Raw genomic sequence first — 286125 nt, 5'->3', positions numbered from 1 at the left:
TCTTTCAAGAGGATACCGTGCGCCTCTGTCGAATGCCTCTGTCGACGGATGACCATGCGTGTATGTGACATTATAATTGAAGGTCTTCTTCTTTTGTCCGCTTGTTTCTGATGCGAACAAAACGGGACTAGCACTCTTGTTCGACGAGGATGGTCTCTGTTTCGGGAAGGATGGGTTTAAGTGAGACCTGGTGGAACAGAAAAAGATGACAAATAGAGAAGACTGAGAATGATTGATGATACGTATGAAAGGGTTGCATGCATGTTTGTTGTGGACTGTGCAAGACTGAGAGAGGCAGCGGAGGGAGCTTGCCAATCAATCCGGGGTCGCTCCCTCGCCGCTCATTTTTACGTCGTAAATATTAATTATGATTATACATTGAGAAAAGAAAGATAACGCATCCAGCAACACGATTACGTTACGTTTATAATAGTCATGTTCCTTTTCGATCAATAATTATTATTATTAATAAAAATCTATATCAACCTTGCTACATTATTTTGTACTTGTTTTTTTTCTATTTTTTTTTCTTTCTTTTAATCTTAATATATTAGATAAATATAAATATATATATAAATATATAAATAACGCCGTTTTTAAGTTATCCGATCTTTATTATTATTATTTTTGTATAAATGTGTGATTAATAGTACGGATAGTGTAATAATTTTGTATGTTTATTGAACCAAAAATAAATATTATTGATAAAGAATCATTTTTTCGGGCGTTCACTTAACTCTCTGTTTCTTTATTCAAGGGACTGAGCACAGTGTCACCCGCATCCTCGGTTTTTTCAGGGGACTGAGGTGCACTGTGAGATTTCAGACTCCTCGGTCCGATTGTGCTTAATATAACTGGCAGAAGGAACAGCCCGTGCCAGAGACCGAATAATATCACTAAAACGAAGATCTTTAAAAACGCATGGAATACGTAACTATCTGAGAACACCATCATGGAGAGTGCAAGCAACGTTGAACCTGCACCGTATGCAACCGCTGCACCTATGTATCTAACTGCAACGTGTGCTCTTTCGGTGCGATCCTCGCCTCCAGTTACACTTGCAGCGTGCACAAATGCATGTGCAACATGAGCTGCATAGTCCACGCATAATCCAATGCCCAATTCCAAGCCTTGAAAAAAAAAAGATAACAACGTTATTTGAAGTCAAACATAATTCAATTAACACGCTAACTGCTGAGAATATTAACTCCTTAATTCTTGGATGATGGATTGGGTGATTTAAGTTTAACACCTTGCATACTGTGACATCACTGATGACCTAACATACTAGGCACTAATTTCTATTTTAGCAGTAAACGTGTTAAGCAGCTCGGAATACTTGAATCATTCAAAAGGAGATTGCTCACCGATGCATGATGCGATGTCTATAGTTAGACCCCAAAAATACATGAACCCACAGACGTTGAGAAGTGTGAGAAGTACACACAAAAAGATCCAGAAGCAGGTTTGCAGTTCCGCGATCAATAACCCTGTCATTCCCATGACACAAATCAGAGCTAATAGGACATTACGTTGCACCTCTTGAGCAATTAATTTGTCCGTGACCCATAGGCTAAATACTTCGCTCCACACCGTAACAAAACCATCGATTCCCACACCACGTGCAACCTGTTTGCTATTGTCCATCGCAGGGATCCACTGGTGAGGACCGTGGAATCTTTTAAACACAAAATCCATCGTGGATACCGAAACTGGCGGAGTATTCTCTCCGCATATCAATTCTCCTTTGAAACGGAAGTTCCGTTGGTATTTTCCACCGTTTCGACTAAATAAGAATTTTGATAAATAAGATTGGAATTCTGACTCCTCGAGGATCGTCTTTTTTAAATCTAAAAATGAATCAATTTTATTCATTTATTATTTGTATAACAATCATCGCTTTTAGCTGAAGAATAATATTGACCTTTTCCAAAGAATTCCATGACGAATTTCGCGAAATCATCGGGCCATGACCTGATACTTTCTACGGTCGATAAATCGCTGAACGTTTCCGCCAAAGATATTATTTTCGGAAATTCAGCAGTGTAATTAAAATCTCCCATAAGGATCATTGCATCGTACCCACGATCAGGATATTCAAGGCGCAACATACCGATATACTTGCTTAGATAACTATGGTCGGGTATGAACCACCCTGGATCGAACCATTGTTGTAATTGCAATAAACCCTTAACTCCAGCCGATGCAGCGATTATTGTTATCAATATTGTCATTATTTTCCCGGGTTTCGTTAATATTACATTAGAATACAGCTTGGTTATTATCTTCGAAGAAAGTTCTTCTTGCGGGCTTACAAATTTTGGTGTAAAATTCTCGTGAATAATACATGGCACTATGGAGTTTCTTTTACTTTCGACTCGTCGCGCGTCCAAAGTGAAGAAAGCAACGTAAAATGTTATTTGAAATAGAAACGTTAATAATACACCAAATGCCGCGTAAATACAAAACGATTGTAGGGACGGCAATATCTAAAAATACAAGTGATATTATACTGAAATTAATTTTTTCTATAATTATGTTTAGAATTGATCTTACTGTAGAGGCACCAATAATAAATGCAACAACGTCAGTAAGGGAAGTAATACTAATTGCTGAGCCAGCATGCCCTAACATTAAAGCTACCCTTTCCTCCAAGGGTTTATTCCTATTCGTTTTGTGCGCGTGTATTTCTTTCCAAGACGCCATTATCAAGAAATTATCGTCTACGCCAAGAGCCAACAATAGAAAAGGCAACGAGGTGTGTACGGGTCCGTAAGGAACTCCGAGAGCAGAACACACACTGATCGCTACTATAAAAGCACCACCCACACAAAAAAGACCAACGATTGTGAGATAGACCTACGGAAAATTGCATCGTTTATCTTCTCGATGAAAATATACAAACTCTCAAATTAATTTACACGATTATTAGATGAATAGAAACTCACTCGCCATCCCACCCAATTGTAATCAGAGAATATTAGTAGAACGTACAGAAACATCAAAATAAATCCTATCGATAATGTACCAATATTTCCGAACAATGTTACGAAGGTAACATCTCCGAAGCTTCTACCAGCTTCGTACCAAATGGCTACAGTATGATTTTCATTTTTCATACTATTTAATAGTTCTGCATTTCTGTGCAGTACGTTCAAATAGGATAATTCCCATTTTAATATATCCTCTGTTGCCTATGTGAAAGAAGTTAATTTTTCTTTTCCTTTTTCTTTGAAAAGTATACATACATAAATGTAAATGAAGTCATTGATAATTAACACGTTCTTTGCTACGTATACACTCGCGATCAATCAAAGTTCCTGAGGAAAAGATCCTGCCTCTCCCTATATCGCCATGTTCCTTAAGGAAACTTAATCTGATCGCGAGTGTACCATTTTAATCGAACCCCTAATATCGAATGAGGGAAGTTTTAATAATTGACGACGTTTTATATTAAATAATGTTTTCAATGTAATAAAAAAACACTGTGATTTTGTCTAAGATCTAAAATGTTATGAAATGTTATTAAAATATTATGAGAAATACTTTCAAGTTGATCTTGACAAAATCATTTTACACATAAAATAAGGCCTAAATCATATAAAATACTGAAACGATATATTAATTAAACAACACATTACATATTGTACATTAACAAATAACAGTGGAAAATAATTTAATTTATGATTCAGGCCTTTATATAAACTTACCTTACCCAATCAGCTGTTCCAGCATCATTGCCAAAGGTTGCACCATCCATATCCACATTTGTAAAATTTATGTGAACTGCCCATTGTGTTTTCACAGCTTTAGCTGAAATGATTCTACCCTCTTTATCCCTCGTTACACCACCCAATAATTCGGTAAAATTTAACGGATGGCCCAAACTGGGACTAGCTTTGGCATTGTTTAAATCATTGATGATTTCTTCTTTAGATTTACGAAGAACCGTATCACTATCATACATCCATATATCCATAATACTATTTAAAAGACAATCTCTCGGCAAGTTGTCGACAATATTACAATACAGTTTAGAGTCAGCATGAACTGCAGGTTCGAACTTAGTACTATTAATTTGTATGTCTGGTTCAAAAAAATCATCAAGTTGCTTGCTGCGTTTCTTTCTATGTACAATACCTGATATAACAGGTACTCTATGCATCAAATAAAGAGAAATTAGTATTGTTTATTCATCAGTTTTATGGTATCCATAAAGTAAAGCTTGTTCCATAACATGTATGGAAAAATGCTTACTTGAAACATACATCTGTCCATGCAATATGATCAGATGTTTGTGCATATAGAACTTGTTGTGTTATATTATTCAGCTGAAACGATCGAAACAAGCAAGAATGATTCTTACATACATTCAGTTATTTCCATTACACTAACATAACATCTGAAAGTAATAGTAACTACCTTAACAAGAACTTCTGGTTCTAAGACATCGTCAGCTGTTAGTATCATACTTTCTGTTCTCAATCCCTGCCCAAACTGTTGGATCATCCACTCTGTATCGTGAACAAAATCCGAATCCTGCGGAACCCATAGCTTGACAGGATTTTTCTCTTGGTGAAAGAAATACAAACCAGAAAGGGAAATAAGGACTATCACAGCACTGCCAATAAGCCATTTCACTGGTCGTCGAGCAATTCTTAACCCGAGTCTAAAGAAAATATGAAGCCATATTAGCAATATTAACATAAACATCCCATCGTGAACAGAATTATTGTCGTACTTACTTGTAGAAAAAGTGTTCGACTGTTTCTGAAATACGTCGCGGTACCCGTCGAAGAAAATCTCGGAAAGTCCGTTTACGAACGACTCTCTCCTCAATCTCCATGCTTTTCACGCTGAAACTAAATTATAGCACCGTCGTATTTCGTTTCATCGTTGAATTTCACACGCGTCTGCGTAAGTGGCAGAGCAACGACTGCCAAGCCAAAATGTTCCTCGTCTTATAGCTCGATGGTTACGATAGTTATAGCAAGGCCTTCGCGACCGATGAAGGACAACTATCACCTAACCTCTAAATCTGACGGCCGATTAAATACACGAACAGATAGAGGAATGTGAAAAAAAACATGCAGTCGAAAACGAATAATTCCATTCGAAGCAATTTGTGCACGGAGCTCTTGTCGAGCTCCGCAAATAATCGACTGTCACTTTCCATTCCGACTGTTATCGTCTGCTACGCTGCATCAGATTGCGCGCGGTAGGACATACGTGTGACCGCACGGCGCGGGTATTATCGCACGGTATAAACTATTCCACCAGAAGCCAATTAAATCAACGAATAAATTTCAAATTTTAACGAATATACACATTGATAATAAATTGAAGACGAAACGATCTGTTACCACTTTTATTCGCATACGTATATTACTCGTATTCTTATAGTCAAGATGAATGTATGCGAAGGTCTCTAAATGATCGAACACGTTTTACGCGAGTTTATTTCTTCTTCTTGTTTCCGTGTTTTTAGTCGCCGAGATTGACGTATACCGGTTTTTGAATGCATTATCATTTTAAGCAATCGCGGAAAGATACAGTGTAAACATTCGTTTGGACTTTCGACTTCCTATGGAACATCTCTTCCTCTGATAGAAAAATAAGGATACATCATTCCTTTCTTATTCTAAATAAATTATTGGGTAGAGTTGTTTTTTTATACAAGTTGTATAATAGTAGTTTAAATTGTAAAGAAAAAAGCGATTGTGTAAGATGAAGAATATTGATGACCCTTTTTACAATCAAAGTTTAATAAGAAGAAATAGCACTCACTTGAGGATGAAGAAGACACGATCTACGCTGGTCGATCCTCAACTAACGTACTTTGCATAAGTTGAACTTGAAATTAACTTAATAACTGACTATTGACCTTAGAAGATGTAACACGGCGGACACGTCGTAATCTCTAGATATCAAATACTTATCAATTAAATAGAATGATAACGAAGATACGATCACGACGACGTCTGCATTCGATACTTGGGCGAGATATGATCATTGGACCTGTTATGCAGACCGCATGCATATGGAGCCTGCGAGAAATAATGAGAATAATTAATTTCTTTCGCGGTTTCTTTCATGTGTAATTATGATTTGGAACCCACCCAGGGTGCTTCGGAGATTCTCATAACGCACATCATGTCTTCGTGAATGAATTGCAAATAAAACTTTGCAAGATTCAGTTCTAGCAAAGTGGAAATTGAATAACTAGATAGATACATTTACGATCGTTTCGCGTAAACGATTTCCTTCTTTATCGCTTGTTTATCGACACGATTGTATATAGTACTATTAATAATGCTGCAATCGGTCAAGAGCATGAAATTGATGGTTACATCAATATCTAATGAGTAGTCACGAGATCGTCAGAAGAAATGGATATTCATTTCTTGAATGAACGTTGCACAATCAGAGTTCTCTTTTTATATTTTTCTTACATTACTGCTTCAATAAAAAAATATATTGTCAGTGTCTTCTAATGCAATTTTTTATTGAAGTCATTGTACTATATGAAAATTTATTATCAGACAGTTTAGAACCCATCCGAATAATATACTGCAGACATGGCAGACATGCAGGTCAAGATACAAACTTCCAAAGCGAATAGAATTGTTTTGCAATAACGAGGCACGTTTACGATTTCCATATGCATCAGAGTGTACGATATGCTGAGTATTGCGAAACAACGGGGAATAGTTTTGGCTACCGGAAACATGGGTGACGTGTTCAACCATATCGGTGTAATTAAGAGATAAGGGAGTACAGTTTCAAGATCATGACGATGAGCGCTTCGAATCCGATCCACATCTTCGTGACCTCCTCCAGTTGGGCATAAAATTGTATTTGATCCTTTCATCCACACTCTGTCCTCTTCACTGTGGATCACCTGAAAAAAATTAATTAAACCCTTCTATTATCGTTCCATTGCTGCTTGATACTTGGGTTTGAAGAATATTTCTTTTTGTACTTTTAGGTGAAATGTAGACTTCTTCTGGGTAAGAATAAGTGTGAAGAAGGGAAGGGTCCCTCTTGTGTTGGATTTTGGAAATATTCAAGGAAAACAGAAACACTCGTACTTTTATCTAATTTTAAGAAAAGTCTACGTTGCACCCAAGAGAGAGTTGTTTTCCTTAAAATCCATTTTACCTGTCTGTCTACTCGAATACGCCCAGTGAACCAGGTTAAAGAAAACATTTTTAAAGCAAGGACACACGACCACCAAGAATAAATTGCCCACAGCTCGTTCCTCTCGTTTGCAAGATTGTTCTCCATTGTTTCAAGCTACCTTATCAAGCAGCTTTATATCGACGAGAGAAACACGAAGAATGATCTGGCTTTCTCGTTGTATTTCTTCGGCATTTCTTACACTGTTCCGGGTATCGGAACACGAAGAAAGAGAATCATTTATTTTAGTCCCGATAAAACGTAGCAACAGCACGAAGAAGAAGAAAGAAAAAGACCTAATAAAGAGTAACTGGTATCAAGAGGTCGTATCTGAAAGTTAGGCGGGAGAATCGAACACGACTACCGAATGGAAGTTGGTAGACGAAAGAAATAGGTGGATGTGATCGCGTTAAAATTCCCTTCGTTGCTAGTAGACGACTGACTACCATGAAAACCGGTGTCTCGAACGTGATCTCGCTTCGAGACCTATTTGGAAGTCAAATCGACACCTGACACGCCGAGGGCGGGACACGTTTCGGAAACGAAACATTTGTTTCGGACGGTATCGTTTTATTTCTTGCGCGCAAATGCGCGTTGTTGTTCGCTGGTTCAGGAAAAAAGAAGAAAATGGAAAAATCTTTATTTCTACTTTTAGCGTTATTCAGTAAAACGAGGACGATTTAAATTTATTTTCAGATTCTTTTCCGTGTTCACTTTTTAAAGTTCAAACCATTTTTTTTAAATATACCAAACAAAAGGGTGCCTTTTACTTTATTTTGAAAAAAATTAGAGAAATTCCAAAAATAAAGTGTTAGAAGACGAGTCTTCTAGTTTGCGTTTTGAGATGATAATTTTTTATTTTAAGAACTTGATCTATCTTCTATTTCCTCTCTGATATCATTGACGATAAGCATTTTTAAAACAGTACTGCTAGTGCTATCTAGCACTGTACGCTAAAACTACACGTAGCATACACGTGTCATTTAGGTGTATGCGAAAGGTAACGTAGTAAAGAGTGTTCGACAACAGGTGGGCAAAATTTTAAGGAGTGATTCTAGGGATCAAAATAAGACGAAAATCAAGAATAAAGAAATAGCGTTTGCGGCTTTGTTTTCCAATAATTAACGTTTAAAAATTCGAGTAAAAAGCGCCTGAAATCTGCAATCTGCCCAGACCTGACGTTCAGTCGCCGGTGCTTTCAAAAAGCGCGTTGATCTAAAATTAATATAAGAAAATAATAAATAATAAATTTCAAATTCACATTATTTAATAAATAATATTCCTGAAGGAATTAATTAAAAGGAAGCGGGAACAAAAATATATTTCTTATGGGTACATGTATTGATACCTTCGCTTAGAAGTTTTTAATTTACACAATATTATTCTTGAGCGTGCATTCAATTTTTTTATATCAATTACCATTCTTGATCACCATTCAAATTCACTTCACTGAAAATTTGTAATTTGCTTCGAAAATTGCCCTCTGCAACTCTAAACATTTCTACCCTCTGGAAATTTAAACAAAATTACTGTTGTAAAATAATGAAACGAAACAGTCCATTTCTGAATTACATATTTCAATTAGAGCTTCATTAAATTTAACAAACTTCCTGCTGCAATTATGACAAATTACAGAGCCAAATGATATTTAAACATTTGATAGAGTTCAAAAAGTAGTCCAACAATTTCGCTTCTTTTCTCGTCATCGAAGCAGCATCTAATTAAATTTAAACCTTCGTAGAATATTTACGAATTTACTGTCAAGTTACAAGCGCCACTGGGCGATATTGCTTTTCTTGATATTCGCTTGTATCGACACGTCGATTAAATTATTTCCAAGAAAGAAATCCGTGGCGACGATGTTCGTCCCTTTCCACCATTCCTCCTGGAACTTGTACGTGAGGTTTCTGTTTACACAATCAGCCATTTGCCGCAGGCCACCGGATAAATTAAAGATTATGTCTAACGAATACGGTGTTAATTCCGCCATCACCGCCCACAATGGGTTCTGACTGTTTCGAGTCTTCTTTGGACCCATGATAACATCGTCTAGATACTTGAAAAGACCTTCTATCGTTTGCTGATCGCCCCATGCTTGAGACATCGTTGGCCACAGCCAATCGTATTCTAAAATAAAAATCATTTGCAAGTCTAGTTTGCAAAATTAATAAATTTAAAAAATAATCAAGAGAACGAGGGTAGAATCTCAGGGTTCCATCACTTAAGGGTTGACCTTCCTTGGTATTAATATTTTTAAGAAAATTTTTTATCTTAAACTTTAGTTATCACTTTCCATATTATTTAATACTTGATAATAAATTTACCATTCACAGTGTGTTTGTCGCCATAACAAATAATCAAACGCTTCCCTCCGGTCCAGATATCATTCAAGGTTGGACCCAGACCTTCGACCCCTCTATCAGGCTTCAGGATCAAGTCTTCAAATTCTTGTAAGAGGATCATAGCCAGTCGTCGATGTCTACTTGGTCTACCTTCGAATCCCACAGGAAATCTACAACCATAACCATTTTATACTGTATTGGTAATTTTAACAAATGTTTTGTAATAATCAAGGCATTAGAAAATTAATATCTGTAACTGTAATAAAATAAATTTCTATAAATTGTTAATCATTTAAATTCGTTCGAAATCAATTTGCTCCCCAAAGGTCACATCATTTTCCCAACATTATCGATCCTCAAATCGACTATATTATTCCATATAATCAATTTACCTATGAAAGTCCATGATGACCACTTCTCCCCTAGCGACATTCAAAAAGTTTCTCACGTCTTTGATGATCGCTGACAGAGGGGTAATCCGAATGACATCGTGATTGATCCAGAATCTACTTATATTCTCCCCAATAGTGGTATCATTTGGAATCGAAGGGTAATAGCCTACCCTAATATCCAAATACCTAATTCCGTGAACTAATTGCGTCCAAACGTCACGATCCTGGGTCAACAGGTATTTCTGAAAGGCATCCCTTCTGGTTAGATCACCGTGTTTGTAACATCCTGAATTATGCGTTCCCGGAATCATTAAACTTCCTATTGGAAGTCGTCCTAGCTGTCTCCTAAATTGAACCAAATGTATAAATTAATAATATTTCACTAAACGTTAAAAAATTTCACAATTTTTCACATCAATCCTTAATTTAATGCTGTAAAAATTGAAATTCATTAAACTTTTAAAATTAAAAATGAATTTATTACCTCAAATCGTACATCCATGTCGGCCAAATTTGTAAACAAGAGCTGGTGAGAAAAACACCGTCTTTATAAAGAGCAGCATGGTGTTTCAAGCAATGAGGACCAGGAAGAGTGGCACCATCTTTGTTGTCCCATCCACCCGGAAGAGTTGGTCGGCCAACCGTGATGTTTGTTCGATAATACCCACGCGGATGTTGCAAGGAAGTCAGAATCAGCTTGGGTTTGATCGTTTTGTCTGAAAAGAAAATAACGATGGTTCCTTCGACCAACAGTGGTTCTGTCAGGAAGAAAATGTATTTCCTTCAATTCTTCATAAACAAACTAAAATACTGCACATCTGTTTAATTGAAATATTAAAGAATATATTTTGATACATAAGGGTGATGTAGTTTAATTGGTATGAATAGGACACATCTGTGAATCACGAGTTACGACGTTCAAGAGAAGCAAACAAAACTTATTACTATGTGCTGGGTCAGCAGTGAACACCTTGATGGTATCTGGGTATCCTGTACTCGACGAACAATCGAGATCCCAATTTACTTCGAGCTCAGCGTCGATCACCTTGTCGCTTGCAGCGATCGGTCTCCACAATGAGGAGACTGTCAGCCATACTTTCCCGCATTGAGCTGCCAATGCTGCAATCAGACATTTACCAATTGACACTAATCAATCCTGGAATTATAAATTAAAAATTCGACGAGTATGAGATTGAAATATTTCGGAGGAACTTAAACTCTTCAAACTTGAGGGAAGGAAAGGTGGCAAATGGATATCGACAGAAGTTTCAATATTCAATAGTTATTTTGAAAAAGAATGGGTATTTATATATTTTCTATTATTTCTATTACTTACCGATGTCGCAGAATAAATAGAGAAACAGCAACACCGTCACCTTCAGCATCATCGAAAATGTCGAACTCCTCTGAACAAGGCGCGTTCCAAGTCGTCTACCTATATTTTCGAAAACGAACACAAAGACAGTAATGTATCGATAGATCCAGATAGCATATTTCTCATTATAACTAGGGGGATGAAATAAATTTTGATACATGAAGCCTAATATCTACTCTGAATCAATTTCAAAATAAAATAAAATGATCCACTCCGTGAAAATATCATCGATATCACCATGAAAATCCCAGATGAAACTTCCCTCGAACACTTACAACTCGCGCGCGCACTTGGCGATCCACTTCCGATCCAGCCAGTTCGATCGCCAGGAGTACGTCGAGTCCTGGTTCTGCTTCTTCGACGGCCGATCGAGCATTCAGTCCCGGTTAACTTGTTGGTCCACGGAGGCTCGTTCGGTTCGAGGTCTCAAGGCGATGATCGCGATCCGCTTGGTCGGCGCATCGTCCGTGGATCGCACGACGAGCAAGCAATTGTTTCGCGATGACGGCACGAAGAGAGTAATGATGATCGATCGCGTTATCCTGGAGCAATCGATCCGATCCGGCCGTCCGTGGACAGTCCAGTGAGTGAACGATAGAGAACCGAACGAGCCGTAACCGGACCAGTTTAATATAGAACCCGCTCGGTTATGGGACATTCAAGCACATTGTGCCATCCTTCCATCACTTCCTCGGACACGTCAATTGCTCGGTGGGGACCATACCGGTGTCCTTATCTAACGTACGATCAAACGCACCGGTTTTTCTCTGTTCAACGTTACGGTCATCCTATCGACTACCGTCCACCATCGGGGGGTCAGACCCGACCTGACCCGTCGCCGTTAAACACCATTTCCTGCGTATGCCGTGGAACATATAGTTTCGAGACAACGACTACGAACGGACGGACGACGAAGAGAGGAGCGGAGGACGTACAGGGGAGCGGGGTTTTCGGGGGACGGATTCTGATTCTACATTGAATTATCACCCTCGGCTCGGTGGGTCAACGAAGGGGGAACGGGGAGCAGTCGTGTGAGCCAACAGGATGATGATTAGGTACAGGTGCAGCCAACGAGGCGACTCGATTTATCGTTACCTACGCGATTACACGCTGTTTGCCGAACGACTCGCGTGATATTCCGAGGAGGAATCACGGATAACGGATGATGAATCAGAGACGATGGACGATAGACAGTCGGGAGGATCATATTCTGCTGGAGAATCCTGACATCATACCTCTGCGGTTGGAAATTGTACAAGGAGATTCTGTGATACTGGTATGACCTGCAGGAAGTGATGGATTATAATTTGATGCTTTTGAGATAATCTTGATTTTTCTGGAATTTTTCTTAAATTCTGATTCTTCTTTTCAAAGAAAATTATAAAAAAAATGAAATTAGTCCTAAAGTTCTGCTGCACCTGAAAATTGAGAAAATGAATGCTAATTTCTAAACAATTTTGTTTAGTACAACAGATATACAATTTATTTACAATGATTCACGCGAATATAAAATAACAATATTTTACACGGACGCAAGAGACGGATGACTGATCCGGCATGAAAAATAAATTAAACGCCGTCAGATCGGTCTCTTCGCCGTCGCGTGAATTCTTTCTCTCCGCGTTAAATAAATAATTATTAGTCGGACAATTATATTACATAGAACGCTAGACGCAACGACACGTTGTTTAAACGATCGTTCTAGCCTATATTAATTACTCTTGCGGCGTTAAACTCTTTAATCGACGTTTATAGTACACAGAAGGACGTTAATACGATTTGATTCGTTGAGGTAGATAATTTAATCAGTCTATGAAGCTGCTTTGTCGGTCGGTTTGCTCGTTATTGACATCAATTCGCGAAACTCGGTTCCGTCGCGTTCCATTGAATCGAGCCCGAACGTTTTGACTCGATTTGCCTTGTTCAATTATTGTCGCGCGCGGAATGTGTCAACGATCAAGTTAATACTGACAATTTTTGTTACATTTAAATCATCCATAATCGATGATTTCAGCTTATCAAAAATCGCACTGCTTTCCATTCAAATTTTAAATAAATAATTCATCGGGGAAAATTTGCTAAATGGAAAAAATAACATACTTTCAATTCGTGGACTGTGCTGTAAATTATACCTTGTTCTGCAACAAAGTAGAGGCTTCCTCTGGCAAGCAATGCCTCTGAAAAATTAACGATTGTAAAAATCATATTGCTACGTAGAATAATGCTTTGCTATAGCCTGCGACAAGTGTATCGAAAACAACAGTAGAACTTAACAATTGCCGACACCCGAAATCGTTGTCTAATAAAGTGTTCTGCGAATACAGGTACAAACGTTGAAGAGGGAAGAAGGTTTTGGTAAGTCGGAAATCGAGCCTCATGGCTGATCGTGTCATTCGGCGTTGAATAAATCACTCTAAAAAAATAAGTGAATTAATTCGCAACAACATAATTATATGTCCGTTTGCTTCGCTTACGAACTATCAAATAAATTAAAGATACTCTGTTGTTGAAAAGGACAAAATTCCCATTAATTACGCTGATCACGAAGACGTTTCACTGGGAGACAAGAAAATGATCTCTGGTTAATGTTCCCAAGAGAAGACAGTCTCTTTGATTTCTGAAGAAACTGAAGTCTTCTTAAATAATCATCATCGAACATTGGGAGGGAAGATGAAACACGCTTCGCGTCAAAGTTCTATTCTTTCCCCGTCTGTTCGATCAACAGCAAGAACGACGAAAGTTTCGTCGATGAGGAATGCTTGTTGTCGAATGTAACGAGTTAATTGGCACGCTGAGTAAGCAAATTCAGCAGCTCGTCGTGATCCATGCTGTTCAATGTTTGTATATCGATGCCAAGTGCGTTCGCCACGCTCTTCATGTCGAGGCCGAAGCTCTTCAACAGCTCGATGAAGTCCATCTCCTCGCCGGTGAACGGATTGTGCAGCTTCGGGCAGCTGTGATTACACTGCGGCCAAGTGCAACGTTCGATTAACCGGAAGTGGCAGCCCTGGACGCACTTCCGTTTGCCAGATGGTATCACCGAGCGTTGAGGTCTGGTCCCGTTGAACATGCCCGTGTGGTTGCTGTCGTTGTTCTGCTTGTTACCCCTACGACGACCTGAAATACAAACGCGAAACACAGTTATTGAGAGAAATTAAGAACCAAGGTGGTCATTAATTTCATCGTTTATAACTGATTTACCAATTATCATTTTGAGATTTTCGTATGAGTAATCAATCAAAGTTGTTATGTTATTTTTATTTAAAATAAAAAGTATCCACCCCTGCTTTAAACCTGTGTGATTGGTACTTTTTTAATAAATAATGATTGATAGAGAAGAAACTGTCCTCAAACTATCGATACCTTCAGTCCAACCCATCATTAAATTCCATCAAGAAAACGTAATAATCTACTTTCTCCTTTTCTATCATTAAATTAATTACAGTCATGTTTCGCTTCCTTATCGATACCAGCTTTCCCAATAAGGAAAAATCATTTCCTTCTAATCACAATCGACAAATAACTTCAGAATAATTACACGAGGCAATTAGTCTGTTCATGTCACAATTCCACTTATCTTTAACACAATCAAAATTCTAGTAATTTGTACCTGTAGATTTCCTCCGTTCGTGTTTCTCCTTCTTCATCCTCGCCTCTTTGTTCCTCTCCCTGCGTCTACCTTTATGTTTCCTCCTCTTCCTTTTCCTGTTTTCACCATCCTGAACTGAAAATATCGACGATTTTCCACCGTTCGAATTGGTAATCACCTTTGGTGCAACCTTCTGCGGCTCCATCGCGTACTCGCTTTTTCCGCTTCTTCCTGGCTCGAACGAAGTTCCGTTTCCCTTCGTCAGCCCGGAACGCAGTAGCTTCCGGAGCGACTTCGTGCACGGCTGGTTCGTCTCAATTGGCGAACGAGTGCTGAAATTAACGAGGCCGAATCTGTCAGGCTCGCAGTTTCGCGTTAAAGCTCCTGTAGGGGCACGCGATAATGAAATCCGTCGTGTTCGTTCATCTTTTTAACCCTTTCGCTATTACGGACGATTAAAATCGTGCGACACGAAAGATTATGAAACGAAAAATGAAATGAAATTCATTTCCAAGTAGCAAGCATGAACAATTTATTTATTATAATAAATGTTAAAATCATTGTGGAAACACATGATGGAATGGATGTTGGAAAATATCATAAGATTTGTGGATGATAGACTCACTCGTTACGACGGTTCCCAAGGGGCATTTGCTCCCAACAATGCAACGCCTGTGCCAGGGAAACCTCGTCTATTTTGACCAGCTGCCAATCTCTCTTCGTCAGAACGCTGTGACTAATGCAACTTGGGGCAAAGACCGCGGAAACGTTTTCGAAGGTTTGCCGCAGGCTGTCACCCATCTTGTGTATGTAATCCCATTGCTGCTTCGTCACCGGTGCACCCACGTTGTCGGCTGACATCTGAGCCTCGTCGAACAGCCATTGAAAAACGAACAGGGGCGCTGTGATTTTTCCGGCAAGCAGACATTTCCGTTAGCTTCGATACATTACATCCTCATCTTTTGACATTATTCACTATTCATTAACTCTTGAAATTTGTATCTTATAAAATATTAATTCGATTGAATAATCTGTAGAATGAAAATTCCTTTACCAGTCAAAGTTGGATACAATCTGTATCCAAAATAGCACCTCCATGGTTCGTTCTGGTGCTTGATAACGCAATTATGAGGCATCCGAGCCTTCCAGAATTCCATCCCCTTGCGAACAGCATTGACAGGCGATAATCCGTTCGGGGAGTAGGGTGCTCTGTCCAGAAACCACCCCGAATCGCAGACGCCCCTTATCGCAATATGCCTCAAACCTGTGATCATCAAATTTAATTTAATTAGAATATAAAGTGGAACACTTGTTGCCATTAAAAAATTGTAGAAAGATAAAACTGAAAGATTTAAGAAACGTATTTCTAAGGGGTGAGTACATGGACGAATGGATCACCTAATTCACGGTGTACCAAATTGTGCACGTGATCCAAATTTAACATGACACCGGTTCCACCCGCGCTGCTGCCAGCCAAAAGGAGGGAGCTCGCATTTTCCAGTCCAAGAGGGATGAGATCCCGCACCACCTGCATCACGATCTCCGAACCCATGAAGGAAAACATGTCGCCAGGCGAGGCTCTGGTACCGCTCCAACTGTCGCTCGTACAATAAGGAACGAATCTGAAGAATCAAGAAAAGATTCGTTAGGAAAATTTGATCCTCCATCCTCTTCAATTCTGAGCAAATTCCAAATTCCCATAAATTTAAGGAATACATATAATTTCCAAAGATAAACGTAAAATTAAATTCATTGGAGTTAGGAGGATCAAGAATGTTTGCCAAGATGGACAATACCTACACGTGATTGGCGTTCCACCAGAATGGATTCTCTTCCGGATTTGCCGACAAAAGGCCGCCAACTGTAACGATTGATAATTCCAACATTATTCATATACAATATTAAAAGTTTCATAAAGGAAAAATGATGTTTGGTCAAGTTTTATGAAAGCGGAAAATCAATTTCTTCAAGGTACTCGATGATTTCCGCAGAATTCACACTGATGATTTCGCGTTCCTGGAAGTGTGTCGAACCCCCTGAACTGGAACAATGTGACGTGCCGTCACGTGTCGGGAGAGGGAAAAGATTGCGGAACAGAGTTCCGTGGAAACGTTGAGAAAATGGTCAGACTAAACGGGAGAGACTTCCTTTCGAACGGAAGGTACCCACCGTCGCGTGTCTCAGGCCACTGAGTCGATGTCATCAGATGCCTCAACCTGAGCCACCTGTTCCTGCAGCTCTTGTGGTCGTAGCAGTACCAGCCACCTTCCAGGAAAATGATCCATCTCTTCGAGCCGTGGGACTTCCGCAGGTAAAATCCTGCCTGCGATCCGTCGTTGCAAGTGATCGACCTGTTGCTCAGGTATACCCTCTTCAGACCCCTCTGCTCTTCGAGACCGTACTTCTCCAGGATCTTGATCAGCTTCTGGATCGTATTGCTCTGGATCGAGGCCGAACCGGAGGACACCGAGACGGTGTTTGTAGGTTTCTCTTCGGCTGCTATCGTCAGTACCAGAGCCGTCAGGCACATTGAGATCTGAGAAGAAGTAGAAATAATGATCCTGTGGTTTAGAATTTTTTAAACAGCCTTATCGGCTTTCAAGTTGGTCCAGAGTTTTGTGTTAGTCGCGCTGGAAGTTTTGATAAGAGTCCAAGTCTCATTAAGCATCATTTGGTAAATAGTTTCAAACGGTAAATAATTAATTGAGTGACCATTGAAGAAATCCAATTTCAAGTCAAGGAATCGAATTAACGAATGCGAAGAATCCTGTTTGAGTCGCTGTGGGACCGAGTTATGAACTGGAAACACCGGCTAAGTACGTTAATCACCGTGTAGCCTATGATAATGAGGCGGTGAGATAGTGCGACCGAGCGAAGCAGAAATTGCAAGCGAAGGAGGTAAGCTCTTGAAAATGACCGAACCATTATTCAAGCTGTTAGGTAAATACATTTCGCGACGAAATTAACGAGCTGCCAGACAATTTTAATTTGTCTCCTTGATTAAGAATCTGTCACATTGACGAGAAGAAGTTTGTATTATTATTTATGAAACGAGTGCCATTCTATTATCGATCTTGGCAATAAATGAATATTTCCGTTCTAATTGAAGAGCGATATGCATTATACATTTCATCAGGTAAATTAAAATCTGAGCATTAAGGGGTTAAAGGAAGGAAACGTGGCTCCATAACGGCGCCACTCTCTCCTTCATCCTCTTTCATCTTTTCATCTTTCGTCGTGCATTTCGCTTCCCTCCACTCTTATCTGCCAACTTCTCCTTTCTCGCTTGTTCTCTCCCGTTCGCCACCTCTATCACGATGTCGGCTACTTAGGATCAAGTTCCAGCTTCCAGGACGGTAGCCGGCGGCGGAAACACCTCGGAAACAGAAGCTCGTTCTGCCGGCCAGCGAGATGAAAGGGAGCCGCCCAGCTGTGGACGCTGGAAAGGAGAAACGTTGTTGCGACGCAATTATGATCGGGCATAATGGGCCACGAACACACCGGATTGCCTTTGGAGCTCGTATCGAGCCACGCCGCCGGGGAGAAAGAGCCTCTTTTTAACAGCCACATCCGTGAAGACTACGATTCCGATGGTATATCCTGTTCATTTGTGACGGAGAATGAAATCGAATAGTAACGGGTATGCTCTGATTCTTTTTTTTTACCATAGAGCTTACAGATGGAGTCTGATGAGTAGGACAGTGAATAATAAAATTTGTCTCTTTGCCGTTTTGTTAATTTAGAATAAATATTAAAAAATAATTTTTATCAGAAGATAAGAAGATTAATATTTTGAGTGCCAGTTGAGGCATCTGAACTTATTTAATCAAAAACCAGGGAGCTCCATTTTAATTAATTTTTTCAGGAACTAAGGAAAACTGTTAAAAAAATTTTTCTTAAATATATAATAATTTTATAACAATTTCTTACACTCAACCCTTCAATTTTAAATTAGATTTGTTTAAAAAATTCAAGTGTAAAAAAGACAATCAAAGCGTTACTATGTGCAGTTAGGAAAAATTGCACGAAAACCACCCTTATCGTTCGCAGGCTCAGCTAATTATCTGTCAGCAGTATTTCCAGTGCAAGAAAGAGCAGCATCCCTAATCTGATGTCCCTAATCTCTGCAAAATGTTGGCAGAAGACTAGCCAGTCGTAAATATCATTAACACGGAACTGCAAGTTAAAAGGAAGGTTCAGGAAGACGTTTCACGGTTCGACGACGCTCGATCGCGGAAAAACTCGGTCTGTCACCGGTGAAAATCTGTCCCAGCGGGTTCCAGGAACGCGATTTCATTCGGACTCGGTGCCGATTTTACGACCATCCTCGCCTCGAAGCGCCGTCACTGAGAAAACCGCGACGAATCCGAACTTTCGGGCAGATCGTAAATAAAATTCACGACCCCTCCGTCTCTCTCTCTTCTCCTACGCTTTTGCGTAACCGCTTTATTATGCCATAAATCAAAGTGTCCCTGTGCACGAACGTTCGAGGGCCGAGATTTCACGTCGATCCGCGTGTTCGTGAATAACCTGGTAGAAAAAAGAGAGAGAAGGGAAATAGAAAATCGTATTGAAGCACCCTTCTGACACTTCAACGACAACGACGCGCTAAATCCCTCGCTCGTGTCGCTTTAATTCGACGTCCATTAACTTGACACGGTTTAACGCAAATTTTCGTCCAGACTTTTACTCGTAAATTAACGAATTTCACACCTTTGATGGAGGTGTTTAAAAATTTTTCCATATTTAATTGGAAATCATTAGATTCTTGTATGTAACGGGGTGGATTTGGAAATATAGAAAATCATGACATAAAAGTATCACAAAATAATACTTATTGTTTATCAATTTGAAGCTTAAGGTTTCACAAAAATAATTACATAAATGGATCATTAGGATTCTTAATAGAAATTCATTAGTTCTTTATTTGAAATTAAAAATTAAATATTCATTGCGAATGGTGCCATTTTATATCAAGACTACTACTAATGAAAGGTGCACATATGCAATCATTTTGATTAAACTTCAAGCTTTAAATTGATGTGCCATAAGTGTTATTTCGAGATACTTTTATGTCATGAAATCTTGTCAGTCTTCCTATGTTCCAAAATTCATCAATTTGGTAGCAGCAATCCAATACTTGAAAGTTAAGATTTTGTCTTACCTTTTTCATTATGTTCACAAATTTCTAATTAAAAAAAAAATAATATGCAAAGGGAACTAAAGAACACTGCACTATGTGTGTCTATTTCAACGAACTAGTCAGCTCTGTGCTGTTTACAGGTTACTATCGATTTGAAAAGACTTACAATAGCGACAAACCCATACATTTGTATCGGGGGATTATAATGTTATAAGGAAGATAACAAAACGCTATTAGAAGTAAAACCTCGAAAGACCTAGTAAGAAAAAGAAATGAAATAAAACAAACAGAACGAAGATTAATGAGTTATCGAGCGTTCAATTTGCACAAAGAATCTTACACTTCCCTAATCCACTTTCATCCCCTTGAAATTTCTAATTCCATACCCTATGCCCTCTAAATCCATGTATAATTCGGATATGCCTTTCAAAGAGCCCTGATGCTTACGAAAGCCTCTCTGTTCGCTCTCTCTTCCTCTTATCCCTCTGTTTCGCATTAGAGGGTGTCCTGGGCGTGAAGGTGTCCGTCATAATTTGCCACCCGGCGCATAATCCCCGTGACAAAGGCCGACAAAGTGACGGCTGTTACTAGCCGCCACCCTCTTGCGGGGATTCCGGTAGCAGGTAAAGCGTTCAAAGATTTCGGGGTTCCGAATCGGATAGATGAATCACCACGCAAATAAATGACCATTTCGAGGATGGACTCTGTTCTCTTTGAAGGTGAGGCACTCGGCTGCCTTTTACCTTTTTGGGTCTCTTTTGACCCGTACAATTGCTGTCATTTATTTAGATGCGTCAAACATTAACTGTTTCCAAATTTCAAATCATTAAGAATGAGATTTTTATGCGAATAATTAATGCATAATTAGCAATTTGACCGTGATCGTGACATTTCAGAAATTCATAAAAAGAAGATCTCGCGGTTTAACATTCATTCCCCTCCGGATGAAAAGAATTTAATAATCGCCGCGTCAAAGATTCACCTCGCCATTCGACAGCTGTCGATATTCCAGGGATCCCTCCCTTTCGTTACTTCGCCCTCCGATTCCGCCATACAGATATCGCCATCGAATTTCTCAGCGCAGAAAGTCGCCCGATCAGTTTATCGTCTTCCGTTTCGATCACGGCAATTTCGCTCCTATTCCGCCTTCTGCCCTTACCCTTCGATCACCGCGCTCTTTCATCCCTCGTAAACCCTTCTTCTCATTTCGAAGGAATGTACGTAACGAACTCATTTACAGATTCAATTTTTATTTACATCTTTTTAAGGACACGTCGTAAAATCCGGGAATATTAAAATTTTAACCCCCGATAATTAAAATTTATTTTTATAATCTTAGATAATTGATCTTTTTCTGTTATAGAAACAAAATTGCGTATACCTTTTCAGGAAGGTTTCGATCAAAATTACGGTCCAATTCTCGCGAATGTTACCAATCAACCCCTGCAATTCGAAAGCAATCATCCCGGTGAGAAAACGTTTGAAAAGCTCAATGTCCTCTCGTTATCGGTCTCTCTTTGTTCCACGTTCACCGCGTGGTCCAGGGTGGGTTGTTCTCGGTCTCGTTCGGCCGGAGGCTCGCTTTTTTTCCAGAAGGTCGATTCGTTTCGCGGGTGCTCCGGTGGCCGGTGGTGCGTGGCATTCCATCGAATGCACGCTTACGAGCCACCGGTAACCGGGTTCGGCTCTCCTCTTCCCTTTTCTCTCGGTACTCCTGAGAGCACGCCGGTGGACGCGAAAACAAGTTAAAAATAGCCAGGGAACGGATCGCGGTCGGCACCTTTGAGGCCGCGGCTCGAAACCCGCAACAGTCGTTGATCGTTCGCATCGTGTTTCGTCGTCCGGATGTTGATGATGATGGTGAGAGACCGTCTCGTTACCATTACGAGGGCCGCTCACGCAGCCGGCTAACACGCACCGCAAACCTCGCATTACCATAACCGCGTGCACACAGAACCGTCGCCGCTTCTTCAGGGCTTCCATCAGGCCGAGAAAGAGAGAGTGAGGGAGAGCGAAAGGGCCCGAAGTGCTTTCGAGCTTACCGCGGCTTTAACGATCTTACACCGCGACTCACGGAGAGAAACGCTTTTACCGCCCGCGGACCTGTTACCTTCACCACCACGAGGCTGCTGCAATTGTCAGACGTCTCGTGCTACTTCCTTCCCTCGTCGACATTGTTCGCGAACTCAGTAGGGTGCCATACCATTTAATCCTTAGATCACCGAAGGGGTATTTCCCTCCTACGCGTTTGAATACTTTTACACACCACCCCTAGTCGCTGTAACGATGCATCGATAAATATTCAAATTCACCGGGGCGTCGATATGAATACGTTTGCTAGGTGTCTGCCAGCAGCGGCGCGTCACTAAATCTCGAACGGAACAGCTTCGCTCTAGTCCGTCCGACATCTATCCTCGTCGACAGCTCAATCGATGGAGCCGGCCGCGATCGAGGCTGGCCGTATCCGCTGGCGGAGCCGAGCGGCACGGTTCGCCGCTAAAGAGGCCGACAAGCCCGAGGAGTAGAAGAAGAAGAAGAAGAAGAAGAAGCGTGCGCGGAACATCTCAAACGCGCCGTCATCCGTGCCAAAGATACGTTTTCAAGCGTCGATCGCGCGCTCCGGCTTCGACCGCTTCGCCCGATGAGTTTCGAGCCCCCGATGTCGATGGCCTCGTTAAGCCGAGGTTACGACAGCCTTCCAACCGCGGCCTCGCTTCGTAACGCCAACTTAGAATCAACGGATACGAGATCCTTTACTCGTCAAACGACGACCCGTTGCGTGACCAGCCTCTGATTCCACTTCCAAGATCTGCCGAGATACGGACAGGTGCTTCCTATCGATGGAACGACCCTCGATCATCCCTTCTATGGTGCCTTTAACCTTTGACTTTTCGGACTGGATGGGGGTGTTTTTTAAGAAGTTGAAGAGTACGGTTTAATGACACGGTGGCTGACAGGACGGTTTTATAATTGGAGGCTGATCTTGTGATTCGTTTAAGGGTGCGAGGTTTCGACAACGGACCATGGAGAGAGCCACAATTATAATTTACTTCTTTAAGTTTCGATTGACCCAGACCTCCAAGAACTCTAAGAAGCAATTTTACCCAAAAACTTTCCCTTATACTTGAAAATCCTCCCTGATCCCTATAGAACATTAAAAGTTCGACACCTGCACGAAGACGTACCGTTCACCCCCGAAAAAAATCGTTCCGCGACCAGGGTAAACGCGTCCTCGTACGTACCCCGGCTTACATCCGGAACGAGAGAAAGAGAGAAGGAAGGTAAGTAAGAAGGGGTAAAGGCTAGCCCCGTAATATCCCCTGTAATTTATGGTGAAGGACTCGTAGGATACGAGAGAAGGAGAACGAGGTTGCAGAAGCTTGGAGAACCGACGGAGAAGGCGGAAGATAGAGGCAGATAGGCGAATAAGAGAGGGAAAGAGGTATCTAAAGAAGAGGAAAGAGGGGTAGAGAGGAAGGAAGAGAGAGCAGGTGGCAAGATAGGGTATACGCCAGTGGATTAAGGCGCGGAGCGGCGAGTCAAAGAGATTTTCTCCCCATCCCGTCGCGGCGGGGGCCCCTCAGCCTAACAAGGGCTGAAATATGACTGCCTTGCCCTACCTCTCCTCCACCAACACTGCCACGGCTTTGCCCGCCGTGCGCCTTTCGAACGAACCAAGGAAAAGCGAAGGAGATATCCGCTGGCAACTAATTTATCGGTCGGTCTTCTCGTTGCCGACCCGGGATCAACGCACTTCCACTGCGCGCGGATACGTGAACCCTTTTGACCGCGATTTACCGTGAAAACAAGCCCCCGAGCTTTCCCATCGGAAGCTGTTTCCGGACTACTGTTCACGTTTCAAAAGAACCCCCAGACTGAAGACTGTCGAAGATATTACTGGTTGCTGAGGTTTGCTTTGCTACGAGAACGATAACATTTGGGGTGATTTAATGGCGCCATTGTTTGGATTTGAGGGTCTTAAACCCTTCGTATCGAAGAGGAAAATTTTGCGAAGAATTATCACTCGAACTGAAATTTCAATAATTTTCTGTTAAAATCTTTTATAAATATAACGAATCTGAGAATTTATAAAATATTGCCGGAAATACTTCTGGAATGTATAGATTGTCTGGACTTCGCACCGTACAACGGTATCTTCGAGAAGATGAAGACGTTGTGGGTTCTTAAAAAACAACAATGTTCACGGTCCAGAGCAGCCGAAAAATGTGGCAAAGAAATCGCGCGAAATTACAAGCTCCGATCGACGTATTTCTCTACCGGGGAACGACGATGATTTCTTTGCGCGCAATGACCGGCTCGCCTCGGTGAGCTTTAAAACCGCAATTTGCACGAGCCATCCTCGAAAAGGCATCCAGTGTGCTCGCGAAACCGCAACGCTCGCGATTTTCGACCCTCGAAAATTGCCAAAATTACCAAAACATTGCAACAAATTGCTACATTGTAATAAAAGAAGAAGGGGACAAGAAAGATACCATAAAAAAACATCAGAGGCTCCTTTCTCTTGAGACAACGGTATCACGAATTTCTACGCTAAGCAGGTTCAATGTATTTCACGGTTCGTTGTACCGTGTAATTACAAGGACATTTCTCTTCCATCATGGTATCGATCTAGAAATGTTACATCAAGCAAGTTACCTGGTAACTTGATCGATTAACTCTGGTCGAAGCAATTTGCTTTTCGTGTAGAAACTCAGTGAGGAACTTTGAAGATACATAGTCAAAGGCAAGCTAATGATAGATTATTAAGGTTGTCATTAATTTCTTGGAGAAATTGTTAAATTTCGCCTTTCCTTTATGTTCAAATTATTTGAATCTGTATGTTTGGAACATCAGTTAGATCTACGTTCTACAGGGATGAATTTAGTAGTCTGAATATTTGATTCATGCAAAATTCTCCGGGGATTACGTGAGCGTGAGCAGAGACGTAGATGTTTGTTCCCTTGAGCCATTGCGATGCAAGCAATCTGTAAATTTACCGTTCATAGTGTTAAATTAAACCAACATTTGAATTTTAGGTATTTCCATGTATTCCATGCAAAAACGAAGCTCTATTTGCTTAGAGATTTGTTAGTACCAATTATAATTGGGTAAATTCCCCAAAGAATATTAAAAATCTCATAGTTCCCATTCTCATATTTAAATTAATTAGGAATTCCAAATTAGTCATTAGTCAATATTTCATAATTGACCAAATTAACCAGGCCACCAGTAACGATACTATCCTCTATCGGGTATATTAGAAAATTTTATCTAATTTTGATCAGAATTAGGGTTAAAATCTCACGTAAAAAACATTCACGAAGCGCGCAAAGTAATCGCGAAGTTGGTGGTTGTGCACGGTGGTCGTGGACATCGGTTACGGTGGAGGAGCCGGCCACTGCTAGTGGCGGTGATGGCAATGGTAGCGGTGGTCCATCGGAGTAAATATATTGGATGGTGGTAGGATTGGTGGCGGTGTCTTCCGCTCTCTACTTGAGCCGCGTGCCCGCTCGCTCGTTCACGCCCGAGGTGCGCCTTTGATGTGCCGCCTACACTGCGTTCTTGCTAACTCTCGCGCCGCCGACTTGGATTGCGTTTTTCTTTCCCCGCAAAAATCACGCCGTCTCTCTTTCTCGAACCCGAGGCTGTCCTTTCGGCTCTCTTTACCTTCATCGCTCCACGTTTGCTCTTACAACATCGCGGCAATAAACGAGAGAGAGAGTCGGAAAAATCGCGGCGAAACCCACTGTCAGAGGAGCAGCATGAAACGCTCGAGCTGGCCTTGATTCCAGAAGCGAAACGGAGCATCGATTATCGCCGGTCGTTTGGAGGAATCGACCTGCAGCGGAAATGATGTTCTTGCGCGCTTTCGTTTCATACTTTTTACATTTCTGCTATCTAACCCTTTGACGTTTGTATCAAACCCCATGGTGGGAGAAATTTAAATTCAAAGACGAAATTATTCTTGTCTCGAATAATTTCACAAAGTAGATCGCGATTTCACTGTAATTTCACAAGTAATTAATTTCACTGTCTATCAAAGAGGGAACACCGCGATGGTTTCTCAACGCGGTGTTACGAAACCGATTTCGAACAAAGACGCGTTCTGGCTGGCCGTGAAATGAAATTGAAGCCAACGTGGTAGCAGTTGCGTAGGCCAATCATTTTACCGGGGGCTTATTTTCGTGGATCTCTTTCTTTCCACGGTGTTCGTCTCGCCAACCCTCACGGATCATTCTTCACGCGTGCTCGATCCGCACACGGATCCTTTGCCGTATCTGCACGCTTTCCGGAAGCCCCCGCGGAACCTTCGGCGAACATCAAAGGATCTACTCGGCGTTGATCAGCGGGCCGGCGTACAAATCGATAATGCGATTCATAGATGCTCCGTGACGAGGTTTCACCGTGGCCTTTTGTAACGCGAACACCCTGGACGTACGCGTGATCCGGAGAGAGCTACGTCGATGAATCGATAGTGCCTCAGAGTTTGCTAACTCTCCGACGACCGGGGAAAGTTGCTTTAATTCGTGTCTTGATCCTCTCGAGGAAGAATTATTGGACGATTAAGGTTCACGGTGGAACGATGACAGAGATTTTTAGTTGGAGAGTTTGATCATCAGGATCGAGAAGTTCTGACAAGTTCTTGAGAGATTCTATGGCGAAATAATTGTAAGGAAAATTGAAGAGTTGCGGAGTATTTTCTGCGGCTGAAGTTTCGAATAAAATCTTAACAATTTATAAATTGTCAAGCAAGAATCATTATTTTTTCACGGGCAATAATTCTTGATGATTAAAGATCAAGATAAATAATAAATCATTGACTATTTCGGATAATAGAATCAATCGATTAATCATAGTCCCAACGATCAACAAAGACAAACATACGCCCTTTGTTTTCCCTTCTCATCAAAACAGCAATTAGTCGAAGTTCCAAGCAGACCTTCGCTCGGCGCAGCGTTGAGGGAGACAAAAGTGATTCTTCAAAGTTGCTGCGAGTCAAAGGGCTTTTGAGAAGGCGCCTCAACAAATTTGCAAACGGTTAGCGAGGGCACACGTATTTATTCAGCCGTTCGTCTCTCTTCGCTTCCTCGAAGAGCAACGTCACTACATTCTCTCTTCGCTTTCTTTGATTTCTTCCCGTCTTTGTCCCTTTCTTCACCTTCTTCATTTCTATGTTTTTTGCCCTATCTATTTCTATTTCTATTTTGTCACTGCAATAAAAAAAAATTAGCAAAGTAGCAAATTTTAATTAAAAAATTTGTCACAGTTTCTAATTTCCACCTCTTTTCCCTCTTAGCATCCCTCCTTTACATCCCTTTCACAGAAACGTCGAGTCCCTTATCTCCCTGAATAATTCCCAACATCAACCCCTTTTCTACCCTGCCAGAAACCTTCATTTACACCCTTATCCACACCACTCGTTCGCATGTCTCAACCACCTAAGAATCCTCTCTATTTACCTGCTTCTCTTTCCCCTTTCTATCGACGTTCCCCCTTTGTCCTCTACCGGGTCCAGCTCGTCTCTCCTTCTCCTACCCTGTTGGACCCTTTCTCAGTCCCTTGGTCGCCCGTTCGTTGTTCGTACATCCGTGTATATCGGGCCGAAGCAGCGTCCCGGTTCACCGTACGAGAGGGAAGCGTTTGATCTCACCGCCAAGCCAGATCGGCAAAAGGCCTTTTTCTGCGGGCCCCGAGAGAGCTTCAAGCCGACCTCAAAGACTTGACTGATGACTTGCGGCCACGACGACTCCGCGAACCGGACAAGGAAAGAGTGGACCAAGAATGTTCAAGAGAAAGAGAGACGAACGCTCGGCGCAAACAAGTGGAAGAAGAAGAAAATGGTCCCCGCAACGGCTCCGGATCCCTGATGTTCTAACGGCGAACGCCGATTTCCTGGGAAGACGCGTGCCTACTCGCGTGTCCAGAGCGTTTTGGGATTCCCTCGCTGGACCCGCTCGTGCCCTGCACCTTTCGATCGTGTTACCATCGCGATTCTCATTACTCATGTTAATACGAAATTTAGAAATAAGGAGAAAAGAAATTTTAGTTGGATGGCATTTTGAGGGATGGTTGATGGATCTTAAGTATTATTAATTAGGGACATTAATTAAGTCCACTAGAGGATGATTCATCTAACGAGGAAACCGAGTCCACTTAATCATAGCCTTTAATCTACAACTGTTTACCACCTGTACCATTCTAAACAGCTGACTGAAATAAACTACTTTACGTAGTAAATTAGAAACAAGAAATCTAAATAAAACCTGTTATTTTAATAACTTTGGTCATTCCTAAAGCAACACCTAAAATGATCAAAATCATGATATCAGAAAACGATCATTCTACAGTACCATTGGTACCACCATCCTCCCAAGTCATTCTCCCTGTGCTCACCCTTGCATAACAAACCGCGAACCATCAATTATACCAGTGCTCTCCTCCAAACGAGCACACCTGCCAAGAAAAATCCTAGATTTCAATGGTTTGAAAGCACCGAAAAGATCAATCTTGACAATTGATAGCACGCGTACGATGGATCCTCATCTGGTACACGTGACCGGTAGAAGAGAGCCGGATCGCGCGCGAAACCGGCGAAGAAGAGGAAGAAAAAGAAGAAGAGAAGCATCAGGAGAAAGGTGGAAAGGGAGTATCGAGGGCTAGTCAGGTCAGCGTCGCCAACGGCTGGCTGGGTTCTGGGGTATACGAGGAAGAGGAGCGTTGTTCTTGGGCCCGCCATTCGGAGGGGATGGCTCGGAGGAGAGGAACTGTCGGCTCCTTTGAAGTCGGTCGGTACCGTGTGTAATTAGGCCGCCGCTCCCCACCCCGCCCTCAGCCTCTGATCTCGCCGCGCTGTGTCGCTAATTGCTCACCGCCCCACGGCAGAAGCGTCGTCGTCGTCGTCGTCGTCGTCGTCGTCGTCGTCGTCGTCTCCGTCATCGTCGTCGTCGTTATCCTCGTCCGCGACTCTATATCAGAGCCAACGTGTATGTACTGTTGTGAATTGGTTCGACGACGAGTAGCCAGCCACCTCCTCTTAACGCGTAACGAACTAGACAAGCGGTTCTATCTAAAGCAACAATGTGGCTGGCGTGCTAATTTCTAGCCCGAGGGTTGTGCACGAATTAGACCCGTTTCGTTCGACTGGCTTCGGTAGCCGGGTGTAATTGTCCGGGTCGAAAGCACCCTTCTTGCTTCTGAACACACTTTCGTAGTTGATTTCAGAGGAAAAATAGAATTCCTAAATTTTCCAAGTTCCAGGACCACGATAAATAAAAATATAACTCACTTAATTTTTAGAAATTTTCTTGTTATTTTCTAAATAATTAAGTGCGAATGACCTTTTTTTCTCGGGAACAATTAAGATTCTTTACGAGCCTCTCTAACGCCACTCCTGCAATTTTTGACGTTTACATTCCGGCTGCAACGATCTCCCGGGTAAGAAAAATGCACAGCCGCTAATTCCAGGTCTTGCAACGAGACAATGACTCGTATTCAGGACATTCAGCTAGCTAGAAAGGCACGCGGAACGAGCGAGAGTTTGAGTTTATTATAAGAACCAGGGATGTTTCAGCCAAGAATACGTCCTACGCGAATACCAAACATGAGTCGATGCAAAAAGACAATTTTGGAGAATATCGAAGAAGACGAGAAAAATAAGGGATACTAAATGAATTAATTAGAAACGAAAACGTCTTCTAATTGGGAGTATCAAATTCAGTACAGTTCGGCAAGTAAATCGTAACTAAGATTTTCCAACTGATATCCAAACAGGAAGGTGGAAACTTCAAAAGGCTCAAAGGATACAGATGCGGAGGGAAATCCTCTAAAATCCAACTGGAGAGGAATCGAGAGAAACGCGTTGGCGCGAATTCAGCGAAGAGGCTAGATAAGAGATAGAAGGACTTAACAAACGGCGAGGAAGAGGAAGAGAGGAGAAACAGAAGCCGAAGAGAAGGAGAGAGTAAATCGATGCAGCGGATATGCGTGGCGCGCGAGATCACAGATGGAATCCCGACGTAAACAGGCTTAAACCGTAATCTCTGCCTTTCTGCTATCTATCTCTTTCTCTCTAACGTTGGAATACTTGTTGCTCATCTGGCCTTTGATGTCGGTCATGCACTGCTCGAAATCAATTTGGACTCATTAACGGGCCTGGAACACGGTGCCAAAGGATATCCGAGCAAACATCGCGTGCCATTAACCTTGCCTCTTTTAGCAGCTACCGCGGAGGATGGGCTAACCCTTTTTTTATTTCTTTTATACCTCATGAACGTTTTCGATCCCCTTATTTTCGGAGGCACGCATTCGGTCAGGATTTGTTATCGTTTGAAAAAATTATTCATTTTTCAAATCCCTTCCTGAGTTTGGAAATTTATGAACTTCCTCGAACTCGATCATTCAGTGGTACCAAAATACATTCGAAACGTTTTCCGCTTACTCTCCGTTTTTGGGTTCGTTCGATGAACAGAAAAATCTGTCTACGGTTAGCTCGTACGAGGAAACGTACCTCTCACCCGGTGAAAAAATTTCTTTCCTGCTTTGAAGTCTAATCTTCAGATCTCCGAGTCTGCATTTAAACTAGGGATGTTCATCAAAGGCGAAAAATCAGAAGTCAGAGAAGCGAAAGCTTGCAAAGAGTTGAAAAAAAAATTTTCCACGAATCATATTTTATTATCTTGAGCGGAGAAATAAAGAAGTTACGGTCTACTGATTTATTATCCCTTTTAAAAAACGATCATTAAAATGATCAAATTCTTCTGTCACTTCGCACACTCTAAACTGGCGATAAATTAGAAGGCGATCCTCTCACGTTTGAGACGCGTCACGTGCTTTGAACGGCCCGAAGAATTCGAATTTAATTAATCGGAGGACAGAAAGGAGTGTCTGAAGGGTTTTGGCGCCACGCAACCGTGTGCCAGAAGCCACCACCATTACCGCCCTTTGCCTGTCGGCGAAGAACGACGATAAATTTAGGGCGCGTTGTTCGCTCTTGCGGTTTGTCGCAAGCCTCCAGATTCGCGCCCGTGATTTATTACGTGTTCAAGGATCGCGTGTGGACTCATGTGGTCGCCTTCAGCTTTCGCTAAGGATGTCGACGTTCTCGACTTGAAGGGAAGTCAATAATCTTTGGCTCTTTTCTTATTTAAATCTATCAGAGAATAAATTTTTCTAAAATAAATTCGTCCTAATTTCAGCGAAACTTACACTTTTTAGTAGTATATGTAAATAATATCACCAACAGGCTATTGATTAAATATTCTGTTGATTGAATTATTCATTTTGGGAATGATACCCTTCATACTTGTACATAATTGTACCCTGAATTTTTAATGCAAAAAATTGTTATAAAAAGGGGTAGATTGCAAGAAGAATCTCGAGGGGGTGGTTGCAGTGACAAAAGTCAAACGAACCGTAGACAATTCTGCTAAGGAATTTTATGGAGAACAGAGGTTCAAAGGCTTTCGTTAAATCGTACTTAAAAGTTAAAACCCTAAGGCGCGAGTAAAGTCTCTGACCAAAGGGGGTGGTGCAACAATGGGGGATGAGAGAGAAGCATAACAGGAGGTCATGAAAGCTAAACCTTGAAATGATCAAAGAGCGTTAAAAGAGGATGGGATTGTCTTGTCACTACCCCTTTTACAGTGTCTACTTGTACATAAACCATGTTTTGGAATCTGAAGTATTTTTTAATTAAATTTCCTTGCTAATTTGTCAAGACCACCTTCTATATTATTTAATTTATAAAGAAAATTGCCATTTCAAGACCCATGTTTTATACCAAGTTAGCTAATTTCGTATTAAATCAAAAAAATAATCCACCCCCAAGTCCAAAATCAAACTCACCTGAATCTCCATTCTCATTTTCACCACCCAATCCCTGGCCCTTAACACTCTCAAAGTATCCAAGCCTTCCAAGAAATTAACGAGGTGTCACTCGAAGACCTTCCTCTTCCTCGATCACCCCTCTATCATCCTCACTTTCCCTCTTCTCTTTTCATCCCCTGATTCACAGCTTGAAAACACCACTGTTCTCCCTCATATCCTCGTAACCATAAAGTAAAATAAAAAAGAACAATCTCTGTCAGTGTTGGATTTCTTTCGTTCGATATTTGGCGCGAAAGCAGTTGCAGGAAGTAAACGGAGTGCACGTGGTGCGAGGACGCATGAAAACACGAGGTTTCGAGCTGGTGTGCTCGATGCACGTCCCGGTTGACGGTTCGCGGCGCACTGCCGCCACTTTCCGCTTCGCACGCTTCCTCTTCTCTTCTCCTTCTTCGTTCCTTCCGCCGAGAGAAGAACCCTTCTTCTTCTTCTTCCGAGTCACGAGGAGCCGGTGCGCGCACGTGCCGGCCACGGCCGAGGAACAGCGACCGACACCTCCTCTTCTTCGCGCTTCACCCTTTCTCCTTCTCTTGCCTCTCTTCTTGTCCGTCGTCGGCCGCTTTGTTGCTGCCGGCCTCTTCTTGCTCTTTTGCCGCTTGTTTGTTGTGGGTGTTTTCTTTGACGGCTGCCTCCGCGCCGCTCTTTTTCAGACCCGGAAGACCGTGGGCCCGGGGAAGATTAATTGACGGGGGATTTTTAGGGGCGGCGGACGAACGTTTCTTCTTCTCCTCCCTCTTATCCTTCTTCTTCTTCTTCGTGGTAATCCTTTGCTTTCTTCTCTTCCCAGAGATGGTTTGCCACCCTTGATTGACAGCCCGGTTGATCCTCTGCTCTGTGAATCTTATGATCTCGAGGAATTTTAAAGAATTCTAAAATCCTTGCTTTTCTTACAATTTTTTTTATGATCAATTTCTAAAATTTATCTTGGTATCACTGAAATATTAATTTTTTCCTCAGAAATTTGATTCTTCAGTATTTCTTTGAGTATACCGAAGTTTCGAGATGTTCAACGTAATGCCTGAATTTGGGAATTTCACTCGACCTTCAGGTATGGACTGTCATTCCAGGTGGCCAGAGGTTCCTTGCACCATCGGAGCTTGCCACTGACTGACAATCGGGCCAGGTTAAACCGCGCGAAGTAACCAGACAACAGACTGTTGGAGAGAAGGGTGGAGGGAGGCAACAGTCAGAGAGGGAGCAGAGAGAGGGGCTGAGATTCCTTGCCCTGTGAAGGGTTGTTTTGATTACAAAATTCCGCCCCTTTTCTCGTGCGATAAAATAAAACATCGGCTGAAAATTATTAGAAATATAAATTAATGAAGCTTTGATTCTTTTAATCAATTTTGATATAAATAGGTAGGGACCAGGGTAGGTTTGTTTCCCCAAAATTATAATTTAAAATTTTCTTAGATTTAACTTAATATCAATTAAAAATATTTAGAAAAATATACATTTCCACTGAACGATCAGTAAACTCCACTGCTCCCAAGGGTCACGAAGGACCCTTCCGTTAAACAAGTAAAGATCTAACGATGGAAGCGAACAAGCTTGTAAGTAAATTTCCATGACACGTTCTGGTAGAAGACCGCACATTCGGTAAAGAGAGTGGACTTTTTGTCGCTGACGACCTTTGAAGCGACGATTTAAACGCGAGCTTCTTTCAAAAGTTGCCGATCCAGGCGACCGGAATGACGTTATTAACGAAGAACGTGTCGCCGGGATGTTATCGTGGCCGAGTTAACGATAAGCAAAAGATCTGGCCACCGTATCAGGAATCTTACTACAACCGTGAGTCATTGCTGAACCGGTCGGTACCAATTGAGGCCGATCGAGAGTCGAAACGATCGGTTCGCGGCTCGTCGAGGACGCGTTCAGGCCGCTCCGTCTTTGGCGGGCTTTTAAACGATAATAATCGACAAGAAAAACGATCGAACGATTAAAATCTGAGAAAGAAGCTTCGGACAAATATGGAAACGAGATGCCGAGATTTGGAATCGAACGAGGACACGGTTTCGAAGAAAAATGTCAAAGTTTCCAAGTTGGAGTGTAATCCTTTGTACATAAAAAAGAAATATATATTTATAATAGTGACCTCGTTTTAGAGGACGTAAATTATTTTGACAGAGACAAATGTCAATAGGATTCTTTTTATTTCTTTTAAAATCAATTGAAATAAAATTTAATCCAAAATGAAGATAAAAATTCTCTCCTCCTCGGAATCATCAAAACCTGAAGAATCTACCGAAGCAATTCTTTCCCGTTACAACAAAAAATGGATAAAACGGAACGTCAATTTCTCGCCATAAGTTGCAGCGGTGTCATCAACCAAATCTATCGGATTAGATGAAAGAAACGGGGATAAAACCGTGTTAGTTTCGCCGTGCAAAAGTGGGACGATGGGATGTATTAGCCGAGGAGTCGATCGCGAAGAAGGGAAGGAAGCGAGGAGCGTTGACTTCGCAGTAGGACACGTAACACGGTGATTTGACACTAACAGGAGCTGGATACGGGAATGGTCGTCGTGACCAGGTGTAATCGAGAGAAAAGGGAGCCGCAGGAGGGGATCATCGAGAGAGGGCAGTCGGCACCTTTCATCCCTTCCTCTGCCACTTCATTCTCTCGTTTATCTCTCTTTTTTCTCGCTTATCCTCCCCCTTTGATTGTTCGGTAATGTTCTCTTTCTCGATGCTGCTCACGGTTTGCCCGAATCGTCGTTTCGAAGAAAACTGATATCGGACCCAGGTCCAGTCTCGTCCACTCAAAGAAATTCAAGGAAAGAAAGGAAACTATCGTCGTTTGAAAATGGTACATAAAAAAGAAATGAATCTTTCTTCTCATTTTTTCAAACCGAACGTCAAATTTCTTGGTACTCATCGAACAATAATATTTTACTATCGTATACCTGTCTTAACAAACAGCCAGTAGCAAGCCGTTATTCTTCCTGCTATGGTGGCCATTCCGCCACCATGAAAATTAATGATAATAACGGTTTTACAATCGCATTGTAAACGTGGCCGACAAAGCTTAAGCGTCTATGATAGCGGAAATATACAAGGCTTTGTTGGTGGTCTTCGCGCGGGAATCTTTTGACCACTTCAACATCCCGAGGATAACTGAAATAATAAAGAACGGTTTGTTAACGATTGCTCGTTGTTCGCGTGCTTGTAACCGGCTGTTGTTGTTAATTAACAAGCTACCAGGAGCTCGTTATGCTTTCCGCTTGACGATAGCGTTACCGGGTATCCTTAACATCTTGTCTGCATTTTGTCCGCTGATTATGACTTAATTTTTTAATGAAATACGCTCTCTTATTTCAGCGAGTATATTAATTCAATTTTTATTTGGATAAATAATTTCCTGGGGTCATTATTTTATCAAGTACCATTTTATCAAATTGGTAAATGGAAAATATAATACCTATATAATTTTATACATTTCCAAATAATTATGTCAACGTGCATTAAAACATGCCAAGTCTAAAAAACTTTTCAGGATTGCTGCGTTTGCTATAATTCAAAGGATTAAAGGAGTAATTAGTTAAGGTAGGAAAAAGTAGAGGGTACGGCCCTGGCGAGAACACGGCGCCGTAGAGTGGGAGTAATGAGAATGCTCGTAAGGGGCGAGAGGAGGACGGAACGAGCCGTTTACCTGGACGCGTGACGGAGGCAGGTGCACGTCCTGGTTGTCGGCACGTTTGATGTTCGCCACGCAGCTCGCCAGCAGGAACGGTGGATGCGTATGTCGCGTTCGAAGGACGAAGGATAAACCAAGACGCCTCGTGCTGGGGAAAGGGTTGATGGAACGAGGAGGGAACTGGGTAGGGGAACAGCAGCCGGAAGTAGAAATTAGAGAGAAAAGGGGAAACTGTGACGAAAGGGAGAATTTCGGGCGAGAAAAATGTAAAATCAATTCTTAAATTTACATATTGTTGCACGCCTTTCATTTGCAAAAATTAGTTTCAATAAAATTCTGATTGCACAACGTCAGGGGGATTTGTAAATCCAATAAAGATAATTAAATTCTAAGTTGGAAAACGATTAGTCCGAAGAACAAGGGGTAGCCTTAATGAGAAAAAGAGTGATAGGATCTGACCTGGCGCCGGAACACATCGATAAGGAAAAAACCAGTAGCAGGACAGTCATCAAGGGGTTGTTCCGAGAACTAAAACACGAGAAGATAATGAAATCGGACAGGTAGAAGAAAGGCTGAGTGAGAAAGCTCGTAGAAATTGAAATGAAAATCAGCAACAAGAGGAAAGTTGTTCACGGTTGGGAAAATCGAAGAGGAACTGGCAAGGATTACGGAGTCAAGAGAGCCGGGAATCGCGGTGAACCACCATTATGTAAACATCAGGGTAGCTTTCATCTAGCCTCCCGGAGCTAACTGGCTGTGTTCTTGAATCAAAAAGCCGTCGAAGCTGGCAATTTACGAAATTAGCATAAAACATCTCGCCAAAGGCGTTACGTCCAATGTGATTTATCTTTCCTCAACGAATTCTGACATCGAATTTCGAGATTAAATTAGCGCCAACCCTGCAATAATTTTATGACTACCACTATATTTTGTTGTTTATGGATTAATTTTGACATTCGATTCCAAAACACAAGAAAATCCAAGATCTACGATCATGATCTTTGATCGTTTGCCTCCCCATATGGACCCTGAATCGCGAATAAAGCATTTTTAAGACGACACGAGGGGTGAGGAGTTATGATAAAACCGCGACCACCGGCGCCGATGGGTTCTCTAATTATTATTCGACGGTCGTTGCGCTCGCTCGCGTCCGCGCATGCGTACCAATATCTCTTTTGTCCAATGGGCGGAGCTGCACAGTGGCGTCGAACGATTTCAAACACCGGCAATCGTTCGGAATATTACAGGGGACGCGGTTGAATAAATATCGGTAATGTCGTTTCGGTGCCTTTTCGCGAAAACGATCTCCCAGTTGGGATCCCATAAGCCTTTATTTTACTGTTATTACTATGTACTACGCGCCAATGCACCGACTTCAGGGTAGTAAATGTAATTCGTGTTGATGTTTGCCAGCTATTCGCGCAATTCTGTAATCCACTAAACGTTTCCTTTTACCATTTCTATAATCGATTCGAAATTTGAAAAATAAAAATTCATTTCATTTCAATTAAATTTAGAGATTCTGAATTCTGAGGAATTTTCTCGGAAACAGAATTAAATTCAACGGAACATTGGATCTTTCATACGAACGATTCTATCGGGTTTTCCGGAAGCCCAAGTTCTCGTCGGTTTTCAAAGTTTCTCGAAAAGGAACGCCTACTTTTTCAATTACCGGTTACGGAAGCAACTGACTGGTGGCGAGGCAAATAACTTGTAGTTTGTAAGGGTTGCAGTGGTTTCCACGGATTCACTAAATAACACGATGATCTTCCGAGTTCAGAACTTGCTATTCCTTGATTGCAAACCATACCGATTTAACGGGGTTGATATTGGCAAAACTTTAAAGGGACTTTAAGCCGAAGAATCAGACGGCGTCTTCTGGAAAATCTTATAATTCGAAAAATGAAAGTGCACTTGGTGAAACTTGCCAGTACATTCAATTAACATCTTATTTAAATCAAAGAAATCGTACATAAATTAAAAATTAATGTATATAATAAGAAAATAATAAGAAGTTATCAATTTTCATGAAAATTGCTTACCAAAGGTTTTGGAAAATGTGAAAGTGAATCCAAGCCGCTTCATTAAACTCTGGCTGAATTTATAGGGGGAGCTTTGGTGGTGGCCGACAACGCATAGGAAGCCGGTCTCGTACCTACAATGGACCAGGATACAATGCGGTTAGATAGGCCACTAGATAAGTGCAAGAGGAGGACACACGTGTCCGGAACACGTGTCCTTTTCGTGGTCCCACCGTAATATCGTTGCCTCGTCTTTAGATCGCCGCGATACGTGTCTTCTGTGTTCCACGAATTGGACCAAGCGGCCACGATCGAAGATCCTTTGCTCGGACGACCGGTTGTGGGGTTGTTCTAGCTACCCACAGCAATTCTCCCGTTGTTTCGTTGATCTTTGCTCTAAACCTTGTTACTCGACTTGTTTGTGACGTTTGTACAAGGATGGTTCTATTTAGTGGATGGTAAAACTTAGTTTTGCATTAATATTTAAGGGCTGTTTATGTTTCTACGTAGATTTATGGGGTTGGTTGGATTAAATTATTTTGATCCCTATAAAAAATTAATCAATCGAATATTATACAAGAGGACAAAATTACCAAAATTTTGAACCTAGTCTTGAAATATATTCAGGAATGAAACGAACCCCCTAAAAGAGGTCATACATAATTTATGCGACGATTCGTTCCTTGTGTCCCTTGTTATTTGAATTTAATGTGGTGTCTAATGTTGAACACGTTTCCTCGCAGATTTTACTTGTTGATAGTTGATTCCTTTTTGCATAAACATCACGAAAGCGTAAGATGTCTGGTGTTGTTGCACGAGCGGCGTAGGATCGTGCGGTATTGGAATGGGTTTGCATTTCAAATTAACACGGTCCGTGGATCAAAATGAAGCATAATGACGCACTTTATACTTCGACGTGTAACGCTGCCGCGCATTTCGTGCTTCAACATAAACCGTGGTAACGCGTTTGGACATCAAAGCGAGCCGCGATACCACCGACTCTCAGTTTTTCAAAGGGTATTCGCATTTTATACCTATTCTGAATTCGACTTTTATTCACTTGCAGAAACAAAAGTGTTCGTCGTTTAAGGTGTGTTCGTTGTAACGCGACGCGTGAAAATAATGCAACCTGTTCTCTTGAAAAAGTTTCACAACCTGCTGTTACTTTGTCTAAATTTTTACGAATTTCATAAAACTGTAAAATAATTCTAATATTTAGATATTCAAGCTAATAATTTCTGTACTTTTCTGTTGAATAAATATTCTAATGTTTAATAAAAATAAATGTTCTTCGGAAAATTCATATAAGAATTCACAAAAAATTCAAATCTTCTTCCACCCCTTTAACTCCAAATAAAAAAAGATCCATCATATCCTTTCCTGCTCCAGATCCATGGTGCCCCATATGGGTTAAATATTTATTTATCCAGTTCGTCAGTGGCGTGTCGTTGGCCGAAAGGATCCTTCGCAGCGGTCGAGGACGTATCAGACCCCAAACCCTTGGATGGACCCTCGTGAACAGACCTACAGCCTCCTCTCTCTGTTACCTCAACCATTGAGCGAGCATAACCGATTGGATCCGAAATCGAGCATACGAGGTGCTCATTGGCCGTGACAGGTCGCAGGGTGAACAGTGGGGGGATGTGTAGTGACGAGGCTAGAAGAAAGAGGCCGTCGGCACAGTTCAAAGGGATGGTGACATGTGACCGGCATTGTGAACCGTCGAGCCTCTCTATGCGGTGCGGTTATGCGCTTTTCTATTGCGACGAAACGGTCTCTCGCTTTGACGGCCGAATCGCCGACGTCTCCTCCTCAGGAACAACCCTGAAAACCGATTCGCATCCCTTAGCTCTGGTAACGCGCGCCACCGGGGTCGTACGGTTACAAACGTGATTACTTTTCCGATGACTCAAAGTGCACCACGACGAATCGCTTTGATACGGTATTACTCTGTATTAGCTATTGCTTTGTGACTAAGCTTTGGGGGTAGTGCTTTTAAGGCTGGTCGACGATTTTTTCTTTTCTTTTTGACAAAAATTAGAAAGAAGTATGTAACATTATACCATAAATGTTTCTTCACCACTCAGCAAAAATTTAATTAAAAATCATTGCCACATACTAAGAGACTAAAGATGCTAAAAAGCGTCGAGCTTATAAGGAGAAGCACCATTCGTCGCGTTCGCGAGTGGGAATATTCAAAAGATCGGAAGTTCCTCTGATGTCCCGGCATGGCCATGGACGTGCTATGGAAACAGGCACCAATACGGGCTTCCACGTTGCTATGTCGCGTGTTGTTTCTTTTTTTCACGGATAAAAACGACGTAATCGTATACGACGACCGATCATGTAATGTTTTCGCGAGTCCCAGCAACCGCATCGAGAAATTCACCGGCGCTTAATTAGCCGTCGGCATCGTCGGCTGCTCGAAACCGTGCTTTGATCAGCCATTGGATTATTCCATCGGCGAATGTCTGTTTCTTTCTTTCTTTCTTTTTTTTTAAATGACTGTTTTGCCACGCGAAAATAAGCGCCTCTAATTCGTCGAAGGCTTTCAATCCTTTCGTTGCTGCTCTTGGTCGGGCACGTGTTACGCGATCTCCTTTTACTCTTTCACGGTTCAAATGATGGATCGCTCGAAGGATCGTGAATTCATTGTGCCGAAAAACAACATTAGTAATTCAGAATAGTCTTGAAAGTTTCTGAAAAAAATGTCTGAAAAAAAAATTAAAATTTTGAATATATTACTGTCAACATTGGTCAAATATTTAAATTCTAAACAAATAATAAATTTAGAAATCCCAATTTATATCCAACACCGTACTTTATACTACTAAGATCTATCTTTATTTGCTCATGAGGATAATTAGAAAATTATCAGCACTAACGATAAATACTGCCATATAATAAGCCGAGTCATAATTAAAATTTTATAACTCCTATTTCCTTTTTATGCTCGCCGGTACCGAGCATCTCTGATCATTAGTAGACGATGTACAGTTTTGAGGTTGACTCTGAACCAGCAGTGCTAACAGTACACAGAGTTCCTACATGGTCATTCGTCTAAGCTCTAACGGTGTTCAACGCAATTTAGCCTCGGTGATTAGGCGAGAAACGGTGCTTTTTCTGCGAGCCGGGTTAACCGCGGGAAAACATTTACCCGCGAATAAATCGTGGAACAAGGTACATTAGTAGGAAATTCGAAGAAACGTCGAGTACCCTCGAAAAGTACCAAATAAAAAGCACATCGGAGATTAAACGCTCATTACCGTGAGTTTATTTAAATAATTTGTAATGAACCAAAGAAGATTCTTGTTTATCGTATCAAAATGGCGAGTTAAATCAAAGGAATCTTTGTTAAAGAGGAGGATACAAGCGTGGTAGCAGAGACATCGATGTAATAACGAAGCGGAAAGGTAGAATGACTCGCGAGCAACATCTAATTAATAAAGATTACAGGACCGGTTTGTTAAATTGATAAGGGCTCGTTCTAAGAAGCCATTACGATAAGGAAACGTCCAGGTCGCCGTGATCGGTATTTGTCGGTTCGTCAGATCCAGCCGACAAATTCGTCCGAAGACATTTGCATTCGCGTGCACTAAATCGGCGGATCCTGCGGAGAAGAGATCGTTAAGAGGCGCTTATAAATGAAGGAGATTTAAAGACCGAAAGATCAGACGATAGCCGGAGCCACGTTACTTCTTTGGACACTTGGAAAACAAAGGCGGGATCGAATGGCATCTTTGAAAAGATTACGTGACCAGAATTAATTGTTCATTAATAGAATTGAGAAAGGCTCTAAATGATTCTATTTCAAAAACGAAGGAACGAGGCGATAATGAATAGAAATGAAAAGTACTGAATATAATATAAAAAAAAAATAGAAAAGGAGCTCAAGGATCGGCTTAAATCTTGCTTAAAAATTCGTTGGCAACGGGTCCCTACTGGATTACGCCCGGTGGCGAACTTCGGACAGGGGCGAAACAATTATGGCGCCTGTTGGGCCGGATTAGGGATACGTAACGCTCGCAAAAACGGGTCGGCGTGGCTGCAGTCACGTGGCAGTGATTATCTCTCGATGCTTTGCACACGTCTGCCGGTTTTTGTCCCTCGGGATGCATTGCACGTCCACCGGCATCCACCTTACGGCCAAATACCTCTGCGACTTTGTAATTAAGGGCCCCGAGTTTCCTATCATTCACCATCGTTGACGTTCTCGTTCGAATATCTCAACCTCATTTTTAATCTTTTTCCTTTTCTCTTTATTCTTATTTTTTTTTGTCTGCATTTCTTCATACACCGTTAATAATGATATCTTGGAAGTATATATTTTTTGTTTAATCCTTTGGAAATATTGATGTGTTAATAGTATTTCATACCGTTCTCTAACAGATATCAAATACAAGAGTTTCGAATTTGCATAAAGTTATTTGATTCGCGAAATATTTGAAATTTCCTGAACAATTATTTCTATTGAACCATGATCATTCTCGATGAACTTTCGACTATACAATTCAATCCATGCGATTTAACGTTCCGAATTGTTCAATGTTTATCTCGATCTCGTGCAAATCGTAGGCTAATGAGGTTGCATCATCGTGAAAGCTGATTATATCGGTTCTGTATGATTGCGCGCGGTCACGCCTCGCCTATGGGTTATTAAATTTAAATGCTAATAATACCCGATTACTGCAGAAATGTCGATAAATTTCTACAAATCCCGAGCGGATAATCTTTCTGGGCTTAATTAAATAAAAAACGATACAAGCATTTCGGAGGATTGATAATAATCAGAACAAACCAATAGCTCTGTTAATGCAAAGTGTTTAAAATTTCCAAAATCACCAAACAAATGATTTATCTGATCCCGATATAAAATAATCCACGAACGAAAGCTTTTCAATTTCCAAATGGTATAAAAATTAATTCCACGCGAAACAATTTATGCGACGCGCCGACCATTTGCCAAATTTACCACTGAAAGGGTTAAAACTGAAATCACGAACTTTCCCATAAGGCCAAATTGGTTTTTAATCCGGTTACAAAGCAACGCAATGTTGCAAGATCCTTTTTCGAGCCGATCCGCGGGGCTTTCGCAACAGGCTATACAAGTGTTAAGCCGAAAACCTTTAAATGGTCTGGATTACCAAGCAGAGAACAGTTAAGCGTATTTTAATAACGATAAACAGGATGGTGGACGATAAGCGAGCCCCGTTGGCTCGTGTAAACTTACGTAGTAGGTGACCGGGCCCCGTTCGTGCAAACAAGTAGCTCGTGTTGGTTCACCGTAAGCTGCTGCTCTCCAGCAAACTACCTTGTCTTCCTTTCCTTTGTAGTCACCGCCTTTATCCCGGCCGCGTACAGTAGACACGTTTTCGCTCCCTAATAAACACAACTGATATATAATATATGCCTAGTGGGCCGGTGTATCCAAAAGCGGACGTCCGAAAAAAAGAAAGGAACACGCCTGTCTCTGATATACGGCGGATCGTGGATTACCATAAAACGATATTTCACTTGTTTTTTGTTTTTTTTTAATCCTTTCGAGAGAGAAAGGTAGTCAGCCTTCTCTAACCGGCTGCATCGAAACGATATTAAAAGAACAACCAGCGAAATAATAATCGAACGCGGGAGAAATAACAACGGAAACATCGAGGGGTTGCTAATTGGGGGTTGCTTATCGGACGAATCCCGAGTTCGTTCCGTCGCCGACTCTCCGGAAAATATTTGGGTCAATTTAGGGTGGGAAAGTTTCAAAATAACCGATGGAACTTTTAGTGAAAATATGGAGGAACTCGGGTTCGGTTCTATAATTTTCGCCGGTGATCGAGATAAATAAGAGCTTCGACGAGCTTCCCCGCGGTTCGTTTCGCCTGCCATCAGAAAATTGGTACACGAGGGCCGATCCGGCGCGCGGTAACCCGTGACGCCACTTTCGGCATAGGGCCATTACTTCTCTTACTTTTTTAACGATCCGTCTGGATGCGCGGTGTTTCCGAGGGCCGAGTGGAGCTCGCGTTCTCTTGGAGGTTCGCCGCCGAGAGAAGCACCCCGCTGCGATAGTCTGGAGTCCCCTTAACAAGCGGCGATACCATCGTGAGCCTGCTTCCCGAGACTTGGCTTTGACTTTGCATACCGCGGCGGGCGCGGTGCCGCCGCGTCGGGACGCCTCCTACGCTCGCATTCCGACGGCACGCGATTAACTATGAATGAACTCTCATCGAACTCTTGCGAATTTTCTATCTACCCCGCGATCCTCTTCGCGAAAAGTGACGGAAATGTGACGGAGGGACAAATTTTCACGATGTACTAACGAATTCAAGTGAAAGTTTCTTGAATTCCTCGACGTTTCCCACAGGTAAGGTTCCCCGAAGCGGAGTCAAGCTCCTTTACCGGGAAGCCTGAGTGTAGAAAGATTCCGGAAGTTCTGGAGTGCTACCTACCGGGTGGTCTCGCTTTTCTCGTGATTATCGTCAGTCATAAAGCGGCACGACGGGTGACACAATGGAAAAATCTGACGAGTCCATCGGGAATTTCGAGACCGTCAAACGCCATGCCGACGTTCACCAACGCGTCCTCAGAATGGGATGAGATTGACTTTCAAGTGGTTTCTGGGAATGGAAGTTCTTCGGCTTACGTCAGAGAAATTATTTTTATAAAATATCTGAAAATCGTTATAATATTTTTCTTCCAAATAAACCAAAAGACCTGTAATATAACTGTCAATTCCTAAAGCAAAACTTATAAGTCTCATACTGCTGGAATCTAAAAGCCCAACAAAAGCGACCCCATCCACGTTTCCCATTAATTCCACTTAGTTTCGAAAACAAACAAATAATCGACACCGCTATTCAAACCCCGTAGATCTTCATCGCCCCGTCGTCTCCCTAGCCATACAAAAACTTGCAATCATCCGAGAGGAATCTTCCTCGTAGCCATCCCGCGATCCTCCCCATTCATCCCCGAGCAAGCAACAAGCCTGTCCGGCTAAAAATTGATTCCGCACCACCGTCGTACGGAAGGGAGGCAGCCAGGAGAGAAAGACGCAGAGAAAAGCTCCTTACTCCCTCTCTCCCGCTGGTAAAACTCGCCAGGAATTCCTGGCCCATGGTCGGCTGGAACCTTTCCTTTGGTTCGACCGGGTCCTGGGCTACGGGGGCAAGCCTCTTATCCACGTAGGATCGGTCTGTGACTTTTGTCGGTGCGCGTTCCCTGGTCCTCTTTGAGTAATGGAAGTTGACCGAAATCAATTTCAATTCCTACGAGCCCGGCGCTCGCTAAGGCCGCGGTTCCCCCTTTGAGAGGGAAGGCTAAGTTTCAGCTTCCACGCACGCCTTCCTTTGCCTAACACCTTCGGATTTTATATGGACGGCCGCCTTCTACCTCTGGACCATGGTATGCCGACCATTTCGCGAATCTCACTAGCAACGGAGCCGACTGATACCGCGGTTCCACGATCTATCCAGTGATATCTAGTTCTGGAATGGAGAAGACACTGGAATCAAGGTTACTGGAGAATAGTTTTGATGCGCTGAAAGGGGTGGATGATTACAATCGAAGGGATGAAAGAAATAATTTACACCCCTAGACATCAACCCAAATATCATCTAAAAATGATATTTTCTAATAAAAAAACTTGTACCTAACTTCTTTTACGTTTTTTTCTTTCTCATCCCCTCGATAAGGTCTCCCAGAGGGGAAGACACACCGCGGAACGTAGAGGGATACAATTTTACGAGGCTATTTGAAATTCGGCGCGGTCGTAAAGGACATGAAAGCGGTGGCCGTGATTTCGTGCACCTGTTGTTTTCGCCAAGTGCCGATAAGATCGTGAAGGTGCGAGCGAGCGCGACTGGTAACATCGGCTGGAAGAAGAGGCTTCAATTGGCCAAGTCAGCCTTGCCAAGATGAAGATGTATCGTAGATAACCGAGGCCTGTACACCTGCATAACATCGGCTCCACTCTTCCAGCCATAAAACTTAATTAACCCCTTGTACGACGATTTATTCCGGCGTCGATTAAGAGGATTCCTCGATAATCTGAATCCGCTAGCCGGTTAAATCCTCAGCCCCTTTAAATCACCATCGAGCACAGTTTCGATAATCACATTCGAACGGATTTCGTCCGAGTATTCCTTTTGAAAAGCCGCGTTTTATTCCGCGAAATTGTTGCACGTTTACGGAGTATTAATAAAATGTAACGATTCGCTTTTAAAGGGATTGCTAGAATGTAATACAGGGAACAATAAGAGGAAATATTAAGATAAATCGGGGCTCAGTAAGAGGATTACTTATTTTACACGCGAGGACAATCCGGAAATTATACCTTTTTAAATATACAGCTTCGTTTGTTAAGCCATTTTAAATTGGGATTTTGTTATCAGACAAGGAATGGGAATTTTTATAAGCAATACTTAGAATTAAGATATCAATCGATTCAGGTCTAGACAATTCAAGTTTCCAATAAAGTTGCATAAATGTTACGATCAGGACGCGAGGAAAATAAAGTGGCTAAACGGTTGAAAATGGCCAGCGAAACGCAATATCCAAGATTTCAGTCAATAATACAGCCAGCTTACCGTGTCAGCTTCTAAACGCCAGCTCGTAAAAGACGCGTCAGCGTAGCCGTAAAGAGACGAAAGCTTCGTTTGGCGAAACGCTCGCGATTATGAACGTCCTGCTGCAAAAAATACCGTATAGTTAACAGCTCGTTTGGCTGTCGTAAATGTTACCCGTAATCGCGTTACGCGCTTTTACAGCCCCAATGAAAACGAGTATTAATTGATGTCCTTACACCTTTATCACTAAACTGCCTCCAGGCGGAGCTCTACGACTTCATGCTTCGAAATTCTCTCGTTGGTACCGGTTAACATTAACCCAGTTGCTTTTCCGCCTTCTGAACATCACTTGAGAAATTAATATTAATATTGTATATTGCGAGTGGTGATTAGTTTCGTAAATCGATCGAAATAAAAATAAAGACCTTGGCAAAGTGCCATTTATTTCGATGCTTACGAAACAATTTTAATGAAAATAAATTTCCCTTTGGCGAATGATAAGTATTTAGAAAGATTTATGAAAAAAAAGATTTAAAAATATTCTGGAGAAATTCAAACCTTGAGTTCTGACGTTTGTCATCGGTTATGGGACCACTTGTCCATCGACTTCCTTCTGACGCAAGCCACGTCTAGTCGGTAAAGTTGAAAGTGTCCTTTCGCCTGGAGATCGGTGCTTACGCACGGAAACGTCCCTCGGTAATAATGACACAAAGATGCCGGCTTGCTCTCAGGGGGTACTGGTATCAGGGGACCTCCAGGTGATTTCTCCGGACGAAAATCTCCTAAACCAAGGGCACGGTTCGTTAGCGCCATTGTGGCCGAGTCCAAATATTGTTGGATTCCTTTCCGGACCTACAGCGAAGATTTCTGCCTTCCCATGACGTCGCTATTGTGCGACTATTTTTGAGAATGACGACTTTATGCACAGAGGCGCAAGCCGACCTGACGTTTCTTTCATCTATGACCTGCTTCCTCGAATCTTCATAAATCCGCCTTCCTTTCGTTACACACTTTTCACTCTGTAATTCTAATACTTGAATAAAAAAACAGTGACGTGATTTCGTTAATGCTCCAATTAATATTTTATTTACTATCCTTTAGAATAAATAAAAATCAAACTCTGCCAACCTGCACGACCTGAAATTATATTAATTTATTTTATTAAAAAACAAATGATTCGTGAACTTCCAATTATAAATTATAAAATTTTTCATTTTTCAATTATCAACACCCAATAAAGAATATAATTTCTAAATAGCAAAACCTATTTGTTATACTCTGTACACAAATTGCAGCAATATAAAAGATTCTAACTACTGATCACTCTAATCGTCCTTTAGCAACAAACGAATCGATCTATTCGTCAACGTTGTTTCAATTGATCTTGCGATCGTTGCTGCGATCATTGGTGTTGTTATCTTTATCGAATTTGTCGAGGATGTCGAGTCGAAGGAAGGAGCCGACGATGGAACGAGCCGTCGATGCTGCCCTGCCGATACCGTCGTCCATCGAACTCGTGCCGCTGCTTTTCGAGATTTTAACGGGTTTCGTCTCCGCCCAAATGTTCACGGCGAATCTCAATTCTGCTACCAGTGCCTCCCATGGAGTGACCTGCAAGAACGCCGACGAAAAATGGTCTTGTGTCGGTGCATCGGTGCACCCATTAAGAAGCAATGTTGCGTTAATGCGACATTTCAGTTGCAATTCTTTTTCTTTCCAATCAACTAACATTATTGCATTCCATTTTTTTAATAATATGATCATATATAAAAAGGATTTGCTTCATAATTTTTTCGCCACTGTTTCTTATTTTATTTCTACAGATACCTCGGTCAGCTTCGTGTAAAATATTTGCCAAACACTTTCTGGCTCGTGTAAATTTCAAGTTTTTATTCAAATGCAACGAACTGCTTGTATAAATCCAGTTGCACATTTTAGGTAAGGAAGAGTAAAATGACTCACCTTTTCGTTTACAGCGACCTTACGGACATTCCAGAGGAATTCGCAAATGCCAATAAAGATCGAGCCGCAGCATCCGATCAAAAGGACCAAGAAAACACCACCGACGTTGGCCAACCCTAATTCGCTCGAATTTGTCGGCTCTAAATCACCCTTGGAACACATCCCACCACCACGCTCCTCCCACCATTTTTTCTTTAGATCTTGCAGCACCCCTTTCTCTTGCAGCATCAGTATCGCGCCGCTTATGGGGGTTCTGTACGGGGAATCTGGGCAAGAATTCATATTCAAAGTGTTTCTCGTTGCAATTTCATCGAGAAAATTTGTATTTTTCATTTTAACTCACTTCGTGGCAAGGCAATTCCATATCCCTTGTTATCGATAAGCCCTCCAACTTTATCGAGATCACAGTTTCTCTCCATTCTGTACTCTATTGTGGTCGATTCCATGAGGAAAGCGTAATCGAATTTCTTCAACACTCGCTCAACACCCTCGTCATTAGTTTTCGTGAAGACACTCGGTCTCGTCTCCATCATCGCAGCCCACATGCGTTGATAAGTTGAATAATTCGAATCCTGTAGCGAGGACAATGCCACCCTTTATTAAGATTCACATTTGACCGAATCAAATGTTTCTTGATTGAATTATACCCTGAAGAAGGCAGACGTGGATCCACCATCTACGGCTCCGTACTTAATTTTTGTCTGTTTGGCGAGATCCTCGACACCCTTGATCGGGGTATCCATCTTGTCGACCGTCAAAAACGCAGCCAAATTGGCAGTGTACGAAGAAACCATGATCAATGTGAAGAACCACCACATGCCAGCCACCATTCGGATCGATGGTGCTCTTTAAGCAATATAAGAAAATACTTATCAATGGAAATTTCTATTGTTCTATATTTTTATCAATTTCAAGCGTTTGCAGTAGGAAATTAATTTTGAAAATTATGCGCGTGTTTTAATTTTGACGAAGAGCGGGTATATTACGCTTTCATCGTTTGCGGGGGATATAGTTTATCGAATTCCAACAGAGAATATCAGGACGGCAATTTAATAGCGATCCATTTGTCGTAGGCGAGGTACCGGTTCGCGGGGAAACAATGTGTCCTTTGTTTCTGTTTGCTCGGTTTCACGCGCACGCTCGCGCTACAGAGAATGTCCCCGTGTACGCGTACGCTATACTCGGCAAACAGGCGTCATTTGCATACACGGGCCTTTAGCTTGTGCTTAATTAGGAAAACGCGATGCGTGCTTCTTGCGACGCGTTGTCTTCGCTAGATTTTCCGACCGGTATCTGGCTAAGATGTGACTTCCACTCGTTTAGCACATTGGACGATAAAGTTTCACGAATTTAAAAACGCAATTTTTAATTTACTTCATTTTAACTCTTCAATCAGTCCATTGAATTTACCTTGATCGTATGAGGATTAATAATTAAATAATTTAACATACAAACGTACACTATTCTCCAGTGAGGAGATCAAGGAGGATGTGGTGAACATTCCCAAATAATCTTTCCATGTAAATCGCGACGATAGAAGCCACGTCCGGGTAGCATAAACAAGCGGCTAGAAAGCAGTTAGGAGGGTTGCTGTTGTTCCTCCTCGTCTTTAGTCGGTTCGTCGTCAGTATGTAGCGAGCAAACACGCGCGACGTTACGAGCCGAGGAGGAGAGTTAGCGCCGTGCCGGCGCTAATAAGTGGGAAGCCGCCTCAAATATGTCCGGCAAACAGCGGCTTGTTAAGCTTAATTGTCGTGAAAAAAAGAGGATCGCTGGAGACAGGGGAGCGTACGGAAGGAAAAGAAACGGTACGCTGCTTTTGGCACCGTCTCTGTATGCTTTCCTATAGACGATTCAGCGATATTTTACTTATTCCTTAAGCAGAATAATGAGATCGCTTGCGACGACTTTGGAGCGGATTTTTATTTCAATTCTTTGCACAAGAAAATCTTTGTAGTTGAATAATGACACCGTGGAGTCATTATTATGAATTTGTTGGGAATAATGATTAGGTTCAGATGCACAAATTAAAAGATTCTGAAGAGACTTTGATTAGAATTATAAAATTAATGAATATGGGTAAGGAAAATGGTGTAATTATTTTTTAATGGTACTTCAAGGGTCTTCATTTTATGGGAGCTACTTTAAAGGCGTAATTACAGAATCGCGAGTGCACAAGCAAAACAGGTGCGGTTGCATCTCTTTGCGGCATCGTTGCGGTTTCTGTTTCGCGATTATTACGGGATCTGCGTGTATGTAAGGTAGGCTGCGGTGGCATAGGTGCTTTGTTAAGTTCACGGGTTTAGACTTACTTGGGAAGTATATCGGAGCCCTGTTGCATGATAGAGCCAGAAGTGAGCCACATGGAGTTCTTCAAAGTGAAATTGTTCTCCAACTCCTCCGGGTCTGGGTTGCATGGGTGTGGATTGTCCCATTCACCGGGAGCTATTCTGAAAGTGAACATTTAAAATCCTTCAAAATCCTATGTTCTATGAATACTTCTGTAAGAATCTGGAAAATAAAATGAAAATATGCTTTCTCCATTTATTACAATTACTAAGGGATATAAATGTCATCTGAGAAATGTTAAAGGAAAAATGTATATTTCAGAATCTTTATCTTACTTCTCTCGGATCAAGTGTTTTTAACTACCCAGTCAAAGAGAAATCTTTCTCCCATCAAGAATTTTAACTTTTCTTTTTATTTCCCCTCTCGTCTTACCTAGCCTGCAGAAACAGCATTATCGAAACTACCAAGAAAGCAGTCGCCATGTAAATCCAGACGTCAGTTGACAACGGTGACAGGAAGGAGAATAGATCCGGCTCCTTCTCCTCTGGTTTTCTGAATAAAATGCTGATACCTGACTTGAACACACCGAATGAAATAACAGTGCAACGAAATTTCTCATGGAAACTGAAACTATTAGATACATCGTACCTAGATTCATGAATGGCATTGTAAAATCGACCGCGCTTTCCCGTTCGTAGGTGATCGTCAGATCGCAAATAGCCAGATCTGCGTCCTGTAATTAATTTTAAAAAATTTCCAATGCGTGAAAATTTTTTGTTTGGAAATTTGAATGCCTGATTTAGGTCACTGTTCAAGGGTTAATAAATTACATTTACTCACTCGATCTAGAAGACGTCTAATCAGACCATTCCACTGTTTCGTCTCTTTATCGTAAGTGCCATAATTGCCATCGGGAACTAATTCGAATTCGTACTTAAATTTCAACAATTTAGAAATTTCCTCAATGAGATCGATGCAGAACCCTTCATAGCGTGTTTGCTCGATCAGTATACCTCTAGTAGCGCTGTCAGTCACCACCATTATGTACGGTGGTCCCTAATGAATCATCAAATTATTAAATCACTACCTATTAACAAGTCCATCAAATTTTCCATCGTTTCTCAATATCTTATAATCTATGACACAGCTTTATTCAATTATTGGCAGAGTCAATGATTCGTCAATATTGTAACCAGCTTCATCAAGCCCCTCGAAATGCGTTGATTAATTAGCAACGCTGTTAGCACAGCGCTACAATCAATTCTCAAATAGACATTATCATTGATACTTGATCGACATCGATATAAGAACAATGACTATCCAGAAAAATCAGATTGAAAAGAAAAATACACACCACTTTGGTGGAGATTTTAAATTTCTTCAATTCGATTGATTTGTATAAGTAACTTTCCCGTTCCTGTTCGTTGTCGATTGAATGAAGCCCATCAGGATCCCAGTATCCTGTTTGTACACTCTCCCCTGGTCTCACATCCATGATTCGTATGTTGGAATACTGACGTCGACCATTCTCGTCCAGGCCTATTGGCCCTGTGATTTTACCCTCTTTGGAGAGCTAGAAGAATCGTGTTCCCTTAACACTTGCAATCGTATAAAATTAATATAATAGGATTTTCTTTAATTTTTCAAATTTTTGGCAAGGATCTCATCTGGTGTCTGATAGTTACTTAATTTTTCCAATTAACTTCTCAACCCCTTACGCTATTAAGAGAGACTGATTGTCTTATGCAAAGGGTAGTACATCATTGGTAACTTTTACAAGATGAAACGTGGGAAATCGAGAAATTGGCAGGAAAAGAGAGATTGAGCCTTTACCTCGCGCAAAAGGCTGGTAATGTTGAGACCTGCAGTGTATTTCTCTGCCTCTTCACAAGAGAGCGGTACCGGGTCAATAGTTACAGGATCCTCGTTGTCCTGATTCCTTGCATTCAGGGCATCCAACGCGTTATAAAGGAGGAACACCGAATCATACAGAACGGCGGACTCCACCTTCATTTAAGAAAAAATATTCAAATTTGGAGATTTTATATAATACAGCTATTAGGGGTGAAAATGTAATCCTGATGAGAATCCTCATTAAGGGTCAAAATAAAATAGAACATCCTAAATATTTCTCAAATATTTTAAAAAGTAATTGCGTAAATCATAAATTAATCAACCCATCCTTGACTATGCAATTTTACAAATGATTCTGTTTTTAACTTAATATTTTCCCAAAAATTAGCCACGCTAGTTCGCCACCGACGTTAATAACAATTTTCAACCAAATTACTTCACATTTCCGAGAAAAATTACCACAAGTTTATTTTTAACGAAACGAGAGTGTTAGTTTCACTTCGCCATTGTAAAAAAAAACTCGTAACTAGCAATTACACCTAGTTCCACTGCGATAACGAGAACATTACAACACCATCTCGAAAATTCAACAGAAAAAAATTACATTCAACAGGAGTACCAAGCCAATTCAGCTTGTAAACCATCAGAAGCTTCTTCGCGAAGCCTTGTAACGAGAGATGAAACATTAAGCCAACCAATCTCGTGAAATCTCGAAAGAAGCACCAGGTTAATCGTTCCATGGTGCTGTGATTTGCATAGAGGAGAAAGGGAAACAAGTTTTAGTTGGCCGAGCATGTGCTACAGCTCTCTATCGCAGATACAAAGCGAATCGACGGGGGCTAATGAAACGAGAATTAAGGCAGCCCGTCAGCTGTTCGTAAGTGCCTTGTCGCGGCTGGATTTTCCGGAAAATGTGTTTTACCCTCGTTGCATTCTAGAGAGCGTAGCTTCATTATGCCGCCTGGGTTAATGAAGAAATTACCACGAATGCGTACGCCGGAAGATTTGCGACGAGTATTTTTGGTGCTAAGAACCGTCGCTTTCCTTGTTCAAAGAGTTTATTCTATTTTAAATAGGAATTGAAGAATTTTGTGAACTGTGTAATAAAATTTTAGTTACAAGTCAAAAGTACATTTTCATTCACCTATCATATCGTCATTTTCGATCAACCCTTCAATGAGAAATTCAATTATGAAATTGTTGAATTTTATAATTACAAAAGTTCAATTTGTTCAACGTTCCTCTTCATAACAAGGAATATTCAAATTACATACGCGCGGGCAAAATAGATATTTAATTGGTTAAAGAGAAAGGTTTCTATCAAAATACAGCTGTGCTTTATAATTACCCAATTAATGCCTTCCAAATCGTTCTCCCGCAAACTGAGCCCGGTGATGTTGGCCCCCGTTCCATTCCGCACTTCCGAAAGGGGTAGTTTGGTCGAATCCTGCAGTCAAACCCAGGAAATTGTTAGAAAAACAAATATTTATAATTTGGTTAATGAGACACGATGATTCTGCAATGAACATCCTATTTGGAGAAGGATGAAATAATACGATAAAAATTACAATAACCGCTGAAACTGCATTTACGCGTGTCAAATAAAGTCGAAAATTGAATTACAGCCTATTTCTTGAGTTGAATTTAGGGAAATCTGAAGAATTTCAAACGAGACATAATTTTAAAGACTGTCGATTGCCAGGTGCACTTGGATTCCATCTGGCAGCAGAGCCAACTCATGCGTCATCTATTTGGGATGGTTCCTGGAATTCAGTGTTGACCACCGAAAAAACGATCCGTCATTTTACAAGCGTTCAACAGAATCGACTTTACTCGAGGAGCCAGACCACCTACACACTGGTACTCGTGGAAAGTTGGGATCTCAAACGAACTCGAGAGCGTTCGAAGGGTCGTTCCCTTTGGCTCCCATTGTTTCGGTGCAACAAGCGGCAAATAACTTCGAAACTTGGCGCTAATGATAAGAAATATATTTGCAAACGATAGAATGGGGCTTTGATGGAAGATGCTTTGTTAACCGATTGTTTTCCCTTCAATTTGTTTTCTACTTACAGCCGAGAAAGCCCTTTGATTCAAAGTACTCCTACGCTATATCAAACCCTCCTTTTTTTAAATCGAAATCGCGGCATCAAGGCGTTAGAAACAGTGACATTGACGTAGGTTCAGCCCGTGTTTCGACTTGGCTCCCGAGTGACAGCATTCAACATGGCACCTTCCACGAATTTCTCGGGACAGCCGGGACAAATATGAAATTCGTGAAATTTCTCACGAATTCATACGTGCCAAGGCACGCCTTTTTCCCGTCTCCCTCCGTGTGTACACAGACAAATTTCGTTATTTGCAAACGGAAGGAACGTTCAAACATCATCCGAGCTACCGTCGCCGCGATCAAAGGGCTTCTTTAGCCTACCTTAACAACGTGGCAATACCAAAGAGGAGTAATAAAATAACATTCTTCGAAAAACAACCGTCAGAAGGAAATACGGATTTCTGTTTATTTCACGAAAGAAGCCGTTTTTACCTTTTCACCCACGTGATTTATTTCCTCAACGGAGGGGTGGATGGATTTACTGTGAACTGATTTAAAGATCCTTCTCGCGTAATTCATCAAATTACACAATTTTACAAATGTCAAATACTCTTATTATTTAAATAATAATATTTTGAGGGTAAGTTTCCAAAAATACTTGGAACTCTTCGTAGGATTACATTTACAAGTAAAATTTAAAGATCCTCGCATTAAACTCCCTGGTGAAAAACCTTCTTCGTGGAGATAGTTACCAGAGATAAGCATCAGGTTCGCGGTTTTCCCGGCTAGCTTTTCCGACGGAATTTCATTAATAAATCCATGGAACGTGTCGCGGTCACGTTCACCTAGGCGTAGTAACTGCATTAGCCCGGTTACAATTGTCGGACGTTTTTTTTTTTCTATTAAACGCTTCCATAAATTGTCGGGAGTAATTGTTTTCAGCGAGACACCGGTAATGGCGTGCGGACTGAGCATTCCGTCGCTCGCCACCATCCCCTCGGAATCCGCTTTTTATGACGCATTACCGGCTAGCACGTAACAATACCTCCATAAATAACGACGTTCGCGGTACGCAGAAGGGTTTTCGCGCGCGCTCCCCAGGCGTATCGCGTTTTTCCGAAGCGGAACAATGTGCCGGGTAGCCGCGTGACACGTCGAACCGTCGCGACCGCGCGAAGACAATGCACGCCCGAGCGGAAGACACCCAGCTTCTCCACTCTCCCGTGGAGTTATTCTCGGAGAGGAGGTTGTCGTGTTCCTTCGGGATTAAATTTAGAAAGACTCCAGAATATGGTATCATTTATTAAATTTTCCATATCTTGAGTTAAAAATTATTTTATGAATTGTGTACTGAACTACATTTCTAATTTAAAAATGTATTTAATTAGGGATTGTAATTGACTATACGCTTACTACCCTGGACGGTATGATCTCTACATTAAATTTTGCAGTCAAATGATTGAAATAATAATGATAATTATTAAACAAAATATAGTAATTTAAATCTTTCTTACCTTGAAATTTTGACTTCTAATCATTTTTCACATCACAGCCTTTAGTATCCAGTCTAAGTGGATATACAAATAAGTGCACATGTTGCACGAGCAAGAATTTCCAAAGAAAATTATATTTAAATTGCGGAATATTTTGAGTATATTTCAAGCATAAAATCCGTGCAACACGTGCACTCTTACGCATACATGAATTCTCCTTCAATATTCAGTTAATTGCTACTGTTACGGATTAATATTTACACGGCACGGACAAGTCTTCAGCGCAAAATACTGAATTTTAAACAGGATTTTAAGCGGCACACTTTCGAGTATTGTACTCGGTTGTGCGTCGAATATTGTAGAATCGCAGCTCTGCGTTATTAATAAACATGCCTGCCGCTGTAACGGCTGCTGTAAAATTGCACGGAAAAGTTGTACAACCACTGTGAAATTCACTTCTACAAGGATACGAAAGTTAGTCTCGTAAAATCCTCGAGTTTCAATCTGGTAAATACTCCAACGAACTTTGTTGCTTTTAACGAGGAATCTATGCGCGTTAAACATGGACGACTGAATTGCTGGAAATCAACTGGCAATTATGGAGAAAAGAATCATTGGATGGTGAGAAACGAGGGAAAATGAAGTGGAAAATATTTTACGTTTGTTTCGTTAATTCCTCACGGTCAAACACCCCTGCAATCGCGTTTAAAGAAAGAAATTTACAGTTCAACACCTCTTCATTAATTATGAAGATTCAACTATGGAGCTTAAACGTTTTTTAATTATTTAAGCAAAAATTGTTAAATTCGAAGCAAAAATGATTTTCATTCAGGAAGATAAAAGATACTGTTTGGTTTTAAAAGAGGGTATTAGCAAGATCTACGCAAATAAAGAAGAATGTAGCGTAATACCAGATACGTAATTAAGAAATTACAGTAGTCCGCCAACAGCTTGACATCCCTCGCTTGGTAGAGCACCTCGACGATGTTGTTGGGCTCGACGTCGATGATCACGTTGCAGATGGACAGAGCGCGAATCTCCTTCAGGATAGGTCGGTAATCCAACCCTTCGGTGAGTCTTCTTATCGTCATCACACCGTCCTTTTTTCGGTTCAACGACAAGGACTTTTGGATCCGCGACAGACCGTCGTTCGTCTGGTAGAGAGCTACGAAACTGTTCCATTTCATGGACTCGACAACGTCAGCGATCGCCTGGAAAATAATTTCCTAGCTTGTATTAACCCTTCTATAATTTTTAAAATTTCGAATTTCTAAATTTCCGGGTTCTTGATTCCTCTGAGGGTCCTTCTCCTTCAACAAACTTCCGCCCAGTAGGTCCCGAGGAGAATGACAATATTTTATAATATTTGATAAATAAAAATTACATTATTTTCTTTCCTAAATCACTTTCAATATTAATATCCTAAAAATTAAGATTTTAAGAACTTCTGCTTCCCTTGAAATTGTACAATTGATCTACTTTTCATACAGTAAATTTCAATTAAAATAAAAATCCTATTGTCCACAATATAAATACACAAACAGCCATAAATATTCCGTTCGTATTCAAAGCAAAATTTGCCCCGAACCAGTCGACGTTATTCTCGCGTTCGTATAATAGCCACGCTATTATTACCATTAATTTCGAGCAATGCAAAAATACGGGGGCGTTTAATCACGGGATAAAATCGAAACGGCCGATAACTCTTTGCGCGCTGCAGCGTCGCGGATCGAGGATTTTAATTAGACCCAATCGAGGCTCGTTTAACTCGTATCAACGTATTTCGTTTGTTTTTTCATCTGGCCCGTTAAGGGCGTCAGAATAAAAGCCGATCCAGACTCGTTAGCCGAAGTTTGGTCTTTGATCGGGCTCATTAGCCCCGGCTTGCCTGCTTTAATGCGCCAGATATTTCAAACTCGTTCGATTTGCCTCGTTAAACGCGTAAGTTAAAATGCATCGCGAAATCTCGTCCCTGTTGTCGTGTTGTCTATCCTGCGCGTCACGTTTCGAAACGATAAAAATAAGAAATTTCAAATTTTATACAATTGATATTAATTTTTGAATACACGAAGATGATATGTTTGTCGATTCCCTTACTTACTTACCTTGCTGACCATATCACTGTCTGGGTACATGTTAGTGGTCATGGGCATAGGATTCTGCGGCTCTTGATCTGTTATCGGTTCCTCGTTCAATCGCCAAACATAATCAATGTGGGGTATATCAAATTTCGTTGCGATGTTTGCAACAACTCCGTATGTGTAAGGGCTCGAAGGACCGAAGATTGCGACCACCCCTTCCTGGATCAGCTCGCAAGCTTTAAATAATAATAAGAATTTGAAATTAAATTTTAAAAATTAACAAAGATCCAGTTCTCCTACTGGAAGTCAGTGATATCACACCTTTAGTCACTCGTTAATTGGCTCATTAGTTTGTTTTAATATCACGACCAGGCTGATTTCATCTGGCTCGCTGTTCCATCGACTAAAACTACTGCTAAGTATGGAGTATTCATACAAACCAGCGGCTGCGGTCTTGAAGCTGTCGGTATTAACTTCCACGTGCTTTGTGACGGGCTGCAGCTCGAATGTGGGTGCGACGTGCTGGAATTTCACCTCGTACGCCGCCTTTAGAAATGCAGCCATATGCTCCTCGTCGCCAGTATGGAAGATTGCGCCTGACAACAAGGAGAAACGTGATGTATTGTACACGGCCACCTTATCGACGGGACACCGCGGGATACGAATGAATTCAAGAAGTCTTTCGAACGTTTCGAAAGCATCGCTCGGCGATCAATTTAATTCTTGGATTTAATTAGCCGAGATTCGAGGAAGTGCAAGGGATGTTTTGAAATTGAAATGTACGCGGGGCTGAATTTTTATGTCATTGATTTAGTATTTTAATTTTGCTGACGTTTCATTTCAAACACGTAGAATATATTTTCAGACCTTCTAATATAGCTGTTTTTAAACATAAAAGACTATAAGTGTGGAACCAATGATTTTAAATATCGAGCATTGTTTCATTTGTACACCGATACGATAACAATATTGCTCGAAAATTGTAGCAATCGAAAAACCGATGGCTGTAAAAATTTCATTGATCCCGCAAATACTGTGCGGTTCCAATTACGTTTGCGAATAAATTGCATTAAAAATGTTACACGATTGCGGAGTAGAATGAAACGCACATCAATAGGAATTTTCCGGCTAAAAAGGCGTACTTTTCACTGAACAATTTGAAGGTGTTCAATCACATGCATTCCATTTTAAAACGAGATTTTAATCGTATCAAATTTTGAACCACAGAATTTCCATGCAATTCGTCCGATGACCGAATTCATTTATTCAAAAATTACTGTAATATTTTTATTCTTTCACGCTATCCTCACATATATTTAATGATGAAATAAAAAGTGAATAAAAGAACTGAAAGAGAAAAAGGCTTACAGAGAATATCCAGGATTGACAAGGAGTACAAGGATTAATACTGTAATATCGCTTTGAACAAATTTGTGCATCGCACTCGGTAAATTCCGTTTCATTAAACACTTCCATTAGAAACGAGTGCATCACAGCTCGCCCTTTGTTCCAATGTTTGTCTGTTTCTGGACGCATGTCACGGTACTGATTGAAATTGTCGCGTGTTTCAGGTAACCATATTAACCAAAGCCATTGCGCGTATCGATTAAAAAATTCCTGAAAAAACCGCCGACTATCGTGTTAATATCGCGCTGCAAAATACATATTTGTATTCCTAGCATGCTTGTATTAAAATACCAGCCACGAGAACTCGACCCCGAAAATATTTGCCGAGGTAAACAATTTTTAAATGTTTGCCAGCCTCTTCAGGCTCGCATCTCATGAATTTAGAAAATTATTAAAAAATTCGAAACAGGTCGATGATAAATACTCTTCGATCAATTGAAGCGACTGACGAGTGAACTCAAAATTCGTCAACGTTAATAATCAAACGAATGTTTAATGCATATTTTGCCGTGTTAATTATGCATTCGACACGCGTGTGCAACGCACGAACGTACGCGGTTTCCGTGAGTTTGCGGAATACAGATTTGATAAACGGGATCACCGGCTCCGGTCATGAAGATAATTTCAATCATTCGGACAGCAGTCATCGGATTAGAGACGATGCACCCATTGACCGTCGGTCAGATTTGACTGACTGCGAGGCCACTGTACGTCGTGTTTCATATCGATACTTAGACGTCGAGACATAATCCGCCGTCAAGCGTGCTGATTCGACGCCCACGCCGGGATTACGGTGACAATAATGGCTCCTGGCTGTCGTGAAATCAATAAGAGACTGAGGATGCCATCGTCGACGCTATGGTTTTATCGAGAGCTATTAAGAAGTACCCGGTTGACGCGAAAGTCAGTTAACGCCTTCGATTTCCCTGTCCTCCATTTACGCTTCGATGCTCTTAATCCGCCGACTGCGAATCGCTTCAGTAAAAATTTGCAAGGATATTCTCAGTAGTAAATTAATTTTACTAATATTTTCCTAATATCGTAATTTTTTTTGAAACTTCATTTCACAACTTCGCGGTAAGTGACCGTTCTTTAACAAGAATATTTCCCAAGCAATTTCGTGGTTTCCCTCCCATCGATTTGGCTTCTTGCACCACATGCTTAACATGCATAGAAATTTTCCCCGATGAATACTGATATTCAAAACATGCTACCATATTGTCTTTCTGGTTTCATAGGAATGCTAGGTAAAGCAATTTCCGCGAAGATTACACGGGTCTGAGGCGTGACAAATTAAAATCGCAGGTGTGATCAGTCTTAATTCCATGGGATTATACGTGTGCGATATTATGTTTCCGAGACAGAGTTGATTGCATATCCGAAAAATATTGAATGACACGCTTAATTGCGCTTGGCATGCCAGGTTAATGAAACACGCTGTTCGTTTATTTAATAAATTAAGCACTGACTGAATTTAATTAACTTGACAATAATGCATCACGCTGTGCTTACCAACTACTACATCACCTTCATCAATTAGCGTGATATTAATGCTGCATACTAAACTCGCTATAGTGGAACATCTCCTTCAATCGATGTTGAAGTATTATCATCTTAAATTCAACTGTTCATTTCTCTAATCTGTCGCTAGTAATTCAACACGCTTTCACGAATATAATTAATATTTTTAAACAACAATTTTTCTTATTCAAATATCTCCATATTATGTAATCTCGCGGAGATACCTGCAATACCAGCAAAATACTAAAATAATTTATATTCCTTACGTATATTTCAACGTATCATTTATCTTTCCTAAAGGCTGGCTGCAATCTTGCTGATACATTACAATGCTCTTCTAAAGAAAACAGAACTTCTGCTCGCGGATATCCCAAACACCAACAACCGTATGAACAATACAGTATCAAGGGAAAATAATAAAACGTCACAAAAACGAGTCACAAAAATGGAAAATCGTATATCTAGTCATAGGATACAGAGCCAGCAATCGTAAATTCTAAATTTTGACAAAATTATACAGTAATGTAGAATCTATATATTTTATCATTTGCATTAGCCAACAATTTTGGTAAAAAATTTTTATAGCGGTATTCTATTTTCCATTTTGTTTATATAAGAACAACCTTGTATTGGAGAATAAATCCAGATTGTCGTAAATTCGAAACTGTCCAAGAGGGAAGGCATCCAGGAAGCCGCTTAGCCGCGCAACGACAAACCTGAACTTAGTGTAACGTCTCGCTGTCCTCGTGAGGAATTATTCTTTGGCGAGGGTCGTCGACGAGGAAACGTACGACGTTTAAGGCGAATTGTAATTGTGCTTGTGCCGGTGTACGGAAGGAAAGGTAAACGGTAAACTCGGAACTAGCGAAATACTTGAATCTTTCCTACAGGGAACTGCACCGAGACATCAACTGTTTTATTAATGGAAAACTTTCTGTTGGATCTTATTGTTGGTTTTATATGTAATCTAAAGTCTTAATCATTGTTCCCTTATATTCCGAAGATTGGAGATTTTCCAACATATTATTACCCACTGTCTAGATGAAATATTTGAATAAGAATTCTTGAATGTATTATTTTTTAAAGTACATGAGAAATAAAATTTTTAAGGACATTTTTTATTCAAATGGCTGTGAGTGTCAAAAATGTATAAATGAATGGAAATAATGAAATTAGCCAATACTACTCTTCTTTCCATTCAATTTCTGTTATTAACAACCCTACAATCAATTTTCCAAACTATGGACTGAATAAAAGAAACGATACTTGCCATTAATCATTAATTTCTAGAGCGTAATCGCATTGCAAGTGCTCGAATCTCTTTTATTTCCTGTTCCCTTCGATAAAACCCTTCATGCCCTTAGAAAATCAATTCGACTGATTTACAACGGCAGCCAGTTGATACTAAATTGAATTTCTACCAAGTCTATCCATCTAGGAAAATGCTACCCCTTCACTCCACCCTCTTCATCCCCGGACAAACCATTTTTTACAGATTCACATTAAATTCTACGCGTGCTCGATGCTCCGGATACTACTCGAACGTACGTATCGTTCAGTGATCGATCATTCACGCTTTTTGCTCGGTTCTTTGCCTCTTCGAACTCGCTTTAATTCCATTACGATCGATTAGAATTTCGAATCGCGTTGCCCGTCGATTAATTTCGACGTTGGATCAATCGAGCAGCCGCATCCCGATAAGGTGTGCAGATATTTCCGTAATGAGCGAGGCGATAAAGCTTTCTATAAATCTCGTGAAATTTACGCGGATAATTTTGCCTCATCGATGGTGAAATAAAAGCAAAAAAAAGAAAGAAAAATAACACCGAAGTTGTATTTATAAATGAACAGAGGGTAAATAATACCTGCATTAAATTTATTTGGCCAAACATGGAAATTCGACTAAAGTTAAATATTTTTTTTCTTCGAATATTTTACTGCTCGTATCGATGTATAATTATCGTTATAATTGAATGAATTCGGCGCGTCCAATTTAAAACACGAGCATCCTGTATTGTTTTAAAATATTCAAGCGGAATCGGGTAATAATAAATCCGATCCATATATCATACGCTGAAATACGAATTATATTTCAGCTTCTTTAAATTCGACCTAACGGGAGATATCTGTAAATGTTTCGCGAGAACAAAATACAAATGATATAATTTGTAATCCACCACCCTAACATGCGAAAATTTGAATCGCTATTTATGTCATTATCCATATTTCTTAATTATATTATATATAATTAAGAAAAATGAAACCTAATAATTAAAAATTTCATTATTCCTTGTACTACGTCATTTTGAATATTAACATCGTCAAAATGAAGATTTTGAACATTTCTAACTCCATTTTTCCAAGGAAAGCCTACTTTGCTCGATGCTGTACTTATTCAGTTATCACTTGCTATGAATTATTCATGAATGTATTCTTTTTATCTCTCAATACTTGTTCCAAAAATATGTACCTTCTCATTCCTATATTTTAGCACGAATTTAATTTTATTCGAGTACTTTGTTCACCATGAATTATACATACAAAATATCATCATTTGCAAAAATGGTTTGCGTAGTAGCACGACACAATTAATTTGATAAATAATATAACAACGTTTACACACTGTGACAAGTATTTTGTTCGAAGCTTTATTGAATATTCATTGGTTTGTGAATTTGATGATTACAGTCGCCCAATGTGGATGGTACATATTTTAAAACAATAAGCGTTCAGCGCAAAATTTAACAATGATGATTAAAAACAAAAGCAGACCTCGATAAATACTGTTTCATGAATTCTAAGCATCTCTGCAGGAAAATATTAAACATTTTTAATTATCTGGACTTTCGTTTTAATTTTAGACCCTTTTCAACCCTGTCTGTTCACGAAACGAGTCACAGTCGTTCGAAACTTTTTCATTCGAAGGTCGTGAATTTACAGGCGGCAAAGTAATCGAAAACTGAGGGACAACTGATCGATTTGCCTCCTTTGTCTTCGCTTCACTTTTACCGACGAAACTTTCATCCCCCATCGCGTGATAAAAGTTCAGAGCAACGGCGAACGATATGGAAAATCGATGCTGCAAACGTGACGCGTATTCGGCTGGGAAATCGACGAGAAACTACGGACGATGCACCTGTCGGTGCAACTGCAACGTGTTCAACAGGTCTTGCGAGAGTTCCGCTATAGCGAATTTCCTTTCAGCCTCGTTTCTTCGTAATTATAGGCGTTGTTCTAAGAACCTTAACCCGTCGACTAATGATAATCATTGAAACGTATCAAATTTTGTATTTAATTGAAAAGAAATACAAGGCGTGAAATTGGCCGAGCTATAAATGCATCGCAATGCACTTTTTCAAAACTCTAAGATACTTTAATCTAATCTCGCCTCTAGAAAAACTAAAATTTCTTTTATTTCCAAGCAAACTGAAGATACGAAACTATTTTCATGAATCATCTTAAACATAAACAAAAACAAGGTATCCGTGCGATTTTAGATTAACAAAACCTCCCGATTCCATCGAGACGGGAGTCGTTAGGACCCTATTGTACCAACTTTGCTCAGCTTGAAGCCCGGCGACCCTTCATTAAAATGTTGTTCAGTAATTAAACATTCCAAACGTATTTTTCATCTTTCCTCCGGCTTCCTTCGACCCTCGTCGAGTCACGTTCGTCGCGTTAATTAAAGCGGAATATTCCTTCTAAATAATGATAAAAACGCGTTGAAGGTACATAATAAATACCAATGAGCCGTGAAATGAAATCTCGCGCTCTCTCGGTTTCGCCCGTGCTTCTCCTTTTCCCTCGATACGATCTTTAAACGCGGCTTCGAAGTTGATTCTCGGTGTCATCGTTGACACAACCTCCCCGATTCGGCGGTTGTTTTTTCATCCCCGCGACAATATTATTCCATCCGGAATGGTGCTTCCGCGTCTGGAAAAATCGAATAATCAATATCCACTACGTGATTCGACGTCTCTGTTATGGAAATAGGCCACATCCGGCATCGCGTAGGCATTTTTACGAGGAAAGTGGAACGCGATCCTCGTTAAACCGATTGCATCTGCAATGAAAATATTTCCACTTTTCCTGGATAATACGCGTACATACACGGTTTACGAATATTCGTCCAATAATTTGCCATTAATACGTAACAAAACTGCTATATTGTATCATTTGAATTCTGCTTAATCTATTTAATAATGTTCGCTTGTCGGATATCGAAGTTGAATTCCAATTCTTCGATCGAGCTCCAGTTATCATTTTAATTATTATTCATCCGGAAAAGATTTTTCAACAAAGTCTGAAACGATTCCCTTTCAGAGCACGGAAAGCTCAAAAGCTGCCAAGAATTCGAGCTTTGTGTCTTGGATAAATAATCCAGAACGGTGTTTAATAATTCCCCGTTTCGAGAGCTCACAGCGCCATTAAATTGGAACTGTATCGTCGGCTGAGCGGAAAGAGTTAAAGGCAGCTTTTACGACAACGACGAGGCGTGCTCTTTCTTTGAACTGTACCTACAGTACTCTGGTGACAGCATGAATTAAACGAAACTTTCTAAGAAAATTGTCTCATGTTCTTCCTACGAACTAGTCGTTTCTCGTTCAAGTCGAAGGTGAACGAAGAAATTGAAAATAAGTGAGACACCTCACCGTTGCCCCGGGGCTTCATCTCAGACTTCTTTAACATCGTTGATGAAACTCTGTTGCCTCTTCGTTTCACGTCTGTTTGCCAAGAACGATAATTAAAGCTTCATGGAAACGTCAGAATTGGAAGAAGCTTAATCTTCAATTTTATTTCTCTCTTTTGTAATCCTTGCAACGGTTTCAAACAGTGGATAATGCAAGATTTGAAATCAATTATGGCAAGAGTAATCAAATTATTTTCTCATAATTTTCAAATTCTGAATAACTAATGCAAATCCGTCAAAATATTATTAGTTTCAAAATTTTATGACATTTGATATTTCACGAATTTATGGCTCCGGATTCAAGTGCAACAGTCATCACGTAATTATACTTGCTCATGCTTATGACGTTTCTCCGATTTAACTCGTCGAAATCACAGTAAAGTTAGTTTCTACGGGACACCGGTTAACTGCACACTCGTTCATGTGTTCGTGAATGGTACTTTCTGTTAGATGGAAAACTGCGCGAACAACAAAGCCTTGAATGCTAACGATATTATTCTGCAGAGCTCTACGATTCTGACTTCGTGCACTTTTCATAATTGCTATGTAATTCGTCGGGAAATTATCATTTCTATCGTTATAAATTTAATACAGAACTTACGAATGGTATTTTATCAGAAATCAACTCAGATTTCAAAAACATTCTCAACGAAATAAAGTAAAGTTTGTATATATTTTATATGGTAAAAAATGGCATTTTAATCTAGTTTCGTTAACAATAAGGGATGGAAGCAAAAAGAGCCCTTCGTCGGATCACACAACCATAAACGAACAATATATTCTTCCCTTCGCGTAATAAAAACCGCAATTAATCAGGATTAAACAACTCAGCCAAACGTGGAACCATTCTCTTTTAATTCGGTCAGTTCCCCTGCTGAATTTTCCCGGTCAAGGGGAACCATCAAAAACTGAAAATTAATGATGGAAAGTGAGATGCTGAATCACCCTTGTACCACAATGGAGATATTTCGTATCATCGAAATAAATAAGAAATAAATTATTCCTAAAATTCTAGCACTGTGATTTTGTAAAAATCTATATGAATTTAATTAAAAATTTATTAAAATTCGCCAACTCACCAAATTTCCAGAATATGAAATAAATAAATAAAAATAAATGTCGCAGTTCAATTTTGGAAAAACCACCCCAAAAATTTATATTGACAGACTCGAATATTTTCAAGCGATATGAACATTCGGAAGTAAAAAGCGGAACAAAAATTTTAATTAAACTCTCCTAGATTGGGAAAATGTTATACCTACTGCTGGATCGTAGGAAAAAGTTTTAAAGCCGCGATCACTTATAAATCCGGAAGCAGCTCGAATAATGGTTCATCCAATTAGATCAGTGGCGCATAATTGTTACTTTACCGCGATAAGAGGACTAACCGCGCAGCTGCTTCATTACTTGTTAGAGGAAGTGACTTGGCCGACCACGTCTTCTTCCATCCCCTTTGAACTTTCCCCCCTTGTTTCGCTAAGTCCGTATCCGGGCATAGATTAGCAAGTTTCCAAGTCGACGTTCTCCCACTGGCCTGCGAGTAGAAGCTAATCGAAACTAAGGCAAGCTAACATGAGATGAGAGGATCAATCGCGATGGTTTGACGAACACCGAACTGATTCTCGTTTAACTGCGGGATGAGGCGTCGACAAAGGATCAGAGGAGATGGAATGAAAAATTACCATAACGTGATTTCTATTCACCTATTAACCTTCTAATAACTAATCACCGAGATAATGATAATTTGAATTTAATTTTGCACCATATGAATAACACTGAAATTCCAAATCAGAAAGTCGCAAAATTTTAAATCTCAACTAAGCTAAAAAGTTTCAGAATTTGGAGAATTTTATTTGCAAGAGTCAGGAAAACTTGGTAGAAACCGGGATAACTAAGGATCAATGTCGACAGAAGAAGATCGTCTGCATTGGAGCTTGCACAGAGATCGGATCCGATGTATTTGATTCTACAGATCGTCTGTGTTAAATCCCTCCAAACTAGCTCGTTTGTAGCGGGGTTTCGCGATTTCAGTACATTGTGCCCCAGAAATTTTGAATCGTTTCCGGCGTGCCTCGTAAGCTGTAAATCGTCTACAGCGGATCCTGTGAATCGCGGATCATTTGTACCGGGTCCCGTGAGTCTGTGGATCGTCCGTATCGGATTTTACGAGTTCGGAGTTGTTGATATCGTTCCCCCATGGGTTTCTGCCCGTCTGTATTCGAATCCAACGATTCAGTTTGTAGAAACACTATACGTTCCCTCAACTGTGATAATAATCTTTGTCGACAGCAATTGTGTATGAAAATAATGAAAGAAAACAGAGAATTTCCAAAAAAGATATCCTGACCGTACAAAATTCTTTCAATAGTTTATTACAGAAGAAAATTCTTCACTGCTTCAATTCAAGTTTTTCAACAGTCATGTGAACAGGTCAACAAATATTGATGGTAGCTATATAACTTTTATTGGACCCATTCAAACGAAAAGAGAATTGTTTTTGGGTGTACTGGGAAAGAAATAAATTGTTTGTACTAGACAACAGGACGCTTGTTGCATCCAGAAGGTATTTGATAAAAGTTTATCAAATATTTTATTTCTGAAGATCAATCCATTTTTTATTTAAATTATTATCCGATTAAAAAATAATCCTACATCATTCTATTGCTTTTCCACCTTAGAAATCTATTATTTTTAATATTCCTCCTTCAAAAAATTTTTTATTTTTCCTTTTGCAATGCATGAAAAATCCAAAGTAACGAGGAAACCGTTCGTCCCGAAAGAAAAACACAAAGTCCTCGAGTTTCCTGAAAATGTTCGACGTCGTCGGTTGAATGGCACTCGAAGAGTGTCGTGAGTGCTCGTGAGGCAGCGACAACTTCACCGCTCGCCACTCGAACGTATTGTCGGTCGGGGGCAAACAAAATTTACATAAGACTGTTAATAGTACGGGGATAATGGGCGAGGAAAGGGTTGAACGGGCCAACGAAGTGGAACTAGCTGGTAGTGTCGGGGTGCATTAAGCCGGGAGTTGCGTCGGGAAAGGGCCACTTTAAGGTCTTACCAGGGTCGAAGTTACCTTTCAACCCTGGGATTCCAGGCTCCACGGATGAAAAACAAAAATATCGCTGGCTCGAGGCATCGACTCGATCGTCGAATCGATAGCACGCAATCGACCGGAACCTTTCGTACTGTTCGTGAATGAAAAGAGGCTACCCGAGAGCACTGGCTTGTATAATTCGATGGAACCTGTACAGCCATTTCGTAGATTGAATCCGGTTCACTGCGTGCGACGGATTAACCGTAGTAACGTCTTTATTTAACATTGAAATATCTGGAATCTTTGTTTCGAACTTCTGATAGGAAAAAAAGAGAGTTCGATGAACTGGAAGGTTCATTGATAACAGATTGTAAGGGATCAATTTAAACCCTTTGATGACGAACCATGGAGAGAACCCCAATTTTATATCAATTCATTTTCTAAATTCTATGCTGTTTCTTTAAAAATTATTCTTCTAATATATGAAACTCTTTCGTTTAAAAATTATGCATTTAAAGTTTATCAAACGATCGTCAGAAATATCTGGTAAACTCCCGAATTTTATACGAGGCATCGAGCATTTGCTTTTAAAGTGCTCCATTTATTCCGTATTCCCAACACGATGAAAACAACATTATATATTTCAATAATGCACAACGGTCGACGTGGTTTCTTTATGAAACGATTGGAGATTCAACAAAAAAGGATCGAATATTATGACCATGCACGAAACCGTGTCCCAGATAATGCAGTTTCCCTCTGGTGTACCGAGTCATTAAATGTTTCATCAATTAAAAGCAACATTACAATAGCGCAAATTGTAAAACATGACCGGTTATTATCTGAAATTGTCGCTTGGTGGTTGCGGTTACCTGCTGTAATTATACCGTTTTATTCATAACTTCATTAAAATTCGACGATAATCGAGCGATCGAATGCATGGCTGCATAATCTAATACGAATTGATCGTGTCCATCTTGAATGGGAAAGCCGAACAAAAGTGGAGCGTCTGTTTGGAAAAATTTCTCGTGAATTTTTACGAGGTGTCCTTTTTAAAAATGGGATTTTCTTTCTCAAAGGAAATGGAAAACTTTCGCGTAACCAACGTGGTTACGATGAAACTTTCGAATGTACACAATGAAACGGCCACGTTTAAGTATTTTCTCTACCGAAATGAAGAAAAATTAAGGTAATCTGGTAATCCCCACCGGTGTCTCATTAGCGAATACGTCGCGAATAGGGAGACGTTAAGACCGTGGTATCTACGAGAGAAGAGGGCGACGTTACTCTAAACATAAACTTTTAAAGCGGTCGTAGTCTCGATTATTATTGCATTTGCGAAGTAGCCGGCCTCGAAATGGTCGTGGATGAAACCAAAGAATATGTTTCCGCACCCTTTTTCGAGGAACATTAAACAACTTCCTTGTTACATTGTTGGAATAAAAGCTTGGCTTTGTACTTAAAAGATATTCGAGGTGATTATGCTACCTCATGTTATATCTCGATTCTGGTTAAAAAATATTTTTGTTAAAAGGCGAAGAACCCTGTTCTCGATAATGTCATAATCGTGGAAGAAAACTTGAAAATTTGTACAGGCTTGAGACGGTTTCCTTTGTTTCAAAGGGCAATTAAAATTCGCTTGTAGATGCAGTCGGATTGCCTCTCTATTTTCCAACGAATTTCTTGGTAAACGGGAAAGGATGCTTCGCGTCCCGTAATTTTTCTTCTTTGATACAAGAATCATCCTCGCTTCTCACGGCACGATATCCCTAAGGAAGAATGGAGGGTTGCGCCACGAAGAACTGGTTTAATTAAACTTATAACTATTATCCACAAAGTCGAGCTTAGCCGTGCTATTATCGAGGCTGCAATAGAGTGACGCAAAGGGAGCAAAGCGCACCGAGAAATATAAGACGAAATAGGAAACTTTCGTATCTTTTTCAACGATAATATCGGCCAAAGAATTATAATGAAAAAGAATAAAAACGAGGAATGATATTACGTTTCAACGTTGTGAAATTTCTTTTTTTTTATTACATTGTTTGAACATCAAAAGAAGGGGTAACGAATACTCTTGGTGTGTTTGGTTAGGAAATTTCAAACATACATAAATATTTATATGGGTTTAATTAATGGTTTTATAAAACAAATAATCTCTCTTTTCAGTATGGAAGAAATCTTTTCTTTAACAATTATGGATGATGATGAGATAATTATCATGAAACATGATACGAAGTTCCTTCTGTCGCGTATGTCGTATGAATAGGGAGTGATTGGACTAATTATTGCCTTTAATTAACGAGGTACGATCAGCTATCATGTACGAGGAATACCTGTAAATTATTCGACGAAGTAATTACAATTCCCAAGGTGGATAGAAGTGAACCAAACTGTTACTAGAAACTTTGGTCTCCATTCGATACATAGGAATTCTTAAGGGGGTAGATACGGCACGAGACGTCGGTACAACTTCTAGGGTAATGGTACATGTAAAAATGGTAAATGATTAGTTAATTAGAGTTTGGAAGCTTAAAAAACGTTTATCCTCAAAGCTACAATATGACGACAGACTATTGAAATATCAATATTAGCGTTTATTTTGGCTCTCCTAACCCCTAACCGGGTCTGTAGAGGCGACGGAAGGACTGGACAACGATTCTGCACCCCCAACCCCCGGAGGAGACTGTCCCGAGGTCGACGACAACCCTACAGCCCCCACGAAAGGAGCTTTCAGCTAAGAAAGCGACCCAAAAGGACACCGAAAGACCATCTAGCTGTGATCTTATGAAAATGCAAGAATTCGAAATGTATCAATCTTATGAAAATCGAAATTACTCTGCACTAAGATAAGAATAAGGACGTGAATCTTCAGTCTTGAGACTTCAAATTTTCGAATATAATTCAAAGCACAAGTACTCTCGAATTATAAGAAACCTTGCAGAAGAGAATTGCGAATAGCTCTAACAGAAGAACAATTCAGCATGGAGAATGACAGCGACGTTCTCGGCTCGCGTATCCGTTTGCAGAGCCAGTATTTTCTTCAGCACGGACCGCAGATCACTTCCAGCAACGTCGGCATCCGTCAACGATGCCAGCAACATCCTCGCCACTCCCACATTTCTAGCAAACCATATATCACACCTTTATCTACACACTGAATATCGATCTCCTCTCCTTACTTCCGTTTCCATTTCTCTAAATGTGTGTTTCACTTTACTGCCGTGTTAACTTTATTTCTCTTTCAAGGAAACAGCTCGAGGAACAGCATCAGCTTGGAGTCGTCGGGGGACAACTTCTAATAATGTTATCAAAAGTTCACGAGAGAGGAGGAGGGGCAGTTTTTCTACGGGAAACAGCAATGAAAAGGAGCGTCTCTCAACTCCATTGAATGAAGGTGCACGCATACCCGATCCGGTTACACGTTTGAAAAGGAAGTAATCACTTACTAGGAAGGGCATTTTCACGATGGCACGTCGTGCTTGAAAAGAGTGGCTACCATCGAGGGAGGGAAAAAGGAAGTCGCTACCTGGTACCATGCTCCTCTCTTCCGGTAGGAGGCTACCCGCGAAGCTGTTCGAGAGCAGGAAATCGACGATCCTTCAAACGCCTCGCCTACCTTCTTTTCAATCGATTCTTCTCTACCCTTCTGTTTTCATCCTGCTATTCGCTTTTGCATCGATAAACATTGACTATGCAGAAAGCTCGACGGGAATGAATGACGATTCGTAGCTCAGACTTTGACTTTTGATTCGAAGTGAAAATACGAGTGTTCGAGATTCTCGATTGGAAATTTTTTAATTTCATCATTGTTAAATTGCAGATCATTTGGATGTTTGTTTATTGGAGTACGTTCGAAATTATGGGTCAAGTCGTAAAGCTGTCCGATCGAACGGCACGCACAGCGCATAATTTTATACGCTGGACATGTACGCGAATATAATCCTTATTTACAGTCACATCGTGCTGGCATGCTGGAAATTTTAGAGGATCGACCAGCAGGGCTTGAGGCCCTTCGAATGACTAGTAATTTTTCCCTAGTCGTGACTCGTGAAACAACGGAAACAAATCCTATACGAGCACGTTGGCTTCTATACATGATTTCATGGGATAAAAGTACTGCAAAATAGCACTTCTTAACTTCAACCCAAAATTTAACCCTCGAACAGCAGAGTCTGGGTCAATCGAGACTCAAACTTAAAAAATATATACAAGAATCTTAATCCTCTCCGAGGATTAAAATTCAAAAGAACTAAATCGATCAGTATATCTTAAAAATATTCATGTTATTTTTATTAAATTTCAAATTTTAAATTGATATACTTTCATGCCATGAAATCGAGAGAGACTTCTTATCAAAACAGATCTACTCTAACCCATTCAATTTCTCAATGATAAATCGTTGTGGTGGCGTCTTAAACGGTGATAGATAATCGAGGAATATTTCATTATTTGTAGTGAAGTCGTTCGATTGCAGCGCGTTGATGAATAGGATCCGACTTGGGCAAGTAGAATGGCCCATTCATAGTCAGCCATACGGAATGCAGTCTCGCTTAAAGCAAGTAGAGCTGAAATGGCTCAGACCGACAGTTCGGTCAGGATCCTATTTGTCTTAGCTTCGTGTCACGGTTAAATATTTTCGGCAAAACCATCGAATTAATTATCCGACCATCAATGATAATTTAAAGTGGCCGTAACATCGAGTAAAACGATATCGTAATTTTAACGAGACAGTGATTAATGATCGTACTACTTTTCATTATCTCGTATCACGAAACATTCTTCAAACTGTAATTACATTTGACGCTTTTATTACATCGGTTGAATGTTGTACTTGCGATCTGAAGGTTACTAATGTTGTAAAGAGATCAGATGTAATGCGATATGATTCGAGAGCGAAGTCTGTCAATATCTGTTGGATTAAGAAAATACGCGAGTGCAAAGGTACAAGCAAGCCAGCAATTCAAAACTTATTCCATTGCAGGGGTGTATTTGTACGACAAGCATACAAATGCTCCAAGCAGAAGAGCAAAGTTTCAAATATTTGAAGTTCACATTCGATGGTATCAACATATTCCAAGGTATCAGAAAGAGACGACACAGAATCCATCAGAAATTTTCTTTTTCATATTTGCTCATTTTCTGTCTCTTCGTATCGCAAAGTATACGAGCTTTGATTTTGAGCAAAAATTAGAAGAACTTCTAAATTCTTTAAATGTTTTCCATGTAAAATACAACTAAATTCTGCACCTTGTTACACGGACACCTTAAGCTTTAATTAAACACATATTTCCCAGCGAACTAAGGGCGTCCAAAACATAGGCGCGAGCAAATTCTTTCCCTCGTTCGAATTAAGCCGGGAATAATTTCTCGGTGGAAAGAAAATTTCAGTACGAGTCTACTCGCGCGCGTAGATGAATTCCGCGGGATTTTCGGCCGGGCTACTCAACGAAATATTCAGTCTGCCAAGGTATTCACGCGGCTCACGGTTGCGCACGAATGTGTGCAACCGGTGTGTACATATCATGGTAAATGCAGCTACTGCATACGCTGGAACAGAGCCCTTATGAAAGCCATTCGTTCTTCTCTAAATATTTGGGCATTTTCATAAGGGGAATTTCTACTAAGTCGCCGCTATGACAAACGCTTTCTTCGGTAACCCACGGCTATGTATCTACGTGTAAAGGGTGTTTCAAAAATTTGAGAATGGTCAAATATTACAGAAGAAAAAAAAATATTAAATAGAAAAATTGAATAGTAAGGCTCAAGTAGGATGACTTGGTTAAATTTTGGAACTGAAGACTGAGTTTGATCTTATCAAATTTTCAAAATTGAAATATTTCAATTTTCCATTGTATATTAAATTTTTTCAATTGAAAATATGAAAAAATTAGGTGTGCTCCTTAAACATCTCTCTCAGGGTTAATAATCCTAGCTAATAACTCTACTCGAACCTTACAATTTTCTAAAATGTATTTCTTCTGAAATATTTGACTATCATTAGATTTTTGGTCCACCCAGTACATATACGTGACTTGGTGAGAAGAGCAGTCGCGTAATACGCCTATAAAGTGCAAACAGCATCACCCTGTTTCCGACCAACGAGTGCACTGGGTCGAGATACGAGCAATTTACGAGACACTGTTATCGGACGCACTTCGACTGACGAATTACCTGAGTTTAACAAGAAAATAAAAAAAAAAAGAGGGTACCCCATCTAGTAACGTGCAACGGACTGTAGATTCCTTTTGTCCGGGACATGTGTAGAAGTTGAGGCAATACAGTTATTGTAAAAACATTTGCACGTCAGCTCGAGTCAGCGTGAAAAATAAGTCGCATTGTTTCGCTGTTGGAAAAAGGGAAGATTCGTTTTTTCTTCTTTGTTTGCACAAGCTTTTGTTTCGGAACAGGTAGAAATTTAATTTGGACACGTTCGGCACGTCCCTTTTTTCGTCTCCAAAGAATTCGGAACGCTGTTCGCTTAAACCCGAAATTTGTTAACGGCGAGTTGCTTTTAGCAGTCGCGACATTCGTGAAACGCTCGTTACGATCCAACGGAAATTGGCATAGACCGGAAGTTATTTCATGTTTCGGGGATTGATAAATTTTGTAGCTGCTAAATTAATTACTAGGTAAATTTTCGTTGGATCGAATTGATTAAATTGAAAGTATGAATTGTAGTCGATAATTTGACTTCATTTTATTACTCACCAATTTTGAGAACTCGGGATGCACCACGACTTTCTGGCACTGTCATCAATAAAGCGATGATGGTGATCGAGATCGTCAATATTCGGCCCATGGTTGATACGAAAGAGAATCCTGATATAGACAATAAAAGAATTCGTTAGTAAAAAAAAGTACAAAATTATTAAAATGATTTGCAAGTTTATGTTGATTTCGTCAAATTGGAAAAAGGATTCAAACAAAGGCTTAAATCTCAGGTCGTTGCATAATAATTGTTAAAAAAAAAAATATCATGGAAAATCTTTTACGAAAAAGTGTTACCTAACAAGAATGCAATTCAAAAACTGCATAAATGTTATTTCGTCGACAATAAAAAAAAGTCGTCGAGAGAGCTATGGTTTGTTTGACGGAAAATCGTCACTCCAGGCGATAGAATCGTTTTTCCAGTAAAGAATCCGTGAAAAAATACCCAGCTGGGTGCAATCGAAATTTCACGATGAAAACTGACGTATACCAACCCTTACACCGTTTCGCCACTTAACGTTTCTCGGCTGGTAATTGCATCGGGTGCAATGAGTGTCGAATGAATAGCGATTCATCTTTTAACTGTCTACATCACGGTGGATTTTACGGATAGAATTGAAAGCGACCAAGTTTTTACAACGTGCATTGATTGCAGCGAAAAAAAAACCCGTATTTCTTCCGTTGATCGAGTTTTGTGCCAAACATTTTTCCTGATTTTAATTCCTTTCCACTTATTCTTTCAATCGTCGATTGTGTTTTAAATAACGAGTCCCTTGATTTAAATGAGCATTTCAAGATTTTATTTTTCATCACATTTGCAATGTAAACTACAATTCGCATATTTTCTGCAAACAATTTTTATTTATTTCACTCGTTTGTACCTATTCTAGGTTGATCCATTTCACATCACTATTGATGGATAAAACAATTCAGGATTTTTATGGACAGAAAGCAAAGTATTTTATAGCATGAGGATTTTTCTGGTGTCCAAATTTAAGAGACAGGGGATGAGAACTTGTCACGTTCGCTTTACGATCAACTTCTCGAATACGATCGGTGCATTCGTGTGTCCGCGCGATTTTACTGCTATCAATTGGACTGCAAGAAAGCTCTTTGATCATTGAAAATGGTTGAAAAGTATCTCGGATAAATACGTGACCACACGTTGCTCCCGTTTGTCAGCTGTTTGCTTGCTCTTTGATATGTTTTTTTACGAGAAATCACACGTTTAGATTTTCTTTTCCAGCTTTTTTTCATCCTTTCAAGGGTTGTTCAATACTTTTTATTCTATAACACTACAGGCTTTATGTTCGTACTAGTTTGAACTCTTTCTCTCTTCCTTTTCTCGTTTAAACCAAAATCTTTTATTCTTATACAAGAATAATATTTATTCGAAAATATTTACCAGTGACCCTTTTCGAAAAGTGAAAAGTCTGATGAAAATTCATAACAGAAAAGTGTAAAAAAATAACACTTGCGCTACGTGAAGTGAAAAATTAAAGTTTCATGCAAATGGCTACATAAACCCTTTGCTAAAGCTCTTATTGAAAACGGTGCTTTGATTATTTAAAAGAACGATACTCATAGGAAGATCTGACAGCTCTTATTCGTGACATGGAATATATGAAAAAGTCAGAAACGCCCCACGTGACTTTAAATGAAAATAGTAATTGAACAAAGAATAGAAATACTGTAAGCGCTTGTTTTAATTACGTAATGGAATTTCCGACGGATAAAAGCTTCCTTGAAAAACAGATTACATTAATCCGCGGGGAACTCATTTGTCGTTTGTGAAACGAGATACAGTGATTAATAAGAGGGTTTCAAAAATAATTGAATAAGTCCTGCACAGAGGATAATATATGTGCAGTATTCAGTAATTTGAAGTAAACTAAAAAATAGAAAAAGCATGAGTTTCTCTATACGATCAATTTAAAATGTATTAGCATTTTACTGTCTGCAAATTTTATTTTCATTGTAAAACAAATCGTAATTCGTCGAAGATAAAAAATTTCAAATGCACCATCCGACTGTTTTTCTTTGAAATAGTTTCGAATGCTAACTAAGAATTCGAATGTAAACAAGACCGTAAAAGTCCGTTTAATAAAACGAAGAGTATCGTTAAACCATTTTGTAGATGCATCAAATTTCCTCAAAGTATTTCAATGGAAATGAGAGTGCGCCAACGAAACGAGCTACGGAATTTTGAGAATTTTCGTTCGAAATCCCGGAAGGATTTCAGAAAATGCTTCGCTCTCTCCTAATATTGAAACTAAACAAATCGAGGGAATTTTAGTTTACGCTACATTGGAAAGTTTCTTGCAAATCGAACGAGCCAGAAATGAAGGGTTCTGCGAAACTTCGATCGTTTCGAGTCTCAAACGTTAACCATGATCATATAACACGAAGAAAACGCTACAACTTGTGTTGTTAAGTATCGGAACATCGTTGTAAACAAAAGTTGAATAAAGCAACTTCTGTAGGAGCGATATTTTTCCTTGGTAAATTCTGTGTTTCGTGTCTTGCACAGCGTTATAAAGTAATTATGCGCGACAAGACGCTTTCTACAAAATAATTTCCTCGAGAAATGAAGAAATTATTATTTTTTATTCTTTGTACATCGGTGTTCTTGGACATACAAATACATACACATAAATTGAAAATAAAATGGCATCTAAATTCCTAATTAACACATTTCTATATGGAACGATCAGGTATCGTTTCGATATTTTTGCATAAAGTATAATAAAATTAATTTGAATTGGAGAAAAAAAGGGTCAAGATGAAGACAAGCCGACAGGCATTTGAACGGGGTGCGATTTTTATCGGATACAGAAACAGCCCTCGCCGCGCGTTACTCTTTGGCTCCTTCAAAATCTGTGTCAACGTTCATTAAAGGCGTCGTTCTCGCCAAGGGAGAGGGTAAAGAAGGGACAGGAAACCGTAATGACCCGCGCGACCGGTGAAAATTCATTCAATTGACTCTTTCATCCCTCGAGTTTCTTCCTTCCTCGGGTCGTTGCGACGCCAGCGGCCATATTAAGTGTGTCGATGGACTTTCGTATCTTATCGTAATTATCTTCATCGATATTCGATGAAGAGAGCTAGTCGCGTTGATTTAGAACGGATACGGTCAGCGTTTCGAAATGAATACGTAGGATCGTGTACGATTATTATAAACTTAGAATCATCGTATAATTAGAAAAAAATAATATCAAAATTAGAGTATTGGGGTCAAGGTAAAAATACGTGGGGCGAGTAAGTAGAGTAAGTTGTCTAATACTTATTTTAAGATATAAAAATAATTGTAATACTACAGACTTACATTGAGTATTGCTACGAAGTTTTATTGTTGTTCGCGCACTAACAACTGATGGAATGTGAAACTATATTAGAACTGGAAAGACTTTGTTTACTCGGCTCGCAGATCGTGTCTTGACTCGAGGAAGGCTCGGGAACGAATGAATGTACGATCGCGCTTCGGCACGTCTACCGTCGTTTGTTGATATTTCGAATGTTTCGGCAAAGGGATTATCCCTTCTCGAGCGACGTACCGATTCTATTCGGTACACTGACCTATTATGACTCAAAGGATCCTGAAGCTGATAAAGATTGACGAATTACCTTGATTATCTCAATTTTCTTTTTTAACCAATGAATTATTAAAAGTAATATTCATGTATATCTAGATCTCATCCTTTGAAAATTTAAAAACTAAATAGCTCGAGGTCGACTAAATTAATCGTAATTACTGCTTTAATTAAAGAACGCGAGGATGAAACGGATGTTTTTTTTAAGTATAATTCTTCCTCTATGCATACATTTCTTCTCCACAGTTTTATATCTAAATTATACAGAACGTTATTAATTTAGTTACGAATTTCCAAGAGCGAAAGCAATAATTTCGCCGGATTATGTATCAAGTCAAATTCATTACGTATAGAACAAATTAATAAAGCTTGTTGCAATATTATATTCAACGGACATATGCGATTTTAATTACAGTGCTCGTTACCGATAATTAATTTGGAAAACTTTTTTCCCAAGTTTCCCGACAGTAACCAATTCATGAAATACTTTCAGTGTAATTTATTCATCGATTTTCACGAAATTTTGTAAAATCCTGGGTTCGTTGAATTAGTCTTTTATTCTTTTTTTTTTCAATTTCAAAGTTTTGATTCGGGCAATCTAATAGAGCCGTGAAAGTTTAAATTGGCAGGCAATGATTGCTTTCGCGTTGTGCTCATAACACGTTCTTCATACTTTCCCGACATATTTGAGAGGTGGAACTTAATTGAGACGTTATTGGTGGAAATGTCTATACGCCTCTTTTCCCTTGTTAAAGTTTCAATATTCATGGAACTCCAGATTCAATCTCCATTCCAGACGGCATTTCATTTTTTCTTCGAACTCTACTATTTCTAAGTTCAGCAGGTTCGATTAATTAAAACTTTAGGATCTTGATAATCGCAGTGAGAATGGCTATACCGAGTACATTACGATAGTAATTTCTTAAGGAGATATTTTTTCAATTTAAACTTTCAATTTGCTACTAAATTTTAAAATAATATAATTGTAATTAAAAGCAAATTATATTAAAATAAATATGTATTTTCCAAAAGAATATTATCCTCAAATTTTAACTAATCTTACTAATTACTATAGTTCTATAAAGAATCCAAAAACTTTTCTCTAAGTCGTTTAAACAACGATTTTGATCGTATATCACACGAAACCAAATAACGAACGAATACGAAACGGTTCAAGCAACACGAACGCGAAGAGAAGAAACTTTCGACAGGACATTCGTTACGAGATATGATTTTCGAATTTCTACCCAGTTTGATATTAGTTTAACGACGCAAGCGTTGATAGCACGATCAACAGAAGCATGGAAAATTTTAGTCAACTATCCATCCTAGCTGTTTATCCAGGGAAAAAGCATCTCTGATAAAGGGTAAGGCCAAGAAATCCACGCTTTTATCGCCTGAACACGTACTATCCTTCGTTCTTGTTTTATCGCTTCATATTGGATGTACACAGATTTAATAAGCTGTCGACCGAGTTTTTATATTCACAAAACAGACAAATTTTGCATTCCTCTACGCTTTATTTTTCTGCAATTTTGTTATGAAATATTAATTAATATTATTTACAGCAAATTTCTAGTTTATTATTTAACCAATCATACTATGGAAAATCTTAATTATGATTAACACATACAATGTGATAATTGAATAGTATTGAAATTAATAATAATTATGATGCATCCTCTGAATACAAGAAGATGGCCATCATTGTCTAGAAATCGTCTTGCAGCCGACCAGATTAGAAACCCAACAATAATAACTGTCCTAGTAATGGTAGCGATTATAATGGTACCGAAGACCATGATAATAAGTACAATACATGTGAATTGAAGCGTAATAGAATGGCTATTTGTATAACAGTTTCGTGGAAATCGTGTTTTACAGCTGAACGAATTCATTATACCGTATTTTCCTACATTTGGTAATAATTAAATGTAATATGAATCGTATTTGTTGAACGCAACAATTTATTTAATAAGTAGACACAGCAGAAATTTCTATCGATTAATTGCACAGATATTACACACATTGGATGCAAATATTAACTTTGAAAGCAATGATAGATTGGAGACCAGTAGAATATATTTAATATGGGTAAAAGTATTATTTTAATTAAAGGATAGAATCTACTAATTCTCATAGATCTTGAAAATATATTATTTTGAAAATAAGAAAGCTACATTGATGAAGAATAATATTATACTTCAAATTTTATACAATGAAATTCATCGTTCGATGGAAGGAAGCGTGGAAAATTTTGATTGTAAACAAATCTGAAAGGGTGAACCAGGCAGGTCCATTTCAGGGACACGGAGCACGGTAAACAGGACTATAGTAGCTGTAATTGACATCAAAGAACTATTTTCACGCTCTTTCCTCGCGTTGTGTACTTTGTCGCAAGCGAGTCGCCGAGAAATAAAGTAGCTGACTTGTGAAAATTGACACTACCTATTGTGTCAGCTTTTATCGGGTTGCTTTCTACCGATTTTCATCCTCTTACTGTTCCTTTTCGAACAATTATCAGAAAGCAACGTCTGCGCCATTTTTTAAATCAATTTTCATTCAATGAATTAAAGAGGTACAAATTTGTTTTGAAATCAAAATTTTTGGTTGAATTTTAGGCAGAATTTTTTAAACGTAAAATGAAACCAGAGATAGAGAAAGAAAATAATCAATATCCTTTGAACAAAAATATGAAACGAAACCTTCATCATCGATGACAATGGCGACAGACACATTTTGCATTTCATATGAATACTCTAAAAACTCCAGTCAGCTATTTTTTGCCGATGTTACATGGAAGTCAAAAATTTCTGTTTCCTCTCGAAACCTTTGACACTGCAATTTTTTTTTTTTTCAATTCTTTTCACGGCGTGCACGAAATCAGATTTCAAATACAGCGTATACCTTCTTTTGCCATCGATATTCCCACTGTTGCTGCTACAAACGACCCCTTTTGAATAATGTAGAACGATCGTAGGAGTCGCAATTTGCGATTTTAAAAGCTGTGAAACAATTTTATCGCAGTTATCAGCGAAATGTTGTAAAAATTCCTCATGCGTATCAGGCAATCGTTAAACTCCATACATATTTTGCAACGTTATTTTTGAAATGTTCAATAAAATCGTTTTCACAGAGAATTCTTCCATCCGAATGAAATGTCTGTAATGTTAGACAGATCGTATACTCCACTAGTTTTATTTTTTTTATGAGCAGCAAGGTATTCTTTCTCTATATTTGTAAGAATTTTAGCAGCGCTGTATTTCATTTAATTCCACTGCATCACCATAATTAAATTCTTTATCTGTTTCTCTGTGAAAATTTCTTTCTATTCTTTGTAGTTTGTAAAGCAATTACACAGGTAATGGATAAAGGTCCTCGGGCGATATCCATTGACCACCTCTTCTTTTAAAAATTATTTCTAACGGTAGTAAAATGTTTCCAATAATAATAACACGTATAATCACAGAAGAAAATAATTGTGAGATAAAATAAAGTAAAAGATTTTACTATATAAGGGGTGATGGATAGCACACAGAAACTATATGTTCCAATTAAGTAACCCCAATTAATGGATTTTTATTTTCCGAGCGAAAAAAGCAACTTGTTTACAAAAATACGTTCGGAAATCGAGATAAATTGTGAAGTACCATTGTAAAAACAAGCAATATTGCTACTGCAGGTTTTTTTTATAAATTTTCAATTAACTGCAGGGTGAAGGAATTACAATACCAGTAGTTCTCAGAAGGCAATTTGAAAAGGTTGTTCTAATCAATAAAGTTATATTATTTGACGTCAAAAACTCATATTACCTTCATCAAGGAGAGCTTTGTTTCTTTCTATTTGAATCACATGGCTTTCAATAAAGTTATATTATGTTCTATTTAAAAAAAAATCTCAATCGATCTAACAATAAAATGTTTTCAAGCTAGGTGATTCATTTTGTATACAAAATAGAAGAGCTCGGAAAAATCAAGGTGCACAGCAGATTGGAAGGAAAAAGGAAAACGAGAACGGTTCCAGTCATGGGAACAAGCTCGATGGAGAACAGGTGGCCGATCCGAGCGTCATTCTAAAATCGACTCTCCTTTTTGCGCGAATCCTCGGTTCAGCCACCGCGAAATGCTTGCGAGTAGGATTGGACTCGATTTAAACACGCCGAAACGAATTCGGCCATTGGTACCGATTCAAGAAACGCCACTCTAACCACTCTCGTGAGAGGCCCTCTATAGAAATTGAATATCAGCTGAAGTTCATCGAGCAACTTGCTGGAATTTTCAGTTCATGGCTTGGTTTATGAATATCTTGATTTTTCAAATAAATCAAGAAAAAAAAGATGAAGGTAGTAAAAAGAGGAAATATATACCAGACGAGAGAGTGCACCTTTGAATGAAAAGGGTGAAATTGGTTTGAGCAAAGAAAATTTCAGACCATTTTCAGATTCTTATGGTTATCGTAGTTGTACGGGATAAATTATTGCACACGAGGAAATTGAAATTAGGGATACGAGTAGGGGATGAAAATAGGGGTGCGTGAGAAATTAGAATGTTCTAATTAGTCGGTGTAATATGTGACCATCTATGAAGCTGGTTTTTAACGATGACAGAAGTGAAAGTAATTAGGGGATGGCTAGAAAGCTTTCGGTAGGATAATTTTAACATCTTGAACGCTATGGCAGTGATCCTCGACCTAATTGCAAGATGTAACATTAATATTATATTATTTATGCAAGCTGGTAAACGAAAAGCTTAAAATTACAAATTAAAATATGCTGCTACTTTGCTTGTCAATAATTCAACTAATTGCAATATAATTTGCACAAAGCCTGCATATCTCCATCTAAAATCTTCGGTTTCATCTTTCAGATCACTTTGTGAAGAAAATTTCTTCTCAGATCTTTACCGAGCTTTCTTTATCGGATCGATGGGTTCTTTGCGTTCTATCTTTGATCAATAGATACATTATTACAAGGCTCAAGTCCCTTCGTCGCCAATTTACATTTACCGGATCCTTAACTGGCTCCCTTAGAAGATATCGATAGGCTATAAATTGATCGGTAATAGTAGTAGCTCTCTAGATGCGCTACTTACGGGCCTGAACTGGAGCTTAATTGCAGTCGAACCCAACATAATTGCCGAGTCGAAGGAACGGCGAAGCTCGCTCTGAACGAGTACGGAGGGAAACGGGCTTGGTTATTCCACGAGAATTGCGTGGATCACGTTCGTTAAAAAGCAGAACTCGAGCGTTCGCGTTGTTAAAAACATACCGTTGGCCTCGTTTTCCACGACAGACACACAGGTACAAGTACAAATTTCCGACCTATCGACAGCTCGGTGTCCTGATGCTTTTTCGAACGCCGACAACATTCCAGCACAATTTCACCCGACAACATTCTCCCTTTGTGTCCCTATTTTTTTTTTTTTCTAATTTTTACGCCCCCGTCGCGAGCTTTTAGAAACCGTGAATATTCGTTGCTTTTTTTTTGCGCGGAGGAAAGAACGTGCCAATTTTTCAAGCTGATTGACGGTGAGCGTGGTATTCCCTGAATTGTCGTCGATTTAAATTTGTACCATGCTTTTGTCGTAGGTATGAAATTTTACTCGCCGCCAGGACGACAGAAGAATCAGTTCACCGTGCTCTGATGCAGTCCGCTTTTTTGGAATCTAAATTTTTCATGCGCTGTTTTTATTCGATCAAATTCCGATCGATCGTATTTATAGATTCGCAAGTGATTGACTAAAATCTATGAGTATTAAAGTAACACGATTTCGAGTTGCTTCAAATATTATTTTCATATCATTCAATAAAATATTCAGAATACAAAATATTAAAGTACCTTTATAAAAGCTCGTATTTTCGTTACACTTCCTCTTCTTTACGTCAAAACATTCTAATCGTTCCACAAGGTGGCGTCACGTATCGCGTTGACAAATTCCAATGTCCTCAGAACCAACAGAAGATTCCAGCTTTTTGCGAATGACTTGGAGGGACGATCACGCGCACCATTTACCCCGCCATTTTCGGCCACGTTTAATTCACTCACTAATGAAGCAGAAAACTCGACGCTTTTCCACCGTGACCCTGAGAATTTTCTCGAATACTGAGACACCTCTGAGCGCGTCGAGAATCGATGGAAACGTCTCGTGAAGCTTCTCATTCGGTGGCCCCGACACGAACTGATTTAAATTTAGCACGGACTAGCCTAAATACGCTCCGCTTGGCGTGCAATCCTCCTCGACGAAAAACTGTCGCGACTACGCTGTTTTATTTTCCAGTTTTTCTTGGATCATCGACTGAATCGTATCCCAAAAAGCTTCGAATTGCAGGTCGGATCTTGGAACTCGATTAAAAATTCTGGGCCGGTCGGCTTCCAATTATGAAACTATTATGCTGTCGAAAGTGCTTTCAGTTGTTGAGCGAGAAATTATGAAGTCATTGAATTATAAATTACCCCGCTCGGAATCGGGCGTTTATGCGAGCTGGAAACGAAGGAAATGGGAAGAGAGCAACGAGAATTAATTGGAAGCCGGTTCCGGGTGGTCCATCTTAGACGTGGAAATGATTATTTTCATCAAACACCTCTTGAAATAATCGGTGAAACATTTACGAATAAAAACAGTCCAGTCTGCTACGGACGAGGGAAGTTCAACAAGTGTATTTGCGGAAAATCGTGGGTAAAATTCAGATGAAACTCGAGTAATAAATTTAAGAGCTCACTATAATTTCATTGCTTCCTTGTCTACGTGCGTTAACTGACTAATTACAAATTAAAAACGTGCGTTTTACGCTTCTAACTAATTGCAAGTCCAACTTTTCTGCAATCGAGCGAGCCAGCTGGTTCTGTTACCGCGTCCATGTCAAAGTTAAAGCAACCCCGGCCCTTTAATAGGGCCGCGTGAACCTTTGCAGGGATGTAATTTAATGAGGATTACATTTTTTTAAAAGCGACTCTGGAAAATTCAAGTCCTCCGAGCTGCGGAGGACAGAAGACCGCTGAATTGCGCGCGACAAAGGTTTGCCGGCTGCCTGTTGGGTTTTAAGCAGAAACTTTTATAATAGCTGTTAAGAGGAGGGAACATTCTCAAAGACGCTCAACCGTAGCAACAATGTTAATTATTTTGTGTAGGAAATTACATGAAACTACTTCGTGAAAATAACTTCCTGTGAAAGGGATCATTAAATGTCTTTGTATGCATTATTTCGTCTCGTTCAATTGTGAACAGTGAGAGATTTCAGGATTAAATTAAAGTTCATCTTAATTTAACGAAGTTTGTTATGAAATAAATGTCCCTGGTTGTAATAAACAAGAGTTACTAAACAATTTGCTGTAGGAGAGTATTAACAGAATAACGTCCCAAAGACTCGTCAAATAATTTCACGATGCCTTACAAGAAATTAAGCGAAACTTTTCAATTTGATGCTCACCGTCCACGAGCTAATCCCCCGAACTTTGTCGGGCAATATTGTCGCTCAGCCGTAACGTTCGCTCATGAATCTCTTAAACGTAATCACGCGTGATCCGCGCCGCGTAGTCGCGCGGTCGTATCGTTCAATTTGCGACTGGAACATCCTTTTTCCCCGTCCCCTTCGAAACTTTCCCTACCAACGTAATTTCACCTCGGTTCTGATAGTTACTAACTTTCCGATTGTTTCGCCATGATTCAAATCGGCCAAAAAGGAGGTTCGTTGAATTGTAAAACTTGGATAGCAATTTTGAGCACCGTCGCTGGAAAATTAAAGGCCGTTCCACTACGTAACCGGACGAGCTGAAAATTTTTTTCACCAAACTTTTCCCGCTGTTCTTCGAGCTCGAGGAAAATTGCGTGAGAAGTTTCCACGATGCGTCGTCCTCGATTTCGTACGGAGAGGAATAAAATAAAAAATAAAAAAGAACTGGGAGGCAATTAAACAAGGCAGAAGTCGAACTGCGTAAAAATAAATTGTTTAATAACCGTCGCATGGAAAACGAACAAAGTTGTACACGCGTATGAATATTGAATTCCACGCCACGTTAATCCGATTGCCAATTAACTGTTTCGCATTTAGCGACATCAAAAAGCCATCGCCACGGGATTTTTGGCGCCCTGTTTCGCGCAAATAAATTGCCTGATCTAATATCAACGGGCAAGAATTTGTCGATACAAACATGGTTTCGCTTTAACATCGTTTGAGATTTGGGAAAAGCTCTCTATAATACGGCATTCTTACAACACGATTTTCCACTAACACGGTTAGAGATTTGAAGGAAACCCCATACAACATGGCACGCGATGGGAATTTTCAAGTCCGCGCGCGATCATTGGATAAATGGATGTATTTTATTCGAGTAAACTTGTTCGGTGTGCCGAAACGGGAATGGAAAGTTTCTATTACAATTTATTCAAATTTTCAGAGCTTCGCGAGGCATGTTCATGTTTATTTCAATTGTAAATTACAATGAACCTAGATTTGTCAGGATTTAATTTTAAAGTGTTGCATATTGAAATAAATTTTGTAATTCAGCTTTCTTTTTGTATTATTTCCTGTTTTCGTATAACAGAATTTCTCAGCAACCTAATCGTAGTGTTATACAAGGATTACCTCTATTGTAGGTTTAAATTTATAAATTTCGTGGGGCGGTTCGTGTTCGAAACGTAATCTGGTGAAAGAAAGTCTCTTTACAGAGGATAAAAGAAAACCAAGATAGCAGTCATTTTTCATAAGTATCCTGCTATATAGAGAAAACTACTGGAACGTAGCTGTAGCTCAAAAAGAAATTTAAAGAACGTGTGTTTCTTGTAACTGTTTTCATCGCTTTCGTGTCTCGAATCCACATGTTCTGTACACCTACTGTAATACTAGTAAATTATAATATAGAACGAATTTTGCGACTGAGATAAGCTATAAATTTTCGCAAAGAAAGGTAGAAAAGATAAGCAAAGATGGAAGAGGCGTACGAATAGCATGTGAATGAAATTTTTCTTCGAATAAAATCGTATTTTGTCTCCTTAACATCGTCAGATATTTTTCATTATTTATTGCTAAATTTTACATGGTAGAAACCTATGTCGAGATAACACACGTTGTTTCTGAAAATGTTCTATCTCGTTGTAGCAAGCGTTTGCTTCAAACTTCCTACGCTTCACCCCTTATCTATTGCTGAAGTTTCGGCCAAGTAAAACAGAATTTATTATAATAACATGTACTTAAGTATTCAAGACAAGCTGCATGCTGTTTAAATTCAAACACAGAAACAACTGATGTTTAATTCATTAAGAATCGCAATTTTATTTTACTTTAGTTGGAACAATTGGTTAATTTAAAATATGATTTTAAGAATTGTAGTTGAATTTTTAAAAATTCTTTAATTACAATTTTACTTGACAGAGAAAATTAAGGAGCTTGGCTGAAATTATATTTCTTTAGAATAATAAAATGAAATTTTGGTGGGGTACCAGTGATGGGAACTTTCTAATTATAACAATTGTAGATAATTAATTAAAAATTGACCCAAGTCTGCCAGCTCTTTCCTGCTTCAACCCCCAAATACCAAAATATAAATACTTTTTCCTTACTTGCACCCAAAGATATTGAAATCAGTGCTTTGAGAAAGCAAACACTATCAATGAAGTAGCTATTCTTTGGAATATTGGTTGGAAAAGAGAACTAGTCCAACAAAAGGAAACACAGAAATGGCGTATTCGATTACCATACCAGCAGTCTCGTAAACAAGATTAATAGCGAAGCTTTCAAACGCCCAGTTACAAATTTAATCGATGAACCGGCCATGTTCGCGGAAGTACTAATTCATTGGTCGTTTCTACTACACCGAGAAATTTACTCCAATTGGTAATGAATAATTTCTTGGTAATGAATTCATATCGACTCTACAAAGAAGCATTTTCAAACGAATGCACGTACACTTATCATTTTTCAAAATCGTTCTACCGATTTCAACACATCATGGTAGAAATTCTGCTTCAAGAGAGTTTGATCCGCTACTTGGTTACATCCCTCTTTTTCGCGAAATAATTTCGAACGTCTAGCGAAAAATGCTCGCATATTGAACCTAACGTCTTATTGATGGCCGAACCTGTCCTTTTTATTTTGTCGTAGAACAGGCATGCCTGTTAAAGTGCTTGCCCTAATGGCTTTACCACGTGCAAGCACGTCCGCATTTTTGACTATCAATCATCGTCCCACGCTTGTTCTTTTCTACCATACGTTCCGATCGATCAATGATTCTACTCTTTAACCCTTTCACTGTGAAACTCGCATTTGACATATCCATTAATATGTATAAAAGAAGTATTTTAAATAACTTTAATTTAAAAAGAAATTTTCTGATTTTTTCATAGAATACAGTTAAATGTTCATACTATGAATTTTACCCCATATGAAATGGGCAATCATTGACGTAAAAAACGAAAGTCGGTATTCTTCAGGAATTAAGACCCCCGAATAACACTTCCCGACGAGGCACGATTTAAGGACTTGTAAATTCTAGGTAAGGGCTAACCACTTGAGCGGGTAAACTTTCGAGTTTAAGATCCTCACTTTCGCCCCTAACCATCCCTCTATTCTGTAGAAACGAGTCGAAGAAGGGGAATATGAAATTCCCGTGGCCAGGCTTTATGGCTTCTCTTTCTCTGTTCGTGACTACCTCGTACTTCTATTTTACTACCATCTCTGTGTTTCCCACAGTTACGCAAATGTTTTCCCTTCAATTTTCCCTTATTATGTGTAAGAGAAATCCATAGAAAATTTAAGAAATTCTAAAGATTCTTCAATGTTTAACCATTTTTTTTACATCATTAAATCTTTCAAGAAGAACACCTATAACGCTATGTAGAAAGCAGAAGTTAAAGTACAAAGTACAAGGGTTTCTACAGATTTTTTCCTACTAACCACCTCGTACCTTTTTACCCCTTTACCACTATTTTTTGTCGTTCTACTTACAAGTCTACTTTTTGGTACATTTTACATTATCATCCAAGCTTCATCCCTCCCCATCCCTATCAACTTTTCACCCTTGCCTCTTCTCCTTGCAGTTCCATTTAATATTTATTTCTTATCCTTCTCTGTCCTCGTGTTTCTTTCATTTTCCTCCCTCTAACAATGACTTTCTTTTCCCAGTTTCTTCATTTTCCCAATGTCTCTCTGCCCCTCGTGTCGTTCTCTATCCTCCTCGCCATATTTCCGAGTGTTCTCTCTTTTTCACCCAACCCCGTTTCCCTTTTGTTCTTTAATAGTCGTAGCTTCGGATGTACGTGCCTGACGCGACTTAAGCGAAAGAGCAGCGAAATTTTTCCGTGTCGCCGGGCAAAAGTCTGGCAGGAAAAGATTGACTCACGCTTCGCGCTTTCGCGACTTTTAATAGCGATCGTTTCTTTTCTCCTCCCGCTCTTTTCGTCGTCTTTTAATCGCATCGCACGCGCGTCCCGCTTGAAAACCGTTTTCCCCGCTCTCTGCGCGAACGAGCGAGAAATTTTACGCGGAGCGAATCGCGCCGCGTCTAAAGCGTCCCGCGAGCTGTCTTGTTGGAAAGATTACATGTTAATGGTGTAATTTCTTCGGAAAAATTGCGAGGGGTGGGGCGAATATCCCTGGAAATGAAGGAGAACCATCCAGTGAATTGGACTTGAAACAATCAGACGATTTTTAGGAAGATCGCGGTGAGAATTTTAGGCGAGAAGGCTTTTCGAGCATTACCTATAGACGAGACGAGGAAGAATGATTATTTATGAAACATGGCTACCCCGTTATTTACTCGTTCATAGCTGAGTCAAATATTCCTGTGCATGAATTGACCACTCGACTGAATAATCAATTGGATGGAAATGAGTGTTGCGCTGATCTATCTTCCCTCTTTCCCTCGATAAATCTACCGACACCGGAGAAATTAATATTCCAGAAATTAGTCGCAGCTGTGGGATATCGAGCGAGGGAAAAATTTGAAGTATTTTTGAAAAGCTGGTAGACGAACATTTTTCTCCGAAGCTTGAATTATTCCAATTTGACGTAATTTACAAGTTAACGTTATTTCACGACAGGATCTTTATTTTATTCCTCTCCATAAAAATTTTTTACATATTTTACTCCTTTGTACTCAAACAGACCACCCTCACTCACCATTTGATTTAGATGCAACAATTCAAAGCCCCAAATTGTTATTTCTATATGGTAAACAATTTTTGAGCACAAAGAATAAAACGTTTGATTGCAACTGAATGTGGTTGAATTGGTAGTTTTCAGGCAGTAAAAATTTGGGGAAAAAATAAATGGAAATCAAAGCCCCTTTGTATAAAAACGAAACTTGTTATTTCAATTTAAACGTTTTCCTATTGAAACCCTGCAATACTAATTTCAGCATTGTATCAGTATTATATTTTCTATCGCGGGTTAAATTGTGATATAAATAAAAAATTGTACAAATTATAAATGAAATAAATTGAAACCGAATGTAATAGTACTTTTAGAATTTGTAATTTATGGGAGACAGAGGTAGCAGGCATGAACGGTTTGCCGTTCGTTCGTTAATGATCGCTCAATGGAAACCGTATTATTGCACCGGCAACAATTGCGTCGATATTTTATTGCTGGAATAATTATGTAAAGCGAATTAAACCATGAAGCAATTAATGTACGCGTTTGCAGTCGCAACTGAACGTCTCCTGTTCTACGAACTCCATGTCTATGTTTACCGGCACGTAAATTTATTAGTTAATTACAGGGGAACGGTGTTTATCGAATTCCATTCCATTGACTATTTACGTAATTCAGTGCCGTTTAATTAAAAGCTCCCAGCAATTAACTTTTATATTCATTTTCAAGAACCCTTAACTGTCCTTCTAACGGCGAACTTTTACAACCGACCTCGTATAAATGAAATTTTACTAAAGTTTCCATAATTCGTATAGCTCTATTATGCGATCCTTTTTTTACCTCGTATCCTCTTAATTTCCAAACATATTTTTCTATAAAAATTCAATTGAACCGAGAACCGAGGGGTAAAAACGTGAAGCAACCGACGGTGTTCCATTGTGCTTTGCAATTCAGCTGCGTGCAGTTTTTGCGATAACTAAATGAAAAATAATTAAAAAAAACGAGTCAGCGAAAGAAATATGAAAAACGATATCGATGCCATAAAGTTTTCCGTTTGAATCTATGAAAACCTCTAACCGTCGATGCTTTCTAGCACCGTGAAAATTTTAATAGCCAGTACACTGTTACAGTTTGTACACGTCAATTAAATATCGAGAACGGCTTTGACCATTGAAGGAAGATAGATAGAAAAAAATGGAAAAAAAGTTGAAAGTGAAAATAGAAATATTTTTCTCGTTTTGTACCGCGGATTCAAAAAAATATTGTATTTCCCTTTTTTTTTTCTAACGTCACGTTACCATTATTTTTTGGTGTTTATTATACGTACGTTGTCAGTATTTCTTTTTTTTTATTTGGTTGTATCTCGTTTAAAAATAGACACAATCTTCTACCGTGTGTACCATCACTCGTCCCCATCGTTATATCTGTCCCGGATGAAACGAATTTACCGTGGATTCGACGACGGAACGGAAAATCGTTCCATTTTCGACTTCTCGCTCAAACGAATACGCTGGATTTATAGGCGTCGATGCTGTCGAGCGAAGGTGTCGAACCGTGGCTGATCAGAAGACGATCGAGTTTATTTTTCCGTTCAATGACTCGTCTAGGAAACGCTTCGTTTTGAAATGATGTCGGCAATTGTGGCGGAATTAGCCAATTTCATTACGGCATCGAACAACGTTCCAAACGAGAGAAACAAAATTTAGTGAACAATTTACACAGTTTCACAAAACCATGGATCTGAACAGGTTTTAAATGAATACGAAATGAAGTGAAACATGAAGCAGGAGATTAAAATTACGTAAACAATACGGATAATATTTCTTTTTAATTAATCAAGAATCCTTGGAAAGTAAACACTTTGTTTTTCCTCTCCTGGACATTCAATTCCTCGTAAATTTCATTAGCAGTGTTTATAAACTCGAATAAAAGAATACCATTATTTTTTCAGAAACGAAACCACGTAGGTATTTTATTTCCTACGAAGAACGTCAATTTTTCTAATTTTATTAGAAGTTACGCGACACTGTATTAAGTTGGACAATTTACTACAGAAACGTAGGGAGCATTTTCCATCGCAGACGTTTCTAGTGAAAGGGTTAAATTACGAAAACTGAGAATGAAGGATGATACCTAGCATGGCACGAGCTCGTAACACTTGATACGATTATACGTTATCATGAACTGTGTAAGTTTCCTCGCGCAAGAGAAAGGATGGAAACAGATAAAACCGAGCTGCTCCATTTTCGAATTAAACTCGCGTTATTCTCGTTACGAGCTCGTCGACGTGCATAAAATCGAGCCCCGATATTTCGCGAACAATTGAAATTCTCGCAGATGATCTTTTAAATTCACCAAACGTTCCTTTATCCGAATCAGAATGGATTCTTTGAAAAAACAGCTAAAGGTGACGTTTCCCGTTAACGGAGCTTTTTACGAATCCGTTCGAAAGTTACAAAGATAGAAAGAAGGTTGAACGACGTGGAACAAATTTTAAAGGATCCTCAATCATACAACTTTGCGTTCCTTTTTTAAACTCTACAACAGAACAATGTTCCGGTTCGCTGTTTTATTTGCTCGAAATAAATTACGACGTTTCTGCTTGGTTCCCGCTACCTGAATAAAGTGTTACGAACTGAAAGATTACAGCTGGAAGTAAATTGCACCTTTTGAAATATGTGTTCCTCGCGGACAAGCTCTGGCGATTTATCTTTACACCCTACACTCTTCTACAGTTTGTCTTTATATAAGTGTCGAATTTAAGATCGATGACTGTACACTTCTTCCACTTCCCCTATCCCTTTTATTGTTTTTTTTTTTTTCAAATGATTGCTGCGATATTTATTTTTCATTGCTACATGGAACTTTAATTTCAAATATTAAGTTACCTCATAGCAACGAGCTCTGATATTACACTAGAATTTGATGTACTATAAAAATTTTGGCCATCAAATTTCCTCTCCAAAAGTTAAGTCAATATTACCCGGAACTAAAAATCCCTACATTATCAAACACGAATTGTTCCTAGTTAACACTTCGTTACCGCATTAATTGCACCAGCACGAGGGAACATTAACGAGAGAAGGTAGACCAAGTGTCTCTGCAAACATTACAAACTTTCAGACGAGCCATACGCGGCTTCTTTATCGCATAGTCCACGAAAGTCTCCTAAGGCAATGGACGAGGTAAAAGTAAGTTGGTTCTGCAAGTTCGCCGGAAGTTTGACATGCAGATTAAATTCTACGTGGTGGTTAATTTTAGCAGTCAAGTAGAAATTCTCTTTCTTTCTTATCCGATAACGGCGTTACATCGGGACCTTTTTTCGGTCCGCGCTCTGGCGATGTCCCTCTCGCGAGGAACAAATTCGTCGAACGGAAGGGAATTTGCAAATATGCACGGCATCGAACCGACGTAGAAAGCCGAAATTGAATGGAAACGTGAGTAACGAGAGCTTTCAACATCGAAACAGCACTCGCTCGTAACATTCGTTGTTCCCTTTCGTTCTGTTCACGGCTTTTCTACGCCACGGCTCGCTACCCTCGTATCTGAAGCACGCTAGACGAGACTGCCATTATTTTTCAACGTTTTTAACCTTCGAGTGGCCGCGCAACGAGTTATTGCACAACGGTTCCAACGATGCCGAATAAAAGACCGCGTGCCATCCGGCTTCGGGCGAAATCGCTGAAATACTTCAACAAAGTTTCGTTTGCCCGCAAATATTAATGCTGCACTCAGTTGTGCCGCGATTACCGCTGAAAGCATTGTCAACGAATGTCAATATACTTCCAAGACTGATCAACATCCTTGGTCATTCATAAATTGAGTAATATTTTCCTGAATCTTACAATTCAGTAATTAGAAGATACTAATATAGTAATTAGACTTCTAATATAGTGATTCCTTGCCGTAATCATTAAAAGCCCTGAATAATTTCCCCTTTTTCGAAAGATCCTCTTTCAAAGCTCTAGAATCTGAGAATTATCCATTAGGTACTGTATCATAAAATAGCCAATGAGCAAGGAGTTTCGTGGTTTCCATTAATCTCAGCAACCGAAGTATCCATTGAACGTTTGTTCAGATTCGAAGAGGGCAGCGTCTATCTTTAAAATATCTGCCCGAATTCCATCTAGGATTCCAGTCTATTTCGCTCGGCCGGAAGTCGAGGAATGCGGTTCCGCGGAAGGATTACCGCGGCCGCGAAAACGAAGAAGCCTGGCCAGTAAATTGAAAGCCAATATCTTCGAGTGCTTGGCGGGATATGAAACGTAATAATCGACGATCAGAGCCGAGAAGGAAGAACTCTCGAATCTATCAACGTAGTATCCTCCCGCGGAGCCAGTTTCTCTACGTACGAACGATAAATTTCTACCTTCGCCAACTAAACTATCCGAATTTACTGCAATCACCTCGAGATGGGTACACTGATATTAAAGCCACTCAACGAATCCTTTGTTCAATCGTTTGCCACGAACCATTTACCCACCCATCTGATGTACACCCTTCGAGAACGATGTTCCTGAAAGTTTCAGAGGATTCTACGAGTCAACTTCGCATCGAAGAGTATACAAATTTTTTCTACTTTTCTGTAAATGGAATAACTGAAGAATGAGACGAAGTTCGAGAAGTTGTAAATGGAAGTTCAACGAGAAAACAGAAGTTCCTTTGAAATAAGGAGCAACCGCGGAGTATACGAAGTGAAAGGGTACCTTGTTTGAAACTATTGTTTGAAAATAATATTTGCAGATGAGAGCACTGAAAATTTGTGAAACACAAGTAACTCTACAAAGTTGAGAAGTTTATGGAAGTTCGAATTTATGATTCTTCTTCAAAGAATATTTCATTCTTGCGGAAACATTCCTTTGAAGGACTTCTGGTTACATCAATCGTGAGAGACTGATTTAATCCATTTAATAGTGTAATTGGATTTACATGATGCACATGCTGTTAGCGATACGCTTGTGTATCGTGGAACTAGATAGCTTCGTGCAATCTTGACAAAGTTACGCGGCTGCGATAGCGGCGGAAGGTGCAATAAATTCGACGAAAGTGGAGCACGAAAGCGATCAAAAATACGACTTCCGTTCCGGTAAGTCCTGTTCGCCGTGAAACACGTCCTCGGAAGTGGCGCGAATCAGCCATAGAGATAGCAAGAGTGATTTCATTATGTCACGAGAGGAAATGTTTCCAGGATTAAAAAGCGTACGATTCGAACGTGATATTCGGAGATAAATTTTCTCTTCCTTGAAGTTAAGGAGCAGAAACATTGGAACACTTTATCGAATGCATAAATTCAATCGTATCTAACGTTAAAATTAGCTGACTGATATATTCTATTAGTTACTGTGTCAGAGAAACGAATATGATATTTCTGCATTTGAAAAACGGGGAAAAGTACTTTGGCGTTAAAAACAGGTCGTTCTTTAAAATGTCCTGCTGATTGCGTGTACATCCTGTTTGCCTAGTTTGTCTTATGGATGTTGAAAAGTGCACGACTCACCGATGTAATGGCTGACAATGACAAATTTCAACAGTGTATCGGAAAGAACGTTTGTTGTTGAAAACTTGAAATAACGACAGGGAATTGTTTTGACTTGAACAAAGTAATAATTCAATGATAGGAAGAATTTGGAGGGTTGTATAGTTTCATGAGATCAAACAAGTGTTTGCGCAATAAAATAAATGATCGGAATACAAAATTCAATGTTGAAAATTTAATCGCCAATTACGCGTTAACATTAATCACAAATTGATTTAACGTTTCCTTGCAACATCGAATTAACCTGTCGGGTTTGATCGGTAATTAGATTTGCAGCAGGTTAATTACTCAGACTAGCAATGAAATCACGTAATTTGTTCGTTATCGACACATAGACGGATAAATTTAATTAACCCTTCGACGGCGGTGCTCAGCCAAGGGCTTATTAATTTCGATACGAATTATTCGAATTCCTCGATTTGCCTGCTTTCTGAAATCGCAGGATCGGAATCGCTAAGCAATACAACAGCGATAGTTTATTACCCGACACCGACGTGATTTATTACATTCCTCGCCTCTAGGAAGTAGAAAGAAGATCCAAGACAACTGTCTGTAGAAATCCTTTTAAATGCAAGTCAAATTTGTTAATTCATTTTATATAAAAATATCAAAAATTCAGATGAAGGTGTCGATCATGATTAAGGATTAAAATTCAATCGAGCAAGATTTGTATAAAAAATAAAAAAAATTAAAATTAAAATCCTCAGATCGTAGGATTACCATTGAAGCACGTTTCTATTAAGATTTCTTGTTAAAAACTGCATCGCTCATCAGCTCCTGTGATGGAAACGAGCCAAAATGGAGGAGTCGTGTTTGTTTTCATTATCCTAAAGCGTCACGTATGTCCAGCCTCGAGTTTCGAGGTGCAAATGATACGGTTGTGTTACACTCATTGTCAGTCAAGTTGCAGAGTGGCGGGTGTACCGTGGAAATCGTTCTAACGCGGTTAATCTTCGTGGCCAGGGCGTATATTTACGTTCATCGCGGCTCTGATCCCTGAACAATGGCGGATCTTTCGCGTGGAAATTCTATAGTGATTCGCGGAAGCATCGTTGCGTTAACAGTTTTATACGCGGCTACGTTTCATCAACATTTCGACGGAGAGAAATATCGTAACAAAACGGGACGACTGGTCCGCGAAACGCTTTAATATCTTTGAAACACCGTTGCCCCGAGAACGATTTCTTTCTTTTTTTCTTTAATAAAGGTTACAGGACACTAAAGAGTCTACCACTCGGCTGCGAGGATTCTTTTGTAGACGTAGATCCTTTGAAGGGACGAAGCTTATCTCTTCGGAGCAATAATATATTTTTCTTTTAGGTTCTTTAAAGCGCGGAAAAGAATCTTTGCTGAGAAAAGCTCAGCTCGTCCGAAGATTTTCTATTAAGCTTCAAAGAAACCCGTTCACCGTTTGCCGTTTGCTCCTCGACCTGGCTAATTTATTGTGAAATACAGAAACAACGCTTAGTTTGAAAGAAAAGAATATCAAATATTTAATATGGTATTTTTGGAATCTCTTACGAAAACGTAAATTTGCTATTAAGTGCAGAGCGATTGATCCATAATTCTATGGGTTACCCTCTGGTGCTACGAAATTTATCATGATTGAACGGCAGAGCGGCTTTTTATCGTGGAAAACTGTTCTCATCGAGAGAGCGACAATCTTAACGGCGAGGTAAAATTTTTATCGCCGTGTGAAACAGCTGGTCAACCTTTGCACCTCGCACGATTGCTCGCGTTGCGATTTATGGAAGTTATAAATGTTGCGCTGCCACGAAAACACGGGAAGCCTATATCCTTCTAAGTGGGGGACTTACGTTTTAACAAAACGCTATACGCCAACTCGTAAAGTATCACCGGTTGCGATACCCGCTTGCACTTCGTTTATCTGCCCTGCCAACTGTGATCCTCCGCATCGTTTATACACATTCCCTCTTTTACAGAGGCACAAATTTTCGTTGTTACAGCTGCTGCGTAGTCAGCTTGTTTTAATTCGCTTTGTTTGGATTGCGAGCTAGCAGATTTGAGAAAATAGAAAAAATGCAAGATTTCTAATGTACGGTACCATTGGGTAATTAGGTAGGGATAAAAATGGGTCTAGCTTTACTAAAAGTTACTGGAGCAAGTAAGAAATAAAAATAAATATTCTTAAAGGGTATGTTAGAATTAACACCTGACACGTAACACCTTTCACCTATGCCAGATGATCTAATTTTTAAAAAAATTCTAATTACGCTAATGATTATCTATATCCTATATTTTATTAAAGAATTCTATGCTAGATCGTCATAATATCTGAAGGGCACCAAGCATGCGCCCAAATTGTGTAGCGGATCTCGTTATCCGCGAGACGTATCCAAAATACACCCAGATCTCTGATATCCCATTCAAAAATCCATTCTCGTTTCTTCCATCGATAGTGTCACCATATTTCCCGCTACGTTTCCCATTCAGAATCACGATGGAAATTTAACAGAGAAAGCCCCGATGCGATGCAGTTCTAGTAATCGAACCGTGCAACGTACCATGCAGTACGGTCTCGTTATCGAAGATACATAGATGGTACATCGAAAACATTGTGATTCTTTGTATGGATGCGAATAAAAATGATGCAATAAATTTTTGTTATAGGTAATTTGAAATTTGCTACTCATAGCAGTTAACATGTTAATTTAGAATAGAGAGAGCCCCAATTTTAATTTACTTTATATTTCTTATTTTTGTGTACCATCTCTATATACCCCATTTTTAAAAATTGCATGGAACTCATTCCTCCATTTCCCCTTCATATTTTCACCATCTCGTCCATCGGATATCGGTCGCGTAACGACGCGGATTTACAGCCGCGGAGATAAGTCGCGAGCGAGAGTTCGCATTTCGAATGTTATTCACGTCAACGACGAGCTCGTTGAGAATCGGCTGGAAGTTGGAGACCTTTAGCCGTCGATGGAGTTAGGCGGAATGCTCGACACTCGATCCTCGCCATCGGTTCCACGCTTCGACGAGATTTATGAACCGTGATAAACCGAACGACATTCAGCCGAGAGAAGAGCAGGCTGGAACACTGGATTCAACGCGATAGAATCCTTTACCGAGTTCTTCCTCTTTCCCGGATACGAACCTCTTCGTCAATCGTCCGAGTTGCAGCCTCGTCTCAGCGTTTTCTTACGTTTCGAAAAGTGCACCGGCGCTGTTTGTTGCGACGATGCACGTTTCAACCGACTTCTTTGAGAGCAAGGGAATACTTGCCACGGTTTTTCTTCGGAAAACTCTCGCCGATACCGCGCAGCGTTTGTTTTTCCCTTGGGAAATGTCCCCCCCTATGTCTGAGGTCTTTGTAAACGTTGCACCGATCCTTCGATTTTATTACGAACTCCATTGGAATATATATATATCGTTCTCTACCTCTGTCGTAAATTTCTTCGCCTTTCGATACGTGCAAATAAGGCAATAACAGGAACTTTAATATACTTATCGAACATTTCCGCGCGAAGACGAGGCGGAAGACCGCGTTGCGGCCATAAATCCTTCCAACGAAAAGTAGTAGGAATATTTTTCATAGGAACACACGGAAAATGCTTCTCGATCAATGCCCGCGATTGTATTCGCTGAATTCATCCGCGGAACAATATCGCGAAATATATCCTACATTATTGTACCTTATTCTCGTGTCTTCTCCGATAGACAGAAATATTCATCAAACCAGTTTACAACTAATGATATCGAACGTCTTTCATTTTCCCCTTTGATGCTTTTTATAATTGAACTTATAAATTTAATTGGAAAATATTTTTGATAAACTGAAGAAGTGTTAATAAATTTTATAGATTCATTGAAATCTGCAAAATTACTATTCTTCTCCACGTCGTTAATTTCGTTATCCTGGAAAAGTATAATTCTCGTATCTTTTATACACGAATTATCGTATCATAAAACACATACTCGTCGACTAAGCGAATCCCGTAGGCGTACGATCACTTCGTCTCGCTTAAACGGCTCGTATCGACAGAAAGTCGACTGTCTTCAAACTGTTAAAACGTTTTGCACCCTCTCGTGGTCGTCCAAGTGAAAGCGCAGATAAAGCAAGCGACAGTCTGAAACGACATCGCACGAAAGCGCGGGCCAACTTTGCAATAAAATGAACCAGAATGGAAGAACTTGGAGAAATTTTGCAGTTAAATTTGCTTCGATATACTGGAATGTTGGAACGTAACACATTTCTCTTTGTGCCTTGGATTTTATACTTTTCAACTGTAGACAAAAATTTTTCTACGATGTTGAAGTGAAACGAGGAACAGGTTAACTGAATTTTAATCTGAATTAATTAAATGAATTCTTTCGTAGGAAGAAATTAAATGGAAACGGTAAAACGACTTTTTAGGATAGTTCTAGCGCTAAATGCAGCCACTGTTGCATCACGGTTGAAAGCTTGAACAAGAAACGTAATTACAGGATCGTTTGTTTCAGTTCGGGGAAATCAGTGAAGAAGATTTAGAGGCTGATGAGAGAAACGATTTTCTTTCTCCTTCGCAAACGTACCGTGTTCCTCGAGGGTTCGATCGAAGAAAACAAGATCCGTGATTTTAGAAAGGTGATAGATATCCATCCTTCCACGCTTTTATCACAGATTCGGAATATTCATTTTTCAAAAAAGATAATTAATTCGTGGAAATATCTTTTTTACACGAAAGAGTTTCATATATTGGAAGAATACTGTAAAATTTAGAAAATGAAAATAATATGAAATACAAAGTAACATTAAAGTTGAGGCTCTCTTCATGATCCGCGATAATGCAAAATTAAACTATATAATCTTTAATAATTCTTATTAAAGAGAACCGTCGTTTCTACTTGTGGTAACGTGTTAATTAAATTCAACTTGTAACCATTTATCCTCATAAAAAAACCGGAAAAATCCTTCGTATATTTTGCAAGTATTTCGTACTTACAAGAAATTTCAGGCGAGCCGTGTACCATTCGAAACCTTGAAAGTCCTGGAGTTCTTTCAGTCTCGAAACTTTCGATGGTTCCGGAACTGCTTGAAGTTCTGAAACCTGTAAGAATGGTAGAGATAAGTTCAGACTTTAAGATGAACGAAATAGCTATGGAAAAAGTAGGAATATTAGAGAACACGAGAAAAATAAAATACAATATCAGTATGCTAACCTAAGATGAATAAATGACTTTGATCCTAACGACAGTCAACGTGTTAACTTGTCAACTTTTTCAGATCGATTAATTATACCCTTAATTAGAGCGATTACTTAATCCGGACACACCTTTAATTATCTCAGGTTAATACAAGGTTGTTCTATTTCGCACCACTAGTTTTCCAACGGTATCCGACACTTAATCGACGCTCTCTAACGAAGTTTTAATTTTCACTTAGCTAGACACGCCGACAGCCTTGTGTCGCGTCTTTTGCAATCAGCCCTGACAATTTGACGCGTGAAAAGCGAAGCAAAGGAGGAGGAGGAGGATTGTCGGTCGATTTTCCTTCGTAGAATACTCGAAGAAGTCCTCAATTAGCGTGATTGAGCTCGGGACGTATTTAGCGCGAACACTGTTGAAAAGTTTTCATCGAAATTGCAAGGGGCTCGTTCGTGATGCACGTCAAGGCGTTCCTTTTCCTCGATAACGAACCTGCGAATCGATTTCTTCAATGGCGAACGAGATTCTTGTCTAACGATGTATTCTTCTGAACATCGCGATTTCGTCAAAAAGGGAAACGTTACTCGGACCAATTGTTCCTTTTCCTTCGCTATTTTCATACACCTCACGAGAATACCATTTTTCCTGGATATTTCTCTGAAGTTACATTTTCCACGATATTCAACTTCACGCTCGTTAACGCGTCTCATTTCCCGGACAATGTATCGTTAAAAGTTCGATGTAAATAGAGGAAACGAATCGCTCGGGGCAAAGAAGACGAGTAATCGAAATTTAGATTTTAATAACTCCACCGATAGAACGTTATTTTTCATTTTTATTTCGTCGTTCATGAAACCGCACGATATACGATTTTAACGATCCAGGTACACTCACTGAATCTTGAATTCACCTTCTCGAGATCAAAGATACCGGCTGCGGTAGACAGCCCCGTCTGGTCGTATGTATATGTACTCAAAATCGAGGATTTCCGGCGAAGTTCATCAGCAAGTACGCTAACTCTTCAACGAATCCGTTACAAGGGGCTAGAATTCAAACTACGTTTGATGCCTGCGCCTCAGGTCCAATCGCCTCGCTTTAACTATTAATGAGGCTGCAACAGACGAGCCAGTTAATCGACTGCAGGAATTTTCTAATCAAACACAACACCGTGAACCAGCCAGAGGAAATTGCTCATTAACGTAACGTAACACCTCTCTTTCTCGACGCTTCTTCCTCTTCTGAGCCATTGAAAAATATTTCTTTTGGGTTTAGTAGCTTTAAACATCTCTTCTTTTATTTTATATATGCGTTAACGATGGTAATGTATATATTGGTAAAATAAAATAACCGAGCTTGGTAATTTTTTTTTAGGAAAAATTGTTATGTTCCGATTTTCCCACCTCTATCACCTGTCACAGAATATTAGGTACATGAAACTTCATCAAACCCTGCGAACACCCCAACTTTATATCCGTGGCGTAAGTCGCATAATTAAGATTAGGTTGCCGAGAGTTAGCACAGCGAGAAAAGTCGAGATAAATGAAGGACAGTGAACGGAAGATAAGACGGGACCGTTGGCAGAAAAGCAAAAGTTCTCTCGGCCAGGAAAGCCACAGTGGAGCAGCAAGTGGTCGTATTCTCAGGGCTAGGGCAAATTCTAAAGGACCACCAAAGTTCTTCGATCTAACGAAAGTTCAGGGGAGTTGGTAGACGAGTGTCCTTAGGGTCAGCCTGTTACCAGCTAGCGGACTTTGTCGCAACACAATTTTCCTCTGGAATCTTCGCCGCGTACGATAACATCGGTGTTTATCGTGGCTTCGGAAACCGTCAACGTGTCCTCTCGATCCTCCGTTAAATAACAAGATTCCTTATCCTTCCGTCTTTTATCCTCGTGTAGAATAACGACAAACCAGTATATCTTTCGTACCATTCGTTCATTTTTTAACTTTGAATTCGAAAACCGATCGCGTTCCAAAAGTTATTAGGACAGGATTCATTAATTTCCAAAGTACCACTTCAACAACCGATAGAATCCTTGTAGAATCGCTATAAAATCTACGCATCCGTATAAAAACGATAAAAGTACGTAGCTTAAGGCTCTAATTAAAATCGAGTGATCGTTAAGAATACTCGTGGAGAATACGACTCGTTAGAGTTTCAATGAATCATCGAATTGAAAAGCGCAGGATAGAAATTGAATTGATCTAAATCTTTCATCGGATCGGTCGATAAAAATTCGAACATTACCGTAAAATATACCGGTACGAGGAGAGAGATCTCGCGCAGAAGTGTTCGCATATCCGATCAATTTTCGACGTTAAATAGTCACCAGGCATCGACGTCAGATTCCCAGGGCGTCGCGGTGCAATCACCCCGACACCAGAGTACTCCACGTAGAAGTGTCTCTTCCGGAATCAAATTGTCGAGAATAGGCCGAAGCTCTTGACGATCTTACCGTAGTTCTCCAGCCACGATCATCGAACTTTCCACTCTCGCGAAACTTCCACCCTTCTCCAATCCCCATCCAACCTTCCTTTCGTTAACCCTCTTCCATCTTACCCCGTCGCTCTCTCTCTCTTCAACGATCGTTCTCTCAACGACGATGGGTCGTACTTTTCGAACTTTCTTTTGGTAGAATTGAATCGCCACGAAATCGGTTGCACCGGGAACATCGCGGTCCAAGTATCAGAAATTTCGGGATTCGTTCGTCGAACTTTCGGTTTATCCATCGTCCTGGATACGATGCAATCGAATCTCGAACGGAAAGGGTTGCTTTCCGAATTTAAGGAGTACAGCATCGAGCACGTGGAAGACAAAAGTCATTGAAAAAGACAATGATCATTGTTTATTTTTAGATTTACGATTCCGAAGTTTGTTTTGAAAAGAAAAATTCAATGGCCTCGATAGGATGTCCCTTTTCCCTTTCAAGGGTCGTTCACCCCGTCACCGGGTTCGGAAAAAACCGATTGATAATAGGGGTCAGTTAATATAAGGGCAATAATTAGAGCGTGCATCCGGTTTGATTAATGATCGAACGTGACGTAAGAAATCCTAGATGTTTTACGCGTATAGACAGAGCAAACGATCCATCAAAATTCATTTTTATCTCGGTTGCAGATCATTAAACGTACGAATGTCTTTTGCAGTTTCCAAGTGTGAAATTTTCTCAGCTTATGACTCCTTTTCCGAAAATCTGACGAAACAGTCGAATTTCGTCGGTCGTTGTTTACCAAAGGATACGATTCCCTTTCAGAGGAAACAGATCCTCGACTTTACGCGGGAGATTCTTTTCCTTCAATGGATCTCTTCCTCTCATTTTCGCTTTACGATGTGCGATCTACCGGAAACTTCGAACAATTCTCTTCCAATTTCCGCGATTTTTTCCACAATTCATTGGAAAAATCCATTGTCCATTGATCCCATAACGATCCTCCCTTGGACGATCTCTGACAACTAACCAATCAGTCTCGTCTTCCATTTTTATTCTTTCGCCAGCGTAAAATGTGACACAGGTTTCCACGGGACTTGATATTTCCTCCAATTGCGCGATACACTTCGCAAGGAGTTGAACGCGGCTCTCGAGAGGAGTGTTTTGAACGATGATAAACGCGACAGCTATTAATTTCGAATAACCGGAAAGGAGTAAGGTCGAGTGTATCGCGGTTGATACAAGAGGAGATATCTCCCTGGAAAATAACTTTTCCTCTTTCCTTGCACGCGCGATGATGCGTGGCACTCGAGAGAATAGAGGCGTGCACAAACTGCATCGCGTTTCGGCCTCGGCTACTTCCTCCCTTCGGTTTTGCCCCACAACGCCGGACCGATTCGTAGTCTGCGTTCATCCGGCCGGATTATTTTTCTCATTTCCACGCGGAATGCTTCGAATCCTTCGTCCATTTCCGAGCGCATGCCGCCACTCCACACAGAACCGATTCATTCGGTGCACTCGAATTTCTGCTCGAAAACCTTTCATCCGGACCAAGAGCCATCGCGAGCAACGTATTTTGCTCTTCTCAAAAAATATTATTCCCTAATCAAGTTACAAGATTGTTCTTTATCAGGATTTTGGCAAAAATGAATTTCTCCCCTTCGAAGTGATAACATGCGCTAACAATCGATAGATCAACTGGAAATCCTCGAAGAATTAATTCGTTCACGAAAGAGTTAAAACGATAAACGCGTACCGTTCGCGTTTTCACGCGGCGTGAAAGCAAATACGTGTACCATGTACGTTCAGACTTCACTTCCGGCTGGTACTCGTTTACACTGTTTCTTCAGGGAAGTTTCGTCGAGAGACAGTATCCCGGGCAACGTCCGCGAGAAAACGAGTCCACCGCTTGTCACGAGGACACGTTTCGAGGCGAACTTCGATTAAGATTCAGATGTCGAATCGACGGAGTAGTTTCGTGGCCAACCGGGAGCTGAGAATTACTGAAACTAGATCGTACTCGGAATTAATGTCATCCTATCCTCTTTCTCCCTCTATCGGCGCCGATTCTCCCTGAGATACTTCTACTCTTGCCCCCATGCGATCTCAATTTCATATTTTCTTCTGGATTCATCGATCTGTCGCGAAAATCCCTTGAGAATCTTTTTAGAATGACATTTGCAAAAGGAAACTGAATAATTATTAACCCTTTGTAACTGGATATTCAATATCAGTTAACGCATCACGATATTATTTGGGATATTTTTAAAAATATGCCAGCAAAACACCATGATAGTTCAACAGCTACCCCAAAATAAAGCATGGCAACAAGATAGATATATACCTAAGTGCGAACTGGAGCCAAATGCAGCAGAATCAGGTCAACCCTGAAGAACTAAACTGCAATGTTTACAGAATCCCTACAAAGCGATCAAACAACAACCACGTCCTAAACCCAAAAAATTATAACGATTCTTTACTTCTATCATCACGAATAGTTGTTACAAACACGATTCCAGCCGTAAGGGTGCAAAGTTCGAGTGTAAAGTTAAAATTCAGTGTTCGAAACACAAGGAACGAGCGGTCGGTCACTGGGGAACGAGTCCAGGAGCCATTGAGACAGAAAGAAAAGCGTTTGGATGCCGACAGGTCGACTCTTTTCACCGATCGACAGTGGAGCGGTACGAGAGAGCGATTCGTAGCCTCCGCTCGGCCGAGGCAAATGGAACGCAGCGTACAGAGGCTTTCCCGTAGGATCGATATGGTAGTGGGGATTCCAGAGGTGCGAGAAAGAGCCGGCTTACAGGATCGTGAGGGAGCGAGAACGGGAAGGGTACTGGAAGAGGGCTGAAAGAGGGAAAGAACGATGAAGGGAGAGGGAGAGGCAGCTGGATGAACCGAGAGGAGAGCAGGTCGGGAGGGAACCCATTGGGTTGCAGAATCGGACGAGATGAGGGCGCTTTAACCAACGCTTTCTACATCGCGCCATCGTTGCTACCAACCGCGTCGGCGTCGGCGTCGGCGTCGTGGACGTCCTCGTTGCCGGCGAAAACGGCACTAAAGCGAACACGCAGCTGCCGAGGCCAGACTCCGCCGCTCGGTCCAGTTTGCCTTCCGCTCTCGTTTGGCATAGTGTCGCGGCGACCAGGCGTCGTCATCGCGTTTACACGCTCCTCCACGGCACCCGTAACGCGTGACCTCACTTCCTGTCTCCCAACGGCAAACAAGATCAAATGGATAATTCGCCTACCACCGACACAGTACGAAGACAATCTCGCGCTGGTGGATAATCGTGTGAAAGAAAGTTGCAGCCGTTGGCTGGTGATAGTTCTCGAACTGTTCAGCAAGAAAGTTTCCAGCAAGAGGAGTAATTCTCGACGGAGGATCGCCGAGTACTTGGGGTACCGTGGTTCTGGGACAACGAGATCCAGAAAGGTAGAGAGGATTTTTCAAAATATCTTTATCGCTCTGACACGATGTCATTTGTGTGTTGGTTTCCATGAAAAGTGTATTTTTTTCTCTCATATTATTTTGACAACATTGATCGGAAACACGACACGAGGTTTGAAGAGCATTCGTACAAATGCACGGAAGAGATCCTTGTTTCGTGTGCATCGTGGTTATGAATTCGCAGAATCTCGTTTCATTTCCTCGTGATTTTTTCGAAACAGCCGGAAGTGTATATTTTCATGAAACGTACGAAGTTTCCGCGTTGTCATCGTATTCGGTGTTGCAGTATTTATACGCCAGCTGCAGTTCGACTGTTCTTCTGTTTGACTTGGTCTCGGAGCGAACGTCGGGGAACTTTTTATTACTCCTTTGCACGTTGTCGTTTATTGTAATCCAAAGAAGGACCATCTATACGGAGCCTTCTTACGTATTTTATCAAAAGCTTGCAGCTTTTATCCTCCGTCAATAAAAGCTGTCAACGACAAACATTTATACCCCATTGAGCAAAAGGTAGCGGGCGAAGGATGATAAATGATACAGTTTTATTAATCGAATCTTTGATACAGGCATTCGATTTCGCTGACAGGTCGAATTCCTCGAGAAATAATGTTTCCTTGTTAATTGTCGAAAGAAGTGGAAAGAAATCCGGGTGGTTTTATCTTTGCCCCGTGAATCGACGTCTTCCCGGTTGGTTTCCCGATTCGTTGCTATGAATAAATCACGTGGAGTATCCCGATGCTCGAAACCCATTAGTCTTCGCGTAAAAAGTAAGCGGAAACGGGAAGAATCAGGATATATTATCCATTCTCGAGCAGAGATTTCCAAGCGGACGATAAAAAAGTACGTTTCAGGGTGCGCGGAGAGGGAACGAACAAAAAATTTCCATTTTCTTCCTCGAAATGGATGCGGAAGCATATACGTACGCGTGGACCGTCAGCCGATGTTGGATTTACCGTTTTACAGGAGCGTTTTGCATTCCAATGAATATTAATCGAATGCAATTATTAAACGCAAATTGGAACTCAAACAACTGCCGTTTCACCGTGCCATCGCTTCTATGCTCGTAGCTTTCACGGAATTGCCTCGACTGCCGTCGTGCCTCTGCCTGCTCATTCGTACACCTTCATTTCCGGGCGCAAAATCGCTTTGGAAATCCGCTCGCACGCTTCAACGACCACCTCGCGACTACTATCAAGATTCTCTAGATCGAACACCAAGGTACCTCGTACGAAAACACTCTACTGCTGTTCTTTACACTTCTACTTCAGTCTACGTGTTTTGAATGTCAACAGAACTGCAATTCTTAAAATTGGATCAATTAAAATATTCCGAGAGGTAGTGTGTTTTCCTCCATCAAATTTCATGACTTTCCGATGATGGTTTTTCTTTTCAATTCAAATGTTCTATTAAACACCTTAAGAAATTGATATGACGTTAATCCTAATTATGTCAGTCAATCAGTTAGTTAAAATTTGTGTCGTCAGTCTGTGATAGGCACCGCAGCGTTCAACGTGTTAATATCGATAGGAATATTAATTAAGAGGAAGTATAAGAGTCTTATATCATCAGGTAACGGAAAGCAGGGTATTATGAAATTTCAAAACTTCACCGGATTAGTTGCTCGTAATTACTTACTTGAATGCACCTGTCGATAATACTGGGACCGACTATAGGAAATTACTTAAAAGTATCAAGATCTATTTTCAATTTAACGTACATCAGTTTCCACTCCAGACTTAATACTTTGAAAATATCAACCGATTATTCACATCTGTCCAAAGTCAATGACTAATAATTTTGATATTTTAACGGGCTTATAAAACCATCCAGAATTAATATTACTGATAAAAAAAGACAACCGTCGCCTTTCATTTTAACAAATAAAATTTAAATTCTACCCCATAGCGAAAGGGTTAAACTTCAACAGTGGACGACTTTTTATTTGGAATGTCCCAAAGGGTTAAACTCTATCAAATTTTAACTAATTATTACTCCTATCGATTACTCGTACCTATTTTGATTCGCAATTTTGATTCAAAGTACTTCATAGTGCGAACGTGAAATTCCATTGAATCGAAATTGAGGAGAATCCCGTCATATCTCAAATCAAATGGTGCTCAACTTTCAATCTCGTTGATCAGCCGCGAACAGAACTAGTTTCGATGGCACAGATGTGCACGATCCGAACGTGGTCACTCTAATGAATTTCACACGCTATTGTGTCGCATAGTTTTCACGGGAAACGGTTGGCGGACGGGTATCGAGGCTGGCCAAAGTAATTTCGAGTCGCAATAGAAATTGTCCGGTTTGTCACGGTCTGAAAAAGTGTCGATGGCTAGGGGCGCGTGACGAACGAGAACGAGTGGACCGTTGGTGTACGAGGAGAAAGGGAAAGCTTGGCCAAACCCGGAAATTACAGGTACACGCGGACGAAATTAGTATTCCATTGTGGGGTTTAATTCAGTGGACCCCGTAGGCGAAGCGAACCCCGGCCGAATGGAGTGACTGAAGAGGAGACCCGACACCCCATCTCCTCGCGCTCTATTTATTCCGTGTCAGCCGCGATATTAACAAGCCATTTGTGGCTCTCCCTCGATTTCATCGCCTCTGACCGGCAATTTCAGGTTCGAGCTGACGTTTCCACCGTTGTTTCATCGATATCGCCCACGGATATTGTTTTTTTTTCTGAGAATAAAACTTTTAGAGAATGTTTTCCCGACTGATATCAATCATTCCCTGTTTTTAACGTTCTGTGGGTTTTTATAATTGAAAGAGATAACGCGGATGTGTGAAGAGTTTGTTTTAGTTAAAAGTGTCTGTTTGTAGACTTTAGTGGTCGAGAGTTGTTTGAAAAAAATCACAAAGCGTTATGAACCTAATTAGCAAAACTCAGGAAACAGAAGTGTAGGTGTTTCAAAAGTAAAATAATGAAATATTAAATTATTAAAGATAAATGTGGTTCTAATGGTTCGGGAAAACAGTAAAATTGCAATGTTAAGATCACTCGTTTCCCGGACTCGTGAGACCTGTATCGATCCTAGAAACAAGCGTCTTAGAGGTAAATCCCTCGATAATTAACCGTTCTGTAGAACGAGTAGTTTAACCAGGATCCGATCCCATAATTCGGCTGCTGCAACATATTGATTTTACGTCTCGAGTTCCAACGATCCATGATCCTCTCTCTCAGTCGAGGAAATTATCTCACGATGCGTTGTTACCTGGCCCGCGAGCAGACAGTTTCAATTACGTAAAGCTTTGGAGGATCTCCGGATCTACTGGAAAGTGTTTCGACTCGAAGCACCGGTAGCGAGCGCGCGTTCCTCCGGCATTGCGCCCACCAAGATTTATAAGAATTATATGTAGTTTCTAGAGTTGCTTATTGGAAAGAAAGTAGAATGTCGTTGAGAACAGGGCAAAGTGAATTTCCACGATTAGGAAATCGGCTTGGTGCGTACAATCCGACTGTGTCCGCCCTTTACGTTTGCAAAGCCTGGTACTCGCTGAAAGAGCTTAATTGAATTTCTCTTAATTAACTGCCTTCGTGGCGCAACGATAATTGCAACGCACGAACTCTCCCATTACCGTAATTGTGGGTCTAATTAATGTAGTCCCGCTGTTGTACGCCGACTTGGCCGCTCGACGGCCAAGCAGATTAAATTTTTCGCGAAACGTTCTGAAGGACAGCCTAATTTTTGTTAGAATGATTTATAATTAAATTCTCCGTGTTATTAATCTTACAACAATTTCCTATTTCTAATGTTTGATCTTCTGAACTGCTGACCTCGCTTTTTGGCTGCGTAACAACGAAAAAGTCGGAAGTATCCGGAAGACAGATAAGTCGCCTGTTAATTAATGATCGGATCTGTTATTCGACGAAAGGGAAGAGCAAAAAGATGAAATATACCGTGACACGTAAACAACTTTATCACCGGTGCACAGTGACTGCTTTCTTGACACCATTGAAAAAAGTTCGATCATATATTTCGAGGGTAGGAATGAAACTGGAAAGGAAGAAACGCATAGCTGCACGCCATACACGATATACTTTCACGAGGGAACGAATAGAGGAACCATCGTTCGACGAGAGTCTAGTACGAAATGGACGATTACACCGAGTGCTGTATCGTTGGCATGGAACGAGAGATTTATGGAACCGCAGGAATTGTGCGCCACGTAACTGGAACGAAAAAAAAAAAAAAAAATGTGAAACTATTCTCACACCGTAGCTTTGCTTATTTCGAGAAACTTTGACAAAGTGGTTGTGCATGCTAGCTATCTGCTAAACGTCGACTGAAAGTTTTCAGGAAGGTTGTGTTGTGTAACTGATTATACAACAAAGCGAAGAACACCATTGTATCTGGATATATTTGTGATGATCAAGTATATTTTATCAAAAAATTGCTTTGATGACTTTAAAATTATCATTTGTCTTAAAAATAGAAAAACTAGAAAAACAGCAAAGACCATAGTGAAGGGATTAATTAATAAACCTACCTTCAAAAATATTTTATACCAACTTTACACATAGCATAGTTGACGTAATTACAAAGAAAACAAAAAATGACCATAAGCTTGTTTTTCCTCGCAGTACCATTTTTCTTCAAGTGCCACTCATCACAGCAATGCAGATTATTATCTGAAGAAATCTAAAGGAGCTGATCCACGTCCGGTAAAAAAGCGTTGCTAATATTCAGCTAATCAATATCAGAGTCATCGCGATTGTAATGGAACGTGAATTCAATGGAGCTTGCAAAAATCGGCGGGGATAATGGTCCTTTATTGGCAGGAATCTCTTTTTTATTTACGTCAATCAACATCATCGATCAGTTCCACAGAACAATTTCCACGGTGAACATGAACTCTTTTAAAATGATTTCATATGAGGATGCATTTTAATTGAGAATATTGGTGATTGCAATTCCGTGACAGGTGGTTAGTAAAAAATAGTCACATAATTGGGATTTTTTAATTCTACCTCATTGTATATAGCAGCTTCGCATACGTGAAAATCGCGAGGCAAGTGTGAACGGCATTGTTATAAATGAGTAGGCAATCAACGCGTCGCTCGACCGTAAAAGCGCTGTGAAATTCGTTTCGTCGCCTCGAAAATAATCAGCAGCAAACAAATGGGATTCGTTTAATTGTCTAAATCGAACAAAGAGCCGTGGATTCTATCTGACCAGTGCACCGAGTACGTCATCTAATTAGGAGCATCGTCTCTGCCCATGTCCCAAACTGTTTCCACCTTTGTCGATCGATTTTTTGTGAAATCGAGGTATGTACCTACTAGGCGTGTGAAATAAATCTAGCAATCATTTTAATTGCTCAAACGCGAAACGATCAAACGATTAGTCGAATCTCTCGATATTTCTCTCCCTTTCTCCCGCCTCTTCTCTCTTTCCGCCGTTTCAACCAGATTTATTTTGATCGTTCGCGTCACAAATGTTCCGATCGAATCGACAGACAAATTTATTTTTTTTTTCCCAAAGCATTCGTGTGATACTATCGAAAGCTTGCGTTTCAGATCACTGTTTGCAAAATGACTCTGTGCAAGGTGATTCTTCCGTCCAACAATCAACGATGAATGCAATGGAATTTTATTCCAATTACAAAGTAACATCGAAATTAGAAATTAAAATTTCAATTCCTGCAAAATAGGAAAATCCTCCCAGGATAAAATCCGATATTACTTCTTTTTTAAATCAATATTTATATGAATATACTGTTACATTTAATACAAGGAAAACGTTCACGTGCATCCTGACACGTGAGATACGTTAAAAACCGTATGAATTCATAGTAACGGATGGATATAGAATTCGTAAGCAAGCTTCCAGAGAGGATAAACGTTCGCGTCTGGAAACGCGCTCTTTCGAGCTGCAATTTCAATTTGTCATTCACTGTCATCGACGCCTTCCCAACGTTGCGACGCGACCAAATTTTTCGTAAGCTAATCCACCGAACACACGACGTTCATCATCATAAATATGTCTGCCAACGTAGGAGTATTCTCTCGCTAAATATTTATTACAATACCGAATCCATCGGGAATTTTGTGGAAACTTGAAAATGCACTATTACGTTGCTGCACCGCAGCATATTTGCATAAAATCAATAAAAAGGAAACGCATTTTTTTTTGCAACCAAACAATGTTTAGATTATATCTTTTTCTATATAATCAAATAACAATTCTGGTTTCCGATGGATTTCGTATTCAAATTCAATTGTCCCCGCAACATTATAATTATGACTGTGACATTTGAAAGAGCAGTTAATGAAAGGCTGATCGAGGTAATTATTAAATCCCCGTCGAATATAATTCACGCGTCAGGCAGATGGTAATTAAACGAGTAACACATTGATACCGGTGTCGGATTATCGGTCGATTATTGAAATTTGATGAAATTTTCATGTCACCGGTATGTTATGATCGATATTCTGCGTTTCGTATAACCAAACACCTCGCGAATGTCACGTTCGATTGTTGCTGCCGATAATTACACCGTGGCAGGGTTATTTTCATTCTCTATCAGCGATGGAAAGGAAACCTTATATATCCATTAAATTCTCCATTGTTCCTATCTATATTACTAAATGAATGGTTTTTATATTAAATGAATTTCATTTTATTTAAATTAAAATTATTTCGATGCAAACACGTTTTGTTTCCTTTTTTCAATTTTAATTTCATCTCCTTTCTAGCCATCAGAGAGTAAATGTGTCAATAGTTTTCATAGATCCTTGTCAGATACAAAATTAATTAAATGCCTCCGCGATAGTTTCCCTTTGGCGTTCAGCATGATATACCGTCCCGTTCATTTTCACAGTCGCGTATAAAAAATGCAATTGGAATTCCATTTTCATTAAACCTCCCCGATAAAGCGGCGCCTGAAACGACATCCACGCTCCAAACTGCATATTTCGCGAATTAATTAAAGCGTTTTGCCTGTAAAATGAACCGAATCCAGCAAGCAGAGTTGCGCGTTTTACGCGGATGATTGAACAAAGGGAAACGAGTATCCTTGAAAGAAAAGTCTTCCATTTCACCTCTATTTCTTTTTGTACCAACACAATGCAATATTATTTCTACTATATTTTATTAAATTTCAAACCTTCACATTGCTATCTTTATCATTTCTCTTCTTTGGCAAATGGATTTCTGAAGGATTTTTCCTTTTCATTTAATTTGCATTGATTCTTTCACGATTCTTCTACAAATTCTTACCCACAATTTCTTTCTTTTTTTCTATGGCATTGATTCTCCCATATAAAACGCGTCCCGATATAACGACGCACACCTGTTTCAATCAACGCGCACGCCTCCAGCCCCATTTATTTACCCTTTCACGTGTCCGTCAAAAGACTCTCGTCCGAATGCCGGACCTGGGGAAACTGTTCACAAAGAATTCACCTGCAATTTCCGTTGTGGCACGACCCATTCGCCAGAGAGAAGGCGGCTTTCCAATAAAGTGAAGTGTGACTTTTGCACAATGCCGATGCGTAGATACCGTATACACAAGGTACATAGGGCACTCATCCCGATAGAAGTGGACCAGGAAAAAAGGGGTAAAAAAGGGGTCGGGGCACGGGATGAGAAGGGTCGGTATTGAACAGAAGCGAAACGCTCGATATATTGAATTTTCACTTGGACCACCGACTCACTGGGTCTTTCGTTCATCCCCGTTGCTCCCTTGTTTCGATGGAAAACGTAACGAATGGGATCGGTGGAAAAAACGAACGCAACTTTTGCGGATGTTAAATCGTTCTGCGATTAATAAGTAACGATAGGTAGTATTGAACGTGGAAGAATTGAAAATAATGCATTCTATGGCGATATATGAAAATTGAATTTTTTATTTTCCAAATTAACCCTTGCAAAGTTTGATTTTTTTAAATTATTGGATTATATTAAATTTGTGATACCGGTCATTGGTGACCTCTATCACGTTCAAAATGTCAGTTAAGTAAGGTTGAAGGAAACGAGAGATACTCTTTTATCTTTAAAAGTTTCCTCGTGTCGAGGACACAATCAGACCCTGAAGTTAAATGCAACGGAACTACAGAGAAAGGGTAGCGAATGTGGAACAAATTGAAGTCTGGAAGCAGCTGCAATAGCTTCTCCATCCCTACCGGTACCTGCCAAATTTCGTCGAACATTGCTTTCGGAGCTGGCTTCGTGTTTCAGCGAACCGTGTGGAAGCTATTTGTCAGTCGAACCGTGCTCTCATCCAATTCGTCGTCTAGTCGCTTTGTAGCCCTTTTTCTTTTCTCGACCACTGTCTCGTCTACGTGCTCTCATTAACGTTACGTATCGAGCGGCTCGTTAATTCGTCCGAGTTCCCGTTGAATATTCATTGTTTGCTACGGTGAACAAGTGTAAATAATTCCGCGGTATATCTACTGGTCCGCGTGTCGCGTTATTTACCGCTTTCAGCGTCCGACTAACCTCCAGGGTAATCTGGAAATCTCTTTAGCGAGTATTTAACCGTGACCCAGGCATCGACGCTCTAGGAAAATAACGATAATGCACTCCGCCAGACTATTATCTCAGGTAATAATAATATAATACGTCCCGCGGTGCGTGGCTGAACTTGAAAGCTCAGCATTCTACCAAGGAGCTTTTATTTTTTCCCCTTTTCTCTTTCGCCAGTTCATTATTTTATTTCACGTGACTGAGTCGAATAAAAACGCGTTACCCTTCTTCGACTCTGTCCTTTATTTCCTCCTTTCGCTACCCCTTTCTTACTCGCTCTGCTACATTTTTGGCTCGCCAGGCAACATCGACTGTTCATATTAATACCGCGCTCGTAAATCCCTATCTCGCCCTTCGTCTTTCTTGTTCTCGAAAATCATTTCATCTTTCCGACTTTAAGAATAGAATTTCATTGAATTTCGTCGATTCTTTTCAACGGAACTCTTATTTTTCATTATTGCAAAGATATCGGGGGATATCCGAGTGGTTTCTCAGAGACATCTAAAAATTGCGATTTGGGTCACAAAGGATGGATTATCCAAGAAAGTGTCACGATAGTCGAGTAATATAATATTCCGTGAAAGGGTATCTTGAAATCTGAATCCGTTTCGACAGTGTAAGAAACGGTGAACAAGTAGAAGCGAAGAAAATTCAATTTATACATTCATGGCCAGCCGCACAATTTACGTCTCGTTCCACCCTTCCTCCGGCATTGACGCAACTTTTTCATTCGAACCAGCCGCAAGGCCTGATTGTCCTCATCTACTTGCAACTATGGAGGCCCCTCGTGCCCTCGTTCCGTCGAATAAAAGAATAATAAGCGTCGTCGCATCGACGCGGATTACCGGTCGGTCGCAACGAAAGTTCCTGCCTCGATTCTTCTCTTTACCTTTTCCTACGCTCGAGCTTCGGAATCGGACGGGAAGACGAAGAATTGCCGGCGAAATAAACGGCAGAAACACCTGTGCAGGAGGTGGCGAAAGAAGGAGAGAAAGAGAGAGAGCCAGAGGTCACGGAGCTCAGAAAGGAAAATTGCATTTTAACTTAATCGCCAGGCGGAACTTGAAACTTTCACGTTGAAAAAGTCTCGACGCTCTGTAATCGAATGATCGAGCATTAAGTCAACTATTGGCTAATGGAGCGAGAGTGCTCGGTAGGAAAAGGGCGCACGATTTCCTGCGATCGAGTTCCGCCACCCCCGCATTGTGACGACCTGTTTCGAGCGGAAATTGTCTTGGATCAAATGGATTTAAATGAAATTAAGCTAAATTAGCTCATTAATTTCGACTGTACTCTTCTTCGTTTCGTGTTATTTAAAATTTTCTACCAACTCTGACACGAAGATCATTAGGCAAACACCGATGCATTATCCATTGCAAACATTCCTCCCCCTACGAATTAGGTCATCGAGATAAGTATCGCATCGTGTGCGGATATCGTTGTTGGTATTGGCATAGGCAAATATTTATAGACGGTATCCAGCAATCGTTGGTACGTGAGATTTTGATTCGATTTAGGGATTCAAGCTGACATTATACGGGGCCTGGCATAATTTACAACGTGGCCGGGGCGCGTACGCGCGTGACGAATAATGGATACAGATAGGAACGTGTCCAATAACACGGTACGTTGTGCCTGTTTGTAAATCGAATGCATCGGTTGTTAGCCGTAACCGCCGTAAGGGATGTTCGATCGAAAGCGTTGAACGGTAAGTTAAGCGAACAAGACCGTAAAAGGGTTAACTTTTGTTTGTTCAACACCTCGGCACGCGTGTCTATTCCACCATTGCAAGTGACATTCTGGATATACTTAACATGCGAGAAACTCCGTAGAATTTGACAGATCAAACAGTATGCTGATCGAGCCGAAAAGCCGGAATCAAGCCGGGTCGGCTAACCGTGGCTAATTAAAAAGCAATTAACTCGGTGTTTGCTATGAAAATGCGGGAACCTTGTCGCTGGTCCAGGCTCGCGATATTACACGGTTGAAACTTACAGTTTGTTTGAACGACGAAATTTCAGTCACGCCCCGCTACGTGCGTGCTTTAACAGTTTCATCTTTTTCTCGCAACTTTGTTAGCGGAACCGTTGGATTATCGTTCACGGTCTAACGAGGCAAGAACTACTAATCACTCGGCCAGAGAACAACAACTTTCATTTCCAGGGAAAGTTTTTGCCGGGACAGGTGCCGGGAAATATCCTAACAATCGAATTTCTACTTGCCGCTATCGAATTTAGTTGTTTCCCTGTTTGCATGTTTTCGACCGCTCGTATGTTATCCGTTCGACCCACACGTGCCAGTTGTTTTTGTTTCCGCCTTTCGAAGGCAATCTTAGACTTTCGTTTGCACGAAAACAGAAAAGTTAGAAATTTTCCTCGGAGGAACTTTTATTCAATAATTTATCTTTGATTTATGATAGAATTAAAAGGACTGTTCGCGATCGCGGAGCGAATAAAATGCAACAACGTACGATTGTTGACAAACCCTTTCCTTCTCGATAATAAAGCGATATCGTTACTTTTCCGACGACTTACTACAAATACTTAGTTGCTCGTAGTTTGCTTTCCTATCGAGGGAAATCGTTTCTCAAAGTTGTAAACGATCGCAGTTTCGACCGTCTTATTGAAAGCAGTCACGTTAGGAAACTTTCGCGAAGAAAGAAAATTTCGAAGAACGTAAGCTGAATAAATCATTCTTCCAACGATTTCATACTTTTTTTATTGGCTAATCATTAAGCTCTTATACTTGGCGGGCGATTGGATTAGTCGTTAATACGGTGTGTTTGATGCCCTGACGAGTAGGCGATAAAGTGCTTCAGGAACAATGCTGCGAGACACGTTTATCGGGCTGAAGCGTTCATATTATTCGATATACGCGAAAGTGACGGAAGAGCAGAGATCGATAATTGAACTGAGCAAGCTGCTCTATATAATGACCCTCCTTTGATCAGATACCCATAGCATAATGTGTACGATCGCGTACCATCAAAAGTTAACCGAATTATGAATTCCATGTACATATATACACGAAACTGCTTTTTTAATTAGAGAACCTATCATTGATCAAACGTCTGGTTCGTTTTAAGATTAATTAAAAATATAGAAATTTGTATCCTACACGAACGAATCTAAAGTTCCTACTTAATTTTATTCCGGAATATTCCTGAACGTAACACATAACGAGATGTAATTTATTCCACCGAAAATATGTAACGCGGCTAAACGCTCGAAGTCATAGAATATTCAGGTAGAAAATTAATTTACGAGACGGTGCACCGATAGCAGGAACCTTGATTAATGAACCTTCCGGCTAGTCAGAAATTCCGGAAGACGCGTTACGATGGTTGAAGGGTTGTAGCCTTCGAAGGAGTTAGCTCCATGAACGTAATGTACTCGAACCTCGTGCCAGGATATGCTTATAACCGGCTTAAATAGGATTATGTCTCTATTGAGGGCCAAGTGGGCGGCGGCGCGAGGTAAGACAGGTATGGACGGAGGGTAGCGAACAGGAAGTAGCATGATTACGTATTGAATTGAGCAATTATTCAGCGGATTGCCCGGGTTCCGGGGTTGTACATACAATCGTCTAGGTAGACCTGCATACGGTGGCCTCACTTGAACTGCGCCCTACATACCTTTGTGCACCTGGATATAGCCGTTTAAGTGTCCCCAGTGGGCAGTGATTCACGGCTGACGTTCCCATGAAATTGGTCTACCAGCAACGTCCTCCTCTGGCCACGATCGTTTCACCAATAGAGCCCAAATCACGCCCTCTCTTTACTTCACCCTTGTTTACCTTCTCCTCTGATCTAGGCTGTATGCACCCACATGTACATCGTCTGATCTTTGCATTTTCAACTTGGGGATTTTTCAGTATTTTCTGGGAGATCCTTGCAGTGTTTTCTAATTTTAACAGCAATTATTCGAACAGAAAGCTTCTTGATGAAAATTTTGAGGTTTCTGGGTGATTAATTGCGGAAGGCTTTTCTCGGGGCTAGAGGTTACATTGTTTATATCGATGAAAGTGGTCGGACAGAAAGGTCCGCGGTGGTTTAAGAACGGGACGATTCGAGGAAGGAACTCGCTTCACCCTATCTTCGTCTTTATGTTCGAAGCTTTCCTCTATATTACGGGAGAGGAAGCTACCGGTGCTTTCGACCGAGCGAGGAATCGATAAATCGACGGACTATCGAGCTATTCGCTGTATATAGATATGTTTCGATTGGCCCAGGCTACCTCCGAGTCGACCCGCTACGATTTACTTAAGAACGAACGTTCATTTTTGCAAAAGTTGTGCTGGGAAATTTTTCTTACTTCTGCCCCGGGATGTTCGAGCACCGTACTTCCGGTCGCGTGTGATATTTACCGAAAATATTTCAACGCGTTCGCTCGGAATCTCTTATCGAATTTCTCTCGTGGTAACGTAACTGGCATCAGCTCGTTTTCCTATCGATTATACGGACCCACGTAACAGGGAAGCTTTCTTATTGTTTCGAAGTTGTCAAGGAAGCCGAGTATTTATCCATTCTATCCATCTTCCGGCGTTAAATGAATGACATAAATCACGGTTTAACGTCGAAGCGTGATCCGTACGTCGATTTAACTTTCTCGTCGATTGAGGATGATGAATTTGCGGCTTAAAACGCGGCTTGTCTGTCGAAACGGGGATTCGATCAAAATCATCCGACAATATTTTCTACGATTTTAGAAAATGCCTCCGTTATGGCACGCTTATTATTTATTTTCAGTTAAATTTCCAAACGATTTCACGATGAAATGTGTTTGAGGTGCAACCGCGTTAACGGCGAGAAACGCGGAAAGGGGTCACCAAGGACTTAGATTTACGCCGAGGAAATAATTTATTCAAATCCTTTCTTCATCCGGCTCGACCTGACTCTTTGTCCCCGAATGGAAAGTCAGGGAAAACTCGAAACCGTATCGCGTCGGCTGTTCGTTCTCCGGGAGAGCGATAAAGCTGCAAACAAGTGGACGAACGTGCTAGGCATAGGAAGAGGATTCTCGCGGAAGGGTGTTCATCGTTTTCCCGCAGCTATCTATATTCCCAGACTGAGCTATCGTTGCCGATGGCTCGACTCAACCGCTGATGCTTTAAATATTCATCGATACCGGCCTCTTTTGACGAACGCGTTGAACTTTCCGCCGGATTAAATTCCGGTTTCAGCCTCTTTGCATCCTCTTAACCTCGCTCTTCATTGACTCTCGATAACTAGATTGTCTTTTCTTCGTTCTGAATCTTGGAAATCGTTTTACATTTAGAAATCAGCATTTCTCACTTGCATTCGTTGGTATTGTAAACCTTCGGACGGCGGAATTTCGATTTAATTTTCTATCTCATCTCCCTTTAAGAGACATCTGCGTATTTACGAGTCAAATCGACGATAATTGGGACGGATGAGTGAACAACAAACGCGTCGATTTTCCAACGCGGGGTGAGATCCTCGGAGGAGGCAGTCAGACAAGCGATGTAATCGTTAAGCGCATTTAACCGTTCCCACGAGGATTCCCATCGACGTTGCCTCAGCGCCGATGTTCAGCACGTAACCGAAACGGATCGGTAGATCGAGCTTCCGTGTTTATAGGCGTGCAACGTAGCGCGTGCACTTACTGTTCACCACCTGTGCAGTGCATTCGCTCGGTTTACCCAGTATCCACATATGCACCCGCAACCGGGTCCCTGTATACGTTTCATCGAGTATCTAGAAGTAGCTCCGTCCTCGTTGTTGTTGATCAAGCAAGGAGAGCATGACACACAGTAAAATGCATCTCAAGTGCAACATCTAGGTCACTCTGATTCTCCTTGATGTTCCAAGGATCAAGGGAGAACGTTCATAGTACTTAGTGTCTTCCTTTCAAATGCGTCCTCTTCCTTGTTCGAAGCTGAATGCTCGTTACGATGTTTTAATAGCTTCGGGAAAAAGACTACTACCTCTCGTTCGTTTTCAATGCGCCTTACAGTTTCTTGGAATTGTCTCGCGGGAATACGATACGCATGTAAGGTATTTGCGTGAGAGCAAGCACAAAGGAACGTTCGATGCAAGAATTTTGTTGTTCTTGGGGAAAATGAAGATGGAAATTGCGATATTTCTATTCAACGAAGGGAGAAATTAGGAAAATGAAATATTGACCAGTTTTCTTGAGATTGTTAATTATAATGAAAAATATTTCATTGTAAATACTGGTTGGATATAGAAAGTTTCAAATGGGAAAGGGTTAGAGATACCAAACTAATATGTGTCTGATTGAGTATGGCTGTTTCTACTGCGGCAGCCAACGCGACAAACTCTCTGTAATTCTCTAATTATGATTCAAACGTGTCTCTGCTACATTTATATCCGTTTTACTATGACTTCCTGAACGTCAACGAGCTGTACGTGGTTATCGATTGACGATATTACATGTACGCTGACGTTCAGAAGTATTAAAACATATGGAATATTTATTAATCATATAATAATTTCTGAATTTTTATATTAGAATAAACACCCCTTCATTATTAATAATTGCCCCGTTAGATTAATAGAATATCGTTAGTTCCTGATCAAAAGAATTTCTCTTGAAAAATCTAATACTTATTTTAAATTTATCCCAATTTTGCAAGTGTCTTGATATTTGATAATATATACTGTTGATAATTGCTCTGTTTCTCGCACGTGAATCTTGTGTACATTTATTAGGAATGTATATTAACTAACACGAATTGATTCCTCCAGAGATTAAAGCCCTCGCGACCTTAGAATTCCTTCGACATTTCAGTTGATAATCAATGAAACAAGGAAAGATGTAATATTCATTAGATACGAATGCACCTTCGTTTCGTCTCGTTCCCTCTACTATAGGTGCCATAATTTGGATCATTCATCCAAATAATGCTGTCAGCAGTGACGCGAGTAAATTGGGTAAACGCTATGCAAGGGAATACCTATCTATGCTTACGTACGTATTCATCATTGTACACGCGATGGTACGTACACTCAGATACTAGTTAGCATATGTACACCTATGAATATTTATGAGTTGCATTCAAATATTCAAAGGGTTTCTTGAATTCAATCAATTACCACGAATTTTTCTAATTATAAAATACTACTAATGATTTTATGTATCAAAGTTGTAATAGGAAATTAATGCAACGACGCAAACAGTATCGACGTCAATTAATTTGAAATTTAATATCGAATCCCTGTTCATCGCGTTGATGGAAAGCCAGTATTTAACATGGTAAAAGTATGAAATCCTCTGAGCCACGATACAAAGGGGTATCCGTGTGTCAACGTATTTCATTTTCGTGGAAATTACAATTTCACTTGATGTAATTATTGGCCGAAACGAATTAGAGGCAGTGAGATAATATATGGAAATACATAAAATGATAGAATTAAGAAAATATATGCAAAAAATTATTAACACACTGATCGAGTGTGTTTTATTTCTCAATTTACGTTTTCCAATTGCTACTTGTTAATTAATATTACACCAGTGTTATCTTAAATTTTTTTTTAATTGTTTGTAATGACAAATAGAAAAATTTATATAGATGATAATTCCAAACTAATGATTCAAAATTATTTCAATCCTAAGAATTGTACTATTTTCAATTTCTAATTAATTTCAAAGATTTTTTATGACGCCATGATCTAAAATTCTCTAAGTCGAAATGGTACACAAGTATCGTTGATTGTATCGTGTTTCACAAGTACAGAATCAATTACATACGTGTTTCATGAATCTGATGTCGTTGATATCTGGGTCTGTTATTGTCCTATCAAGTCCAAAGCTTAGTGTATCGTGTTCTGTTTGTTTCGGATAGTCTGTATCGTGTCACAGAGGTTTCGAATCGTGTGTGTTAGGTTAGAGTTTAGAGGAATATATAGGATCGTTCGTATCATGTCCCATGTAACGAAGGCTATGGATATAAAGTCTCTGAAGTTTTAAATAACTCTAGAGAAACGTATTTTCGCGTATTTTATACACCTATTTGTTAGAATTGTTCTACGATTTTGCAATCAAAAAAAGTACGATCATGTTGTCTTTATTAACACCTTAATATACTATCTTATGTAATTAATATAATACTAATTATGCTTAGAATATTATTTAATACGTTGACTGTCACGCTGATCAAATCTTATTGATTATTATCAATAATCTATTGTCTATAATTGCAAATATTTAATACGAATATATCGTACAACGTAAATCAAGATTCTCAACAAAATGGCCGCCATGACGTCATACTACACGTACAGAATTTCACTCACATATTAAATCTTTCAATTATTTGACTATAAGCATTAAATTTATGGTGCCAGTTGTAAAAAATCCATTGTACTAATTAAATATGCTACTTACCAGTTGATAAAACAGGCAGAAAAGCGTGGTTCTCTCTTTCGTCATGTTGAAAGCACAGGCTTGCCGGTGTAATTTCATAAGCACATTTAAAATGTTCATTTCTCAAGAGTTTATAACGACACTATACGTTAGAACGTGCGTAGTTTAATAACACTCGCGAATGTACACAAACGAAACTCGGGAACAAATGAAATACGTCGGATTTTTTCATAACATTCCATGAGCGACGCCTGCACGTGACACACGATGTGATACAACCGGTATGGTGGTGGCGGGAATCGAGAATCGAGACTTGTTGACATTTCATGTCGCTTTCCAGTGACCGCTAGGCGTCGCGCTGGTAGGATCGTTCGTATCATGTCGCATGTAACGAAGGCTATCAATATAAAGTCTCTGAAGTTTTAAATATCTCTAGAGAAACGTATTTTTGCATATTTTATGCACCTATTTATTAGAATTTTTCTTCGATTTTGCAATCAAAAAAAGTACGATCACGTTGTCTGTATTAACACCTTAATATACTATCTTATGTAATTAATATAATACTAATTATGTTTAGAATATTATTTAACACGTGGACTGTCACGCTGATCAAATCGTATTCATTATTATCCATAATCTATTGTCTATCATTGCAAATATTTAATACGAATATATCGAACAACGTAAATCAAAAGATTCTCAACAAGATGGCCGCCATGACGTCATACTACATGTAAAAAATTTCAGTTTCACTTATATATTAAATCTTTCAATTATTTGACTATAAACATTAAATTTGTGGTGCCAGTTGTCAAAAAGCCATTGTACTAATTAAATATGCCACTTATCAGTTGATAACAGGCAGCAAAACGTGGTTCTCTAACGTAATTTCATAAGCACATTTAAAATGTTCATTTCTGAAGACTTTATAACGACTATACGTTAGAAAGTGCGTAGTTTAATAATACTCACGAATGTACGCAAACGAAACTCGAGAACAAACGAAATACGTAGAATTTTTTCAAAACATTCCATGAGTGAAGCCTGCTCGTGACATACGACGCGATACAACCGATACGGTGGTGGCGAGAATCGAGAATCGAGACTTGTTGATATTCGATGTTGCTTCCTTATGTGACCGCTAGGCGTCACGCTGGTGAAGAAGCTTGGCGGTTTCGAAGTAGACGCGCACAATTCTCGTCGTGAATTTGTTGACGGTCGTGCGTGTAATGTCGCAGACGAGTTTAATTCTGTTTCCGAATCGTGTTCAGTTGTTATTTAACGTTCGGTGTTGTGGCGTGCTGGTCATGAAACGACGCAGGAGAGGCTGAGAGGAGGAGAATTGAGGGGGCGTTGCCGTAGAGGTTCTATACCGCCAATTTTCGGCCAACAAACGGTAAGATTATTACTTTTTTACTGCGAGAATATATATTTCATAAGGTTATTTTGTTTTGTTTATTAATCCTACGACTGGTACCACAAATTTAATGTGTATAGTCAAATAATTAAAAGATTTAATATGTGAGTGAAACTGAAATTTTTTACATGTAGTATGACGTCATGGCGGCCATCTTGTTGAGAATCTTTTGATTTACGTTGTTCGATATATTCGTATTAAATATTTGCAATGATAGACAATAGATTATGGATAATAATGAATAAGATTTGATCAGCGTGACAGTCAACGTGTTAAATAATATTCTAAGCTGAATTAGTGTTATATTAATTACATAAGATAGTATATTAATCCTACGTAGTGATTCGACGAACTTTTCACTCAATCATTTTTAACCTGTTTACTACTATGTCTGTACAATATTTGTAAGCTGTTTTCTAGTGTCAATTTTAATGGTAGCTCTAAATATGAATTAGGGAAATCATTTCGAATAATTATACGACTGGTCATGTTGTTAGTGTAACGAGAATAGGTATCGCGAAAGCAAGAAATGTTCGTGAGCTTCGTGATCGCAAACGCTAATTTTTTTGGCTTCTTCCTGGTCATAATGTTACGCCATGCCCTAGTAACCCGGACTTGTATCCAACGATAGCTGATTGGCGAGTCTTCGCCATCGATTGCGCTCACCAACGAAGACTCGTGTTTATGTGAACTTAGCTATTTGAAATCTCATTTCATTTTCCTATTTCCTGATTGAAAATTTCCCTTCGAATCAAAGGGGGAAGGGGGGACTGGCAATAGCTTATTCGGTTTCTTTGATTTAGGGATTTTTTTTTAAACTGGGAGTAAATTTTAAATTGAAATTTTCATAAGTAGATTGAGGTATTTGAGAAAATCTATAAAATTTATACGATTGGAAATTAATTTGTACGAGCAGATGATTCTTTTCCGGAGATAAGAAAATTCAATATTTTACTCCAAAAGGAAACACAAACGATCCCTTCAAATAATGTAAGGTAATAAAGAGGGAACTAGACGTCGACTGCTTCGTTTACTTATAGAACACGTTCAAAGTTTACACAACTGGCTTTAAAACACCGTGGCAGTCTATTAAAGCTTGTTAAATTTGTTTTCTTTGCACTCGTAGATGATGTAAAGCTTCTTTGCCTACACTATTTCTGTTCATTCGTGTTTGAAACGAAAGGGGTCTCTTAAACAGATAATTAAAATATTGAAACACGAGTTCCTTCTGATTATTTTAATGTAAGCTTAGTTTAAAGTACGTTTAATTATTATCTTCCAAATCGGTTTTATCAAACATTTTTTTATTCCCGTCTACGATACGATTACCAGCTATAAATCTCCCACAATTCGTTTCTGTTTTTTGCTCGTCACCAGTTTCACCCCGGCTGAAACAGCCCTGTTTTCCCTTTTTTGCCCTTTTTTCCTTACCCTTCCAACAAGTACAAAGCGGCCCTATTAAGCCATAACCCGTCGGCGACGGTTTTACGTCTGCTTTGCAATTCCGGGAAGAAAGAATACGGACACCCTCGAAAATACAGCCGGCAGTTTCGGGAAATTGCGAACGGCTCGGGGACACTTTCGGTCGATAGTTTGTCGTGAATTTATCGAAATTGTTCTAAGCTCGAAACACCTCTCACAATCAGTCTTGTCTTCTTCGGTAATTTCGTTTTTTTATTTATTCTTTCTTGATACGGTGTTCGAACACGACGAGTAAATCTACTTAGTTTCTCGGTCGCAATGACCTGGCAAGCCCTATAGAATATCTGTATTAAAATTCTACGGTTTCTACGAATTTCGAACGTGTAACAGGAAGAAAATCAGAAAGGCGTGGATGAAATTGCACGCGATCCGTTAAGCGGATCACGCATCGGAGGAATAGTAACGTTAAGGTTTGAAAATACTGTGAATGGACTCGTTTGTTATGCTCTTTTGAATTGTATATTTCAATGAAGACGGTGGGCTGAAACCGGAGAAGAAATATCCGTTAAAAATCTCGCGAGAGAGAACCGGCTGTGATTTTCGAGCTGCCTCGTTAAAATTGCTTTCGTTACGCTCGCAAACGAAACATAAGCGGTTGCAATTTTCGTTGGTTAATGCGCTTTTCATTCGCAGAAAAACACTTATTTTAAAGAATTGGGAGAAGGCTGATTCAGAAGGTATAGAATACGTGTGCTAATTTTCAGAAAGCATTTAGTGTATGAATTTTATTCAAAGTCAAAGGCGTATCAAAATTTGAGGAATGAAATAAAAGAGATAGAAGATCATTTAGAAAACCAAGGAACTTTTAATCCAATTTTATATAATGCTGTTCCTACTATAAATACTTTGAAGGTATTTGAAAGGGGTGCATATTTTTCCCATTTTTTCCACCTTAACGATTTAATTCAAATTCCAGTCTTCCGATTTGCATTATGTTTACGACGACGTGGGAGGTTTATGCTGCATTTCCTTTATGGTTAAGGGCGAAGGTTAAATCAATGCATTATATCACGCCCTGCTGTATTCAATAGGGACGAAGGGTCGTGTTCGATCCGAAAGTGAGAAATTTATACGCTCGTAAAGAGGCAATGAAAGGATCTGGTTCTATCGTTCCCTTTGCTTTACCAATGAAAAAGCATCAGGAATTCGCGTTTGCGGATCCGTGACACCAGTCAACTTCTCTTTTACTGTTCTCCATTGGATTTTGCTTACCTGTGCTGACGGAGGCACCTCGTTTTGTAACTTGACTTAGCTTGAGGAAACATTTGTCATTCCGTGACTTTTCCACTCAGAAAAAAAACCCAGGGAGACTTGTACTAGGGGAAAAATTGATTCTTTTTCGTTAGACAGAAAATCGATTCCCTAAGATTAACTCGTTCCGTTAAAATAAAATACCGTTGCTTGAAAAATTACAAACTTTGATAAATTTATACTTGTTACAAAATTTTGTGCTGTTTAAATTTAATTTATCGAACGATAACGTAGTTTAGTACAAATTTCAATGGGTTATAAATCCACACATTTGCATTCGACGCGTAAGTAATTGCCAATGAAGAAATAGGCCATCATGAAAATTTACGGGCATGGTTAACGTATTGAAAATTACAGTACTTTTGTTTGAATTATATTCGATACTCCGTACTCGATACGATACGCAAATGTAGCGAAAAGTTATAATGACCAAGTCTCTCGTATGGCTATGAGGGAATTACCAAAGAGCACAGATCGAACTGTTTCCCTAATTTATGGACTCTGCAAACCGTACAGATATCGGCTTATCCAAGGCGGCACGAAATTGTACGGCAAATTATTCAAGTACCAAGGATCAAATTGCATTGTGCAAACGCAGAATCGTTATCATATCCGCTTCAATATTCGCTGATTCCTTTGGAATATTTCTCATTATCGCTGTGAACGCTGCCCTTTGGCTTTTGTGTCATTATGACCTAGTGTTTCGAAATGAGCGTGGACTGTTGGTTTAAGTCCGATTATATTGTAAATTAATCATCGAAAATCGTTCACGTGCTTGTATTTCTATTTATGTAAGGGAAGGGGAACAAAAGTTTCGAGTGCAAAGAGGTATCTTTGTAATCGGTGATATAAATGGGAAATATGAACGACCACTGTAAAAAGAACAAAAATTGCTGTTACGAAAGTTCGTTGCTGGATTAATCCCGAGATTAACTTCAGCCAGGAATACCGGCGCCGTTACGTGCCAAAGAGAAGGCGATATAGGGGATTGAACGTCCAAACTAATCTCGTTCGAAATTAAGCGGCTTATCTTTCCTTGATGTAGTGGCCGTTTCCAACCACTTAGTAGTTCTTTCGTGAGAAAGTTGCTGTGTCGTCAACAGTATCGAAAAATTTGCACCCTAGTCTCAGTATATTACTTTATAACTATTTTATTTGACAAAACAATACATTACAAAAAGAAAATTCTCAGGTTTCAGAGAAATAATTACAATTATAGTATTCGGTCAACTAATTGTTTTCTATGAAAGCTGTGTTCCATTACAGTCAATTTGATTGCTTCGATTCGAATGATTTCCTCTACTTAATTCACTCGATCTACGGTGGTTGGGCAACATCTAACTTGATTGCGAACAGCCTAACAATGAAAGCATAGTTCCAAAACGTAAACGTATCCCAAGGGTGCACCTATTGTTAATTGCACAATCGATGTCCACTTATTAGTCGAACAGGGTATTTCTAAGGCTGTTTGGGTGGTTATGGAAAGCCGTTGACATATTGCATTAACACGAAATTCATCGATGATGCACGCGTTGATAGTTTCGATACGATATTGCAGCAAAACAGATATCCAAACAGAGGTAAATATTAATGGTTCGGAAAGGAGAATTATCGTTGCGACGCGCGACGACGAGGAATCTCCTGTTCTGTTATCACGTTGTGATTAGTGTTGGGTGCGTGCAGTGTATCCCATTATTTGAAAATAATTTAATTGTAGTAGATTTGCAAATATTGATACTATCCCAAGGGTACATTAACAATATTTTTTCTGTTCTATTTGTACAAGGTCCCATTGTTTTTTTATTTCAATTTCATTTCAATTAAAATGAATGTATTCACGCTTGAAGCAATTCAATAGCATATTTCATTTTCGTTGTTGCTTTTGTTTACACATTTATCATTTCACTTTATGCTACGCTCTCTTTATTGCATTCGTGTTTTTTTAGCTTCAAATGGCTTTATTATTATATTTCAATATTTTCACTGATTCGATGAACACGTTTCATTGAATAAACTAATTTCCGTCAATTTATACGCGAACGAATGATAAATGGATCTTCTCGGCAAAAGATATAAAAAGTAAGATGATAACGTGCGACAGGTTCATCAACAAACTATTTCCCACAAGTTGCCACCTCCTCGGTGACAACTATCAGGAATAACGAATGCTAATAACCATCATCTGTCACTGTCATTCTCATGGTTCAGCACAACGAATGGAGATGTCTGATAGTATCGTTTCATAGGTTGAATGGATGTGAGAATAATACTAGCCGGTTTTGACGCGACCCATATCGCTCATAGGTCCATTCTGCATACGTTGGTCTTCTCCTCGAACTTTTGCCGTTGATAGGCGCTGATCGATGACCCGATCAATAGTCATTATCTACCTTAAACTCTAATAGCTGAAAGTTTTTATTAGAACCGGGAGCTTTAACAATGGGTGCACAGAGGGAGAGATCGGTGACTTTGATTTTTAAACGAATATCCCACTTTTTATTTCACAGTTCGAAGAAGTTGAAAATGAGTTTTTAATTAGCGCCTATTTTAATCTATGAATCGTTCCTCGTCGGGATAAATTCTTGGGGGAAATTTTTACATCCACGTTCGGACTGTAAAATAAGGGATTGTTATGAGAAAAACCCTTCGCTGACTTTATTTCTCTCGAAGTTGGCAGTTTGAAGTGAAAGTATGTCGCGAAATAACTGTCGACTTGGCTCACTACTCGAACGTGATGATATTAAAAAGCTGAAGCGTATTCTGGACGCGACGCGAACGTCTCCGAGTCTTTTCACCTCTTCCATTTCTTATCCTTTCATCTTTCTTAAATCAACTGTTTCTCGCCTCACGTTGTTCCGTCTATCTCGAAAAATTCTGGCGAAATGTCATTGTCATGCTTCACGGGCTTTCCTTTTTCCACCTGCTCTTTACGCCGTGCGTTTATGTACAAATGGAAGGAACGTGAGAACGAGTACAGTGTGCTTCAAAGCTTTTCTCCTTCGTTCCTTTCTGTTGTTTCATCGCGAAATAACTCCTCGAGTACATCCTTCATTGTCTCTTCCTTTCTTCAAAAAAAGTATAGGAACATTATTCATTCAATTAAAATATCAAATGTTGAATAGAATTTCACGAAGTGACAAATTAACCCTTTGATTAGAACGTTGAAATCATGCACTTATATTTGAAAAAATTTTAGCTGTTATTTTTGCTATATTTCATTATTTTTATTATTTGGCTTTTATGCTCAATCGAAGTTCCTATTTAGAAATATCTTTTGAAACAGGCGGTATAACTTCCTGTAGAGCCTCGGTTGTATTTTCCGGATGGGTTGATGTAGTACGAGCATAGAAGAGCTCTAGCAGCAGCTAACATTGAACCATATTCGCGTCCTGTGCCGTCGACGACGGCGACAAATATTTCGAGACGGTTTTTGCGAAGTACATCATCATTTCACCGGCCATCCTCTGCTTCATTCGTACATATGTATATACATACATTTTTCAAAAACCGTACATTGCTTTATTTGCACTCTCGACATCGGGTACATTCGTTCTTGGCAACAGTCGGTGGGTCCTACTTTCTGGATAAATTGCTTGATTGAGCAGAACGACTTCCTGCCGACCTATTTTCATTTCATTCTTCCACTGACTGTCAATTAAATGCAGAAAATTATAGATATTAAGAATATTATATTGAACTGCAATTATCTGAATGAAACTCGAATGTGCCAATACTTTTTAGCGTTCACTTCGAAATGGTTAACAGTAATTTCTCTCTACATATCGCGTTTGTATAATTTATTTCCCGAAACATGAACGAACAGACGTTTCATCGAAAATTGGGAATAATTATGGCGAAGGGTGGACGTTCCGGATTCAAGCTTCGTAAATCACTGTCGTCAATACATTGATCTTTGTCATCGATTCTCGTAGCAGGCACAATGGTAACCCGCTGCGTGGACAGGAAATTTGGACGGAAATGTCCGTTTCTGAGGCGAGAGCCTGTTTATCGGTAGGACAAAGCGACTGAATCTATTCGAATACCTATGCACGTTTTCGCTATTAACCTGACCTCGTCGATCAGTCGTCTGTCAACCAGAAATTTCATCCGTATCTCTCGTTGGTTGTTTGGCAAATTCCTGCGCCGTCTGTACGAACAATACCCTCCAAGCTTTCTCGCTGCGTGTTTACAAGGGAAGTTTACCGAGGAGAAGTTCGAAAGCATCGAGTTCAGCAGTTGGCGTGTACTTGTCAATGATTAAAGCATTGCCCCCACGTTGCTTCCAGTGTGATTTATCTTCAATTCCTGTCTTGGGCCATTTCTCATTGCGCCAGAATCTTTGACATTTCTAAACGTTGGCTTCATCCCTTACGTTCCAAAAATATCATCGTTCTTTTTATTGCTTTTCCTGATTATTCCATATTTTATATTAAAGAATTGTCTGCTACGAGAAGGGATTTATTTAAATTTAAACGATTCCTGTAGTCAATAATTTTCTGAATACACTGGGAATTTAACACGGTGTAGATGATAAAACCAGTACCAGTAGATCTTCCCGGTAGATGCCTAAAGAAAGGTTTATCGAAGCAGGAAGTAACGGTGAATTTGAATCTGGCTTATGGAGATTTCCTCAATTATGGATAACATCGACGAAGATTCCCGGAGTAAGGAAAGGCGAGCCGTAATATACAATTTTACCTCCTTCGGTTGGCCGATTTATTTTAAGGTCGTGGGGGAGCCGAAAATGGTTTATTTGCGTTACAGCCGAGACCCCGGCTCCGTTGAAAGCTTAACTCGTAGCGATCATATATCATCTTCGTGATAGCAAAGCTTTCCTCCCTTTTCCATCCCCTCCTACTCGTCGTAACTTTCCTTCTTTTTTGTTTTATAACAGAAAAAAGAAAACTTTATGAGCCAGGATATTAGATACGGTCGACCCTTCTCTCGTTTTCGCGCTAGCTTTTCCTTTCACGGGATAGCAGCGATTAGGGCCTTCCGTTTATAATCCACGAAACTCTCAGCCCGTGATACCAGATATAATTTAGCGGGCGTCAAATGCTGCAAACTGCTGTCGTATTCCCATGTAAGGCGAGGAGCATCTAACAGGCACTACCGGTTCCTCTATTACGAGTCTCTGTTACGGAATCCTAATGTTTCTGCGTTCGTGTTTCCAGAGATGAATTTCCTCAGTTGGTATATAGATGTTACTCTAACCCTAGGGCATAATTATCTATGCTCGTACACACGGTATTTCATCGGAGATACTATCTTAAATAATTTATATGATTGAAATCTCTACATCTCCAAAAATCCGTGGAATTAATTTTGCAACAGAGTCCTAATTTTTGTGTAAAAGGAAAAAAAATATTTTTTAGAAAAAAGAACAAATGATTATCACGGTTGAAAAAAATATAATGTCCTTTGCGTTAGACTGAAAATGGCTGTTGAAAATTGGCCGGGCTTTGTGGCAGGCGTTAATGGTAGAAAAAGAAGAGAAATTACGATACGACTCGCATTTTCGAGAGCTTTCGCGTTCGAGTAGCGCGTTTATTTTGCAATAGTCGTAGATAAATATTCACGGCACGGTTTATCCTCGCGTCCCTGTCGGTTATAACGGAAGCTACGTATGCGCGTTACACGATAGATAATGGAGCAGACCGAGTATAACCACCTACGCTACGTGCGATACGATTTATATGAATCATAAATAGGCACGTCATGCCCGTTCACTATAATTTCCCCATTTCCCGGGGCTGCCTCTCTTTTTACCAATGCAGTGGGAAAAGGCAGAGAGCGAGAAATTCGTATTTTACGCTGCTTTCAGCTTTAGCTGCGACGATCATTAAGCGGTAAGTGGGAAAAATGGCCGGGAACAGATAGAAGCATTCGTAAATCCTTTGGTTAACTACGTCCCGTGCTACGATTTTGAAATAATATTTGTACCATAGCGCAATAGTGTCTTTTAAATAGAGCTTTGCTTTAATTAGCGGGTCTACGATAAAAGCGCGTGCAAATTATTCAGATAAGTCGGGTAGGTGGTTAGCTGGTGTAGAATATTAAAATTCGTAAAAATGGAATATTAGATTGCGAGGGCGAGTTATTTACTTTGCCAATGTAAACTAGGAGTTCGTTAACCTCTTAATGAATTATTCAGCGAAAAAATTCGTGAAAGGTTTTCTACTTTCATACCCAGTGTAAATAGTCGATGATGTTATTGACATCCTTTCGTTCAAAAATCCGTCTTTCTTGAACATTACGAAAATTCTTTCTCTTGTTTTCCTCGTAGCTACCCGGAAGCAGGACGGAAAGTTTCAATATCGAAACTGCGGGGCTGTTCGATCTTTCATTTACGCTTCAGTGTCGTGAGACGTATAAACGAGCATGCGAATAAATAAACGAGCACAGATAGAAATTCCATCAGATAGTATTGAAGATCGGATAAAGTGGAAAAGTTCTTGTAATCTGAAAATTGAACGAAATTGAATCCGGTTTAATACCTGCTCGATTGATTTGAATATTCATTAGAGCAAAATCTACTTGTTCGAGGTTTAATCATATTCATACTGATTCCTTTGTTTTAATTATGTTCTTTGTATTCTGAAATATCTAACATTTAATCAATTCTTTGATTGGAAATTAATTAATTTGATGTGAAATTGCTTTCCTTTATTCACTTAGAAAAATAACGAAATCAGAATCAGTTTCAAAAATACGTGGTCCCAATTTGACAAAAATATTTCTCGCTAATTAAAAATTTCTGAACAGAAAACATCGTGTGAACAAGGATGCTAGTTATCCGGAAGCAGCTGTTAGTCTCCCAGTATTTCTCAGCTGGCTCTCGAACAGTCGAAAACTTTTTAATAAAGGGCCAAATTGACGATAACACTCTTCAGAAAGAAATATCTGAAGAACGATTCTTTTTCTTCGCAACCTACATTCCCCCTCTTCTTATTCTTCAATTTATTTTTCTACAAACTTGCTTGACATTGTTGAAACTTTTTTTTCTTACGTTTTACTTTCATGAATCTTTCAATAAATTTTATAATCTAATTTCGAGAGTGTTTGAAACTAGCTAATTTTGGTCATCGATTCAATTTCGTTAAATAGATGAATTATTATTCAGTATGTAATGGAACCGAAATGGTGTTATTCTCGGGGCTGTTCTCGAGAAGATCAACACTGTCAGGGAAATATATAACGCGTCGAAGATAGAATGGGAAATTGTACAGGGAAAAGAACGAACATTGGTGGAAAAAGAAAAGGAGAATATACAGTTCCGTGTCGAGTATACAATGGCTGTAAATATGTATCTGTTTCGTACGGGTCTGGCTTCGTAAACCATGACGCTGACAAATACAACGCTATGGGCTAGCTTGTACATCGATGTTACAACGAAAGCAGCTTATGGGGTGGCTGTGCTCGTAAAATCCGACGCCTTTGCCCCTGCAAAGTCCGGAAATAGAAGCTCAGGTGATCTTCAATTTACAGAGGGAAGTTGGGGTGCCCGTTTCCGATTTATCAGCCAATATTCCGTTCGGTTATAACGATAGCTTTATCAAAACGATTGGAATACTAACGTTGAAAGTGTATACATTTCCGTATAAATCTGACTATTTACGAGCCTTAAATGTTCATCGTGTTATCGTACTTAAAATACGATGAAGGATTAGGAGGAACCATAATCTCGTTTGCTATTATCGTTGTAATTCTGTGATAATACCTTCTCGTGTGCTAAATCTGATAACTAGGAAACTATGGTTTCATTGAAATACTAATCTGTTAATTAAACTAATAAAATTACGGAGTCTGGCTTCTTCAGACGAATTAATAGGAATTTAATTCTTTTTAAACACGCTATCATCTTCTGATGTCAAATTATCTTGATGGTAGAATCAATATACAGACGATAAACGTTGAAAGGTTCCCACGTTAATTTGCCCGGTATCGATTATAGTCAACCCCAAGGGAAGATTGAGATTTATGGGGGTGCAGAGTGTCAGGAATTCCCTAAAGGGAGATAACCAGAGGTCAGTTCATCTGTCATTCAACGAGTAATCGATGTAACTGTTCTTCGTCAATCCCTTATCCTCTAAGATACTTCTCAGGCACCTTTATTTGAAAATTTTCTATCTCTATATTTCTTCCTTATTACTTTTCATATATTCAGGATTCATATATTGAAAGAAGAATTTTTAAAAGAACAGTGTTAAATTTAAAAAATGAAAATGATATGAAGTACAAAATCACATTAAAATTGTGGCTCTCTCCGTGGTCCGCAATCCGAGAATTATCGAAAAGCGTGATAGTCGGGCGTTTAATTGCCAATTTAATAGCTTATTCAGCTCTCGAAATTTCATTTAATACCGATTCTTTTTCGAAAGGTCGACACACCTATAGTTTTTTTTCGGCTTTACCAGACACGTGCAAATTCACGTGCGAGATCGAGTGCAACACGAAACAAATATTCATGGTATTTCCCCTTTGTCACGGCTCTCTTTGCTTCTATGAACGTATAAAAAACGGTTTAACAATGCTGTGAATCCTTTAAGCTTTAGTCAAATGCCTTTCCGATATGCGCTTGGCAGCAGGCGCAAGTCCATTTCTATGACCAGAGGGTGATACAGGATAGCAAAAACATTTGACGCTTTTTTCGTACATTTTCCTGGCTTTACTCGGGTAGGGTTCCTGACTTGACAGAGATATATTGCGATACTGCTATTAGACTTCTTTTCATTATTATTATGGAAATAAATTGTATTGTGTGTCGGGGAAAAAATTGAAGTCTTATGATATTCACGTGAAATGAAATTGACTTTGATTATTAATCATTTTTTATTAATTACCTTTTTTGGAAAAATGAAAAATTATTAAAATCTAATGAAAATTAATTAAAAAATATTATAAGAATTCTCTATACGTAGACACAATTTATTTGTAAATATTCCAATGCCTGTAGTAGTTCAATTTCTACCTCGCCTGTCTGACTATGCGTTTATCTACTCCACTGCATGGCTTTATTTCAAGACACTGCGAATACCACCGACATTGTTCCGCATACACACATGCGCCCATACAAAACGCAGTATTGTAGTGAACAACATACTCTCTGATAATAATTTATGTCGAAATGCACAATCGTTGTCGGATGTAGTTTCGAAAGATTTACTTCCCCGAAACTCGCTTCGATGCTTTTCGTTCCTGTAACAAACTTTAACATAAAAATCCTATTACCATGCAACACAGAATAATGATAAATATTTTTTAATTCCATAATGCATGTTATTTAAAAAGAATTTTATTTTCAAATTATCCCTTGATTTTAAAATACAAATAAAGCAATTCATTCGGACTCGCTGTTCCCTTGTATTTCAGCGCGATTAACATAAACAATTTACTCGACTCGTAATTTATGCTCGAACCGTTGTTTCCAAATATTCGAAACATTTCAACTCGTTCGCGTGCCATTCCCTTTTGCGCTCTTGTTCACTAATTATTATTCGTCTCGAACGTGTACTCTCTCATAAAAAAAACTTTTCCCAAGTGCTGCATTAATTTCTGGCTCGGTAATGAATTCCGGTTAAACCCGTTGTAAAATCGCTTCTGTTACACGGAAATCCTGTCGCGTCGGCTTCTTCTTATCAAAGTGGCTCTCGTTTGATGGTATATTTGCACGAACTATGACGACGTTGCTTCATGTTAATGTCATCAATTTCGGTAATTAACATTCGCAAACAGTTCCTTTCGCATGGTCGTTGTTGGAACAAGCTGGCTGGGTTTAACTAACCGTGTCAGTGTCGTAGACGAAAGATAAAGGGACGAGAAGTGGTAGCCAGGGTCTAATAACGATTCCGGATAACGACATAAATTACACGAGGAATCCTCGTTTTTCCTCCGCTAATGTGTGCGTAAGTACACGCAACCGGACAGGGATAGCGTGAACTCGCGTAACAACCGCCCTATCTCGCCGAAATAAAGCACGAGCAAGATTCAATGAGAAGCTCTAGAGGGGCTGGGATGTACGAGGATAAAGGGTAGAGCAGGTCAAGCCAGACAGACAAGTAGCACGCGTGGAGGCTGTGAATTAACCGGTGAAAAGCGGGTATAAATAAAACGTCGTGGTTGCCGCGCAAACCTTCCTCCGGTTCCTGGTAATTTCTGTCGTCCAATGTGGAAAATCGTCCATGAATATTTTATGGCATTACTTCCGGTAGGAGGAGTATCCTCGTGTCCTCCTTCCCCATTTTCATCCACGATCCTACACGTTCATCGCGATATTCCACGCGCGTTTCTCGCGCGACGAACTTTTGTCAGAGATAGTGATAGACTCAAGCATTTCGCGGACATTGGTGTAACTCGAGTTTTGTCCAGGGTGGTTTATTTTATTTTCTAATAGAAATACCGTACGATTTATTTTTCAAGGTATTCCATTCTTATTAAATGAAATTTCAGTGTTGGAATTAATTAGAATTTATAATTACAAATTGTAATTAATCCCGTCGCTGTTCTTAACACGAGGCGAGTTTGTTGATCGTTTTGATAATTAGAAGGTCTTTTGTTATTCCACGCTCACCTCGGTTACATTTAATTCCCTAAGTTCCCCGCCATTCATCTTCGTTCTCCTTTTCCAAATATTGTGTCGCGCTATTTTCTCAAGAGTCGTGGCGGATTCGAGCCAGTGTTTCCGGCTACGTAAGCCGGGACAAAGGTGAAAGCAAGAGGTTCACGCAACACAGAAAGAACCCACTCAAATTGCCCTGAAGAACAAACGGCGAAAATTGCGGGCTTTGTTCCGCTAGCGATTTCGTCGACGACTGCCGCGTAGTTGTTTCCTTCCTTTCACCAGTGTTGATTACGTGCCTTACCAGGAATGCCAACGAGCTACCGTGTCCGGCAATATTAATCTTGCCAGCCTCGTTGCACTCTCGACTTTCATCGCGTAGATTTACTTGCCAACGATACTTTTTACCGAAATATTCTTGCTGGCGGAAAAAGAACTTGTATTCGTTCATTTTTTAATTGACATCCTTCGCGGAGGGTGTAAAAATAACAGAAGCAATTTTTCCTGTTCTCAGGTCATTGTCCGAAACTTTCGGTAACTCCGTCCACAAATATACTCGGTTTCTTTAGTTAAGTTTTCACAGTTTTAACAAAACACAACTGCGCTCGTGTTTTCCTCGGCACACGCGTGTATACGTGCGTGTGTGTTGCAGGTTGCGATGAAACGCTTTTCCGCTGGCACAGGGGAAATGTAGGTTCCGTGGGAAAACGGGTGTGAGTTGGGACGGTCGAGCGATATAGTTGAGGTTTACACGCTCGCACTTTATTCGCTTGATGAAGCGACACGCTCGCGAGCAACGTGCCAAATTCGCGACCTAAATCGATCTTGGCAATTTAAGGATATTGCCAGTTAATGAACGATCATCCGTGAATATAGCATGGCGTGGTGTAGATGGTTGCCACTGCAATATCGATTCTGCTCTCCCGAACCAATTTACATCTATTTTGACAGTTAGTAACGGACGTACATGCAGAGGATGGTATATTTGAAAGGGCATACCCAAATACCAGCATCCCTTTCCAAGCCCTCAAAATTAGCAAATTATTCCTTTTCTCTTATCATTATTTTCAATAAAATATTTTGAAATTTCTGTGAGAGAATCTATGTACAAGTTTGTTAAGATCTTGATACTGAGATTGCCAATAGAATTTCATCCTAATTTTAATTAGAGAGTTCATGATACAGATACTTACTTCAGGAAGTTACAATTTTATAAATTCACCTTATCGTCGTCTAATATTAACTTAATAGACTGAATCAGGGAAGTAACAAGCGCAATAGCAATGTAATCAGGAATAACGTGTTCTAAGAAAAAGAATTTAAGAAACGAGTTGAAAGTTCTCCTGCAATAGTGGGTATGCCCAATTTGGCCCTCCTCTCGTAACAATATTCTACCTCATTCCTTGACGTTTTATTCGTATTATTGCCCGTGCGAAGTAACCGTTTCAAGCGTTGCACCGATTCCCAGCTGCTCTAGTTGTAACTATAACCGACAGTTTAATAGCACCCTTGTGATCTTTCGTAGTATTCCAGGAAAATAGAGGAAACGTTTACGAATTTTCTAATAAACTTTTGCAATGAAGTAGAGTCAAGCTGTAAAAGTGTATATGGTGGAAAGATGCGAGGGTAGAAAAGGGAATATTTGAGGAAAAAGGGCAAAGTGTAGGGAGTCATTTAGTTTTTAGTTGCTTGGGTCTTGTTGAAAATTTTACGTTTGAAAAATTTACATAATTTAATCATTTTCTTGCCACTGAAAAAATTGTCAGCTGTCGTACGAGCCACTGGACGAGAGTCTGCAGTGACCCAAATATGAATTATAAGATTATGAATGTGTTAAATAAACATATTCCTGTGATAGTTTTAAGGGTCTCGTCTGGCACGAGAATATTTGTCGGCTAGTCTGCCCGCCAGTTGATACTGTTTTTGCTGACACAGTCGTGTCTGAGTATTACCAGACGAATCTACTTGAAAAGCATCAGAGAGAGGGAAGGGAGGAAAGGAAGTTACAGAGGGAGTGAGGGCACACGAATTTCCAGCGATGCTGTAATCATCGATTTACGTGTTCAGCGAAATTCAGTCTCGTCACGTTAATAAATTAATGGAACGGCGAAGTTTCGTGGATGCTAAGTTCGGTATTTGCCTTAAGCTAAATTTTCAACGAATTGGTTACAACCGAAGACCATTAATTCCCCGGAGCGATACGTTTCAACGCTCGATAAACGCTCGTTTCAGAAACAGCGTAAAGGACGACTTATGAATGCAAAAGCGTGTGCAAATCTGTACAGTAAATTGGCATCGTTTAAACATCGACGAATTTATAATTGGCGCGTTTGAAATTCGTGTGTATCGATGAATCGATAATTTCCTTGACTACTTTGCGCGACATTATAAATATTGCGAAAATATCGAGTGTGAAGCTTTGAAATTTTGCTTGTAACAGGTGCAGTTGAAAGTTACTGGGTCAAGCGTAATTTGATTTCGTAGAAAGTTACTAATGAGTAAATTGCTTAGTACTTTATGTTTAATGTATCACGTTTCTATGGGCACTTCAATTAATTCAACATTTTAATAGTGGTATTAAAAAGTTTGGGTGTAACGTTGTGTGAGGTTTGTTGAACTGTTCTCTCATGAGTTATCCATTATCGATATTTTGTCAATGGCTTGTTTAGCCAAGACCTACATTCCTGATAAAACAATGCGAGGGTGGGGTTGGATAGGTGCAAGTTTAATGAGATTTATGAGAGGAGATAAAGCGTATCTGATCTTCGAAACACCCAAGCTAGTTTATAGCATTTCAAGTGAACTTTGTTAACTTTGAAATGTAATCAATCCGATTTAACAAAAACAATAAAATTTTTAATCAATCGTTATTAATACAGTTAGAAAAAGTAGAACTTGAATTTTTGAAGCTCAATCTTAGAATTTATTAATTTTTGAAAACACGAAATATGGTAAAAGATGGGTTCGCACCATATATTTCTACAATTAAGGAGAGGGCTTGGACTGCATATCTAGGACGAAGACGTTGACAATGGTAGATAACGAACAGTTGTGCGCATAAAATAGGTCGAGTCTACCCATTGTCCTTCCAAGCAATATGTATGTAGTGGGCTGGCGTGTACGATAACAACGAGACTCAAAATATATTGGTCCTCGTAGACGCGATTCAGTCGGGGCTTGTGAAAAGTATACGAAGGAAATAGGACTGAAGGGAATTTAAACAGTGGTGTTGGACGAAGTCAAAAATGCAAAACAAATAAAAAGAAAAACCAGAGAGACAGAAGGGAAATAAATGTAGTAAGAAAAAAAAAATTGTACTGCAGAGAAATGTATGGCGATTCATTATTTTGAAATTCGTGCGCAAAAAATTCTGCGAAATTCAAGGAACGAATAATTTAATGAGAAAGAGTGAAATTCAGTTGAAGGTAGGAAATAAAGGGGTCAATTCATGGATCACGATTGAAACGGCAATGAAAAGCACGCACGCAGCACTTTGAAAAGGCTTCTTTGAAATTAACGCGACGAGTGTTCCTTCTTCGATATTGATCTGATTTTCAATATGCCGCTTCAACAAATTTACTCATGGCGTTCCATCATCTTGTCGGTCGTGTTCACTTCGGCTTTCATCAACTTTGAAATCGTGTCACCGGCATCGGGATCCTCTTTTCATTCTCCCGTCTAACCGTGCTGCTTCCTGTCATTTATGCCGGTGCTTCTAATTAATCAGGAGACACTTTACCTACTTCTTTCCCCGTATCACTATCGCTGCTTTGATTACGTTATGCTTCTGCACGCTGTCGTATCAGCCGCACTCAACCAGCATATCCGCGTGTGAGAAGCAACGTAATTACTAGTTACACTTTTAGAATGAATTCCACAATTTCGATCCTCGTTATTCTCGCGTCAATTAACACCTTATTGGCCGAAATATATTTCAATCGTGATCAGTTCCTTATTTAATTTCTTGTGGCGGTAGTTATGTGATGATGGAATTTTAATTAGCGAAATTTTAGGGTGTTTTCATAATTTCATAAATCTTTGTTTTGCGATGTAACATCATTTAATCCTTCGATCGCGGTCGACGCGATTCAAAGTCCACGAAACAACCAATTAATTCAACTTGGCCGTTCGTTTTTGGTTGGTACGAGTCAGCGAGCAATATTATTTCGCGCTGTCGCGGAAGATCTATTTGAATTTCTATCAGATTGCACGTAGCCGCAGTGCTCGGTGCTCGGGATCTAATTGTGGAAAACCATACCACTGCCGAAATAGAAGGGTGCCTATAGAGCGAAATAGTATTGGGGTAGTTCGTAGAATTTTACGCGTTGCTCCGGCAAGCATCGTTCATCGTTTTGGATAGACGACCAATTTTCCTTTTGTTATTTCGTCCGGCCGGTTTTTGTCAGCTTTAGTGAATTACCTGACACGGTGGAAATTAACTGTCCACCGCATGGCATCCCAGCGATTTACTAATTTCAATTGCAGAACACCGAGAATCGGTGTGTATAAATTTGCGGCTTCTAAATTGAAGAGGATTTTCGGTTGCACGGAAAAATAAATTATTCCCCTAAACCACGAAAAACTGTTGCATCGTGAAATATTATTATTAACTCAGACATCAAAGACAAAAATGATGAAATTTTAAAGCAGCCATTCTATCGTAACGTTACAGTAACATTTGTAAATGAATTCTTTCCATTTCAATCAAAATAATTACTTTCTCATGGTAGTCAAACATATGTGTGTGCGTTTGGTGGAATCCTGAATTTGCAGAAAAGAGAAACAGAGTAAAAATCGGTATTGGACGGCATTAATTAAAAGTTCGCTATATAACCGAGTGGCACGAACCGTTCTAATTGAAGAGCGGATTCCGAAACTGAATGAACAGCACGGTCGAAATTTTACGAATTTTGGTCGGCGGGGTTAAAAACTTCGACGTTCTCGATAATTGTATCAGCGCGTACCAGGATCGCGCAAAAATTCACGCCTGAATTCGAAATTAATTAAAATCACATCGTGTAGCGGATGAGTTGGTAATCAAACTTTTCCGCCGGCCTTTGTCCGCGACGAACGACCGAAATTTTCATTTCCCTAATTGCTGCGCGGAATCGATCGTTAACACGTTCACCTGTAGATTTCACGATTTCCCGAATTTACTTTCGATGGAAATCGGGTTGATTCAAATAAAATCGAGCCGAGGAAAAAGAAGGAAGATGAGTACTTTTAACCAAAGGGAAATGAATCCCGGATGTCCGCTTGGTACGGACGGTTAGTTTATTCGGAAAACGACTTGCGATCGTATCTTATTCGTCGATTTTTTTTTTTTTTTTCTCGGAATGGCTGTAGTCGTGGTATGCTCGGGGTAACCTGGGGGTAAAACCAAGATGAATCGGTGGTGCTTGAGCTCGCGACTTAAATGGGTGGCTTTTAGCGAGCCGCGGATATAGAAACGCGCTTTCTATTATCCGGTCGCGACGAGATCTTAGCCGCGAAGGCGACGTCATTCGGAAATTGGAAAATATATCTTGGCGGGTAAAAAAGGGTCAACTCGATGTAGCCGGCTGCGAACGACTGCAACGAGATTTCTCCAGGAAGCTGCTTACCACCGTTACCTTTGATTTATTGCCGATGGTACCCATCTAGCAAAACCGTGCAACCGGAATTAAGTATCTCACGATAATTTACCGTGTCCGACTCGGTCTGAAATATTTACGGGATCTCGATTAATTTCTGAAATATGACTAGTTGGCCAAGTTACATTTTTCATTGATTATTCAGATGATAGTGTTGGAATATTGAAATTGTAGTCAGATAGAGATTAAAATTGTAGTCAGATATAATTTGTTTCTTAAAGTTTAAGAAATATAATTTTTGATTGATATTCTTAATAAAAAATAGATGGTGATAAATGCAATTAATTCCTAGAATAACTGTATTATTATTTTAATTAAAAATGAAATGGTCGTCTAGTTGGATTTCCTTCTGTACAAAACAAAGCGAGAAACAGAGACTGAATGAAATCCTCTGCTACATTCCATTGTTCTGAAAGCTCAGTTTTAATATTTAGAATTTACGATAAGATAAACCATGATAAGTGATAAGGATACGGAATTCGCTGTCGGCTACAGCCTGTTTTCAATTCGTACATCCTTCTGGTAGTTTTCACAGTTTACCCTGTGTCCCGGTTTCTCCACTGTTTTCGTTTACTTTTCCAACCGGCCGCCATTTCCTGGGTCGTAACTGTCCCGTTTTGTCGCCTATCCAATCGCGTCGGATAACAGCGCGTAAAATCTGCGATGTGTGTCCTGTTTTACAAGCAGACGGAAAAACATCTTCCTACGTGAGTTTTTATTTATTCTGCCATCCACCGGAACGTAACGTTGGCACGGGAAATTGAAATCCTCGAAGGTTGGCTGAATTACGTGCAATTGAAATAAATTTCTTTATTTATCGAAGACACGTGTCTTAAGTTTATAGGGAAGATTCTACGAAAATTGGAGGATCACTTATAATAATGAAAAAAATAACAAAGTCACCTAATGACTAAAAATTCAACCATTCACAGAATAAATAAACATTCTCGTAGCTGTTATCTCAGCATTCAATAATTCTGCAACAATTCCAATAGACGTTATAACACAGGATGGCATTCAGGAAAGTCATCATAAGCGACAGACATTTTTCTTCCATTCTTCCTACCGTTACCCTTATCATGCATTATTCTTCGCTTATCTATTTCTTTCATGCACCGTCCATCGACTTGCCCCTTTTTTCTTCATTCTCTCCATGTTTGTCGCAAGAAATTCTCGGCGAACACCGAGGAAAAAATTGTCTCCGACTCGCGACAGCCATTCAACGCGTTACACAATCACGATTTTATTATATTCCCCTCCGTGTTTGAGGAGCAAATGTCGTTCTCCAGTAAAAATATCACCGGCGAAGTCAATTCGTGGCGGTTCATTGGCGAACCTTTTGTCACGGGAGATAACACGGTTAACAGCGGTATATCGAATGCAAGCCCGTTTCTCTGGTGCCATCTACTTCATGGTAAGTCGCAGCAGGAAACGGGCCGTGGAGGTTCCCTGGAATGGTGGCTCGTAGGAACGGAAGGTGAGGTAATAAATTTCTTCGAATTGTGACGCTCGCCTCTTACTTTCGCGGGGCTATTGTGGAAAAGAACACTGTAGGCCGGCTTCTTTTCTTTATGTCTAACTTTAGGACGCGATAAAACAGTTCTCCCTGAAAGTCCGCTTCATCGACTGCATTATTATTCCATGCTGCTCCTTCGAGGATTTATTTTTTCAGGCGGTTAATTGTTACTTATTTTTAATTCAATCATCAGAATAACTTACACATCAAATTTTTGTATTTGGGTATTTCAATTATCATACTTCTCTAATTATCATTTCCCGGCTGACTTTAAAATTCCTCCTCGAAAACTTCAAACTCAATGGCTGTTAGCCAATATTTAAACGACTTAATTAGACTCTATGCTCCTCGAAGCTTTTATTATCTTTTAAAATATCGAGTTTCTTTTGAACAAGCGGAAAACAATTTTTACTCGCAAGAGGTAGCCCGCTAGCGGAGATAAACGAGGGTTTTTAAACAGCGGAGAAACCGGCTGGGATATTAATTGCAAAGTCGAAAGCGTAATGTCTTCACCTTAAAAGCATCAGGATCGCGTTTCGTTTGGATGTTCTTTAACCAAAGGGAGCTAAATAATTTTAGTTACGTCGATGGATAGATTTCGATAGTTATCTCGTTTTGATTTTGGCGTGCATTCAATCCACAACCCATATGGTTAGGGGATGTTGACGAGCGTTTCTACCCATGTTTGTCAATGAGAATGGGAATCAACAATCATTGGATCCGAACGTGATCAGAGAGATGTATACGAATAATACGACAGAATAGTTGCCGCAGAGATCCAACGATTCCATTACCTGCCGGTAAAGCCGAGTTATACTGGCAGGTAAACGGTGCGAGTAATTATTGTTGGGGGGGCAAATGCAATTTCGAAGCGGGTCACGAGATAGTGAAGCCCGCGAGGCAAGTTGCTTTGCACTTTGACCCTTTCCCTTTCCTCCACTGTCACATTCCTCCAGCTCATTCGTTCCCTTAATAAACTGACCCTTCTCTCTCTCTTCCATCGTCTTGTTTCGTTGCCTCAAAGCCGCGGCAATTTTACCGCAATATCACTTTATTTTCGACTCTCTCCTACCGGCTAGCGTCTACGACGAAAAAATGGTGGAAAACACTTTCCTCGGGTCAGTTTTTCTTCTACTTCGCGCGATGCTTTTCTAATTAATTACTTTAAAGGTAATAAGTGTTGTGTTCAGGTAACACTTGGATAAATTGTAAAGTGCAACGCACACTTTTATGAAAGAATCTTGATTTTTTATTTCTAATTTAAAATATGAAATTTTGGAAGAAGGAATGGTGTAGCTACAGATACAGGAAGAGTATAAACATGTCGTGTATTAGACGAGATATGACGATCTAGATTGTAGTTTCAATTTTCTCGGCGGAAGGCTGAACATGACCCGTCTCGTTTCACTGGATCTTCCACTCGATAGCGTTTCTCAAAGTTTTTCATTCGAGCTAGATTTTCAGTTGAAACGGCGATGGGTACGATTCAATCTGTATCGGAAGGAAATTCCACGGATCGGAACAAAGGAAAGTCGGATTGTTGCAATACGCTGGCAATTCTACCGTCATCGTTGGGAGACAATAAGCGGGACGATGCCGCGTTTCATTTTAACGTCGTGTTACACCTTCCTTATCATTCCTTTACAAACGCTGCGACCATTCTGTCGAAAATTTCATACATCTTCGTACATTTCAAAATGTACTGCCCAATAATATCAGGAGTAAAGATCATATTTCTTCTGCTTTCATTCTCCTTGACCTTTTGAAAGAAAAGGTATATCATCTGACAGGAAGAAAAATTAACCTTTTATCCCTGCGATCGCTTTTTGAAAGTTTCACTTGCTTCTTCTTCCAGTCTGATGTATTTCACGATACAGCAGCTAGTTAAGGCTACATTAATTGCCTTGTGATAAATAGAGCGGCACCACTTACAAACACCTTTTTCCTGTCGACCGGAAGTTGAGGAACTTCGTTCGTGTTCCAAGGTCCGGCGAACACTGCAAGAGTTCCTATCCTTTTAAAAGTTTGTCAGAACTTTGTAACGCTGCTGTAAAAGAATACATTTTTTTATTTATACGTAGATGGATATTTCTTTTGGAATCAAACAATGTATATTCATTTAAAATGGTAATTTTGCCAAAAACGAGTGCAAAATTTGTGATCACGAATTCTTATTCGCAGCTAGGTAAACATTTTCTGAATATCCTTGATTTCAGCAAGGTTGTTATTCATAGTGAAATTTTGTCAAAGATTTTCATACATGTAAAGTTTGCCAGAACTTTGAAAAGTCTGTTGGTGCATAACGAGGAAAATTCGCAATCAGAAATTCTTATTTGTGCGTTTGCGAATTCTTTGAGCCGAGGAATGTTATTATTCACATAGAAACGAGGAAACGTGATGTAACTAGAGATCGTATCCACGTTCATCCGTTGCCGTGGAAATGCGAAATCGTGGACACCAGTCAAAGAGAATTGCTGCGGCCAGGCGATGGTAAATGATGCATTACCCAACATCTGATCTGATTTAGTACCCTCAATCTCCACTGTTTACGCTAATTGCTTGCGCTTTGATTAAGGAAGCATCGATCGAGCTAACTCACGGCTGCCTAAAATTAATGCCAAGCGATTCGCGTTTACGCAGGATAATATCGGGAAATGATGGTACACCTTGACCGAATCGACGAAATTAAAGCAGCTACCAACGTTGATTGTGAAATTGACGCCGCGCCGGTACGCCGGAAATCCCGTTGAAATATTTGCTCTTTAATTGAACCTTTAGCTGGGACGTATCTGGAATTAACGGGGGAAACGGATTAAAAATAGATGGGCGAAGGTTTCTTGGAGGAGTAATTGGTGAACGGTAATGCCATCGATTGATTATCTATGCAAGACGTTAATTCGATTCTGATTGGAACTGTTTAACTTTTAATTGCTACCTCCCCGAAGCCTGTTGGAATCTGTATTCTCGATCGTGAATCAATGCGATTACTTGGCTGGAGGGGATGGTCTGGAAATAGGTTGGATTATAGGATTAACTTTCGCGGAAGTTCATCAATTAAGTCAAGTTACGTGAAATCAACATGGGATAAATGGTTGTAACGCAAACGGTATTGTATCGTTTTCCGGAACGATAATTGGCAGCCGGCTGTCAGCCGTTATATCCATCAGGAACAGCTATTAATCCTTGTACCACTAGGAACGGGGTGTTATTAATTACGGGAGCACTGTTTGCCACTATATTTTCCGCTGTCCTGTCAGCAAATATTTCTTCCATTTCACTAACAAGCACACTTCGGGAACGTGGTCTCAACTGTTTACATAAAACTCAAATAGTTGAATAATTCTGCATTCTATTTATAAATCATAAATAATAATTCCAATGCATTCACTACTCTTTACTCCGTTTTATATAATTTATAGTTAAAAAACTGTTTAATGTTTGGTAATCGCGTCAACAAATAACACTATCCGATTGTTCATGTATTATTAACTAATGATTGGGATTGTACACAGAATGCAAAGTAAATTAGGATTCGCTAATTATCTGTTAGATAAACATCAATATTCACCAAGGAAATGCAAATTATGGAAATTACGTACCTATGAAATGTATAGAATAGAACAATAGTATTATTAATAAAAATCCATAAGTAACAGAAGAATGAAAGTATTATCCATCTACGTCGAAACGAAACGAAAAGAGTGCAGTTTGTATCGAGATAGAGTTCGGATGCTTGTACACGGCTCACTGCACATCTTGATTCGATTCCACTTCAATATTTATGGATGGTTTGCGATAAATTTACGATTTACGGGGGTTCCATTGAATTGGCTTTTCCAGTATCCCAGAAACACTGAATTCCTAACACCATGTAGTCATTTTGATCAGAATGAAAATATCAATAATAGATAATTACTGATAACACACGAATTCCATCTTGAATACTTACAAAAAATAAATGTACCAATTAGGGTACAGGTAAAGGGTTGAAACATTATATAGAGTATATAAATCACACGTAAAGAAAGAGAGTTCAGCTCATAAGCTCTGCTGATCGAGCGTTTCGCGTTTCATAAAGTTACAAGACGAGAGCAGAATGACTCTGTTCGTTGACGCAATATGATCTCCGGGTCGTATGGTACATTCGTAGCGATACTAACACCTCCGTATATCTAGGAGAACGAGTTAAAGGATCTTCACGTATGACGCACGATCCTTCTTCGTTCACGTGCTGGTAATTTTTCCAAGAAGTAAGAGGACGATGTAGCCGAGATATCCCGTAGGAATGGAAAAGAATCAGGTCGGTCGGAGAAAGCCGAAAAGGAATGAATGGACCGCGGGTATTTTTCCGAGCCTCTGCAAGATAGAGCGCGGTGTAATTTGAGTCCATTCTTTCGAGCTGTCCAATTCCTCCAGCTCCGCGTACATTTACGCTACGTTCCCTGTTTAATTTTCCCGGTTGCTTGGCCGTTGCGTGTTGACCGTAAAAACTGAGTGCCCGGCCATTTCCTTCTGGAACGGTTCCATTAACCCCGGCTGAAAATACACTTTGAATTACACCCCCCACGGTTCGTTCTCCCTGTTACGTATGTACATACGTATTCGCTCGTCAAAAAGAGATTACCATTTTCCTTGACGTCGATGGACTTTTCAAAATGCCTGCCGAGCCGGTGAATAGCCAGCCATGTTGAATTCTTCGAGGGTACAAAGGAAATTGGAGGTTAAATGGATAGGGAGAACGTGAAATATTTTTTTTTTCTTTTTTAAAGGGTAGAGGGTGTAACGGAAGGGACGTATAGATTGTAGCAGAAAAGCTTCGTTTCAAGATTGGCCACACCTCTCTTTTTTCGCTTTCTTCTCGATCGAACCACTGGGCTGTTTGCCATGATTTTCGGCTCGAAACGAACCTTTCGCGAACTAGGTCGTACGGGTCGTTACTTGGTTCGTGACTTTGACGCATGAAGTGGCGTGAAAAAAGAAGCTCTGGTATTAATGGCACCAAGAAGTGGTAGGCGGTGGGAGTTTTATAGGAACGATGGGTGGTACAAAGTAGGAAATAGAAATTTAAGGAAAATTGGATTTTGTAAAAATTTTACTGACAATGATCTTAGAATTGAAATTGAACTCAGGTTTCCCTAATTTCCGATCCTTACCCTAGACTTTAATATTAATATTGTTGAAATTAAGGTTTCGCAATTTCTCGAAAGTTTGAACGTTTCATTAGAATGAAAGGGGAATCTTTCAGTATCCACCACGAGGAAACTTTTTATCTCTCGTTATACATTCGTTCGGTAATAATATTTCTTGGAAGTTTTTTATATCATAAATCAACATCCGAAACTTTTCGATAACGAACAGTTAGCAGAGATCGGGAAGGGCAATAATTCTCGTGGGTTCGCCAACAAATTCAACAGAAACATTTTGTAACAGAAGCAGCTAAAAGGGCGGAACGCGAAAAGTTTCGTATTCAACTTCGAAATTTCATTGAACCCGGTCGAAGGGGAAGCTTAATGAAAACGGTAATCCATGAATCAGAAGGCCAATAGAAGGTATAAGCGTGGATTTTGTACACGGTGTGCAGCTGTCCGTAAAGTCAAGAGATCGCACAGTAGCAAGTGACTTTCTTAGCTGAGAAAATTCATTAAAAGTTTGATTCTGTTGGATGTATCCAACGTTGCCCCCTTCTTTTATTCCGTTTATACGGCTAACGACGTTGAACTCATTCCATTTCTGGCGTCATTATTCGTTAAACTTTTAATTGGCCGCGTATACAAGCGGTGGATAGATTCCCGGGAACAATACAATAAATGCAGAGATACGGCTGCAATTATAATAGACACTCGTCGATTTGCCTGTCTGGTCCATTTTTCGAGACGAACCACTTTCGAATATTGTATTCCATGCAGAAAATTTTCATTCGACGTTTTGTTATTGCAAAATCAATGGCTAACTTTTATTCGAGGGAAAATCTTCATTTTAATTTTGACCTCATTTCATTTATCGAAAACTAGGTAGTTGGAACTACCGTTTGACAGTTTTTACTTAGTATTTGAAGCTGATCGTACCGTACAATAAAAATATAATGTAATGACGTGTCAAACCGACGGCGAATAAACGTGGCGCGGTGTGCGGGGAATCGCGAACGATCTTTCACCAGCGGAATAAATATCCCCGCGAATTATGTATTTACCGGATCGTGGCGCAATTTGTACGCACGGAAGTATCGAATATCGATGTGGTGAAGCACGATGGAGCACGAAGAGGCTAAGGGAACACTAAAAGTCGAGCTAGTTCGTTTCCAGCGTTCCATGTCGCACGTGTTCGGGACGTTGAAGCAGCGAGAAAGAACGTGCTGCTCGCCCATACCCAGCTGCTTTTATTACCGCGACTTTCATGGTCCGTGACAAAATGTTATCTGTAATGGAATCGCTAATAATTCACCTGCGAATTGCAGCCGTTTATTTATTTCATTCGCGCCTGAGAGATATGGTCAAACGTAAAAATATAAAGTCACTATTCAGCTCTTAAGCTTTTAGCTTCAAGAAATTAAAAAAAGAGGAGTAACTTAGGTATTATTTCACGCATTCTTCATGCTTTTTGATCTTTGCCTACATCGGTAATCTCTGCGGGAATCGCTTGCTTGGCAGAAAGCGACGTGCATCAACTTGCAGCTGAATCTTACGTATTTTTGTTTTTATCGATGGCACGTAAGTCGCACGTTCCATTACTTACTTTCACGGAAGATATACGGCTGTCCATGTTTTTCCAGCGCATCCCCGCATCCGATTTTATATTTATAAACCACGACTTGGAATCCTTGTCTCGCGCGCCTGACTAGATGCTATCCTCGATTGACGCTGTTACGATTTTTCCTGCGATGTTTCCTTCCATATCGGTATTGTTCTTCCCGGCAGTGCCAATGCGTTTCCCTCGGGAGTGACCTCCTGGTTACGGGCGACAGTTCGTCAGCGTTTTTCTTCTCTCCGGTGACTCGTTCTCTGCTGCGATCCTTTATCGAATCGCTGCTTTCAGACAAACAGGAACGGGACATCGGGTTTTTATCGAACACCGCGATCGAGAACACGATGTTTGTCTTTGCTTTTGTTTAGTTTGCGTTGAATTTAATCGACTTTATGGTAATTCGTTCGAGACGCTCGTTGTTCACGAAGAGGGCTCTCTGTTGTTTCAGCAAAATAATTGCTTTCCTTAGCAAAATATACTGCTTTGCAGTTCTCTCTGTTTTATTTGTCTTGTGGCAGTTCATTGTTGAGATAAAATATTTGAATATTATAAATATTATATACACGTAGAAAATATTCTTTTTTCTTTTAATTAAAAGAACTTCAACGGTGCTTTAGAGCTTGACAATTTTAATTTCGAGCGTATGAATCTCGTCCTTCTCGGTTGAAATGGGAATTTTCATGCAGCACGCAGCCCATTTTTGTAGGACACCTCGTCAACAATTTTTCCCCTCGCGTTTCGTCGTCGATGCACGCCTGTCCGCGTCTGACCGTCAATCAATTTATTTGACATCCACCTTCCATAGAACAAACAAGGGTCATCGATTCGACGGGCGACTTTACCGTCTCTTCGAAAATTACGCTCGTCCCTGTAGGTGATTCTGAAATATTGATCGATCGTCCTGATAATTAGCGACTTCGTTATGATATTTTCCTCTTTTCATCACGTTTATTAAGAGTATGGGAAATATCGGTGATTTATGTACGTCGTCGTACAATTTTTTTTTTCTTTTTTTCATTCGTTCTATAATCAAACACGAGTTAATTCGTATCCGACAGTGAGCGTGTTAATTTATTGCGACAATGAATATAAAATTCGTTTGAAATTCAAAGCTCGTTCGCGTTAGACGGATTCGTCTGGTCGAATCAGCTGCTCGACGAAAGCAACTTTTCCATAATTCGTAGCAGCGAACTCGTTAATTGGAACTTTCAGCCACTCCGCAAACTTTACCGACGCGAGATTTTATTAAATCTTCCTGCTGTTCCTTCTCCCTTGTTCGATAATCGTATAAATTTCTCGCGATGCGATGCAGCTCCTCTCGACACACGAAGTTTATCTTTGGAAAAATATAATTTTTCTTTCGTTCGCGATACACCGAGGGTGAAGAAAACAGGGGAGCAGTGAATCATTGTCTTTCGTTGTTTGTTCACCGTTATGTTTTCCCACATTTGACTGGTCATCTGTTATAGTGCAGATACCTATCGGCCATGAGTCTGGCGAAACAACAATCGATCGATGTTCGCACAATAATCACGTGCGACGGGATGTTCGCATAATAATCACGTATCATGAATTCGCAAATTATTTGGGGTGACGTAGTTTTATCATGCTATGGCGACTGCCAGGAAAACAAAAGAGAACCCTTCATCTACGAACATCAGATTACAAGGGTTAATTAAAATCTTCCTGTTGACACGGTCGAACGATTAATTATTCTGGTCAATTGTTGCGCGTCGAGGAACCGGCTAATGAGCTTTCGAAAGTATTAACCCCATGCTCGGACTGATATTTCGACGTACAAATTGAAACCGTACCTTTAATCGGCTATGATGGGTGCGAAAGGGAACAACAAGATTACACAGGGATCTAGGACCTGTTCCCAGTGCAATTACGTCGCTCCATCGCTGCGAAACTCACGGCTGCAAAAGCTGATGGAACAATCTCGCGGAGTTACGTAGACGGATCTGTTATTAATGATAGTAGAAAAGGCGCGAAACGCAGCTAATACATGATGCCGTTGGAAATAAAGCTTTTCTCACTAGGCAATAACGTGTACACGGGTTGCAGCGTAGGCTCCGAAAGGTTGTTTCAACGAGGTTTCCAACACGGGGTCGCCTGAGGCACGATTATCGTAACGTTGAATTTTGCGCGACAGCTGGAGATTCCGCGAGTACCGGAAATAAAGCCAGTCTGCTTGCGTTAGTTGACGAAACTTAGCCGTGTTTCGTGTTTGTCGTGACAATACGTCCGAGTTACGCTTTGGTATTAATTAGTGTGCTGATTGTAATTTTTGCATTATTAAATTTTCTCATTTTTACTTGGATTAAACTTCGAGTAGAAATTATTTAATTCTTTTGCAAAAATAAGCTACTTAAATTGAATCTAATGTTTATTAAATAGTCAATGTCGAATGTGTTTGAGTATCAAAATACGCAGCCGGGAATACGTTTTATCGAGGACAGTTTAATTAGTTCAATTTCGAGATAGAACGACCAAGGGAATGGAGAATTTTTGTCTCGCTACAGCTGACAGTAATTGGTTTGTTTTAAAGGTAGAAACACCATTTTTCCGTTGAACGGGTTTGCCTGAAGTGCTAAAGAAATTGCAGCTTTGAGGTCACATCGAGTTTGATTTTTATTCTTTGCCACTTGTTTCTTTTCGATTAAAGGATTTTCAATTATTTTTCAATCCTCCGTTCATCCTTTAAATATCTATCTAGTTCGAAAGTGGTGTTCAATTACAGAGATAGGGCAATTTTAATTTTCATCCGAATTACATTCTTCGCTTTATTTTTGCAGATTAATACACGCGTCAAAGCATACTGATAGCTTCGAGGAATTTAATTAATTCGCGCATCGGGTCAAATTAAAATTTTGAATATGTATTAACGAATAAACACAGAACTTTTTTTCATACAAAAGGTGTAGGTGAAATGTTAAAAATTTAACGTGTGTTTTCTATGCACGAATCTTTTTACAACACTTTCGCGTTTAAAAGGGTTTTGCCATTTAAAAGCATTCAGGGTCGTTTCTGGAAAATTTTAGCAATTACTTACATCTTTTCCATTTTAATAAATTAACATATACACGCTCTGTATTATCTCTAAGAATTCCCTAACTGTTCCTTTCAATTTATATTTTTAATGCCTTTGGAAAGTTAAATTCTTCATTTTGATGTTGTAAAGGGTGGTCGAATTAATATCGCATTATCTCGCTGGAAAACAAGAGTTCCCTTCAGTTATTAAATTTTTTAAATTGAAAATTACAGAGGAAACTTTCCTGAATGGCTGTCAGTCTTTACCACTCATGCATTATCGTTAAAAATTAAAGCATCGCGAAGAATTTGTTAGAAATAAATTTTCGCTCAACTAAGTTGACATCTGGTAATAAATGTTGGGAAAACAAAGTGAAAGGTTTAGGGAATATATTAAATACATTCATCGCATCGATCACGAAAGTTTTCCGGTACAAACGAAGGGAACACCCGAAACTAACGTTCGCAATTAACGGGCAATTAAGGAAGTAACGAAAACGGAAGGTGAGGCGGCCAAACGCGGAAGGAATTTAATTTTGAACGCATCAAAGTTTTCTAATAAAATTCTCCACTGAGAAGCCGTTTAAAACTCCGACCTACACCTGTTCAACCGAAATAGGAAATAAGTTATCCCTTCGGTTCGTTAGCAGTTACCCTTACTTGGACTATGTTTATTAGATCCACAAAAAATTACGCTATTGTTAACTTTAGAAGCTTTTCATTCACTCGTCACAATTTTATAATTAATTAATATTTTCTATTTAATGAAACGAAACAAATCTACAATGTACGTGAACAAACAATCGATTGTTGAAATAGGTCGTTTATTGACGCTGAATTAACTGTTTACTATTAGTACGGTGTATTATTCCTGATATCACGAAATATTGAATACCCTGCAGGCTAATAAACCCCCGTCAAACAAAGGAAAATTATACAAATATGCTGAATACCATCAGTGAACGTACTCTGAAGTTTTCAAAACAAGCGCAAAGAAATTCTTCAAAAATAATTACCCTTTTTCTGGGATGTTTTTGTTAACGCGCAAAACCGCAGCAAGCATCGCGATGCAACCGTGATATTTATCCAAAGTAGACGAAAAAGAGGGGGGAAACAACGCGTATTCTGTTGGCGAAAAGACTGCAATTAGAACACAATGTACAGGTCGCTGCGGAGAAAGGGGATGGGTATTAAACGACCGCGTCTCTACCTCTTATTGTATTCCATTTTACCGTAGTAGCCCAATTTTACTATTTTACGAACAGGCTGGGTACACAACGGACCAAGAGGGAAATGCAATTTCAGGGAAATCGCTAAGGGGCCACGTTGGTTGGATACCAGTGTAGCTGGTCCGTGATGTGGGTCACTCGCGGCTGGTATACGCACCATCGTCACCCGAACAAAACGCATACCCGTGAAAACATTTTATCGTTCGGTTGAATTTTTTGGCACCGCCCGAACTTGTCAACCGGCAACCAAACTCTCGTCGAATCGAGGGGGAAAAATTTTTTACTCGCCTCGATGTTTATCCACCCCCCCGTGATCATGATCGCGATCAAACTCTATGTTGACTTTCAGTTTATCGTGTCCGTGATATATTTCGAGCAATTTTTACGAGGACCCATATATCTCTATTCTACCGGATGCTTGTTACCCTGGAATTTATATTATTGACCCGGGAGTTGAGAATATACGTGGAATACAAAGTGATTGTTTGCTGACACTTTATTTTTCATTGGATTTTATCCTGATGTTTCATTTAGAGTATAATAATGTACATGTATAATTTTTAAATCACGTTTATGCGATTTTGTAAACGATTAACCTGATATTTGCATTACTGAATCCAGAGTTGTTGATTTTTATGTATTTATAAAGCTGTAGAAGTAAAATTAATATTTGCAATAATTTTCATATTTTTTGCTGATTAAAAATCTACCAAAAATATTTTCAAATAAATTAAATATCTTCTGCTTGCAGAAATGTTCTTTACCATGTACCTTATTGCAGATATTGAACGCATCGTAGCATGAATTTTGTAAAATTCCTACTGCAGAAACGCAGTAACGTAATATGTAGAGAGTGAGAGTCAAATTTTCGTTTAATGCACGCGTTACGCTTTGGTGCACGCTTACGAAAGGTACATGGGACAATTGGATGGTGTTATGCAACAAGAAGTTAGCCCATAATATCGAACAGCATCTATGATTCAATAAAATTGCCGTTCCGAGGCGACGCGGACCGAAATCGCTATTTGCCTGGAAAATGTATCGCTGAAACTCACATGGCACACAACTTTCATCCATTTCTGCTACAGTTCCATTGAATTATACCAATTGTTCGGCATTGTAGTTCGTTGTATAATGCCTTGCAATGCACCGCATTCGGTGCAAATAACTGCTATTTTATTAGGCCACAGTGAAGTCTGCTTTTATGTGCAGTCTTTCCATTATTTCCATTTCCAAAAAGTCTATTTCCCTTTTATTAAAACCGATGTTCTGTACAATGCAATATCAGACACGTTGCGGGTTGTTGTGTAATCAAGCGTAGAAAAAATTTTACAAATTAATCCTCTTTATATAGCAGTGGTATTTTTTTCTGAAAATCATTTACAATTTTTTAGAAATTCAATTAAAAAAATAGACGCATCTATTTAATCAAATCGTTTGAACTTTGTATAGAGAAGCTATTCTATTTCAATTTGTTATTCAATTATTTTCTGAATCAATTTTCATTGTGACCTATATTCTTTTCTATAGATTGATTTTTCAAAACATTCAAAAATATATATAATTCTTCCTTTCTACATGGCTGCTGATACTTTATCTCGCAGCCCACGGACGACGAATCGTTTTATCGACAAGCTTGCACAAAATCGCTGCACCGTTATCGGTGCAATCCATTTCTCTCCGCAATAAAGGAAAAGCACGTACTTACACCGCGTCAACTATGACATATTTCTTTCTCGTTAACTTATATCCTATCGCAACGTTGTTTAACCAACGTAACGAACATCTGTAGCGGAAAATCGGTCGCTTTCCAATTAGTAACATTCGGGGTTACTAATCAAGAGTTCCAAGAGTCGATGGTGTATTTTGCACAACGTCGCTTTCATCGTCGACGCGTAATATTTTTGATCAATTTTCGTCGGAGAAAAGCTCGATTCAAAGGATTTTTCGATTTACCTGAAAACTCGACGGTAATTAACGGGAAATTGGACGTTTCGATGGAAAAACCGAAGAGGTATAATAGCCCGTGGCTAAACAATTGAACGCGACGCGTATCGCGAGCCAAGCGAAATATTTTATAATCCCTGGCAAATCTCCGAGCAAGATTAAAGCGCAAGGTCGACGAACTTTATCAACCAACAGCCCGCCGGTATTATCGTTAATTAACTCGCTGTGAATTTGTTTAACTTTCTACCACCGTTACTACCCCGTTTTCCTTTCGTTTTTTTTCCCCTCGACTGACGGAGTGGAAACTTTGGCGACGATGAATTTGAGTGCCTCGCGATCAATTCGCAGTCGCACTTCCACCATGTGACGGCACTCGACGATTCGTGTGCTCGAGTAAACAACCATACACGTAAAGGACACTCGTGGATACACGCAGAAAATTGTTGAAACACGTGTGTGGCTGGTTGATACGGGTTGGTGTGGGTTCGCAGGAATCATCAAAGAATCAAATTCTCTTTCGACATAATTTAAGATAAGTAATTTAATTTTAGAATATCTTAAATAATATTTGAACTGGTCACTATCATATTTTTAATCCCTTTGATGTCTTCCCTGAAATTCCAAACATTACTTTCTAAGGAAAGAGGAGATTTCTTCTGTAAATTCCACACGAAACGTTTCATGTTTCCAAGGGAAATCCTGCAACGTGTACATACAGGAGGATAACTTCTAATGCAATCGCGTGGAAAATAGCAGAAAAGAAGAATTACTTTGTCGGTTTTGACGTCGCATTAAAAGCTATCTGGGAGGAGCATCTGTTTGCTTTTTCGTGGTAAAATTGGAGAAACACGTGCTCCAAGAATTCTGTGCTTTCACTGGTGGATAGTGGTAGTCAAATATCGCAACAACAAGTGTCCTGTATTCTCACATAAAGTGTGTCTTTTTGGGGTTTTCAACTTTAGAAGATAACAACTTTGATAGGCTGTTTTCTGCGGGTAGAATTGGATAATTTATCCCTCAGGAGTAACTCGAAGCACAGATTATGGTAATGAAGGAGAAATTGCTATAAAAATGTATGTACCAAGGAAACTACTAAGGATAAGGGTAAATCCTGAGGCAGTTGAACTGATTAAGGGTGGAGTATAGTTGTCCTTCGAGACTTATTGGTAGTCTGTTTAAGCTTCCACAGCGACCTTAAACTTAATTCGAGGCTGGTTTTCCTCATTATATCCTGGTGTAATAGCAGACTCTTAACGATACTTGTGTTCATTGAATTAATTTTCTCTCTGGTTAAAAAGTTCAAATCTACTCGATTTCAAAGCTGTCAAAAATGTATCATTCGATTCTCTATGTTAGCCATTTGGAAAGAAATGGGACTTCAACCGGTCTGTTTGACCGAATGCGTTTACTATTTGAATCGAGAGTTTTGTTCATCATGGAAACTGGACGCCCAAGCGGATGATCGAACGATTGAATTGAAATAAAGTTCGCATCACTTGCTGCCGGTTATCGACTTTAACCGAGCGCTTTGTTGGCAAAAGTCCACGAGAAATCCCCGCAGAATGCATCGAAAGAAAATCGATACAACAACGGGGATCACGAATTCGTTTTAGTTCGTAGGTACCCCTCAACAGTCGTCCAGGCAGCTTTGCGGTTTATTCGACTCGTAAATTCCGTTCTGTGCGACTGATTTTTGACTTCATACATATTCAGATGGCTCGCTCAATTCAACGTTTTCCACTTTGCTCTGCCCTCTATTGCGGCGGATTTGCGCAACTGTTACGTAAATTATAGTGAACGCGTGGATCTTTATCTCGTGGCTTGTCCGTGTGGATGGAAATCATTTTCTACGCTTTCTGTAAACGATCGTTGCGAATAATCGAAGGGTCGTGCGAAAATTCCGGAGAAATTATCAAAATTTCTTATAGACGAAAGTAATTATATTTCTGAGGTACATGGTTCATTAAGTTATTTTAAAATAACACACACCTTGTACACACCTTTTTCTATTTGTTTTTTTCATCATCGACCGTATACTCACATGTGTATTCATTTGTAATCTCCTGATTACACCACTCCTTAATTAAAGGTCATACTCATTCTCAATGGACTGCACTTTGGTGCATTTCATTTCTTACACAAAGGTAGTTCGTTTGAAGCTTCATTAAAAGGTTATAACAAAAATGTGGTACGAAGTAGTTGAAACTTCCACCAGTGCCATTAGTAAATTGTTGAGTCTCATTTCGAAGTACCATTAAATTTTTTCAAATGCAGAGTACAGAAATATTTTGTAATATTTGCGATGCGAGGAGTGCAGGTTATTAATGTTGAACATGTTTTGTTATTTGAACGCTGTTAGAGGATAGGTTTTGTTTTTTCGTTTATTCATCAGCAAGAGATGAAGCAGCCGGCTTTCGGGGATTACGCAAATGCACGATTACGAATCCTGCAAATCCTTGCGCCATTTGCCGTTGACGCACGAACTGAAAATCTCCGAGCAGCTGAATGGTAATTATTTTCCACGAACGAATAAATAAAGTGAATAAAAAGTGAATAAATAAATATATAAAAGCGCAACATTTGAAGGATCGTAAAAAACGGGTTATTAGTTAGAAAAATATTCTTTCACCTATTGCAGTTTTCGTGTTTCGAAATATCTGAAAGTATCGAAACTCCAATCAATGAAACTGTTTCGAAGCTTTCGAAACTGTTGAAATTATAGGACATTTCGTGACGTCACGGTGAAAAGCTCGGCGCGTTCCTTTTATTCTCTGTTCGTCGCCGAGTAACTCATTGTGAGAAGCAAGTCGCCGGAAGGAAAAGCGATTTCAGCGTCATCGTCAGAGAGTTGAGATGCAAACGGGAATGGAAGGATAGTGGAAGCGTAGGGAAATTCGTGCGAAGGGCGATACGTTTTCCAAGGAAAGGGAAGTCTACGACTCGGGAACCGTCTATTGTTGGGAGGGAAGTACTTACGCGGGCGAGAAACCTCTGTCCCCAAGTAAAATCGATTTTATTCGTGAACGAAAAAGGAAACTGCTAGACTAAAGTGAAATAAAAGAAAGCAGGAAAAGATGTGGAAAGTAAACAGGGAAATTGAAAAAAAAATACTTTCGAAACAAGCTTTTATTCGGTAATCGAGTAATTATGAATGAAACATTCTATCATAAATTAAGAGATTAATTGATTTGTTTTTTTTTTTGACAAAATTTTTCAAACCAAAAGCTTGTAAAGCAAAGACAATATCTTAGCGAGTTGCGACGAATCTTCTTCAGGAAAGAAGAAAAGAGGGAAGAAAGTAGGAAGGGTGGAGGTGAACGATCCGTGTTTTCATAAAAATTTCATGCACCCACGCCCCACGGGATAGGATTCGCGAGGAGCTTAACGTACAAAGGCAAAGGAGATTCATTAAAATTCAGTCCACACCTCCGAACGACTCCCAGTGTCGGAACCTGCTGAACTCCTCTTTCCTTCATCCAGTTCCTTTCTTTCGCCTGACAACGAGCTCTGCTAAGTTGTTCGAACCGTAACTAGCTCCTAGGGTGCATCTACGTAAGTGCAACCACCTATCTAGCCGCAAATATTCGCGTGTTGATGTTGCTAATCTCTGGGAAAGGAGGAAAATCAATGGAGAATGTGCGTTGGCTGTTAGGAATTTCGAATTAACGCTTTCCACTGATTTTATTCAATAACTATTTCGTTTAATAATTTTTTGGTCATTCTATAAGTAATCTATGTCTTTTTACTGGGTTCTAACAAGAGAATAAGTGGGAGGATATTGGAAATTTGAAATTCTTCCAGCGTTTATTAGAAATTTCGTGGATGCGAAACAATGCGGCCTTAGTTTGAACGAAGAACATCGGAAATGCCTATAGAAAATCGATAAATTATGCGAAAGGTCACGCGGAAAATTGGCTGATAATTGGCTCGTTTGTTACGCGTGGATTAAAGTCATGCCTCGTTCGAATCTAAATCACTGTCTGGATTTTGATGACAGCTGTGATTTCGTTGCGGTAATAATGATGAGCCGCATAATTATTTGTGATTAAACTAGACATCTAACGTTACTTGATTGGGGAATTTGTTTCAAAGATTAAATTTTAATAAATGTGTCAAAGGTGTTGAAAGATTTTTATATTATTATTTTTGGCTGTTCATCAAGTGTCCATCCATATGGGTTCTGAAAGGAACTTTAAGGCACTCACAATGAAATGATTGATCACGATACCTCGTAGACATTTCAGCAATCTTTTTGAACGGACAGGTTTAGATTACCCCTCTGTGTAATATGTAAAACGTCAATCATCTTGGATCGTGACAGTGTTTAGCAATTTTGCTTTTAAAACACTTCTACATTTATTGGTTCAGAGGCACACATGATTTCAATTATAAATTTTTTAACATTTCTGAGAGGTCTTGAAAAGGAAAAATAATTTTCTTGATTTTTTCTTTTTAATCAGTTTTCGGTAATTATAAACCAAATTTTTAGTATGTGTTTTACGATAGATTTGCGATGTCGGATTCACTAATTTTCAAATTTACGATAACGACGCGTTGGAACTCTCGGTACGTGATCACCGGACGAACGTATATCATTGATCGTTCGATGCTTGCCTATGCATTGAAAATTTACGAGTGTGTTTCGGTGAACGAGATACGCCATTCACTGCACACCACTCGAAAAGGGAAAGAATCAGAAGAGAGAATGATAAATTATGCAGAAAGGGAATTGGCTGTCGAGGCGAGGAAATTGGTCGAAGACGAGTGTCTTGGAGTACTTACAATTGAATACTTGATTGCGCGCCAATGAGTTCCCTTTGATGCATAACTTTAAATTTTCATCCCTTAATTTTTAAAAAAGAAATAATTTAGAGATTTCTAAAGTCAAATTTTTCCATTATTTTTTGAAATTCAACAAATCTCTTCTATTTATTTTGGAATTATTCGCTCTTGTCACTCCAGTTATTTTATTCGTCTGCCAATGTTCGTCAAAGGATATCAGTTACAGAATACTCCCATCAAAGGATTACTTTCATAAGTTTCATTTTTCCAAAGCTGTCGGAATCTATTACAAATGTCGACTAGTAATCCGTAATAAAAAAAGATGTTGAATTTACAGATGTATTTATCTCCTTCTGCCGTTCCGTTTTAAATTTTGTACGAACACAAATAGAGATATTAATTCACAGCGGAGGCTAGACAAATAAAGTCGCGTTCAATGGTACGTGTATTCGTCCAATTTTTCGTGTTCGTTCTCTGGAAAACAAAATATCACCCAGAAAAAAATCAATCTACGGCTTTGATTCTCGTTTTAGTTTATCTTTAACGTGTGCGTATTTTTTGTTGTTGAATACAATTGCCTCGTTACAGAATTTCCCATAATTTCTGTCCCGCGCTATCGACGTATCGGAAATCCTGACTCGTGCACGCAGAAAAAAAAAAATTGAAAATGATTGTTCGGAAATGTAACATTGTAGATTGTGCAAAAATATTGCCAGAGATTTGACAGTTACGTGGAAAAATTTGACTGCAGGTAGAATTAATGAAAAATCTTCCCTTTTTTGTGTAAATTTTCCATTGCATTCAGAGCTTTCATTCTATTCGGTTCAGAGTACGTTACCGAACCCGACTGCATCTTTCTCGCTATGAACGAGTATTGTGCAGGCAACGATGTTGTAAGCGTGTGTTTGCGAGGGTGTACGCGTGAAAACACCCTCGAGCTGCCTGCTTAGAAAAAGCGCTTGTCGTTGCTTTTATTTCCGCCGGTTTTATTTCGCGCTATCTTACTTATTCTTCGGTATCGTCGGGTCTGTTGCTACGTGACACCTTTTTCTTCTCCTTTTTTGCATGGAGCGACGAAAGCAAGCCTTTCCACGGCAAAGCTCCTGGAAAGAATGAAATTCCTTCAACGTGGAGCGATTTAATGGACGAGCTCTCTGCATATCAACGAACACTTCGTTATTCGCGATACTTGTAAACAGGATTAACCCTTGAATAGTCGTTTCAACAAATGAAATTTGTTTCGATCCGATTTTAAATACATTAAAAATATCCTCTGTTGAATACTGAGGATGTTGATAAGGCCACTTAGAAAGTTCGAACCGCGCCATTACCTCGGCGAACTTTGAATTATGCCATTACTTCATTATCTCTTGGCCTGTTTTCCGTTCGACGACAACGAGTTGAACGACGCCGGCGTCGACTTCTAATCCGTGCCAGGCCGGTCGTTACGGTGTCAACGTCAGAAACGCGAACCCCATGGCTTCAGCCAGAGGATATATTCAGGCCGGACGCGAAGGTTTGCGTGGTGCATTTTAATGAACTCACCTTCCCATCTTGTTTTCCAGCGGTGTGAGTCCCTACGGCAGAAGAGAGGCGCAGGCTCCCACGGGGGGGCGCACGGGGAGGCGGTGTGGCGGACCGGAACCGGAAATGGCTGCGAGGTGGCTCCTGCTGGCGCTCCTCGCCGCCCACGCCGCGGCTCTTCCTGATATCATTAGGATAGGTGAGTATCTTTCCAGTCTCCCTTCTCGGGTTAAAAGACTTCTTCGCTTTCTTTTTTCTCCCTGCTTTCCTCGCTTTTTTATCACGTTTCAACCTTTAACGCCAGATGACGTCGTAACGATGAAATTGTAATCGATACATCTTTCCATGGTATCGAGACCGTTTCGCCAGTGGGCGATTTAAGATAACTATTATTGGAGACGTGGGATGATTAAAGCGGTGATCGTGTAATCCACCAAATCTGATGCGCGTTTTCATTAACCGTGATAATAGTTGAATATGATTCGAGTGAAATTAAGCTGATGCTGTTCGAATATAATTGAAATCTGTGAAATCGATCGACTAACGGATCAATTTTCTGTTGCATAATTTAACTATTTTCAGATCCTATTAGTTTCGATGTAGTTAATACTAGGGATTACCAGCACTGAATGCTTATCTAGTTTTACCACATCTGTCAATTTAATAGATATTTCGAAAGGATAGTTAATTTCACAGAATTACCACTTTTCAAAGGTATAAAATATAAAAATTCGTTATACTGAAATCATGAATATCAGAGTCTTCGAAACATTAATTTTCTTCAAATTTGCACCCTGTACTTAACTCGTGATCGAAGTCTAATTACGGGACACTGAAATCAAAGCTCGAACAGACAGAGTTCTCGTAACCACACGACGCTCCTCAAAATACCGCGTCTAATAACGTAGGCGCTGAGCAAGTAGTAACAGTCGCGTATAGTCAGACAGGTAGCACAAAGCCAGGAACGTCTGTTCTTGGAATCTGGAGAATGTATGTAATGTTATACGCGTAAACTTCGCGTTAAAGCGATACGTCAGGGCAGTGTCATGGCTTGAACATACAATAGTAACTATTTGCAGCTTAATGTTGTAGTCTGGTAACAACAATACCATACGAACGAGTATCTACCTTCAGGTGTATTTATTCTCGTATCTGTATTGTCTTTAATGACACGCGTCGATATTTCAACAAAAACTGACGTCAGTTCATTGAAAGTTTTTTTCTCGTTTATCCAATAAACAATTTTTCACCCAGCCGTGCGTCAACGATATCGAAAGTGGAACGAATGAGCAGTTTTCAATAATTCTTCAGCGATTTCAGCGGATACACTGTCGAAATTGAAGTTCTACGTCGTTTGCCAGTCTTGTTTCGTGCTGTTTGGTGTACAATTGACTGGAAATTTCTCGCGCTGGTAATTAAACGCGGCGTTTTGTGTACAACGTTAGCCGGATACACGTCCGACGTATCGAAGCGATATTAATTTACGGATTTTGTTCCGCTGTCGAGAGTCGTCGAGCAGGAGAGGACAGCACGAAATAATTCATTAACAATCAATGAATATTCAGGCTCTATTAATTCTGCAAATGGCAAGAAGTTATCAAAAAAGTGATGGAAAGAGAGAGAGAGAGGAAATGTGCGATCTTCATAGTCGATCGACCGATGAAATAGAGTTATGAGCACCACTCGCTTGCGTACCCCACTTTTTTATGCATCGATCGTTATTATCGTGCTTTTTATGTCCATATATAATCTCATCGTTTTGCAATTAAGCGAACAATATTTTCAAACGGATGATTTTTAATTTATGCGATCAATTACTTCATATATGCTTCTACTCGAATTTTATTTCCCTTTGGTAATTAAACCTTTACCTTGTAATTTGTTCGATGTTTTAATTACAGTTGAATAATTAAAGGAAACAAAAGTCAACAATAATTTTCGACACCATTGATATTTCATTAATTTTGCATGATAGAATTTGAGAAGTTTAAATTATATAATGAGACAATGGTATTTTATTTAATTGTAATTATAGCCAGAGTAGCTGTAATTGTAATTAATTAGGCTTCGAATTTCAACTAGTCCATATCTACCGCTGATTATAGCATACCTTATTTTACTTATCCATGGCTATCAAAGTGTTATAATTTCCTTGTCTGACTATCAATAATCCTATTCTACTTGCCCAGCTATCAACAACAGATTCCATTCCATTTGTCTGACCATCGGGACCCCTACTCTACTTAGCCGACTCTAACAGTCCTTATACCACTTGTCTGACCAGTAACACTTCGTTCCACTCGTCTGATTCCTTTTTCCAATTGTCTACCACTATTTCCCTTCTCCATCCAAATAACACCGATCGTACTTGATTTGTCCCCGCATTTTACCTCTCCCTTAGCGAGATACATAAATCTATCGGGTGTAAGGTCTATAAATTGTTAAGCCAAGCTGGCGCAGCTGTTCGCCCGGTTACTTTATGACGCGAGCGAGATTAAAATCAATTTATGACGCCAATTCGTAGCGGCAGAGAATTCGAGAAGCACGGGATACGCTCGATACCCTCTCCAACGATCCAACTTCTTGGACGTTTACGTGGTCGAGCGAGCGCGGTTCTTAGCCGTGGCTCGTCGGACGTTTCGCGTTGCGTGAATTATTCATCGGAAATTTTCTTTTTCCACGGGAACGTAAGTACCGTGTGTTATTAAATAACCCACGTTGCAACTTTCCTCCAGCCTCCGGATCCCTCAAACGAATCATAATTTCAAAGCGGCGTATCAGAGTGTTCTTAAATTCTTAACTTTTCCTCGGTCATTTCATTGCGGCTATATAATAGTACCCAAAGTTTTAACTTCTCTGTTTTTTTTCTTTCTTTTCGTTTTTTAAGGGAACCATATTCTCCCTCACATTCGTTACATATTAACAGACTAGATTTCGTCCATTGTTTGGCAACTTCAATTAAAATAAAAACTTTTAACGATCTACGTTAACAACCTATTGTTATTTGTCAGAAAGTCGTCGATCAAACGGTAACAATTGAGAAACTTTTGGTACATTGACCATTACAGTCTTTCGCTTCGGTTGTTCTCAAAACGTGAATGGACAAACGATCGTCTAACAATTTAGAACATGCACAATTGTTTCCTTGTTAGAAATAGGACAAAGAATATTTTATATTTGAAGTCTCCGAGTTCTAATATTTTTTCAAAACGAGGAAAGTAGAGGCGTGGTTAAAGAAATAAAAAAATAAGACGATGCGTGGTTTGACGACAAAATGTAAGGAATACACGGCCGAGTTTCGTCAAAGTGGTTCTTTAATATGGATGTGTGATTTCCCAGGTGGGCTGTTTCATCCGTCGGACGACAAACAGGAAGTGGCCTTTCGTTATGCCGTGGAAAAGATCAACGCCAACCGAGACATCCTTCCCAAGTCTCGTCTCAGCGCCCAGATTGAGCAAATAAAGCCGCAGGATAGTTTTCACGCCTCCAAGCGTGGTGAGTGTTTCTTTCACGTTTGTTAATTTCGCAATCAAGCTTGTGTGGTTCACCTGCTCTGCAAATTCGGTACGATTAAATTAGGTAAGCAGGCAGTGGCTGACCATTTCTATCATAATTTACTGCTTATTATATTTGAGATAATTGCGGTTTTAAAATGGAGATTCTTTTTATAAGGAAATCAAAAGAAAATATATTTCTCGAATGTGAAGATGTTTTGATCCAAGCCGCTCCATATTTAATGGCTTACTAACAGGGAACACTACGAATGTAATTCAACTTGCATAGAATTTTCTTCCTTGTATAGCAAATTCCCAGTTTCCAGAGATTTCGAGCCACGCAGAAACTATTTTCAAAGTTCATGTCTCGCCTCGACAGGGAAAATAGACTTAGACTTTCTTACCTACAGATTTCCTGTGTCAGTTTCCTCATTGTTTTACTTTCGTCGATGTTGCGAGAAAACTTCTTTAATACTGTTATTTCATGCGAGGTGTTTTTAATGCATAAGTTGATTTAATATTTTTTTACATTTCATTCCTTTTATTGTTCGATAAATAATTTTCTTTTGATTCATCGAAACTAAACATCATTAATGCCATCTGGCGGTATTAATTACTGCGATACCGATCGGTCCGATATGACTCCAGCAAATGAAACGAATACAATTACATGATCAAATGGTTTAGGAATAATAGTTATCGCAGTGACAGGGGGAAACCCGTCGAAACGTGATGGGTCGAAATTATTAATCGGTTACAGGAACGCCGCAGTGCACGATAATTATTTTCGCCGGGCATCATCAGCGGTGAACTAATTATTGCATCAAGCTCCCAATTCATTAAGCCGAATTATTAGCGACAAACATATATGTTACTGTTGCCGCTGGCAAGCAACGAGTAAAACGACCGAATCACACCTATAGTTTGTAATTCCATGGATCGAAGCTTGGCGATGTTCCATAAATTCATCGCTAAAGACAATCTCATTGACAAATCTTCATTTAAAAAATGGAACAGGTGCATCGAATGCGACCTGGGAAATTTTCCTAATTTATGAATGGGATTTCCTCCATGTTAATTTAACCTGTAAAGTAGATTTTTATTTACTCAAAGTATCATTCTGAGTATGAATCATTTGCAAGTCTCCTCCAAAGTGAAAAGTTTAATACCCTTGTTAATCAAAATTTATTAATTATCCTTGGAGGATCATCGCGTATTATCCACCTTATTTTAGAGGAATTGGTGATTCGCCTGTAAACTGCTCATAGAATTCGTCTGCGGATCCTTTCATCGACAATTTCATTCGGGCAACGAACCCTTTTTCGTTTCAACCAACAAGGATAGTCGTTCCAATGTTCTCCCTTTACTGCGTTTTTACGATATGACGGAGAAACATGACCGAATGTCGGCGCCTTTGTTCGACCCGTACTTTTCTCTCGCGATTCTATGTAATTCACTTTTACGATCCTGGTTACCTTCGCCCCTGGAATATCTTCTCGCCGAAATGCAGGGGTAGTCGAAGTGACACGCGTTACGGGAACACATGATTCGATTATTTGGCATCTGACTCGCGTGTAGTCGATCGTGATGCATAATGCAATATCCAAAAACTACGGACTGGAATATAGAAAAAGAAAGGAACTTATTGTTAGTTGAATGAATTAAAATTTTGTTTCATTCAGCAGCTGATTGTGATTCTAATTTTCAAAGTAACTTTTCAACTTTCTTCCCAACCCATTCGCATAGTTGTTGAAGTTCGAGCAACGTATTGGGCCGTTGAAAAGTTGCGACGCTCAGGGCGATTTCGGTTAGCAGAGTTCCGGTCCTTTCCGCGGAAATTGTGTACCGTCCAATTAAGCATAATGGAAGGAAAACATCGTTCTCAAGCGCGGTCGTGCCGTAACGCAAGAACCCGCGAGGACGATAACCCGAATCTTCCAACTTTTACGCGATACCGTGTCCCGGAAAATGCTATCTCCTCCGCGAGACTGTTTCCCTTCGTTAACTTTCCGCAACAGAGCATTTTCTTCCTGCGTCTCGTTACGAGCTTTTTCGCGTTACCTCGGATCGATCATGAAAATTGATAGCCGCTTATCGGATCGCATACGATGCACCGAATTTAATGAGCAGAAGAAACAGTCGAAAAATATGAAAATTATTTGCTTTCCGGGAGAATATCGCGCGGGTATAATTTCGCTGATCAGCTTTATCGAAACGGTCACGGAATTAACCTGGTTTTCAGTGGAGTTTAATTAAAACATAACAAGCCAGGAACGCTTTTCTCGTTGCAAATCAAGGCGCGCGGTGTTTGCCGGGTCCATCGATGCTGGCTCGCGGTCTGAAAAGGAAATTAACTCTGGTAATTGAAAAAAGAAAGACAGAGGAACCGCGGGAAATGAAAACACGGAGAGTAATCGAAAGTGCAACGCGTATAACGCGTCCAAGTTGAAATAATCGTGAAACGGTGATTCGCGTTAATCGCGAAATGCGATCTTCGTAATCGTTCCAAAACGATAAATCGTTTCCGACGAAATCGGTCGCCGTGAAAGAATTATCGTTGGTCGACAAACGATAATCCGGATGTTTCGAGCGTGTACACGGCAGGGCGCGTGTAATTCCGGACGCGTACGAAATACCGGTTCCAACATTTACTCCGTCGTTTATACTATTCTCCATTAACAGGTCGTCGATTTGTGGGCGACGATTAAACGTGGCCACGACCAATCCCGTGAGTAATTACACGGCGGCCAGGTGGCACACGCCGTACTCATTAGCAACCGTGCAAACAGCATGAACATCGACGACGATTACGTTTCGATCGCGACCATTCGTTTTCCACTGCTTTTCCATTTATTCCTCGAGAGAACTTGACGACTGCCAGGTGTAAGATAATGGGGAGGAACTGAAGGGTTAAAGGATTACTCTGAGGTGTGAAAGGGGTACCTTGTTAGGTCGGGTGTTTGATTTTAAATACTAATGAGAATTATCTATATAATTGATTGGAATATTCAAATTAGCATATTTTGTATTTTTCTTTCAAACATTTTAATTTGAAACTATTAGGTTTTTAGCAACATAAGTCAATTTTCCGGAAAATTTTCTTTTCTGCCCTTGTGATCTAACTCTAAGAATTATCAAATGGATCTTTAATGATTTTCTGAAAGTGACCCATCTTTTATTAACTCCCAATAACTTATAGATATCCTCAAGTTCCTTTCTTCTTTAGTTCACCATAACCCAAAGTACCTGCGTTTCATTTATTTAAACCATGACGATCGAGTCTTGCTATCGAGATTCTCGTTGCCTTCGATAGGAGATAGGGAACAGAGGGCAGAAAAGTAGGTACCCCATGAATAATGTAAACGCTTTTCACGATGGCGAAACGGTTTTTATTCCCTTGGACACTGGCCGGATATCTCGGTGTACTCGATGCTAGGTGAAAGAAAGAAAAAAAGTACAAGTTAAGAGAAAGGTAGAGAGGTCTCTCTAAGGGGTAGAAGGTGAGCGTAACAGGAAGTCTGCTGTTGCCGGAAATTGTCTGAAGCGCTTTCAGCCGCAGCCACACGGGATAACCGTGCATCCGGCGGAGATTCGATTTTCTCACAGAACAAAGTCAGGGACTAGCTACCTCTGAATACGCTACTATTATGTTAGATGATTGTGAGCACGGTTAATAAGCAAACTTTGAACAGAATGCTTAGCCCCGAGTCGCGAAGAACTTCCTGGATGTCGTTTTAACGAGTTACCGCCTTATGCGCAACGTGCGAAATTCTGTTTAAAAATTTTATGGAGATCTTATCACTTGATAAGACGAGACAGAGGAACCGAGATTCTACATTTAATTTGTTATTCATTTCTGTCTATGAAAATCTCAGTATGAACTATAATTAATTTAACCCTTCTTTGGATAACGAGGTCACTGTGACCTAAATTCTCTTTTTATATCTCTTTGCGGTATCCTTCATATATAAAAATTACGTTTTTCTTTCTTTTCAAGTTAGCTCTATTGAAAGCTCTAACTAATTTATTTTCGTCCAACTTTTCTCTCTTACCTGTCTAAATTGTAAAAGAGGACAAATTAAATTAACGCTGAAACGAGAATTTGTTAGAAAAGGAAGGTGCTTTTAATTTGTAAATATCGTAACGAAGCAAAGTGACGCGTGGAGTGTCGGAAAGTGTAAGTTATTCGATTTAATCGTCACGCACACGGGTTCTTATTAAAATGTCACCGCGAACACGACAGGCTGACTTTTAGTTCAGATGCACCGGGGAAAGCGAGGTTCTTAGCCAGCGTAACTCGCTTTTCATGCGATTACGTGACGTGTGAAAGCGGGTTACAGTTACGTGCCACGGTAATTACAGTTTTGAGCTTTTCAATTACATCGTCGACGCGACCCACGCGAAAACGTCGCAGCGCCGTACCGTGCAATTCAAGAAATAATTAAACGGCTGCTTTTCTTGTAATCCGGAAATCGTTCTTACACCGCACACATTCTCAATTACTGGGAATCGTGCCGGGTTCGAGTTCTTGTTACCGAGTTCATTTTCCGTCTGTCATAAATTATAAATTTATTTCGCCACCTTTCAAATAAATGAAACAATAACTTGCGCGTATTTTCAATATTAGGTCAAGTTCTAAAATTCTCGCGAATATTAAATTTCATAAAGAAGCCGTCATTTTTATGACAAGCGACTGCACGGCAGGTTGCCGCGGAAGGTAACACCATTTTCCGACAATTTCAAATCGAATTCTTGACGTTTAAATATTTGTACGATCCTCATAGCGGTGATTCGATGAATTGCGTTTTCCGTCCTCTGTATGGTACGGCAAAAACGTTATCGGCGATGCGCTTCCGGAAAAACGGTTTATAGCTGCACACGCGTCGATTCTCAGTCGACGCGATTTTGCGCTGGGATAAATTCGAATTGAGTTCAGCTAAAGGACTCGTGTGTACGGTAACACGTGCCTAGAAAGTGGAGAGGAAGATGAGAAAAGGAAAGGGATGTCCCTTGAAATCCGAGCGGAAAAGAAACAATTGCCACGAACGTGGCTACCAAAGCGAATAGACGTTCAAGTTTAGAGGTGTATCTTCTTTCCGTGGAGTTCGGCTCGGTTAGAATCGTCTTCCAGTTAAATCGTCTAACATCGAAACATTTATCCTCTTAATTGACAGCAGGAAGCTGCTTCGATTTGATTCCGGTTGATCGTCGAGACGATTCATTAATCAGGGATCAAGCGTTTGGAAAATCAGTACTTTCTTTCTCGAGATGTCTGTCATTATTCACTCTGGATCTTTATTATTAAAGTTAAAAATCAGAGAAGCTTAACTTGGAAGATTTATGTAGCGTTTCAGTTTGATAATAAAACTGGAATTTTTGAGCAACTTGTGTATTTTCTCCTCTGAAGTAAGACGCTCGTTACTGACCTCCGGAAGCAGGCTGTTTTATTTTTATTCCGGCCGCTGTCTCGGACCTCCGGCTTCTCTAAGAAATTAAAGTAAATTTACGAGTCCGGGAAGTTCGCCGTCCAGCAGGATCCTCGTTATTTAATAAATCTACTTGAAATTCTTGGATGCGGCTTCGGGCTGGCAGAGTGCAAACCAGACCGGTCGGGAAGTTCAGCCATTTGCGGGATAAAATGACCCGGTCTGATGCTGCATTATGAAGTCGTATCGCTTTGTAATGGAAATAACAACGTAAACGCAGTTGTAGTTCGGTAATTAACGGGGTTTAACGGTCGCGCGAAATGCCGTGGCACCAGGTAACGCCAACTTCGCTATTTACACTCTCTCATCGCGGAATACGTAAAGCCACGTGGATGTTGTTCGTTAGATTCGCGAGACAAGCGAGATATAAACGCTTCGTTTACATTTTTCCCTGTGCCACTGGGAAACTTGTGCAATTTTCTTGATTAATACCCCAGGGGGAACGGTTTCGTTGCCTGTGTTTCTCGAACGAAGTTCCCTAGCCGTCTCGGTAAATTATTCGATTTCCGGGACCGAGCTACGTTGAACGCTATAATTTTCAAATTTTCAACTCGATGTTGTTGTTTAAATTAACCCGCATAAATTCATATCGCGGTTCCGTGCGTTTTATAGCTTTAACGAATCACCTCGTCGATTCGTTGGATGACGAAAAGAGTTCTGTGCTTTTCGTAGGAAAATTCTGAAAGGAAACAAATTATTTTCACGTAAAGCACTTTACCCGAGAAGTTTTGTTGATGTAGCTACGGTGTAAAATTACAAACTTTCAAATTGTTATTGATAACTCTACACTAGCTAGTAAAATTACAAAGTTCCGAAGCCGTAAAATTAGCAACTTTCAAATTGCAATTGATAACCGCTCTCCTATGTACTATCTACGCTCGTACCATCTCGAAAAAGCATTATTATTCATCAAAATTATCCGTCGCGAATTGAATTTCACACAAAGGCGGGTATTAAAAAGTGATCGCCGCTTTGCGATCGCGGGAGAGGGAGGTTTGTCTCGAAGTTTCGAGCGAACGGTTACAAAGCCGCTTACCAGGATCCGTCCAAGACGAAACACCTCCATTATGACGTAAGGGTTGCAACGTTACTCGATGGGCCACTTAAGGACGGCACTCGACTCGATCGTACAGCATTATATCGTGTTCAGCCAGTCGTTTAAAGCTCTTCGTCGTTGGGATCGCGTTAGTTCGTTGGGAACGTAACGCTTCAGGCAAGAGGCTGGTAGGTAAATTTTAACAAGATAAACCGATCCCCACCGGCTTAGCGGTCCGTACGAGCGCTTCTGGCATCGCGAACAGGCTGGAAATTTTCCAGTGAATAAGGGATTTCATAATATTCCGCTTAAGCGTGCAGTCCAGGGGAATTCTCGTTGTAAATTCCGTGTCCCAGAAAAGCTGTCTGTTAATTAACAGGCCTGTGAAGTATGCAGGGATGCTTTGTTGTAGCTTTTCGTCGAGTTTCAAGACTTTCTACCCCACAGCGGACCTACTTTCTCGCACTCTTTTGTATTAATTCAGCCAGATGGCGAAGTTTCACGTTCGCGAAACGCGATTCTTTCCCTGTTTTTCCTCTTTTTGTTTCCCACCCTTCCCTCCTCTGCGTTTTCCTCTGCCGCGGAACGGCGGGCGATTTTAGCCGGAGGAAAACCGGACGGCCAAACGACTCGAATAACTTACGCAATCCGCGCTAGTTGAACCACTTTATCGACGTAACTCGTTTCGAAGCAGCAGCGGAGAAGTTTGAAATTACAGCCGTGATTATGGAGCGGAACCGACGATCTTTCGAAGCTCGAAATTGGAAACTCGCTAAACAGCCTGCAAACATTTCACGCGTTCAATGTACGGTTTCCTCTTCGATGCGACGCTATATCGTTCGACAGTTGATTTCTCCGCGAAGAATTCCCGCTATTTCGAATCGATCGATCAATCGAAGTTCACGGGTCAGCCGCGTGATCAAATCAAAATGCTCGACCGTCGATCGACCGATCATTAATATAGCGACTCATTGTTTCCGCTTCTATTGTCCCCTGCACTGGGGATCTGCAACTATTTATTCGCAATTCAACCGGGAAATTATAGAAGTTGGAGTGGGATCCGGTGTACGAGGTTGTTAACTCGCTTTTGCTTGCAAATGAAACCGATGTACCGTGTAGTGATTGTTTATTCAAGTGGCTGGTATTTTTTACCTTATTAATTAGTTAGGTAAAAGCGTCGGGTAGTAATGAGTTTCCATGATGAACCGTGCCAATATTGTTACATGTAGTAAAAAATATCCTACGTAGTTATTTTCAGTAAAGTATTATTTATATCATGAAATTGCGTTAGACTTCTGATGCTTCGAAGTTAGGTTCTTTGAAATTAAAAGGATTGATTGTATCCTTTGATCTTATTTTAATAAACGACACGGCAATCGAATAAGATTATCAGTTTCACAGAGAACTGCAGATAAATGCAACTATCTTGATCATTTATTCTACAGCACGAACACCGATAGATTCAAAGAGAAATAATGGGTCGGGATATTTAAATGGTGTCTTAATAAAGCGTGACTGGCCATCCAACGAACCCGATCAATTCATTCTTCCCAAGAGAAATACCAAGATCGGGATTTATCTACAATTTGATCATCCTAACTAAAACGTTCAATTTATATCAAATGCATTCAAAAGTAATAATATATTGAATGCAACAATTTCACGTAAATATTAATGGAATCGGGATTTTATTTGCACATATTTGTTTGTCCTTTAGAAATCAAATTACAAATGGTTCGGTTTCAATTAAAAATAAAAAGTATGTTACACAGGCCATTTAGCTCGGATCAGATCACAGCAGAATCATGAAAAACACGTGTATCTGGCGCAGATTGGTCTTCTATTAAAAAGTTGAAGTATACATGCTCGTTGTTTGGATACGTTGACTGGTGAAACATATCTCCCTTTTATTTTTCTGTTCTCAATCGAGCTACGTATAGAATATTCTCGCCGGATATCCCGTTCGATCGTGCATGTTTAATTACGTGGTTATTCAAATAGCTTGCGTCATTGAAACTGCAGTTTTTTCCTCTCTGTCGATCTTGTTTGCAGCGAGCAAGTCGGTAAATTCATTGTGGATCAATACACGCGTACTTTTTCGTGTTTACCGAGCATGGAAAAAAAATCTCGAAGCTATTACACCATTTTTTTTTCATTCAACGGTATTTGACGAACGGTTCGTGGTGTGCGTGAATGACCCATTTTACGTGCTCGATGCGAGACGAGAAGAAACGCGAAAATTTTTCGAATTAACGCATCGAAAATAAGCTGGTGGAGAGGGTGAATATTCCAGCCTGTATGAATATTCCACGAGTCATTTGTCTATGACTCCGCGAATTATACGAGAAACTCCTTTTCCACGCTGTACCGGTTTAATTATGGTGTTTAAATTATGGAACTTGAATTTTTTATTCACGAGAGACGTGTACATCTTTTTACCTTAATGAGGTATTTTAATATTGGAGTCGGTTCATTTAATTTATTCTGTGGATCGTACATTTTTTAATTAATGATGTTGGAAAAATCAATTTAAAAAATTGAAACACTGGACAATAATTTTTCTTTCACTCACGCTTTATTTTCCTTTGGGAACTCATAAATGATGCACCGTTGCAAATGCACTCCGTCTGGTGGTATATATTTTACGTGAATAGGGTGGATCTGCTGATATTGTCATCTTAATTTACATCAATGTTATTATCGTGGAGGAAAGTGGAGCACTTACTAAATTTGAATTTGTTTTTGTATAATAAATGCATAGGTGATGCACTATAATGTAGAGAGAACCCCAATTTTAATTTAATTTAATTTTTTTTAAATTTTACACTGTTGAGAATCAAGTTATAATTGCTTAGAAAATAATAAAACCTTTTCCCATTGAACATCGAAGTACAAAAACGTGTAGGATGACCTGTCATCGATGTTATCTGGATAGTATTGATGTTCCTTTTTATTGCTTACGGTGCGTGAAGCTAATCGACGTTTCCTCCCTTTTTCCGTGCTTTCTTCCTCGCTTCGTAATACTCTTTCTCTACTATCTCCAATAAAACGCGGTCTGATTGAAAAATACTCGGGGGAAAACTGGCACCGATCGCCTATGACGCAACCCGCAATTATTGGTTCACCGGGAAAAAAAGAGAAAAAAATACTCCCGATCAAATATCAACGTATATCCTTTTTACAATTTGTGTAGGGCTTTGCAAGGGAATTATAATAGATATAGTTCTAAGAAAATAAAAATGGTTCTTTTATAAATTATAACTCTTTGTAGTATTCGGTCAATAATGCAATTACTGAAACACAGCAGAATTCTCCGAAATTTTGTAGCGTAATTAAATTCCATACCACGTGGGTGTCAAGCCTGTATTCGCGTACCAGAAGGACATATATAAATGAGGAATTAGTAATACTAAGTAATTACTTCTAATGATATTAACACCATGTGAATGGTGTTAATATTTATTTCCACACTTTTGGAAATTGATAAGAAAAGCTTGCAAAAGAAGAACATATTTGTAATTTCTTTCTCCACGTATTTCTCACGTTTATCTCCTGCAATAAATTAATAAAACTATTCTTCAGCCAGCGTGGTTAGATCCCGGGAATATTTTATTACTACGAACCGAAAGAATGGGCCTCAATATTTTCTGGCTGAGAAAAAATGATCATGGTATCCGGGAGCCGTCAAGATTTACAGCTACCGACAACATGCTATACCCGTGCATGAAGTTAACAACGTTACGGGATGAAGTATCACATAATTCTTACCTTACGTATATAGCGTGTTTTCAAGAACACCGTAAGCAAGAAAAATCACACAATTTTTTATAACAAGAATCCCTAATTCGGCATTAAAGTAGCTAAAGCACGTCTTATTTTAAATTTGATGAACAAAATTAATGCAACGTCAAGAGGTACAGTCTCCTCTTTCTCTAAATGCAATTTTAGCCAGCATGGTCCTCCCGAATCGTGTCCTCAAATTTGCATTAGAAAAAAAAGAATTTTATTTCAGTACATTCGAAACGATCCACCAGTCGAAAATAGAACGGTGTGCAAACGCAACGATTTGCGAACTGTTAGAATTGCAAATATAAAAGGTACCGATAACGCGATAGGGTCATCAACGATCTCTGAAATTAATACAATAGGCAGCATCGGTTGTATGCGGTGAACGTTACTTTTATCGTGATCTTCGTGATCCTTTCGTCTAATTATCCTGGTCAGTGAAAGAAAAATATTTATAAGAAATAAAATTCTTCTCGTTTACCTCTCAGTGAAAGGGAGCTGATTAATTGCTCGCAATACAATGGTTATAACCATCCCTCTCGTTGGAACCCGTCCGTTTTCCAGTCACGAGGATCTTTGTTCTTAAAACGAGTGAAAGAAAGTTTCACCGTGATAGAGTGAGCTCTGGCTGTTTCCTTAAGAAGAATAATAAATTACAATTGCAACGTTGACGAGGAGAGAACAGAGGGTGGGCGAAGACAAAGGGAATGAAAGGCAAAAGTACAAAGGGGAAGACGTTAATCGGATTATTAGTGTCAAGCATGGAAAGTTCGACGAGAAGACTTTTCTATTGAATGCACGGTGAATTTGTTGAAAGGACAGTGAGTTTTTTTTTTAGTTAAAAGTTTCTTCGTTCGAATACTGCATTGAACTGTTCCTTGGTATCGATCGGTCCATCGCTGATTCGAATGGTATTTTACAAGTTTCCGAGACAAGGGAATCGTCGAGGTGCAGTTGTAAAATTGAATAAAAGTAAGCAATCGCACCTCTGGAAATTTCGAAATTGTTTTCAGCCGTCGTTTCTTGCGACATCCTTTAAATTTTATGGGCCATAAGGTGGGTTATATGTTTCGGTAGTTCCTGCACGCTTCCTACGTTTTACGTTTCACGGACGTTTCCGTGTCTTCGGCATTAGTGTTTCGGCTTCTTTAATGTTACAAACATGTAGAGGAATTTTAAAAAATACGATGTAAGTTTACGTGCCTGGAAGCTTCTAAATTATTACACAATTATTTAATATTGAAACTGTCATCCCATGCGTGGGTGGCATTTGAATTTCCATAGAAATCCAGCATTTCATCGTTAGAAATTCTTTCACCTTTTTCGTATTAATGGAATTTTTAACAACTTCAGATATTGCTTTGTGAATAAGTGATGAACATTTGTTGTTAGTGCGCAGATAATGGGATTTTCTGGCTCGTAAGTGGTAGCCACAAAAAGCAACGAGATTACCGTTTACCTTGCATGGTCATCGAATCGATGGTTAACTCGAATTCGACACTAATTCTGAGACCACTTGAGGTTTGCGCAGAACTAACGGGTCGGGGCTTTGACCCAGATCCCAGAATGTGTGTTGGACAATGGTTGGAATACCTTATCCACTGCAAAGGCTATCGTGCCTAGCGAGAACAGATTCCATTCATTGAATTTTCTTTTCAAGTCTCTTTCACGTTGAGTTTGGTTTTGAGGACACTTGTTTGCGAGGTACCTTTCTTGGATACTTACGTCATACATGAGTTGAACATTTCCTTTATATGTAAAATAAATTTTATTCTATTCAACGTAGGAAATAAAACAATTTTTTAAAAATTAATTTACAAGTGAAGAATTCTGATAGAAATGAAAAATTTTAATAAAAAGTAATTTATCATTATTTTATTTTTTTAAATTTATAATTGAACAAAGTTCTCTGCAAACTATTTATATTTATAAACATTGCAATTTTAAAATTTGATTTTTTCAATAAATACTCCACAGAGCTTGCACAAATAATTGCATCAATGCACTCGTAGTGCATCGAAGCCGATGCAAGTGGGGAGTAGGCGATTTCGCGGGAAATACGTGACGCGTATAGCGAAAAAGCCGCGAGCACCGGGCAGAAAAAGATTCGTTAAACTGTTTCAACGCAGGAAAAGAACAAAAGAAGGCCGTCGCGTCGTCTCGTTCAGTTGGTGACGCGTTGTTGCAAAACCCGGGAATGGGTCGCTCGCGATGCACCGCGTTAATCCGCAATTTTCCGATGCAAATGCTAGCCACCCCAGCGGCGTTTTCCCGCGGGATACGTAGCCGGAATAAAGACGTCGTTTTTGTTTAAATCAATGTCATCACAGGTGCATCACACTAGATAAAACAGAGAAAAATTAAACGGGATCATTCGTCGATCCTTCAGGGTCTTTGCTGACATCGATGACTTATTTCAGGGTGTAATTTTTTGCTTCGACCTGGAAATGGAAGAGAAATTCTTATCGGTGAGAAACGAAAAAATGTCACATTAATTAAGCTCGTAAATCGAATTGACACGAATTAATGTGTAATTTTAAAGGCTTGGTAGAGGCTTAATTTTTGAGATTAAAATTACATTTCGCATCGATATACCACGGAAGTAAATCATTTGCCTCGAGTTACATGTTACAGGATGATGATAATTTTAGTATCTAACCGCTGGAAGTAGCGTTGTTTGTTGAACTCGTGTTTCGATATTTCGATGTCAGATTATTCGGTAACGATGCATGCATCGATTCGTTATATAGGTGTATCGATACGCTTTGAAATGAAATATCGCCATTAATTTCAGGGAAGTTGCAAGAATTTCCCGTATATCTCATTCAGCCTCGTAAAAGCAGAGCATTATTAATTCGATCGTTCGATTCATTTTTCTAACTGATATCAGCATGAATTATGTTTGTAAGGGAAGTTAATATTTAATGAGAGAATTTACTGTTTGTAATTTGCATTATCTTGTGAAACTGATTATTCTAGAAAAATAGTCTAGGTTCAAAAGGTCTCCAAATTATTTTTTGAATAATTATAAATTCTCTGTATTAGGTGATTCGTTCATTTTTCTCATTAAAAATATTTTATGATGTTTTTTGTACATACTTTTATTCATTGTTCTTTAACGTGAAAAAAACTGATTAAAATTCTACAATGGGAAATGATAATTAGCTCCTGTAATGTTATTATAATAGAAATAACGAAACAGCTCCCGAAATAGAATAATTATATTCACCCCTTTTTCCGTCGGTCTCATCCTTTTACACACACTCGAGTTCTTAACACCTGAGTGTGGAAACAGATTTTCTAGAGCACCGAGTCACGTCTCTTACACCGTTGCCCGGGTTCCGTCGGTTTTGTTCAGCTTCCTTTCTGCTCCGTTTCCGCAACCCACAAACACGTGACACGCACAAACGAAGACGCACAGTCGTCGTCACAGAGGGTGGGTGAAAGAGAAACGAAAGAGGAACAGAGGAAGCTTGAACACTGGCGTTGGCGCTCTGTTAATCTTCCACGGGATTTCAACGGGCTGGAATTTGCATAGCCGCGGGATTTTTATCGCGCTAAAGGCCATCCACCCTCCGCTTTAGTGTCGTGTACCCCTTTCTACGGTACCTTTAGCCCTTTCGCCAAGCGTCCATAGCGAGCACTCGGGAAGAACGCATTCACCGCGCCCTTGCTCGAGTTCCATGCAGTCGCAGCCAGGGTGCATCGATTTTTCATTAAGCTTCACCCCCCGTGGTCCGTCGCCTGCTTTGCATACGCGGTTATTCGCGGTCTTCTCGCCGCAGCCGCATCACGGATTCCGCTTCTCGTTTCGTCCCTCCGCTATCTGCTTCTCTCGCGGTTTCTTTTTGTCGCCTTTCCTACATGCACCGTGCTCGCCATGATGTTCATTTTTTAGGACAGTTGTTCTATTGAGCTTGAACTCGACGAATTCTGGAAATTCTTGAAAGTATGAAAGAATGTTACCCGCAGTGACTTCTTTTATTGCGGTGGATGTTAGATTCGGTATACACGAGCAGCTTGGTAAATCAAAAATTTTTAACAGAACGGCTCTGAAATATTACAATAACCTTTGTTTCTTTCAAACAGCACTGCATATTTAAAAAAGAATCAACCAAGAGGTGTATCCGTTTTTTCTATGGAATACCTTTTGAATTTTTGAACTTCACATATTTCAGAGACTGTTGATTTTTTAAACACTGTATCCCAGTGCTTTTTTGCACAGAATATTCAAAACAAAGAATCACTGCGAAATTTTTTAGAGGTTCCACCGTTCCATGTTATCCTACGTAACAAAGTTTATACTTCCCTTCCACTGGGAAATGGTTTCCAACTATCCACATTAGTTCCTCCGATAGAGAATTAGATTTCAAATGCTCTAGCGCATCCACCGCACGTTTTTCATAATTCAACCAGACTGTCGCTATTTCGGTCTAATTCTGGAACTCTATGAATATTATAAACGCGTCAATGTTACAACAAGAACAGGCATGATACAGTTCGCTTTTCCAGCGCTCTCGTTTTAATGTCTCCTTTATCTATCCCGTTGCCGGGGAAACTTCGAAATTTGTCGGAAATTTACGAGAGGGTAGGAGTATCGAAAGGCTGCTATCAGGCTCGCGTATCCTCGAAGGATTCGCGAAGAAAGAGGAAATTGAAGGAGGAATCAGGAATTTTTCGAAGGGAAGAAATTCCATTACCTTGGTGGCACGCTGGCTCTCTGTAGTTTCGAGTTGTCGGTTTGATCTGCGGTCGACGCGACGCGATGCGACGCGACGCTGCACGTCGAAAAGTCGCTCGTGAATCTGGCGGCACGGCGAGCGGATCATAACGAGCACCGGCGGCAAGTTGTAAAAACTTTTCCCTTTCCGTTAGTTTAATACCGCCGCCCGCTGTTGGTACAACCAGTGCGGAGCTTTCGAACTTTCCCATGAGTGTATGATAAAAAAACTGTTCGGGCAAAACGTGTTCCCCCGAAACTGGAAATATATATATATATAAACAAGCGGAGCGTGGATTCGTGGATTGAACCACCGGGGGCAAAATATCGTCCATATTTTTTCCCCACGGTTGATGAAGGGTGGTTTTCGACGTTCATTATCCGACGATACTCGTAGAACTATTTTTGTAGAAATTAGAAATTTCTATTTCGTAGAAATTATTCAATAAAGTTGATAGGAAAGATTAAATTTATTTCTAGTTATTAATAAGCATCAACTATGCTTCGCTTCAAAATTTCACATCATAATTTCATAAATAATGACATTGTCTCCTCATTAGCGACATTTCACATAATTGCAATTAGGATAGAACAAGGGGTTAATAAAATTCCTCCGTGAGAAACGAATTCCTCCAAAAGTAATTGGACAATGCATTTCGCGCAAGAGACGAAAACGTAATTTTCTTTCTGCAATTCGAAGGAACCTTCCAAAGTTTTCATTAATCTCGAGTAACTAATTAAAAGCAGTCGAGAAAATTTAAATAAACAGGACGTACAATTATTACACTAACAATCCGTTTAATGAAAACACGTAACGCGAGGTAACTTTACATCGAATTAGTACGAACAAATTAAACTTGCAATTAGTTCCCGGTTCAACTAACGACGATATCGTTTTAACTCGACGAATAGAACATTGCCTAGAGAGGAAGTATTATCGTCGCTGTACCACGGAGAACGGCGTGACGTAAGTTCCGTTTCCGGCGATTTTCCTCCTACCGACGATTCAGACAAAGACGTTATTGGCATTAATAATTTCAATTCGATTCGATTCAATTCGATCCATTGAAATTCCACGGGAAAGTTTCGTCGCGATTTCTCTGCGTTCGGCTGCACCGAGTCGTTCTCAATCGCGCCGTCTGTCCCGATTACTATACTGCTCTTCTAGATGCACCCCTTAATGGCAGGGTTGTCGCAAAGTTGCGGATAGGTTTGCGAAACTACATAGAAATTGCAGGAACGATTTGCAACGTGCAAAGTGTGAAATAGATGGGAAAGTGAGATTGTTTCCGTTTTCAAGTGCCAATGTTTGGTTACATTATAACACACCTTCGAGTTGAATTTTAAAAAATATTTCCTTCTTCTTAATTTTAAGAGAGAATGTTTCTGATTGTTATGTTAGATATTGGGAACATGAATTCAAAGACACGCCCCGCGATATAATAGAACTTACCCCAGCAAAATCGTAGTCTGCTTCCTGCAACGTCGTCTCAATTGCACTAGCAACGCTTCAGATACACGAAACACCGTAGATTGTCGACGGTGTTCGCCCGAGTATTACTGAAAGTAAGGCGTGAGTGTGTGTGTAAATGTTACATACGTTGAGCGCTGCAGCATCCACCCCTTCGAGGGCGACGTTCCATTTTCTCGGGCGATGAAATGCCATGGCTCGAAAACGAGAACGTTATATACTATAATACAGATTAGAAAATCATTCTTGGTGAACGAGAAATACTATAACGCTACTCTTATATTTTCCTGAAAGATCTTTGGAAAATTTTTAATTCCACCTCAAGTTCTAAGCTTCTCGAAGCTGGTAATGGAAGATGATTACGATGGACTCAGCTCGTAATTTCATTTTCTACTTTATAGAAAATTCTGGTTACGTCGTGATTGAAAAGTTATCGGGTGTACTTTGTCGGGGTTCAAAAATTTATGAAGCTTGAACGAAGAATGGAAAGGATAAATTCAATGTAGGTAACTTTAAGAAGGTTGCTATCTATGGAAAGGAAGATCGGTTATGGAAAATTCTGATTATATTATCCTCGAAAAAATGTTCTCGATCCAAAGTTTCTAATATTCCCTTTAATCACGTATGAATTACACCACTGTCGTTCCTTATCAGTGAATGTAGGTGGAGCAGGTATCTATAGCGCCCGGCTGGTATATGGTAATTAATTTGCATAGGGAACGGCATTGTAGGGTTTGATAAACGCGTGCTAGGAGGTTCGCGTGTACGCAGCTAAGTTCCGAGACAGGGTCAGGGTTAATGTGTTTTGTGCATGTCAGCATATCCTCTAAACCCTGAGCGAGTTGTTGTAAAAGCAACAGTTGCGTGTTTCAAGTTCCAAGAGACGAACCACCGATGATAAACGTTAATTAACGTCGAACGGAAGCAGTCTGCACGTTTGACGATCGATATAATTACTGAGCAATCAGGTGGATTCTCTAATTGCAAATGTCGTGGAAATAATATAACGAACGTCAATTAAACTCGAATTGATCGCGACGGTCAGAATCGACGATTGTTGGCGGTCGTAGCCGTTGTTGCGAGCGTCGTTGCTCGAATTAATTTCATTGAAAGTTCCCTGAGAGCCGTCGAGGAAAGTTCGGCGGTCGAGTCCCCGGAGAAACGGAGAACTTCCTCAAAAGATCGAAGATGAAGCACGAAACGTAGGTGAGAAAGAGGAAAGAAGCGCGACCGGTGAGCAGCCGATAATTAAAATGTTACTTTCCTAACAAAATGACGTGGCCGTGTTGCTAGTCTGCCACTCCGAAACTTCGATAATTAATACAATTTACCTTCGCGTCGACGTTCGACAAACGTAATCCTTTTACCTCGTCTCGCGAGATGCCGCCCCTTTTTCAACGACCGAACTATCCCTCGGATCCAATTTGTTCGCCACCCTAAGCCCCCTTTCGAGACGAAGCCACCACCTTTCCTGCCGACAGAATTTACTCGACTTCTTCCTTTCGATGGTCCCAAGTTACGCGGAAACAACGAATCGACATTATCCGCGCATTCGCGCCTTTCTGAACTTTCCCACTTCGATGTTTCACTCGTAATTCTTCGTTACATCGCGCCCGCGGATAAAGACACCCCTTCTTTCCCGTTTTATACCCTATTCGTGTTCAGCAGACTATGCCTCTCTTATAGTTTGTATTCTCTATACACAAGAGAAATGTGGGTGTAATTTGATCAACATTCATCTCGATGGTTCTCTTGTTTCTGTAAATACTACCCTTACTCGTGAACGAAACGATACGAGACTTATGTATTTTCAATTTTCTCCACGTCGCATGAAAAAGTGAAAATGACGTTGGATTATTTTGTTGAAAAGAGAAGTATTTTCGCGATTCGTCTGGCTAGTTCCGAGCATCGAATACCGAAGATCTGTGTTTCCACGCGGCGGCATTTTATACGTATCACGAGATGCGGTGACTGGCTGTAATGCGATTCTACATCAAGACGAGAGAGCAACGTCTCTCGTTCGCTCCGTACTCGGATATATACGCATTCCTTCCGCCTCTCCGTTCCACCCCCGTGCGGGGGTGGCTGGAGACACGTGCAGGCTTCTGATACCCGGATAATGTCGCGCAAGAGCCATCTCCTTCTCGGGGAGAACGTAATATAACTGAGACATTGGCTCACGGGAAGAAGACCACGGATTTAATATGAATACTTGAGCTAGACCGAGAACGGATAGGTATGAAAGTATCCAGGACCCTATCGTATTTTTCAGCTCGCTTCAAATGCTTCGAGATATTCGTATTCGACGGATTTTCAACACAACGGAGAATGTTGGCTCGTCAACGATTTACAAACCATTTCGTCGACGATCAAAATCGTGAACACCTGACGAGATTTATTAAAAATTCGTGACGAAACATAGGCTTTCCTTGGAACAAGAATTTTGAAAAAGCTGCGAATTAAAGCTGCTTTTTCAACGTGACGTTCGTTTCTTTTTGGTTCCCAGCGACCGTGTAAATGGTTGAAAAGTGTCAAAACTTACTCGACCCCAAGTTACCCGGAAGTAATCGTTCGCGTTAAATTGTATGGAAAGCTAGCAAGTTTCTCGTGAAATTTCACTGTTCCTTGGAAGGCATTTCGTAGTCCAGAAACGGAATCGAGGTCTTAAATCAGACTTGTCTAATCTCGTGTGAATAAACGTTTTTAAAATAAAAAAATAGCAACGCAGTTAATTTAGCTTTGAAAAATACTCAAACTTTCCGGTATCATGAATTTTAATGATACCGAAATTTCCTCTTGGCTCAAAATATCCGACGAAATTTTCCTCTTTCGAGGCAGGAGGGAAACGTTGCCGCAAATTGTCGCGTGAATATTATCGCACGCATCTCAGAGCATCGTTTTCGATAACCAGAGCAGAAGTGTGCTTAACCGAGAGTATGTAGTAGATGGTGTGGACGTTGTCTTACAATGTGGCTAGAATGGTCTCGGAACCACTAGGCGGACGACACATAATAATCCATGGTGTCTGCAATGGACCGCGTTCGTTGGCGACCCACTTCACTTACTCTGCCACCTACCATGCTCCGCTTATATAGACCAGAGTTTAATTACAACGCGTGTTAACGGTTATATAGGCTGGTGGTGCTCGAAGCCCTCGAAAATTGTCGATTACCGGTGACCTCTTCATTTGCTTGTCGGCTCGACCTGCTCGAAACAAGCCGAAAGTTTGATGTCCATGGACCATGTTGTTGCATAACGATGTTTAACAACTGCTATCTTGATGATTAAATATTAGAAAATTTTAGATGATCTTGTCCTGCACTTTTGAATCTTTTCGGAATACACTTTTATTAAAATTTAATTCATTTTTCGAGGTCTTCAGGATGTTAGTTTGTTATAAATTTGCATATCTCTATGCAAAAATCTTTCCAATACCAAGATTACCTGCTACCGATCAGTTCAGAATCAATTAACAGTTTCGAGCGTCTAAATTAATTCAAAACTTCCCTGCAGTCTCTGCACGAGATTCGCCAGGAATTTCAGCGCCCAGGTGGTTTAACGTCAGATTAACGCTAGCTCATATTAAACTGTAATTTATTATGCAACACACAATTGGTGCAGCATTTGCTTCAATGTCGTTCATTTAATACTCCATCGTTTTACTCATCAAAGAGTAATGAATTTAAAAATTATATTATTTTATGGTCGACGTTTATAAATTCATAATTCTGTGAATTTTTACATCTAACATTTTATTCAAGAGATGAAATACTTTTCAAAAAATGAAAGGGAAGAATTTAATTTGTTAATTGCCAGGTCCTCTTGAGAAAATGACTCAACTATTGGTTCCATTTTCTGTGGAGATCGTTTGATTCTTGTTCGTAGCTCGAGCAACGGTGCAAAGTGGCCTTTTTTTTCTATTTCCCTCTTCGGAGTGACAGCGCAGGAAGCTAATAAACGAGAAATGGCAGCAGGAGGGCTCGCATTAAGGCAGATACGCGTGCGTCTATAAAAGGCGGTGTAATTAAAACGGCGAAACTGCTCTTGATCAATTTAGCCGGCCATTCTTTGACGTCTGCCCGACTGGAACGCAATTTGTTCGCATTAAAAGAACGTGGTCGGCCATTAGAACTGTCTTATGACTCCTGATTGCAAGGGAATGCTTTAATGCACATTACGTAGCAGTTTCCGTCCACTGACTTTCTTTGCCTTTCGAACAACCCTCGCTCAATTTTCCATTTTTATAAATATTTTCATTGGATTTATTTATCGAAAGTTTGCATTATTCCTGCGCTTTTATGAAACAATGGCTCTGGAGTTGGAATATTCATACGCCCCTTTATCGATAAGTAGTAATAGTCGTTTATGGTCAGACCGTACGGAAATGGCACTTCGGTGAAACATACGATGGTTTATGGCTTTCATGCTTGTAATTGAATTCTTGAAATGGATGGATATTATTTCTATACTTTCTTGAGTGTGATGATTTAACACTGAAGGGGTGACTCTGAATATGAATCATTTCAAGATTAAACTATTTCACCTGACAAGGCGAAATTAAATTTAAACTTTAAATCATTTATACCAAAAATACATTATTACTATCATATTTTATCAAAACTAAATTACACGTTTCACGAAAATATATTCGTTTATTTCCCGGTGAAATTGTCTGCGAACGCGAAACATTATTAACGAGCGGTAAAAAATCGTTTTCATCCAGGTCCGTGTTATGCCATGAAATTTCTGATGTTTAGAAGAGTGATCGCGAAATCTGATGAGGAAATATGTACATATATTCATCTGGGAAAGACCGTGTGTCAGTAGGAGGGTTCGACCCAGGTCATACCTTTCAGCGTATGCAAATATAACCGAGCGTTGCTCTATTTGCATACCGCGGCCTCCGCTGGAAAACCATTCCTCGATCGGTCCAGGCGATCGAAATTCGTCCGACCGTTTTGAATATGTAATACCCGGTAAATCTTTTACACTCGCGCGGACCGACGACATACGAGTCTCCCCCCTTTTTTTTTTTATTTTTTTGGGGGAAAATAACGTGTGTGATCGACAAATATCCGGCGTTGCGACCAACAATTTTCATCGGGTCTGAAATTCGTGTAACGGAGTAGACGTGACATTCAGACGCGAGATTTTGCTTAAAAATTCTGAATATCAACGCGGAATTGGAATTACTGTTTGCATGAAAATTGTACAATGCAAAACGAGTTGCGCAAGTTTTCAATAGAAAGGTCAGTTTAATTCTTATGAAACCCATGAACATACGTTCTGACGTGGAAACTTTGGGAAATGAAAAGAAAAGCAATTTCTGCCCTCTTTCTACAAGTTCAGCAAAAGTTCTAATGTAACATGGGTTACAGTTTCGAGTAAGTTTACCCGGGACAAACTGAAATCTTTTAGAAACTTAAATTGCATGATTTCGCCCGCGGCAATACCTTCAATAATGCAGTATCGCGAAACCTTTCGTGCGATTCAATTTAATAATTTTCAATAATTCTATACATAAATTATTCATTTATAGAATATTAATATTCAACGATGATAATAGCACGTAGAAACCAAAACGACCGAAATTAATTAATGAATTAGTTTAAAGGTGAGAGTATTAGAACATTTTGTGCAGTTCAAATCCAATGATTTTTCTTCGTCAGCCCTCCCATCAAAACATCCCCTGGATGTTAATTTATCGCGAGAACAACGGAAACATCGAGATAGGATGCGTTCGAATCTCGATTCGAGCCGTATCAATAAATGGTACTGCGAACGGTGGTCACGATAGAATTGAAATCCGACCAGGTAAATTGGTTTCGCGCGATCCGTTTTAATTCCGGTTTATACGGGCGAGGCGATGTCGCTTGAGGTCTGGTATCAATAATCGAGAAGCGAGGTTAATGCGGGTAAAGCGCTTTCGCGGCTGACGGAATCGGATCCCACGGGAGAACGGTTTCGGTTTTGTAACGAAAACTCCAAGCAAACGCGATAAATCGTGCTCGACTCGATGCGTGCGTCGTTCTGTCTCGCGAACGCGTCATTGTTTGTATGATGAATAAATTTTAACTCCCTGACAAAAGTGCCCTTTGCCGCTTGATCGAATCGATAGGAAACGATCGATACGAACAGAACAATGAGATACCTTTTTTCGACGCCATCGAACAAAATATAAAGGTAGAATTTTTTTACAACATCAAAGGATTATTTCTTACATCTTTTTAAAAAAATGGTAGATCGTTAATTGGTCTATCTAATAATTCCCATTCATAAAAGGATCAATTATTCCCTCTTTCTGATCGCATTAACCGTGTTAAGGTGTCGGTAATTCATCAATCGTGAAGACAATTACTGTCCCCATTTGGAGGATTGCTTTTTTGTTTCTGGATGTGTAGGTTCAAGTTCCGATCCTAGTTCTTATTCTATGAGGATTGAAAGAGAGATTTCCATAATGCACTGCCTTGACATAAAGGAAACATGCTTGAGAGCTTTGAAAATATTCCAAAGTGGTGATTATTTCAAAGAATATCTATTATATTGAATATTATATTAAGCCGATTACACTGAGCTGATTGACGACCGTTTCATGAGTGTCTCTAATTGCTATTCAAGCTACGCTTCGTGCACAGCTGGCATAAGTATTTTAATCTGTAGATTATGAATCTCTGGTGGAATGAATTATAAACGAAATGTTTATATATATCGTAGAATTATATGAAAGTATATTTTGTAGATAGCCATTTGAATACATAAATTGATGATTAAGTTAAGGGTCATTGATCTAATTAGATCAATAAGTACTTCAAAAAGTAAAAATAAAGTTAAGCTGCTTTATTAGTTATCGTACATTCAACAATTATTAAAGTGCCTTATAATACTACAATATAGTATAAAATTTTTGGTACAATATTAAATAATTTCCTCTAACAGAGTACGATTTTTTAAATAAAAATGTTCATATTTCATATTTCTATAATTAAAGAAATAATTTAATTTCATTTCATTCAAAATAAAGAAAATTGCATTATAAAGTTTAAAAAACGAAAATTATCAAACGCAGAATGACAACCCCACAACATTAATTCTAGTTCAGGTATTAAAAGAGCTTGAAAAATTGACGATTCAATGGTTTAAATTAATTTATCCGGTAATGGAAAATCGTAAAGCGTCGACTGGTCTTGATTAACGGCGCCGTTACGTTGCAATTTATTTTATCGCCGCGTCTTAAACCGCAAATAAATTCGAATCGTTTCGCGGGACGGAGATCGTTGTTATGTATCAGAAACCACGGCAATGATATCCGCGTAATGCCGCATAAAATTATCGGTACGTGCATAAACGCCGTAATTCCCGGCCACCACGGGGTCCCGTAGATAGTCGGTCATGGACGTACGGTGGCCGCTTATATTTTACTCGAACGAAAATTAACGAGCCGTGGAGTAAATAAGCACTTTGCTTATGACTTACGGGGGACCGGTGTTATACGAGATTCACCTCGTAAAACCCATAACACCGCAACCGTGAAAATCCTGCGAGCATGAATTTTCTCTCCTATTCGCGCGATGATGCGCACAATCTGCGATTTTTACATTTTTCTGTACAGTACAGCCTCGGTGATTGCATGAAAGTGCATGCAATTGCACTTTGCAAGTGCATTCTGATTTATGCAGGTAACTAGTCACACCTCCTTATAATTTGTGAAGCTGTCGTTATAATTAAATTATTTTATAAGAAATTTTATATTTTATTCTTTCAATATTGCATCTGCAAAAAAGCAGAACATCAGCAAGTTAAAGCTCACATATTACAATATTCTGCAACAAGTTGCATTTTACTGGTAAACCGATAACGTTGTTTCTAATTTCCTGGCTCTTTCCATACAACGAGTACTGTTATTCAAATGTAAAACAGTACCCAGCATGCAACTTTTAGTTTTCACCAGGAGGCAATCGCGCTAGTCGATTCATGCTGACCGTGCATAAACGGTAACATGTTTATAACGGAATAAATGCGAACATAATGTGAATTTAATACAGCGGTATGATTAAACCGGGTGAACGGTTAACTTTGATAACTTAACGATTATATTATTCGCGGTGGATAGAATGGAACGGGGAAAAATAGGTCGTTCAATATCTGAAACGGCAGTAATTCCGGTAGCGGCGTCTAAGGCGAGCATAAAACGGCCGTTCTATCGGCACACAATAATAAATCACGATCGCGTTAGCGTTTGTATACCGTTCGCGGCCGAGTTGGATGAAATAAGTTTGTCGAAAATAAGGTTCGACCGTCGCAATTTCCTTGGACGTTATGCGGGTGGGCTCTTTTCGCGTCGAGAGCTCTATTTCGCTGGTCAGAGACCCTTGATTTATCGAACGCTGTACACCGCAATGAACGATACGTTATTAACCGTTGACGAGCTTCGAAATGCGAGCTAAAAACGTTCAAGACCCATTACGAAGCTAGGACTTGCGGGAAACGATCGATACGATCGTTCCATTTCGAATTTTCGAGCTTTTATTTATCGTTCAGTTTCACCGCCCGTCATAGCTTAAATCAATGATTCTCTTTTTATTATTGCCTCTACAATTGACCGTTGTAGAGCTCCGAAATGGAGCAGGAAACGTTGAAGACCTATTACGAAGCTGGTAGTTGAAAAACGACGAACAAGATCGTTCCACTTCAAATTCTCGTCTTTTATTTATCGCTGAGTTTGATTGGATCGTGGCGTCATGGTACGAATCAATGATTCTCTTCTATTTCTTTTTTTTTATTATGATTCCTCCGAATCGTGTATTTTGCTTGCCGGTAAAAGCTGAATAGGACAGGAGAGAATTTCCGAGAGAATACGCGACGAACGGATTAAACCGCAATGTAGCTCGCGCGAAAATTGAAATTCAGCGATGTAACCGGAGCAGGGGAAACGCGTTCCGCGGATAGAATTTCCTACCGGTGCTAGGAACTTAATTTGCAGTATTCGTTCGCGTAAACTCCTTATTTCTCCGGAAACGCGATCTTCGAGTTATTATCATTTCGATTTTAATACTTTACGCGGGTGTTTCGACGTTGTCACGCTTTCAAAACTTCCGCTAATGTGGAATAATAGTCCTGTTTCATGTTTCTAGGATAATTCTCCTTGTTTGCAGACTGTTGCAGGGTAAAACAAAAGTTTTAAGAGAAATAAAGAGACCGAGTCGTAAAAATGTTTATTACAAACTGTTTATTTATTCAGATTTATGGGATGATGGTCCTTTTTAATTTTGAGAAATATTTTTTGATTATCAGAATATTTTACTATCCAATTTTTTTTCCATCGACAGTATTATGCTAGGATTACAGGAAACTGATTTACTTTCACATCTGCTATTTATTTCCGTTACTGTAACAAGAATACTGTAACTAAAGTTATGATGTTCTCCATATCAGGTGTCGATGTGTATAAATTTCCGATCCAACACTTCTTTTATCTTTCTTCTCTCGATCACAGTTGACGATCCGCGACAAAGATCGTACCTTCGAATTGTAGCACCTTTTCAATGCGAAGGTAGTAGGTTGCGGAGTTGCGCGGGTTGAAACTGTTTACGACAGCGGTACGCGCGTTTAGGCGTCTTATTTGCAAAGAGCAAGGCGCAGCGGAGCGGCGATAAACCGTATCCGAGACGGGCAGCAGCCGAGCGGAAATAAAGAGGCGGTCGGAGGCGAACTTTATCCTAAGAATAGCGGCTCGGTACAAGTGCTCGTTACTTCTACTTCCTACGAGCCGTACCTCCGACTCACCTTTTCTCTCTCTGTTTCTTTACCGAAGCCTTTTCGACTAGGTTTCACGGTGTGCACCGGTTGCAGCATCGTGCGATCTCCAGTTTCTCCTCGTCGAGAAGCTTAACTCTCGCGAGCCTAGCCATCCGCGATTACGGAAGACGAGCGCGAGAAGCGTTTCGTCGTTACGACGAGACATGCTTTCGACGGTGAATCGGCGGATCGCTCGAAACTATCCACTTCTCCGGCTAGGTATATCGTCCATGAGATCTCATTGTATTGAAAATCAGCCAGTCTATCGAATCCGTCGGACTGTAACGAGAATTTTATTCCACTTATATCGGCTATCACGCGTACGTCGATTCCCAAGAGGGTTACGAATACGTTCGAACGCGTTACGATCGCCGTGATATCGTTCGATGGGACGGTTCGCTGCTCTTTCAAGCAATAAAATCTTATCATTCTCGGCTATTGTCGACCACGATCCCGAAGCTGCCAGGCATGTGCGGTCATACCGAATTCGGTGACCCCGTCTTTATTTCAGGAACTCCCTCGGAACCCGTCGATACTCGTTCTACCCCGTCTGCTTGTTTGCCGAGGACGAATGTTTGCCGAGTAAACTTGGTGGCAAACAACGACTAAATTGTTGCATCGATGTTCCCAGCGTTGTTACGATTGTATGTTGGTCGTTTATTGGGTTTCGTTTCGGTTTTACGAGTAAAGTAGCAGATCTGTGTTTGCTTTCAAACACGTTACACCTATCTGCAATTCGATAAATGAAAGAAATGAAAATTTTTAATAGCTAGGATTACAATGTTAAAACATTTGTAGCGTTTTCTTTGGTTCATCTTGCATACGGTAATGATTATTTATGTTTGTCGCGAGCTTAGAGGGTGTTGCATATTTTGTTAGAACAGGATTATGAAAGTTTTCGAGAGAGCTAGGATTATGAGACTTTTCTTACATGAAAGTTACTCCGAGGAAAGAGTTTCGAGTTTCACTGCAGGACATTCGTAAGTTCGCTGAACTTTTCACGGAATCTGCATAGTTTCGAAAGAACGCAAATTACTTGTAAAATATTCTTCTTTTACGGGGTGATTAAAAGTATACACCTCGTAATTAATTAATTGTACGTTATTAGAATTTTTATCAGATTTTTAATTGAACGTTTTAAGAATTCATTAGTTTGAAGGAAGGTAAAATATTCTCGTGGTAAATTTTTCGACTATAAATTCATAAAAACGCATGGAAGAGATGTATAAAAAAAAACTATGAACACGGCTAACTCGGGAAAGAAAATTTAATTTAATAAAAAAAAACAGGTAGTCGTTTCGAGAAAGCCAATTTCTAAACCTCACTCCAAGGTAAAAGGAAAAACATGGCATCTAACACAAATGGATTAAAACGAAAGCTTCCGTTGCCTGTGGCTCCAGTAATCCTCCCCGAAGTTGTTCCTTCGGAAAAAATAAACGTACTATCCCAACGAGTTGCCCGTTTGTATAGCCTGTCTAACCCATGGAACCCAGCTTCCAGTTTACCGACGATGAAATTAAAAGTTACCGCCTAATTGGCGAGATCGTGACGGCAAATTCAAACTTCACCGACGAGAATTTCGGGTCTGATCGTTATTTTTTTTACCGAAAGGTTAAAATTCCATTGAATTTTCATTTTTATAGCTTATAAAAAAATTTACTCGTACTCTGTCCAAAAAAATTCCATAACTCAAAGAAGTTCTTCTAACACAATTTCTGGATGTTCTGAAAGCATTTCAAGTATGTAGCAAAAAAGGTCAAGATTTAAAGTATTAAATCTAATTCTCAAAGTTTCCTCGAAAGGGGGGTGGGAAAGTTGTGGCCAGCCTACGAAAAGTTGGAAATCGGATGAAAAAGAAACGGAGCAGGTGCGAGAAGTTTGGAACGATAGAAGGTGGAAATTCGATACGAGTTCGATCGAGCAGAAGTGGTTGGCTGCGAACGGTTCACCCTCTCGCTGAATTATGTACTCTCATATGTGGGTCGAGCTGATATACGTACGCTCTTCAGAAACGCTATTCTCTTTTCATTGCAGCTCGCCCAGAAAGTGGCACACTCTTACTGGCCGAGTGATTCTAAAGCGGACCGCGGATGATATACTGTGAATCGTCCTGTTCGAACATTTCTGTTGGCAACGTATTAGGTGTATAAATAAGTTGCTGCATTATTTTTCAGAAATGAAATATGAAATACAAAATTAAATTGAAATTGGAATTCTCTTAATGATCCACCATCCGAGGGTTAAATTCTCCCTATCAAAATTTATTTAATTTATTATTGCATAGCTGTTTGCTATTTTCACATTATCATTATCCTAATTTAAATACATTATCATTTCAATTACATATTATAATTTCCCTTTGGGTATACTTTTCTCTGCATATAACTATCGTTAATGGTGTATTACTAATAAACACTTAGTATAAAGTCTATTAAATTCAATATTGCATATATATGTCCCATCACTTCATTATCGTACTTTAAACATATTATAATATCCTCTTGGGTATTACCAACAGTTTACATTTCACATTAGCAACTTGCAAACGGAAAATTCTGTTAGCATCATCAAGCATAATGCAAGTTCCGATCCGACCACGATGCTTTCCTCCGTGTATGACTGACCAAAGTAGTTTGGAAATCATATTACTCTGGGAAATAGGTCGCCCCACTGATACCTTGTTACCAGTGTAATTTTCGTTCCACTCTGAATACCTTGTCTCACCGTATCATTAGCCAAAGCAGCTTACTAGTCACTCCGAAACGGAATTCGTCGTTTCAGCCTCAGCTGTACCATGATTCTCTATTCAACTGGTATATCCTGTCTTAGTATTTCATCGTTTGAATAAGGTCCTTGTAATCCGATGCAACAAGGGAGACGCGTACGCTTTCGTGTCGGTGGATTCGAAGTAACCGAGAAAAGTGGCTAAGAAAATTAAGTTAAAGACCGGGGAAAATTAAGGAAAACTCCAACAGCGACGACGTGGCCGGCGGTGAGTTAATATCGGGTTATCTAAAGTCGAGCAAACTGATTCCAGAGGCATCCTGTAAAGGCTGAACGAACGGAGAAGAGACATCGTCTACGTTCTGAGAATAACTTCGAAGCTTTGTAATAGAACGGGTCAGATAAGAATTAAATTGTTTCCGCGATAAGGTAGCGTGGAAACGGTTTGGAAGTTGTCCGTAAGGCAATCCTGACGGAGCTAGCGATATGGAAACGGAATGAAGTTTAGTCATCGTAATATTATTTAGCCCAGGGCCGTGTTTTCTTTGTGCCAGTGGTAAACGCTTCTTGCACACGACGTTTTCTCCTTTTACATACGTTGCCGTCGTCGTCGTTGAATTTAAACGGAAAACGGGAACGTCGTTGCACCCTACTCTCTTTCTCTGTTGCTCCTTTGGATCGCTTTTGAGAAAATCGCTGAACGTTTTCACGTCGCTGCGATGCTCGAATTGCAACGGGCAAAGGAATTTGCTCGAGATTCTGATAAGTAGAATAGCAAACCGTCGTCACCTTCTCTCGTAAATTCAGAAATCTTTCTGTTTGTGGTGTAAGTTGAAAACTTTCATATGCGAAGTATAAAAAATGACGAAGTTGAAATGTTACAACCATTCTTTCTTCCTAATCTTAAATTTCAAATATGTAGAATGTATAAAATTTCAATTCAGAAATGAGTGATCGTACTTTTCTATTTTTCTTTCATGGAAATCTTGAATTTTAATTAGAATTTGATGAAGTTTCCAACCATCATGTCTGTACCATATTTCGCGGTAGCTTTTATTATTTCTTTTTTTCGTGTAATGTCTGGAAAAATTGCAGTCTGTGCGAATAAAAAGTTAGATAATCATTATGAAAGATAATCTTGGTCTTTTAGGGGAGAGCCATGCGGTATGTACGCGTTAGATATAACGAATAGGTGAACGCAAAAGTAGAATGAATTTATATACATATTTGCATTTGTACATGTTGGCTTTTTAAATTAGAGCCCTTTCTCCGTTTGTAGAATGCAATTTCTTGCTACCGAAACGTATGTAAACGAGTAAATCCTTGGTGAATGTGGTTTCTACTCCAATTCAGAAACATGCGCGTATAAAAATTATTCATCAGCGAGGAGAAATTCAGGGAATTCGGAACGATTTCATTTTTCATTTGAAGCGATGAATGGTTTTGAAAGAAAAAATACCGTAAAATCATTTGTATAGCCAGTTTATTGTTTTTGCCAGTATTACATGTTTTCCATTAGTACACTTTTTATTAAAATATAGTATGCACGTTTGCACTGGTGATATTGCATTTAGAGATTTGTACGTGACATCTTCTGCAACGTGATACTATCTTAAAATGTCCAAACAACGTTGTATAATAATGACAAGAAGTTGTTTACTATGTAAATTGATTTAATAAATCAAGCAAAATATGGAAAATATGTAATTTAATAGTAAAAAAAAATATTAAAATTTGTGACACCATTATTTTTCAAATACCTCGAGAAGAGCAGGGAAGTGTTTTCGCTGGATCTAAGAAATTGTATTCGACTTTTCTATGATTTCTTGAAAAATCGCGATTCTCAAGTTGTCATACATTCTCCGGTACAAACGCGACCCATAAACGCGATTCACCGGTTTACAAGAAAGCGTCTCAGCATCGAGGAGGAAATTAGTTTCATCTTCGAGGTGCCCTTCGTTCTTTCCTCTTCGACTTTTCATCGACGTAGTCGTCTTATCGCGGAGAATCGCGCGCCAATAGATAAAGCACGTCCTCCCGCGACAATGGCCGCTTCATTTAAGAAAGGACACGTCACCCGCGCGAGTATCGATCCCTCGACCGTGGAGAAGCACGTTGGAATATTCGACGAATCGACGTTTAAACGTAAATCCCGCTTAACGAAGCCATTCGTTTGCTAAACGCGTTTGAAACTCGCGCTAAGCTGAACCGTCTGTCATTATTATTCAAGACGTCTTTCTCTTCGCGATGGAATGAAATGTCTTACAGAAAAATTGCTCGTATTTCGAATTGATTTTACCACTTTATTTTATTCAAAGTACTCGGCTAAAAGTTGGTGAAAATCTGAAAATTAAGTTAATAAAGTATTAACAGGAAGTTATTCTAACAATGGGGTTCAGACAATATTTCAATTCTGGTCCACCAAAATTCCATGCGGTTAAACAACAGTAACGAAACATTAAATTCGACTTAAAACACGTAATGAATCATCCCGGTACAATAACTCCTGAGTTCCGAGTAATTTTAACTAATTTATAAGCTCGAATTTCTCTCATCAAGGAAGTTAAGTGGAGGTTGACGCGATCCCGTCTGAACAGGAAAGCAACTCGTCTGGGATATGCCAGTCAGATGTTGAAGGAGCATGGTACGAGGAAGATTAAAGGATAATTTGTTCCTCATTGCGAAAGGATTAAACACTCTTCAAGCTGTTTGGCATCCGACAGTCTTTGCCGTCTCTCTCTTTCGTTATCCTCTCGGAAATGCGTAGGATATCGCGGGTCGGGAGTTGCGCAACCGGTATCGTGGAAATTAGCATAATCAAACGTTTTGCGTGATAAACAAACGCGACACGCTGATTGGATTCGTCGAGTTCGAGGACGCGCGTGATCGATTTCAGCTGGATTCAGGTCGCGGAACAGTAGGTTTCTCGACGTAAATGGGTCTTAGATACGGAGATGCGGGAATTGGATGGACCCAGTTACAGGCGAGGTAACAGAATTGAATTTATTCTGGTTAGTGTGTTTATTCGAGCGTGCGGAAAGATATCGTTTCTACTTCGAAAACGGTGCTTCAAACGTTCCCGGGTTCTAGCTGTAATTTTTCCAGCGCGAACCCCGCTCGATAAGGTATTGATTGTCGGCTATCTTGTATCGAGACGGTTCCGCGTTTCATAGAATTGAGAGCACGTTTCTGACAGCAATAGCTGCCGATATGATCGCTTAATCCTCGCCAGATATCGATGACGCGTGACAGATATTTCATACATTTGATTCTGTTAGAAATTTAAAAAAAATGTTTAAGAACAGATGTTGAAATACATTAGAAAAAAAATTATCTTTATCAGTCGTGAAAATCTAATAGAAAATTCATCCAAAATTAAAGGAAAAAACACCATTTCCTGTTATTCTAATTGCAAAAAATTTCAAAATTTTGCTGAAATCAAAGGAACCTATTTCGTTTATTATAAAGTAAAGTATAATTAGTGGAGGCCATTAAAAAGAAAGCTAATCAGCTGTTTGCTAATAGAGGTAAATAGAATTCGACAAAAATTAACCTTCGCGTGTGACGATACGAAATCCCGTTATACCTAGTAATACGATGAATCGGTCGTAATTCAATTTCACCTGGCCGATTAATTATGCGCTGTATTAAATCTGAAGCGATCTAATCGCTGGCCCGCCACTGTTAATTGCTGTTATTTAATCAGAATTTACTCGTCGGCCGGTAAATGGCCAACGGGAATAGCGGTGGCGTGGCCGAAACTTTACGGCGATAGCCGGAAGTCCTCGTCTAGCGACACCCCGGCGTGCTACAAAATTATCGCGGTTTTACGTGTAAATTTCCATAAACCGCACGGTGCATATACCTTTCTAGCCACGGATGTTGCGGCGTACACGGAGCCACACCTGCGTCGCGGCTCTTGCGTTTGCATTTTCCTCCACGCTATTGTTGAAAAACGGAAGTTGCCTTGATCTTTCTCGCGACAACATCACGCTTTTCTCGATCGTTTAATACACACACTTTAATAATCCAAAAAATTATTTTTAATAATTCTAATTGCATTCACAGAACTTTTCTATCATTTTTAATTTTTTCTCTTTAATTTTGGAACGGAACAGGTGTAGAATTTCTGGCAACTGATACGCGTGAAAAAAACGATGAAAAAAAAAGGCAAAAGAGCGCATAAGGTAAACAACATGAACGATACCGGCATTTTTGCACGACCAGCATAGTCGATCGTCCTTTTCACAGCGATTTACATTGTTCCGAGTCAACAGCGGGTCGAGTTTTACAACTCGATACGCTCCGCGTGCTTTCCATCGCGCGATCCACCATTTTTTTTCAGCCACATCACCGATCAGGGCTCAATAGAGTAGAAGCTATAAACGTCTATAACCAAGATTTTCTCACCCTTCGTGTCTCCCTTTTTGCACCCTCGCCGTCTTCGCTCGTAAAATAGAGTATCCTATTAACCGGGCCGATATCCACTGGCCGGAAGGGATGCTTTCCTCGCGGTCGTATCGTTGATTATTATGTTAAGGGTATTTGACCGGTTTTACAAAGTATCGATCGATCGATACCCAAGGAAATCTCGGAAACGAGCTAAGGAAGCGACGTGTCGTATCTCTGCTCCAGCTTTCCGGGGAAAAACGACGCGAAAATTCTCTCGATCGGAGATTCACAAAGTTTCCTTCGACACCGAAGGAATAAGAATTAACTTTCAGAAAATTGAGGGTAGATATATGCGCTTAAAAATGTGTGAGTTGGAGGAGTATAATCTTGAATAATCAATAAGGAATTTAAAAAGAACAGTCGTTGGTGAGATGAATAACAATTCGATCTATAAAACATTTTCCTCTACAATATTTCTATCAAATTTATCCACATTTCGAGTAATTCCACATCGCAAATCTGTCAGATTTGCAACACAATTAAGGGGAGTAATTTTTTTAGGAGAAAGAGGTTGAAAGTTGTGACAGAAGATTATTATTTAGATACGATAGAATTTATTTTTCTATCATGGTAACAACTGTACAAGAAAATATGGAAACACAAAACTTTCACAATGTTATCTCTTATTTCTTCTCTCACCACATTGCAAAAAGCATCGAAGTGCTTCCATTGCTTCTATAACTAGATCGCGAATCGATGATCTCGGAAAATTCTGAAGTACGTTTCCCTAGCTGTTGTTCTTAAAACATTTTCTCCTATTCTTATCTCGAACGAAGGAGGAAGAGTATGTTCCTGGAGAACCTTTTCGGATTACTTTTTCCGAAAGACATTCGGTTGCTTTCTGTCGAATACAGACTGGTTTCGGTCGAGCAAACGAAAACGTTTCGTATATATTTGTCTCGGGAAACAGGAGTTTGTAGGTTCGCGTTAGGGATCCCCAATGAACGGGATAACTTTTCGGTGATTCGGTGCACCCCGGTAAAAATCGTTAGGTGCCTTTTTTCCATTAGTTTCACCAGGATCGTCTCACTTTTACCGGTAGCTAAATAAACAGAAGAGCGAACGATGTACCGGCATCGTGAGCTTTTCCTTTTCCCTTTTTGTTAACACGCGAACGCTCGTATTTCGATAGGTTTTCGCTTGGAAACGAGCTTTCGCTCGGCCCCGGGGCGGTCGAATGAAATTGCATCTGGAATTTCAATATGGCGCATATCGTGCTTCAACCTTAAAACGCCGCCAGCGTTGTCCGCAATTACTTTGAGGTTTGAGCCCGCCCGGCAAAGCTGACTTTGCCGACCGATTATAGAGATTCCGATTGAGAGGATGCAGGTAAGTACCAACCGGGAAACCAGCGGGAAACCCTTGCCGGATCCTTTTGTAGATGGAAAATTTTGCCTGCAGGGGACATTAGGTGGGTTTCCATGGAATAAATGATCAAAAGACAACGGTAGAGTCAAGCTTTCCCCATTGGTGACAGGACATGTTTGCACCACTCGCTTGTGACTCGTTTTCAAACTGCTCTCGTGAAATTTATTTGACAATAACTTTTTTTTCCATTCAAAGATTTCATTTTTCAATTTTAATTGAAACACCACTACCCATATTCTGTTGGCCTTCCAACTTGTTCAGTTTTGTCAAACAATGTTAACAATGTGAATCCCAATTGAAGACAGATATATTTTTATTAAAAAAATATTTGCGGAAGTTGCAACAAGCTGACACGAAGGATACAATGTTTCTGTGTTCCACTTTGTAATTAAAATTCTGTTTTTACTATGTAACACGCTTGATACCGTGAATCTCTGCAACTTTGCTTCTTTCCTAATTAAAACGAATATTCAGGCTGTGTTTGCAAACGTCATCGAAACGCTGGTAGATGTCTTTATCGTTAATCACAGATTGTCGTATCCTCTTTGCTCTCCCTTTAAATCCTTCAAAGGACCTGAAAGAGCTGTCCTCGAGGAAGAGACGGGGCAGCAAAACGGATTCAGCTCAGCTTACTACGAAATAATTAATCAGAAGACGAATAAATCGACTAACTTTGCCGGTGATATTGTAAAACGAGGAAGAAGCGTCGTGGAAAATGGTAGACTCGTTAGGAGCTTCAATTATACCTACAAGTAAAAGCGAAAGCCGGTGCCGGGATGGACACCTTTAATAAGGGAGACACATCCAATTACAAAATATTATCTATCTTGACTAATTACGAGTGACTGGCATTCTATAATCTGCTTCCTCGTAGCCGGTGCAATGCGTCGTTGTTATGAAATGTATTAAATACGAGGCGCATTAACGCGATTACCCTAATACCCCGTTAATTAACGATCCCCGTCTCCCTCGGGGAGAAGCGTGTTCTTCCCTGTTACTTGGAATAAAAAGGGGTGGAAGGAAATTATAATCGGAGTAATAGCTATTTGGGGCCTAATTAATTGAAATTAGGACCCATCATGTCACTAATCTTCTGGTAAAAATTTAAGTCCCAATTAACAATTTAGAAAATTCTTCAAAGAGAAAAGAATTTTCCCACGATAATTAAACTGAGGATTAATTATAAAAGAAAGGTACGTTCAATAAACTAAGCACAAAGATAGGTTGATCTAATGGCAAAGAGGAACGCAATACTTCGTCTACAGTGCGCCCATAAGTTTACTGGAGATAGGAAACAGGATATAGTGGAAAGTTTACATGGCGAAAGTTTCGGGAGTTTAGGTGATTGATATCATATTAGGTGATCAATAATGGCGTTCGAGCGACAGTTACTTTGTACGTTCCAGAAGTCTCGCCCTTTGATACATGAACATGTGATATGGTTTTCTTCATTTTATTTCATGTTCGTACATGACACTAAAAAGGGATGAATGAAAAATGATCTCTTTGTAGCTTCATGAAAGTACGCTTTTGAAAATGGTACATACTGTTACCAGATATTTTTTTTCTTTTATACTATTTAAGGTATAGCTTTATTGCTCTAATCTATATTATCAGATTATTATTGAAATTGGAAATTTAATCTTTGTTTGAAAATTTATTTAATCCTTTATTAATTCATATAAAGCAGCTTGGAATTATTTAATTTTCTTACAATTTATTTTGAAATGCTGCAAATCAAAAATACAATCTATTTAATTTCATTCTGAAAAATAAATTACAATGTAACAATTGAAAAAATCACAGAAAGTTGCAACATATTTCAAAATATTTCTGCTAGTTTACAAAGTCAAATTAAGAAACGGTGCCGTTCGACTATAAATCTTTGACAAAGTAAATATTGATTCGACCCATTTACACGGCTCACGGAATATCTAACGGCAAATTAAAAAAGTAAATACTCTATTTACATGATGCGACGTGTTTGATTTCAGTGTGCCATTTGCTGCGGAGCGGAGTTGCGGCGATTTTTGGGCCTCAAAGCGCGCACACTGCCTCCCATGTTCAAAGCATCTGCGATACCATGGAAATTCCACATTTGGAGACACGATGGGACTACAGACTCAGACGACAGAGCTGCCTCGTCAACCTTTATCCACATCCTACCACCCTTTCCAAGGTATGTAGAAACTTTCAGAATAATATCCTCATCAAGTCGTCGGCGAGTGCCGTCGAAAATCTGCTCTCGTGTTTCTCGGTTTCTCTTTCCTCGTGCCTGGAAAATAAACGTGCTCGCATGTATTTTCAGCAGGATTTAAGTAGACATTTTCATTAAATCCTTAAGCTTTGAGTTAATATATCGTAAGTGCTATTTTGCGATAATTTTCTGTCATCAAATCCTGTTGAACTTTATACGTTTCGAAGTTGGTCATTACTTGTTACAAACGGTAACCAATTATTTTATACCGAAGGTATCAATGAAGAATTTAGATAGTTATTTTTTTCAAGATTTAAGCTGCAAATTGATATATTGCAAGTGTTATTTTGTAAAACTTTTATGTCATGAAATTAGCTCAGAATTTCAGTGTTTCGAAATCAGTTATATCATTAATATCACAATTAGGGATTCAGAATACACTCAGCTTTCCTGTTATTTAAAAATTACATTTTTCTTCTATTTTAAGAACGATCGTAAAATATGCAGAAATATCAAAAATGTGCTTTTATCCTATATTGAATAATCCTGCAACCTTCTATCGCGGGGTTTCGATATTCTACTTTTAGCCGATCCAGTGTATTCTGAACCGTACATAGAAATAGCGTTGTTGGAGAGAAATCGGAAGAAATGGGTTAAAAAGAAACAAAGTCTTGGAGTAGCAAAGGCTTTTTCTCCGTTCGGTTGCGGTAGAAAACGTAGTTTCGTTCGAGCGTATTTTTCGTCTTCCAGTTATGCGTTTTGGCTGGTCGTCGCGCGTAAGTCAGCAAACTTATAACAAAAGAAGCAGAAGTTTCCGAATTTCTCTTAATAAACCGAAAGTTTTAGCCGGAAAGTGGCTGAAAGCGACGCGGTGGCCGTTCAGCTTACCGAGACTTTCGTCTCGTCTCGTCTCGTTTCGAGTTGTACAAAATCTTGCCAACCCCTCGCCTAATATTTGTCGTTCACGGAATATTCGTGTACCAACGTGTTTTCCTCCTCGACTTCTTCGCTGCTCTATTAATATTTGCTAGTCGACAGGACCGGCGCAACGAAGTTAATAATTTCCCGGAAAATCTCTCTTTCCCTGCCGCGTTCCGCCAGCTTCGTGAAGTTCGAGACGAGGTTGAAGACCACCTCGTTGAATCGTCTTCTACGCGGAAAAGTTGCGAGAGGCTGTTAGAGATTATTAGGGGAAATTTTCAAGCTACCGACGAAAACATCAGACGGTGTTCGAGCGTTGCTAGAAACGACTTTTTGACGCGTGCTCACGGAAACAAGAGACGTGCGAATACAGAGCTTGGTTTATGACGGGGACGTGACTTTTCCGCTGTTTGTTCGTCGCGGAAAATATCTCTGCTGTGGCTGTTCTGTTCTTTTATCAAGAATTCTAAATTTCGATTATGTTTTCGGGTTCCGGGCAATTCTCCGAGTTTCTTAACCCGATTCGTTTATCGTTGACCTGCATCACTTTTTTCAAGTTTATTTAAAATTCCAAGTAATTATTCAAAATTTTTATTAGATTTTATAAACCTGGGAATTTTTAGCCATTTATTTCACACGTTGTTCCTATGTTTGACAACTATATTGTCCGAATCGCGTGAAACGAATGAAAGATAAACGGAATTAACGATGATAGCCGGAGTACGGTGCGCGTTTGAACGCGAACGATACGATAGGTGCAACGTTCCTTTGTTTTTGACTGTACATTTTTTCCCGCCAAGCGGAAGCAAGAAATGCTTCCGGCCGTTGAAATAAATCTCCCCGGTGAAACATGGATCGCCAGCCGGACAAACTGGACATTGACATTGCTTTACCGTGGACACCGAAACCGAAACAGGATGTTTTAAATTTGAAACTCGACTGAAAACAACATTGGTCGAACGAAGAAGGAATAATATCGGTAGTTCTATGTACCTTCTGGCACTGTGAAAATTAACTGGCTATTTTCGATAAAATATATAGTGAACGAAATTCTAGTTTACGATATCTGTCGAGCAATACGTTTATTTTAATATAAAATAAAGGCTTCTGCTTTTTCGAAACTCCACTAAATTCTGATCGTATATTGTAATAAAAAAGAGTCACTCGACGGATACTCGGGTACTAATAACTTTTATGAAGATTTTATGAAACGACTGATAAATTTCTCCATCGACGACGCGTATCGAGTACAAAAGAAAGAAAGAGGGATAAGAGACACTCCACCCTCCGTTAAATATTATTCCGCTCGATTGCGGCTGACGATCGCGCTCGTCTTTGTGCTGACTTGATTAAAACTTCAAAAGCTAAAGCTTTTCACGGGCAAACAGGCGGACTCGATCGGGTGATAAAAAGTTTGACGAACAACCGACACGCTGGCTCGCAGTCATAGATCGCGAAATTATCGAGAGGGCAGGACAAAAGATACGAAATCACGTCGTTAACCGGTCGTCGTGCTTTTATCCAAGGCGAAAGATCTTCGAGTGTACCGTGTCGTTTTGATCGAACGAATTCCCGACGATCGATCCTTTCGAAACAAGACCCTTTTTACGGAAGAGGAAAAGACAGAAGCCCGATCGAGACAGGGCATTGTTCCACCGGTTAATCGGACCGGTTACAAAGCGTTCGTCGATTCCGAGGTAGAGGAGAAAAAATTTCTAATCCCGTCTCGATGGACCGTCGTGAAGCAATAAATGATGATTTTTCGGTCGCGTTAGCCGACTCTGAAGAGAATCGGTGAAAGAGCGTCGAGCAACGCGACGGTACAAAGAGCTCACGAATTACTGTGTCGGTGTAAGAATTTCAATTATAACCTAAAACGCACGGACGAAATTGAACTTTATCCATGCGTTAGATGTCACGTGCTTCCATATCACGGCAACGACACTGCGAATTCCTCGAATGCCATCTGTCGAAATGCTTTTAGCTGCAATCGATGGAGAGAACAATTCTGTCCGGTGAAAAGGAACTTTAATGCTTGTTTAATGTACCTAATTTGCGATGGTGCGAAGCGAAATCAATGATCCGAGCTACTGATAAAAGTATAGATTTCAATTTTTTTAGTTTTTACAAATTTTTATTTCATTTTAAAATTATCGACCCTTTCAATTTTCTACCCTTAAATTATTTTTGGTTTAATATACTCGAGAACCACATATTACTTTGTGTACCATACTTCTGCCTACTGAACTCGGGTCAAAGTTCCTTTGAAAACGCATTCGTATTCGTACGAATACACATTCGCATTTGTTATTGTCAGTTAGTCACTTTGAAACACTAGCATTCCGGAGATTCTCGCTTTTGTGCATTACAGTACATGTAACGTTGGAGTTTTTTCAACCTCCATAAAGAAATTTGTGCAATAACTGAATGTTATTTAATTAAATATTTTAAGTTCTTCTGTAGCACATTGTTTCGTTCGATTCGTACGGTTTAAATTTTTATTGAAAATAAAAATTGAAAGGAGAAGGAATGATACTGAAGTTGGAAAAGCAGGTCTCTTAACAGGAAGAGTAATAATTGATTCGTTCCAAGTGAACTTGTGAAAACTTTATCGCGAAAAGATTGGGTTACTGAGAAATTTATAGACTTGTCTTGTCTCATCTTCGATCTTTTGAATCTTTTAAAAATTGCCACAGTGAAAATTGTCACAATGAAAACATCAATCATTAAGGAAACCAATTTAATAATTAATATTGTTAATATGACACATCGTGGGCCAAAAGTCACAAAAGAATTTCGAATCGTAATGACTTCTTTCTATATTCAATTCAAATATTTCATGAATGAAACCGACACTGTTCCTTCCGTGACAAAACATTTCCGCCCAATTAGTCGAAGATTAAACATTGAGAAACCTTCAGAAAAACCGGCTGCTAACTTTCAATGAGAAGCTCGATTCTCGAGTACCTATGAAAATTCTATCGCTGTAAAACGGCCAGTTCTCGGAGTTTCGTGAAACACAATTTCTCGAGCCGTCTCTGGGAAAAAGAGGAAAACCGAATTGGAGAGTTTATTTGTAGGCAAGTCTTGGCCAGATTTTTCGCGTTCTGGTCGACGGATAGTGAGCTTACCACGACGAAAAGAGAAGTGGCTCGTAGGGTTGCCAGTCTTTTCAAGTTGCCTTTAGCCAAGGTGATTCCTTTGACTGAATTTTCTCAGTCGATGCTTTTCTTCCATACTCGTTTCCGCTACCCTGCTTGCCATTTGTATTCGCAACGGAAATGCGAAATTCAGCGGAGAAGAACGATTACAGAATGAAACGATGCGTCGATGTTCGAGCGGGAAATATGTTCATTGAAAGCGGTCTTCCGAGTTAAAATGATCGAGGACGACGTTGCGAGAACGTGTAACATTGAATACAGCCACGGACGCTTGCTTTAATTAGAAGGAACTCGTTCTTCCGACATAATTTCAATCACGGTTCTTACAGTAAAGGTAGAAAGGGGTTGGAGACAGTTACGTAAAATTGGTTGTGCGAAACGGTGGAGGGAGACTGTCGAGTGAATGAAAATGGAGTCGTAAGAAGATCTTTTTCTTCCCCTATCACCGTGTTTTTACAAAGAATTCACGATTCTATGTGTGACACTTTTAAAAGATTCGACCTGATTTACTTATCAACTGCGACAGAGAAATATTTTAAAAATTGAATCACAATTCCTTGGATTTTCCTGGGACGTTTAAATTGCTGGAATGTCTATAGACAGTGTAGGTACATGGTTTCATCGTCAGAAATGCTGTTTCGAAACATTTAAACGATCCACGGTAGGGTTTCAAGAACCCAGGAAACATTTACAGGAAGTCGAAACGGTGATCCGGATTACAAACATCTGCCAACATCGCTATTAACACTTTTACTGTCTCACTATGTTTGCCAAAGAATCCCCTTACAAAGTAATCTAATTTTATACAAATTTAATCTATTACATCAGTGATATAATCAGTCAGCGTGTTAAAATATCATCATGAAACGGTACATAAGCTCTTAGAAACCATACCCGAAGGCATGCTCTTAAAATCTTGGCCAGACTTGTTTGCCTTGGACAAAGCTGTTTGCGTTTCGGACATGCGAGGTTATTAGACCCCCGTTTTGCTTGTAATACTCGCCGAGAGTCTTCCGCTAGTTTGCAAGCTGGTATCCCGAGGCTTATGAACGAAGAGGAGAGACAGGGTGATGCGGACTCGATCTTCTTACAAAGAACGATCGATCAGAAAAATCCCTTTGACATGACCGGCTGTCTATCCGGCCGTGATATCGAATATTACACGGCTCCATGCATCGTGTTTACAGACGATGACCACGGTTACATGCGCATCCCTAGGAGAGGCAACGAGAATCGCGGTTCACATGCAGATCCGCCGGTAGCCAGATGGTATACTAACGAACCATTTTAAATTCTGCAGCGAAATTTCATCTGTGCGGGAATTTCTCGATGTCGTCGGTACTGCTTTGACCTCTCCCGGATGGAATTCTGCACGGTCCCTTGGCCACGGTTCGGGATTATGGAAAACGTGGCCGCGGACGGTCGAGTTGCTCCCGATCCCCCAGCGATCTAGGATAATTGGAAATAGTTTTGGAGCATCTGACATGTCGGAACTCTAGGAAATGTAATCATCGGTTTGATAACGTCGCAATTTCGTTACCTCCTCATGGTTCGTTACAACGTTTCTTTTCCGCCCTTAATAGAAAACCCATGTAATTGAATTTCTATACGAAATTTTGCTACTCACGTTTATCCTAAAGAGACTGTACAATTGTACTTCGTTCGTAAATGCAGAAGAATTGACTGCAGGTTAAGGCAACGAATTGGAAACAGAAAATCTTCTCTCAATTTGACGTTACGATAATCCGATTGTCGCGGAATTCTGCTAACAACGAACCGTTCGATGCGGTTCATTTCGAACGATGTATCCCGCGTCGCTCTAATGAACCGCGAGAACCAAAATTGCCACCATCGTCGTGCCAATGATTTAACGATCCTCCTTCTGACCGATAATGGACCGACCTTCTCGTCTCCTCTCGCTCTCTCCTCTCGGTTCGTTCGAATCAGCCGACATGTCGGCGCTAAAATTTAATTTCTACCGTTTTGTAGTCGGCCCTTTGCTCGTTACGATCTTCCACGTACACGTCTGAACTGTCTATAGATAGGCAGTGTCAGTGTAGAACGCGTTGGTGTAGAAATAAGAACCCTTCGGTTACTTCTACAAAATAGAAAATGTGGTAGCTACTGCTAAGACCAGTGTCTTCCATTTTTCTTTCCTCCCTTTTACTTCTTTCTCTCGTCTTACGAGCGTATGGAGCACGGTTTACTTCCGAAAGTAGTTACTAATCAACGCCATTGAAGGAAGCCACGGCCAAACACGAAGCACACGTAGTAGCTGGTCGATTGAAAGCCGATTGCAACGGCTATCCTTCGGGAATGTTTGCGAGCCAGTTATTTGCCGGAGCTTATTCGACTGGCGACCATTTCACCGGTTCCTTTCTTTCTTTCATTCGCTGGCTGGGTTAGCTACGGGCACGAGGTAATTGGCGTTCGTGCGTCCTCCCACGGAAGAATGGATCCCTTTATTGGATCCGGTTATGAGGTTTTCGTTCATGTTATCGATGTTTTCTTTGATTTCTGGAATTCAAGTATTCGGTATGTACTTAAGGTATTTAAAAAAGATGATCTGTTTCTATTGTTTCGAAAAAGTTGTGACCGAAAGTTGCAATTGGAATTGCAATAAAAATTTAAAAATACTTTTCTAAATTTATACGAGTTTACATAGGTGCTGAAAATTTAATTGAAAATTCACAGAAAAATAGAATAAGGAAAGAATTAGTTCGGCAAGTAGAGTAGGTATCTCTATGGTCAGACATAAGTAGTAGTCTAGAAGTTTCAAATTTCCCGAAATGAAATTCATCTTTCAATACGTCCTTTATATTGGAAATTCTAATTAATAACCAATTTCATGAACCGCAGAATTGATTCTGAGGAGCTCGTATAAATTGATCAATGTACTTAGTAAAATTTGTAAATGAGATACGTACACCAAGGCTCTCTATCTTACATTCGCGTAATTTAATTGAATTTTACAATTATTAAACTCTCATGAATGCGAATATCTGGCAAATATAAATGCCGTATACAGTATATTACAAGCAGCCAGAAATTACAGGACACCATAAAGCGATTTTATCTTCTATCAAGTAAATAAATTTATCGTATAACCAGTTAGCATTACTTCATACCTAAGTTTCTCTTAAAGGGAATGCGGATCGTAATAGACCCTCCAGGCTCAGGGAGCCTCGATACCCCATTGGATAGTTATTTTATCGCATACCATGGACGCTTAAGCCACGTTTCAAAGAGAAACCACCGAGGGGCAAGATAACAAAATGCAATAAACGTCAAAGATTTCATGTTGAAATAAAATATAATATTCAGAGTAAGCAAAGATATAAAGTACGCAAGAAAACAAACCACAATTCACGGTATAGTGTATAAACCAAGAGAGCAACTGTTCCTTGAATTCTGTCGTTTGCTTTAGCATTCTTTCCCGTTCCTTTTCCGCCTGCGATTCTCACGGTTGCGCCTCGGTGCATGCTAGATTTAAAGGAGACGATGCTCAGCCAGGTAGCTAGGCGAATGCATTATTTACGGGTCGCATTGGCTGGAAGAATCGGAATTCTGTTAGGAATCGAATTAAAAGCTGGCATTCTTTCGTCGATTTCCCTCGCTAGCTGCATCGCGTGAATACGCTTCGGGAAATGTTTGGAAAGTGCATCGGAGAGAGGTGCGGAAAAGCGAATCGACCAAGAGAAAGGAAATGCAGAGTGGATTTTTTCCCTCGTCCCGTCGGCATTAGGGAATCCGGATAAAGGGACATTACTTGGAAGGCATTGTTTCAGAATACGACTTTTGCATCTGACGGCCGTAAAGGATTTGATTTACGCCGAATAACTTCTGAATCGTTCGAACGCGTTCAGCCACGCGTACTTTATCCAATAAATTTGAATTAATAGGATAAACTCCGCGAACCGTGAGCGCGAACGGAATCTCCTTTTTCTTGAAAAATAAATTATCCGCGTAACGCGATATAAATTCACGCTCTTTTTGCGCCACCATCGAGCCGGCTCTTCTTGCAATCAAGCTTTTAGGTAATTAATGATATTTTTACGGTACCACTGGGACACGTCGGGATAAAATAACACCTGTAGAGTTTTATCATTTGTCTGCGCAACGTGGAAATGAATATATCAAATTAGAAATTTATCTATCTTAGACCAGTTCATCTTTTTATAAAATAATTGTGGGGTTCTTTCTAAGAATTAAAACACAACAGAATTATAGTGAACTTTCGATGGAATGAACATCGACTGTAGTGTTCCAGTTTGGACACAATGCTAATCGACAACCTCTAGCGACAGTAACTTGCTGTTTCCGGAAACATCGGGAAACTCTGGCACGTGAGCCCGCACAGGAAGAGACGATAAGGGCCTTGAACTTTCGCTGGCGTACCGTCTAACAACTTCAACCCGGTGTGCTGTCGAACTTTGTTTGTTCGGGTAACTTCGATTTAAGCATACAGTCGCTAACGAATTTCCCTTTGACCCGGCCGAAACATATTAGCGAACCTTGATTTTGTAATTAACAAGTAGAGGAGAGAATTTTAAAATTCCTTTGACAAAATTATTACAAGCTGAATTTAAAGTGTTCAATTATTTTTGCCATTTTATTGCTGAAAGTTATATTGTATTAATCTTGATGTTCCACATTCCCATCTATCACATTAAAATTCAAGTTTCGCGACTCCAAGCTACGCGTTCTATACGTGTACAGAAAAGAACGAAGCGTGGTCTCGTTGAAATTCAAAGATCGCGAAACGAAAGTTCAAATACAGTCTGTCGAACGTGCTTCGAGAGCGTCAGGGAACTTTGTACCCTCCAGAACGAGTTTTCCATCCTCGATACGTATTCTACACGTCAATAAATGTTCCCATCGAGTCATTAATCGATCGTGTAAAGGTTCAGAAAATTCACTCACTCTATTATTCTTCAAAAAACTCTCAATGCTGCAGTCAAAGTTATCCATACCTCAAATTAGAATATTCTTAATTAGATAAGTGAAAGAATTTCTCTTGAAAATCGGTATAATCTGAAATTATCACAGAAGTCTTTGAAGGAATATTTAGGATATCAAAACTAGCTAACTAAAGTAATCTAGTAAACGTTTAGTCAGAGTCGTTTACGCGTACCAATTGAAATTCTACCAGTAAAGTTGAAGACGAATTCGAGGACCACCGACGACGGTGTTACGTGCTGAATGAGAACTGGGTGTCGGGGAATGGAAACGTGTGTCGCCCTCGAATAATGTAACACGCCAGACGAAAGGGTGACAGAGGTACGGGTGCTGTCGTCGAAAGTGGATGTATCCTGATGCAAAGTTAACGCGACGTTGGATGGTTCCCGAACACACGGCGTTCGGTTCATTATCCTGTCGTCTGCAATTTCGCCTCGTAAACCACCTCCCTTGTCGCTTCAGCCGCATGCAATATTATTTCTTGCATTGTTCGTTTCCGGTACACGGTCGGGGCGTACGTTTATTGCTTTAGTACCGCGTCGTTCGCCTTCTGATGCAATTGTCGTGCGAGTTCAACGCGATTCGTCTTAACTTCTTGCACTAGAATATGTCGTCGATCAGAATAATAATCATGGGAATCTAAAATAATTAATATAACATGTCAAGAAAACTCTTTAATTTGTTCTTTAATTTGTGTAATTTCTCTGTCTTTGAATCATTATTTTGTTGAATGTTGATTCATGTTGTACAATAGCCTTCGTTTGGGTCAACGAAAAATGCGTTGAAAAATCAGCAGATAAATAAAGGGCCCAGGAATACGCGCTGGTACCCGCAAACAGGGAAATCATACAAGCTTCGAGCAAACGAGCGTTTTCTTTTTGTGACCCTTGTCGCGAGCACGTTGCCAAGGGGTTCGTTAGCAGGGAAACATGACGATGCTGTTACATACGTTTTATGCATCACCGTAAAAATAGAATTCATGTTGAGTTAGCGGCTTGTTTTGAGAGATCTTGCTGATGAGTGTCTAAGAAATCAGTAGACCTTGCAAGGGTTAACATTCCGGAAGGAAGATGGTTGCATTTAAAAGAAGTTGCAAATTTTATGGAAATTCTTTTATCTGAAGTTAATTGAAGTCGTACGTTTTCTTTTCGCTAGATTTTTAACTAGCATGTTTCTCGAGGGAAGTAGTCCAACTTGGAACGAGGATAAAACTGCTTCGTTTAAAAGCTGAAAATATTGTATTGTAAAGTGCTTGGGAAGTTGAAGTACTGTTTTTATCGTAAGTTTGTCATCCACCGCATCAGCGATACAGCAGGATATGTATTATGATAATTACTGCTTAGTTTTTAAAAGCAGAAACTCCCTTCCTTGGATTACCAGTTAATTACATTTCCAAGATTAGCCTCTTTCCTACCTGTTAGGTACACTTTGAGTGCAGCTTCTACGGTTTATCTTGTTATCATAATATCAAGAAAATATACTGGGTATTTGGTGCTATTAAACGAAGCTATTTCTTTAAGACGATTTCAGATGCAAAGAAAATATCAGAAGAAAAATTAAATGTTGTTTCATATTGCACGTTTCATTTCTACGCATTTTAATTTTTGATTTTTTCTATCCAACTGCTTAATTTATAGCTCAGCAGCGTGCATTTTGCGTAGCAATTTGCATTCTTTTTTATATTAGCGCTCGCAATTCGTCCAGTTATTGCGGATAACAACGAACGTAGTTTCTTCGACGATGACGCGTATTTTCTGGGAATACACGGTACACTTTCATCACGAATCCGTGGTAGAAATTACGTGAAGGGGTGAGAAGGAAGAAAAAAAGAAAAAGTGATGTCGAGTAACCGCGCGGAGAAAGATTGACGGGAGTTTCATTATGAAAAGTCGTGTCGGGTCGCGTTGAAAGATAAAAGCATATGCATTTTCACGATATTCTCTGAGGTATAGGACGTGATAGCAACGAATACGTAGGAATGCATCCGCGAGCCGGTTATATATCGAAGTATAAGGTAGTCGGTCACAAACGTGCTTGAAATGGTAACGTAATAGCGATGATAAATTTCGTTTCCCCCTTGCCACGGCCCTGGACTTGAATTTCACCGATACCGTGATAAAGGCAGCCCTGCGGCTTCGTCGCTGGAGCACCAGTGAAATATTTCCACGCAATTTACATCGTCTGCGAAGTCCGCGGCCACCCCCTGCACGCCCACGCGCCACGCAGAGAATACGTAATGTCCGAGAGATGGTAGCAGCACGCTTCGACCTTCTATTTTACAAATTACCCGGCTGATCGTATCGCGGTGCTCATGAACAGGAGACTTTTGCATTGGAAGTCGACGCACGAGACTCTACTCCTATCAGAGGAGCACGGTTTGATTCGTGACGACTTTTTTTATTGGAGATAACTCGAGATAGATTTGTGGGGATGTGTCGGGAATAAACAGTTGGAAAATAGTTTATTAATCTTTCGCTACGTTCATTTTATACGAGGAATCGGGGTTGATTCGATGATTCAAATTGTTTAAACAAATTATTCCGTGCTAGACTGTAGATATTTATGCGATTCTAACATATTAGAGATTAATTTCGGTGGAACATTTATTCTTCTTATTATATTTAGTAAGAGATGAAAGAAAGTGATTGTCAAATGTTTAAATTATAATCTGATAGAGTAATTAATAGGATACAAGAATGAAGCATTAAATTCTTAATAGCACATATACAGAGCTGAATCGTTTGAAAGCGTGTCGGTTATAAATCAAGGATGACTCAAAGTCGTGTTTACAAATGACGCGGAGCCGAGTAGTTTGCTCCCGGCCACGGTCGAGCTCGGTTCTCGCAGTCAAAACTCCCGTGTTGAGCCCGTGTGTTCTAATTAATCAGTGTTCTTTGTTAATAACTTAAAAATAAGTGTTGTGGTAAAGAAGAAAGTTGTTCACAATCATCTCAGCTGCCACTCCCTCAAAGGATATTTACCTCTATCCACGAACAGTGTCTATAATCATGTGAGTTTTTAAAAACCATCTTTTATTCAATTAATATTGCTTATCGTACAATTATACATAATTGTTAGCAATTTATTAACAACAATCATCATTGTTACAAACGATATAGTAAAAGAAAGCAGCTAGAATGAAGCAAAACGTCTATTAAAAATAGTGTTTCTTTGTTTGCGTGTAAAACAAAATCTCGTTATTGTAGAGTATTGTTGTTGACGTCATTAGAAGCGCACATTCTTCCCCTTTATTACGCATTTTGTTTCATTTTGCTGTGACTTTCGGTTCCCGAGATATTGCAGTTTAAAGCAAAGCATAATTTTACTCGGACCTCTCACTCCCACGCTTGTAACTTTCACTCGCACTTCATTCACTGACCTACCTCAAGTCACGTGCTGGTCAAGCGACGACGCTGAGTCAGATGTTTTTTACTACGATTACTACGCGCGTACGCACTTCCAGGGAAAAAAGTAGGTCACGATAATTTCCAAGAATCTCAATAGTCATTCATGCGTTCGGGTGGGTTTTAAGCGCTCGGCTTTGTAGGCTTATATCTTGGGAACCAATTGAGATATCGACTTACTTTAAAATGCATATTCAAGAGCACACTTCCCCCTATATTCTGAACGTTATAAACATAAATTTTCGTTGGGGTCACTGGTGGCCGGTAGCCTAAAAGTAAGATAATGGAGTAACTTAAGAATGAAATGAAATGAAAAATGGTTTCGTGGCATTAATATTACATTAAAAATGAAATGTAACAAATTGAAAAGTGGATTTTTAAAATTATTTATTATTATCGTTTAATAATACAAATTTGAAAACTATCCAAAGTGGGTGGGAGTGGAACGAAATGAATGGGATTTTTGACATATTCTAACGTGTTATAAAGCTAACAAACGCGTGATTGGAATTTCTGTAACTGACGGAATCGAATTTTGTGACAATGTTTTTCTCTATTTTATTATTAACAAATCATTATTTTTACTCGAAAATTTTTAAACACTTTCTAAGAGGTACTAAAATATAGTTATTAGTTTAATGATGTTATTTTATTGAGTATGGAAGATTTCTGCGTTTAAACTTGTACTTCTCAGTTTTCAAACTCGTTAGTCTTTTAACTGGAATCCTTCTTAACATGATAATTTATGGTCGAAATTAATCGAAATGTCCGCAATCCTTGAAAGGAGAAGACCATTTCCTAAAGGACGGCTGGAAAGAAAATATAGAAATGAAATGGGTGTTACAGGGATTACCGAGATTGCGGGTCGAAAGGATTATTCAGATTACCTTGGTGAAATATTCGGAACGAAAGACTCGCATCCCAACCGCGGTTCAAATTTATGCACCTAACAATTAACCTAAGCTTCGCGTGCACCGTTGAGACTGACACGTCAAATGGATTACTTTGCGATAAGTCTTGAAGATGTACGACCCTCTTATCGTGTCGTCGGATAATCGGATTTTTAAAAAATTTGATCCGATTAAAATTTGTACCGTTCGAAAATTTCTAAAATCAAACGAAATGAATTACGAAGAACGAATGAAGTTAAAATGAAAATCTCATAGAATTATAATATTCGTGAAATAAGAGTAGTAAAATTATCCTTTCACCCTAATTATTCACATTTAGAAGTTTGCAAATATTTTTTGCCTCTCTGTTGGACGTTCTAGAGTTAACAAACCTGTTCAAATTCCCGACTCATTGTACCGTCTAGTTAGAACGATGGCGTTTAAAGCAGCAGAAGGTAAATTAACCGAGCGGACTCGGTATCGGTCTAGCAAGTAACCAGCGCGGAAATATAACGTTGCAAGCGGAATACGTGACTCACGATTTGCACATACCCGGCGATTTGCGCACCAACACAAAACGTGAAAGCAAAACGACTGGTGTATCGAGCACAGAATACCCGGCATAGTTGTCGTGGTCAGATTTACAGCGTATTTTCTGCGATTATGGGAGATGCACGGTATGCCCGCCCTTGAACAATCCCTATGCTCACCGATTTATTCCTCCCCTTTCCTCTCTGTTCGTTCACTTTTTTTTTCTCGTTCGAACCGGATGAGATTCACTACACGCCACCACGAATCCGCCACGAAAGCCTGCCCTATTTACATACGTTTACAAAGGGCGCGATGGTCCCGTTTGTCATTCGGTATCGCGAATTCTGTGCACCGTGGCCGATTTCCCTGCTGTATCCGATACTAACCGCGTCCTGAAAAATCTAGCTAAGTCAGGATTCACTTGAAACAAGTTTTACATGTAACGATTTTGAAAAGAGGAAGTGTTTTGTCCTGAGTTTGTTGGATTTTGTAATTTTTGAATATATTGATAGGGATACTTTGTAGATTTTTAGATTTTTAGTGAAACTTGTTTTTAATATTGATTGTTTGCAATGGCAATACGTAGGTGAATTTTTGAAAATTTAATCTTACCTCTATTATTTATCAAGACTTATTGATTTAGAATATTTTCACGGAATCCTTTTATTCATCAAGCTGCACTCGCGAATAGTAATTCAGCTGGCATGAATATTATGCGATAAACGACAGTATCAACGTTCATATTTTATTCATTTAATAAATCTTCGTGAGTGTACAGATATCACTCGAATTCGAGTGGTATCAAATTAATTTATTTGCCGGTTATTACTTCCGAAATAATGATAATTTAAATAAATGAACGGAATGGAGACCGTAGAATTTAATATTCGTTGCGCTCAGTATCTCGTTCAATCAACGCTCGGATTTATAATTTATCCTCTTTACTTCTTTCTGTTTTTCGAGTAGAACGTGGCATGATCGAAATCCTCGAAAACTTCGAAATATTCCAGTTACCATGTAATATTACCACGTCAATTTATTTTCTAATTAATGCTTTCATGTTCAGACTCTCGTCATTATATTTCATTTGAATTTAATTTAACTATTTTGCTACTCTTTACTTTCTGTATTGATATCTTTCGATAGTCCACAATTTCGAAAGGCTTTACCTTGCAATAAAAGTCGGAAAGCCTGAAAAAGAAAAACGAGGTCACTCGAGAGTTTCATTTCATTGCCAAACAAGCCAGGAACCACGAAGAGATTGATGCATGGTATTAGGGATCAATGGGTTAGTAAACAAGCCAACGTCGATTTACCGACGATACTAACCATCTCGTTCCGAGTGCTTCGTTCGTTTAAGACGGTAAAGGGAAATCTGGAAATGAGCTTGCGCCCAGTTTTCCCGTAAAACGGATGGAAAGATCGCGAACCGTGAAGGCGAGGGCGAAGGGTGGAGTACGGCGAAAGTTACTTGCCGGAAAATATACAGCGGCGCTTTTAGGAAGTTCGGATTATCGAGCAAGCGGCTTCGAAACGCGAGTTACAGCCGAGGCTGATCCTCGTGAAAACTCAGCCGCGAAGTTGCCTCTCGGCCTCGAATCAGCCATTGGGGGAGGCTGTCGTTTCCTAAGTAAAAGGTTGGTCTATAGAAAAGCTATACCAGGGGTTAAACGCGTCTTTGAACTTTTAAATTTTACACTGTACTTAAATTTAATTTGGATAAATAATTCTAATTCGATTAGGTTTTAATTAAAATATAGAACATTTTAGTGCAAATATTTTTTATTAATTTGTTGATATTAATTGCAAGAAGGTATTATTTTTAATCGAACGGTCTTCCCTTTTAAACTTCTGGGTCAGGAAACGAGGAATCAAGAAAAATCGGTGGTCGTTATCGGCGTTATCAGCAGTCCGGTAATGGAGGAAACGAAGTCCTCGTGAAAATATGACTAAAAATAATAGTAACACGAAGATAGAACGTATGACCGTGGTATTTTATGAGATTTCATGACCGCAATAATGGTGTCTATAGAACTTCCCTGATGGTTTCAATTTATAGGTAACGTGGCTGATATTTCAAAGGAACAGATTGCAATCTAACATTCGAATGGAAACCAAAGTGAAAATTGTAAACCGGAATATTCTGTCGTTCCATGATTTCGAAATTAATTACTCTAGTTGATTCGAGTCTATTTCGAGTTGACATGAAAGAGTCGGAGTTCGATTAAGATGTATAATATAGCATATTCCATTCAATATTCAGAAGTTTTTAAAAGTGAATATTTAAATTTTAATAATGCTTGCTGTAATCGATTCTTTTTATTAATTTATCAACTACCTTTCTACTGCTCTTTGTATCTTTAAAATTTTAATTATAATACAATCCCTTTTACGATGGAATTCTAAATATTTCGTTAGGACGTCGAATCATTAGCTAGGTGGCGATCACGGCCAATAAAATGGCTCTGTTTCAGGCGTACGTTGATTTGGTAAAAGCCTGGGGCTGGAAGAGTTTCACCATCATCTACGAGAACAACGAAGGCTTGGTACGATTGCAAGAGCTCCTGAAGGCACACGGACCCAGTGAATTTCCTATTACGGTCAGACAACTCAACGAGGGCTCGGAATATCGGTGAGTTTTCTCTACTTTTACAACTCAAAGAGAACGAATTTCTAGGAAAAACGAGCTCATCGAACACGTAGACTAATTTATTCGAATAACCTTTCGTATGGTAAATCTTTCTATTTAAATCTTTATTTAGCTTTTAAATTTAACGAAACCTACGATTTTATCACACGTAATATTATATCAACTTTTAATTATAAAGTTGTGATTTCATATAAAATTTGCGTTTACATTTCTGTTTTTTAGTATTTTTAAGCAAAATATATTTGCTTAAGTAGTTGATATAATATTGATTCTAGCTTCCGATTTCCATTTATAAATAGCCTTCTATTTCAAATGTTCTCATTTCAATTTCCATAAAATCGAAATAGTTTCTCGTTAATTTTAACTCGCCATTAACTTCAGAAACCCTTAGGAATTTTCCTTCTACCACAAAGTTTATTAATTAAAGACTGCTTCTTTGTGGTTGATCCGCTTAAATTATTCAGCTCCCTTATTCAAGCAGAAGACACAATTTCACTACAGAATAAGGGTTAAGTTGTTCGTTGATAGGCTGGTTTAGTGTGCAACGATTAGGAAACCGCGAATTCTAAGGCCATTTAAAGGCAAAGGGATTTCACGGGTGAAGGATAAGCGTTCGCTTAATCTGTTTGCGGATCGCGTTAATAAAGTTTCCTGTCGTCGACGCCTGTTTGTTTTCGCGAGGCGTATCAGCGTCTCGGTTCTTTACGTCGCGAAACGAGTCCATTATCGCCGATTACTTTGGCCATTTTAAACCGAGCCAACCGTGATGAACGAGAACGATTTGAACGGTGTTCCCAGGGTTAATCGAATTACCGGTCGATTTCGATTGCTCGCTATTTCGTTCCGTCGACGCGTGCGCGTCCATCGCAATTCCGCCTCGTCGTTTCAACGGAATGTTCGTACTTGAGAGATCCGTGATTCTCTTCGAGATTTAGCGATGGCTTTTCTTCTTATCTTTCCTCTTCCTTGAAAAGTCGTAAGTTTTCTCAGATTAATGAATTCGAAGATTCTTTAATTTTTTAAGTTGGAAATCTGTAATTTTGTTGCGTATATTGCAACGAATACACGGTTGTCAAAGTATTAAAATAAAAGTGCATTGGAAAATTATTTTTCGTAGGAAAATCATTAAGTGCTTAGCATGAAAATTTCAAATGGATTTCGTAAACATATTCAATTCAACATCTGCATGCGTGCTCCATTCAGAAATTTATTATTCAACAGAGTGTTATCATATGCAGTATCTAAATCTGGCTCGAAGGGAGGATTAGGAGCAGCAATCTGTTATGCTACGCTCATAAAGTAACCATGCTATGATAGTATCTTCAGACTTGTAATCCTAATTGTAGAGCCTGATTTTCCGGTGTTTCACTATAGATTCCAAAATCTCCTTTCTTTCGCATAAAACAAACATTTCGCAGAAAATCTGTATTGCTACATTGAGATAAGAAAATGTTGGCATGAGATAGTTAATTAAATCGTTTCAATCCTCAAACGAAGGAGTATAAGTCAGCCATAAGTCAGACGTCTGAAACATACAATCGTTAGATCGAAACAATGCATACAAATTTTTTAACAAAAGATTGTTATACACTAAAAAATATTATTTAACGGTAAAATCTAATACAGGGGTTAAAGACACAAAATTTCTAAAGTTTCTCGCAATTTTTTCCAGCATCTGAAGAAACGCAAGTTCCAAGTATACAAAAGCGTAACGAGCGTGTATCACGGTGAAAATTCAACGAACTGGATGATCGATATTGTCGTTGAATCAATGATGGTCGATTCAGAGAATACACCATTACGAATTAAACCGTACGCTGATGCAAACGGCGATGATCTTCTTACGCGGCGATGGTGTGGGTGACGTATCGATCGCGTGGAAAGTGTGTCAACTGTGCTTCACACGGCGAATGGAGCGAATCTTCATCTCTCTTTTCGCTTCTGCCACCGATACGAGCTTGCTCGTCTCTTAAGAGTACACAGAGCGTGGTCTTCTTGTGTGTCGGCCTTTCTCGTTTCTCTTGTCCGTATCCACGGGAAAAAGAAGTCTCGCTGGCTCGTTGCATTATTCATAAACTGCTTGGTAACCGCGATGCTGACTTATTGCCGCTACCACGAGCCACGAAAGCCGAAACGATAGGGATTTGAATAAATTCAGTTAGATTTTCGGCCACACCGACGTATCCGTTCTCCCTTCAAATTCATCGTATCTTGTATGTATGATTCTTTCTGTCCTCGCTAATATCGCATGCATTCTGAGGAAATTGTTTGTGCTCGCCTATGCTCCTTTCGTATTCCGACGTCGGATGCTCCTTGTGTTGACCTTTTCAATTGAATGCTGGAATCTCTGGAGATCCTCCGAGATTTTCTTTTGTAAATACATGGAAGGATTTGATGTTTGAGATATGTCTGTTTATTCAATTTTCTAATATCATTCACTTGGTGATTCAATTGCCACTGTGAAGATCTTTAAATACCAATTATTAAGGATAATTATTAAGGTAAGTTTGGTAACTTACTTTATTAATTTTTATTCCAAAAATTTTCATTAGAAATTAGTTGCACGTTCCACTGGTAAAAGAAACCTAGCGATAGTCATTCTTTTCAACAAACAAAAGTAGACAAAGACCCAGGTGAGGGTGAATTGGATGAAACCTTGTTCCCCGGGGTACCACACTGCCACGTTAGTTTACAGTGACGTGAAAGCTTGAATTGGTGGTCGTCGTTCGCGGGGGAAAATACCGTAGCTCACGTGGAAACGGTAGTTCTGGGAACGTTTGCGGTTTCAAGGTGAATAGACTATCGAAAGTGCTCGAGCGGCGTGGTATACAGGGAGCAATTGGTATCGTCGAATCGGCACTGTCGTCAATCAAATCAAAGCACCCTGCCCAAATCGAAACGGTACATGGATATTCTAGACGCCTACCTGTACGGTTGAGCAAAACGCTAGCATAGTCGTCAGACTTGATCCTCGAAAATGGCTCCTAAGAGAGTCGCTAGAAACAGTTTCCCTGGGTTGTCGATCTCCTTCCCTGGAATGAGTCATTCGTGGCTGAGGGTACAGCTAAGTGTTGCGAAATCAAGGGTACTTTGGCCTAATTTTCAGCAAGTAGTATACTATTACGAGCTGTAAACACTTGCTTTAGTTTCTGCAAAGTGCCAGAATGAATGGGTTACTCGAACGGCATGGTGAAGTAAATGAAACTTGAAATTCCCAATTTCTGTTGATAATAACGAGAAGAACTCTTTCTTCATTTACTTTGAGAATTGCATGAAACATAAAGAAAATCCCTGCAGCTCATTCGAGACGCTTGTAATCATCCTCTTCCCGCGAATGACCCTAAGCTCGTTTAATATTCAGCCATGATCCAACGGCAAAGAAACGCGTTCCGTGTGGCCGGAGTGCTTTCCCAGCGATTTTTCAATAATTCACCGGAGCAACGGGGAAAACGAAAACAAAATCAACGTTGAATTTCACGGTACAGCGGTCCGTAAAAGGGGTAGAGAAGATGTTGGCCGTTAATGGAGAGAAACGAAAGTAAGGAAGGAAGACGTCGGGAACGGTATAAGTAATTGAAATGTTTCGAAGCCGAAGAGGAACCGTTCGATTCTGCTCGTTCGAGCCGGGTAGATGCGGTAAGCATGATAAGAAGCGAGGAAGTAAAGACATCAAACGTATAAACCGAGCAACTTCGAGCAGCCGAACTTCGAGACGAGTAAAATGGCCACTGCTGGTTACCGAACGGGGGTCTTGCTTGGTCCACCGCAGATGTTGCACCACGTTCGTGAAACGGTGGTCTGATTGATCAAAGGGAACACTCTGAATGAGTAGCCTTTCCTTTTCTTTCCTTTTTTTTTTTTCTTCCTTCGATTCGCTTCGGTCCCGTTTTCCGACGTCAATTACGCTCATCACCGGATCGAAATGAAGGCACTCGGTGAAGTTTTTTCTTTGAGAAACCCGAGTCGCTGGCTTTCGTCGCAAAGGTATCGGTAAATTGGATTTACCATCGGCGTGTTTTGTTCGCGTTTTATTGCACGTTACGTTTGCGTGAAAATCGTGGACGGGATTTGGAAATATTTGGGACGCCCAGGTATCGAAGTAGCTTCTGGTTAATTAGAAGTTAATACATTTCACGAGTAGTTGATTCATTTAATATTGCACGATTTATTATTGCATGATTTACCTCGTATAAATATTTTATCTATCACAAAAATAAATTTTATTCTTCTGTCAGATTCAAAACAAATTTATTGACGAATATATCCATAGAAGAGCTCGTCTTTTTCCCATAAAACAAAAGAATATCTATGTTTACCAAGGGAAATAAGTATAAATAAAACGTAATCTCTACTATTGTATTTATTGGTGTTATAACGTGAAACAGATACAAGATTAGAAAGGGAAAAAGACATTTGTCGTAAAAATTCTGACTGATAGGAGATGTCGACACTTGAGAGCGTAGATTTCGATTGCAACGTCGAATAGGCGGTATCTCGAAGTCGCAAATGACGGTTGTTCGAGGTACTTTACTATCGCGGCAGGTTCCTCGGTAATTCCTCCCAAAGGTAATAAAAATGGCATCGAAGAAAGCAAAAGTATTTATGCTCGTGTATATCCGTGAATCTCGGGTACGCGTTGAAATTCTCCAGGCACCGAGAGTCGCTTGAAACTTGAACGTTTCTAGTTTCTTCGAAACTTCGGCAATATGTCTTTTTATCAAGCTTCGGAGAAAGTATCGAGAAGGAAGACTTACTAATATCGCGGCTTATCGGCAGCAAAGTTAGACGAAAGACGAAATAAAAGTCCGATAAAAGGGTCAAGATTAACCTTTAAACTGCTTTCAAGAAAATTCACTTACTTTTCAAAGAAATCACAATTATTTTATTATTGGCATATTCTATTTTTCTGTAGATATCTAAATTCCTTATTCAAACATTAAATCGAGGGTAACAATTCGGTTGATTAATGTTTCGTTCCCTTGTTCGCTGTCGGTATCGGAATTTTAGGAGTACCTTTTTATTCGCGCGAATATTCTCCGGATCTAAGTCACAATTTCCATGAAAAAGATTTAGACCCGGCTTCCACGGTACTCAAGCGCTTCATACCTATTCATAGCATGCAAATTCCTGAAACGTCGCTTTTTTTTTCAAGCGAACAAGGAAAAGCAAGAAATGCTAGGCTCTCGTCAAAGCTTAAAATGTTCGTTCATTTTCTAAGCGAATATTGAGGAACCGATTGATGAATACTTTTCGAAGTTGCAGTCATAAAACAAGCTTAAGGAAACTCTTTACTCGCAAATAATCCCGTTGACATTTGCTAAATTCGGAAGCTCATTCTGAGAGTACGAGATTCACTTACGATTTCAGCTAGTATCCTCGGTCTTCTTTGTGGGTGGGCGAGACGCCACACGAACACGCGTGTTTACACTTATTCGCGAAAATTCGTGGCTGAAGGCGTCCGCTTTCGAGGAACGTAATTGTGCCGGGAGGATTTTAGGCTGCATTCAACGGAAATCGAGTTAAGACGACTGCGAATGAGCGTTGGTAACATTGTTTCGTGGCTGGGATTCAGGATTGCTTCGTGTAATGCGGGAAGCTTTATCATTTTCGCGAGCATAGAATTGCGAGCCTGATTATATTCTTTCATGAAAATGAAACATTGGGTAAAAAAGTTTTCTAGGATTATTATCTGGGTGTAATTGTAATGATGAAGAAAGGGAAGTTAAGGTGTTTAATGAGGATTGATTTATGATGGAACGCACGTAGTTGTCCATCAAGACCCATCAGTGGTTCGTTTACCCTCGCATTGAAACCTTAGATTTAATTATGAATGGTCTTCCTTATTTTACCCTGGTGTGAAGACAGGGTGCTAATAGGTTTATGGATCCCCTGGCATTTCGCCTTTGTAGTGAAGAGGTTAAAGTCGAGTGATGTGCAATAATTGATTTATTGGAACATAATTGATTTTGGTTGAAGTATCAAGTGTTTCATAAATTTACGTGAAAATGAAAAATGGAATATGAAACAAAGACTACATCAAACTTGATAATATTAAAGAGCCAATTAACAGCTTAATTTAAGTGAAATAAGAGAAAATTGAAATTTAATTACAACTTTCTTGTAATTAAATATTATGTTGAAGTTTGACATAGTATGTCGATATCATACGAGAACATTCTCGCAAACTCAAGTTCAATTATTGGATGAAAATTAACTACATTCCGTAACGGGAGTGGTTTGCACGTTCAATATTATTCTTTATCGTTCATTCTCTGAATTGCGGTCGACAGAAGTTTGTCCCTGTTATTCGCGAAGAAGGGAAGCGCATTCAGCGACTTATTTGCCCGGGGATAATTAGTTCGAAACTTTGGCGTCGCGAGATTGAAAATCCTTCTAGACGCGTTGCCACTGTTTTCCTCGATGACGTTCCCACCCCTAACGACTAATTCGTCGCAATCAAATTTAATTATCCAAATGGCATTTCTGTGGAGCCGTTCTTACACTAATTTCACTCTCGACTTGATTAAAGTCGTCTACATTGTTCCACGATCGACGAATCAAACAGTGCAAGTGAGAATATAACGAGAGGAGCATTATTCTGGTTACAAGATGATCTTAATACGTTGATCACGTCGACGAGGAATCAATTGTCGATGATACAATTCTCCGAACTTCCGACGCGATTTAGTCTACGAGAATTTCCTTGAATAACCAGATTACCGGTATTCATCCCTTGGCAATTTCTCATTTTGACTGGCTAACGACGCGAGGGGAAGTCGCGGAGTTCCAGAAGGGTGGGTGTCCGAGGCACGCGATACCGTGGGAACAGAGAAGAATTCCTTCGACGTAGGTAACGGATGAGGGGGCGAGAAAGTTAGCACTGCTATAACTCATCGTTCACGCCTTATTTACCTAGTCTCCGTTATAGGGAACTCGATCGTTCTACGTTCTACACCTCGTCGAATCCTGCAGGATTGAATTTTAACGCGCGACCCCGTTGAAAGGGGGAACCGACTGGAAGCTGCCAGGTACGCGGCTGCATTACGGATAAACCCCTGTGTAAGGGGGTGTCGGAGGTACGAAAATAAGCAGGAAATAAATGACGTCGCTGCGCGTCGGCTCCGTTTTCGAATGAAACGACGAGCGCGTGATTGTTATTTATGCCAGGGAATCGGGGGTAAAACGACGTTCTTTCCGCTCGAAACGCGATACTACAGGGACGGAATGTCATTATTCTTGCATAGATCGTTTGCGGAAACTCGAGGCTCGATGACGTTATCGCTGACGTTGTTGGAAATTGAGAAACCTTCCGGCTGTAACGTTACGACGCGTCGGATCTGTACTTTTTAACATTTCCCCGGAGACAGTGCAGGGAAAAAGAAGGATTTTTAATATCAAATATTTATCAGCAATTCTGACTTGAATTTCCTTCAAACGACGTTTCGTACATTTTTACCTGACACGATCTCTTGTTACAAATGGATCGTTTGTCTTAGAATTAATTTTTAATAAACCTCACAGAAAATTTGAGCGTTACGCTTCGATAATTAATACAGATTCAAGGTTCAAGACCAAAATTCATCTCCTTTTCTGCAAATAAATTCTGAAAGGCGTTCGTTGCGGAAGTAAGTGAAATGTCGAGGGTAAAGGGTGGAAATTAATAATTCGAGAAACCGCTGGTTCGCGCGCGAGAATTTCCGCCGCGATTACTTACATAGATCATGCCGATGAGCATCTTCCCCGATAGAGCAAGCTGTCGTCGACAGATAGACTCCTTCCCCTTTCTAGTTCACTCTTCTCATCTAATTCTCATTTCTTCGCTGTCCAAGAAGGGCTCGAAAGGATTCTGTTCCCATGGTCGTAGTTAATTTATATGGCTCCTTCGTTGCTACTCCGTGGATCTCTTCTATCGAACAGACGGTCCGAGATTCTAAGAGTATCGATTATACGGCAATTCCTTTTTAACGAGCTCTCGATAACGTCTCTAGCTAAAGGGCGAATGGGTGCAAGAGGGTGGGGGTCCTGATTTAACGCGAGAAACTGTACGATTTAGAGAGGAACGATCGTTTCTTACGGCCATATAGCCTGTAATCTTCTATCGACTGGTAATCTCGATCAACATCTTCGGATTTTGCCGAGTGAACGAAAGGAGTAACGCGATAGAATTTTTCATCGAGACTCACCGTTATCCGAACGTTCGATTAATTAGAAAAGTTTCCTTCGTTGATCCGCTTGACTCTTTCTGTCCGAGGAACTTTAAATTAGCCTCGACGGACGCTTCGATACCGTGAAGCTTACTTACTAATTTTATATGCGTTTACGGGATGTTCTAAGGTAAAGTTTTTGTTAGAGTTAACGCGCGATCGGGATCTTCCGAAGGCTGCTTTGTCGAAGCGAACGGAATAATTCAGTAGAGAATTTCGTATCGAGTTTTATAAAATGATACGAAAAGTTCTTTATTTGTTTAATATTCTTAGTTTATTAGTCTTCCCTTTTTTGCTGAGAGGACTTATCGCTACTTTCAAACAGAACGCGCCTCATAACGACCCCCGCATGGTTTATGCATGATGGTAACTTCTTTTTCATTCAGGTCGTTAGGTACCTTACAACCCTCTTCGTAGGAAAATGAACAAAGAAGGCTGGGTTAATTTCTTGCCGAGAAAGGATAATTATTTTTACGTATTTGCAATTTGGGTAATTTTTTAGCCAAGTAAATTTTATTCTATTTCCTTTATTTCTGGAGGGCGTTGATTCTCAATATCTTTGAAATTGAAAAATTATTTTGTCTCGGAATTTCATTCATTTAAAAGATAATAAAGTTATTTCTTAACACTCGAAGAAGAGAAGTTTCTTTAAATTCGGAAAAACTCTTCAAGTTGCCCCTACATTTGAACAACTACGACCAATAACTTCGTAAACCCCTTTAAGCACCGAGTGCTCACGTTTCTCTCCGAGAAACCCCAAGAAAACGTCAGTCTTGATAATAAATCGTTGTTGTGTGCCAAGCAACGAGAACATTGGCCGGAATATCGGCGCTTCGGTCGTCGGGAAAGGGGTTGCAATACACTGGAAGCGTCACAGAGCAATGCATCATCAGAATGGTGCTCGTGTGTGTTGTACGTCAGCTGGTAAATACCTAAGAACCTAGTCGAAACGGCCGTTTGTCTTCCGATCACTAAAATTTTCGATTACATTGGTCAAAATGAAACAACAACCTCTTTGACTTCATTCGTTCTCAAATAGAAATAGGTAATGGAACATACAAATCAAAATTATTTTTTATAGAGTTATAATAAAAGTTTCAACTTTCAAGAAGAGTAGAGGATTTTGTAAAATAAATTTATATCATGTTCACGAAATTGAGGGACGAAGTGTGTCAGCATTGACAAGAAAAATATTGATTTTTCTGACGTATATTTAAAATCTATCACTAGTCATGGGAAACCGAAATATTGGTTTTTCGGATGTGCAAACAAAAGTACTTTAAAAGCTGAACAAAAATAATAACAGGTAGTAGTAAAAATCATGATCAAAAATGGAAATTCATATCCCACAGAAACACATTATTATCTTCACTGTTGGTAATTAAATTATCGAGCAAATTACTGTCAGTGTATTCTCTGTTATAAATGGCGAAACATCTACAAATTCATTTCTAATCCACGTTAAGCCCCGGGTTTGTTCACGCGTTAGCATCCCTCGAAATACACAACGACTGTATGACTTATCGGAAAAAGCTTTCTACGTGGCTTTTGCATGGAACACCGTTCATTGAATGAAATATTGTGAACGCGATATTCTCACATTCGTACGAACCCGAAAATTCCATAGTTATCTTCCATTAACCGATTGTACATTGCTTGCATTCATCAAGCTTCCTCCTGTCCCTATGGGTAGCCAGTGATCTTTCCTTTTTCCCTATGATTATTTTATCCTCGAAGGACAATTTTTTCCTGGGGATTTAGGGTGGAAATTCATCTGATAAAAGTGAGTGTTTGACAAATTCGCTTTGACTTTGCTGATTGTATCTTGTTCGCTAAGACACTTTTGGTCGAGTAAATTTACGATCATGCAAGGAGGGATTCTTTTTTATTCTGTGGATATTTTTAGATAAATATTTAGTAAAAGATATTCCTTTGAAAAACAGGTTAATTTAACTAAATTTTTCATTCCTCCTGCCACGAGTTCAAACACAATGGTAGAAGTTATACACCAGTTAAAATAATTAAAGGCATCGTACATTGAGACAATAGTCGTTTAAGGGTTTAACAGTTGGCTGTATTTTCCGTCTGCCGAATGGAAACGTCGCTCCCTTTGATTTGTTCACACAGGATTAAACGTAATGTTCTTACCAGCGCCGGTTGCTTTCACTTTGTTAGCTTTCGCGATCGCGAAATAAGATTACGTGCGCGTGCATTGCTGGCACCCTTTCGAGAAATCTCAATAGACTTTGGCGCAGTTATTCAGGGCTGAGATAACTAGGGAGGTGGTGTCCCTTTGAAGTTTTCATTCTCAATGCATCAGAATATAGTTACTCCGAAGCCTTGGAAAACGAGATCGTCTACCTTCCCGTCGACATTTTTAAGATATTGTTTCTTACTTCCTTTGAAAATCCTTGAAAAAACCCTTGTATTTTATACATACATCAAAGGCTCAATTGAAACCTAAATAGCAAAAAATAACGAGCTTCGTTCAAATCAAATTCCCAAGGAAACACATTTATCCTCGAACGGCGGACCATGGAGAGAGCCTCGATTTGAATTGAATTTTGTATTTCATATTATTCGTATCTAAATCTGAAATCTCCTTCCACAAAAGCGAATAAACGCTATTCCAATCAATGGTATCAGCAAGAAACTATAGAAGACACTCTGATTGCAATGTTCAATTCAAAGAGAACTCTCTCGTGGGAGTAGTAAGCACCGAGTGCAGAGATCAGAGACACGTAAAGGTAAAGGGCCCGTGTTTCTAAGGAACGTTGCGACGGAACGATAAGGGAAAGAACATGTAGAGAAGACAGAGCAAAGTGCGGTACGTACATATGTAGGTAGTTTCCGTGGGGCAATGGTGGCACACGTGCTCGTTTCGGAAGGTAACCAAGGGAAGGAATTCCTTTTACCCTTACCCTCGATGGAATGTCTTTGTCGTAGCACTTGGAAAGATGGGAACGGGTCCGCGTGGAAAAGTTTACCCTCTGCCAGCCTCGATCGCGTTAATGGGAGTTTGAGCCCTGCCATCCGGCCGAGACGAAACTCGGCCGGAAGTAACTTTTGGAAATTTGCAAACTAACTGATGGAAACCTCATTTCGCGTGAGCCATCTTGAACGCGTCGTTTCCGCTTGCAAACGTTGTCCGCGCAGATGCTACAACACCGAATGTCACTCGGAAACGAGAACAAATGGGTCATCGTGTGGTAGGGAAATTCTTTTTACTTAACGATGGTATTCAGTTTTATATTCAAGTTGGTAAATTTTCATTTCGATTCAGGAACGAATCTTTCTTTCACCATCCATTTTCCACCGAATTCACTCTCTCAACAAATGTTTCCTTTACATAATATCTCGTCCCTGCTTGATTCTATACTTCACTCGCATGACTTCTTGATCATATACTTGTTCGTTCTGCTTGCATTCGATGTAGAACGGGAATGAGCTCTGTGCACCACGTTGACGAACTCTGGGATTTCCTCTGGTAAAATTGCACGGCAACGAGACTGGATGGGAAAAAATTACGATGCACACACGCAGAGATATAATAATTCATTCTATACGAGAAACGTACGAAATTCTATCATAATTCTGATTAACAAATCCCGATTTATATGTAGAAGTAGGAATACCATTTTCATTGTGTTTCACGTTGATCGAACGGTTCAATTTGTTAGAGCACTTTGCGTCGTGAAATTGATGAATTAAAATGAGAGCAAATGCAAATTATTATTAAACAGTTTCATTCAATAGAATCTCCCTAATATCATCCATCAAACTCTATGAAACTTGGAGATTGAAATTGCTCTACTGTTTCTTAAATCATTCTGTCCATCAAATCCAATTAGAATTCACGTCGACGGTGCAGTTCGCTATAGCATCGGAATCAGAAGATCTCTGAGGCGATCCATTTTAAGATTATTCAGTTCTGTTTCATCAAATACTACTGACAAAATATTTATACTCCACATCGGTGTTTGTACAAACAAGATACCTAATTAAGAACATTATATTTTATAGTTTCCGTTATATTACTTATAGGACGATCCGATAATAAAATTCACTGTTGAGTAAGGATAGTAAAATTCCGACATGGAACAAAATTGCTCTAATAATATGCAGAATTATTCAAATGAGACTTAGGCTGACTAATAATATAAACTACCGCGTTCCTTTGACACGCACCGCCTCGTCTTCGTTAAATCACGAAGTATTACGCTTCATTAAACTTGCCGCTGCGTACTTGGAGCACGCGTTATCGGAAAGTCGTTAAAATCAGAGACCGCGTCGATGCGGAAGTCGCATCAATTTTTTGCCGTTTTCGTCGAGAGGGTTGATATTTATTGTGCAATAGCCGGCTCGATGGCACGTACGATATATTCGAGGGAACGCTCGGTAGACTGCAACCAGTTATCCTCGCCTGTAGCCTCGGCACTCATGCTCCATTGGGAACTGTTCGCTTATTCCGATCCAGACTCTCCCTTATGCATGTGTAACGCGAGAATGATATAGGCGGGTCAGTATGAAAACGCGGAGAAACGGAGGGCGGAAAAGGTGGGTTGTTTGTTCAGCATTTTATTCCGTAATATTCTGCTTTTTGTATTTTAAATTTCATTGCCATGAAACACAGTATTACGTACAATATAGTATTTTTGAAATCATAATGCTCCATGACAATGCAATGCAAACGATATAAAATATGAAATGAGACGGAAAGTTGAACCTTTCAGTTGAAGAAAAAATCAGAAATGAAGGTAAACGAGGGATATCGAGACTTAACAATGAATAAACGTACAACGCGGAAGTTTGTCCAGAAAGTTGCTTTCTTTTTGCCAGTTAACTATTGTCGAAACTTCCACAAAGATAACCTGCTAACGTGAACGAATAAAACGTGCTCGGTTCCGAGCAGCGAGTAAAGTAGACAAGCAGAATAAATTGCTTTCCTCGTTCTGAAACGTGGTTCCCGTCGTAATTCCGACAACTTTTCCCTTCGTTTACCTGTAACGTGTTCGTTCCATTATTCCGTGACTAGAAATACATTTTTAACGACATGTAAGAAACCATATCGGCTTTGGAACGACATAATTGGTAACAGGAGCTTCGATCTGTCACTCCTCATCTCAGACCCTTTATTTTCTTTGTTTATGCTAGAAGAAAATATCATAGAGACGTCGTTCATAAATTTTTACGGAACGTGTTATTTTGCTGTAGGATTTAACGAACCGATAACGAAACTTACGAGAATTTAGAAACTTTATACTTGCCGTCGGAAGAGTTTCAAACAAAACGTGAATTATGAACTCGAGAAATTTAATTATTTTTTATGAATATATAGGATGAGAAAACGTGCATACATGTCTTCACTCGTTCCCAAATGTATCGCGTATTCAAGAGTTTGCTGCACAAGCATGTACCAAACAGAGACCATAAATTATCGAGGAGTTTAAGTTGCGAGAGACGGTTGCAATTTCCCTGAAATTGATTTCACCGGTGTGTCAGTGGCCCTGGGCAATGTACCGTCCGATATTTGTCAGAGTTCCTTGTGTCCTTGCATCGAGTGATAAACGAGAGGACCCGGTGTCCTCGCGTCGTCTTTATGCGCGTGCACGTGCTCCCATTTAACTATGGTATAACTACTGACTCGGCAAGCCGCTGACAAAATGTATTGTATGAACACCTCGTGTTAACGTGTGCAGTTATTCTTCAGCAGATATAATCTTCGAATATTTGTGGCTAGAGAAATTCATTTCACTATTTCATCTTTTGTGTCATCAAATCGTGTTAGAATTTTGATATCTTGAAATCATTCGTTTATTCAAAAATCAGTGATCAAAGTCAACGATAAAAACGACCATAGGAAGAGGGTTTAGAATTTAACAGCTTCAAGCAATTGCAGCAGTTTTCCTGAAAATTTTCCTAAATTTCCCTCCACAATCAAATCTCGTCGAGGCTATGTTCAGCCGCAAAAACGTTTTCCGCGTAACAGGACATAGAAACCCGTTTCCGTCGTTTCGCTTTTTTCCCCTCGTCGCTTTGGTCGAGTTGTTTTGATTAGATTAAAACGGTACACGCCACACGTAACGGGGAAAAATTATTCACCCCGTTTTAGATGGTGCATTCCAGCAGTTGCTCTGCAACTCGTTGTACCACACACGGGGCAGGAAGTAAACGGAGGATCCGGTTCAAACGGACGAAGAATCACGTCTCGTCATTGCTGTCCTGAAAATATACAGGGTGTTCTGTAATAAATGGAACCCGCATAAGTTTATTTCTGATTTCTAACATCTTCTGATTTTCATAATTGGCTATGTGCAATAATTTATTTAGAATCTTACTAAAATAATTAATAATCATTAAAATCTTTTTTTATTAATTTCAGTATCTCTGTTACAACTTCTATATTAACACTTTTTCGCACTTTTATGGAACACTCTGTATGTCCCCAGTTCTTTATCCAGGATTCTTGAGATAACAAATGCCGAATAATAACATCAGTTTCGTGCAAATGACTCGTGTCTCTGCCGACCACACGGGTTCATATTTTTCTTCCACGATTACGAATGGTAATCCGCTTTGCTGGGTCGCAGAGGACTGTTCTGCCCTCGAGGGATTGTAATTTCTAACTCGCCCACGGTTCTTAGAAAAACAGCCTCGCAGCGTTCTGCTGGCCTTTAATTCGTGCGAGACCCTTTTTGAATGCCATTACGCGGATTTAACTTACAAATTGTTCAAACCTTTCCTGGATTTTTTGGTACACTCACTCGTCGCTTGCTTTTTGTTACCTTTGTGAAAGAATTTTCTGTGATTTCAGCGTACCCAGTTACAGAATCCACAGTTTTCATTACCTATTTTAACTTCTACAAATTAGTGCATTTTCAGTGAAATCGGAATTAAGCTTGTCATTCTGATTGAAGACAAGCCACGATTTCAAACTCTCTGCTAATCAGGGAATCGAAATTCAATGTATCCCCTTTCGAAGTTCCCTAATTACGTTGCAAATTGCATTTGCAAATGTATCGAATAACTGGAACCAGCAAAACTATGTATCTCAACAATTCCGTTGAACATTGATTGAATCAAACATCCTTGGGAAATGAATCGAACAAAGCAATTCGACATTGTTTGCCATTCATAGATTTCAACAGCAGAAGTCGTGTACAATATTGGAACAGATTTTGTCAGGATAAATATATTATTGTCTATCCATTTCATTTTTAAATGTCGATGTACAAATGACAGAAGTTTCAAAAAAGTCTTACTCGCAAAAATATTTCAAGTTTTAAGCATCAGGAAATATTTGAAGAGAATGCAAAAGAGGGGTGAAAATTTTCCTAATATCAGCCATTTCTCATTACAGAAAATAAAATTTCTACTCGTCGAAAGTATCTAGTATTCAAAGGGTTAAAATCCAACAATTTCCCTTCCAATTCTCAAAATTCACAATCTCGATTTTCTAAAATCGTTCAAATCTCTCAGTTATCCGCCAATAAGATATTCAAATTAGCTCGTAAAAATTGCACGGAAAGCCCTTCTCGAATTTTTTTGCTCGAATAATCGTTTCAAAGTGGCTGCGCGACTTTATTCCGCGTCTCGTATTCTTGCTATACGCCGGAAAGCTGTAGGAGGGTGTACAGTTCTTGGGGCGGTTAGAAAAATTCCAACGATTTACCGTCAGGAAGCTCTCGAGGGATTTGCGGAAAGAAAGCCACGACTTCCCTGTAACTGACACACCAATTCTCCCTGGGGTAAAGGCAAGTGTGACTAACGCGCGAACGAAGCCTTGGTTACCCTCTACGTGTCTCTTTGTTCCACTGTTTCCGAGCTTCCCCTATCTGCTTGATCGCGATTTCCCCACGTAGGGTCGTTGTTCACCGAGCGGACACACCGATGAAAGGTGAAACAAGGCGAAACCAGTGGAACGAGGTAACGGACAATTAATGCCCGACGGATAAACGCGTGCGAACCGTGCTAACAACGGAGATACCGTTTCCTTGCCCGTGATGGATCCAACGACTTCTCCGGTTGCTTGTTCGTCCGCCGATGAATCGGATTAACGTTGCATTGTCGCTGCACAATGTTGCTATTTATAGGGAGACTCGACGGCGAAGAGAATTCTCGTTGGTGACAAGATTCATTAGGGCATCTGTTGTGCAGTTCATTTGAGACTCTCCTGGACTGAAATGTCAGAATTACAGTTTAAGCTTTCTGAATTTTTACGGATAGAGCACAATAAAACTGTAGAAATTTTCTGTATAAAAATAATTTTGAAGTTTACTTCATCCAAAGGGTGGCCAAATAAAATAATTTCATAATTTTTTAACTACTCAAATAATAATATGGAAACATATTCCATATTTCAAGATTTTGGTAATTGCTGTATCTTCCAAGCATTTAATTATTGATTTATAATTAGTTTGATATAATTAGACGGTGCTTTATCCAAGTTAGATATTCTATACTCTTCCTCTTCTATCCTCTACTTCCTGCAATATCATGTATAGCTATCTTCCATCCTTCGTGAAGCTCGAGCCGCTTACCCAAATTATTAGAACATTTCGTTCTCTAATTATTCGAACTAACAACACTACGATCTTACGTTCACAAATGAAATTTTAAACTACTGTTAAATTTTACTACGTACTATTCTGAGGCTGTACTTCATTATGTCACGATTATGAAATCAACAGAATTTCTCTTCACCTCATTCGAAATGAATTTACATCGAGCAAGCTGAAGCATGCTCGTAATTTCCAGAATACGAGCGACGGTTTGGTTATGATAATTAATTAAAAGGCGTACCCGAGAGTTGCCGAACGCGGAAGCAATTTAATGGACGTCGAAGAAACCTTCTTTCCACCGATTCATTTCCGTGACGATTTTCATTCGAAGACGCTTCCAGTCGAAGAGAATCGATATCCAATCGTATCAGCGATCTCGACAACGCTCGCAGCTGCGAATTTATTTTGCAGTCACAGTCTTAATGATCCTTAGCAGGCGGAGTGCTTCTTTTTCTTTCAAACATTGCAACATCTAGATCACTCACGTACAGATTCATTTTTATATAATTTTTTCATTATTTAGATAAGATAGTTAAGGATATGATAAACAGTTTCCTTCGTATTATAATAATTGACAACCCATAAAACCTGAACTTTATCGATTCTCACTCCATGTCTGACCATATATCGTTATTTCTACTGTGGCAATTAATACATTGGTTACCACGGGATAATTGGTGATAAACGCCTCAAAATTTATATAACCATACAATTAGCAAAAATAAATTAGAATTAAAATTTTGAATAATGATAAATTTGTAAATTAATCTATCACTATCTTTGTCTACTCATTTATCTCCATTATCGATCACTATCATTATAAAGGGACTCGCTCTGCATAAATGTTTAAATCAAGCCCATTAAAAGATAAATTATACCTATATAATCGTACATGTATATTGAGTAGCTATTAAAGTACTGATTAATAACATCAATTTCTTTATAAGACGCATATGGTGCGTCTCAACATAAATACATGCCATAGTTCAGGACACACACGGTGTGTCGTTATTCTCGAGCGTGTTTAATACGGTTTTCATGTAAATGAAAATCTAGTCGTGCAACTAACCGGAGATTAAGCATCTACCGACATGCGCCGAAGAATCCGGACTAGATTAGCGACACTTCTCTTTGGTCACTGCTCTTTCGTCCCAGTCGATGATCTTATACATCGTGTACGGCTCATTTAACAGGCACCGAGTTTCGCATAAATTTAACTAAAAGTAGAGGGAAAAAGGGAGCGAGCAGAGTTGAGAGCGTATCGCTAATGATACGTGACGGTAATACCTGTCGGACAGGTTAATTGAAAATAAACGAACGGTGCTCGTGTATTTTTGATGATAAATAAACTTCATTTCCACTCGGTACGTGATGCTGCTTTGATCTTGGAATTGATGGAAAAAGTAAAAGCTTATTTTCACACTTTTGAGTGATTTGGAAATTTCAGTGGGGATTTAATTAACTATTTATTGGCGAGATTTTAATTGCCTATTTTGAAAACAAATTTTCCCTCGATATTCATCATTTCAGGAACTATAAATTTCAATTACTTTTCTTATAGAATTCTATTTGAAATTTCAAATGGGTCCTAATGCATTTTGGACACATCCCTTTCTCAAGGCTTTAATTTCTTCAACTTTGAAACTAATTTCATTCGTGAAAGCTAGCAAAGTGTCTCCTTCCTTAAAGAACTGTGAAGGTAAATGGGGATATGAAGTGGTCAGGACATTTTCTTTTCCGTGATCCTAATTTCTTCTAGCTCTGAGGCTAATTCTATCCATGAACCACTGTGAAATGTCTTCCTTCGGGTCGTTTCTGGGAAGCTGTAAATGTCAGCGCGATATAAAGTGGCCAGTAGGGATTTTTAGATGGTTCTCTGGACTTTGCATACGTTTCCATGCAAACTACCCGTATAATGTAACACACACAGATATTAATTTCGATGAAACTGGCCCACATTTTTATAACTGTCTTCGTTTTAAATTTACTTGGTTCCATGGTGCATTAATTGTAATTTAAAGAGTTTTAATTCATTTAATTCATAAATAACAAAATTCTCATAAATTAATTTTTGAATCCTTCGAACAAGGATGCTTTGGAAATAGATAGCAGACTTTTATTCTCTGCTGGAAACTGAAATAATCATCACTTTTCTATAAACGCCATTACACTGAATGAGCTAAATTGAAGTTATTTAATTCGAAAAACAACGGAATGGTCACTTCACTTCGTTCTATTATAAAAAGAAAGTTTCTCGATACGATTCTATCGTGTTTCACCGATAGATGTTCTCCGGAGAGAACTCTGCGAATCGGTTTCTAAAGAGTTCAGTGCAGTTTGTCTCACGTTGCCGGACAGTTCGAAGTGTTCCACTTTTGAAAGGACACTCGAGGAAAAGTTGACTAAATATCGAAGCTCTTCTCCGCGAGTTTTCATCAACCGATAATTAAGTTCGGTTATTTTACGCGAATCCTCTCTTACTCGAACACCCGTTGCCGTCGATCTCGATGCTCGTCTCGAGAGGACATCGAAGTGCTTGAACTCGTCAGATCGATGCCAAACCGCGGAACTGTTTGACGCTCGATCGGTTGGAATTAAACGGTTCGAGTGGAAAGAAAAGTCGACTTCGTGCTGCGCCATTACTCGTTATCGTTTCGTTCGATCTCCCTACTCGTTTTCGTGTTAATTCGAAAAAATTCCTCATCGCTATACGGATTTATTTATTAACCGAGCCAGTGACATTAAGCGTAGCTGCATTTTCTCTCGTTTAAATATCCTCCTTTTAGTTTTCCTCCTGTTCGCATAAATTTGCAAGACGTACGTGCTTATGGCCGAGTTCCAGCGTTGTCGAAGGCGCGCAAAAAGCGGGAAGGAAATAAGAAAAAAGGGCGGGAAAGAAGTCTAAACGTGGCCGCAACGAGTCGTATATCACGAACGGTCGACAATCGAAAGCGATTAAATGTTGTTCCGGCTCCGGTCGTCTTCCATTACGTAAAATTGCGCTATCCATTTTCCGCGACAAACACGACGTTCCCGCGAACAGTTTTGCATTCCGTTAACGAACATCGATGCCTCGGTCCGTTGACGAGAACCGTTCGCGTTTGGAAAATCATCTTTCTCGCGTTTCAACGCGAAGGAACGGGAAGTCGCGCATTCCCGACGGACGATTGTTTTTCAACGACTGAAATTTCTAGGACAATTGTGCTTGGAATTTAACTACCTCCCGTAACGACGGAAGTTTCCCGCTGCTACAAAATGAATTTCAAACTGTCGGACGAGATGCACGGCTGAGTTTCAATGGTTCAAATGTATAGGATCTGGATTCTAGTCGATACGAGCTATGTATATTAACCTGCTTTCATATTAAATTTTCAAGAATCGTTGTGCATTATGAACATCATATTCGAGTATTGTTTAACCCTCGAATGGCGGACCCTGGAGAAAGTCTCAATTTTCGTATTATTTCCATTTTCTAAATTTTAGCTTGTTTCATTAAAAATTCTGAAAATTATACATTTAACAGCCTTTAACAAACCTATTACCAACTCTCAGCTTTATCGTTCGCCGAAATAGGAGAATTTTCCCCGGTCGTTCCATTCGTTCGGTCAACTGAATCATGCGGTGGACAAATTGGATCATTCTCCTCTCGTTGACAAGCAAATTTACACGCATCGCGTGAAACGTGTACGAAAACGTATCCACCAGTGGCCGCTATTATTTTCCCGTGGTCGATCATCAATCTTAATAGAGAGCTAGCGAGGATCTCATTACTCACATTGTAACGGACGCGTTGATTACTCATGTAACCATTGCTCGGACACTCATCCATCTTTTATCCGCTTCGTATCGCGAGCTGATAACTCATCCGGACTTGACGCTCGCGTCGATCACGGTGGGCAGGATTAAAAAATTCCCGGGAATCGATCTTGTCGTCGTTGATTCCGTGACAGTGTCTTCCGGTCGTAACCGATCCTCCCGTGAGGACGACTATCTTAAAGAGGCATCTAGAACGGTGACGAGGCGGATAAAGTGGCGCGAGGATGAGCCGAAGAGATAGAAGGTAGGACAGGGATGAGATGGAAAAGAAATAAGAGACGTTGCTCGGCTTACGTTCGAGCCTGTTGAGAATAGAGATCCCCGATGATGGTATTAAGTTAAACGAGAGGACGAAATCTAGATCGGTACGAGAGGAAAAATGAAAGGGAAGATGAGAGAACCTGCGGCGCAGGAGCAGGTGCAAGCATGGAAACTGGTTCGTTCTTTCGCGAACTCGTATCGATTCCTTATCATTCGCGATGCAAAACTTTATGCTTCTTGTTCCCGGGTATCGAGCCCGGAAATAAGCTCGCCCGTCCGGACTTACGATGTTGGATTACCCACACCGTGTCCGACGAGTACGCGAAAGTTGGCAGGCGCGAGGAAAAGCTTCGATTGCCCCCGGGAATCCTCGAATCACGCTCCCAGGGAATGCAGGTTTACGAGGGTGCCGTAAAGCCGAATGATTTCGTTGCGTGCTGTTTAGTCTCGCTGGCTGTTTATCGGCTAGATTTTCGCGTAAAAGCGCCGCGAAGCTCGTCTTCAACCTTCGATATTTTCCTACGCGAAAACCGATGTTGAATAAAGGAAGAATGATACAGCTTTTAGACCGGACATTCGCGCACACCCGTGGTAGATATTACTTAAACGAGAACCCTGTCGCAAAGTGGACGTACATTTTTAAAGAAACGCAACCCTACAACGTTGTAACTACCGACTGGGTGTTACTTGTTCAAAGAGAATACCTTGGAACGAGTAGCGAGCGTGTCATAGCTTCGAGCCTGCTGAAATAAGAGGCTAACCCAAACGTGCCGAACCACGAAATTCCTCTAACAGTCGGCCGAGACTCTCGGATTGTTCAACGGCTCGTTATCGCCGCAAGAAACACGTCGCCAGACAGAGACGATCGCTATTGTGTGTTAAACGCGCTTTGCTAGTCCACTGTGTGGTTTCGACGGCTGTGATTGTAGAAACACAATGCTGGTGCATCTGTAAAGGCTAGATTTACGGTGTAACGAGCCGTGTTCGGGTGACGGGATTTAAGGTGCTGTGGTTAGACGAACTGTGGCGTTCGAAGGGTGAAAAGTATTTCTCGTGGTTTCGCGGTGGTATTAATTGCACCGAGGGGACATTCTAAAGACTCGCACCTTGCAATTTATTACCTAGGCATTTCTGTACATATTCAATTAAAAAAAGAAAAAATTTTCCAAGTTTGTAATTCCGAAATTTCAGAATAATAAATCTAAAGCTTAGCACTTCACATTCGAGAGTTCAGGAATTTTCAATACGAGTCAATAAATTTCACAAATCATAAAGAACACTTTTCACGCCATAACAGACGGGTGATGTCGAACATGTTTCTGTCCTATTTGTTCGTTTCATTGTTCCATGTCGAAGAGAATTCGACGGAAGCTAGTGAACGCGATGGTCGCGACTCCCCTAAGAAGCGAGGCAGCTGGAACGACCGGCATAAAAGAGACTTTCCGCTAAATTATGCAAGTCGGCATAAAAAATTCCCGCGATGAGCGGGAGTCCAGGTTCCAGCGGGCGTATAAGGTGATTCGCATTATCGTGCATGTTGGATGAACGGAAGCGAACAAGAAGCTGGTTGCGATATGAAATTTTGATCAGAAATACAGGGTAGCTGAGTGTAGGTCCGGAATCGGAAGTTATTCCGCGTCTCCCTTGGGAGTGCCGTGAATAAACGCGCGCGAACAGCCTTGCGGAAACGTTAGACCTGTAGTAATCAGCTGTTTGGTCTGATTTTCCTATTTCTATCTATTCTTGTTTGTTCCTCTGACGAAATAGGAATTTTCATTCCGTTGAAAATTGATTACTCATTTAATTAGAGATGGAATCACACGTAATAGAAATTCGCTTGTTCATTTTCAAGAAGTTAAAAGTGACTCTCGAATCATTCGCAGGGAAACGCTTTCGTTGAGACCTTTTAATGCCAGAAATCAGCCAGAACGTCTGCTACTCGCGGAATACTCGCGGGAAACGGGTATATCGCGAACACGAATACATGTCTTGCCTTCTCTGTTTCAGGCCGTTGCTGAAGCAGATAAAGAACTCGGCCGAGTCGCACATTGTACTGGATTGCTCCACCGAGAGGATTTACGACGTGTTGAAGCAAGCGCAGCAAATAGGGATGATGAGCGATTATCACAGTTACCTCATCACCTCTCTGGTGAGTCCTTTAATTAAACACAGATGCAATCAATGATTGTGTATGAATCGCGTCAACTTTTACCGTTGGATCGTTCATCGTTTATCGGATACCATTTTTCTTGGTTGATGTTCATTTTCATTTTTGTCGAATTCATTGCAAATGGGTTAAGACGAAAAAGGCACTAGCTGCTTTCATTGGAGTGATTACTATTACCATAGTAGTTTAATTTTTAAATGATTTGCTTTTCAATTTTAATCTCTCTTTGCTTAACAATTTATGCTCCACATATGTGAGCTTCTCTGTATCAAATTAAATTAACAAAATTGAGAATGAAAAGCAATTCCAAATTGAACTTGGGATCTGAATCATACTTTGGGTCAGCTAAGATCCGTTTCAATTACCTAAAGGTCCATTCTGAACCTTGCAAATGGAGAGTTAGGTGTATCTCGTAACGGTGCAGTTAGAAGCTAAAACGCGGAGGCGGCGAAGATAGGGAACTGTATTTACTGGAAACGGAGTGTCTCGTTTCCTCGTCGATTTCCTCGATCACGTTTCTGCATTAATGTACGTAAGAGACCGGTACCCTTTGTAGTTGTTCGCGCAAAGAGAATATCTCGGAGCTTCGAGCAGTCTGCACGGATTTCAGTGATTCGAATCTAGAGAAAGGAACGGTTAGGTGGCGGGTGGAAAAGGGGTGAAATCGTCGTACGTGTTGTCCCAGAATGGCTGGAGGCGCGATCGTTGTAATATCGCCGATCGTCTCTCCGGTATTCTTTCTTTCTCAACTTTTCTCCTCGCGGCGCGCATAGAGCCAAAGAATAAAGTTCTCCAAAGATGGATGCATCGAATCGACGTATCGTGTTTCCTTATTTTGCATCAGGGAAACTAGGCGCGAAGAGATAAGAGATTCGTGCCTTTATTTTCGTAAAATGAATATCATTCTGTTTTCTAATATTATGCTGTTATAAATTTTAAAAAGATGGAGGACGATCAAATGAAGATCAACTATCCGGTATCATCAAACCATAATGAAGTCATTAATCTCAAACATGGACGTGTTCAAGCGTCAGCGTTTCCCGATTTTAATCGTTCTGCCAGTTACGCGAAAATCGTAAAAACATCGTCGATATCGGTGTCGTGAACGCGGCTATTACAGTGATTAATCGACAGCAACGAGCTGGCTCGCTTATCTAATTGTATCCCATCTTCCCTTAACCGTCCGGTTATCGAGCGGCATTAACCTCCATTAAATCGAATAAACTCGGCCTGAAATACGCTCGACGATCGAAATCGAGCATTCGCATGCTTCAGCTGCGACGTGGAGCAGGAGTTTCAGCGACGATTTCCTCTTCCGCGGCGTCGTGGTCGCACTTAGTCGAGCGGGAAATCATAGGTTGCGCAGGGGAAAAACGGTGGCGCAGATTGTTCTCTGGCTTGTAATTATAAATTACTCGTAATACGGCAGCAATTTGTAGCTCCCTCGTTCATGGACTGCCTTGCAATTATTCGGTGAACGTTGGATGGTGGGAAATGATTTGTGCAGCGATCAAAAATAAGGGATAAAACCGAGCTGAGTCGAGATGGTTCTACGAAAATTATTCTTGGCTAATCGGTCTGAGCAGTTCGTTCTACTGCTCTTGGATCGGTGTAATTGGAAAATTTGTTCCCTCTGGTTATGCTATTTTTCAAGTCTCAAGATTTATCAGATCTATCCAACAAATAATGTTGCTCTTGCTTTGAGGCGAACGGAGGAGCATAGCAGGTTATTTGTAAGCGTAGAATTATTCTGGTAGGTCCGAGAGATTGTTCACTTTGTTCTTTGTATAGAATGTTGATTACGTTTTCCTTTATTTTTTATTGAGCTTGTGAAATAATACAACGATTTATGAGATGGGGTTGTTACTTTTTTCATTTTTAATGGGGGTTGTTTCAGATCCCACTTTTCGAGTTATATAAAATTAATAAATACTCTCTCGTAATCTGAGAATAATTATGAAAATATGATAAATATTAAAAGTGACATAGTTTCATCTAGAATTTACCGAGTATTTTCCAAGTCAGTGAGAAACATCTCGCTTACTTTTATTTAATCCCCCGTGAAAAACGTCCGGAGAGAAGAGATTTTCTATACTTTCCCGGTAGTTCACGGGAGAAGCTGTCTCAGGATAATTAGCAATTTATCGTTGTCCACGGTTTAGCCGGCTCCTTCGGAGCATCGTTGACTCGGCTAGGTAATCGTGATGTACATAAGTTGCAAGCAGAATTGCACAGCTGAAGGAATTGGAAAGTTGTGTTTACCCGAGATGTCGCCGGTTTTATGGTTTTAATTGCAATTAACGTCGCGCAAATATCTCGCCTCGTTTCATTCCGCTTGGTCGCCGTTAATTTTAAGAAGTATGGTGGTTGTACCATGAAAGAGAAATTTAGAAAGGCAAGTGAATCTTTCGGTATAGCTTTCACGGTTATCCTTTGGGATAATTGGAATATGATTTTTAAATTACTATCGGTACATTGTAATTTCAAACTATGCTCCAAGACTAAACTATAGAAACTCGGACAATTACACGGTAAATCATGTAGAAAAGCTCCTGCATGAAACGCTTATCTTTTCAAGGTAAATCCTCAAAGCAATCTCAAAGGAAATTAGCAATTTACAATTTACACAGCGGAACATGGCTCGCTAGTCGGCAATAAGTGATAAAAGGTAAATAGCTCGTGTAACCCTGACGCGATTTATCTCGGCTGCGTTTACCAGATTTCAATTTAGATCCATTAAAATGTAAATTAGACGCGGTATTTGTTCAGACATTGGATCGTAGATGTGCGTTCTTCCTAGTCATTTGTGCCCTGGGGGCTAGTTTGCTCTTGGACATGGTTGAAGATTTGTCGTTTTAGCAACAATCCTGCTGGTCACTTATTTTTCATCTCCGGTTTCAACATGATTGCGATGTTTATCTTACAATCTCAATGAAACAGATCCAGCTTAGGCAATTATAGTACACTGTTCCATTCATAAGTCATAAATGATAGAACTTTGAGTTTAGTCTTCGGGAGTTTGGGAACATTTTCGGTAGACTGATAGGGATTTGGAGCTTAATTAATTAAAATTAGGACCAGCCGTGTCATTAATCTCCCGGTAAAAATTTAAGTCCCAATCCGCCCCAGAACAGTAATATTATGCAAAATAGCAAACTGGGTGCTTGAATTTGAAAATTAGTAATTTGCATCATTAGTATTATAATTAGGATTCTAATTTTCCATCTACGAGACTAGGTCAATCGTAACGCAAATCTGCAAACCGTATACAGCCTGTAATTGTTAAAGCTTCTGTAATTTGGACTTCTGATATAAATCAAAATTACAACTCCATTATTTAATAGCATTTCAATGGTCAATAGAGTAACGAAGTGGAACGCGTTAAATCGTTTGAATAAAATTCGACCAATCTTGAAGATAATTGCCACGACAATATATTATATTCTTCTAAAGAATGAACTTGGCAGGTGATTTATAGCTTATAAAGAATCTGCATGATATTAAGAGGAAGACATTCCACGTATTTGAAGAATAAACGTGATAAGGAATTAATTATGACGAATGTCGTGTAATTCCAGCGCGATTTAAACAGAGTCCGAATGGAATATTGTCTACACCGCGTGGACGACGTGTTTGAAAGCTATTTATTTTCATTTATATCGTTTATCCGGCTATCCAACCAGGGAATCCCGCTTCATCCATCAAGTTGATCTCATTAAGAAGGCGATCAGAAAAGTTTGCTGACGTTCGCTTAATGACAAACGGAATTAATGGAATTCTAATTGTTAAGAATTTAATTGTCCAGTCAGGGGCTGATCGATCAAGAAAAATGATACAAAAGGATCAATTAAAATGAAGAAAACATTCATTAATTTTACAATTAACTTTAAATAGATTTATTAGACTTTGACGTCTTAGACAACGTACTTAAAATGTTAATATAGAACAACTTTGTTCTGATCAATAACGAAGTTATTATCATCTCTATGGTCACTGAATTTTAGCGCATTCAGCCTCGACGTTCAGATAAAAATTTCACACGAAGATTTACGCGGCAGTTAATTCGACCAGAGGATTCTCGAGCGGGAAAAAACAACGTCCGGTTCGCCATTTACAGAATTTATTAAAGCAATTTTTCCCCGGCTGCCAACGCAATATTTTCGGGAACACGTTTCGATGAAGATCAAGCTTGAACGTCGATTCGAACGAACGAATTACGTCGAATGTTTTGTTGGCACCCACTCAACGCGCTTCAAAAGTCTTTCAGTATTTTCTGTTCAAGACAAGGGCGTGCTATTTTTTGAGAATTCAAATAACGAAATCTTATTATAGAACGCAGGAAAAATGTCGTTTGCTGAATCTTTCTTCAGACGTCAGAGATTCCTTCGTTTGTTTCTGCATTCAAAGCGCGTGTCTCATATTTTTATTCGACCTCTGACGATGTTTTGTCGCGGTGAAATAAGTGAGAATTACGTATGTGGAGCTCGTAGAAGAACGTAAATCTCGGGAAATGATAGTTATTGATCTGTGCTTCACTCCGCGGTCACATTTGCGGAAGTTCTCCCAAAAGGGATGTTCCCTTTGGTTTATCTAACTTGTGCAGCTTGTACTAATCTGGTGTCTGATGTTTGAGATTATTGGATGTATTTTGGAAACATAAATTGAGGAAGAATACGATTTTTCGTAGAGAAAATGATAGTTTTTTAGCTCTCAAAATAATAGAAAGGGTGAATTTTAAGCAGTCTTTTACATTTCAATTTAATTCCAACACTTTCAATTTACATTTGAATAGTGTAAAATTTAGAAAATGAAAAGAATATAAAATACAAAATTAAATTAAAATTGGGATTCTCTCCGTGGTTTGCCGTCCAGGGGTTAAAGATATTAGTCGTCAGGTCTTCAGACGACACTTAATGCAAATGTCATTTGAGATACTAATGATATAGCCAAGTATTCGATCTAATGAACTCTTGAAACTTCGGAAAAAAGGATAAAAGGGAAGGAAACATCGTAAACGGGTAAATAAACTCGAGTGGTTATAAGAAGCCGTAGCTCGTAGCATAACGTTACGCCTACTAAACGCTGGTAATAAGAAGCTTAATGGCAACGGTGGCTATAACGACGATAACAATCATCATAACCATAGTGAGCATAATAACCGTAATGACCAGCAGGATGCGATAATACGTCGGCGTCGCAGGATCCTAGGACACGTCGAAATTTGTGGCCCCGAAATACGAGCGTGTCCATGTGCTGCCATAATTTCGCGTCTCTGAATCAGTGTTCCATGAAGCAAGGTTAATTTAGCGAAAGCTAATTCGTCGATGCTTGACGTTTGGTCAAGAATAACCCTTTGATATATCGTACGAAGCACTTGCAAGGACTAGAATTTCAAAATTATTGCATTTTAAATTAAAGAAAAAGTTTGAAATAATATTAGCCACCGAAAAATGCACCATAATAGTAGAAACGATCTTCCTTTTAACAAATCATCCTCCCATACGAGAAGCTTTTCCGTGTCTCTGGGAGGTCGGTGAAAAATTATTCAAATTCGCAGAATTTTATCGAGTGATGCTGAAAGAAGGTCGCGCGAAAGGAATATCGTGTAAGGGTAAAGGATGAACGAACATCCTGAGGCGAGGCGATGATCGATCACCAGGTATTCGATCGATCTGGCCTGGTGTTGTATCGCGGTGCTCGTGAATCGGACAACTCACGGGGACGGTAGATCGAAACCGGTAAACTTATCTATCCTGGCCAGAACGCAGGGACAAAGGGATAATAAATGGCCGCGACGGGCTGCTTGAGCATTCGAAAAGGTGGACGGAGTTGCGCTTTGAGGCTGGTTGACTTTAAATCACGCCGGCTGCCACCGTGATGTAGATAGCATGCTAGAGAAGCTGCTCCATTCTATTCCCAAGATATCTCTATTTCTGTTGATAGCCACACCGTGACCAGACGACTAATATCTGTCCGTGTGAATTAACTTTTTAACCAGCTCGAGTACCCATTCAAACACGAGTTATTCGGTATATTATTTTTCCTCAAATTTTAAAAGTATTCCATTATTGATATTCGACTCGATTAATTTGCACGATCACTAATAATTTTGAACGAATGAATTTTCAATTGAATAAACATTTTAAATAAAATCGTGAAAGGGAATAAAATTTCACAAACTCGCGTTTGTTTATCAATTTATTTTATGTATCAATTTCGATGGATCGACAGATTGTACAATGTTATTTCCCGCGTTGCAATATCGAATTATTGAACGTGGATCCTGTTATATTCACTCGTCTTCGATTGTCGACGTCGATAATTCGGAGTATTGGAAATGTGACAATTTTTTCCGGCTCCCCGGGTGGAACGATTCTATAAATCTCGCTATGGGTAAATGTTGCCGAAGCCGATATTAAACGTTTCTGGCGTGCACGCAATAAAATTCTCTGGTGGCTTGGCGGCATACAAAAAGCTCGGCTATCGGTTCGAGGAATTCATAAAGTGAACCAAATTCCTCCTTGCAGGACCTGCACAGCGTCGATTTGGAGGAATTCAAGCACGGCGGGACCAATATCACTGCCTTTCGATTAGTGGACCCGGAGAAGCCGGAAATTCAAAAGGTCGTGCAAGATTGGATCTACGGCGAGAAACGTTATAACCGGGAGCTCGATATGGGACAAAGCTCCAACAAGGTAGGACAAAATATATATCATCTAATATGTTACTAATTGGGTCGCCTTACTATTATTAACCGACAGGATGTTTAAATAAAATTTTCATATATTTTCTTTTTCAAAGTAAAAATATTTATTTATTTATTTACTGTTAGAAAGGGAATAGCCCTTTTTGTTATAAATACAAAGGTTCATTAAAATGGATACAAAAATTACTTAAAATTATTCTTGCCAAAACATGTGTTGAGGTAATTTAATTATTTTTATCTGACTTCGATGTGTATGTATTTTTTTTTCCAACTTTATAACCATCAATTATACTGTTCTTTGACGAACCGATCGCTAATGAAACGCTTATCCTGAACTAAATTATTATTATTCATAAACTTGACTATTAGCTCCAGTGTGATAGAAATTAATAGAATCAGTAACGCAATCAATTAAATTATGGAATAATTGTCAAGGAATCCGGTTACGTTTTATCAATAACATTAGAATCTAAATTTGATTCTATTAGCATTAATTAGAGGCATTGAATGGCCTCTAATTAATAGGTATTTCCTGCTGCTGTTATTATGCAAGTATGAGAAAAGTAGTGCGATTCAAAGAAATATGAAAAACTAATTCAGGAAAATGGTTATTTTATTCTCTATTAATAGAAAATTATTCTGTGTTGAGAGTCTGATAATGTGTGACACTTGAATTTCCTAATTAGTTTCATCTAATTAGAAATACTCGTGTCGGATATAATGAAATAATAAGGTAAAGTGGTATAAATTTTTTTCACTTACGAGTGAGAAAACTACATTTACTTGAGAGGAGATCTAATACAGAAAAGACGATAACACTTGCTGACAGTTCTCGAGAAATAAACGCGGCAACGCGTTCCCGCTCGTTGCTGGTGAAACGATTAAATTCCGCTCGGCGAACAGCTGGGAAACGATTGTTTGTTTTCGCGGGCGTGTTCGTGGAACGAAGTCACGTTACACGGTGAAATTCGCTCGTTTCACCGTGCACGCGTGCGAACTTAATTAGCACAACGAAGGATTTTAACAGTTACAGTCTTGCGGTGTCGATGTAATTTTCTCGTTGAACGAGCTCGCTCGAACACATCAGGTCGGCCTGTATGCATGCAAATTGCGAACATTGTTCAAACGGAACACACTAGCCGTTTAAAAGCATCTTGCCTCCTCTAATAACATTCTAATTTTACATTCTTCGCGCAAGCCTCTCCTGACAGCCGCATCGATCTTCTTCCCGGTGTTTGGATCGAGCTATCAATTCGTGTTCCACGCGAGATCGCGAGCCGGGTAACTTGGAACAATGCACAATAATTGGGTATTATCTATTCAAAAGTTGACTAGCGCCATGGAAAATTCAATTTTCCCCGACAGGTGTCGAAGCTCGTAAGAATGCAAATACTACAGAGGCGAAAAATGTTGTACAATTTCTGGCTCTTGTCGAAGCTGGAATTTTCGATAATGGATAGTGAAGAGCCTTCTGTTGAGTTTGACGCTCGCAAACACTTCGAATATTCGAATTATCCAAATTCCTTCGATATCTTAATACTCTGATGTTCAGAATGCAACGAAATACATAAAATATCTGAAATTCGAATGCTCGGAATATTCAAATTAATCAAATTATCCAAATTATTTGAAATTGAAATCCATATTCTGTAGCCATTAGAATATTCGAATATTCAACAATTCTAATTGAAAGCAAATGGAAAAAACACGAATGCATAATAGGGATGCAAGTGGATGCGCATCTGCATACAGAGATAACGCGTATCACGTGGCACGATGTCATTTCGTTGGTTGGTTTATGTGTGATGGAACGAGAAACACGCTTGGGAAGTAGGTCAAATTGCGTGGGTAGTTACCCTGATGAAATTCTCGCGATCAATCGAACGCTACCCTTCTATTAGAAATTCGAATCAATTTAACCTCTCAATTTTGTCGTATTTACAACTCCATCGAAATCTGTCAACGAAACACGGCCTGTTAATAGAATATTAAAGAGTTGTCCACATTAATTAGTTCAATCAATTATTTTTTTAATTTTCTCATTGGATCAATGAAATACATTACCCAAAACTAAATTATTTATTTCTCTACGTAGAATCTTTTCGATACTTAATTTTTTGAACCGGGGTTCCAACCCCTTATCGCAATCTTGAACCCTTCTTTGATGTTAGAAATTTCCCCGGTTCGTTATGCTTCATCTTAGTCGACCAAATTTTTGTCCAACTCGATTTTTCCTCGAGTATCAACGTTCCAGCGCAATTCAAACAAGTTCACAGCAACTGGAGTTACGCTCCTAATTGGTAGTTCTTGGAGCGGCATAGCGTGAGCAAATTATATCGTTGCGAACATCTGGCAGGGCATCAACCGCGGAAAAGTTGAGTAGCGAATCTGTACGTTCGGCCATCTCCCGGGAAGAAACATCTGCCGCATCCGACACCAGCTTTCAGCCCTTTAAAAGCTTAAATTGCATCGGCCTCCCCCGCACGTACGGGCCAACTTCCTGGATACTTTTTTCGGAAAACATCTTAGACAAACTCGAGTTGCATATGCATAATTTTTAGAGAATCCTTGCGTTATCCCTCTGAATATCAAGAAAGAAATTATTCCTCTGGGAAGAAAATAGATTCCGTTTGGATGAGTTCAGGTCGATAGAGAGCCGGGGAAAATAAGATCATAGGCTCACCTATGAAAACGCAAACAATTGAAGCAGATCAACCAAGAGGGGTTAAATAATAGAGGCTCAGCCTGGCGGAAGGCACCCCAAGGCGTTCTAAGGTTGCCGAGCTTTATATCTCTTTACCTTCAGCCTCTCTACCTTTCCTATACCTCCATTCATTTCTTTTCCCGAAGAAGGCACGCTTGTTTGATCCCTGACCCGTTCATAACGCGAAGGAAACGACTCTGCGGAAACCGCGCGACGCTCGATGCGCTTCAAGATGCGCTTTCCTTCGGGACTTCGTTAAATTCGGTCTCAACCCTCTGGTCATTTAGATTTTCGGAGATGAAATTTTCACGAGCGAAAATCATTGAAAATCCTGAAGAGATATACATCAGATTATTCCATAATTAATCTTTTAGAATATTAATAAGTATCTCTTACCATTTTACCGGATGTGTCGAATCATCTTATCATTCGATCTAAATATTCACCGAGGTTTTAATTTATAAAAGTCAGGATTATTTAAAGTCGAGCTCGCAGTAGTTTCATGACCTCAAGCTGATTTATTCATTGAACTCGCGAAGAAGTTGAAGAGGACAGTGCGCTCTTTAGCTAACAAAGAACCAGCCACGCTGAAACTATGCCAGTAAATTTGTATTCTCTCGCCGTGCAATTAATCCGATTTATTTCTCGAAAGCAGCCCTCTGTATCCGTCGGGCGAAGAAATTTGTGCGTTCCCTCCGAAAAAAAAGCTGCTCCAATTCGTAACGAAGCTTCAGAAAGGATGGTTCGACGAATACGAAATCGCATTTATTGTCTCTCGGTTCAATTACACGGCAACAGAAAGTCGTTAGTCGTCGAATAGAGAAGGGAAAAAAGAAGATTCACGATGCGAACGAACTGCGAGCATTAACGATTCCATACGAGTCGCCAGCTAGGCGAGCGGCAACGAGTATGTAAATACGCGTGCACATGGATGCTGGAAAATTGAGCGGATGTGAGTAAATGATGGTACGTGACCGATCTTAGCTCGGTTCCAAAGAGGAGAGGATCTTGTAACGCGACTAGAAGCGGGGCGGGTCTTGCTTGGCAACCAGTTCGGAAGCTGAACGAGGAAAGGACGATTTGATCCCTTTCCGAGTAGAGGAACATCGTACTTCGATCAGGATCGTCCTTTTAACAGTTCGCAATCGATGGAAAGCCATACCTCGAGATAGACACCGTATTCGTTGGAAATTTATTAGAGGAACCATGGAACAGAGAGCAGAGGGACGTGGAACCACGAATTCCCTCTGAATTTTCCCGATAAAATCGAAATGAGAGTTGACTTTCCAGAGGTGACAGGAAGGCAGGAAGGTGAAATTCAGCTGGGTCGAATTCGAAAATAACTGGATGGATGTAGATTTCGGGGGTTGTTTTCTCGGTATGTTGAGATAATTTATTATCGCGGTGAATATCAATATTGCAAATTTAATATAATTCAATGACTGGAAAAAATTAATATATTAAGGGGGTAATATTTTACTTGCAATTAGTTTTAATATTTTATTTCCAACTCATTCCTTTTGGAAATTATTTAATCCTCGGACCATGGAGAGAGCTTCAATGCTTTCTAAGTAAAGCAGTAATTTTTTACAATTTATTTCCGATCGCGTGACGATGAAACTCTCATCACCGTCGACGATTTGTTGAAACGTGACATACTGCAGCTGTAACGTGATGGTTTCTTTTTATTTTAAACGAAATAAGTGAAACTACCAACTAGTTTTCTACGAGAAACTGCTTCGTGGATGGATTTACGACGTGTACTCTGCAATTTTAACGTAATTGCGAAATGAAAGGCTGTGTGGTAAGAGTATCAGTCGGATTAAACTTATACAGGATACACGGTGAACACGAGAAAGCGAATTTGAAGATTTTTAATGATATAAAATAGAGTAAGAGAACTTTTCGTTTTAGAAAAATAAATAAAGTTACAAAATTATTTACATTTAGGAGCTTTCCATTTTTAAATTAAAGTAGAAAATATTCTTAAATATTTGCAACCATAATTTTCATTATTATTACAGATTCTTATTAAATAATAAATAATCTTTGTTTCATGTACTTGAACAGAACAACCTCACCTGCATAAAGGTAAGGTTTCATGTAATATTATTGAAAATTGCATGTTACATGATTCCATTTTGCAATCCTCTAGAAGAGTACTTTTGTTGTTCTCCTTCGCATGTTATATTTTAAATAAGAAACAGGATACTTTAAAATTAATCATTCGAATGCTTATTCAGTATCTTCGTACAATTTCCTTTAATAAATTCTCGAATTAACAATTAAACGATTTCTATAAAATTTCTGAACGTCGAACCAAGAAATGCAAAACAAACGAAGTAATGCAAAAATGAATAATAACTTGAAAATCAGATTGTAGTGAAACTCGTCAAATGAAATAAATTCAAGCGAATCTGCTGGAGTCTCTGGAGAAGATTTGCACTTTAACTAGCTCTTTTAATCCCGCGAGAAGATTTAGTCGAGCAATCTCGCTGCGTTTACGAGAGGCTACATAATTAATCAGAGTACTTTGAAATTCGCCGTCTGTAAACTATTAATAAGATGGAAATAACGAAGATGCTGAAAAAGCAAGCTACGATTCCACGATGATCCCATTTTATTAGAATTAGATCCTTTCGAACGAATTCGTAGAAAATTTCAGCGCACCATTTATCGTTCCTCGAACCCTTTAATTTTCCTGCCAATAATCAAACGAGCAATCTCGTCGGATACGTTCGTGTAATTAATCGAAGTTCGTACAAATGGTACTTTGATGAAAAATTGGCCATGTTATTTGCAGTCGAAAGAAAATTAGAATTGGTAAAATAACGATTCCATAAAAATCGCGGTGTTAATTTTACTGCACAGCAATTTCGACACGTTTAAACGATCGAGTCGAAAGCACGAACGATTTTCTGGGATAAACAAGCCTCGAATTTTGTTCTATAAAATCCTGTAAGGATATTGGTTGTTCCAAATACGCTGGAGGCAGCGATATTCGCGAAATACAAATTCCTCGCCAACAGAAGGCGTCAATTTGCCATGAAATCGTGTAAGTGTGGGTGGGTCCTTCGTTCCTTTGGTCGACGGGAACGAGTTCGACCAGAGCAAAAATCGTTCGATCAAATCGCCCGATACGATTCCCCTTTACTGCCGAGAATTTCCGCCATACCGTTCTTTTATAAACGAACGATTTCTCCGGAATCGATTCGTCGAAACGTGGTCGTGACCGCTTCGCCAATTCGTTCGACACAAATTCCTCGATCACCGTGCGGGTCTATTTAACGCGAAACTAAAACGTTACGATTCTACTTTTCAGACTGAAACCTCGCTGATGTACGATGCTGTGCACCTGTTCGCGAAAGCTCTCCACGATTTAGACACGTCCCAGCAGATCGACATCAAACCGCTGTCCTGCGAATCCACCGACACCTGGCCGCACGGATATTCCCTCATAAACTACATGAAAATCGTGAGTACCCATATCCGTACGATTTATGGTGTCGTAAGTTATACAAGAAAAGTTTCAATGTAGGTATTAAAATTTCAACAGGCGAATAAAATAGAAAATTTGTATAAATTTCATCAAAATTTTCTCGTATCATTATAAATGAAAAAGACGTACAATTAAGTGGTCTGTTTAAAAAAGAAAAATATTTTAATTTTAAAATAGCGATCTTCTATTTTGACTCAGCCTGTAGAAAATAAAATGGAAAAATGGGGCGATCGTGGGGCATGCAAAGCAGGGTAGTAGTGGCGCATACAAGTAGCCTAATTGCACGTCCGGGTAATTGGATGTCTGTTGGGCGCAAATGGGTGTAAAGCGAGGATCGTGATGGCAAAAACGTCGCGTAACCGATGCAACAATGATCCCCTGTACCGTTATCGATAGATATCTTCCATCCGGTTGCGGTTCTCCTATCTCTGCGGCCATGGTAGCAGCGTTGGGTGATGGTTTATCGAGGATGTATCGGGGGAAGATCGATAGAGGGGGAATTCATTTTGTGAAATTACGAGCATCGATCGGCCGTCTGGGCAACGTAATAAGCCATTATAACGATATGCTTAATCTGACTGTCCCTACAGCTCGGTTCGCGCTTATTAACGAGCGCCACGAGTGCTGCCATGTGCAACGTAACCGGCATCGCGTGCATATCGCTGAAATTGTACAGGTATGCGTACAGGACATCGTAAACTCCCCGGTGTTGAGCTGAAATAGCAGACGTACGGGACGGCTCCTTCCTATGCTCGCCGATTGTTCCTCGGGACAATGGAAAGTTACCTGGTGGGTTAAACGAACCCGTCGGCACCCTTGACAAATTATACCCCGCGGTTTTGCGACCGTGAATTCTCAGCTCCGGGAACACGAATATCAGGTCATCCTTATTAATTTCGCTGTCTGAAATTCTAAATTCGAGCGGCAATTAAATTTCAATTAAAAGTAGCACAGTTTCTCTTGAAATCGCGCTGTGTAAAATATAGAATTAAAGTATAAAGAAACAAGGAGGTAAACAGGAAAGATGGAAATCCGGTTACGTAAAAAGTCAGCCTGTCCAATAACGAGCCGTTGCTCTGTCAGTTGTATTTTTTTTAATATTTGCCTTCGTTAACGATGTCCCGTTAGTGTTATTACCGATCAAACGCGGATGTCACGCGTAACGCGGTAATAATGTTTGCCGTAATATAAAAATACTTGGAACGAGCCATTCGAAGAGCGACGTTGCCTACAATTTTACTAATTACCAGCGGTAACCGAGAACACCGAGAGTATATCCGAACACGATGCACGGCTCGTAATTCGTCAACGAAAATTCACGTCAAAGCTCGATCAGTAATTATGCCAGTAATGGTCGCATTTGCCAATTTTCCTACTGCTTGTCCCATCGCTATTCCGTACCAAAATATCATCATTTTATTCGAACAACGTTGTTATTAAAAATTACAAATCAGTACTACTTTTTATAGTATCACATTATTTTTGAATATGGATCACGATTAATCCACTCATCACTAGAGAATTGATAATAACCGATCAACCTTTTGTTTCAAGGTGGAAATGACTGGTCTGACTGGAATTATAAAGTTCGATCATCAGGGATTTCGTTCGGATTTCATTCTGGATATCATCGAACTCAATAACAAGGAGGGTTTGAAGAAGATAGGAACGTGGAACAGCACGAAAGGTATAAATTTTACGAGAAGCTACAAAGAGGAGTATACTCAGATCGTTGAGAATCTTCAAAACAAGACATTCATCGTGACGACCATATTGGTGAGTGTCTGAATTTTTTTATATTAATCCGTAATTTACATACATACATTTTTCTAAAAATCATTTATATTCGATCATAAAAATTTGCAAAAATTACTATATGTATTTTCCACTCCAAACTATTTTCACCCCTTCGGAGTGAATTGGTATCAAAATTATGTTAAATATTTTTACAAAATCGATGTATGTAATTCTTCGTACATTCGTTTGAATTAACCAAATCAACCTTTACAAATCTCATTACAAGTCTCGAGTAGCAGCACCTCCATTAAAATCTCAAAAATTTTCTTTCCTTCTTCACGGAATCCGCATGAATCGTTCGGCGTATCGTTAAAGTCCCGACTGTTTGTTTTTCCGAAATGAAAAGGAAACAGAAGCAGAGCTGAACGAGGTTCGTGCGGAAGCGAGAAATTTCCTTTTCCTTCTTCATCCTTCGCCTCCACCTCGTTAGCTTTTCCCTTTTTCTTTTTTTTTTTTATTTTCATCTCTCCAGCCGTTCTTCAGGGAATAAAGAAAACCGACCTCGAGAAACTCGGGAACCCTGGAGGGGTATCCGCTATTTAATTGAAGCTTTCACGTCGACTCGCCGTCGCGTTACTTATTCTCGCGCTAATTGCGGCCACAAGTAATGCAATGCACTTGCGTGCATATTAACTGGCTCGAAAGTTCAGCTGGAGAAGCGTCAGAGAGCGTCGAGTTTCGTGGTCGCGAGATAAGGGTGCTCGAGGAGATGAGTCTGAGAACTTGAACAATCTAATGCCGCTTCTTTAGAGGTTTAACCGTTCACTGTATTTACGACGTTATTAATCGGATTTTCGTTCGGCTTGCTTGAATAAGGGGCCTAGGTCAGCTCACCGAGTTTGTACAGCCTCTTGAGTTATTAGGTAGCATGAAAATTTTAGGACCTGGCAATATTATGAACCCTTCATTGATAGAGATAGGTCAATCATTATCCAAAGCTTTCACTTTCAAATTTCGAAATAAAATATTTTCAAAAATGATGGTATAAAATTTGCAAAATGAAAATGGGAAAGGATCGCTATCTCAATGGCCCATCGTCTGAGGGTGAACCCAAGTAAAGTTTAAAATTCAACAGTGATAAGATTACGATAAAAATTCAATTATAAAAAATTGATTGTAATTTAAGATTTCGATATGCTCCGATACACGAGTGTACACCCTATTCTTGAGTTTATCTAGAGTTCCATCGCAACTCGTACAGAACTTAAAGTGTGTTTCTCAAGTCCTTATCCAAGGACCTTTGGTACGATGAAATTTTAGCGAAACTTTCCACGATAGAAACTTCCACTCACGTTTTTCGAAAACTCGAACATACATTCCGTAACACCAGTTTCCACGAAATTCCTCGTCGATCATTTAGCATAATAAGCGTTTTGCAACTCCCCTTCACGACATATACAATTCTAAATGTAGAAAAGAAAACTCAGAGCCTCCCCTTGGAACAATTGAACTCTAGAAAACAGTGTTACTGTCATAGAAAATCATCATCCTCGTATTGTCCTTTGCTCTCGCGTGTTTCTCTCCCCTTCTTCCCGAAAGAAAAGCTCGTCGACGTGATATTCGGTCGCTTTAAATCGCGCGCACGTAGGGATGCATATTTCACTCCTCCCCGGCACCCAGTGCGAATCACGGTTGCGTTAATTAAGCAGCGTTGGAGCGCGAAAGGAGCCGCGGCTCCTGAATTTTCATATTCGTAGAAACGTGGCCAGGTGGAGTAGCCGTCTCTAATGTGTTATTTCGCGCGCCCATATGTACCGCGTGTTCCATTGGTTAACCCGACGACCTGGCTGTTCACATCCTCGTATTCAAATCCTCTTGTGCCATGCCCTGCCTGCCCACGCACGTTCACACATGTATGGAATCGATCTATGACGTCAGCTCATTAACCCGCAGAGCGCACCATACTGCATGAGGAAGGATTCGAGCGAGAAGCTCACCGGAAACGCACAGTTCGAGGGTTACAGCATCGATTTGATTTACGAGATATCGAGAATACTAGGATTCAATTATACGTTCCGTCTGGTGCCAGATGGACGATACGGTTCCTACAACAAGCAGACGAAAGAGTGGGATGGTATGATGAAAGAACTGCTCGATCAGAAGGCTGATTTAGCGATCGCTGATCTAACTATCACGTACGATCGGGAACAAGCGGTCGACTTCACAATGCCGTTCATGAACCTAGGTGAGCGATCTGTTTAATCAACGGGTCCGTTTCGAATGTGCTGATTGCCGCCGTGAATCGATTTAACGATCAGCAAACTATTCCGCCAATTCTAGTTCGCTTCGCGAATTTTTCAAACCTTATCGAAGATCAATAATTCTAATTCATCGTCCAAGTGAAATAATTTTATTTGAAAATCATGAAAGTAATCGATCTCCTTTTGAATAATCCAAAAATAAATTATTTAAATTTTTAATAAAAAAGGAAAATAAATTGCGTTGATATTTCCCTCGCATTCTACATATTTCAAAAGCGACTTTTACTTATTGCGCCACATTTTCTTTGGTTAAATCTCTGCTAGTAAATAAAGCTATGAAATGTGTGAATTTTAAACTTTCAGGTATCAGCATACTGTACCGTAAGCCTATAAAGCAACCACCGAATCTGTTCTCGTTCCTCAGCCCTCTGAGCCTGGACGTTTGGATTTATATGGTGACAGCTTATCTGGGTGTCTCGGTGCTGCTCTTCATACTCGCCAGGCAAGTGAATCCATTCTGCCAAGACCCGATAAAAATATTCTACGGCACCGACGAAATTTCGTATCCGAACGAATCCCTTCACCTAATATGCTTTACCGCTCGGATAAACTTTCATCGTGTCGAGAATTCGATAAATTTTCAGCATCACACTTCTATAATACTATTTAACTCTCAAACGGTGGGTAATTAAATTTTAGAGTACCTCTTTACAATATAATATAATGCGTTTCTTAACTCTCGGATGGCGGACCGTGGAGAAAGCCCCAAGGCGACTGCCCCTGGAGAGAGCCACAATTTTAATTTAATTCTGCATTTCATATTACTTTCTTTTGTTTAAAAATTACACATTTAACCTCAGGTTACCAGTTTATTATGCAAGAAACGCATTTTATTACATTTTTTTCTAATTATTTAGAAATCGATAATTGTAGACGGTCAACCTATACCAAAATATTTTATTTAAAAATTTGAATAGCTCGTTTTATCGCGACCTGCTGTTTGAGGATTAATTCACTGATAACTCTCAAGTAGCTATTTCTTAGATACCATCAGGGTATACATCCGGCTTCTACCACAAAGTACATTCGAACGCAACCAAACGAACAGACATACGTTGACTTGTAACATTCCGTTCGACTTCTTTTTCTCAACGTGGACGCGGTTAATCTTCATACGTAAATGGCGATCGATCCCTGCGGAAGACAGCTACGTCCATCTGAAAGGATCAGACGTTGTCTAGAGTTGATCAGTTTAGATTCACCCCGTACGAGTGGTACAATCCTCATCCGTGCAACAAAAACCCGGACCATCTGGAGAATCGCTTCAAGCTGCTCAACTGCATGTGGTTCACCATCGGGTCGTTAATGCGGCAGGGCTGTAACATTCTGCCCAAGTAAGCCGTTAGATTGGCATCTCACGGTCATTGGCTCGAGCGTTTCTTTTGCTCGTTTCTTTATCAATCCTCTATTTCTCCCCATGTCTTTGTTTCCCTCCAGCTCGTTTCTTAGCTCGCGTTCGAAAACGCCGTTGTTGGGTTCCGCCTTCGAACACCGTGTCGTCGATCGTGAACGCATGTAAATCGACGACCACGATCGGTAACTAACAACGGATCCACTTTCGCTGCGATTTGCTCGAACACGCAGCCCTTTTAGGGGCCAAGTTCGCTCGTACGACAGAATGGATGAATTATTCAGCGAAACGAATTCGTGAAACCGCTTTCAACAGTCCCGCCGGGATATCGGATATTTTGAATGTGTTGCAGATACTATCGTTCGTCTATCGGGATTGAGAACCCGATTGGAAGGGAATTGATTTCTTAGAGGAGAGATTGTCAGACACTTTGTATCAAGATACAAAATTGATAGCTTGAATTTAGAAATAACACATGATTTGCTAATTACGAATTACTGCTCCATTAATTAAACGTCTCATTAAAAAGAAAGATCTATGGTTGAACATAAAAATTCTAGCCAGGAGGAGCTTAATTTCTCTTTCGCAAACTTTCCTTTGTTTCTTTGTCGCAAAAAGAGGTAGGTGGATCGCGAGCTGTAAAAACGTTTCACGATGTTCGCACAATTTATTACACGGAAAAAGGTACGCGAAGAGGGATAATATCCCCCGGCGATGGGATAATTCTGGTTTGTCTGGCAGTCTCTCCTTACCTTCAGTATTTGCATAACTTAGGTGAATATCGATTAAAAAGCGTGCGACGATTCTCAGAGTCGTAGCTACGTATCGAGGGACGTTTTTCATCGAGGGTTGTATTTATATTTCATCCGTCCACATGGTGACGTTGTTCTTGAGTAACGCGGCTCGCTAATTACTCGTAATAATGGTAATAAATCAAACATTATATACGAGTAATACCGTCACGTTGAATCATGATTAACGAGAAAATGTAGAAAGGGGAAAGATAAATTTCTGTGTCTATTTATTTGATATTGTCATCCGAGATATTCCTCTGTTTTTAGAACTGCAAAGTTATTTAAAGATTCAGAATATAATACGGTTCATTTCCGAGTATCCACACGGAGAAAACAAAGATTCAAGTGTACCTCAATGTCTCCTTAACGCCCGCACCTAAATCAACCCGAATCCCGTCGCAAAGCCATAGAACGTCCACGGGAAACGTTTGCCTGTAATTCCAGAAACAGAGGAAACATTTCAAACGTTTCACAGTTCCTCGTCGACACATTGGGACACCGCAAACACGACGAATTTTAGCATCACGGTATCAATGTTTCAGCAGGCTCGAAAGCAACGCGTGCAACCAAGGCTTCTCTTGATTAAGGGAAAGTGTAAAGAATCGACCTGACCATTTGTTCTTTACAAACGAAGAGAGGAAGGTGTAATTTAGGTTTTTCCTAAGGCAACAGATTTCTCCCTCTGCTATTACCCTTAAATAAAGGAAGTCTACGTTGCAACCGAGTGTACGATTAGTCAGGTTACGACTCTGAGGTCTAATCCTTTCCCTTCTCCATTCACGTGTCTGCAGGTTCAGCCCCTACGAGTGGGAGAATCCCCATCCGTGCAACGGACAGTCCGAGGTCCTCGAGAACGAGTTCACCCTGATGAACTCGCTCTGGTTCACCATAGGCTCGCTCATGCAGCAAGGCTCTGATATAGCGCCGAAGTAAGTGTGAATATAACGAAGAAACACAACAGCGACGTATGGGTGCGATCGTTTTTTCTACCAAACTTCGAGAGAGTTTCGAAAGCGAGAATAAAGTTTTCTTATAGCTTCGTTAGATTGTTAGTCGCGGTTCATTTATTTCGGTGAGAGAAGCTTTTTTCGAAGAGAGGCGAGATTTTGGGGGTCGTAGGTAACGATAGCCTGGATATGCTATATCGTAGGCTTGCTGCAATCGAATGATCACGTTCTCGTATCGAAACTCGTCGACGTGCTTTCGTTATCGCTGAGGCAATCCTCCACACCGACGATGTTTCGTTCGATGGAAGTTCGTTGTTGCTGTTCCCAACGGGAATACGGTAAGATGCTGAGACACCGTCGTGTAACCGAAATAATGCACCATAAGTGTTTTGATAAACCCGGTTCCTCGGAGGAATTTCCATGGTGTTTGATTTTGAGGAAAATGAAATTGGAAATTCGTTGAAGTGGAACAGCAACAACTTCTTCGAATTAGACCGAGACGATAAAAAGCGCTTTCACCTGTTCGGAAATTGAGCTTTCGTTCTCCAGTATTTCCTGCGATACGACCCCCATCCTCGTTATCGTCATTTTTCAGTTTTTAGTATTGTTTAGCTGTCGTTGTTGTGAGTAGCAAACGAATGCGTTGGGTGCATGGAAACGTAGAAATTAGAGAAGAATAGTCTTTTAAAATCGATCATCTGATATAGTGAAAGTTTCTCCTGCATGAATCATTAGGCTTAGAAACTTACAAAAACATCAAAATATCTCTTTTGCCATTTTTACGTTTAGATAGATATTTCTATTCCACAGCACCTCAAATTTCGCTAAATCAATTTATAATTAGGAAATCTGATTTTTCGGTCATTAAAAAATACACTTCGATATTCATACAGGAGAAACAGATTTTTCATCGACGCTTTGCGGAAGTTTCTCTGCACCGTTTGGAATTTTACTTACAGGGCTGTGTCGACTCGCATAGTGGCGGGTATGTGGTGGTTCTTCACTTTGATCATGATTTCTTCGTACACTGCCAACTTGGCCGCGTTCCTTACCGTCGAGAGGATGGATTCACCGATCGAGAGCGCGGAGGATCTTGCAAAGCAGACGAAAATCAAATACGGGGCTCTCAAAGGAGGAAGTACCGCGGCCTTTTTCCGAGTAAGATCGCATGAATATCTTATACGTTCTGTACAAACATTCGCGTAATCGTTTCACCCGGCTACATACGCTGTCTTCGTTTATCGACGAATTTCCCTTCAATGTATATAAAATAGCTCGCCGCAATAAAAATTGTAATGCAAAGTATTCTGTAAAAGGATGTAGCCCGGTGATGCGGAGAAATGTGTATTCTTTGAAGAATTTCAAATTAATTCTCATTTTATTTTCATTTCCCTTTTGATTCGAAATTTCAGGACATTATTGGTAACATAACTATTATTCGTTACAATTAATTTGCCGATACCAATATTAGATACATATTTCGAAATGCAGAATGCACAATGTGATGCTTAATTTTGATAATAACAATATTAATTAATACAGTCATTGAACGACTGATATTCCAATAACCATTATTACCATAAAGTGTATCACGAAACAATCGTAATAATAATTAATATTAGGGAAATGAAGGAAGGAAGAAATTTTAATTCCTCGTGTTTCATATTAATTAATATTTATTTAATTACTTCTACAAGAATTTATACATTTCTCTATTTCTATACCATTTTAAATAAATAGAAATCTCGTCCGATAATTGATTAATCTTCAAGCAAAAACGATAAATCTATTTTCCCCAAAAATTGAATCGCTAATTATTCGAATTGATCAATTTCTCACGAATGGGGTTGTTGATTCTCACGAAGCCGCGGCTAGGTAATAGGCCTAAGCTTGAAGATTAACCAATTTCGATCGGCGTTCCGTCGTTTAACTGGACGGGGTGCTCGACCATGAAATTCCTGGCGTGATCTAGGATTCCAATTTCTCGACGTACCAGCGCATGTGGTCCTTCATGGATTCGGCAAAGCCGACGGTATTTACAACGAGCAACGTCGAGGGTGTGGAACGGGTGATCAAGGGTAAAGGCAGTTACGCGTTCCTAATGGAATCCACTTCTATCGAATACGTAATCGAGAGGAACTGCGATCTGACTCAAGTTGGCGGTCTGTTGGATTCGAAGGGTTATGGCATAGCCATGCCACCAAGTAAGTACACCAATCGGGATACATACTGTCGCATGTATGGTTAGCTGACGTATAAACTCGTCAGACAGATACACCGTTAGCCGATTACACTCAGCCGAATGGCTCTCAGCCGATAGAGACAGTCGAGCTATTCCGAACGATCGACGTGTATATTTTTGATTTATCGTCGACGACAAACGGTGTCGAATTGGAAAGATAATTTTTCACGCTCCGTCCATGGATTTATAGAGGTATCCTTGTTGATCGACATTTCTGCAAAAGGAAATATCATCGAAATTTTATTAATTTATTATTTTTCACAATCGAAACTTCAACATTAGATCGTCTAGACTTCAAAAGCGTATCGAGTATCCGTCGACGAATATCAGAAAACTTGGTGTTCTAATTTTTCCATCGGGGTCACGTCTCGCGTCGAACGGAAAAACGATCGCGCGAGACAGTGTCTCGATAGCAGTTTCCCGAAAGTTTCTGTCCCGCGATAAAAGCTAAGCTGGAAAACGAGGGCAACTCGTTGAAAACGATCTTGGAACTTCAGATTCGCCGTACAGAACCGCCATAAGCGGGGCCATCCTGAAGCTGCAGGAAGAGGGGAAGCTGCACTTGCTGAAGACACGCTGGTGGAAAGAGAAACGAGGCGGAGGATCTTGCAGGGTGAGTATGCAAACACGCGGCCTAGCTTCCCTTATTTTCCCTCGGATACGTTCCAACAACGACGCTGCAGTCTATAAATGCGCTCCTGGAATTCTTATCCCCCTCCGAACATACTTCTCTCTGGCTCCAGGCTCGCTCATCCGGCCGAAAAAGACAGCGTAAAGATAAGAATAAGAGCGTGGGTGGATGGTACCGCGAAAAGACAGTTTCATAAATTCGTGAAATCATGACCATCGCTATTATCCAGCCTCTTATTCGCCGATATTATTCTGTCGGAACGAATTCTTGTAACTCTTCGTCGTCTGAAATTTGTTGGCTGAAAATTTGTACCTGTTGTGCTAAGAGAGAACTATGATTTCAATTTCAAAATATTTGCAGCTTCGGATTTCTCAGTTTCATTTATCATATTTTTGAAATAAACTTCGATGGACGGTATTTTAATCGAAATATCGTTTGTATTTTGACAGGACGACACGTCGAAGAGCAGTTCGACAGCGAACGAGCTGGGCTTGGCAAACGTCGGCGGTGTGTTCGTGGTTCTGATGGGCGGGATGGGGATCGCTTGTGTGATAGCGGTATGCGAGTTCGTCTGGAAAAGCCGGAAGGTCGCCATTGAGGAACGGGTGAGTGAGGTCAGATAGCACGTCGAAGAAGGCGTGATCGCGCCTGAAGTAACATCGTCCAACACGCATCTCGATCCTGACGCGATCTATCCCGATATACCGCGCGAATACATCAGTTGATGTTCGCACGACGGTGGAGTTCCTCTTTAATGGTCGCGGTGCAAGTACAAAACCACTCGGGTCTGATCGTTCTCTCTCTAATCGATGAATCACGATAAACGTTTTAAAAATAAGAAATTCATGCTGTTATGCCATGAACCTGATTAGAATTTTTAATGGTACAAAAATTAATTTTAACAAACAAAATGATACATTGGCTAAAAGATCCAGAGGCATAACAGCACTTTAGAGGGTTTCTGTTCTTGGAAGGATTGAACTCTGCGACGATGCAAATTCGTACTCGTCTTTTCGTTCTCGTCCGCTCTCTTCTTCTCGATTCAAGTCGAAAGAATTTAGAACGCGAGATAAGCGAAGAGATATTGGAGCGTAAAGTGTCTTTGTCCGCGGGAGAGTAATTACTCGCTGCTTCAAGTGAGTGGCGGCTACGATGCTAATTCGGTATTCATGGTTCTTTGCTCGTCCTTCGGACCCGTATTCTTTCATTCGTGTTCGTTTCCGTTGAAAGGAATCGAGCCTTGTTTAACGTTGCCTCCGTTAATTCGACGATACGCTTTATGATTTCGATTTATCGCTCGAAATTCGAGCGTTTCCCGGTGTATAGGGAATTGAACGTCGAAACGGATCGATCATCAGGAACAAATGGAAAGTGAAAAATGGAGCAACGTCGGAGTGTATTTTGTTCGCGTGAAATGGAAATACAATTTCGCTTGATAAATAGACGCGAAGAATTCAATTAGAACGACGGGTCGCCGCAATATTGTACAGCCAATCCGCGCACTCACCGGTTAAATGAATTACATTGGAACGGAAATTTACGAGCTTGAAAAGGTGCTGATAAACTCTCGACGAGCTTTTTCGCAAAATAGAGGATATTTTTTAATTCGAGAAAAATTTGTAATTAATATACCGAGCTTTCCCGAGCTTTTCATTTTGATTATCCGGACTTTGCTATAATTATTTCCTTTGCATTGAAAAATAAAAACAAATCCTACTCCTTAATTTCTGGTAATAATTTTAAATTCGCGAGCATCCTAAAGGTGTTATTGAAAAACGGTATATGACGAAGGTCGTAAACACAGCAACATATTAAGGCGTGACTCGCGCGCAGAAACGCGAGCTGCAACGAGACTCGCGTGTCTACAATATGTATTCGAGCTGCCGTTTGCGTACATTCAAGCGGTAAGCAAACAGGCAAGTATTTGAGAAGGGCTCATCCACAAATACGGATATGCAGCTTTGCACCGGTGACCCCGCCTACACCGAGAGCAAACAATCCCACTAGCCAACAAACGTCAGAGTATTGCTGTTCCTCTTTGGTCCGTACTACTTCGGACCGCAACGAAGTAGCCACGATACACCCTTGAATCTGAAACTGCTAATCGTTTTAGCTCTCGACGGGATCGGATCGAAGATTGTAATACAAGATCGACCCCTCCCCTCGATACGTTCGATTTCATGGCCTCGTAAATCGAATTTTCTTCGTCGAGATACTTCGATCAACGTGGAAATTAGTTTCAAACACACTACCTTCGTTAATTCATAGTTGAGGAGCTAGTTCGAGAGATTATAGTGGACAGAACGGTGAGAAACTATAGGTATGGATTTGATAAATTGCTAGAGATCAGAGAGTAGGAATCGAGGGGATAAATTGTTGGTAGGATTTTGGAGTTTTATATGCAGAGGGTAATTAAAGAAAAATTTTCGAAGAAACAGATGCGTGATTTAAAGGGTACTATATTTTGTCCAATTTTTTGTACATTAGTTGCTGTATGGAAGAAATATTTATTAGTATCTTTAATTATCATCAGTTCTCTTTCTATCAAAATTATATTTTTAAGTAAATAAAAAACTTTACGCTTCTTATTACAGCTCTTGTTCCTCGATTCGAAAGAAATCAAAGCACGAGTTCTCCTTTTTTATTTAATTCATAAATTAATACGTAATTAATATTTAAAAGATCAGTTGTGAAATCGTTGCAATTCGGTTTTTCATACTTCTAACCAAGAACAAAAATGCTTCTCGTGTTTGTGGCCCTTGATCCGATTCATCGATCTCTTTCCAATAAACGCAATCTTACCCGAGCATTTTCGTGTTCTGTTTTAGAAGCAGAAATCCTCGGGGAAACCGATCTGCGAAGCTTTTACCGATCTACACTAACGGACGGTATAGCGATCCTCTTGCGAAAATAAACAGAATAAAAAAAAAATGATTCCTAAGCTCGAGAAAAGCGTATCAGACCCGATGGACCTAAGGAGGAACTCCACCACGAGCGATCGAGAACTGTGTGTGTTACGTTTCACAGACACAAACTGTAGAAAGTTCAAAAGAAACGTATAATCAAAAGAAAGAGCAACGATCCTCGACCTTTCCAGTTTTTTTTTTCTTGCTTTTTCCCTTTCGTGAAACGTAATCTCTCCGCGGACAATCGAATTGAAAAGACGATCAATTATTATCGAGTAACGTACGATGTCATTGGAATTTCATTAACCCTTCTTCGTATTAATGATTTCCTATAACAGAGGATTACATAACTTACATGAATTTTTAAATAATTATGTTAAAATGTATCAAAGCATGCTTAATTTAACCCCTTCGCTAAATTACCTGAGTTCGGTATTTGAAAATAAAATAATTTTATTTGCATTGAGAATATTTCTTAGGTAGATTCTTTTCTTTCTAATTACCATACGAAAATTTTAATCGCATGCTTTTCATTTTGAAATGTAAATGTTTTGAGTTTCTCGTAGTAGCGAAAGGGTTGAAGACCAAAGGGGTTTCGAAGAAGGGTTAAGCGAGAAATAAATTCAAATGATTTCCATCGTGTTCCTCAAAAGCCATCATACAATCCATGAAATTGGAAAGGTCAATGGCGTTCGCCAATTTGCTCATATCAAATCTTAGATTAATCGACGACGACTTGAAGCCTCGCAACGAGAAGGGACAGTATCTCGGGCGATTGTTAATATAAAGATGGAAAATAAAAGACACGGCGTGACATTCTCGACGGACACGCCGTGATCGTGACTGAATATACGTGCTGCAGATTAACGAGAACTATTTACGAACAATCATGATTTTATACCGATTAGATAATTATTAATGTATAGCGTCTGATTGCGAACCTTTTACTGTATGTACATAATTGCGTGGCTCGAAAAGTGAAGTTCCTAAGTTTCCCGATAAAAATAAAAAAGAAAGAAAAAAAAACAGCAAAGAATAATTGAAATCGAAAAGATATCGGAGAAAGTTCCAGGTCCAACAGAAACTTACGAACTTCAGACTCGAGTAAACGAAAGAACTTCGTTCATAGACCATTCTGTGTGTCTCGTATAAACCTTGTATTATACGGATTTAATGAGAAAAAAAAAAGAGGACGAATCTTACTTAAGGTTCGAGAGGATACGCGCACGATGTGACAGTTTAGTATGACATTGTTAGTTGTGTCGCAATGTTTCTTGCCTCTCTTTCTCTCCCGCCATGGATACGCAGGAGGTGAGCAAGTTTTCTATTTTGTCTTTATTACTCGTTGTGTCACGGCATCTGGTTGATTGACATCTCGTAGAGCATGAACTTTTTATGAATGAAATTTTCCACCATCAATCTGTTTCTTTTTTTTCCCCTTTCATTGTACGACTTTCGTGTTATGATGGAAAAATGAAATCGTCAAACGAATGGGGAAATGGAAAAGTTGTTGGTGAAAAATTGTAGAATATTAATGTCACTTTGTGTGAAAAAGAAAGACTGGTTTTTATCCCTCATTTTACTCAATTTTTATTATTTTTCATTCTGAACTGACGACTTGGGAAGATCACATAGCATGGTATGATTAGAATTATTTTCTATTCATTTTCACATTCTTCTTAATACTTTGCTACCATCATTTATTGTTAGTTGAAAATTATAAAATACTTTACTAATAATAAAATAACTAGAAAAATTTTTTAAATTACTTGAAACATAGTTTCGTACGAGATATTGAAAGGATTACATGGTATACATATGGTAGCAACTGTGTTAATTAGGATTTAATTCTTTATTAGAATTTTGTTATTTCTACCTTCAGCTTTAATACCTTTTTTGCACTAGGATTTAGTAATATGTTATTACAAAATGTTTATTAAAAATTGCATGGATAATTGCATGATTATTATGGATAAATGCTTATTAATCACTTTTGGCTCATTTTTCATTGATATTTTCACTTGCTCACAATGCATGTAATATCAGTTGCATGCATATATTCATTTAATTGTTCAAACACCAGCTAAGTCAGCTCAAAGTCATGACGCAGATGCTTTCACAACCTGAATCATTCCAAAATCAAAATTTTAATTGCCCACTGAAGGGTTAACCCTTTCACTCTTTTGTCAAAACGAACGAATGACCTAACGCTTCTCTCCACCCCTATCATCTCACTAGTCGTCATTAAGAAATGTTAATTGCAATGTCGTATGTTGAATAGAATATTATTAAATTATTTTGCGTCATAGCATTTGACTGACGAAGCAACGGGCCCTATTAAAGCCATACAATTAAGACCGTGCAGCAGCTTGGTCGTTTCGTCGAACTTGCAGAAATCCGTGTGCTCGGAGATGGCGAGCGAGCTGCGTTACGCGTTGGATTGCGGGAACGGGACGAAAAAGCCGGTGAAGAAGACACTGTGTCAACGCGAGAGGCAGCAATCGAATCTGTCGATCGTGTCCGAGGAGGGCAGATATCCAGAGTGCAACAAGTACAGACACTTCGTGGGGAAAGCGCCTCTGACTTGAAGCTCGCAAGCGGATCGTTGAACACCATGGACGTATGGTGAACACGTTTAATCTAACCGATTCAATGAACTATAAGCGATTAGCCGCGAATCGAACTTTCTAGGCGAACGAAACTCGAGCCCTCCTTCAACTTGCTACTGCTGTTCCCTTTTTCTGTGTCTCTGGGTGTGTATACGTCTGTTATTATTTTTTTATCTTCTTCCATTTTTTTTTTTTTTTTTTTTTCTTCACAAGTGACACGAGCAAGGTAGTTCTTCGACTAGCACTTTGTAGGGTCTACAGTCGTTTAGCCGTTAATTGGAGCTCGTTGGAATTTATTGTACCGTGCGGGAGACAACGGCGCGCGCTGTTTGAGCGAAAAGATTAACGAGCGACCTCGAGATCCTTTGTCTTTCGTTGAGGTACTCGTGCCGGAAGAGCGTGTCTTTTATGGAAAGGGAAGATCGTGAACTGTCTATGGCTGTAGCTTCTGCGGTTGATATAAAATGTCGAAAGGCAGCTCCAAGTAAGAGGGTCGAAAACTGTTAACCCTTCGCTGTTCAACTTTCTAAGTGGTGGTTCTATGTAGAGGACGTTGCAACAAGTCTGGTGTCAAGTAACTTTTTTTTTAATATTAAATTCATTCTTCATGTTCATTTAGTGAAAATAGGATTGTTTAAAAATTGATTTGGAATTGCCAAGAGTTAAAATTTACGAATATTATAATGATTCCATTTTATTCGTTTGAAACTTTTCCAATTTCAATTGATTAAAACTTTTCATTAACTCTATTTTCATTTTTGATTAACTTTATCAAACTGTTTCGCAGGTTTGAATACACTAAAATTGAATGGAGTGGTACTATATCGGGGTTGCAGATTATTCAGAGTGTCACACACAGGTGTATCTAATAATTATTTTATTCAATCTGGTATTAACGATGAATTTACCATTCGTTCTAACATTAATTTAAAACACCCGAGCTCGACACTGAACGTTCCTTTCTCTCTTCAAATTATAAATGATATTTATTTATTTCATCCCCCTTTTATCAAACGCTGATACTTTAATTATTCAATTCAATTTCGTACACATTTTATTAATTTGTTTAAAATAAACGTCGATATCTCCCGTACGATATTCGTGGCAAATACGAGACAATTATTTCGACTAATGGAAGCGATCGTAAAGGAAAAATGAATTTTGTGAAACGCTATTCGAACAGTGAAGAAAAATTTTATTGAGGAAACGAATCGAAAGGATCTCTAACATCGACCATATTGTTCATTTCTAAAGAAAGTACACTAATGTTGTTCAATAAATTGAAATGCCGTCTGTTCGATGGCGTTCAGGTACACCCCCTTAGTGTAAATATACATTATCGTTAAGAATACGAATTAAACGATCGCGTCTGTGCATTGTAATATAGTACGTTTACGGGAGGGCCATTTAATCGCGAGAGTTCGTTCATCTGATTAGCTAAAATACATTTTAATTTAAGATAATGTGTCCAATGCGAATGAGCATCGCAGAAACGTGTTCATTTTGAACGTCTCATCGACGTTACATCGAAAGTGTAGATAGAACAAGCAATTTTATGCTTTCATTTCGTTCTAATTCTTTTCATTATAAACATTCAAAGCTTCCAGCTCTGCCGTTGTAAAGTATAGAATTTTATTAATCTATCTACATTCAATTCCAGATTCTTTTCGCTTCGATGCTGCCTGTAATTCTTCGAACGAGAAAATGAATTCCAGTTTCATATATTAAAATTCATGAATAGAGATGGTGGAAATAATATGCAATACCCATTTTGATTTTTAATCTACGAAATTTCAGAAATATTTTTAAATTAAAATTATTTTTCCTGATTTTTTAAAAAATCACTGTTGGATGGAATCATACACAGTACTAATAATACTGATTAATTGTGCAAATATTTTAATATAAATGAAAATCATAGTCACCAATATTATCACCACCATCTCTACTTTCTTTTCGAAAATTTCTTCTCAATTAGTTTTCAAAACAAATTTCATTAACTCGATGCAACATATCGATTCTGCTTTCCTAGTTTCCCAACGTTCGAAGGAATAAACTAATTAATAGGATCAATAAGGAGACTGTTTACAGGTGTTACGTTGCTGTTTGCGAATACCACGAGCAGTATTAATTTCCGTCTTCCTTCTCCGAAGGGGGTAAACGCGTGCAAGTATCGCTCGTCTTAGTCGACGGAACGATCGATTTCCTGATGCAGATTGATCGTCGCGATGAAATTATCGTCGAGATTCGGGGTGTTCCACATTCCGATATGATTCCGTGACTGGCGTACACGATTTCTCAGGACACCGTGTATACTAGTGGTTCAAATCGTTGTTCGTTCTGCCAGTTTTTTTACTCTCGACTCGATCACCTGCCAAATGTGAATGCGTGAATTTGTGGATGCGTGGGCGCGTGTCTGTGTGTGTGTACAGTGAATCAAAATCGTAAACGTACAAACGCGAAAAAGACCCGTATAAATGACACACCGCGTATCAGTCGCAATTTGTAAATAAATTTGTCTGTAACGCGTACACTGCGTTCACGTCTAAACGAGTTTGTTAAGAGCCTATTGATTATACTTCTTACGTAAAGTGTACTACCGAGCATCATATTATACGTGAAATAAACTCATCGTCTGTAAATTCTCTATAAACGTGTCTCGATGTTTCTTTTAGGGGACATGTAAGATAAGGATTGATCAATGGTAAACTTTGTTGGTTTAGAAATATTGAAAGAATATTATTGGAAGAAGGAGATTAAGTACTATTAATCTATTTTATTATTAATATATAAAGAGGCCACCCTCTAATTCTCCTTCCTATTCTATTACTTCCAAAACACCAAAGGAATTCAATTGTTTTATATTTCAATTGCAACCCTTTAAAATTTAATTCATAATACCTTTATGAAATATAAACCTTATTCCCTTGTTTATTCCGGTTAAAATTCAGACCCCTTTGAAGCGGACGAGAAATAAAATGTTAGTTTAAAAAATATTTTAATATCACTTTTAATTAAATCCCAGAAACTTCTTACCATCGCCGATAATATTTAATCAGGAGAATTCTCTGTTTGTTAGTCAGAGGTTCGGCGAAGCGAAACGTTTGCTCTGCGAACTCTTTGATCGCTTATCACGTGTCAGCTTCTTTCATTTTCACGGAAAATTATTCCACGCGTAATATACTTAACCCATGCCCGTAATTCCCTCGTTGATTACGATAGACAGAGAAAGAGAGAGAAGTTTCACCTTAACTACAGTCAGGTAATTGGTCCCCAGGAAGTTCTACTTTTACATCAATTGCCTTAGCCTTCACTCTTCGTTCTCTTGATTAGAGAACCAAATCCCAAACCTCTAACATAACTAATTCACTAATGTATCCAAGTTCCACGGTTGTTACCTTCCCTTTGCTACGAGGACGTTAACGTAGATACTTCATTTACTTTGCTACGAGTCTCAACCTGCTTCCTGCACTTTCCTTCTCATCCCTTCATCTTTCCTATCCTCCTCTGCTAATCTACATACCTTGATCTTACCCGGCTTTCATTTACCATCGATTCACCTATTTCAACTCGTTCGTTCTAATTGTCCGAGGGGAAATGGAAAGTAACGAATTTCTGAATAAATAGGTAAGAAGATTAGGAGATTAGGAGGAATTAAGAAGATTAAAAATGTAAGTAGACAAAAACAAAGACTCGTTCTAATTGGAAATTGAAACCAATAATCTGAATGATCAAGATAACTGTTTTAGAGTACACACATAATTTCTTGAAAGTCAGTATTCTACAAATAAACACAAAGACAGGGACGTTATAAATAGAATCTACTTATACCATCATCATCCTCAGTATCATTCATTCTCAAGAGTCATCTTCCAAAGAAAATTCATTTTCATTACACAAACACTTTTCTAATCTCCAAAAATTTTTAATACAAAAAACAATAAATTTTTCTGATAAATAAATATTTATTTATTTCACTGTTTCGTACACTCACGAGATGTAACAATGGTCTTACAGATCAGCAATTTATTTAATAAGCACTAATTAACTCTTTCGATTCAATGGACTATCAAACGTTAAAAAAGAGCGATCAGCAAAGTCTAACAATAAGTTAAATTCGAATTAGATGCCCGCGATGTTACGGTACACAAATGAGTCGAAGAGATTTGGAAGGGAGGCCGCGTGTGCGCAGTGAAAAAGCACTCGAGCAACGGTGTTCGGAATTCGAGTGCTAGCCGCGAGGTTCGTTCTGAAAAGCACGTTTGGCAAACTTCCGTTCCAGGTAACCAACCGCACGTAATCATAATTTTAGGTAAGTTCCTTTTCCTTTAACGCCCCATGCATTAGATGGTCGCTTTGACCCTTTGTGGCTCTCTTTTACGTGAAACGACCGTCGTATTAAAGTTTGCTCTCGTGCTTTCAATTTGATCCTTTCTTAAATCCTCTCTAACCATGCAGAAAAATTTACTTTTCTATATAATTATGATAATAAAGGAAGATTCCATTAAAATTTTCGTATGCTTGAATAATTAATTTTCAAATTTAGGCTTTCAATTTTCTATCTTAAATTATTAGTGCAATAGTCAAATAATAATTGGTATATTATTATAACAGTTGATTTCTAAATTTCTATCTCCAATTATTATGATGACAAAATAGTGATACTATTCAAATCTTTTTCTACCCTTCTTCTTTTTTAATTACTCAAGCTTCGGTCATCGACATCAGCTGATTAACAATGTCTTAACTGCTGATGACGATTGAAGTAATTTCCAGAAAAATGGACGTTCCATTTAAGATCTTTTAATAGATCGACGAAGATATTTCAAAAACGAGGAGAGGGCATGTTGCACGACAATTCTTAGAAACACTTTGACGATATTAGAACATGCGTACGATTCTCGGTATAAAACCTCGATTAATTGTATAATTCAATGAAAACTGTGTCACAGAGCTTAAGCGACACAAGCCAAGCACCGTGACGTTTCGCGTCTAAATATATATCGGGCGACGTAACGCGTGATTTCAAAGATTTTCGTCTCTTTTTCACCGTGATTTTCAAGCTGCCACGTTGACACGGTACGAGCGTCGCGACGCGGAATCCACGTCGACGGGACCAGAAGCGCGGACCATGGACGAATGAATGAAAAAGAACAGGGCAAACCACGTGCGTCTGGCAAAGCGACAATTCAGTTCCTCTCGCGTTTCGTCTCGTGTTTCGTCACGACGAGAGGATACAGCAGGCGTAAAAATTGCCGCTTCTAAAATTATCCCATGCTAACTGAAATCGCGTCCCCATTTTTATCGAGGCGACGTTTTAAAACGTAAGTCGAAGAGTAGAAAATTTTCCAAGGTGTTAAATAAATAGCAGAAAAATTTCTTTCAAAATTTCTTTTCAAATGAAAGTTAAATTCGAGTTATAAATCATGTCGGGTGAACAGACTAGGTTCTGCTATTGGAGGGTTGAAAGGCAAAAGCCCCGGGGACAAATCGACGAGGGTTTGACGGCTCGCAAAGCCTCCATCGACGCCTTCAAATAAATAATCGAACTCAATATTGGAGGATTGATTTTGGGCGCGTGTAAATATTTACGCGGCCGGAGAATTCGAGCGCGTAATGCTTTCCGTTCAGTTTACACAACGTCTCGCGCGGTTAAGTGCTCGTTCGAATCCCAGCAGTCGGTTCCAAAATCGTGCCAGCTTATTGCAAATAAATTCCCGTCGATCTGGCTGTCTTTGATGCTAATCGCGTCTGACTGGGCAGCTTTATGCGAGCTCTGGCCATCCTGTGAAACATCAACAGATTCGGCTAACTCCAGCTGTTTTCTTTTAATTTCTGTTTATCATTGCCTCTCTGCGCACAGAATGACTATAAGATGCTGGTCAAGTGTCTCCCGTTGATCTTCTTTTCCTGCGTTCTGGCGTTTCCCAAAAGGGTTCACATAGGTAAGAATTAATGAAAATTTTCTTAAAAGCCAACTCCAAGATATGGCTTTTAATATTATCCGTTTGGAACTCATATTTCAGAAATATTTGCATTTTTGTTTCAGGAGGACTGTTCGACAATGAGGAAGGAATTCAGCGCACCTTCGAAATGTCGGTGAAAACCGTGAACAAAGAGCGACACGAGAACGAGGAATTCGCGAACGTGTTTCTCATAGCAGAGTCGAAGGAAGTTGGAACAGACTCCTTTGAAGTGTCGCAAACAGGTACAGTTTAATTCGCCGATTCAAAGCTTCTCTATTCCGTAGGTTATTGCTTATGTCACTCATTCTACGTTTTCGATCCGATCGACCACGTTCAGTATGCGAATTGTTGGACACGAAAGTGGCCGCGATATTTGGGCCCCAGAATAAATTCACCTCGGAACACGTGCAAAGCATATGCGACACCGTGGAAATGCCACATATTTATGGTAGATGGGAGGCGTCGCAAGCTCGTGGCAAAGGGATAAATCTCTTCCCCCATGCGGAGACACTGTCAATAGTATGTAAATTTTGGGAACTAATTAGAACCTTATTTTTCCAGAATTTAAATTATGATATTATACCTCGTTCATTTTTAGAAATTAATTAGAATTCAAAAGCTCATTTTTCCAGAATTGATGTTACTATTATACTTTAATTAGAATTGGGAATTTTAAGTGTTATATTGATTAACGAATTCGATCTACCATCAGGTTTTCGATAAAATGATAACCGATTTCGAATGGAAAACTTTTGCGATATTATACGAAAGTGCAGACAGTTTAATTCGTATTCATCGTTTACTGGAACGTTGGGACGCGAAAAGCCATGCGATCTTTTTGTACCATTTGGGTCCTGGTCCGAGTTACAGGTACAGCAATAAAATAATTAAAAACAGCTGGAATTAATTGGAGAATAAATCATCTGAGACATTCAATGTTCCTCGATGAGAGTATAAATTAATTACATCGAGGTGATGAATTTTTCCAGAAAAGTAATACGAGGTATCAAGGACGAAGAAATCGAGAACATCATTATTGATTGTTCGATTAATCGTCTCGCTGAGGTGCTGAAGCAAGCGCAGCAAGTTGGTGTCCTGTCGGAAAAAAACAAGATTATAGTGACTTCGCTGGTAAATTGAATTTTTCATTACTTTATATTTCAACAGGATGGCTACCATAGGTGATCAGAGCTTCAAATACAATTTGAAAAATCAAAAGGAAGTAATAGAAAAATTCTAAGCAAATCAAAACTCTAATTTGTATTAATTTTCACAGGATCTCCAGACACTGGATTTGGAACCGTATCAATTTTCAGGGGTGAATTTCACAGGTGTTCGATTGATCGATCCAGAAAATCCAGTAGTAACAAACGCAGTAGAAATGCATAGAAACGAATGGGGTTTTGATGACCCCTCTCAACTCCGAGTTGAACCTGCACTCATGTACGATGCTGTGCAACTTTTCGCCAGAGCTTTCAAACGTTTGAAAGATGCTGTTAAAGGGGATGTTAAACAATTACCTTGCAATGGTACTATAAGTTGGGAACACGGTTATAGTTTGAGCAATTTTATTCGTTTGGTAAGTTTATTTATTTATGTTAGAAGAAATGAAATTGAGAAGTTGATCATTTCTCAGAGCGAAATGGAAGGTTTGACCGGTTTGATCAAGTTCGATACAGCTGGATTTCGTAGCGATTTCCGTTTGGACATCATTCGTGTAACGGAAGAGGGGTTGACGAAAATTGGATTATGGAACAGCACCAACACCATTCAATGGTTGCCGAAAGTTCATCCCCCGAATTCAGATATTGAGTTCAGTCTTCAGAACAAAACGTTCATCGTACTGATTGCTATCGTACGTAAGGAATAGAAATTAACACGTTGAAAGTGTAAAATTTAGGAAATAAAAATAAATTAATATTAAATTAAAATTATAGCTAATTAAAATAATAATTTCCATGGTGGTTACTATAGAATCACAAATTCAATTAATTTAATAATTAAATTGTAAAATTTTGCAATTTTCCACTTTGACGTTGAATTTAAATTATTAATCAGAGGAATATTAACAAATATTCAAAATTTAATCCACCGAAATTGTATTTCCAGAATTATATTCATCAAAATTTTTCCTTCCTTCTGTGTTTCATCCGTTCAATTCATTACACATATTTTTCAGAGTCATCCCTACGGTATGTTAAAGCGATCGGCGGACACAATGGTCGGAAATGATCGATACGAGGGATTCGGTATCGATATTATTCAGGAGCTTAGTAAAATGCTCGGTTTCAATTATACATTCGAAGTGCAAGGTGACAACGTCTATGGATCGTATTCGAAGCAGAAAAAGAAGTGGACGGGAATGCTTGGAAAAATAATTGCTGGTGTTAGTAGTCCGTATATCATGAAAAATATTCCGAGGTACAACTTCCGGTGATATTCTGTTGCAGGAAGCTGATCTAGCGATCACTGACTTAACTATCACGTCTGAAAGAGAAGCAGCAGTAGATTTTACGATGCCATTTATGAATTTAGGTATGTATCTTTTAATTTTAAACCAACAAGAATTAATTAATGTGGAGGGTGTTAAAAAAGATTTCTATCCCATTATTAATTAAAAAAGAATAGATTAAAATCTTTTTATTTGATTTGATAAGTACTACACCTTTTTATCAGCTTGTACAATATATTCTCGTTAATCATTTTTAATTAAATTAATCTACTTAACTCTGATATGCAGGTGCTATAAATGTTTCTCATGGGATTCATCTATTAACACGTTGACTACCGCAGTAGAAACACCTAATCTTAATCAGATACGATAATATAAATTATCAATTCCCCAATCTAATGTTCATTATAGAATTTCCTTTGTTTTCCTATTCTTAAACTATTCAATTCAATTAAACAATATTAACTTTCTACTTTTAAATTTATAGAAAATTTTAACGCTTTAATCAACTTATGTTAATTTGTATGTATTTGAATTAATCTTTGTAGGTATAAGTATTCTGTATAGAAAGCCAATGAAAACACCACCCAGTCTGTTCTCCTTCTTATCACCATTCTCTGCTGGTGTATGGTGGTATTTAATCGGAGCTTACATATTAGTGTCGGTGGCATTATTCGTGGTTGGTAGACTATGCCCAGCAGAATGGAATAATCCATACCCTTGCATCGAGGAACCTGAGGAACTGGAGAACCAATTCACCTTTAAAAATTCTCTGTGGTTCACCATCGGTAGTATTATGCAACAAGGTTCCGAAATTGCACCGATGTAAGTCTAATTTTCGTATTATCAATTTTTGTTTTATTTTAACCAGAGTCAGATAAAATTTTATTATGTAAATTTCTACACTTCTACAGAGGACTTTCAACACGAATGATGGCTTCTTCATGGTGGTTCTTCTGTCTCATCATGGTTTCATCTTATACGGCAAACTTGGCGGCGTTTTTAACCGTCGAAACCTTAGTTTCACCTTTCTCCAACGTTGAGGAACTAGCCAAGAAGAAGACCATCAAATACGGTGCCAAAACTGGAGGATCCACCCTGACGTTCTTCAAAGTGAGTATTCTATTTGCATACTTTACTCTCCCAATAAATTTGATAAAATGTCTTTTGAGTAAGTCGTCAGTAGACAGACATTTACAGGATCATTACAGCACCCGATGTACTTTGTTTAAGTGTAAGAGATTTTTCAATTAAGACTATTATCACACTTTGTACTCTTTAAACTTGACATTCTGAACATTTGCGCGACTAATTCTGAACTCTAATTTACCTAACCGAATCTTCATTTATCTTCATAAACAATAGTTAATGAATTAATTATATATGTGAAGTATATTAGTAAGTAATATATGTCCCCCTTTGTAATAACATTCTTATAGCTTTAATTTTTCATAAGGTATTCGATCATTTCTAATTAAAAATCACCCTAGAATAGCGAAGTAATAATAATCTTTGAATATAGAGTATATTAATCATGCTTATTTAAAGTAGTTTAGATCCGAATATCTTTCCTCACCCAACATTGTTTTATATTTATCAATTTGAATGCCCCTCATTTAAATAATATTAGACTTTCATAACAAACAATTAAATTTGATGTTGCATTTCTTTGATTACTAAATATTTACGTAGAGATTTCAACTTAAAATTAATTTCACTTACTAACTGGCGAACCAAACGTTAGGCAAACGAAACTTGTAGTCATTTCTTTTAATATAGTTTTTTCAAAGAATTCTGCCCATTCCAAGGATTCCAACTACTCGACGTACAAGGACATGTACGATTACATGAAGGAGAACGAAGATGAGGTCCTCACTCAGGACAACGATTCGGGCTTGAAGAAGGTCCTCATGGAAGACTATGCGTTCCTGATGGAGTCCAGCTCGATAGAATACATCACCGAAAGATATTGTAACGTGACACAAATTGGAGGACTTCTGGATGCGAAGGGTTATGGGATTGCAATGAAAAAAGGTAAGCTTTCTTTTAGGTAAAATTCAATTTATTCAAATCAATTCTTATCAATATAAATAATTACAGATTCACCATATCGTCATGCACTGAACACTGCCGTATTAAAATTGCAACAAAGTGGTTTAATTACAGAGTTAAAGACTAAATGGTGGACGCAAAAACGCGGGGGTGGAAAATGTCGAGTATGTATTCGTAAAAATTGGAAGAAAAATTATATATAAACTGAATTTTTATAAAATTAACATTATAATTTATAGGAAGATAGCGGTCAAAGTATGGCAGAGGAGCTGGATCTTGACAACGTGGGTGGTGTTTTTCTGGTATTAACTGTTGGTGTTGCTGCCTCCTTTTTCTACACGATTACCGAACTTCTGTGGGAGATTGGTTGTACATCTGTACGCGAAAATGTAAGAATAATTAAATAATTTCAATCATATCTTGAAATACAAGGTCTTAGGACTACTTTAAATTTTAAACCTTAGATCTTACCTTAAATGCTAAAATCCATAGGAAGATCCATTTTAAGTATGTCGTATTCATTTATCAGATTTCCTTCAAAGAAGAACTCATGGCTGAAGTTAAATTCATCGTAAAATGTGGTAGTACGTCAAAACCAGTAAGAAGGAGGAAAGGTTCTTCCAACAGAAGTGGAGAAGACAGTACTCGAGGTTGCACTCCTCCTTATGGTTTTATCCCAGCGATTAGGATACCCAATTCTGAGGATAAATAAATTTATGTATAATGGAATATTTTATTAAAATATAAATACATGTAAATAAATACAATTTGATTAAATTTATAAATGTAATATCTAATATTGTTCTTCTCTTTATCTCTATGGCCACAAATAACATATCAGCAGCGCAGATTAACTGTGACGACTGAAATGTGAAATATGAAGGGCGTGAAGTGTAAGATGAAGTGTGAGATGCGAATTATGATATATAAAAGCGTGAAGCATAAAGTTGGATGCGGCCTATCACGACGCGATTATGAAGTCACGCTATGCATTAAATTTACAAGTCACACAAGACATTTTACATTAACGTTCCATTAGTGGAAATTGCTTACATATTTATTTCAACTTTTTCCATTCAAAGGTACAATGATAAAATGACATTAAATAATAGTGAATTCAATATTTCTTATATATCAAAAAGCAAAATGGTATGTTAATATTATTATTGGTCAACACATTTAATCTGTGATGTTTTCAAAAGGTACGAGTGCTTTGATAAAATATATTCTAGCTTTTGCAAAACAAGGATTAAATTATATACATTAAATAAATCATAACCAGTAATATCGTATAATAAACATAAAACATGAACCAGCAATTAATTGTAAATATAAAATAACAGAAAACATAAATCGATCGTTAAATCAGTTAAATAAAATATATTATTTGCACTAAATGATAATATTGTATTGGATCAGATCCAAAAAGGAACAGTGAGCGTTAAGACACGTAAAATTTACCGATTTTTCAAATTAAACTATAAAAAGTATGCTTTATTCTCATGTAAAACACGTTCTTAAAAGGAATTTCACGATTGTATTCTGGTTTTTCCGGTTTACCTTATCTGCATCGTCAGTTACCTCCAATCAACAAGGAAGAAAATGAGAAAAATGTGATCTATCCAGAGAATTAAAATATATTACATCTGTATACGTTGTAAGCGAAACACCCTCCCTTCTTCGATTCTTCCTTAGGTCTTATATTTCGCTAGATCGGGTCATACCCATCACTAGACCGAACAAGTGAGTTTCACCATTTGTTCGTTTTCCGTTCTT

The 286125-nt window shown here is 39.5% G+C and overlaps 7 protein-coding genes across 23 annotated transcripts; 2 read left to right on the top strand and 5 right to left on the bottom strand.

The window, feature by feature from the left end:
* Positions 1-664: 664 nt before the first annotated feature.
* On the bottom strand, positions 665-5874 carry LOC114872596 (NPC1-like intracellular cholesterol transporter 1). The gene is made up of 10 exons (XM_029179944.2): positions 5788-5874; positions 4746-4862; positions 4423-4669; positions 4258-4331; positions 3716-4157; positions 2949-3194; positions 2557-2859; positions 1925-2489; positions 1368-1850; positions 665-1130 (listed from the first exon to the last, which is right to left on the bottom strand). Exons 2-10 carry the CDS (start codon positions 4844-4846, stop codon positions 733-735), a joined length of 2859 nt encoding a protein of 952 aa, XP_029035777.1. The 5' UTR covers positions 4847-4862; positions 5788-5874; the 3' UTR covers positions 665-732.
* A 106-nt stretch (positions 5875-5980) lies between these two features.
* On the bottom strand, positions 5981-7596 carry LOC114872582 (prostaglandin E synthase-like). The gene is made up of 3 exons (XM_029179911.2): positions 7162-7596; positions 6120-6901; positions 5981-6047 (listed from the first exon to the last, which is right to left on the bottom strand). The coding sequence occupies exons 1-2, from the start codon at positions 7285-7287 to the stop codon at positions 6548-6550; spliced, it is 480 nt and encodes a 159-aa protein (XP_029035744.2). The 5' UTR covers positions 7288-7596; the 3' UTR covers positions 5981-6047; positions 6120-6547.
* A 903-nt stretch (positions 7597-8499) lies between these two features.
* On the bottom strand, positions 8500-12143 carry LOC114872576 (PI-PLC X domain-containing protein 1-like). The gene is made up of 7 exons (XM_029179898.2): positions 11564-12143; positions 11250-11348; positions 10859-11032; positions 10398-10629; positions 9914-10258; positions 9504-9691; positions 8500-9306 (listed from the first exon to the last, which is right to left on the bottom strand). Exons 2-7 carry the CDS (start codon positions 11299-11301, stop codon positions 8945-8947), a joined length of 1353 nt encoding a protein of 450 aa, XP_029035731.1. The 5' UTR covers positions 11302-11348; positions 11564-12143; the 3' UTR covers positions 8500-8944.
* A 729-nt stretch (positions 12144-12872) lies between these two features.
* LOC114872588 (palmitoleoyl-protein carboxylesterase NOTUM) lies at positions 12873-32270 on the bottom strand. 2 transcript variants are annotated; one of them, XM_029179930.2, is made up of 8 exons: positions 31865-32270; positions 17047-17413; positions 16678-16738; positions 16276-16499; positions 15932-16141; positions 15503-15779; positions 14899-15209; positions 12873-14405 (listed from the first exon to the last, which is right to left on the bottom strand). In XM_029179930.2, the coding sequence occupies exons 1-8, from the start codon at positions 31880-31882 to the stop codon at positions 14068-14070; spliced, it is 1806 nt and encodes a 601-aa protein (XP_029035763.1). In that variant the 5' UTR covers positions 31883-32270; the 3' UTR covers positions 12873-14067. The 2 variants fall into 2 exon arrangements, with proteins under 2 accessions (XP_029035763.1, XP_029035764.1); XM_029179931.2 differs by lacking the exon at positions 31865-32270 and adding an exon at positions 20042-20149.
* A 15033-nt stretch (positions 32271-47303) lies between these two features.
* Positions 47304-125341, bottom strand: LOC114872611 (glutamate receptor ionotropic, kainate 2-like). Of its 4 annotated transcripts, none has more exons than XM_029179975.2 (18): positions 125238-125341; positions 124284-124620; positions 101361-101465; positions 75202-75312; positions 58279-58434; positions 57863-58074; positions 56669-56968; positions 53566-53664; positions 52197-52370; positions 51718-51936; positions 51204-51419; positions 51012-51096; positions 50796-50934; positions 50387-50524; positions 48722-48920; positions 48418-48646; positions 48075-48340; positions 47304-47723 (listed from the first exon to the last, which is right to left on the bottom strand). In XM_029179975.2, exons 4-18 carry the CDS (start codon positions 75290-75292, stop codon positions 47487-47489), a joined length of 2760 nt encoding a protein of 919 aa, XP_029035808.1. In that variant the 5' UTR covers positions 75293-75312; positions 101361-101465; positions 124284-124620; positions 125238-125341; the 3' UTR covers positions 47304-47486. The 4 variants fall into 4 exon arrangements, with proteins under 4 accessions (XP_029035808.1, XP_029035810.1, XP_029035806.1 ...); XM_029179977.2 differs by having other exon boundaries at positions 124284-124659; positions 125238-125336; XM_029179973.2 differs by lacking the exons at positions 101361-101465; positions 124284-124620; positions 125238-125341 and adding an exon at positions 84628-84951.
* On the top strand, positions 107076-276532 carry LOC114872610 (glutamate receptor ionotropic, kainate 2). Of its 10 annotated transcripts, none has more exons than XR_003788800.2 (19): positions 125432-125661; positions 165420-165577; positions 168718-168873; positions 205705-205889; positions 222248-222405; positions 245273-245414; positions 251960-252127; positions 256913-256933; positions 258165-258317; positions 259896-260117; positions 262032-262323; positions 262703-262841; positions 265336-265473; positions 266451-266649; positions 267464-267695; positions 268231-268346; positions 268814-268969; positions 271991-272581; positions 273664-273751. XR_003788800.2 is itself a non-coding variant. In XM_046288465.1 (18 exons), the coding sequence occupies exons 2-18, from the start codon at positions 165505-165507 to the stop codon at positions 273856-273858; spliced, it is 2745 nt and encodes a 914-aa protein (XP_046144421.1). In that variant the 5' UTR covers positions 107076-107425; positions 165420-165504; the 3' UTR covers positions 273859-276532. The 10 variants fall into 10 exon arrangements, 8 of the variants coding, with proteins under 8 accessions (XP_046144421.1, XP_029035800.1, XP_046144423.1 ...); XR_003788799.2 differs by having other exon boundaries at positions 271991-272909; positions 273664-273746; XM_046288465.1 differs by lacking the exons at positions 125432-125661; positions 271991-272581 and adding an exon at positions 107076-107425 and having other exon boundaries at positions 273664-276532.
* Positions 276533-277894: 1362 nt separating this feature from the next.
* LOC114872612 (glutamate receptor ionotropic, kainate 2-like) lies at positions 277895-285105 on the top strand. 4 transcript variants are annotated; one of them, XM_029179980.2, is made up of 17 exons: positions 277895-278191; positions 278943-279203; positions 279743-279824; positions 279929-280087; positions 280183-280364; positions 280558-280715; positions 280835-280976; positions 281122-281424; positions 281482-281700; positions 282025-282231; positions 282296-282380; positions 282846-283122; positions 283212-283410; positions 284088-284331; positions 284398-284513; positions 284589-284738; positions 284879-285105. In XM_029179980.2, exons 3-17 carry the CDS (start codon positions 279755-279757, stop codon positions 285059-285061), a joined length of 2694 nt encoding a protein of 897 aa, XP_029035813.1. In that variant the 5' UTR covers positions 277895-278191; positions 278943-279203; positions 279743-279754; the 3' UTR covers positions 285062-285105. The 4 variants fall into 4 exon arrangements, with proteins under 4 accessions (XP_029035813.1, XP_029035814.1, XP_029035811.1 ...); XM_029179981.2 differs by lacking the exon at positions 278943-279203 and having other exon boundaries at positions 277895-278161; XM_029179978.2 differs by lacking the exon at positions 278943-279203.
* The last annotated feature ends 1020 nt before the right edge of the window (positions 285106-286125 follow it).

This window comes from Osmia bicornis, chromosome 13 (genome assembly GCF_907164935.1).
Source record: "Osmia bicornis bicornis chromosome 13, iOsmBic2.1, whole genome shotgun sequence".
Lineage (NCBI taxonomy): Eukaryota > Metazoa > Arthropoda > Insecta > Hymenoptera > Megachilidae > Osmia > Osmia bicornis.
The sequence above is the reverse complement of the archived record's forward strand: the minus strand, read 5'-3'. Positions and strand labels throughout refer to the sequence as shown.

Bases quoted from the DNA above. Each gene is read 5' to 3' on its own strand.
- LOC114872596 (XM_029179944.2), bottom strand. From the start codon at position 4,846: ATGGAGATTGAGGAGAGAGTCGTTCGTAAACGGACTTTCCGAGATTTT. The intron at 3,195-3,715 runs GTAAGGTAAGTT...TCTTTCACATAG, and splicing joins ATGCTGGAACAGCTGATTGG to GCAACAGAGGATATATTAAA. The intron at 1,131-1,367 runs GTGAGCAATCTC...TTTTTTTTCAAG, and splicing joins AGACATCGCATCATGCATCG to GCTTGGAATTGGGCATTGGA.
- LOC114872582 (XM_029179911.2), bottom strand. From the start codon at position 7,287: ATGGAGAACAATCTTGCAAACGAGAGGAACGAGCTGTGGGCAATTTAT. The intron at 6,902-7,161 runs GTAAAATGGATT...AATTTTTTTCAG, and splicing joins GTATTCGAGTAGACAGACAG to GTGATCCACAGTGAAGAGGA.
- LOC114872576 (XM_029179898.2), bottom strand. From the start codon at position 11,301: ATGATGCTGAAGGTGACGGTGTTGCTGTTTCTCTATTTATTCTGCGAC. The intron at 10,630-10,858 runs GTAATAAGTTTT...TTTTCTTTTCAG, and splicing joins CACTGCTGACCCAGCACATA to ACAAAACGATCAAACCCAAG. The intron at 9,692-9,913 runs GTAAATTGATTA...TTATGGTTGTAG, and splicing joins GTCATCATGGACTTTCATAG to ATTTCCTGTGGGATTCGAAG.
- LOC114872588 (XM_029179930.2), bottom strand. The intron at 16,142-16,275 runs GTGATCCATTCG...TGATGATCACAG, and splicing joins TTTGGTACACCGTGAATTAG to GTTTGAGGCATATTGCGATA. The intron at 14,406-14,898 runs GTACAAATTACT...TTTGTATTTCAG, and splicing joins CGAACGGAGGAAATCTACAG to GTCGTCGTAGGGGTAACAAG.
- LOC114872611 (XM_029179975.2), bottom strand. From the start codon at position 75,292: ATGGGCCGAATATTGACGATCTCGATCACCATCATCGCTTTATTGATG. The intron at 56,969-57,862 runs GTAAGTAAGTAA...ATTATTTTCCAG, and splicing joins ACAGTGATATGGTCAGCAAG to GCGATCGCTGACGTTGTCGA. The intron at 51,937-52,196 runs GTAAAGGCTCAA...CGATTCTTCTAG, and splicing joins TTACCAGCCTTTTGCGCGAG to CTCTCCAAAGAGGGTAAAAT.
- LOC114872610 (XM_046288465.1), top strand. From the start codon at position 165,505: ATGGCTGCGAGGTGGCTCCTGCTGGCGCTCCTCGCCGCCCACGCCGCG. The intron at 168,874-205,704 runs GTGAGTGTTTCT...GTTTGATTTCAG, and splicing joins TTTTCACGCCTCCAAGCGTG to TGTGCCATTTGCTGCGGAGC. The intron at 262,324-262,702 runs GTGAGCGATCTG...TTAAACTTTCAG, and splicing joins AATGCCGTTCATGAACCTAG to GTATCAGCATACTGTACCGT.
- LOC114872612 (XM_029179981.2), top strand. From the start codon at position 279,755: ATGCTGGTCAAGTGTCTCCCGTTGATCTTCTTTTCCTGCGTTCTGGCG. The intron at 279,825-279,928 runs GTAAGAATTAAT...TTTTTGTTTCAG, and splicing joins TCCCAAAAGGGTTCACATAG to GAGGACTGTTCGACAATGAG. The intron at 281,425-281,481 runs GTAAGTTTATTT...ATCATTTCTCAG, and splicing joins TGAGCAATTTTATTCGTTTG to AGCGAAATGGAAGGTTTGAC.